Source organism: Schistocerca gregaria, chromosome 8 (genome assembly GCF_023897955.1).
Source record: "Schistocerca gregaria isolate iqSchGreg1 chromosome 8, iqSchGreg1.2, whole genome shotgun sequence".
Taxonomy (NCBI): Eukaryota; Metazoa; Arthropoda; class Insecta; order Orthoptera; family Acrididae; genus Schistocerca; species Schistocerca gregaria.
In genome coordinates, this window is record NC_064927.1 from 243,574,636 (window position 1) to 243,794,235 (window position 219,600).

Sequence of the window (219,600 nt, forward strand, 5' to 3'; positions counted from 1 at the left end):
TGTCCCTTAGGTTAAGAGTCGCTCGCTCGCCAAGTAAACTCCGAAAGATGCGCTATTGGTATGTTGACAATTGCTGTTGGTTTCGTCAGGTGGAACGTCAGCATCGATGGAGTGTAAACTTGTGTTGTGGTATAATGAACCAGCAGCTCACAGGCCCGCGTTTCATAGACGAGACGCTGAACGCGCAGAAGTATCGCAGCCTTCTAACAGACCCTCTTCCAAGGATGCTAAAAGACGTTCTCTGCAGGTTTGGAGAAACCTGTGATTGCAACATGATGGCTGTCCAGCGCACAGTGCACAAAGTACAACAGCATGTCTTTACGAATTCTTTACAAATCGTTGGATTGGACGCAGAGGACGTATACCTTGGCCTGCCAGTTCCCCAGATGTGACGCCTGTAGGCTACTTTCTATGGGGAAAGCTGAAAGGTGCTGTCTAAAAGTACACGTCAGTTACACCCGATGATATGCAACGACGTACTACTGCTGCCTGCTCGGATATCTCCACTGAAGTGCTAGCATGCTTGTAGCAGTCGCTCCATAGCAGACTTGAAGCGTGTATTGCCGTTACTGGTGATCATGTTGAACACAACCCGCGAAGGTCAGTTGTCTCGTTGCTAGTCAGATTCCACATAAGTGTATGCATTTGTGTTATTCTTTTTGTGTGCTATCAAAGGTATTGTGCAAGTGTCGGTGTGGGACCCTTTAAAAATACGATATCTCGTAAACAACTCTCCCTAGAATCCTACAACCAATGCCACTGACATTCTAATTTAGCCTACTTTCAGTCTGTTATTGTCAATAGGTATGTTCCATTTAAAAAAGTGTATGTTTGCAGCATAAATATACTTCATAGATATTACTATAATCCTTCGGTTGGTTAACAATACGAGCTCTCAACTACCAATCCATTCTGTAAAAACCGCACACCTGTGTAGATTGCCACACAGATTAAAGGAAACGAATGATAAGACATCCAGTGATAGAAAAAGTCATATACTTGCGTATTTTTCTTCCTTTCCGTGTCTGGGGTCACGTAGTCAGTCCTTGGCTTTGGATTTCAGCAAAAATACTTATAGAGACGGAGCACGAGTGAAATAATTGACACTTGAATACTGTTCTGTCTCACACTGATTGGAGATGGAAGGGAGAGCGGAAGAAATTTACGCTTGTCAGGGTGACACTGGCAGCTTTCTACAGACTGTGCGATACCTGATAATGTGAGTCTTACCAGGAGTACCGCGTGGTTATAATTGAAGTGCAGCTACTCTCGGAGTTCCAGTGTGGGTTGTATTCATCGTATGGCAGCGAAACTTGGTAGATATGCCTTTCTCACTTGTTCGGCATTTTTTGCCCACATCCAGTTCTTAATCCATTACATAAGGAAACATTACTATGTTTTTGTACTTTCAACATTGCAGCCCAGTCAGCAATCGTGATAATATAATATATAAGAAACTATCAGCCTCGATTGCGGTAATGAAACCAACCGTTACCTAGGTTTCAGCCCAAATAATTGACCCTTCTTCAGAAGACACCTGAATCTATAATTTGTCTAAGAGGGCATGGCCTAGCAATAAAACTAAAACAGCCCACATACGCGTAGTCACATTTTAAAAATGCGGTACATAAGTCTTGGTGTTAACTTAGTACTTATGTACCGCATTTTTAAAATGTGACTACGCGTATGTGGGCTGTTTTACTTTTATTGCTAGGCCATGCCCTCTTAGACAAATTATAGATTCAGGTGTCTTCTGAAGAAGGGTCAATTATTTGGGCTGAAACCTAGGTAACGGTTGGTTTCATTACCGCAATCGAGGCTGATAGTTTTTTTTATATATTGAAATATTACTATACGTTTTTCTTGCGTTCGCAATGCCAGAGTTTCACATGGAGACCAAAATTGGATCTAATTTTTTTGCAGCGTAAGTCTGTTCCGCACCGATGTAGTAGAATATCTTTCAAATATCGCTGCCTTACTATAATTACAGCCTACACTGGACTTCTGTGAGTAGCTGCACTTTAACTATAATGACTCAGTATATCCCTGGTTCCTCACTTCATACCGGTTCTTGAAACTAAGTAAACAGGCTTTCGCGGCATAGTTGGCACCTTTCTTCCAGTGCTTCTTACTTTAGTTTTTTTTTTTTTTTAGCACTTCGGTGACGCTTTGCCGTGAGTCAGACGAACTTGTGATCATTCGTGTTGCCCTTTTTTGTTTATGTTCCATATAGACCACTAGGCCTATCTAGTGTGGGTCCCACACATCTGAGTGTGCCTCTGGAGCACAGTGGTCATCGTTCCTGGCTGCTGGGGACTCGTTTCCTGGTACTGCTAAGGATTTTTCATCGATGGGAGGACTGAAATGGGGTGCACTCAGCCTCGTGATGCCAACTGAGCAGCTGCTTGAATGAGAAGCGGCGGCTCCAATGCCAAAAAAAAGCGACAACGGTCGACAAAGCGCTGTGCTGACCACAACCCTTCATACTGCATCCAGTGACGTCACCTGGCAGAAGATGGCTTGGCGATCGGTCGGTCCCCATCGGGCCCATCAGAGCCAGAACATGGAGCTTTTCTTTGCTTTACCACACATTTGAGCAATATTCTAGGACAGGTCGCAAAAGTTGTTTGCAAGCAACGTCGTTTGTAAGTCTATTGAATTTTCGCAGTATCCCACCAACGAACTGAAATCTGCTGCCTTCTTTACTTACGACTAGTCCTAGGTGATCATTCCATTTCACATCTCCACAGTTGCCACAACCAGCTATTTGTATGAATAATTGATATTGCAGTCGTATAAAGGGCACAAATATCGTTTGACACGAGTACTTACGTGATCGTACTTTCGACGATAATCGTTACTGCGCTACAGATTCAAATACTTTTCGGAAGTCAAGAAAAACCGCTTCAAACATTTTGCTTTAAACAGGGCAATAAGTATGTCATGTGAGATAATCGTTGTAATGGGTTTCGTGCACAATGTTTTCAGAATAAATATTGTTTATCATGGTGGAGGTCATTCTGTTCAATATACTTCGTGACGTTTGAACGTGGAATGTGTTCTAAGGTGCTACTGTTAATGGATCTCAATGATAGTTTTGTGGATAATTTCTGCTACCTTTCTTGTAGACTGTTGTGATGGGTGCCTTCTTCCAAAATATTCGGCACAGCTTTGTTTGAAGAATTTGTGGTATATTGTAGTTAAAATGGGAGCTAACTTTAGTGCAAATTCTGTATAGAATACCACAGGGGTTTCCATCAGTCCCTCGAGCTTTATTCAATTCTAGTAATTTCGCATGTTCCTAAACGTCACAGACACTAATATCTACAGCACTGGTTTTTACACTGACGCGAGAAACAAACAGCGGCAGTAGACAACTCCTAAATCACCCTTTGTAAAGGAATAATTCAAAGCGTAATTCAACGTTCCTGCTTTTTCTTTGGCGCCCTTGTTGTGGGCCTTGACGCTATCCACGAGTGTGCGGGCACTACATTGACTGCATCGACAAGAATTTTTAAGAAAAACTTCATATTAAGTGTCATTGCTCGTATTATCTGAGCTATCGCCTCACATCATCTTCTTGTTCTCTTTTTAGCAAAAAAATTGTATGGCAGCGATTATCATTATCTCAAGAAACCGCTGAATCTTTTCAGAATCACGTTTTCAACATAGCAACAGAACGGCGTGGAAAATGTTGCAGAACTGATTTGAACGAATGCAAAGGTATGTACAGTTTTACGATTAATATATTAAGAAACAGTAACATGAGTTGTATCATAAAGTGTTGTTTCATTATTTCCAAGAACATAAAATACGGCTCTAGTGTAATCCATTTGTCGATTTGACAAGAAATTACAGTGTAAAAACACGTTGGAAATGAGGTTTTCTTTGTTGTTCTTGTTGTAGCCATTTGTTTACTACACTACGGAAAGGTTTGTGTCACTGTCGATGGACACATGACGTTTGTGATGTTTGTCGTTAAGTTAAATGAATTGTGGTCTTTCTAATTACAAACCTGAACGAGGCAGACACTGGCTCCTAGTATGGATGATGAAGTATAGATCTTCAATCCAGTGGCCGTTACGAGTGGCCCTGCGCTTCTAGGGGCTACAGTCTGGAGTCGAGCGACCACTACGGTCGCAGGTTCGAATCCTGCCTCGGGCATGGATGAGTGTGACCTCCTTAGGTTAGTAAGGTTTAATTAGTTCTAAGTTCTAGGCGACTGACGACCTCAGAAGTTAAGTCGCATAGTGCTCAGAGCCATTTGAACCATTCAATCCATTTTTTTCGTAATTTTTTCAACACCTACAATTACAGTAGAGTATCGATTATCCGAAACAACTGGGGGCGGTGAGGAGTGAGCGGAAGGTGGCAGGGGATGACTGTTTGGATAGCTGATTTTCTGCTTAGGTTAAAAGGGCTCTGAGCACTATAGGAATTAACTGCTGTGCTCATCAGTCCCCTAGAACTTAGAACTACTTAAATCAAACTAACCTAAGGACATGACACACATCCATGCCCGAGGCAGGATTCGAACCTGCGACCGTAGCGGTCGCGCGGTTCCAGACTGTAGCGCCTATAACCGCTCGTCCACCCCGGCCGGCTTTCTGCTTAGGAATGTGGAACAGAGAAAAACTTAGTTAAATTGTATATATATGTACATATATATTGTATCTCAGATTTTACAAATAACACAGCGAACAGACTACACCGTTTGATTAGAGAGTTCAAATAGGCGACTAAAGTAGACCTACAGCTTATGAAAAGAACTGTAGCATTTGTGTTTGCTTCAGAGCTGAGATTCATTTTTTCGCCACTAAATCCCGACATTGTTTCAAAGGTAGCAGATGGACAGCATCAAATTCTTCTTATTGTTACAATCACTTCATACCTATCTCAAGACAGTGAAAGGTTTCTACACTTGATGGTCCTTTTACAGCATAGTCTTTGTCGATAGTTTCTTATCTGTCATCAGAAGGGTCTTGATTATCGTTGACACTGCAGTTATTTCATAGTCCTTCAACACATGTCACACAAGGTCATCAGCATCACATTCGAGCCAGTCGAATATTTTTCTGATTACAGTCTTTAAATACTGAAGATCCTTTAATCAGCCCAGCTGTCTCGCATACAAGCCTTTGATGGCTCTTTACGAACAGTTATGGACTCATTTGAAGGAAGCCGCTTATTCCAACCTTTTGTGTAATGTATAAGTCCTGGTTTGCTGCCATTTTTATCGTTTTTCTGGTCAGACTTCCTTTACTATCAAGTACTGTCGCAAATTTAGTAATGACAATAGTGTTCTTTTAAATGACTGTCATAATCTCCAACTCCATATTCTTGAGCTTAGCTTGACCCAACATTTCCTTTCTCCATCTGGTCTATATTTTAAGAGTATCGGAAGCACTAACAACAACCTGTTTACGATTAGTTGCCACTGAAGCGGCACAACAGTATGACCTATAACAAGCGAAGGTTGAGACATCAACACAGAACAGCAACAATGATAGTTACCAGGGAGAGGCAAACTGTGCAACACAACGCCACTGAACTCCACGTGGGCGAGCGATTGCTAACTTCAATTTTCCTACTGGAGAGATATAGGTTAACATATGTTTTTGTATGATTGATTTTCAGATAATCGATGTCACACTTTATATATTTGAATTTATCTCATTAAAATTTGATGTTGCTGCGCGGAGTGGTAGTGGGGTTAGAGGCGCCATGTCACGGACTGTGCGGCCTTTCCGCCGGAGGTTCGAGTCCTCCCTCGGGCATTATGTGTGTATGTTGTTCTTAGCACAGGTTAGTTTAAGTTAGTTTAAGTACTGTGTAAGTCTAGGGACCGATGGCCTAAGCAGTTTGGTCCCTTAGGAATTAACACCCTTTTGAACATTTTTTGAAAATCTGATGCTCTGTTGCCAAAAACTTTCTGCATAAAACATATAGTTGACGCCTTTCTCTCGGTGATTATGCTTATGTACACATATTGGATTTAATTTTACGGTCCCCTGGTGTCTGTTCACACAGATCAAAACAGATTGCAAATATCTTTGACGAGTAAAATTTTGTGCACATAATTTATTATCTCCAGATTGGGAACCTTTTTGTATGTTATGCTTTCCAGGTTGATAAGCTAATCTACAGTAATTACACTGATAATTTATAAACATTACATTGGAGTGCAGTAACTGCAATTAACAGCAAATGCAATAGGTATGCTAGCTGCAGAAATGTAAACAGATCGCATTAAAATAACTTTTTTTTCAACATGCTTATATTTTTCTATTTTTATTGTGGTTACTGTTCACAAGAGTTAGGCCTACAGAATAATTTATTCTGAACAAGTTAAAGATTATCCGTGACATAGTAAGGTTAAAATACAAAGTAATAACATAGCAATACGTTAATTAATATCACAGTCTCATTTTCCAAGCTGTTACCTGTTACTTTGAGAAATGGAACAATGACAGGCAGACATTTATTGGCATGCTTTGGCTAATGTCTTCATTAGAGAGCGCAAAGACGAGACGAGAGTGCTTACACGGGATAGAACAGGCAGGCAACCGCAATTCTCACCGTTTCTGCAGCCCAGAGGGAACAGTTCAGGTGTTAGTAGCGATGACTCTGATGCTGATTTCCAAACTCTTGAGCGACTTTCCATCAAAAGGTGAAGTGGTTAAGATTAGTCTTCTCGCCGTAGTGTCCAAGAGTAAGAGTCACCTATGTCCCCAGGTAGTTTGCAAAATTCGCACTGTCTGTGTTAAGTTTGATTGGCCAGTTCAGCTTATTCACCCCACTAATCGAATTATTTGTAGTAGCTTTCATTGCTCTTGTGTAGCTTCTTCCTTTGCTGTATTAAAAAAACACCTTTGTCAAACGTACGTATTTCGTTTAGAAGCATTTCTATGTTATACTTAGTTTGCCAGTATCTCCCGTGATCTGCAATTCCCGTGTGTTGTACAGTCATAAATCTTGTCCCGTGTCTCGTTCGTTGTTCAGTACTGTCGCTGACTCACCGACCAGACGATGAGAGACTGCCCCCCCCCCCCCCCCCACACACACACACACCGCCATTCCTACAACAGCTGTCTGGTGTCAACGTACTATGGGATGCTTCCTCTCTGGTCTTCCAACCTGTCTCATTCAGACTTTTACAATATAGTGGTTTCTCGGAAACACACAATTCGAAAATGAGCAGTTACAGCTCCAGAAACAGTTTGCATTCACACTACTACAGTGGTTAGATCAGAACCATAAACTAAGTGGCGAGACCAATGTTCCACTAACCTTAAAAGTAAGGAAAACCACTGTGTATGTGGTGCAAGCAGATACGAGAGACAGTAGCAGCCTGGGGCTAAGAGTGATGGTTCCAAGCGGCCGGAACGAGGGCTGTCGCATCTTCACTTGGCTCGCGAACCTGCGAAGCTGTCTGTCCTGAATTCGACTGTACTGCTGAAGGCGGGACACAAGCTTCGCAGTCCGCGCCGCTTCGCGCTTAACTCCTTCAGCTGTCCCGAGTACCGCCACTATACTGATCCCGTACAGCAGAAGGTCTAAAATGAATGGCATTAGCACTTTAGCGCTACCACTCGAGAAGGAGACTAGTACAAAACACGCTATAGCAGCCAGGTACACGTAGTTCACAATGCACATGACGATCACCACATCGTGTGTCGAAACTGCGAGGTCCACCAGATCGCACATGTCACTGTATTTCTTTCTCAGCTGCAGCAGCTTTCGGCTGCTCTCGTCCCGTGTCAGAGGAATCGTGCTACTGCTAGGCCATCTGCACTCACGTACTCTCATGGCTGACAGCTGGATATTTACGTAGTTAAACCCATGTCCAGACATCATTACAATACTTATAAATCGGAAAAACACTACAATTACTGTGAAATCATTGTAAATCGCAAACATTCCCAATGGATATTGAATATATTTCTCTTCTAATGCACTGCACCATATTATTGTACCTACCGCTGACGAAAGCAGACAAAATGGCAGAAACATTTTCAGTATACGTTCAGTCTTGTCGGTATGGAAACCACTGTTCATGAAGGGAACCTCGTGATACAAAGCTATTCCTAACATTTTTTCAAACCTCCGCTTGTTAGCAAACAGATCTAGTGAGACTGCAGTTCCGTTTGCAACGGCATAAAAGAAAAGTGTATAGAAATTAGATGAGAAAAGAACCGAAAAGGCAACAGATGCTTTACTACTCGTGGTAAGTAAGCACGTAAAAAGAACAATAAATGGTAACACTGCACATACTGCAGACTGCACTGTATAAACAGGAATCGATAATAGACGACCTGTGACGACGTCAAGTTGGAATGGCATAAGCCCAAAAATTCTGTTCAGAGAGTATGCGCTTCTCACGAATTTGTGTAGTCTGTGATTGTTCATGACTGTCCCTTATCTTTAACGTCAACCACTTGATGAGCAGATCACCCATTGGCCACTCGAGTGTAAAGCGCAGACGAACCAACTTACATCCGTCAACAAGTATTTAATAATTGCTCTTAATTCTTGGGTTCACACGAAATAATTCGAAACACAGTAGCAGAATGGCCCTCTCCTGGGCGAGCCGTCAGAAGTACTGCCTTCAGTACAGCTCTGTGACTACGTCCCACTAATTAATATAGATTCGCTTATCGCCTTCATCCACTTCCTGGACGTCTGCGACTGTGAAAAGATAATTAGTTTGATGTGTTATCGATCAGCTTTCACTCGCAACGTGGCCAAGATTGCCACAGCTCGACAGCACTATGGTGAAGTGCGAGGAGAATGCAGTTCGTAAGATGATGGAATAAATTGTCACACGAGAATGTCTATATTTGAAGAATGTAAATGAAAAAGTTCTAAGTGCTAAAGCTCACGTTGTTCACAATAATAAAAAAACAATTTACTGAGTATGGCCATGTATGGAAGTGAAACGTGGACGATAAATAGTTTGTGCAAGAAGAGAACAAGAAGCTTTCGAAACGTGGTGCTACAGAAGAATGCTGAAGATTAGATGGGCAGATCACATAACTAATGAGGAGGTATTGAATAGAATTAGGGAGAAGAGAAATTTGTGGCACATCTTGACTAGAAGAAGGGATCGGTTGGTAGGACATGTTCTGAGGCATCAAGGGATCACCAATTTAGAATTGGAGGGCAGCGTGGAGGGTAAAAATCGTAGAGGGAGACCAAGAAATGAGTACACTAAGCACATTCAGAAGGATGTAGGTTGCAGTAGGTACTGGGAGAGGAAGCTTGCACAGGATAGAGTAGCATGGAGAGCTGCACCAAACGAGTTTCTGGACTGAAGACCACAACACATATACGATGCATGCTAGAAAGTAAAGATTCCCAATTCTTTATATGAAAACCAACATTACCAACATTCTGCGTCTTTATTCTTCATGTCTACACATTTATTTCTCAACATAGTCACCCTGGCGACGAACAAATTTCTCGGGACTGTATGGAGGATAATTGATGACAGAGAACCGAAACTGTCGGAGTGTTGCAGATATCGCAGCGCTCGTATATGGCCTGGTATTATGCTGAAGCAGAGGCAGAGGACTCCAAATACGTAGAGACGAAGAATCAAGATCTAGAATTTTAAAAACGTCTGTTTTATTGAAAAGCTTTACCAGTGTTCATATGTAAAATTCGGAGGCATTACTTTTCAGCAGGCCGTGGTATATCGTTTTTTTTTCTTTTTATTTATCGCCCTCGTATCTCTTTTCTACATATCTTACTAGCATTCAAAAAAATGAGGACGCAGTAAAAAAATGGTTCAAATGGCTCTGAGCACTATGGGACTTAACTTCTGAGGTCATCCGTTGCCTAGAACTTAGAACTACTTAAATCTAACTAACTTAAGGACATCACACAGATCCATGTCCGAGGCAGGAATCGAACCTGCGACCGTAGCGGTCGCACGGTTCCAGACTGTAGCGCCTAGAACCGCTCGGCCACCTCGGCCGGCTGAGGACGCATTCTAATACCACAGAATTATGGCACCCATCTCATTATTGCAAAAAAAAAAAAAAAAAAAATGAAAAAATAAATCCTTTACTATGTACGTTTTATGTGGCGTACTAGGAAACTGATTGATTCTAATTGTCAATAAGGAAGTTTTCGTTTCAGAGCCTATTAATACAGAGGCACTATGTTTTATTTGTGATAATATAAGTATATGGTTTTGAGCGGCTAACAGAAATGGTAAAGGCTGCCAGTCCTGGTTGCAAGATGAAAGCAGAGCTGACCATTTGCAGCATAATCAACAGGACCGATAGCGGATCTCTGGTACAGAGCCGAGTGGAGGGTCTGAATCAGAGGCTCAGTCGGTGTATTTCGGGTTCCGCTGAATAGGTCAGGTGTCCACTATACGCAGGAGGCGGCTACACGGGTAACAGGGGCTGTGGGGCATGGACTGGGCGGTTTTATAGGTTAAAGGGTCTCGGGAAAACACAAGAACGGCTTCGGTCACAAAGGGTGCAGGCTGAACACAGGAAGAACGTAGATACAGGAATCATTGGTCTAACAGCTGTAAATTGTCGTAGCTGTGTTGGGAAACTACCAGGGCTCCAACCGCTAATAGAAAGCACTGGTGCTCAAATCGTTATAGGCACTGAAAGCCGGCTAAAGCCGGATGTAAGCTCAGCCGAAATTTTTGCGAAGAACCTAACAGTGTTCCGGAAGGATAGACTAAACACTGTTGGCGCTGACGAGATTGTTGCTGCTAGAAGTAGCTTAACTAGTATGGGCAGAGGTAATTGTTGGCAACCGTAATAAAATGATAATTGGATCCCTTTATCGACCTCCCAATTCAGATGGTGCAGTTGCTGAAAGGTACAAAGAAAATTTGAGTTTGATTTCAAATTCGTACCCGACTCATACGATAATAGTTGGTGGTGACTTTAATTTACCATCGATATGTTGGTGAAGATACATGTTTAAGTACGGAGGTACGCGTAAAATATCATCAGAAATTGTGCTAAACGCATTCTCTGAAAATTATTTCGAGCAGTTAGTTCATGAACCCACGCGAACAGTAAACGGTTGTGGAAATACACTTGACCTCTTAGCAACAAATAATCCTGAGTTAATAACGAGTATCAAAACCGATGCAGGATTAGTGAACACTGGGTTGTCGTAGCAAGACTGAATACTGTAATCCAAAAATCCTCGAAAAATAAGCGAAAAATATACCTATTTAAAAAAGCAGAAAAAATTCTCTTGATGCCTTCATGAGAGACAATCTCCACTCATTCCAAATTAATAATATAATTGTAGACCAGATGTGGCTTAAATTCAAAGAAATAGTATCGGTAGCAACTGAGAGATTTATACCAAATAAATTAACAAACGACGGAGCTGATCCCCCTTGGTACAAAAAACGGGTTAGAAACATCGAAACAAACATGCCAAATTTAAACAGACAAAAAATCCCCAAGATTTGGCGATCTTTTGCAGAAGCTCGAAATTTAGCGCCGACTTCAATGAGAGATGCTTGTAATAGTTTCCACAACGAAACTTTTCCTCGAAACCTGGCAGAAAATCTAAAGCGATTCTGGTCATATGTGAAGTATGTTAGAGGCAAGAAACAATCAATGCCTTCTCTGCAGGATAGCAATGGAGATACTATCGAAGACAGTGCTGCCAAAGCAGTGTCTACACACAGCCTTCCGAAATGCTTTTACAAAAGACGACGAAGTAAATATTCCAGAATTCGAATCGAGAACAGCTGCCAATATTTTCTGACTCTCCCGATGAATCTCAACTTGGCACCCACCTTACCAACAATTAATTTTATATGATTATTCCACTTCAAATCGTTCCGTACGCATACTTCCAGATATTTTACAGAAGTAACTGCTAGCAGTGTTTGTTCCGCTATCATATAATCATACAATAATGGATCCTTCTTTCTATGTATTCGCAATACATTACATTTGTCTATGTTAAGGGTCAGTTGCCACTCCCTGCACCAAGTGCCTATCCGCTGCAGATCTTCCTGCATTTCGCTACAATTTTCTAATGCTGCAACTTCTCTGTATACTACAGCATCATCCGCGAAAAGCCGCATGGAACTTCCTACACTATCTACTAGGTCATTTATATATATTGTGAAAAGCAATGGTCCCATAACACTCCCCTGTGGCACGCCAGAGGTTACTTTAACGTCTGTAGACGTCTCTCCATTGATAACAACATGCTGTGTCCTGTTTGCCAAAAACTCTTCAATCCAGAAACACAGCTGGTCTGAAATTCCGTAGGCTCTTACTTTGTTTACCAGGCGACAGTGCGGAACTGTATCGAACGCCTTCCGGAAGTCTAGGAAAATAGCATCTACCTGGGAGCTTGTATCTAATAATTTCTGGGTCTCATGAACAAATAAAGCGAGTTGGGTCTCACACGATCGCTGTTTCCGGAATCCATGTTGATTCCTACAGAGTAGATTCTGGGTTTCCAAAAACGACATGATACTCGAGCAAAAAACATGTTCTAAAATTCTACAACAGATCGACGTCAGAGATATAGGTCTATAGTTTTGCGCATCTGCTCGACGACCCTTCTTGAAGACTGGGACTACCTGTGCTCTTTTTCCAATCATTTGGAACCCTCCGTTCCTCTAGAGACTTGCGGTACATGGCTGTTAGAAGAGGGCAAGTTCTTTCGCGTACTCTGTGTAGAATAGAATTGGTATCCCTTCAGGTCCAGTGGACTTTCCTCTGTTGAGTGATTCCAGTTGCTTTTCTATTCCTTGGACACTTATTTCGATGTCAGCCATTTTTTCGTTTGTGCGAGGATTTAGACAAGGAACTGCAGTGAGGTCTTCCTCTGTGAAACAGCTTTGGAAAAAGGTGGTTAGTATTTCAGCTTTACACGTGTCATCCTCTGGTTCAATGCCATCATCATCCCGGAGTATCTGGATATGCTGTTTCGAGCCACTTACTGATTTAACGTAAGACCAGAACTTCCTAGGATTTTCTATCAAGTCGGTACATAGAATTTTACTTTCGAATTCACTGAACGCTTCACGCATAGCCCTCCTTACGCTAACTTTGACATCGTTTAGGTTCTGTTTGTCTGAGAGGTTTTGGCTGCGTTTAAACTTGGAGTGAAGCTCTCTTTGCTTCCGCAGTAGTTTCCTAACTTTGTTGTTGAACCACTGTGAGTTTTTCACGTCCCTCACAGTTTTACTCGGCATGTACCTGTCTAAAACGCATTTTACAATTGCCTTAAACTTTTTCCATAAACACTCAACATTGTCAGTGTCGGAACAGAAATTTTCGTTTTAATCTGTTAGGAAGTCTGAAATCTGCCTTCTATTACTCTTGCTAAACAGATAAACCTTCCTCCCTTTTTTATATTCCTATTAACTACCATATTCAGGGATGCTGCAACGGCCTTATGATCACTGATTCCCTGTTCTGCACTTACAGAGTCGGAAAGTTCGGGTCTGTTTGTTATGAGTAGGTCCAAGATGTTATCTCCACGAGTCGGCTCTCTGTTTAATTACTCGAGGTAATTTTCGGATAGTACACTCAGTATAATATCACTCGATGGTCTGTCCCTACCACCCGTCCTAAACATCTGAGTACCCCAGTATATATCTGGTAAATTGAAATCTCCACCTAAGACTATAATATGCTGAGAAAATTTATGTGAAATGTATTCCAAATTTTCTCGCAGCTGTTCTGCCACTAATGCTGCTGAGTCGGGAGGTCGGTAAAAGGAGCCAATTATTAACCTAGCTCGGTTGTTGACTGTAACCTCCACCCATAATATTTCGCAGGAACTATTCACTTCTACTTCACTACAGGATAATCTACTACTAACAGCGACAAACACGCCACCACCGGTTGCATGCGATCTATCCTTTCTAAACACCGTCTGTGCCTTTGTAAAAATTTCGGCTCAATTTATCTCTGGCTTCAGCCAGCTTTCTGTACCTATAACGATTTCAGCTTCGGCGCTTTCTATCAGCGCTTGACGTTCCAGTACTTTACCAATGCAGCTTCGACAGTTTACAATTACAATACCGATTGCTGCTTGGTCCCCGCATGTCCTGACTTTGCCCCGCACCCTTTGAAGCTGTTGCCCTTTCTGTACTTGTCCGAGGCCATCTAACCTTAGAAACCGCCCAGTCCACGCCACACAGCCCCTGCTACCCGTGTAGCCGCTTGCTGCATGTAGTGGACTCCTAACCCATCCAGCGGAACCCGAAACCCCACCACCCTGTGGCGCAAGTCGAGGAATCTGCAGCCCACACGGTCGCAGAACCGTCTCAGCCTCTGATTCAGACCCTCCACTCGGCTCTGTACCAAAGGTCCGCAGTCAGTCCTGTCGACGATGCTGCAGATGGTGAGCTCTGCTTTCATACCGCTAGCGAGACTGGCAGTCTTCACCAAATCAGATAGCCGCCGGAAGCCAGAGAGGATTTCCTCCGATCCATAGCGACACACATCATTGGTGCCGACATGAGCGACCATCTGCAGGTGGGTGCACCCTGTACCCTTCATGGAAACCGGAAGGACCCTTTCCACATCTCGAATGACTCCCCCCGGTATGCACACGGAGTGCACATTGGTTTTCTTCCCCTCTCTTGCTGCCATATCCCTAAGGTTCTCCATTACGCGCCTGACATTGGAGCTCCTAACTACCAGTAAGCCCACCCTCTGCGACTGCCCGGATCTTGCAGACTGAGGTGCAACCTCTGGAACAGGACAAGCAGACATCTCTGGCCGAACATCAGTATCAGCCGGAGACAGAGCCTGAAACCGGTTCGTCAGACAAACTGGAGAGGCCTTCCGTTCAGCCCTCCGGAATGTCTTTCGCCCACTGCCACACCCCATATCGTTAACGTCGATATGCAGCAGGATTTTAGAACATATATTGTGTTCGAACATAATGAATTACCTCGAAGAAAACGGTCTATTGACACACAGTCAACATGAGTTTAGAAAATATCGTTCTTGTGAAACACAACTAGCCCTTTATTCACATGAAGTGCTGAGTGCTATTGACAAGGGACTTCAGATCGATTCCATAATTCTGGATTTCCGGAAGGCTTTTGACACTGTACCACACAAGCGGCCCGTAGTGAAATTGCGTGCGTATGGAATATCGTCCCAGTTATGTGACTAGATTTGTGATTTCCTGTCAGAGAGTTCAGCAACTTTCTTACCATTCCATCACTCATAATCTTTTTCTCCGTAAACTGCACAGATCTCACGATGAATCTCGATCGCTTTTAGGTCTTTAGCACTAATAAATCTTATAACAACCCGTACTTCACAGTTGGCGGGACTCACGCTTATCGGAGGCATCTTAAACACTCAGTACACAACGTAAACAAGGAAGAATGAGACTGTAATGGCGTCAGTGCTCAGATTAAGATACAGGCTTTCATGTAAAAATAAAATATTGAGATATCTTTGCACGTCTTTTTTAATTTCAAAACGGTACTTACTTAAAAAACACGCCTCGTACATCGAAAAAGTTCAAAGAAAGGCAGCACGTTTTGCATTATCGCAAAATATGGGTGAGAGTGTCACAGAAATGATACAGGATTTGGGCTGGACATCATTAAAAGAAAGGCATTTTTGCTTGCGATGGAATCTTCTCACGAAATTCCAATCACCATCTTTCTCCTCCAAATGCGAAAATATTTTGTTGTCATCGACCTATATAGGGAGAAACGATCACCACAATAAAATAACGGAAATCAGAGCTCGTACGGAAAGATATAGGTGTTCGTTCTTTCCGCGCTCTATACGAGATTGGAATAACACAGAATTGTGAAGGTGATCGATGAACCCTTTGCCAGGCACTTAAATGTGATTTGCAGTGTATCCATGTAGATGGCGGGCAAGGCATTTGTGCTGTCGGATCAGAGTCGGCAGTCTCGGAGGACAGACATCTTGTCTGCCATGGTCAGTATCAGTAAAGACTTAATTAGTAATCTCTAGTTTGTAATGTAAGACCTCGATCAGCAGTTACGGAGGGTAGGTATGTTGTCTGCTAAAGTCGGTGTTGGTTAAGAACTTAACTGGAGATCTCTGGTTCTTGGACATATGATACTAATTTGATAGTAAACATGCTGTTCATTATTTTGTTTATTCTATGTAAAAGTATGAATAACGGAAATTATTCGTGATTCATAAAGTGGACTACACTAGTGCAGTTTCTCATATTCTGTTAATGAAAAGTGTGTGGCGTCCCATATAGACAAAACAATTCAAACTTTAATTATTTTCTCACTAACAGTTTATTACAGCCTCAGGATAAGGGCTAACGGCTTCACGAACTGCGTGCTGTTTTCTGCGCAGGGGACAACAACTACAGAAGACTGCATGTTGATTATTATTGAGAACTTACACATTCCACTCAGGGCAAACACCTTCTCACAGACCAGTTTACTAGGGAATAGTGTGTTAGTATTTTTCTTATTTCTTACAAAACCAGGCTGTCCAAGAAGCCTACAGGGACATCCTTATAGCCAGACTCTTGCGTTCAGTGAACGGAACATGGGAAATGTATTATACTTAGCCTTTGAAATTAGATTATATTTTCTCTGATTTAATATATTTCTATAATTTTGTTTGATGTTATTTTGATTATTGCAACAGGTCCAATTTTGGCAATTATTTTTCAAATAAGGTATTTGAAAATAATTCTTTTATAATGACTTTTAATTATGTTTTCTAAGTGTAAAATGTAAATGGTGCATAACATTATGGAGTAAATATTATATGATTTAAAAAAATATTTTTGCTGCTTTCTATTTTTTTAAATCAAAAAGAAAATTGGAGTCCAAGTTTGAGTACTGGTACCTTCCTCCAATCATGTTTTTGTGCTCATTGAATCTAGGCTGATTAATTACTAAGGCTAAGTTTTGAATAAAATTATTTGTTAAGGATTCCTTGCTTTTTAAGAAGCAGTATTGCTACATTTTCTCTTACACAGCGAGCCCTGAAGTAAATTATACATTTTAATTTTTGTGGCTGCAGGCCAATAAATCCGTGTCTTTTAAATGGACCATCCCACGAGAACACATTTATAGCATCATGTAAAAGATCTTGGCGGCCAGGAAAGACACATGTTGGAATATTTTATTCTTTTAACGTTTTAAAAACGAAGATGGCCGAAAAACGGTGATACAACAGAACTTTATTTTACGACTTGTAAATAGGCTGTTTAGGTTTTCTTATTGGTAACGCCACATAGCGCTCTGTATGAAAAATCACTGGCTGTGCTGTGCGCAGTCTGTGGCTAGTTTGCATTGTTGTCTGCCATTGTAGTGTTGGGCAGCGGCAGCTGGATGCTAACAGCGCGTAGCGTTGCGCAGTTGGAGGTGAGCAGCCAGCAGTGGTGGACGTGGGGAGAGGGATGGCGGAGTTTTGAAATTTGTAAGAATGAATGTCATAAACTGATGTATACATTATGACTATTAAGGTGAATACATTGTTCTCTATCAAAATCTTTCATTTGCTAACTATGCCTATCAGTAGTTAGTGCCTTCCGTAGTTTGAATCTTTTAGTTAGCTGGCAGTAGTGGCGCTCGCTGTATTGTAGTAGTTCGAGTAACCAAGATTTTTGTGAGGTAAGTGATTTGTGAAACGTATAGGTTAATGTTAGTCAGGGCCATTCTTTTGTAGGGATTTTTGAAAGTCAGATTGCGTTGCGCTAAAAATATTGTCTGTCAGTTTAAGCATGGTCGTGTATAAATTTTTCTAAGGGGACGTTTCATATGTTGACCCTTAGCCAAGGATACCTCACTGGAATCTTCTGATTTTATCCTTGTAGTTTGTGTAATTAGTGTAGCTTTTGTTTATTGCTAGCGCGTAATCATAGAGAGAATTTCCTTTGTAGTTGCAGTCTTTCATTGTTGTACAGTAAAATAGTTGTGGCATGCATGTAGTTTTGCACGAAGTATTTCGCAGCTGCACTTGCAATTAGCTAGTTATTATTTTCAGTGCTATGTTAATGTGTTTTCTTATTTTGCTCTTCAAATTGTGCTTTTCTGTATTGTCGTGTGAAATATTGTGACTATAATGGCGTGTGAAAAACGTACTACTAGGCTCCAAAGTAAACTGAGAAATGACAGTGAAGACGGAAGCAGTGTATTAGCGCCAGCATGTAATGAATTAACTAATGTTCAAAGTAGTAATTTGGTAATTGTACATACGGAAATGGAGCGGGTTGCAAACAATGGTTTAGACAGTGAAACTATTAGTGAACAGGGAAGCATTATCGATCGATCGGTTGGCAACAGCTCGCCTCAGGATTCCGAAATGACAGGACACATTCTTGCAAATACTGTAGATACAGGTTTTGCGACCTCACCGTTTTCTCAAATAAGTCAAGACACTTTTTCTGTTTTTCAAACTGCGAATATTGCCGGTTCAAATGCATTGCCGAATAGCACTAAGGAACATGTTTCAGACACCAGTGCACTGTTATTACAGTTAATGCAACAAATGGGACAAAAGCTTCAAAAGTTAGACACAATGGAACAAAATCAGAGACAAACACAGCAACAGTTGGACACAATGGAACATAATCTTCGGAAGTTAGACACCACACTTGAACAAACACGTGAAGATTTAACTACTGAGTTACATAACATTGAATGACGTAAAAATACAAATTTGTGAGCATTTTCAACCTATTTTTTCGCGGCATGAAAACGCATTACAGAATCACGAAGCAGCCTTAAAAGAACTGCAAACTGTTGTTCGTGAAAATCACGACACCTTGCAAGCTAAAATGGACTCAGTTGCATCCACCGATTGGGTTACGCAACTTGCAAGAACTCAGGAAAACTTAAAGGACACAGTAGATTCGATTGCAACACAAATGGACACTCTGAAACTTGGTTCAGAAAAACACACTGAGGAAATGTGTTCACTATCGGAGAAAGTAGCCGAACTTTCGGATCAGTTCACTAATTTATCTATGAAGGTAGATGATAATCTGAATGACACAAAACCGGTAGTCTTTAATGACACAGAAGAGTGCGAACAAATTAGGAAATTCAAACAAAGTCTGAATCAAATTAGTACGCAACACCAAAGAGAAATCCGGGAAGTACAATATCAGCTGACACAGGTAATACAACAATTACATATTTCAGAGGACACTCGCGCTCCAATACGGGAAGAGGGGCATAGAAATACGGAACAACCACAAAATAATAACACAGTGCACTTTGGAGATTATGAAAGAAATTGGCAAGGTGAACCGAATTTTGAGATGGAACCGCCGACACGACGTAACAATGATCGATATGCTACCCGCGGACACGATGATTTTGACTATAAGCTGTTCATTACTGCACGTAAATTCAAAACATTTAAGAATTCTGGCGACATTCATCCACAAGCGTGGTTTCATCAATTCTCTCATTGTTTTCCTCCCAACTGGTCATTAGAACACAGATTACAATTTATGTGTGGCTACTTGGAGAATGAACCAGCTGTAAGAATGCAATCGGTCATTCACGATTGTCACAGTGAAGGAGAATTTTATCATGCTTTCCTCTCAGCATGTTGGTCTCAAGCTACACAAGACCGAGTAAAACATAGCATAATGATGATGAAACACTTTGAACAATCTGAATTTTCCAGTCTTGTCAAATATTTTGAAGACATGTTGCATAAGAACCAATATCTTTCAAACCCATATAGCCCTTCAGAACTCATCCGCATTTGCATAATGAAATTGCCTGAACATTTAAGGAATATTATTTTGGCAGGGCGTTGCAAAGACGACATTGAAGCTTTTCAGGGACTCTTACAAGAATTAGAAATTGACACAGACAGTCGCGGGATGTGAAAACAGGAAAACAATCACTATAGTTCACATCCGTCACAATTCCATGACGACAGAAACAACAACTGGACACGACAAGTCTATTCTTACAACGCAAATTGTGACCAAAACAGACACCACCCATATGACAACCACTGGCGGAGTAATAATAGTTACAGAGAAAGATCGCATTTCCGTAGTAATGGCTATCACAGAGACAATCAGAGAAACAGACAATATGGAAACCAAAATAATTATTATCAAGGGAGACAGAATAACTTAAGACGCAACGGTCCAGCGCGCAGTGATGATTCAGGGAGAAATTCTCCACCACGTGACCGACAAGAAAGAAACTATGGAATCTACCGACATGACGACAGACGATATGATCGTAACGACAGACCTGAATTGCAGCAGAACTGGCGGGATTCAAACAGAGCAGGGCCCTCTCGAGAAGGTGAATTTGTAGAAGTTAGGTCTCCTAATCCCAGTAACGACGCGCGCCAACAAAGAGGTAACAGACAATGACTCGCACTGCAGGCAGCCACGTGCGCCGGCTGGCTCCGAGAAATATAACATAAGACGCTAACCTTGAGAAAAATTTTAGCATTCCTTACCGACGTACACAACATGATAATTGCTTTGAAGTTAAAACTCTGCGAACTAGAAAGGGTAAATGATGGCACCACATTTCACAGGTAAAACCGTTTATTGTGAAGATAATCTGCTTTTTAACTTTGTCTTTGCCATAAAATTTTTCACTTCACGCTACTAGTACAATTTGTCAGACTTAGAATCTGTTAACATGCAACCATGTTTGAAGTTAAATATCCAGTCAAGAACCAAGAGAACTTATTTAAACAGAAATTACGAATGCATTGTTATAGTGAACAGACGTCACAGTGTTATTGTGCGTGTACATTCTTGCTTGTTAGTTGCACGATTACGTAACGACTATGAGGCTTATATATTTGGAACATATACTGCTAGTGAGATTTTAATGCAACATTTTGGTTTACTTGTAAAGATACTCTTTATTTGAAGTTCATTCGGTGAGATTAAAGATAACTTAGCATTTGGTTTCTCTAATAGCTACATGATTATATCACGACGCTACTAATATGTGACACGATTTACATTGTTGCTTTTGCGGTGTATCTGTTTTATATCTGCACAGTTTTTCTGTATTATTCTGGAAAGTAAAACATGTTTTAGTAGTAACTTTTGTGGTATAGCTACAATGAGACAGTCTTTATCGTAGCACAACAATACGTTACATTATAGTACTTTCTTGATCACGGTAAGGTATGTAATAACTACGATATCTATACGGAAAGCATTTCACTTTCGTTTATGATGAGGTAAATACATTGATTTCAGCAGAACTTTGCTTTCAGAGGACGATAACTACGACACTTCCACAGAATTATCTTACAACAAGACGCACATTTAGCGCTACAGGACACGCATTTCAGAGATTAATTTTGTAATTGAACCATTTATTTTTTCAAGATTTTTGAATTACAAAGGTTTTCCGTGATACATTTCATTCCATTGCTGTAACCTGTAACATCTGAGGATATAATTACATTAATCCTCAGGGGGGTACACGCTTACTTTGTGTACCATGTGTTTGGCAAGCACAAGGAGCCCTAGCTAATATGGTATTTGCTTATACAACTTTACACAACGGTACCATGTTTCTCTAACACATAAATTACACAGCTATCTGATCATTTAACTGAGAGACAAACATTTTTTTTATTACGTCAGTAACACATGTTTACGCAATTACACAGTTGGATAATTTCACACTTATGAAATTCTATTTTGTCTGTGCTTAGTGAAATGTTCATAGTTTTTCGGAACCATTGTGATACTATGAGAGCTTTGAATGACATATTTGGTATGAGATCATGTTTTTTAAAGTACGGTTGAGGTAGATGACACTTTTGACATGAGCAGAGCATTTTTTTAGGTTTTGAAATTATTGCAGAAAGCTATGACGTTTTTGAGATTTGACTGAGGTGTTATGATGTTATTATTACGACGACGATGTGAATTATGCTGCTGAGGTATGTTTAAGCTGATGATATATGAGTTATTTGGTTATGCTACGTATCTGTTATGATGAAATATTGAAGACGTGTCGACGAATATGTATATGTGTAATAAGGTAAGGAATAATGAGTAGTGGTTAGGGACTCTGGTTTGTGAAAAAGGATGTTGGAAACTGAGAATCGTACTTTAAGATTTATGTAATGTGTGTATATGCGTGAATGTATCACTATGCTTGTGAAATTTTTTTGGACACTATTATATTTAAAGGATTTTGTTTCTACAGAGTTGTAACGCAAATTCTCAACCTGTGAAAATATTTTTATATATCGACTGTCACTGTAGTGGAAACTGGTGTCGTAAATTTTTCAGTAAGAAAGGTAAGTGATCACCTGCACATAATGCGTCGTGGGCACCCAGCTGTGCGACAATCGGCTGGGAGAAAAGCCATTAGTGTGTGCCTTTCAGAGGCACAGGTAAAAAAAAAGAAGCCATTATCCTCGCTATTGACATTCCTTTGTAGAAAGCATCGTAGATACGACACCTTCAAACTTGAAAACATGATTACACTGTAGAGTTCTTAATGTATGATATTTACTGAAATGAAATGATGAGAAACATTTTATATCTATTGTCTTTCTAGCTGAGAGATAGCTCATTTTGTTTAATATCCAGTTTCTATATGCACTGCAGCATTGGTTAAAATAAAATTTAATAGATGTACTAATATCACTATTTTCTGTCTACAGACCCAGCAAAGAATCATTTTATGATGTACTTTCTTGGAAAAGAGAGCAGAAATAGACATTTCCCTTCACAGGAATTGCAAAAATAGTTTTTTTTTACGATTTGGTAACTTATCTGCTAGCGTATGTTCTCGTGATGCATCACTCTAGAGTTAAGATGTGACATAGGTATTAAACCTTTTTACTGTAATATTTTTTCTGCTTCAGCTTTGTCATGTTTAGATATAAATTATTACATTTATTGCTGCTCGCTATGCTTACTTGCATTTTTTGTCATTGCTGTTTGTATTAATTGTTTTGTGCTGCTGCATTGCCTCGTCCCTTAGTTAAGCATCTGAGCACAGTAGATTTAAGTTAGCTTAAAAGGGGGTAGCCTATATAAGAGAATGAGTTGCGATGGATTTGATGAAATGCACTGAGAGGTAATATGAGAAAAGTACAGAAAGCAGGTACAGATAGGACTTTTTGGAAATAATGAAGAACGAAGGGAGATCTTCGAGAAGTAAAGAAAGTTTTGTTTGCAAAATACTGCAGTAAAACAAACCCTGCCCTTTCCTTGTGTTATCCCACTACGTGTTTGTGTACCCTTCTATTGTGATGCATCAGAACAAACTTTTATTACTTTAAGTTTAGATTATACTTTACAAAGGAGTTTTCATCAGACGAAATTGATTAGCTGTAGGTCGACATCTTGCAATCAGTCTTAAACTGACAAAAATCGCAGATGATTCCCCAGAAATATACCACAAGCTGTGGTCGAGATTATTTGTGTCCAGTCAATAATCAGTACATGGTGTTCTTTACCAAGACCTTTCAGCAGAGAGCCTAAATCACAAGTGACATTGTTGAGTCCAGCACTTGGTTTAACAGTACTAGTTTCTTAGTATTCGCAACCAAGGGAGTTCTGTACTCATCATATTCCCATCCTTCGACTACTTGTGGCAGAGAGACATTTGGTCAGACACGATCCGGGACTGGGTGTGGTCCAAGAACCAGGAAAGGCCCGAAATTGGAGTGAGCCTCTCAGCTGGCTGCGATGTATCTACAGATCACGACTATAAAAGGAAAGTGTGAGAGTTCCACTGAACCAGTGGTGTTCTACCATGCCCTGGATAAGTGGAGTCACCACCACCGAGCAGGCAGCACGTGTTTTCTCATCGTTCTGTCTACTTATGGGCTCTGGTTTACAACCCTCCCGTAGTGGGTGCCCGTCAGCAGATCTTTCAGAGCAGTCTGTAAATGGGCAATAGTGACAACTGGATACATTTCACTGTCTGTTTAACAGTAACTACCGATTTAAATCTTATGGTCTGTCAATACTGATGTGTAAACCGGTCTACAATTAACTCACATGTACATCTACAATCGTGGCAGTTGATAACCAAAAGCGTTTACTTGCAGGGTCCAAGCTATGTCGATCACAAATATAGTGTCAGTCATTGTTGTATATCGATACTCTGCAAGTTGCCAGAAATAGTATTTAGTGGAAAGGACATTCACACTCAAATGAATTGGATCAGCTCTTAAAACGATTTTATACGTCATTCTGTATCCATTACTTTACTTCTACATTTTACGTGACCACACTCACGATCTCACACTTCAGACTCCTCTCACCAACCTTCCATTACTGACTACTGCTCAACATTCGCAAAAATGAGACACTTGCAGTCTCTTCTCCCACTGGCTGGTGTGCTAATACCACGGTGGCCCCATCTGTTGTGATTTCTGATTCTTCACATAGAGGTGGTTTGCCATTTCATCCTTCGTTGTTCAGACTAAAGCGTCAGTGGAGGCGTCAACTGCTCCTTCCTCTGTGTCACATGATGGTGCGTTGTTACCGTGTACTGCCACCAACTTAGCATAGATTGTTACTGCGTTGTTCCCCTGAAAATGTAGGAAACGAATTGCCGCAAGATAAATCACTTTGTCAATTGGCGGCGAAATCTTGCAACTAGAGGCATGGTGCAGTTCTGACAAGGAAATGGTCCAATTCGACTTGTCGAAACCCACCTTGAAATCTACTGTGCAGGGAGAATACAACGAAAGAAATGCAGAGTCAGAATTGTAGTTGCCTAGACGCACGGGAAGTATTTTTTTTTAAATTGTTCAGTTTTCTCGATTTTGTTTCACAAAGAACTGCTTATGAAAGCTGTTTGTGCAGTCCTTTCTGCCATGTGCGCCATCGACCGTGTCAAGAGAGCATAGTGTAGCATAATGCTAATATCCGGAGTGACAGAAACGAATTTGAATCACCTAAACCATACAAAACATGTCGCGTATCGCTGTTTTGGTTATGAGACAGTTCGCATTCACAACTAAATTACTGCATGAGCAACCCTTACACGAAAGTGACTAGCAGAGAGTGTAAGATGTTGCATTACAAACGACTTCCACCAGTCGCGACTTCACTTTATTGAAATGGAGTATTTCTTACACACACGTCATTGTATAACAGTTTCTGTAGCACAGTTGCTATGATCATGTTTAGTAATGTATATTTTAGTAACAACGCAACAGTTCCTTGTTTCATTTTTAGTGATGTATGTTTTAGTAATAGTGCAACATTTTCTTGTTTATTCCCAACAGTCGTCCAAATAAAGCGAAGTGTCATTTGAATGACGAAAACAATCTTTCCCTTACACCCGGAACACCTGTCAAAAAAAAATTATGCTTTCAGCCACGTCACAGTAATTTCTAGTATTATTTACACAGAACTGCGGTGGAGTACGAAATGGTCCTGGCCGTTGTTCTGCTTATTCTGCTGCATACCGAACATTCTTAAAGCAATTTGTAAAATGTGCCTATGCAAATATATAATGCGCAAATGACTAAACATTAAGAGTACTCTTCTCCTGATAAACCTCAAATGACACAGAACAATCGGAAATTACATTGTCCCACAATTTCTTTGAAAATACTTTCCAAAGTCGAAAACTTCTTTATCGAGAGTCACACTGGTTGTTCTGGGTGGACTCTGAATCATATCAACACTCTTTTCGTCCACCTTATGAAGGATAGAGATATCGTTGTGTCCTGGCCACGAGACCAATAAAAACAATGAGTTAATTTCTGCAACTGGTTATAAACTGTTTCGAATGAAAGGTTAGGAATTATTCTTTCCTAATTTTTACAAATTTTGATAGGTCGATTATAAGATTTTTCCACACTAAAAAATCCGTTTTTATTTTTGGCTCTAATATGCCTCGAAGTCTCAAAATTTAGATATAAAGCTGCGGGAACAGTAATCCACTCATCTTTGTCTTTGTAGTATATGAATGCTTCACAGCAGTAACTGATTGCACAACCCCTTGTCTTTTTTCGTCTCGAAATGATAAAGTGCGGTTTGCTCTCAGTTCTTTCACGATACGTGATTGATCACCATCACAGCAAGCTTCATCTTCACATCAGCTATGAATTAATGGCATCTCCCCAAAACTTTTACTTGAAGTAAACTTCGTTGACTTGTGACTTCCTGTTCTCTATGATTTCTTGAAACTGCTTAACCAAGTCCAAGAAGGCTTGAAATCAGCATTATTAATTTCAATCGCGATTCGGGGAGAGCCAATTCTCATAGATCTCTATGGGCAATGGTTAATATCTCACAAAACTCCTCTAATGGACTGTTGTTCACGTAATTTATTGTGGTTTATGGATTTAAGTTGGTTATTGATGGGGGCAATGGGACTTTGTAGCCCCCTGTAGATCAAATAATACCGGATAACCTTTCTTTCAAGATTTTGCGAGTTCAATTTTGACGCGTATTTATTACTTCGTGTAAGTCTTTCTTCCGTTTATATAGTTCATGGTCAGATCTTACAAAGCAAAACCAGGTTTGCACACTGCTATGAAACAAAATGAATATTAATTCAGTGATATCTCCATTGTTAATACTTACACTTGCGCAAAATCTGCAAAGCAGTTATTATGGGTATTAAGTGATTCAAAATTTGAGTGAACAGTAAATGAATACAGTTGTTCAACAAAAACTGAAATTCGCTTTACAAATTATGATCGCTCCGAGGTGTGTTATCTGCTTATCGATGTGCCGTCAGCCATGGATATGTATCAGCCATGTTGCACATGCCCAGTCCGCTACAGCCCCATGAAGGGTGAACAATTTACTAGTAACCTGGCGAGCTACGAATAAGCTAACTTTCAAGTTTAAAAAAAAAAAAAAAAATTCTTGCAGTGTGTCCTAGCAGCTGAATTTTGACAGGCTCTTTCTTTCAGCGTATTCTTCTTGCATAAAAATTTTCAGGAAATGTTTCATATGTTGAATTGCACCATTCCCTTATGAGTGTGCGGATTTCGATGTTTACCAGTACTACAGACGTGTGTCTGCAAAGAAACTACAAATTAATTACGCAACTTCATTTTTTAGACGTGATAATTAACATTTTATCACTACTCATCATAAATCTGGCATCACCAAACACTTGATTTCGATGGGATGTTCAGTAGAAATGTAGACTCTGTTCTCGTTCTGCAACTTCTGCGATTTTGGTGTAGAGGAACTAGAAGAGTTTTAATGAGGATACCAGTTTTCCTTTCAGGAAGACCAAGTCTCTGCTGACACTTAGAATACTGCAGAAAACAAGTTATGAAATCTGAAGTAGTTGTTCTTTTCCAGATGGAATTTTCACTCTGCAGCGGAATGTGCGCTGATATGAAACTTCCTGGCAGATTAAAACTGTGTGACGGACCGAGACTCGGTCTGGCACACAATTTTAATCTGCCAGGAAGTTTCAGTAGCTCTTTTGTTTAAATGTACCATAACCTGTATGACACATTCTCGGACTTCTTGTGCATCACTTCAGGGTAAATCTTTGATTACCTACGCCATCTTCACCACGAGCAACAGACTTTGAAAGCCGTTTTTCTTTTTCCTTTATTGTGTTTTCAGTTTCCCACCCAGGGCGGGCTAGCAGCAGAATAGGCGCTGCTCTTCAGCCAAGAGACATTAGAAGTATACAGGAAGACATTTAAAACAATAGAAAGGAGAAAACATAACGTAACATAGATATAAATAGGGGGAATATAATGGAAGAAAGCCTACAAGAAGGGGTAACTGTAAAATGGAGGGCATGGATGTGTGTGATGTCCTTAGGTTAGTTAGGTTTAAGTAGTTCTTAGTTCTAGGGGACTGATGACCTCAGATGTTGTCCCATAGTGCTCAGAGCCATTTGAACCATTTGTTAAATGGAGATAAAAATAAAAAAAGTATTTTACACAAAAAACACACACTGTAAGGATTAAAACACACAAGGCAAGGTACGACTGGAGCAGAAAAAGTCACAGAATGATTAAAAAAGCCACGCGAAAGGCGGTGTAGCACAGAACAATCATGAACAGAAAAAGTTTATACAGATCAAGCACACGATTAAAACCACAACACTTGACGACATTGTAGAATGGCACGAACACAACACTGATGCAGCACACTTGATGACGAAGGAAAAACTGGATCTGACAGGTGCAGGGATACGAGAGAGAAAGGAAAAAGGGGGAAGGAGTGGTGCTAGAAGGGTGGGAGAGAACCAGAGATGGGGTGGGAGGCGCGCCAGTGGGGCGGGGGAGGGAAGGACAGTAGAGGAAAACAGCTGAGGAGGGAGCACAGAGCTCGAATTGAGGAGGAAAAACTGCTCTGGGGGAAGTAGGGGAGGGGAAGGGGAGCTCTTGGGAGTGGGGGAAACAAGGCCGGGTTACCGTTAGTAGGGAGGGTAGGTGTCATGGAAAAGTTCATCATCTGGGAGAGGGAGGTGCTGGAAATTGCTCTGATGAAGGGTACGGAGGTGGAGGGAGGGTGGGAGGCAGTGATAGAGGAGCAGCAATGGGCAGGGTGTAGAGAGGAAGGAGGACACCATGGGGTAGGGGGGATCAAGCCTGCAGACACTGTAAACGATGCGGATATGTTGGAGGAAAAGGAGGAGGTGGGGGGGGGGATGAAGTTGTACAGGAGCCGTATGGGGAATGGAAGAGGATAACGAAGGCAAGGTGGAATGCATGGTGTTCAATGATTTCAATGGCCTTATAAAAGCGAGGGAGGGAGGGGGGATGGAGATCCAGGCAACGCAGCCATAACAGAGGATGGGACGGATGAGGGGTTTGTAGGTGTGAGGGATGGACAGTCAGTTTCAGGGGGTGGAGGTGGGTATGTGCTTCCTGCTACATGATCATGTGATGAGGGGTACAGGTGAGCCATCAAGGCGGTGTCATCAGCATATTGTGGGAGGTTTACAGGTGGGGGAGGCTTAGGCATATCGGCGGTATACAGGAGATAGAGGAGATGGGAGAGGATGGAGCCTTGGGGGATACTGGCAGTGGGTTAAAACCTTCCAAGCTGCTGCTGTGGTGGCCTTATAGAGCCCATAGACTGCTTGTGATTGGTCGGTAATTACTTAGTGCTGTCACAAATGGTGTCAACGTCTCTGCTAGTGGCGCTACCAATCCTGAAGTAGTGTAAACATTGCGACGAATGTCTTTACGCCTTCTCTGAATCGTAAGCTCTCTTCCATGCACCGCTAAGATTATATCTGCTGTCACATTTGAAGTTCTTCTCATATTCTTATTTCTACTTCCTCTTTAATTACAGTGTATAGGATCGTGTGACAAAACTTTGCTTCATCAATCAATATTTTATGTTTGTTTGTGGCCTACGCTGAGTATCTGCAGATTTTTGCACGTCTAGATTTTTAATGTGCCGTTGATGTTCTGCACAGCAGTACCGGATGGAGTAAACGATGTAATTGCTTCTGCACTCACTAGGGATGTTATGAATCCCTGGGGATCCTGGGTTCCTTAACAGGATGTAGCATCTCCTTTATCTTCTTAGGAGGTCGGAAGAGACGTGTTATACCTCGTCTTCCCAGGACTCTGTCTATTTTGATGGATGTAGCGCTGCGGAAAGGGAGGAGTACAATTGGTGGCTCATCATGTGAATGCGTTCTTCATATCATGTGAACCAATGCCGTTCTTTCGGAACAGGTTCTTCAGTTGACTAATTTCGGAATTCGAGTGGCCCTCGTCTGAAACAGTTTTTGCTGTGTACCAACTTACTTAGAACTGCTCTACTCTGGACTGGATGGTGAAAACTGTGGGAGGTATAAATCAATGTGCTTCGGTTTGCGGTACACTGAGTGGCCAGGACATCATCTGATTTCCGTTGTACCAAAACATCTAAAAATGGCAGCCTTCCTTTTTTCTCTGTCACGACAGTGAACTGGAAGTGTGGGTGCATGGTGTTCATATGTTCAAAGAAGTGCCCAACAGCTTCTACACCGTGAGGCCAGACCATAAACGTCTCGTCAGCAAAGCACGTGTGGGAAGAAATACAAGCGTGACAGCGGGTATAATATCAGCGATGCAGAGAAGAGCCAGAGATATTGGTCGCAATGCTTACGCTACTACGGGAGCGGTGGTGCCACAAGGGATGACGTTGACACCATCTGCGACAGTACTACGTAATTACCAACCAATCAGAAACCGTGTATGAACTATATTAAGACACCACAGCAAAAGTTTAAACAGTCGGTTGCTCCTGACAGATGCAGGTAATCGTCGAAAGCTCTAGGTTTTACCCTCAATTGACGCGGCAAGAACTCCGAGAATGTTTTTACACAACAGTGCCGCCGTGAGACTTCATTCTCATATCGTAACCCATTTGACTGCAGTACATTGTGAAACTTAGTTTACAAGGCGCTAGGTTGTATTGCACTGAAAACTGCATATCTCTTTGTGGTTACGATCTCGGATACCTGCACCAACTCAAGAGGGTATATGTCATCATAATGGGATCTGCATACAAACTGTAGCATATGCAGTCATAGTGAGATGTCCCGGTTAGATCTCACCAGATATTTACAAAAATTGAAAAGTAGATTTTCTAAGATCTGACAGGCACTAATATTATACAAAGAGTTGTGCCGAGATGGTGTCAAGATAGGCTAGCTAAGAAAGAAAGACAGTTTAACAATTAACCGGCAAAGGTACGTGAGTTATCCTACAGTTCGTGTTTCGATATTTTGCCTACGAGAAGAAAGCCCTTCTCTCTGCTCGCGATTGTAAATACACCTGCTGCGGTTGCAGGTTCGAATCCTGCCTCGGGCATTGATATGTGTGATGTCCTTAGGTTAATTAGGTTTAAGTAGTTGTAAGTCTAGGGACCTGATGACCTCACATGTTAAGTCCCATAGTGCTTACAGCCTTTTGAACCATTTTTTGTAAATGCACGCTTTAGCACAGCGTCATTTGTACAGTGTCTTTTCGCCCAGGCAGCATAATGAAGACAACTCCCGAACAGCCGTCAGACCAATTGTTAGATGCAACATGCAGAAGACGTGCTTTGTTTGTACTCCACATTTAAGCCATTTTAATTGAGATAAACTTAGCTGCAGTGTTCTTCTTCAGCACGCCAGTGCAGAGTTGTGCACAGAATCAGCTAAGTGAAAAATCCGTGCAACACACACGTTTATTTACATAGAAATGCCGACTTAGGAATTTTCTCTTGTGTGAGACGCTTGTACAAGATCGTGTGTCAATTTAAAGTTCTAGATTCGCATATTTTTCAGTTCACATCGCTTCTTCTGAGCAATCTTTCACTGACTGTCAATTCCCGTTTGTATTGGGATATATTGTGGAGTTTCGAACATTCGCGAGCGCCGCGATAAATTGGTACTGTTATCGTCAACTGTAGGCTTAGACGAAATTGTGCTTTTTAAAACTTTTCAAGACTGTTGGCCTCTCCTTGTTCAAAACAATCTTTCCTTAATTTCATTGTACAAATACGTGAGAAATAGGTTAGTTTCAGAATTTTCGGACGCTTACAAAACTATATTTTCGTATGTCAGCGGTACAAATGTTCATAGGAAGTCACCGTTTGTCGTTCACAGTTCAGTCACCCCTGAATTTCATTGTATTCAACGCAAATAAACGTGCGTTTTTGAGAATTTTTTGAAGCTACCATTGCCCATTGCATAATCTACGAGGAGTTTGCAACAGCCGTCTTGAATGATCGAGCGGTTCTAGGCGCTACAGGCTGGAGCCGCGCGACCGCTACGGTCGCAGGTTCGAATCCTGCCTCGGGTATGGATGTGTGTGATGTCCTTAGGTCAGTTAGGTTTAAGTAGTTGTAAGTTCTAGGGGACTGATGACCTCAGAAGTAAAGTCCCATAGTGCTCAGAGCAATTTTCAGTTTGCAACAAATCGGAGTTTGTGATTCAGCTAATGCAGTAAATTTTCTAACATGTTGTGTTACATATAATTTTCCTTTAAAGAGGAGTAGTCCAATATGTTGTCCATTTTTATGTTAAATTAACTCTGTTTTCGAGTTTACTAACAACTATAATTGACATCAAAACGTTAGAGGAAACTAGTAATTTTTACCACAGGTTTTTGTGTTGCCTTAATAGAAATCTCATTTTGTGCTTCATTTCTTATAGGAAATTAGCATCCTTTTGCTCTACAGATTGAAAGATAATCAGCTGGTTTAATTTAAGATTATTTTTTCACTGCTTTGTAATACATTGCACCTGCCAAAATGCAGCCCCACTGTTAACGTTGTTCTCAAACATGGGGTAAGCTGGTTGACGCTCGTAAGCAGCTCCAAATCGCCCTGTCAAACGATTGGCAACTGCTGCGAAACTGTGGGTTGGAAGAGCTCCAAGAGTCGTTTACCTGTGATACCTGCACCAGAGATACTTCAAGTAATATCATTTTCCGTGGACCTTGTCTCCTCTGCAGAAAGTACATGATCTGTCATTACCCATCCATTTGACTGCGAGAGGTGTGCCAATGGTTGATCTAGGTGTGCTGTGCAGGGTGGATGAGGACAAGGGAGGACTCAAGGTGTTTTACAGGCTCCCCTAACCAACAAGTTTGAGATGCTACCTTTCGCTGAAACAGAGCCAGTGGGACTCACGTTTTGGGGAAACTTATTTTGTCCGGTGTCAGCTGGAAGCAAACGCAAAATAGTAGAGGTCTATTAATTGTCGACAATCCAGACATACGGCGAATGATGGTATCCCTGAGGGAAATGGCAGCAAAGGACAGGAAAGGACAGCAGGTGGACTCTGTGTGTGTGCCTGGGAGCCTCATTCAACATGTTGAAGAGGCTGTTCCGGCAGGGTGCAACCAGCTGCATACTGTGTGGACATTACAAAAAATTAAGCCTGTACTCTGGGCTCCGAGACCATTCTTAAGTCATTCCAGCGACTCGCAGAGAAGGCTGAGAAGACCAACTTTGTGCGAGGAGTTTCAACGAAGCTCACAATTTGCAGCATTGTCCCCAGAACTGACTGTGGCTCTTTGGTTCTGAGTCTAGTGGTAGGACTGAACCAGAGACTTCGAAGGTTCTGTGAAGAACTAGGCCGCGACTTCCTGGACTTGCACTATAGGGTTGAGAACTGTAGGGTCCCCCTAAATAGGTCAGATGTGCACTGTATATCAGAGGCTGGTACTCAGGTAGCTGACAGTGTGGGGTGAACACAAGGTTTTTTGGATTAGATTATTTTCCATCCAGTCAAGATAACGACAGCCGTAGGAAGCCCAGAAATGCCATTGTAACACGAAAAGCAGTGAAGCTAACATAGTACTAGGTACAGAAAGCTGGTTGAAATCTGAAATTGATAGCATTGAGATTTTTGGTGAAATTATAAGTGTATATCGAAAGCATAGGGAAATGGGCAATGGAGGTGGTGTATTTGTCATAGGAAAGAAGAAACTCAAATCCACCGAGACAAAAATAGAAACTGCATGTGAGATTGTTTGGGCAAGACTCAATATCAGGGGTAGGCATTAAATCATTAGTGGATACTTCTATCGCCCCCAGGACTCATCTTCTGATGTAACTGAAAAATTCAGAGAAAACCTCAGTTCACTTGTACGTAAGTTCCCCAATCACACTGTAATCATCGGTGGAAACTTTAATCATCCAATAATTAACTGGAAAAATTACAGTTTTTTAGTGGTGGGCTTGATAGGGCATCCTGTGAAAACTACCAAGAACAGATAAAAAAAATGTTCAAATGTGTGTGAAATGTTATGGGACTTACTTGCTAAGGTCATCAGTCCCTAAGCTTACACATTACGTAAGCTAAATTATCCTAAGGACAAACACACATACCCATGCCCGAGGGAGGACTCGAACCTCCGCAGGGACCAGCCGCACAGTCCAGCAGTTACATCAGCAACTGTTATCAAAGTACAAAAGATAACTAAAACAAGCAGGAAGATATACAGGGTGAGTCACCTAGCGATACCGCTGGATATATTTCGTAAACCACATCACATACTGACGAACGTGAGGAGAGGGGATAGTGTAATTGTTTAATACAAACCATACAAAAATGCACGGAAGTATGTTTTTTAACACAAACCTACGTTTTTTAAAAATGGAACCACGTTAGTTTTGTTAGCACATCTGAACATATAAACAAATACGTAATCAGTGCCGTTTGTTGCATTGTAAAATGGTTAATTACATCCGGAGATATTGTAACCTAAAGTTCACGCTTGAAACCTCCGACGTTCAGTTGCGTGTTGTAACAAACACGGGCCACGGTCGGCGAGCAGCATCTGCACGGACATGTTTACGATGACGACCGTGTTTACGAGTATGGCTGTAGTGCACTGTTGTGGTTTGGTCTAGCTGTCGCAGTGTCCGCATGTAGCGCATGCTACTATTGTTATTCTGCATTCGTCTCCACAGACCGACTGTAGTACACCGTGTTACCAGACGTCTGTGATAGTTTAGTGTTGTAGGAAATGTGACCATGGTGTATTCGAACTCTGAAAAGGTGGAGAAGATACTCATCTATAGCGAGTGTCGACGAAATGCAGCTGAAGCCTGCAGGGTGTATGCAGAACGGTACCCGGACAGAGAGCATCCAACGTGCCGCACATTGCAAAACATCTATCGCCAACTGTATGTAACGGGTATGGTCGTAGCACGCAAAAGGGTCCGTAACAGGTCCGTCACAGGACAAGCAGGTGCAGTTGGTGTGTTAGCTGCTGTTGCCATGAACCCACACATGAGTACACGGGACATTGCGAGAGCCGGTGGACTGAGTCAAAGTAGTGTCATGCGCATACTGCATCGTCATCGCTTTCACCCGTTTCATGTGTCGCTACATCAGCAAATACATGGTGATAACTTTAATCATCGAGTGCAATTCTGTCAATGGGCATTAACAGAGAACGCGTTGCAGTTCGACCTGTTGACCGATGAAGCGGGTTTCACAAACCACGGGGCAGTGAATCTACGGAACATGCATTACTGGTTCGTGGACAATACTCGCTGGCTCAGACAGGTAGAGCGACAGCGACCGTGGACTGTAAATGTATGGTGCGGAATCATTGGCGACCACCTCATTGGTCCTCACTTCATTGCAGGGGCCCAAACAGCTGCAACATACATCGCGTTTCTGCAGAATGATCTGCCAACCTTGCTCGAAAATGTCCCACTGGAAACGCATCGACGTATGTGGTATTAGCATGATGGTGCACCTGCACATTCCGCAATTAACACTAGGCTGACCCTTGACAGGATGTTCGACGGGCGTTTCATAGGACGTGGAGGACGCATAAATTGGCCAGCCCGTTCTCCTGATCTTGCACCTCTGGACTTCTTTCTGCGGGGTACGTTAAAGGAGAATGTGTACCGTGATGTGCCTACAACCCCAGAGGATATGAAACAACGTATTGTGGCAGCCTGCGGCGACATTACACTAGATATACTACGGCGTGTACGACATTCATTACGCCAGAGGTTGCAATTGTGTGCAGCAAATGATGGCCACCACACTGAACGTCTATTGGCCTGACATGTCGGGACACACTCTATTCCACTCCGTAATTGAAAACGGAAACCACGTGTGTACGTGTACCTCACCCCTCATAGTAATGTACATGTGCGTCAGTGAAAAAGACCAATATAAAAGTGTTAGCATGTGGACGTAATGTGCTGTTCCAGCCTCTTCTGTACCTAAGGTCCATCACCGTTCCCTTTGGATCCCTACGTAATTCGGCGCTCTCCGATACACACGATCGAACAGCGGAGGAGTGGTACTCAAGCGTCACCTGTAGGTTACAATATCACCGGATGTAATAAACATTTTACAATGCAACAAACGGCACTGATACGTATTTGTTTATATGTTCAGATGTGCTAACAAAACTAACGGGGTTCCATTTAAAAAACGTAGGTTTGTGTTAAAAAACATACTTCCGTGCATTTTTGTATGGTTTGTATTAACCAATTACACTAGCCCCCCTCCTCACGTTCGGTCTGTGGAATCGATTCGTCAGTATTTGATGTAGTTTACGAAATATATCCAGCGGTAATGTTAAGTGACTCACCCTAGGTAAAAAAATCTGTAGTGTCGTATCTCAGTGAAAAACTTGAAAGTTTCAGCATAGGTTAGGAGTGTGTAGAGGAAATCGGGCTCAAGTTTTAAAGAATAGTTGACCACGCACCTGCATAGATATGTACCCAGTAGAACTTGTAAATAGGCTGTTTAGGTTTTCTTTACACTAGCCCCTCTCCTCACGTTCGGTCTGTGGAATCGATTCGCCAGTATTTGATGTGGTTTACGAAATATATCCAGCGGTAATGTTAAGTCACTCACCCTGTATATGTTCAGTAAACTAGGTAAAAAAATCTGCAGCGTCGTATCTCAGTGAGAAATTTGAAAGTTTCAGCATAGGTCAGGAGCGTGTAGAGGAAATCGAGCTCTAGTTTGAAAGAATAGTTGACCACGCACCTGCATAGATATGTACCCAGTAGAACTTGTAAGTACGCTGTTTAGGTTTTCTTTAATGGTAACGCCACGTAGCGCTCTGTATGAAAATCACTGGCTGTGCTGTGTGCAGTCTGTGGCTGGTTTGCATTGTTGTTCGCTATTGTAGTGTTGGGCAGATGGGTGTGAACAGCGCGTAGCGTTGCGCAGTTGGAGGTGAGCCGCCAGCAGTGGTGGATGTGGGGAGAGAGACGGCGGAATTTTCAGAGCGGACGATCTGGACGGGTGTCCATCAGAGACAGTAAATTTGTAATATTGGATATCATGGACTGATATATATATATATATATATATATATATATATATATATATATATATATATATATGTCTTTTGAACACTACTAAGGTAAATACATTGTTTGTTTTCTATCAAAATCTTTCTTTTGCTAACTATGCCTATCGGTTGTTAGTGCCTTCAGTAGTTTGAATCTTTTGTTTAGCTGGCAGTAGTGGCGCTCGCTGTATTGCAGTAGTTCGAGTAACGATGATTTTTGTGAGGTAAGTGATTCATGAAAGGTATATGTTATTGTTAGTCAGGGCCATTCTCTTGTAGGGATTATTAAAAGTCAGATTGCGTTGCGCCAAAAATATTGTGTATCAGTTTAGTGTTGATCAGAATAAGTAAAGAGAGTAATGTTTGAGTACGTTCAGTTTGCTCAGCTGTTTGAAAAGCAAGTAATGTAAGAGGTTTATCAGCACAGTCATTCATAATTTTTCTAAAGGGACGTTTCATGTCGACCCTAAGCCAAGGATAGCTCACTGGAATCTTCTGATCTTTTCTTGTAGTTTGTGTAATTAATGTAGCTTTTGTTTATTGCTGGCGCGTAATTGTAGAGAGAATCTCCTTTGTAGTTGCAGTCTTTAATTGTTGTACAGTAAAACAGTTGTGGCATGCATGGAGATTTGCACCAAGTATTTCGCAGCTGCGCTTGCAATTAACTAGGTATTATTTTCAGTGCTATGTTAATGTGATCTCTTATTTTTGCTCTTCAAATTGTGCTTTTCTGTGTTATCGTGAGAAATATTGTGAAAATAATGGCGTGTGAAAAACGTAACACTAGGCTCCAAAGTAAACTGAGAAATAATAGTGACGACGAGCGTAGCTTATCAGCACCACGGGGTAATGAATTAACAGACATTCGAAGTAGTAATTTGGTAATTGTGCATAGGGGGATAGAGCGGGCGGCAAATAATTGGGTAGAAAGTGAAACAAGTAGTGAACAGGCAAGTATTATCGATCGATCGGTCGGCAACAGCTCGCCTCAGGAATCCGAAATGACAGAACACAATATTGCAAATACTGTAGACTCAGATTATGGGTCCTCACGGTTTTCTCAAATGAGTCAAGACACATTTTCTGCTTGTCAAAATGTGAATGTTGCCGTGAAAAAGTACTGCCGAAAAGCATAGAGAAACAGATTCCAGACACTAATACATTATTATTGTAATTAATGCAACAAATGGAACAAAATCTGAGACATACGCAGCAAAAGCTTCAAAAGTTAGACACAATGGAACAAAATCTTCGGAAGTTAGACACCACACTTGAACAAACACGTGAAGATTTAACTACTGAGTTACATAACATTGAATCGAAATGTCAAAAAGTCTGTAATGACGTAAAAACACAAATTTGTGAGCATTTTCAACCTATTTTTTCGTGGCATGAAAATGCATTTCAGAATCACGAAGCAATCATAATAGAACTGCAAACTATTGTTCATGAAAATCATGAGACCTTGCTAGCTAAAACTGACTCAGTTGCATCTACCGATTCGGTTACGCAACTTCCAAAAACTCAGGAAAGCTTAAAGGACACAGTAGATACTCTGAAAATTGGTTCAGAAAGACACATGGAGGAAATTAGGTCATTATCAGATAAAGTAGTTGAACTTTCAGATCAGCTAAATAACTTATCCACGAAGGTAGATGATAATCTGAATGACACAAAACCGGTAGTCTTTAATGACACAGAAGAGTGCGAACAAATTAGGAAATTCAAACAAAATCAGAATCAAATTAATACGCAACACCAAAGATAAATCTGGGAAGTACAAGATCAGCTGACACAGGTAATACAAGAATTACGTATTTCAGAGGACACTCACGCTCCAATATGGGAAGAGGGACATAGAAATACGGAACAGCCACAAAATAATAACACGGGGTACTTCGGCAATTATGAAAGAAATTGGCAAGGTACACCGAATTTTGAGATGGAACCGCCGAAACGAAGTAACAATGACCGATATGCGACTCACCGACATCATGATTTTGACTATAAGCTGTTTATTACTACACGTAAATTCAAAACATTTAAGAATTCCAGCAATGACATTCATCCACTAGCATAGCTTCATCAATTCTATCATTGTTTTCCTCCCAAGTGGTCATTAGAGCACATATTAGAATTTATGTGTGGCTATTTAGAGAATGAATCAGCTCTAAGAATGCAATCGATCATTCACGATTGCCACAGTGAAGGAAAATTTTATCATGCCTTCCTCTCAGCATATTGGTCTCAACCTAAACAAGACCGAGTGAAACATAGCATCATAATGATGAAACATTTCGAACAATCTGAATTTTTCAGTCTTGTGAAATATTTTGAATACATGTTGCACAGGAATCAGTAACTGTCAAACACATACAGCCCCTCAGAACTCATCCGCATTTGCTTAATCAAATTACCTGAACATTTACGATATATTATTCTGGCAGGACGTTGCAAAGACGACATTCAAGCTTTTCAGGCACTGTTACAAGAATTGGAAATTGACACTGACAATCGCGGAACTCGAAAACAGGAGCAGAACAATTACAGGTCACGTCCGTCACAATTCCGCGATGACGGAAATAATAACTGGACACGACAAGGCTATTCTTAGAAGGTAAATCGTGACCAAAATAGACACCACCCGTATGACAACCGTTGGCAGAGTAGTAATAATTACAGGGAAAGAGCACTTCTCCATGGTAGTGACTATCACAGAGACAATCAGAGAAACAGACAATGTGGGAACCAAAATAATTATTATCAAGGGAGACAGAATAACCTTAGACGCAACGATCCAGCGCGCAGTTACGATTCAGGGAGAAATTCTCCACCACGTGACCGACAAGAAAGAAACTATGGAATCTACCGACATAACGACAGACAATATGATCCTAACGACAGACCTTAATTACATCAGAACTGGTGGGATTCAAACAGGGCAGGGCCCTCTCGACAAGGTGAATTTGTAGTAGTTAGGTCTCCAAATTCCAATAACGCGCGCGCCATCAAAGAGACAATAGGCAATGACTCATACCGCTGGCAACCACAAAACGTACTTATGAAACTGACGACGCAGCTGCCGTAGCTAGTAATTACGTAAAAATGGAAGACATTAGGGACATCTTACTCCAGGAACACGACGTAAAACATGACAGGTGCAATCCTTAGGAAAAGTGTAGATGTACGCCAACAAACCAACTTAGAATTCTTTTGTCAAAGACACAGCTTCGCTATGAACTTTCTTATTGTTCCATTATTGTCGACGGAAATTATATTGGGAGTAGACTTTTTGAATGAATACGAAGCAATCTTAAACTTTCACGATGCTGAAATAATTTTAAAGAAAGAAGGTAAGTCAATAGCTTTGAAATTTGAAGATTGGCTCTCAAACCATGACGAATAAATTAATCGGCTTTACCTCCTGTTAGACAACAGTTCGGAATTTTCGACGAAACTTGACGCTAACACTCACTCTGCATGTACTGACAGGGATGATATCGACGGTGCATTTGATACTAATGAGTTAATTCAGAATAAAATTCAAACAATTGAGAATTTTAATGACACTGATAGGCAAGACCTTTTTGAGATTTTACAAGCACATTCCACAGTTTGTACTCACAAAACAGGAACAATCAAGGGATTTCAATACAAACTTCGTGTTCGTGAGCATACTAAATTTTGTGTTAGACCATGCGTAATTCCGGCACATTATAGGGACCGTGTTAGACCGGAAATACAATCTATGTTTGACGAGGGCATTATTGAGCCTGCAGTAAGTTCATCCAACAATCCTTTACATGTTGTTGAGAAGAAAAATGGATCGATCACACTTGTCTTAGATTCGAGACAAATCAATACTATCATCATTCCTGAAACAGACAGGCCGCAAACGTTGGAAGAACTACTTCAAAATTTTAATGGTGTAAAAGTGTTGTCTTCTATTGATCTCAGATCCAGCTTTTATCAGATCGAACTTCATCCAGAATGTAGAAAATACACAGCTTTCCTTTGTTTCGGCGTTTGTTATCAGTTTCGGAAACTTCCTTTTGGTTTGAACATTTCTTCGGCAGCATTCATTCGCGGGCTAAATTCCATATTACCTGAGTTCTTAAAACGTCACATCACCTTATATGTGGACGATATTCTGATAGCAGAAGCCTCATGGGAACAACACAATCGAATCCTCAACAGTGTGTTACATATTTTTGCAGAATCTGGAATTACAGTTAACTTGGAAAAGTTTGAATTCAGTAGGACAAAGGTGAAGTTTTTGGGACATATTATTTCTTCTGAAGGCATTCAGCCGGATCCTGAAAAGTTAGAAGCAATCAGAGCCATTCCAGTTCCATCCACAAAAAAACAAGTCCGCAGTTTTCTAGGTCTCGTAATTTTTTACCGTCGTTTTTTTGAATATGCAAATTCTAGTTACACCAAAACTTTGTTCTCTCACTGGAAAAAATACTATTTGGAACTGGGACGAACAAGCACAGTTGGAATTCAGTTCTTTGAAAGAATCGCTACTTAACGCGCCAATACTAGCTCATCCAGATCTGTCACAAGATTTCTGCCTTAGCACGGATTCTTCTAAAGTCGGTCTTGGTGCCCATTTATTTCAAGAAGCCACAGAAAATGACACTACTATTCAGAAAACCATTGCTTTTGCTTGCCGAGTGCTAACAAAATCTGAAAAAGAAAATATTCCGTTACTGAATTAGAAGCTTTAGCTATCGTATGGGGATTTAACAAATTCCGTTTCTTTCTTTCTGGTAAGCACGTAAAAGTATACAGTGATCATCGTGCATTACAATTTATTATGTCTTCTATATTAAATCACGACAGGTTAAAACGTTGGGCATTGTTTCTGCAAGAATTCCACTTCAAAATAGTCTACATTCCCGGCAAGAAGAACATTGTTGCGGACGCACTGTCACGCGCACCGGCTGGGCTTGAGAAAAGTAACACAGAAGGCAACCTCGAGAAAAATTTCAGTATTCTTTACATTCAGAAAGTCGCCTTTGAAAACTTCATCACCACATCTTTAAAGGATATTGCTCATGAACAAGATAAAGATCCGATTTGGAAATATAGCAAAAGTAAATGGCATGAAAAGGCACACACTCAGATTCGGCATTATTATCTGGTTAGAAACAACATACTCTTCAAACGGTGCACTGTTGATGACAAGATATGGATACTTTGAATTCCAGACGATTTTGTTAATAAGCTCATTTGGTACATTCATTTCAGCTATGCACATTTGGACCACGAAAATGTTATCATATTCTTCGAACGACTTGTTATTTTACAAATGTGGAAAAGAGAATTCGAAGAGTCTTGTCTATTTGTAAACTTTGTCAAAAGGCGAAACCATCTACTATTTCACATCATGCTCCGTTGTTTCCTATCATTCCTTCTAACTTAAAAGAATTTGCTGCTGTTGATCTCTTGGGACCCCTTGTCAGAACATCGAATGCATTTTCGTACGTTCTAGTCGCTGTTGAACTTACTTCAAAATTTGTTTCTTTCACTCCGTTACGTAAAGCCACTGGACGGTCTGTATCCAACGCCTCTGGTATAAATTTCTTACGCGAAGTTAGCCACGTTTGTAAAGTCATTTCAGATAATGGACCGCAATTCAGATCTGCAGTTTGGTCACGCATACTTCGGAATCATAAAATCAAACCTGTTGTACTCACCACATTGTAACCCCTCTGAACGGATCATGAAAGAAATCAATAAGCTTTGCAGACTTTATTGTCACAAAAAGCATCAGCATTGGGACAGATATTTACACTTATCTCAAAATGTGCTGAATGAAATGCCTCATGACTCCACTGCTTTACCACATACTCTTGTACTGAAGAATGAAGAACCACCGAACAGAATAAGAGAGCTTGCACCTTCCCGGAATACACATAAACTTCGACACAAAGACATAATTGATTTGGCTATTAAAAATATGAAATTTGCAGCAGACAAAAGGAGAAAACTACACGGTAAAGCAAATGCAAAGAAATTATATATTGGTCAGAAAGTTCTCATAAAAGCTCATACATTGTCACATAAGAAGAAACACTTGAGTCACAAATTCTTTCTAGTTTACAATGGACTTTACAGAATCCGACGTATACCACATGATAATTGCGTTGAAGTTGAAACTTTGCGTACTAGTAAGAGTAAAGGTTTACACCACGTTTCACATGTAAAACCGTTTATTGAAAGATAATCTGCTTTTTAACTTTGCCATAAAACTTTTCACTTCACATTTCTAGTATGCTTTGTCAGACTTAAGAAACTGTTACCATGCAACAATGTTTGAAGTTAAATATCCAGTCAAGAACCAAGAGAACTTATTTAAACAGAAATTACGAATGCACTGTTATAGTGAACAGACGACACATTGCTGTTATTTGTACATTCTTGTTTGTTAGTTGCACGATTATGTAACGACTATGAGGCTTATATATTTGGAACATATACTGCTAATGAGATTTTAATGCAACATTTTGGTTTACTTGAAAAGATACTCTTTATTTGAAGTACATTCGGTGAGATTAAAGATGACTTAGCTTTTGGTTTCTTTGATAGCTACACGATTATATCACGACGCTACTAATATGTGACACAATTTACATTGTTGCTTTGGCGGTGGATCTGTTTCATATCTGCACAGTTGTTCTGTATTATTCTGGAAAGTAAAACATGTTTTAGTAGTTACCTTTGTGGTATAGCTACAATGAGACAGCCTTTTCCATAGCACAACAATACGTTACAGTATAGTACTTTCTTGATCACGGTAAGGTACGTAATAACTACGATATCTACACTCAAAGCATTTCACTTTCGTTTATGATGAGGTGAGTTCATTGACTTCAGCAGAACTTTCTTACAGAGGACGATAACTACGACACTTCCACAGAATTATCTTACAGCAAGACGCACATTTAGCGCTACAGGACACGCATTTGAGTGATTAATTTTGTACTTAAAACATTAAATTTTAAAGATTTTTGAATTACAAAGAAAGCTTTCTGTGAGACATTTCATTCCATTGCTGTAATCTGTAACACCTGAGGGTATAATTACATTAATCCTCAGGGGGGTACACGCTTACTTTGTGTACCATGTGCGTGGCAAACACAAGAAGCCCTAGCCAATATGGTATTTGCTTATACAACTTTACACATCGGTACTATATTCCTCTAAAACAGAATTACACAGCTATCTGAATATTTGACAGAGAAACAAACGTCTTTTTACTACATCAGTGACACATGTTTACGTAAGTACACCGTTGGATAACTTCACACTTACGAAATTGTATTTTGTCTGTACTTTGTGAACTATTCATATTTTTTTCGGAACCATTGTGATACTATGAGAGCTTTGAATGATGTATTTGGCATGGGATCATGATTATTAAAGTAGGTTTGAGGTAGATGACACTACTGAAATGAGCAGAGGATTTTCTATAGGTTTTGATATTATTGGAGAAAGCTACGACGATTTTGAGATTTGACTGAGGTGTTACGATGTTATTATTACGACGACCATGTGTATTTTGCTGTTGAGGTATGTTTATGATGAATAAACTGATACTATATGAGGAATTTGATTATGCTACGTATTTAATATGATGAAATATTGAAGAAGTGTCGGCAAATATGTATATGTGTAATAAAGCAAGGAATAATGAGTAGTGGTTAGGGACTCTGACTTGTGAAAAAGGATGTTGGGAACCAAGAATCGTACTTTAAGAGTTATGAAATGTGTGGAAATGCGTGAAGGTATCACAATGCCGGCGAAAATTTTTTGGACACTGTTATATTTACAGGATTTTGTTTCTACAGATTTGTAACGCAAATATTTCGACCTGTCAAATTTTATTTGTATCAAACTGTCACTGTAGCGGAAACTGATGTTGTAAATATTTCGGTAAAGACAGTAGGTCACTGTAAGCACCCAGCTGCGCCACAGTTGCCTGGAAAATAGCCATTAGTGTGTGCCTTTCAGAGGCACAGGTGGAAAAAAAAGGAGAGGCCATTAAGCATCGCAAGTACGGACACGCTCATTACTTGGAAAGATACTTACATCTGCACACCTGATTATGACAAGCGTCTTTCTACGAGAGTTGAGAGAATTTCTACTAACTTATGAAATGCCACATGACTATTGAATGATATTTTTATGCTTTACTTTGTACATAGTTGCTTATTTCATTTGATATCTTGTTTCCAGATGTGTTGCAACATTGGTTTTATAAAATAAAATTAAATGCATTTGCTAATGTGAACACTTTCTGTCAACAGATCAATTAAATAATAATTTTATGATCCAAATTCTTCGAAAAAGGAGCACTTGGCAGGGAAAGAACAATAAAAGGGGATTAATAACAGTTAATGCATACATAATTTTCTTTTCAACTACTTGGTAATTTTTTTGGTAGAATAACTTCTTGTAGTGCACCACTTTAACGACATAGATATTAAGATGCGAATAGACATTTTCCTTATCTGCATTGTTGTCTTTAGTGTACTATTTTTTCTGCTTGAGCTTTGTCATGTTTAGATATAAGTTATTGCATTTGCTGCTGCTGTTTGCCAGGCATAGTCCTACTGAATTTCACTTTGTATTACTCTGTTAAGCCAGTTTTACTACTGATTTATTTTTCTCGTTGCTGCACATTGCCTTATATTAGTTGTAATATTGTAATTGCTTTGCTAATTTATATACACTGCTGCTTGCTTTGCCAATTTCCATTTTTTGTCATTGCTGTTTGTGTTAATTGTTTTATGCTGCTGCATTGCATTGTCCCTTAGTTTAGCATCTGAGCTCAGTAGATTTAAGTTAGCTTAAGATGGGGTAGCCTATATGAGAGAACGAGTTGTGATGAATTGGAAGAAATGCATTGAGAAGTTATAAGAAAATGGTTTGGCCAAAAAAGTAGTGTACAGTGGAGAAAAACTATTTTTGAAAGAGGATGTGAACAGAATACAGAAAGCATGCTTGGTTAGGATTTTTTTGGTGGAAACAAATGTTGAAATGAGAGGAAAGATCTACAAAATGATGTTTTGGGTTGGACTGCAGTACCAAATGTCACACTGAAAACAAACCCTGTCCTGTACTTTTATGTTATTATGCTATGTGAATTTGTGTTTTTCCTGTCTTTATGTGTTTTGCTAATAAGAGTTATGCTGTAGAATTTTTCTAATTACATGTTGTTTACTTTGTAGAGATGTTTAGATATTATTTATTCTGGTCTGTTTCAATGCTCATATGTGAAATTAATGTTTCGAAATTATTCTCATTATTTTATATATTTACTTATGTCATAATTCCTGTAACACTGATGTATACATTTATTTCTATTCTTTTGTAAAGCCTGTATTACTACAAATGTTATCTGTACTATTATGTTCTTTAATAATGTATTTTGTACCTTCGTAATTGTGTTCTTGTGTTGTAAATTTATAATTGTATAGACACCACTTCTTCAAATTAAGTTTCATTTCACAGCACACGTTTTTGTTGGTCATAGTACACCCAGAATATGCGAGAAAAAAAGGGGACTGGTAGCATTTGCACGTGTGTTGATAATTCAGCAAGGGACTGGTTAACAGCATTGCTGGTTTTAAGGACAATTCCAAAAACTTTGTGAGTGCACAAGTGGTGGTTTATGGACTTGCTATATTCTCCGCAAGGCTCTTTGATGGTGATTGTGCACCTGCACAGTCGCAACGGGTGGCTGCTAGCCGTCTCTACAAGGACTACAGTGGGTCTGCACCTCTGATGGCCCACCAATACCATTATCTCTACAAGGACTGCAATGGGTCTGCACCTCTGGTTGCCCACCAGTACCATAATCTCTACCAGGACTACAGTGGGTCTATGCTGTAATGACCTACCTACCAATATTCTTCAAAACTTCGACTGACTCTGCTGTGGGTTTGCTCTGTTGTGGACCATTACCTGTCTGCATGTCAAGAGTCAGCATTATCTTTCTGTTGGAAGGACAACACTACTTCTTCAAGACTGCATGGAAATCCATTACTTCCACATGCATTTTCTTTTACTGCTTAGACTTTGAGAAAAACATTGCAGTTTTACTGTGATGAATGATCAGGACTGTCTTTATGGACTGCGAGAAAATTTTAGCTTTTGACTAACATTGTCTCAATAAGTGTCTGCATTTGATTTCTTTGTTACTGTAATTGTGAAAAATTTTTGACAAATATGTATTGGCCAGTGCCCAAAACAATTAGTAAATTTTTTTGTGGGGAGCATGAGGGTTATGTAAGCAGGCTGTTTAGGTTTTCTTTACTGGTAACGCCACATAGCGCTCTGTATGAAAATCACTGGCAGTGCTGTGTGCAGTCTGTGGCTGGTTTACATTGTTGTTCGCTATTGTATTGTTGGGCAGCTGGATGTGAACAGCACGTAGCATTGCGCAGTTGGAGGTGAGCCGCCAGCAGTGGTGGATGTCGGGAAAGAGACGGCGGAATTTTCAGAGCGGAAAGTACAGAACGGATGATCTGGACGTGTGTCCATCAGAGACAGTAAATTTGTAATATTGGATATCATGGACTGATATATATATATATATATATATATATATATATATATATATATATATATATATATATATATATATCAAAATCTTTCTTTTGCTAACTATGCCTGTCAGTAGTTAGTTCCTTCAGTAGTTTGAATATTTTGTTTAGCTGGCAGTAGTGGCGCTCGCTGTATTGCAGTAGTTCGAGTAACGAAGATTTTTGTGAGGTAAGTGATTCATGAAAGGTATAGGTTATTGTTAGTCAGGGCCATTCTCTTGTAGGGATTATTAAAAGTCAGATTGCGTTGAGCTAAAAATATTGTGTGTCAGTTTAGTGTTGATCAGAATAAGTAAAGAGAGTAACGTCCGTGTACGTTCAGTTTGCTCAGCTGTTTGAAAAGCAAATAATGTAAGAGGTTTATCAGCATACCCATTTATAATTTTTCTAAGGGGACGTTTCAAACTGTTCATAATGGGAGGGAACCTTGACCGTAAACGAACTTCTAAATAGAAATTATTGTATAATAGGTTTAAAACAAAGCATTGGGCTATAGATAGAGAGATGCTGAACGAAACGCGTTTGGCTGTCAAGAAAGCAGTGCATGATGTCTTCAGTGACTACCATTGCAGAATATTGTCAAATCACATTTCACAAAATCCAAAGAAATTCCGGTCATATGTAAAGGCTGCTAGTGGCACTAAAGTTAGTGTCCAGTACCTAGTGAATGAGACAGGATCTGAAATTGATGGTAGCAAAGCAAAAGCTGAAGTGCTTGGTTCAAAAGGTTCTAAGCACTATGGGACTTAACATCTGAGTTCATCAGTCCCCTAGACTTGGAACTACCTTCTGCTCTACCTTAGAACTCCAGTTCGTATGGCAAAGATATCAGTGCTCTTTCCTTAGGAACGTTTTTACTGAAACCGACTGCTGGAGACTCAGATTCGAGGCTGAAGACCCAAAAATCAGGTACATCTGCTTAATATCGTGTAGGGCCGTCGCGAGCATGCAGAAGTGCCACAACATGAGGTGGCAAGAACTCGACTAATGTCTGAAACAGTGCTGGAGGGAAGTGACACCATGAATCCATAAATCCGTAAGAGTACAAGGGGGTGGAGATCTCTTCTGAACAGCATGTTGCAAGGCACCCCAGATACCTCAATATTGTTCATGTATGGGGAGTTTGGTGGCCAGCGAAAGTATTTAAACTCAGAAGAGTGTTCCTATAGTCACTCTGTAGCAATTCTGGATGTGTGGGGTGTCGCATTGTGCTGCTGGAATTGCCCACGTCCGTCGGGATGCTCAATGGACATGAATGGATGCATGCGATCAGACTGGATTCTTACATATGTGCCACCCATTGAAGTCATATCTAGACCTATCAGGGGTCCTATATCACTCCAACTTTACATGCCCCACAGGATTACACAGCCTCCGCCAGCTTGAGCTGTCCACTGCTGACATGCATGGCCCACAGATTCATGAGGTTGTCTCTGTACCTGTACACGATATAATTTGAAATGAGACTCGTCGAGCAGACAAATATTTCCGGTCACCAAGAGTCTAATGTCGGTACTGACGGGCCTACCCGAGGCGTAAGACTTTGTGGCCTTCAGTCGTCAAGGGTACACGAGTGGGCCTTCAGATCCGAAAGTACATATCGATGATGTTTCATTGAATGATTCGCACACTGACACTTGTTGAGGCGCAGCACTGAAATCTATAGCAAGTTTCGGAAGGGTTGCACTTCTGTCACGTTTGAAAGTGTTGTTAATAAAAATTCTCTATTTAAACTAGACTCAACTCCATGTACTCTTTTAGTCTTTAATAAAACTTGCATTTGACTGCGTATTTAACTGAACTGAACTTTATCTGATTGCATGAAATATTGTTGGAAAATTAATACTCAGAATACACATCTGACTGCATGAAAGTTTTGTGGTAAAAATAAATGAAAGTTACCAACCTGCATCTGACTGCGTCTATGGGCTTAGCTCGTGTACTCCTTCCTGTTTAGCCGATAATGAAACGTATATTCAACTCAGCTGTAGTGCAATGACATAAAATTGTCTTTCTAGATAACTTTACTCATTTTGGCCCTGTTTGTTACTTAATAAAAATTCTGTCCTGATCTGAATAATTTGCCAGCTGTGCAATGGCATATAGATTATTTTACTCTGATAAATGAAATTATTAGCTTTACCTAAGGGAACTTTACTTTAATGTACCTTTTGATTCAATGCAAGCACAAGATGTGGAGAACGACATAAGGTGTGAGATAAAATTTTATCAAAAAAATGTTTATTGTTCAAACTTTTAAGGCACATGTGAAAAACTACAAAAAACTTCCATAGCATGGATTTATGAGAAAGTTTCATTAAGCGCTTATTCCATCAACAATGGGATTTCTATTTAGCTTTTAGACATTATTTAACCAAAGAAAACCTATTTTATTAATTATTCTTTCTAGTTTCCCCAGGTATGTGCTGAGTTTCGCTCTATTATTATTATTCACTTATTATGTGCGTAGCGCCAATTCTTACTTTGATGCTATCACGACCTGGCTGCCTCCTGCAGGCATCTAGCTCCGACTCAAAACACGTCTGCTGTCTCTGCACATCTCCTCACCACTACTCAAACTTTTACCGCGTGCACCTAGCTCTGTTAGCTGTCAAAGATCTTACTACTCGAAGATGTACTACTCGTCCAACCTTGCGGTTGGGAGCTATCGACATTTTTCACTGGCTCTATCCTGATCGAATCTCAGCACATACCTTTCACATTGAAGATTCTCTTCAGTTGTCGTTGGTCCCATTCTTGGTAGATCTTTTCTGGCCGCAGTGATGTTGGAGTTTTGACGTTTTACCGGATTCCTGATATTCACGGTAAATTTGTGAACTGGTCATATGGGAAAATCCCCACTTCATTGCTACTTCGGAGATGCTGTGTCCCATCACTACTGCATCCACTTTAACACCACGTTCAAACTCACTTAATCTAGATAATCTGCCATTTTTGCAGCAGTAACACTTGTCTTATATAAGTGCTGCCGACCGCAGCGCCATATTGTGTCTATTTACATATGTCTGTATTCGAATACACATGCCTACACCAGGTGCGTCAGTGTATATTCTATAAATATTTGTGTTCTGTTCATGAAATAAGTCTTGACAATTGTACTAAAAGTTTCTGTACCAGTGCTTACATGTGACAATGATTTGTGAATACAGGGTGAACATTTATAAAATCGACAAACTGCGGGGACGGATTACTGACTGGAAATGGAGAAAAAAAGGTCCCATGAACATGCGTTCGGAAATGGATGGTGTGCGTGGGCCGACAGCAAATCGTTCCGGAACACAGTATAGAGCTGCAACGTATCACGCCACAATAGATGTTCAACGTGGCCTCCATGGGATGCAGATTCATGACGCCAGTTCTGATTAAGGATTTTTCGCTGGTAAAGATGGCTGATGACAGATATCTCATAACTGTGATGATCTGGTGCAAAAATCATCGACAAAATCCTTCCTGTTGAAGGAAATCTGCTGTCCATAATTTGTGCACTTGTTGCAGTTGTCATGCAGAATACACATATTCGTACCTTGGCTTACTCCATGTTGGCGGGCCGCTTGCCTGGAGCTACACTACTGATCATTGCTACACCACGAAGATGACGTGCTATAGACGCGAAATTTAACCGACGGGAAGAAGATGCTCTGATATACAAATGATTAGCTTTTCAGAGCATTCATACAAGGTGGCGACACCTACAACGTGCTGACATGAGGAAAGTTTGCATCCGATTTCTCATACACAAACAGCAGTTGACCGGAGTTGCCTGGTGTGATGCCTCGTGTAAGGAGGAGAAATGCGTACCATCACGTTTCCGACTTTGATAAAGGTCAGATTGTAGCCTATCGCAATTGCGGTTTATCGTATCGTGACATTACTACTCGAGTTGGTCGAGATCCAATGAGTGTTAGCAGAATATGGAATAGGTAGTTTCAGGATGGTAATGCAGAACTTCATGCTGGATCCCAACGGTCTCGTATCACTAGCAGTCGAGATGACAGGCATCTTATCCGCATGGCTCTAACGGATCGTGCAGCCACGTCTCAATCCCTGAGTCAACAGATGGGGACGTTTGCAAGACAACAACCATCTGCACGAACAGTTCGACGACGTTTGAAGCAACATGGACTATCAGCTCGGAGACCATGGCTGCGATTACTCTTGACGCTGCATGACAGAAAGGAGTGCCTGTGATGGTGTACTGAATGGCGAACCTGGGTGCACGAATGGCAAAACGTCATTTTTTCAGATGAATCCAGGTTCTGTTTACAGCATCATGATGGTCGCATCCGTGTTTGTCGACACCGCGGTGAACGCACATTGGAAGCGTGTATTCGTCATCGCCATACTAGCGTATCACCCAGCGTGATGGTATGGGGTGCCATTGGTTACACGTATTGGTCACCTCTTGTTCGCATTGACGGCATTTTGAACAGTGGACGTTACATTTCAGATGTGTTACGACCCATGGCTCTACCCTTTATTCGATCCCTGGGAAACCCTACATTTCAGCAGGATAATGCACGACCGCATGTTGCAGGTCCTGTACGGGCGTTTCTGGATATCGTCACAATACGCCAGTCACTACTCTTGATGAACTGTGGTATCGTGTTGAAGCTGCATGGGCATCTGTACCTGTACACGCCATCCAAGATCTGTTTGACTCAATGCTCAGGCGTATCAACGCCGTTATTACGGCCAGAGGTGGTTGTCCTGGGTACTGATTTCTCAGGATCTATGCACCCAAATTGCGTGAAAATTTAATCACATGTGAGTTCTAGTATGATATATTTGTCCAATGAATACCCGTTTATCATATGCAGTTCTTCTTGGTGCAGCAATTTTAATGCCTAGTAGTGTAGTACTAGGGTTCGTTTCAATATCTCGTAGAACCCGATCCTTCATCTCTGATGCAGGCACAGACCACCGCCTCCCTGAACGTTTGTCTTTCTGAAAGGACCCATGATCACACAAACGCCCAAAAAGGGCATCAAATGTTACGCGGTATAGTTGGTGTCTGTGAGAGTACTTGTTTTGGTATGGCCATGCTGCCTCTCGACCGTTTCCGGCTGCTTGACCGTACACAAACATCCTCTCGGCTTGTTCTCGACATGTGTACCGGTTCATTCTGCTGCTTACAGTACACTGCGGCGATCACACATCCCGCAACAGACAAGGAACACACGACCTGCGCTTTATTAAGGTTCACCCTAAATAAGTACCGATGTCCCCCGTAAAACTGCTAGTAGCCTATAAGACGAGGATATACTCTGGAATCGCATCGATAGTGCAGTCGCATCCTTGTATTTTTATTTTCTAACTGACAATTAAAATTTTCCCACGCTGTCAAGCATATGTGCCAGTTACATGAACAAGTGTATACAGCGTGATTTGTTATAAATATTACAATGTTTGTTTTCCTGGTATTTCTGACTATGTATGCCATTTTAATAATGTAATAATGCTATTCTCCTCGTAAACACTACCGTGTCATACACCGTATTTTTAGATGTAGACCATTAAAGATCGCGCCATGGACAGCTATGAATGGCAAGTTTTTTTGACGAACACAGGATGATGTAGCCAGTTTATGTGAGGCTAATAATATCTGTTTATTATACATCATACTAAAACCCATATACAGGAGTTGCCATAAACTATAAGAACTTAAGGGTTTCGTTTTATTTTCAAATTTCGTTAGATAGTTTATAATATTCGTAATTTGTTTACTACAATGATACATTTGATTTGTTGTGCGCAATGTTTTTCATCAATGTCCTTCATTTACGTATTACTTTTCACTAAACTTATTTACAAAACTATAAAATTTGCTAAATCAGCAAAGAAAAACGCCGAAGGTAGTATTACGGATAAGAGGGGGAGGGGGTGGGAAGGGCTGCATTACGGTTCTGGCAGAGGCACAGTATCTACTCTTCACGGCCCTCATTATACTAGCACTCCTCTTTATGCACCCGTTGGATCAAATTACTGTAAATGTGTCGTTTATGTATCGTACATAATATTCAAAGCCAAAAGTCTGTTCTCATAAAAAGCGAACTGATTCTGGGGCAACGCAGAAATCACCCATTGTTGTCTTTATCAAGGTTCTGGTAGATGTTGTTTATTTCGTGTTAAATGTTTTTCAGTGTGCTATGGGTGACTAAGAAGAATAAAGTTGATGTAGAGTTGTTATTCATACTCATGTATGAAATTAAGCGAGATGAAACACAATATCAATACATACCTTAGTTTTGAATACCTCTACGGCAGTGGTACCTAACGCTTCTTAGACCATTATCCCTGAGTGTAATGAGACATCAGCTAGTACTCCGCCTTCTCTCCCCCCCCCCCCCCCCCCCCCACTCCTCTACCACAGTATGACCAACTTTAGCAGCTAACTAAACCGTAAAATGGAATACTTTTATTTTTTAAATGATGAAATATGAATATTTAGTGGGTGTTTGTGTGTGCGTGTGTGTGTGTGTGTGTGTGTGTGTGTTAGAATTAATGACGAAGCATTTTGCGTGGCATCACAAGTGCTACCCACATCTCCTCAGTTATGAAAACTGACTATCCACAGTGATGGTAGACTCTTGCTACAAAATATGCTTTCTCTGTATTAGTCCTCTCCATTGCGGCACTTGCTCGACCTGCACACAGCAACTTCATTTAAAATCAAGCAAGTTCAGATGTGTCCACTATATTTACTGTTTTTTGAATCACTTGATTCATGGTCCCGTTACTTGTGAGATGGCACCAATTGGACGACTTCAGGCTGTTAATGCCATGTATATAACCAGTCTAATGATAATAATAATCATGTAGTTCTGCTGTGTCGTGCCATCAATTACTTCATTTATCTGTTTCTAAGGGAGTAATGAATCAATTTATGGACGACAGCAGGTACTATCTAGAACTTGAAGACATTTTCTTGAGATAATCAGCATTTGTTACATATATGTCTCACTTTTACCTACAGCAATGTACAGGTCAAAGCACAACATACAAGATGCGTTTCATAAGTAATGCGGCCAAATTCGTAAACTATCATTTATTGAATATATTCGTACAGATAATCAAAAATTTTCAAAATAGCACCCTATTGCGTCGATAAACTTCTACACTTCTGGAGGCGATCTTTCCATGCCTGGAAGGCATCCTGGAATGCCTTTTCCAGACTGTCCCTTACAGTTGATGTAAAATGCGTATGGATTCTTTCAATCATGTCCCAATGTTTTCCATTCATGACTCCTTTTAACCAAGGAAACAAAAAAAAAAAAATGTCAGCGGGAGTCAGGTCAGGACTGTAGGGAGGCTGGGTAACTAATGGGGTCTTGGTCTTCCCCAGGAAGTCGTTGACAATGAAGGCGCTGTGACTCGGCGCGTTGTCGTGGTGAACTTTCCACGTGTCCTTGATGTCGCTTCGGCAGCGCGGGACTCTCCTTTTCAGTCTTTTGAGCACTTCCAAGTAGAAAGCTGAGTTCACTGTAGTCCTGGTAAGTACGAATTCGTGGTGGACAATGCCTCTGACGTCAAAGACAATGAGCATGGTTTTGATCCTGGTCTTGCTCATGTGTGCCGTCTTGGGATGGGATGACGATGGGGTGTGCCACTCTGAACTCTGTCTTTTTGTATCAGGGTCATACTAAAAAATCCACGACTCATCACCAGTTATAACTGAGTTTCAAAAATGAGGATCATTGTCACACATTTCCAACGTTTCTCGGCACCGAAGCACTCGCATGTGCTTGTGTTCGTCGGTCAACACTTTTGGGACGAGTTTGGCTCACACCTTTCTCATGTTCAAATCCTTGGTAACAATGCGGAAAACATTTGTGTTTGGCATCTTTATAGTTTGTGCTATCAATTGAAGGCTCTGTCAGAGTTCAAACAATCGCGCACACGCGTCACATTTTCGTCGACTCGTGCGGTTGATGGCCGTCCACTGCGAGGTTTGTCGGTGATCTCCTCTCGGCGCTCCATGAATGACTTGTGCCATCGGAAAACTTGTGATTTGGACAAGCAATCAGTCCCAAAGGCATGCTGAAGTAATGGAAACCTTTCGGTGGCCGACTTTCCAAGTCAAACGCAAAATTTGATAGTGTACCGTTGCTCTGCAGAATGATCCATTGTGCGTGGTACATAAACTCAAAACGGGGTTGACGGAAACGCACTCTCCGGCAGCTTGCAGACGAATGAGACAAAGAGCGTTTTGAAGCTAACACACCCCTCCACTTAGCCCAGCCGGTTACAACACGCTGTGGTGTACCGTTGCGCCAGAAAAAAAAATGGTCGCATTACTTATGGAACGCACTCTGTATGTGTGTAGGGGGTGGACTATGTGAGCAACCTGTAACCTACACCAGATTAATGCTACTAACTGAGAAAAGGTAATTATTGATAGCTTATATAAACAATATTAGAGTCTTACAAAATTTTGATAGTAGTGATGAAAATTGTTTAGTTTCGTGACTGAAACAGAATCGAATCGTTTAGTTTTTACCACTCAGAAAATTTCATTTTATCCCTCAGGGGGTAATAATTACCCCAGGGTTGGCAACCACTGCTCTAAGGCGATTGTTTAACTAGACGTTTTCATTCTAAAGATGGGGCTGTCTCCCCACATGACACAGGGAAGAGTGTCAATGATCAGGAGATTTTATGCCACGACCTCTCCTCCCCATAGTGGTTAAATAGTGGTAATGAACATCTCTGTTATAGGCCTGACGTTGAAAAAGTAGAAAAAGTTCTGAACATATTCATGGAGGTCAGTAGTAACACGAGAGGCAAGTGGAATAATGAGTACGAAAGTAGTTGGTTAGGGCTTTTTCCTTTACATGGGGACTATCGGTAGCATAATAAGGGTTGAGATGTGCCGCTGTAAGATCTCACTTCCAGTTGAAGCTTAAAGAATTTAGTGGAAAATCTCTTTCATGCACGGGGCACATAGGTTTTGAGAAAACAAATATCAACGAAAACATTAGGCGTGGAATCGTCACTGCTTTTATGAACCGGACAGTCATGTAGGTGAAAACAGCGCCCCTGAGTAATTGATTTCCCAGCGGAGGCTTTGAAACATTAATTCTTTTTAATTAGGTTATCGCGTTTCATGCAATAATTGCAAGCTCCACTTACGCTAATGACTGACTGCTTCGTATACCATTGAAGTGGTCTTGTTGCTGTAGGCCACAGTAATCTCACTAACAGTACGACCTGCAAAACGTGAGTATCGATCCTCATGAATGACGTGTTTAGAAGAAAGTTCTTCGACGACAGTTGCAGTGCGCCGTTCCTGCTGTTTGACTTCACTCTACTTATGGAACTGCAGCGGCGGGCTGTATTCTGTAGATAACCGTTTTTGGGCTGTTTCATTATCGAAAGATGTGCCACAATTTGATTAAATTGAAGTGAAAACTATATTTAATGTTAAATAGGTATAAATGGCCGGCCAAAATACTGATTCAGCACTATGCGGTGTAATCAGAAAATACATTTTGTTGAACAAAGTGGTGGGTCTGATGCCTTACAGTTTTGATGCAGAGTCACGGCAGCTAAAAACGGATCGATTCAGTATATTTTTGTCCGTTGGATTAGGACTTATCTCACTTACATTCAAAATTGCCTCCTATTCAAACCTAAAGGATGTGCCGCAAAATTCAGTTTTCACTATTGTTTATCTTGTAGGTTTTCTAATGTTTACTGTGGAACCATTCGTCGTAATCGCTGCAGACGCGTTCTTTAACAGAAAAGGATATGAAACTATACTACGCATAATGATATCCTACGAAACATACTCGTTTGTGCGCCGTATACTTCACAGTAAATACCACGCGGTCGTAATCGAACTGAGTGTTTCTGGTTATTTGATACTCTGTGTTACTAGTAAGTTTTTCTGGTGGCAAAGTGAGAGCAAAAGTTACCTGGTTAATATTGCCGCAGTACTTTCTGTGGTGGATACTTTTATGCAAGCGGCAGTTTACATCAGGTTTGCCTGTACTGTTATGGTCGTCAAGATCGGACTGAGATACGTGAACAGACAACTTTCTAGGCTGCTGCGGAATGGTGGAACCAGACAGGGTCTTAACATCGATGTGCAGCGGTGGAGAAAGGCCTACAGTGACATGTGTGACCTCGCGGAATGCGCCATTTCGACACACCAAATCGTTATTGCGATAACGGTCTCTTACTGGTTGTTGGTTGTTGCAGTGTCGTGTTACATGTTAGCATCAGCAAGGAGTCTCAGCGGCGCCCACGATAACGTACACCTGTACCTGCTTCCCGGCTCGATCCAGTTGGCCGTGCTGTGTTTGATGGTGGCTGTGGTGGAAGCAGCGAGCCGGGAAGCTGCGCAGACCAACACATTGGCCACGCATCTCCAGCTCTGCTCGCGAACAAACCCCACCGGGCTGCCTTCCCTCCTGCGGTACCTACGGATGCGACGTCTCACCTTCCGCCTTTTCGGGACCGTTGCTTTCGGCTTCCGATTTTTTGTCGCCCTTCTGCCTCTTATCACCACATACTCCATGATCCTGATTACTTTCAGAGAGCACGATAAGTCATGTGTATTCTGCAAAGGACGTCCTGCCACGAGTGCGAGAAATTCTCAGTACGAAGCATAGTGAAAAGTGAAGTCTACTCTAGATAAAAATGAGAAGTAAAATATCTGGGGGTATCATGAATTACACTGATTAAGACTAAAACACCAAGAAGTGTAGAAAATAACGAAATTTTACTTATTGTGCGTCTACAGTACAGTACACACAACTGCCACCTCTAGTAGTAACAGTGGCTCTAACCCTGCTGGACACTGAGCCGAACTGAGCTTGGATGTGAGATACGGATATATCATTCCATTCTGATCCAACACTATGGCACTGTTCATTAAACATAGTGGCCAGTCCCTCAGGAATCTATGATCTGAAGTTTTCAATAGATGGCAGGAAGACGTGCTGACCAACTCTCTAATCTCCTTCATATCAAGTTAGGTCATGGCAGCTTGGGAAAGATGCGGTCTTGCGTTATCTGGTTGAAACTTAACAGCACATAGATCTCGAAGATAGGATACATTTACCGGCGCCGACAGGCCAGAAATGCCCAAATTACTTACTATTCGGACCACTAGTGGTTTTGCCGTGTAATGAATAGCAGCCATAGCATCGCACGAGGCTCGCATCACGATGACGAATGCAGTCTGGCAATGTTCGTTCTCCTCCGAAGCTCCACACATGAATAGTTCATCATGATGCTGTATGCAGAACTGCAGTTCGTACCGAAACGCGATGTGGTCACACTCCTGTGTACAGTGTTGTCATTGGCTGCACCATTGTTGGCCGCCTCTGCCTGCTACCGAATCAAGGGAAGGCTGACAATACGCGGTACTCCAGACGTCGTCGTACCTCCGGTGTAGATACTTGTATTGCAGCAGCCAAGCACGTTTCCTGGCTTAAGGTACATGACATGACTAAGAGAAAAATGTGTTGGTCCTCTCCGGTTCAAGTCATGTGGACCGCTGAATTCCTGCATGGTTTTCAATATGGTCCTCCTGAACCTAACAACTACATAATTACCCACGTGACAATCGTTTGATCCCTACTTACGTGAGTAACAAATCGCTTATCGCAAACGTATAAATCAAAGTCACTACCTACTCGCTCTCGAATTCCGATACACGCTGACAGATGATTCATCTTCTTATACGAGACTTAACATGATCTTCTTATAAACAATCAACAATCAAGTTCAATGAGAAACCCGCCGAGTAATTTTTCCTCCGATCTACTTTGTGCAGTTACGCTGAAATGCAACCATGTGTTACATTTCATGTCAAACAGATGTTTATTACACGTCGCCTTCATGGGTTTTAGTGGCTGGCAGCATACTTTCGAGTTAAGTCATGACTTTTACAAGTATAACAGCAACATGTAAACTAGCAGAAATATGCTCTACTTTGCAATCCATCATGATTAAATATAAATATTTAACTGGAAGATATTTTGTTGTAGGACAGAATGTGCAAACACTGATTTCCATGTGCACTGGAAACGTGCATACTGTCACTAATGGCTCCATCTGCTTGTTCTGATTACACGAGTTAAGATGAGCAGACATTTTTAGTGGAAGTGGCTTATTCTTGTGATTTTGAGTGTGCTGGATAATAAAATGGTAACATAAAGCCATAACACCTATACAGTTCTATAAAACAGCTCTTAATATTTAAAATGCATTTTAATGATTTTAGCTATAAATATTTCATTTAGTCCTTCAATTAATACTAATATAAAGCTGAAATTTGTTTGCGGTAGTTGCTCTTGCTAATGTAGTTATACCCTGACTACTATGACAAGCTCCTTGTTCGTCTTCTTTTTACTTAAGAATCTTGTGGATCTGAAAAAAAAGTCTGTTACCATCTCTACTCATTAAAGCTGATGAAATAGTTTCTTAAGGCCTTGCTCAAAGATGTTAGATGTTTCAAGTATCTCAGCGAGAGCTTTCCTCGTGTGCCGAAAAGCGTGATCGAAGGTGTGTTTGTTGTACCTGACATCCGAAAAACTGTATAAAAAATGACTGACTGTGAGAGGGAGTCTTGGGTGTCATTAAGGAGGTTTTTAGTTGTTTCTTAGGCAACAAAAGGCCTCACAATATATTTTAGTTGCAACCAAAATGCTGGAATGGCTCCAGAAATACTTGTGACAGAATTCGTAGATTCTTCCCCCTCAATCATAATGACAGCATTGAAAAAGAAGATAAAGTTTATAAGGTTCTTCCATTAATTTCACGTCTAAATAAGAAATTTCAAAACATCATAGAGCGTCTAGGGTCAAACTTCTCCTTGAACAAGGCCATGGAGCCTTATTATGGCCACCACTTTGTGAAACGGTTTATAAGAGGCAAGCCAATTCGCTATGGTTTCAAATGGTGGTGTGTACCTACGTCCAATGGATATCTCATCAAATTAGTCATTTGTCCTTTATTATAACAATGTCTTACTTTACTCACACAATGCAGTACAGTTATTTTGTTGATTCTACTATATGAATTTGCCATGTATACTTAATATATAAATATATAATGTAATCTTGAAATATAAATAAAATTAACAACACCTAGAAATTATTACTGTACTTTTTCTTCATTTATTCATGTATTAAGTCATAATCACAAAAAATTCAACGTATTACTTGAGGTAAAATTGTGTAAGGAATTCTACCCCTTGCTGTCCATCGTATGATATATCATACTCCAATAATTTCACCCCTTACTGCCCATTGTATCATATATCATACGTTAAAAACTTATGAATGTAAGGCCAGCACCATAAATTCACATTCATAATATGATTATTAGCCCATGTGGCTAGTGGATCTGAAATTTTAATTTATGTAATTGACCAATCGAAATTGTCTCGCTGGCTAATATGGGATAGTGAAGCCAGGCGATTTTTTTAAAGAAGCAATTATATATATATATATATATATATATATATATATATATATATATGTGTGTGTGTGTGTGTGTGTGTGTGTGTGTGTGTGTGTGTGGCACGGTTCATGTATGAAAGTGTCAAATGCAATATATAATTAGAATCAAAATTTCATCTATAATACGTGCCCAAAGACAAATTATCACGAAGGCATGTCATTCACAATGCCTGCATGGTTCGATAAATGGAGTAACTACAACAGAATGCAAAGAAGGAACAAACAAAAAATGGTTCAAATGGCTCTGCGCACTATAGGACTTAACATCTGAGGTCATCAGTCCCCTACAACGTAACACTATTTAAACCTAACTAACCTAAGGACATGACATTCATACATGCCCGAGGCAGGATTCGAACCAGCGACCGTAGCGGTCGCGCGGTTCCAGACTGAAGCACCTAGAACCGCTCGGCCACAGAGGCTGGCAACAAACAAAATGTTGACAGATTTGTATGAGAGCAAATAGTGGATAAATACGATTACATCACAAGTTGTTCCTGTGTGTAAGAACACCTAGTTTATTCATCACTTTGTACCCAACTGATACTTGCCTGATATCCAACGATCCCTCGACGAGATATTAAACTCCATCATTACATTAGGTTGGTGGATAAGTTTGTAGCGTTTTTGATCTGTATGTTCGTATTCTGGTCTATTCCACTAAGAAACTTTAGTGCTCACATTCAGATTGCGATTACTTGCGTATGGATCGGATCTGATGTAAAGGAATAACATTTTAGGGTACAAAACCAGGGTGGTTACCTCATATGATCTCTCAGGTTACAATCAGTTAAAGGATGACAAGGTTTCAACCTGAACTGTTGTTTTTGGTGTTCAATCTGAAGGATGGTTTATGCAACTCTCCACATCAGTTTGTCCCGTGCAGGTCACTTCATCTCTGCAAAACTGCTTCAATGTCCCTCCACAATTTCTACGTCTCCTTCCCCTCCCAAACTCACATGCATTCAATTATTTAATCGACTATTTATCTGTGCCTCTGCAAGTGTCCTGCCAAATCATCTCTTCTTTTATTAAATAGTATCACAAATATCTCTTCTCCCAGTTCGAATCAGTATTCATTTGTTTTCCGATCTATCAATGTAATCATTAATGTTCTTTTGTAGCACGACATTTGAAAAGCCCCTATTCCTTCTTCTCAGTACTACTTATCATTCATGTTTCAATTCCACATAATACTCCATTCGACAAAGTTACTTTCAGAAAGAGTTCTTAATACTAAAACACGAATTAGATGTTTACAGGTTTATCTGTTTCAGGAAAGCTTTTGTTAGTGACTTACTTCAACTACAGCCCATTACCCTTGTTTTATTTTTGTTGATATTCGTCTTTCAAGACACTGCCCACTCTGTCCAACGGATTCTCTGCTCCTTTGGAGTCTCTGGCAGACAAACGTCATAGGCTATCCTCAACGTTTTATTGGCCCCCCTTGAACTTAATTTCCAAATTTGTCCCTTGCTTTCTTCAGCTATTTTCTCATTGTATGTACTTCATAGTAAGCGGGACAGGCTGCTGGCTTGTCTCATTCCATTCTCATGTTCTCTCTTTTTTATCCTTCGACACTCATTACTACAATCTGGTTTCTTCACAACTTACAGATAATGTTTTCCTGCTGTCGGAATTTCAAAGAGAGTTTTCCAGTCAGCATTACGACGTAGTAGTCAGTCTTTGCTTTTTCGGCTTGTAAATCACATCCACTCAGTTATGCCAGATGACTGCTACTCCTCTACCCAGATGCCAACTGCACTTATCATACTGCAAAACCAAATCAAAGCGATGCTAATATTTCATCTTCATGGATACTCTGCAAATCACATTTAACTGCCTGCAGAGGGTTCATCGAACCACCTTCACAATTCTGTATTATTCCAATCTCCTATGAACACATATTTTTTCCGAACGACCTCTGATTTCCCTTATTTTATTGTGGTGTTCATTTCTCCCTGCGTAGGTCGGTCTCAACAAAATATTTTCACATTCGGAGGAGAAAGTTGGTGATTGGAATTTCGTGAGAAGATTCCGTCGCAACGAAAAACGCCTTTCTTTTAATGAAGTCCAGCCCAAATCCTGTATCATTTCTGTGACACGCTCTCCCATATTTCGCGATAATACAAAACGTGCTGCCTTTCTTTGAACTTTTTCGATGTACTCAGTCAGTCCTGTCTGGTAAGGATCCCACACCGCGCAACAGTATTCTAAAAGTGGATGGACAAGCGTAGTGTAGGCAGTAGTAAGTCTGTTATATTTTCTAAGTGTCCTGCCAATAAAACGAAGTTCCCGACAACATTTTCTATGTGTTCCTTCCAATCCAAGTTGTTCGTGATTGTAATACATAGCAATTTAGTTGAATTTACGACTTTTAGATTAGACTGATTTATGATGTAGCCCAAGTTTAACGAGTTCCTTTTAGCACTCATGTGGATGACCTCACACTTTTCGTTATTTAGGAAGAACTGCTACTATTCGCACCATTCAGATAACTTTTCTAAATCGTTTTGCGGTTTGTTTCGATCTTCTGATGACTTTATTAGTCGATAAACAACAGCGTCGTCTGCAAACATGACGGCTGCTCAGATTGTCTCCCAAATCGTTTATATAGATAAGGAACAGCAAATTGCCTATAACACTGCCTTGGGGAACGCCAGAAATCACTAATGTTTTACTCGATGACTTTCAGTCAGTTACTATGTACTGTGAGCTCTCTGACAGGAAATCACAAATCCAGTCACATAACTGAGACAATATTCCATAAGAACGCAATTTCACTACAAGCTGCTTGTGTGGTACAGTATCAAAAGCCTTCCGGAAATCCAGAAATACGGGATCATTCTGAAATCCCTTGTCAATAGCACTCAACACTTCATGTGAATAAAGAGCTGGTTGTGTTTCACAGGAACGATGGTTTCTAAACCCATGTTGACTGTGTGTCAATAGACAGTTTTCTTCGACGTAATTTATAATGTTTGAACACAATATATGTTCCAAACTCCTGCTGCATATCGACGTTTCTGTTACTACTCTCATTTTTAGTGAAACACTGAGTACTCGACGTTTCCCGGGTATTTATTCATTTCAGTCTTTCATGACTCCATTTCGTCCCTCTCTCAGTCCATCTCCCCTCCCCCCTCTCTTTGTCCTCCTCCTTCGAGACCATCTATACATAATACATAATATGTTAAGAGGGAGGCAGGGCGTCAACAAAGTGTTACATCGTGTCACGAGGCGGGTGGGGACTAGTCAAAGTTTTTGACATTACATGTGTAACATTTTGTTTTGGTTTGTATTACAACTTTAAATTCGTCCAGGGGCTAGCGTTGCTGCCTATGGATCACAGGGTCCTGGGTTCAATTCCGGGCTGGGTTGGGGATTTTCTCTGCCAGGAGAATGGGTGTTTGTGTTGTCCTCATTATTTCATCACCATCAAGATTTGTGAGAGTGACTAGATTGACCTGTGAGAAGAAAATGGATTGTGTGAAAACTGGGACTTTGTACAGGCACTGATGACCACGCACTTGAGCGCCCCACAAACCAGACATCATCAACCCTAAACTTCAACTATAACGATAAACTTGTAAACATTATGAGCTGTATCACTGTTATTTACTAAGGTTTTAATTTGTATCACTTTTAGACATGTGGCAGCCGCGCGATGTTATTGTTGTCCATTCTCGCTGTGACTACAGTCTGGATCGTCAGCCGCCTCTGAGTAGGGTCGCCACATCTAGCTGGGCAATCGACGGGACACACTGAGAATGGGGTGTAGAAATGAAGCAAAAAATTTATTTAATATAATTACTTTTTATTTTGAACACAATTACATGGAACTTGTTGCGGCAGAAGTATTTGGTACACCATGTTTCCCGCAAGATTTCAACTTTTTCAGCAAGTCTTGTTTTCCTTTTACAAATTTATAAAACTCCATGCAAGTCAGCTGTAAGATTGTTTCCGAACTTCCTGGCAGAAGTCGATTTCTTTCATCAGTCCACTGGGCTAGGGTTGCCAGCATTTGTTGCTAGCAGACAAGAACGTTTCCCTAAAATTGACTAAAAACGGCCGTAATTTGTGAATCATAAAGCGGGACATTTCGGGATACGTTTCTTAAAGTTAAAAATGTGAAATATTTCAGCAAATTACTGCTGTATTCAATTGATTTAGTAAAATAAATAAATAAATGAACATTTTATACTGTAACTAATTTAATAAAACCCAAAGGAGGGCATTCAGGTGATGACAATATTCTATAATATTAGTTCTGGTAACACAAGAATGTATTATTTTGAAACATTAATACAAGATACAAAATTGTCTACTGTAACACTGTAAGTGCAAAGTTCACGTAATTTGTTGTCCTACGCCTCATATGTATCTGTATTCTGAGCTTTGGAGAGAACCTCTTTCCGCTGTATGATGTATTTATGAAACTTAGAGCAATTCATCTGATATTTAAGAACACCTTCAATTATTGCTTCCGCTGTTGGTAGTTGTAATCTGTTCGTTCCTCAGTCCATTGCACATTCATGAGAGAAAATACTAGTTCCACGTTTTCATCATGCCCTGAGATTCTGAAGACGACTTCACACAGATTCAGCAACTGAGAATACTGTTCTTCGCATCCAGTCTGTCGAAAGAAATAGGTCCATTTTTCCTGACATGATTTACTACCCCAGTTATCGCTATTTTTGTAGGTATCTGATTCAGAGAACTGCTTGAGTAAAGAAAACTGGTCAAACAATAAACGATCATCTGCTGACAATCCTCTGCCTTGTACAAATGTTACTGTCCTTGTCACAGTGCACCACTCAGGTTCTGCGTCCAGCAACATCAATTTAAAAATAGAGAACTCATTGAGATTTGTTGACCATTATTCTAAATAAGCTGTACACGTTTCATAGAACTAAATCAACATAAAATGGTTCAAATGGCTCTGAGCACTATGGGGCTTAACAACTGAGGTCATCAGTCCACTAGAACTTAGAACTACTTAAACCTAACTAACCTAAGGACATCACACACATCCGTGCCCGAGGCAGAATTCGACCCTGAGACCGTAGCGTTCGCGCGGTTCCAGACTGAAGGGCCTAGAACCGTTCGGCCACAGCAGCTGGCTACATTAACATAAAGTATTTTACTTTCACTAGTTAATGCAACCTCGCTGTTCTGCAAGAGAGATATCATTTTGAGTGGAATAAAACTTTCTTCTTTACGACGTTCTATGACTCTGCTAGTATTTTCCAAAATCACAACTACTTGTATAACCCTGCTGTCTGCTTTCTCAAGTTTAAGTATTTGTCTGTGAGACACGCTCAACTGACTATGCAGGAACCATAGATACGTTTCCGTAAACGGATTCTGGATGAGCGTTGTCAGAAATATAAGTGCCTAAGAGGAATAATGATTTAAGAGCATCATACAGATTCAGTATTCTCTCTACAGCAACAAAGATAACCACCTTGTTTTTGTATGTGACAACAATGCATGATGCTCTGTGTCCACAAACTCACAAAACTCCTTTAGACGCTCCGTTCGTACTGTGTACGTCGAGAAGTAATTGAAAAATTTAATTATAAAGCTTTCTACGTCAAAACGCATCACGTCAGCGGCTGTCTTCGCAGCATTGTGTAGTATGTGAAAAGGGCAGCCAAATCCTAAAAGATTTTCGTTTACATCCCTTTCATTGTTTGTACCTGCTCGTCGCACTACCCCAAAATTAGTGTTAGCACTGTCACAGAAAAATACAATACACTTACTCTTATTAATTTTATTTTCTTCTAATGCAGTAAGTGCTTACTGTAGAGGTGGTTTCATTTGGAAGCGAAACTAATTTACGCAATTTCACGTGAATGCCATTCTGAGGTGTAAAATATTGAACAATTAATGAAAATATTTTTCAGCCTTGTGATTACTCGCATTTGTAGCTACTGAATAATAGCGGACCAATGAAAGATCGTCGCATATATGTTTGACAGTGTCAGGTGCCAAAACCGCTTTCATAAGTGCTGTTGTATTGCTTCTGCTCAACGTCACACTCTTCTGTGACAGAATCGTTAAAAAGATTGGAGCTTAGCCTAGATGTACAATCTACAGATTTCAAAGACATATTACGTTTAACGGTATGATAACACATTGTTAATTCCGTTCCTGCTACTGATTGGCTCTGTTTTTATGACTCTGAAATAAAAAAGCTGTCTATTGTTTTTGAAGTGCTTGCAGAGCACATGTTTGATTTATGCTTTTGGCTCCCCAAATGATCAGTAATATCTGCCCTTCCCACATGTGAAATGGAAACAGATGAATTACATGTTCCACATCATAGTCGTGTCTTCCCCGTTTGATGAAAGACCATTCTTTTGTATATTTGTCTTGAAAGGAACACTTCCGCTTTGGCATTTGGAGCTCACGTCACATACACGCAGATATGAAGTAAGCACAATAAGCCTCAGGCAGAGAACCATGTAGCTGCAACGTCTTAACGGAACTGAATCCCAAGACAAGAGTTAATAATAGAAAGAAGCGTTACGCGCAATAAAAGTCCTCAATAGACGCTGGCAGAAGCAACAATGAAACAAACATCATTGTTTTGCTGAAGAGGGACAGTTAAAATACAAATGCACGCCAACATTTGGGAAGAAATAGACGGTATGAGAGTATTTCTTTGACATCGCAAAACGGGACTAGACTCTCATCCTGAAAGCAATTTTCGGGACTCTCATTCGTTTAATCCGAAACCGGGACTGTCCCGGAAAACCGGGACGTCTAGCAACCGTACACTGGGCCGACATCTGCGAAAATACTCTTTCCACAGTGGCGGGTGCGGGAATAGAAAACAAATAGTCACATAATTTTAGCAGACGGCATTTTCGTTCGGGATTTTCTGTTTCATTAAGAAAGTATGATGCTGTAGTATACAGAGAAGTTGGAGCATTAGAAAATTGCAGCGAAATGCAAGAAGGTCTGCAGCGAATAGACACTTGGTGCAAGGAGTGACAACTGATCCTTAACATAGACAAATGTAATGTATTACGAATACATAGAAAGAAGGATCCATTATTGTATGATTATATGATAGCAGAACAAATACTGGTAACAATTACTTCTGTAAAATATCTGGGAGTATGCGTACGGAACGATTTGAAGTGGAATGATCATATAAAATTGACTGTTGGTAAGGCGGGTGCCAGGTTGGGATTCATTGGGAGAGTCCTTAGAAAATGTAGTCCATCAGCATAGGAGGTGGCTTACAAAACACTCGTTCGACATATACTTGTGTATTGCTCATCAGTATGGGATCCGTACCAGGTCGGGTTGACAGAGGAGATAGAGAAGATCTAAAGAAGAGCGGCGCGCTTCGTTACAGGGTTATTTGGTAAGCACGATAGCGTTACAGAGATGTTTAGCAAACTCAGGTGGCAGACTCTGCAAGAGAGGCGCTCTGCATCGCGGTGTAGCTTGTTGTCCAGGTTTCGAGAGGGTGCGTTTCTGGATGAGGTATCGAATATATTGCTTCCCCCTAGTTATACCTGCTGAGGATATCACGAATGTAAAATAAGAGAGATTCGAGTGTGCTGCAAAAATCTTTAAATTCACGTGACATAATGTATGGAAGACGCCTTCACTCTCCCTCTGCTCATTTTCCTCCCCCCTCAATGTGTCTATCTCCTCCATCCTCTCCTTCCCGCTCTTCTCTGTCTGTCATCCCCATCACAATAAGAAGCTGGTGGTTCTTCCCCCACAGTATTTCTTTTCAGATAGTATGTAACATATGTACCATGTTTGCTTTATGAGGAGCTTTTTACCCGCAGTTTCACCTATGTATACACATGTAACATATTCTTCACAGATATTTAACATCTGTCAGACATATTTGTACACACATTTCACCTGTAGCTCTAGTGAATTACGCCACGCAGTTTCGTTTTTCCGCATCTCAGTGTTTATGGCGTCATATCTCATGCACTATGAGTTACACAATGACATAATTTTGCAAGTACAGTCAGCGATATATGTCAACAGTCCGTGAGAAATGTGTTGGCAATAGAGTTAATAATAAATAAGTAATAAATTAAAACATCATGTCTGATGCGTTAGTCTTAGTGCATGAACAGCGAAAATGTGATAAACGTTAAACTTTTATCCTTTGGTCTTTTTATGGAGGGTAGCAGCGAGAAAAAGTTTCGTGAAGGTATGAAATTATGGATTAAGTTTGGTGCAAGTGATGAAGTCCTCTCAAATGCTGGATGAATGAAGTGTGACTATGTGCTCGTCATTGGATACATTCCTTTTTCACATCCACTCCAGCTTCTTTGATAGTTAGGTGGTTCTTACTCCGTGAGCTCTTCTTTCCAGACAACAAGTGATTTTTGTACCAAGTTTGGTTCAACTCGATCCAGTATCTTAGGAAATTTGCAATATACATACATATATTTTTATAGTTGAATGCACTCAGCACTTGTGAGGCAAACTGAGGAGCTACTTTATTAAGAAGTAGTGCCTCCGGTCTCGTAAACTGCCATACGGCCAGTAGTGAGGTGTGTTGACCACATGCTCCTTCATATCCTCATCCAGTAATGCCTGTGGGCTGAGGATGACACGGCGGCCGGTCGGTTCCGTTGGGCCCCCCCAAGGCCTGTTCGGACGGAGTTTACTTTTTTACTTAAAGTAACCCACAAAAGTAAACATTTTTTTGTTATGTCACTTCTCCACGTACTCTAACAACAAAAGCAAACATCTCTTATATGCTACCTGCAGTGCGTTTTAACAAGAATTTCGTCTACACAATAGAAAATATTGTTCAGTTGAAGCGATTTCGTTTCCATTTATAAGTTGCTTCGTTACCTGAGGAGCGTAATCTGCTATCTATATTTCTATGGGATTCTCGGAACAGATGTTAAATAACGTTGGGAAGGTACTCCGTAGCGGCCTGGCATTATGACATGTGCATCTCCTTGGTAAAAAATATGCAGACATCTGTTAGTGACCATTAATGTGGAGTTTGTCCACCCTCCGCCTTTATGACCGCTTGAACTCTACTGGGGACACTTGCAATGAGGTGTCTGAACCTCAGCGAGAGAATGGTAGCCCATTTTTCCTCAAGAGCCGACACAAGAGGAACTACTGCTTGAGAGGCTCGGGTCTGGAGCGAAGCCTATGTTCTGACTCATCCGAAGGTGTTACATTGGATTCAGGTCCGCACTTTGGGCACACCAGTCCATTTCAGAAATGTGATTGTCCACAAACCATTGCCTCACGTGGCTGCTTCACGACAGGGCGTAGTGTCATGCCGATACAGCCATCGTATCCTACTGTACACAGTGTTCAATGCTGTAAAACGTGTTAATACTTTACCGCATTTAGCGTTTGCGTAAGCGCTATAAGGGGACTACACAGTAACAACGAAAAACAATCCCTTATCGTAACATCACCTTCTCTTTACTTCACTGTGGACACCACAGACGATGACAACTTACGTTCTCCAGATATTCGCCAATCCTAAGCTCTTCTTTCGAACTGCCAACAGGGTATAATGTGATTTGTCACACAAAATTACTCATTTCCAGTCATACAGGGTCCAATGGCGTCGCGCTTTGCACATCCTCAAGCATCGCTTGGCATTAACTTCCAGAGAGATGTGGCTTATGAGATGCTGCTCGACCAGTTTACCGCATTCTTTTTGACTCCCTACGTAGTCATTGTGCTGGCTGGATTGCTGGCATCATCTTGGAACTCACGAATGATTTCTTTCTCTGATTTCATGCAGTTTCATAGAACTACCCTCCCCACTGCTCGACCGTCCCTGTTCGTCAGTGCATGGGCTCTGCCTGGTCTTGATTTAGCTGCGTCCTGTCCTTCGCGTTTCCACTTCATAGTCAGAGGGATAAGTGCTGGAGTAAAATTGGTAATCACTAGACTTCGCACCAAAGCCCTTGACTGTATTAGAAATCTTCCTCTATGGAGCATGAACTAAGAGCACGTGACACTACTGGGGATCCTTCCGTCGGATGGTTTAACCCTCTCACTTCCATCATCATCATACAGCAAGTACATGATGTCAGACTGCGCACAACCGTTAGAGTCATCTACAGCCAACAGCGAAACTTCAGAGACAACACCACGCACCGCACTGAAAGGGATCATTGTTGCGCGGAGAGTCTGAACAAACCTCTCGGGGCGTTTCAGCCAACAGTACCTTCCTTTACAGCCTGACAGCAATGTTGGACCATTAATTCACTCTTAGAATTGTAAGGGGTGTAAATTACTTACTTCGTTTATACATTGACGGAAAAAAATTGCAACACCAAGACGGAGTTGTGCGACATAAACGAAAGTTTTTAGGTGAATTACTATATCCGAAACATGATAATTCTAGTTTCGCGCCAGTCACATAAGAGCGGCACTAGCAGCTCCAGTAGGAGGATGAAAGTCAGGTTTGCTTTAAATACACGCTGTAACGGTCGTTACTATCAGTTACCTTCGAGATGTCCGCCCCTGGTAGTTGAGTGGCCAGCGCGACGGAATGTCATACCTAACAGGTTCGATTTCCGGCTGGGTCGGTGATTTTCTCCACTCAGAGACCAGGCGCTGTGTTGTCCTTATCATCACCATTTCATCCTCATCGACATGCAAGTCGCCGCAGTGGCGTCAACTCGCAAGACTTGCACTAGGCGAACGGCCCACCCGCTGGAGGCCCTAGCCAGACGGCATTTCCATCTTACCTTCGAGATTGGACGTGGTGATCTGATGCTAGCCAATAATGCCTTTAAGGAGGCAAAGATGCCATTGCCAACACTTCAGTTTGAGCGAGGTTGAGTAATAGATCTACGAGAAGCTGGATGTTCCTTCTAGGACAATACAGAAAGACTTGACAGGAATGTAGCCACTGTACATGATTGCTGTCAGCGATGGTCACAAGAATGAACGGTCGCAAGAAGACCGGGCTCCGGACGGCCACGTGGCACTAGCGAAAGTGATGATCATCGTGTTCGGCGTGGGGCCCTGGCGCATCGTACTGCATCTGCAGCAGCAATCTGCGCAGCAATTGGCACCACAGCGACACAACGAAGTGTTACAAATAGGTTACTTCAAGGACAGCTCCGAGCCAGACGCCACATTGCGAGCATTCCACTGAACCCAAACCAACGCCATTTGTGTCTTCAGTGGTGTCAAGAGAGAGAGCTCATTGGAGGGCAGGGTAGAGGTCTGTTGTGTTTTCTGATGAAATATGGTTCTGTCTTGGATGCCAGTGATGACCATGTATCGGGTAGAAGGAGACCAGATGAGGCTCTGCAAGGTAACTATATGCCTGCTAGACACACTGGACCTACACCTGGAGATGTGGTCTGTGGTGTGATTTTGTACGACAGCAGGAGCACTGCCATGGTTATCCCATGCACCCTGACTGCAAATTTGTACGTCAGTCTGGTGATTCTACTTGTTCTGCTACAATTCATGGACAGCATTCCAGGGGGTGTTTTCCATCAGAATAATTGTCGCCCACATATCGCTGTTGTAACCCAAAATGCTCTACAGAGTGTTGACATATTGCCTTGGCCTGCTCGATCACCTGATGTGTCTCGAATAGAGCTAATATGAGACATCAGCGTACGACCACTCCAGCGTCATCCACAAGAGCATTAACCGCTCCTTCTTTGTCTGAGCACGTGCAACAGGCATGGAACTCCACCCCACAAACTAACACCCAGCACATGTACAGCACAATGTATGCACATTTACATGCTTGCATTGAACATTCTGGCGGTTACACCGGTTATTAATGTACCAGCACTTCACGTATTCAATGGCTTATTTCACACTTACGTTAATCTGTCACCTTGCAAAGTTAATCACTTAAAAATGTTACCTAGACACATGTCTTCCCGAAATTTCGTTACTCTGTAGTAAGCATTTTTTCCTGTTGTGATTTCGTCCGTCAGTGTATTTATAAGAACATAATATATCTACAACGAAATCACTCCAATAAAAGTCCTCTTACAGTTCCGTACCACATTTTATATTTCTACACTTTATCACTTTTATTCACGAATAAACTGCCTCTGACGCTCAATGCAAAGAAGCTGCGCATCTGGCAGGAACTCTGCACACTGATATCATTAAATCCCGACGTTCCTCTCCACAGCCAACGCACTGATTGCCACACCTCCAGGCCTGAGCAACTGAAGGTCTCTGAATCAAGTCACGGTCAAGAACAACATGACATTGCACAACTCAGACATCAGTATTTTTTATTACAAAACATTACCTTGGCCAACTGTTTTTCTGGCTGCTCTCCTTGACCGCTTGCAGTGAAAGTGTGTCCCGGGCTGTTGTCGTTGCTTCCTGGCCTAGATATGGGATGCCCTCTGCTGTCTGCGTGAATACTAGATTGCCGCTAGCGACCTCTCCACTTACGACCTACAGTGCCATCAGCATCTCTCAGAAGACAATTAAATCACTCTCTCTGGATATCCCCGTGCTTGGGTCTTGCATGAACCCTATACGTTTAGTATACTGGAACGAGTAAACTTCTTTTTTTCGCCAGAGCGACCGTATACCTCATTAATTGCACCACTGAGGAGCAACGAAGCTTTCTTTCCTTGTAGATTCAGTGTACGACCTCTACATCAGATGTCTAAAGTTACGCTAACTTCATCTTGGTTGCTTCCGATACGATGGACACTCCAAAGAGTAAAAATGTCACTTCATATCTTTCCTCTGAGTGAAATTAATCAGTTTTGTAAACTGGCGTATTATTCGGCATTGTAGTAAAAGCGTGTAATCTGAATGCGGGTGTCCCCAAGCATTGCAATTGGATCATATTGCGTGGCTTCGCTACACCAATAGAAGTAATGTCCACCATAAAAGCTGAAAATCAGCAAGTATTCTAGTGCTTGTGACAAAATATCAACAAAGTTACCTAAGAGAATGTTTCTAACTTTAGTGATATATTAAGCCATCGGCGTAATCAGTCGTTTATCAGTGGAACATTTCCTGATTGGTTGAAATATGCTGAAGTTAAGCCTTTGTTTATGAAAGGTGATAAGAATACCATCATATTTCCGTCCAATTTTACTTTTGAAAGCAACTTCGAAATATTTGCAACAGATAAAATACAACAGACTACCTCCCATTTGAAGGTAAATAATACACACATCAAAAAAATTTGCATTTCCTCGGTTCCTAGAGCTCTGGAACCTGTACAGAACATTGGAATAGAGAGCAGCATAAACATCATTTCTGCCCTTTTTATTGCTCATGAAGACCACACATTGCATGTTGTACCACCATACAGCGAGACCTTCAAGGTGCTGGTCCAGACTGCTGTACACATCGGTACCTCTAATACCCAGTAGCATGACCTCTTGCATTGATATACGCTTGTATTCGTCGTGCCATACTATCCACAAGTTGATCAAGGCACTGTTGGTCCATATTGTCCCACTCCTCAACGGCGATTCGGTGTAGATCCCTCAGAGTGGTTGGTGAGTCACATTGTCCATCAACAGCCGTTCTCAATCTATCCCAGCCATGTTCGATAGAATTCATATCTGGAGAACATGCTGACCACTCTAGTCGTGCGATGTCGTTATCCTGAAGGAAGTCATTGTCAAGAAATGCACGAAGGGAGCGCGAATTGTCGTCCATGAAGAAGAATGCCTAGCCAATACGCTGCCGATATGGTTGCACTATCGGTCGGAGGATGGCATTCATGTATCGTACAGCGCTATGGCTTCTTCCATGACCACCAGCGGTGTTCGTCGGCCCACATAATGCCACCCCAAAACAGCAGGGTACCTCCACCTTGCTGCACTCGCTGGACAGTGTGTCTAAGGCGTTCGGACGATTGTCTGGTTGAAGGCATTTGTGACACACACGGTGAAGAGAACGTGACGACAATACTGAGCGGTGCATTCGGTATGTTGTTGGGCCCACCTGTACCGCGCCGCATGGTGTCGTGGTTGCAAAGATGGACCTCGCCATGGACGGCGGGAGTGAACTTGCGCATCATGCAGCCTATTGCGTACAGTTTAAGTAGTAACACGACGTCCTGTGCCTACACGAAAAGCATTATTCAACATGGTGGCGTTGCTGTGAGGGTTCCTCCGAGCCATAATCCGTAGTCAGCGGTCATCCACTTCATCGATAGTTCCTGTGTCTCTGTATCTCCTCCGTGTCCGAACAATATCGCTTTGGTTCACTTCGAGACGCCTGGACACTTCTCTTGTTGAGAGCCCTTTCTGTCACAAAGTCACAATGCGGACGCGACCGAACCCTGGTATTGACCGTGTAGGCATGGTTGAACTACAGCCAACACGAGCCATGTACCTCTTTCGTGGTAGAATGACTGGGACTAACCGGCTGTCCGACCCCCTCCGTCTAATAGGCGCTGCTCATGCATGGTTGTTTACATCGTTGTACGGGTTTAGTGACATCTCTGAACAGTAAAAGGGACTTTGTCTGTGATACAATATCCACAGTCAACTTCTATCTTAAGGAGTTCTGGGAAGCTGGGTGATGCAAAACGTTTTTTGATGTCTGTATTTATTGTGGGTTCTTGTTCCCTCTGACATGTTCTGCATCCTGGAGAGTCCCCTCACTATGGATATATTGGAACGAAAATTCTAATCGATTATAATCTATTCTTCACAAGAGCGATAAGAGGCATCACGGCTATTGTATGTAAAAACGGAGATTTGTCTTCCAGACCACGATGGTACATGAGTAGGAAAATTCGCAGCGAGGTGACGAGGACATAAATTTTCTTTGTTAATAGTTAGGCGATGAAATAGAGTTGAAGTGAGTGTCCAAAAGTCACGGGAAGTCTCATTTGAAGATGTGCATGTATGAGGGCCCAACGTTGTGACTAGATGCTGCGTATGATCCACTTACAGAAGCTGTTACAGGCCTATGTGAGAATATAGTGGACAGGCGATGAATGTTTGATGGGATTCATGTTGGGCGACCTGGGCGAGTAAACGACTTGTCGCACTGTCCAGGATGTTTTTCAAACCAATAGCTAACAATTGTGGACGGTGACATGGTCCACAGTCATCGATGAAAACTCCATTGTTGTTTGGGAACATGAAAGGCTGCATATGGTTTCCAAGCAGCCCAACGTAAACGTCAGTTACACCAGAGGACCCAGTCCATTCCATGTAAACACAACCCACACCGTTATGGAGCCACCACTAGTTTGCGCAGTGCCTTGTTGACAATTTGGGTCCACGGCTTCGTGGGGTCTGCACCGTACTCGAACCCTACCATCAACTCTTACCAACTGAAATCGGGAGTGAACTGACCAGGCCACGGTTTTCCAGTCGTCTAGGGTACAACCGATCTGGTCACTAGTCCAGGAGAGGCGCTGCAGGCAATGTCGTGGTGTTTAGAAAGGCACTTGCGTCGGTCATCTGCTGCCATAGCCTATTAACGCAAACTTTCGCCACACTGTCCTGGCGGATATGTTCGTCGTACGTTCTACATTGATATCCGCGGTTATTTCAGGCTGTGTTGCTTGTCTGTTAGCACTGACAACTCTACACAAACGTTGCTGCTCCCGGTCGTTAAGTGAAGTCAGTGAGCCACTGTGTCGCGAGGGGTAGCCGCGCGCTCTGAGGCATCTTGTCACGGTCCGCGCGGCTTCCCCCGTCGGAGGTTCGAGTCCTTCCTCGGGCATGAGTGTGTGTGTCGTCCGTAGCATAAGTTAGTTTAAGTTAGATTAAGTAGTGTGTAAGCTTAGGGACTGATGACCTCAGCAGTTTGGTCCCATAAGACCTTACCACAAATTCCCAAATTTCATCCACTGTGTTGCCTGTAGTGAGAAGTAATGCCTGAAATTTAGTATGCGCGGCACACTCATGACAATGTTGATCTCGAGATATTGAATTCCCTAACGATTTCCGAAATGATATGTCCCATGTGTCTAGCTCCAGCTGCTGAACTACTACACCGCGTTCAGAATCTGTTAATGCCCGTTGTGCGGCCATACTTATTTTGGTAATCTTTTCACATGAATCACCTTACTTCACATGACAATGCACTGCCCTTTTATACCTTGCGTATGCAATACTACCGCCATCTGTATACGTGCGTGTCGCTATACCACGACTTCTGTCGCCTAAATGTATAATAGGGTGGTATGTAACATCAGCTGAGAGATTCAGATAACAAATTGTCGATTAAGTGGAACAAAGATTGTACATACTGTTATTGAATAAGAACTCCGCCAAAGAATCACCTTTATTTGCTTAGAATGTTCTATAGAAGTACAACATTTTAAATTATAAAGGATGAGGACAGATGAGAAACTATCTTGGAAGTTTTAATCTCGTGCAAATTACGGTAATAGCCTCCATTGTTATTTTCCTGAAAGCATGTGTAATTCGCTTGTTAAGTCTTGTCGTAGTACAGTCTGAGGCGGCTTTCTTTCCTTACAAAGAATTTCCTTTGTACCAAAGAAACAGCGACAGTTGGCGAACTTGACACTGGCAAGTATTGAAGTGTGTTAAATTTCTCAGTCCACTGTTGCTGCTCATACACCGATCATAGGCTTTGTGGCTGATAATACTGACTCATTCAAAAGCAACTCAATCACTGTACGCTAAACAGGAATACAATTTCCAATCGGATAACACTTTCTTAAACAGTGTGCAGAAAAGTAGCAACATCTTGTCAGTTTCAACACAGCCGAAATATGTGATCTCTAATGCTTGTGCTCCCTATGGAGCACAGGGTCGCACTCTATTTGCCTTGTGAACTCGAATGTGTTACTCGATGTCCACTTTCATGAATGCCACTAAAGTTAGATGTTATTCGGTATTTTCTTTCTCAACCAATCAGCTACCTCGGACCAAAGGTAGTGCCCAACACATCTGTAACACAAGAAAAATTCCAAACGAGATCACCTATTTACGCACCTGACGTACTGAAAGATTACCTAAGGGACTCCACTGCTAGTTAGAAGCTACAAGAAATCAAGAGATCTAACATCAGTCTTGGAAGACACGATGGTACCATCCTTTAAATGCTGGAATACTTAAGTCAAAAGAAGGTTTCTAGAAGAGATAGCATGCCCTCAGCATTGTTAAGACCGTAAGGAGGAACAACAATGAGAAAACTGTTGCACGTAGTATTGTGTGTATATGAAACAGACAAGTTACCCTCCGACTTGACGAAGAACGTCACGATCCGTATGGGGGCGATACATAGGGGTTTTAATGTATTCCTAGAGTAATCATCTATATCCAGTTCTTGAAACTTTGTTGATAGACTTTTTCGGGATAGTTTACGTCTTTCTTCAGGAATCTTCCAGTTCATTTCCTTCACTACGTCTGTAACACTCTCCCACGGATTAAAATAACCTAAGACCTTCCGTGCTGCCCTTCCCTATATACATTCAGTAACACCTGTTAGTCACATCTGGTACGGGCCCCACACACTTGAGCAACATCCTAGAACAGGTTGGACTAGTGATTTGTGAGCAATCTGCTTTGTAGATTGATTGCACTTCCCAGTATTCTATCAATAAACCGAATTTTACCACCTGCTTTATCTACAACTAACCATCATTCCACTTCATATCACTACGAAGTGTTACACCCAGGTACTCGTATTTGTATGAATTGTTCGATTCCAACAGTGACTCAATATTATAGTCGCAGGGTACTACGCTTTTTTGTTTTGTGAAGTGCAAAATTTTACATTTCTGAAAATTTAAAGCAAGCTGTCAATATCTGCACCACTTTGAAATCCTATCAAGATCGGACTGAATATTTATGCAGCCTCTTTCAGATAGCACTTCGTTATAGAAAACTGCATCACCTGCAAAAACTTGATTTTACTATCAGTACTGAAAAGAAGATCATTGATATCCTACATGAACAGCAAGGGTTCCAACATGCCTCCGTGGGCCAAACCCGAAGTTATTTCTACAACAGACGATCACTCTCCATCCAAGATAACATTTTACGTCTCCCCTCCCAACCCAAACAGTCCTCAATCTAGTCACAACTTTCACTTGATACCCACATGATGGTACTTTTGACAATAACCATAGTTGTGGTATTGAGTCAAATGCTTTTCAGAAATAAAGAAATACAGCATCTACCTGATTGCCTTGAACAAAAGCTCCTAGTACATCATGTGAGAAAAGTGCATGTTGGATTTCACATGATCGATGTTTTCGAAATCCATGCTTGCTGGCATTGAGGATGTCATTCTGTTCAAGATACCTCATTATATTTGAGCTCAGAATATATTATAAGATTCTACAACATACCGATGTCAAGGATATTGGTCGGTAACTTTGTGGATCACTTCTACTATCTTTCTTATAGACGGATGTGACCTGTGCCTTTTTGCAAGAACTGAACACGGTTCTTTGTTCGAATGATATACGATAGATTATAGTTAGGAGAGGGCCTAACTGGGGCACAAACTGGACCACAAAGGTTCTGTAATATTGAGGTCTGATGACCGTGGTGGCCAGAGTACATGCGATAATTCTTACTCGTGCTCACAAAACCAGACCTCGACGATTGGAGCTAGGAGAAAGGGGACCCTGTCATTTTGCCACACAGCATCGCCACTGGCGAACGCTACCGTACAATAGGATTGACCTGATCTGCCAAAATGGTCGCATAATCCTTGGCAGCAATTCGACGTTGCAGAGCAATAGTGGGGCACATGGAATACCCCGATATGACTTCCTAATCTACACCGAACCCCCGTCATGTTTCACTCTTGGGACATTAATTCAACCAGAGATTGGAAACAGTGTAAAGTGAGACTTATCCGACAAAAATGACTTGCTTTCATTGCACGATAATCTAGGTTTTATGGCTTGGCGCCATGTTTTCCTGTAACGAAGCTTTGCATCACCGATGAGTGGTTTCGGAAGTGCAGATCGCCCTGCGATTCCTTACTTATGTGGCTCCTTTCGTGTTGTTTTGGTGCTGAGAGTGTTCGCGATGGTCACCTTCAGTTCTGCAGTGATCTTTTCAACCGTCTATCTCTTATTCTTCGTTATAGTCCTCTTCAGTGACCGTCTGTCACGATCACTCAATACACACTTTCGTCTGTGTTGTGACTTAGCGGATAGTGTTTCTCCTCTTTTCCTGTAACTAGGATGAATCTTCGCTACGGGGGCTCTTGAAACACCAAACACTTCGATTCCCACCAAACGAATACTGTTAACCTGCCCGCATTCTAGTTCACTTAGCTTCGACATAATCCGTTTGTGATTATACAGAGCACTATTCTGACCAAGGCTGACACTTTCGGCGTATTGAGGATATTTCACAGTCACCTTGCTTGGTTAAATACAACAATGCAACTGGCGCGCTTTATTAGCCCCTGCATTTATTTTCAAGCAGCATTTCTCGCGGTGTTTCCATATTTTTGTCCAACTCCTGCAATAATTGAATACCAAAGAAAGCATGTTCTAACAGGTGTAATTATTGTCGAACCATCAGTTTAATCAGTCGTAATTTTGTAACATTAACACAAATTATGTGCAGAAGGAGGGAACGACTAGTTGAACCCTTAATTTGAGTTCCCGATAAATACGCGAGCACGAGAAGCAATACTAACCCTGCGACTAATCGCAGAAAGTTGGTTGGTGAAACAGAAACCAAGATTTGTTGGTTTTGAACACGATATTGAATGAAATACACTGTTTCAAATTATGGAATCGTAAGGATGAAATACAGGTGACGGAATGTTATCTAGAACTTGTACCAAAATAAGGCAGTAGTTCTACAAATCGCAAGTTACATTATGTAATCAAAAGTATCCGGAAACCCCTTCCCCCGCCCCCCAAAAACATACGTTTTTCATTTTAGGTGCATTGTGCTGCCACCTACTGCCCGGTACATATCAGCGACCTCAGTAGTCATTAGACATCCTGAGAGAGAAGAATGGGGCGCTCCAAGGAACCCACGGACCTCGAACGTGGTCAGGAGATTGGGTGTCACTTGGGTCATACGCCTGTACGCGAGATTTCCACAGTCCTAAGCATCCCTAGGTCCACTGTTCCCGATGTGATAGTGAAGTGGAAACGTGGAGGGACACGTACAGCACAAAAGCAATCAGGCTGATCTCGTCTCTTGACTGACCGCCGACAGTTGAAGAGGGTCGTGATGTGTAATAGACATCCATCCAGACCATCGCACAGGAATTCCAAACTGCATCAGGCTCCATTACAAGTACTATGACAGTTAGGTGGGAGACGAGAAAACTTGGATTTCAAGGTCGAGCGGCTGCTCATAAGCCACACATCACGCCGGTAAATGCCAAACGACGCCTCGCTAAGTGTAAGGAGCGTAAACATTGGACGATTGAACAGTGGGAAAACGGCGTGTTGAGTGACGAATCACAGTACACAATGTGGGGATCCGAAGGCAAGGTGTGCGTATGGCGAATGCCCGGTGAACATCATCTGCCAGCGTGTATAGTGCCAAAAATAAAATTCGGAGGCGGTAGTGTTATGGCGTGGTCATGGTTTTTTTTCATGGAGGGAAAGGGGGGGGGGGCTTGGACCCCTTGGTGTTATGCGTGGTACTATCAGAGCACAGGCCTACATTGATGTTTTAAGCACCTTCTTGCTTCCCACTGTTGAAGAGCAATACGGGGATGGCGATTGCATCATTCACCACGATCGAGCACCTGATAATTCTGCACGGCCTGTGGCGGAACGATTACACAACAATAACATACCTGTAATAGACTGGCCTGAACAGAGTCCTGACCTGAATCCTATAGAACACCACTGGGATGTTTTGGAACGCCGACTTCGTGCCAGGCCTCACCGACCGACATCAATACCTCTCCTCAGTGCAGCAATGCGTGAAGAATTGGCTGCCATTCCCCAGAAAACTTCCAGCACCTGAATGAACGTATGCCTGAGAAATGGGAAGCTGTCATCAAGGCTAAGGGTGGGCCAACACCATATTGAATTCCAGCATCACCGATGGCGGGCGCCACGTACTTGTAAGTCATTTTCAGCCAGGTGTCCGGAGAGTTTTTATCACATACTGTATGAAAGGCAGATGTAAATTGAGAAGCGACTGAGACAGTAGTTCAAAGAGCCTGGAAATGTTTATTGGCGGTTTCAGAGCAAAGGAATTATTCGATCAAATTGTACTTCGGAGGTAAAAGGGTGCGAAACGGTTCAGAAGTATGCGAACAATATTGATAATAACAGCGCCGCATTTCAGGCTTGTGTTTCGCAAAGAAGTTACATCTTTCTCGATCCTTTGGCACAAAACTAATATATCGTCGAAGAGCCTCAGGTAAACTTTATGTCTATAGGAAAAAGTAATACAGATGTGACTCCCAAAGCTTCCGGCAGAGAGCATACGTGTCGATCTATTTGGCACGCTAGGAAGCCGACATAGGAAGAGCCAGTTCTCAGTTGTGCCGTGACCTCTGTAGAGCAAGCAGCGGCGCCTTCTAGACGAAAGGCCAATCTGTGGTGCTGCTGCGGCGACGGTACAGGAATATTACACGTGCTTATCGGAGTCTTCTGAGAAAACGGTATTTATCTTCTGATATAATATTTGCATACTGTAATATATTTTTTTCGATTTTATCTGTCATTGAGGTCAGGTTTTCTTCCTTCTTTAACGTGACCTTGTAATATGTTGGACTACGTACTTACACAAGCCATTACTACTTTCTGTGGGTTGTAAAACCTTAATTAGCTGTGATCGTTGAACTGTATTCTGACAATACAGTCAACAGTGACAATGGTGACACTTCTCCTGCATAGTGCGGTCCGATACTGGTCTACCATAGTTTTCATCGTAATATGTGCCGTCCAGTAATCACTACTGACTTTTCGTCTAAGGTAACGGGACCATATGACTACTTTTTCAAGAAAGGATCGCCGTAGTGTGATAACAAAAAATGATTTACAGATTCGAAACAAGTTCTTTCGAAATAAAATATGTGCGACAGAGCGACTGTCGAAAAGAACTGAAACATTATTTTTGCAGAGTAGCACCGTATGCTGTCGCTTTTTCAGCGTGTAATCTTTGCATTCGTATCTGAGGAAACTGTGCAGTAGTAATTTTGATAGGCGATGATCAAAATAGTTTAAGTATTTTCTAATACTCGTGATCAACAGATTTTAAGGATTTTTTAAAAAAAACCGTGATCTAATCCCTCAGTACAACGCCAATGAACATTAATATCCAACCAGTTTTGATCTCCGAGTGGATGATCTATTTCGAAAAGATTGACATAATTAGCTGGGCTTAAAAATTTTAGATATATTCACGACCATTGTATTTCTGCTAGAATAGTTAGTCGTAGTTGCATTAATTGTCCTGCAAATTGTGATCACGTTTAGATACAAATTGAAGAACTGTGCTATACAGTGCGAGTTGCCTACCTAGAATTCAGTTAAATAACAACGCAAATGTCATCAATCACAATATGAACGGAGGTAAATAAACAGGCGTAAAAGGATTTCTTCGCTCAAATGAACTTCAAAAACATGCAACGGATTTTTTTCCATGTAAACTGCTGTTAATAACTTGACAATAAAATTTATGGAAGACTAGCACTTTTTAATTGCTTTTTTGTGAGTAAGCTACTTACAGATCTAGTTGTGTTTTCTATGGTGACGTTTTTTGTGAGGAAAATGTGAATAAAATATGACCAGACACTTCGTAATTCTTAAATTTATTTATAGTTACATGGCAGGTTGAAACCTGTCGCAAGAATGACGGATGGTCTGCTTACATAATACACTTCATTTCTATACACATCTTACGATGTGTTATTTTTGTAGTAAGGCCTCCAGTGCAAAATTACATTTCCGTTCCACGTTGGCATAATGGGAAAAAGTACGCTCCAAACTGTGCTTGGAAAAACAGGTAATTGAACAGCAATTATTGTTTAAGAAGACACATCTGAAGATAAGACAATTTGCTTGAAATTCGTTATGCTTTTTACAAACCTCGGCACCGCTTTGTTCTCTTAGCTTGCTTACCTTAGTTCTAAAAATTTCTTGCACTTTAACTACTTCCTCGAGACAAAAGTTAAAGCGTAAGCCGCAAAATGCCCGTACCACTTCCTGTTACCAGCTTTTTTTATTTCTTCTGTTATTGCCCCAATTTAGTCTCTGTAGGTGCTGTTAATCATTTGTCACTAATAGTATTTTATTCCAATTCAGCATTTTCAATGTCTTATACCGCTCAATATCGTCTGGGGGTTTCTTTATGTTCGTAAATCTCTTGAATATATCCTCATGTATCGTTGTTATTTCTTAAATTACTAAATACAGTTCTTTCTCTGGATAGAAAAAACAGTATAAATGTCGAATGAGTGTGTTGGATGGAAAATCACAATTGGTGGGTTAAGCCACCGATCCAGAAATGGTGTTTTTTCTTTGCTTGCACACTGACCCCTTTCCATGAGTTCTCATATATGTTTATACAGAACATGAAAGTGTACACTAAGGTGAGAAAAGACATGCGATACTTTCTAATATCGTGTCGGGCCTATTTTTTTCCTGCGTAGTGCAGCAACTCGACATGGCATGGACTCAACAAGTCGTTAGAAGTTATCTGCAGAAATATTGAGCCACTTTGCCTCTACAGGGTGTTACAAAAAGGTACGGCCAAACTTTCAGGAAACATTCCTCACACACAAATAAAGACAAGATGTTGTGTGGACATGTGTCCGGAAACGCTGAATCTCCATGTTAGAGCTCATTTTAGTTTCTTCCACCTACGCTCAATGGAGCACGTTATCATGATTTCATACGGGATACTCTACCTGTGCTGCTAGAACATGTGCCTTTACAAGTCCGGCACAACATGTGGTTCATGCAAGATGAAGCTCCTGCACATTTCAGTCGAAGTGTTCGTACGCTTCTCAACAACAGATTCGGTGACCGATGGATTGGTAGAGGCGGACCAATTCCATGGCCTCCACGCTCTCTTGACCTCAACCCTCTTGACTTTCATTTATAGGGACCTTTGAAAGCTCTAGTCTACGCAACCCCGGTACCAAATGTAGCGACTCTTAGTGCTCGTATTGTAGACGGCTGTGATACAATACGCCATTTTGCAGGGCTGCATTAGCGCATCAGGGATTCCATGCGACGGAGGGTGGATGCATGTATTCTCGCTAACGGAGGACATTTTGAACATTTCCTGTAACAAAGTGTTTGAAGTCACGCTGGTACGTTCTGTTGCTGTGTGTTTCCATTCCATAATTAATGTGATTTGAAGAGAAGTAATAAAATGAGCTCTAACGTGGAAAGTAAGCTTTTCCGGACACATGTCCACATAACATATTTTCTTTCTTTGTGTGTGAGGAAAGTTTCCTGAAAGTTTGGCCGTATCTTTTTGTAACACCCTGTATAGTCGTCCATAACAGCGAAATTGTTCCTGGTGCAGGATTTTGTGTACAAACTGACCTTTCGATTACGTCCAATAAAAGGAATGGAAATGAAACGGGAGGAATTAGAGATATTAAGAAAATGACGACTTACATTCGCACAGGGCATTGCCGCAGTGGAACAGCGAAAGTTGAAAATTTGTGCCGGACCTGGACACTCCGCCAACTGCCTTGGCGATCTAGCCACGCTTTCCGTCAGACCTAAATTTCCATTTTTTTCACTCGCCGCATTGGTCACCCCTGCCAATTAATCATCTACTCACAGATTTATGATTCCCGTGAGTGTTCGCAAGTTGGTTGTGAATCCGCACTGGAACTTTCTGACAAACATCAATTGCGCAATGCCCTGCGCGGCTGGCTTTCGTTATTTACTTCCTAACTCTTTCCCGTCCCGTTTCCTTCCCTTTCTTTTCATATTTATATCTCAGCAGCTTCACTGCAAGCGGTGTCTGTTTTGTAGGGCTTGTGCGACAAGACAGACACCACTCATATCTCGAAAGTAAAATCTTATGGGTTGTTAGGCCACGTCATATTTCTTCTGTACCAACGACGTTTCAACCCCTTTGCTGAGATCTACCTCAGGACCTCGTTATTCACGGTTGATTCAACACTGACAGTCGTAAGTGAAAGGAAATATCAAAGCTATGCAGCTTTGATCTTTTCAGAGTCGCAAACAGAGGCAGTCGAGTGAATGGTAAATGCTGCCGAATTCAGTCTTTTACATACGTCAAGGATTTGACCTCATCACTGTAGGTTATTATAAACATGCAGTCCCAGGAACTTGGAGGACTCAGCTGTTAGCATTTCTTTGACAGCATATTTTATTTCAACATTATTCTGATTTTTATGTGTTATGTGAAACTGACCATTCGAAGTGAACGAATCTAGAGCTGCTCTGATTGTAGTTGGCAGTGTTCTCTAGATTGCTGGGCGGTACCTTATCGATCAATATATATATATATATATATATATATATATATATATATATATATATATATATAAATTATTGAAACACATACATGAATGCGTGAACTGGGATTGCATACAAAACTGGAGTTATCGTGTAACTTGTTGTAACTGTAAGTGGTGTGCTTACTCTGTATTGTTGTTAGCAAAATGCAACTCCCAATACCAGTAAAGAAATATAGTCACTGCAAAGTACATTCAGCACAGTAGGTACTGACTTTTACCCAGGGCATATAACAAATAAATAAAATTCTTATCTCTAAAGCAGCAATGTTGGATCGCGTCATATTCTGCTCTCACATGAAGAAGAATAAAATATACTAGTTACAGGGTCAGCGGTGTGCAATGCTGACTGTAATACTTTGAAATATATATGAAATTCTTTTGGCTGATAAATGAAAACATTTAAGAAAAATTCAGTGTCGTTAAAAACAAAACAAAAAACATATGACGTGGATATAATGGAAATGTCGTGTGACGAGGGCCTCCCGTCGGATAGACCGTTCGCCTGGTGCAAGTCTTTCGATTTGACGCCACTTCGGCGACTTGCGCGTAGAATGACGTGGATAGGAAAGCGGTAGTGATTTGTGTGAAATACTAATACTGGCTTTTTCAATAGTGAAGAAGTATTCGAAGTTAAGTTTGGCTTTTCAAAACATCTGACAGTTGAAATTACGTTACTCAGAAAAATTACATCCTTTTTACTAAATGGGAACTTTTCTTTGCTGACGTAGTCACAAACAATGAGATTTGTACAGCAAGTATTATCTAACATCACTAAAAAGCATAAAGACAAATCATCAAATTAAATCATTGTTAACAAATCTTAGAAACATTACAAAATGGAGATATACATCAAATCAGTTTTTGTACATTCTGGGGTGGCTCAACATGGAACTTGCTGCTAAGAATTATCAGCCAAATCATTTATACTAAGGCGCTGGGAAAAGGAAAGTAGTAAGTTAATTTCTTTACCTTAATTACGAGAAGACTTCTGCTACCACATATTATATTTCCAATAATACAAGTACTCTTAAAGCTTCTTTGTAATATCAATTAAGTAATCCTGTCTTGTCACAATTAAATTTACATTTCATCATTTCACTTTACGTTCCATTATAAAATCACTCACAGTTTTTAATTACCTATTTTACGTGTGATGTAACACAAAATACTATATGAGAAAATTCCTACATTATAATCTAACGCTTGGTAGCTTCACAGAGCACACCACCAAACTGCCTGATGAATCCTATTTCGCTCACAGGCTGATACACAGTCCCTGCTGTGCGTCAAGCGCTCTATTACTATAACACTACAGTCTCTGATCAGAAGCAGTATCTGTGGCTCTGCAGTCGTGCAGAGTCAGCGATCCGCTTTATAGAGCTCATCAGAGAGATACATCATTTGCCTGTCACCCTTTTTACCACCTGCCAAATTATATTACTTGAATTGCCATTTCAGACTGAGCATGCTCCTGGTTTTTTAAGCCACATTCTTTAGATTGCTACAATATAATTTGTAGTGCTCTCTGTACTATGTTTTATTAGAATTTCTGAATGAATTCCTTTATTCAGCCAGTGTCTCCTGCAGTCATTCAGATTGGTACTTTTTCAAATTCTCTTTAGAAATGCAGCTTCAGACGTGGTAACAAAGCCATTCAGAGAAGGATTAAATTTGTCATTCCAAAAACAGTGAACGTCTGCTGAAAGTTTGCAGATTTTCGCCATTGATTACTCTAAAGGATTTATTGATAAAACTACTTTTGTACAGCATGCATTTTCATCAGCTGGCGTTATGGTCAGAAACATCTTTAAAATCTAAGTTAAACACGTGTTACCAATTTTATTATCTACTAAAATATTGTCTGTCAGGCTTGTACAGTAATCTGTCACTCTTGTGGGAAAGTCAACCAACAACTGCCCTTAGATTAAGAGCTCATTATGTTCCCAAAATCTGTCCTATCATTACTAAATGTAAGAAAACCTACATTAAAATCACCAACCATGATTATTTCTCTAAATTTTTGAGGACAGGCGAATTAAAAATAGCTGTACTTGCTTGAGGAATACTCTCAAATTCCTCAAATTGGTTCAAATGGCTGTAAGCACTATGGGACTTAACATCTGAGGTCATCAGTCCCCTAGAGCTTAGAACTATCTAAACCTAACTAACCTAAGGACATTACACAAATCCATGCCCGAGGCAGGATTAGAACCCGCGAGCGTAGCAGCAGCATGGCTCTGGACTAAAGCTCAACTTCCTAGACTTGACCATCAGTATAATAAATAACAATCGTCAATTTGAATATTGGAAATATATTACAATACACATTTCCAGCCACACCAGGCTACAAGATGGCAAAATTCCAGTTAATAGTTAACTAAAGTCCATCGTCCACACTCTAAAATAAATTTAAGCTAGAATTTACAAGTATAAAACAGCCATTGCACACAACTATAGCAGCTCTGTAGTAGACACACTGAAACACTTGCAGTGCAGTGGCACCCACAGCACAAAAAGCACACAGACAATAAGATCTTCCACACAATCACAATTCTACGTACCGTTCCATATAACATTGTCAGTATCTTTAAATACAACAATCTGAGGCTGATTTGTCATGTTCTAATTAGGTAACAGTGACCTTACACTAACAAACACAATATATCACATGGATGTAAAGAAAATTGAATGCTATGCATTTTCATGAAACAAAGCATCATGTTAACAACTTCAGTATGAACACAGTACATATCCAACTTAGTCGCAAAAGCTAGAAATTCTTGAAACACTCCAAGTGTAGAAATACCAACGAAGCAGATTCCATCTTAGACGACAACATTTGCAACAGAAGCATCCAGTATGAACAATATATATGTTCGCGGGCGCGCGAAAGTGGTTTTCTGATCTGACTCTCAAAACACGATGTATCAACCCACATATACACGGTTTGTATCTCCTGACAGCTTTAGAGTATATCTATTTGTTTGTTATTTAAAACATAGTTAATGTGTAACTGATTCAATTTTTGATGTCTTGTAAAATATATAATTTTCCATACGACTCACTGATGTGTAAGTCACTAACTTTAGTTCCACTCAATACATCTCCACATCAACACCTCACAAGCAAAATTCTCTTATCATTATTTCGGCATCATTTTCACCACCACCAGCCTCACTTCAAGTATTAGGCATTTTTATTGTTTCCATATTACGATACCCATCGTTTTCTTGGTACCTTTTGACATTTTCTCCCTGCTGTGTTAATTCATCTTCTCTGGAGACTTAATCTCTCTCCATTCATTTATATGTAACACTATTAAAATAGTGGTATAAGGCTATCCAAGAACAAATTGGGAATCATATGATTAACAACTCACAGCTGTATTACAATCAAAACTGTGGCCTTTCGCCTCCTCCTCTTTCTCCTTCTTTCTTCTCTTTCCTCCTTCTTCTTCTCTCTCTCTGTCTGCCTGTCTGTCTCCCCTCCTCCCACATACACATATTACATCAATGCAGTATACCAATTAAAATGTTAAATTAGTTTGTTGTACTTTCTTTACACTTGTTAGTTTCTAATACGGCATATTTGCTTGCTTTAGTGTATAAAAGGTGCATGTGATGTGAAAACGACAAGGAAAAGGATCCTGTGACAACTGGAGGTATATACATTAGTATTATTCCAGAATGAGATTTTCACTCTGCAGCGGAGTGTGCGCTAATATGAAACTTCCTGGCAGATTAAAACTGTGTGCCCGACCGGTCGGGCACACAGTTTTAATCTGCCAGGAAGTTTCATTAGTATTATTGTTCGTCTTTTCAATCGAAGGCGTCCACAAGACTTTGAGCCTTCTTCTATAACAGGGGTATTTTATCTCTTCTGCCAGCAGACTGTACCACAGGTTATCTAAAGTCGTACATGCCCAACACAAATGTAGCCTATTAGTTAGTATAAATCCAACTAGAGGTATAATATTGAGAGAAATGTAATAGAAATAAAAGTTTCTTATTTCAATTGATATTTATAACGGTCAAGATGAATCCTAAAAACAAGTTCATTTAAAGGGAATCTCTTTGAAAGAGGTTGTAAGATGGGCACCAACAAGTAAAACAATTGTAATGGAATGTAGTATATTTGAATTAGGTGATGCTAAGGAGTTTAATTAGGAAAGGAGACACTCAAAGCAATAAACCAGATTTTATTATTTAGAGAGCGAAATAACAGAAAGGAGTAATTTGCTAACGTCAAATATAAATCTGAGCGTCAGGAAGTATTTGCCTGGTAGTATGCAAGTGAAGAGTGGACAACAATGAGTATAGACAAGAAGAGAACAGAAGCGTATGAAATATGGCGGTACAGAATATTTTGAAGTGTAGATTGGTAGATAGGATAACTAATAGTTACAGAATCAAATTGTGAAAATTGAAATTTAAGGCACAACCTGACTAAAAGAAAGGATGTGTTGTTGGGGCATATCCAGAGGCATCAAGCGATATTAAATTTTGTTATAGAATAACTGGAGACTGGAGACAAAAATTGTAGAGGTACTCAAAGACTTGACTATAGTAAACATGTTCAAATGTACGTTAGATTGCTATGGCTATGCAGAGACGGAGATGCTTGCGCAGAATAGGCGAGCGTGGAGAGCTGTATCGTGCCAGTCTTCATAATGAAAACCACAACAGTAATAGCGAAGTCCAGATTGAGCGATGGGCTGGTCATCATATAAATTGTTTGATCAATCTTCATTTATGTAGTGACATGTAAGAAAACACAATGAATTAGATTTTTATATTCCGGATCAACTGTCAATCCCTGCATTTTCTGACAATAGAGCTCATTATTAGTTTTTAATACGGCAGATTTGCTTCCTTTAGTGTATAAAAGGTGCATGTGATGTGAAAAAAGGATCCTGTGACAACTGGGGGTATATACATTAGTATTATTGTTCATCTTGTTACATATGGTACGAATGTAATTTGTTTACGCTTGAGCACAGAGTGTATTCTTGTACAGTTTCTAATGTTCGGACCAGATGTAGCAATTATCTGGTAAGTGAAGTGCTTACAAACTAAATTAGAGTTAAATTTCTTGTCGATGTAGAGTACTGTGTTAAAAATACGTGAATGTGTATGGAGGGATGCGTCGAAGTACCACGTAGAAGCAAACATATGAGAGCATACTGAAAAGTAATATCTTCGAATTTTTTATGTGAGAACACTCAAAGTTTTTTAAATAGAACAAACGTTATTAACATAGTACATTTTTCTTCTTCGTGTCTACATGTTTGCAGCCCTCTGCCGCTAGAGGGTTTTGAATGGTAGCTTGTAACGTGCCGGTGTGTAACATAATAATCGAGAGAAACATCATGCTGAAATAGTTTGGAATTCGCAGAATTCGCCCACACTTGAACCACCCTGTACTTCGGCGCGACAGTGTTGGACCCCACAAGAGCGTTGCAACATTTGCAACAATCCGACACCTTGGATAGACTGTCACTGATATCCTGGATGAAGTCCAACTTGGCCCATCCGATTTTCATCTGCTTCCAAACTTGAAGAACACGTTCGAGGACTTCACTTTGATAGGGATGAAGCGGTGCAAGCAGAGATGATGATGTGCCTCCGTCAACAAAGTCAAACATCCTACAGTGACACAGCCAATAAACTGGCCTCTATTACGGAATCCGGATTGACGTCAGCTGTTTGTGCTGGACTGGGACTCGAACTGCTCCGAGAAAGCATCCAGCACCAACCCAAACTTCCATAATTACGTCACTGAGTCCATAATCATTACGCTAGTACATTTCGTGATTTTCGCACAGCGTGGATAAATATTTTATCGTAAGGAAATTGTAATGTGAAGCTGCACTGTAGAAACGTGTACGTTGTAACGATCAATAATGAAACTGGTCTCCCGTTGGGAGAAATGTGTTAGTCACAATAGTGACTTTGTTGAGAAATACGTACACTTGAAGAATAAATATGTAGAATATTAATAATGTTTATTTTATTTCAAAAAATGGCTCTGAGCACTATGGGACTTAACTTCTAAGGTCATCAGTCTCCTAGAACTTAGAACTACTTAAACCTAACTAACCTAAAGACATCGCAGATATCCATACCCGAGGCAGAATTCGAACGTGCGACTGTAGCCGTCGCGCGGGTCCAGTCTGCAGCGCCTAGAACCGCTCGGCCACTCCGGCCGGCAGTTTGTTTTATGTAAAAAAGCTTAGTATTCAGATATAAAGTTCGGTGGAATTACTTCCCAACACCCCCGTCCCCTCCGTACTTAGCTGAAGCTGTCGAGCATATTCTGAGAATATGCATTTGGAGCTCGGCTGTATGTCATTGTGGAACATTGACTGTGGGAAAACCAGAAAATGAGAGAATCGGAGCTTTCGAGATTTGGTGCTACAAAAGAATGTTGACAATCAGGTGGACTGATTACGGAAGGAGTGAGAATGCTCTCAGCAGAATCGCCGAGGAAAGAAGTATATGGGAAACACTAATAAGAAGAGCCAGGATGATAGGACATATGTTAGACATCAGGGAATAACTTCAATGGTACTAGAGAGAGAGAGATGTGAGAGCGAAAAGGGTAGACGAAGACAGAGATTGGGATACATCTAGCAAGTAATTGTAGCTTTAGGTTCCAAGTGCTACTCTGAGATAAAATATTTGGTACAGGATAGGAATTAGTGGCGGGGTGCATCAAACCAGTCAAAAGACTGAAAAGAGAAAAAAGGGTACTGAAAAATACGGAACCGCAGTTCTCTTTAAATATGAATAAATTTAATATAATGGCTGTAGCGAAGAGAGAGTTGAATAGTATCCCTTTACAATATGAAATGATCGTGAGTATGCCACACAGAGTATGTAGAATGTTATTATAAGTGACTTGAGCGATTTCACGCAGTTGCTGTAGCTACTATACATTATTTCACATATTGTCACAAAGCTTTGCACACGCATAAAAACTTTTTTGACATACTTCCGCCATATGTGCTCCATGTTGATTCTATAGATATAAAGTCGAAATAATATTCTTCCCACATTCGACACTGCATGCCCCTACAAATCTGTTCAAACCCACTGATAATGCAAGGTCGTAGTTCTAGTAGGTTTGTTGATAGAGGAAGCATTAACACTGAAACTTTCACATAGTCCCGCACTAAAAATCGCATGGGGTTAGGATGAAAGAGAATGGAGCCCGTGACATGAATTACTGATCGTCAAACCCACCACGACAGACCAGTTGCGTTCTCCATTTTCTGTTTAAAATTCGCGAATGTAATGATAGAAGTGGGTTGGAGCATCATTTTGTTGAGAGAAGAAGTCCACAATGGCGGTCTCCAATTATGGCGTGAACTAGTTTTCCAGCATATCAAGAAACATGTCTTCTGTAATGGTCTTTTCGCCGCGCGAGGTAGCCGTGTGGTCTAATGAACCATCAACGGTTCGCCTGGCTCCTCCCTTGGGCACAGGTGTGTGTGTTGTCGTTAGCATAAGTTAGTTAAAGTTAGATTAAGTACTGTGTAAGCCTAGGGGCCGAAGACCTCAGCAGTTTGGTCCCATAGAATTTACCACAAATTTCCAAATAGTCTTTTCGCAGAAGAAAAAGGTACCGGAAACTTTAGACCATGAGACGCACGAAATACATTCACCTTTGGTGATTCTCGATAGTGCTAAACGATGTTATCTGGACCCTCTATCCCCTAGATTCACGCAACATGACTCTTCACTGTGCCACCCAAAACAAGTGGCTTCATCACTGAAGATGAGTGTATCACAGAACCTATCCTGTTCCATAAGCTGTTGCAATTGTGCAGAAAGTTAAGTGTCTGTCATTTGTCATCAGGTGTTGGAGCTCGTAGTAATAATGCATTCGGTAAGCATCAGATTCAGTAGTTTCATTAAGATCTTTCAAACGATCTGTAGGGTCATGTTCAGTTCTCTGCACTATTTGTCGAAAATTGAGGGCTGCGTGTGAAAGTCGCCCGTACGCGGTCAACCGTTTCTGCAGGCCGACCCGTTGATTTCCCTTTGCAGAGTTACCCTGAAGGTTTAAACTGGGTATACCATCGCCGAATGGCGTTGACATTTGGTGGATCTTTGTAGAATTTCGTTCTGAAACGTCGCTGCGCTGTTATGGGAGACAGATGCTAATGCATGTCAAGCATAACATACGCTTTTTCGGCGCCATCTTGCCTAACTATTCATGGCTGAGCTCTCGTGGCATAAATCTGAAGTAGAGCTGAAACGATACAAAACTTCTAGTTTTTCTGTATGAGTGTTGAGTTTTGTGACACTGTTCAATTAATGTAGCTACAATGAATTTATCTCATCAGTTATTTATACACTACTGGCCATTAAAATTGCTACACCAAGAAGAAATGCAGATGATAAACGGGTATTCATTGGACAAATATATTATACTAGAAATGACATGTGATTACATTTTCACGCAATTTGGGTGCATAGATCCTGAGAAATCAGTACCCAGAACAACCACCTCTAGCCGTAATAACGGCCTTGTTCCGCCTGGGTATTGAGTCAAACAGAGCTTGGATGGCGTGTACAGGTACAGCTGCCCATGCAGCTTCAACACGATACCACACTTCATCAAGAGTAGTGACTCGCGTATTGTGACGAGCCAGTTGCTCGGCCACCATTGACCAGACGTTTTCAATTGGCGAGAGATCTGGAGAATGTGCTGGCCAGGACAGCAGTCGAACACTTTCTGTATCCAGAAAGGCCCGTACAGGACCTGCAACATGCGGTTGTGCATTATCCTGCTGAAATGTAGTGTTTCGCAGGGATCGAATGAAGGGTAGAGCCACGGGCCGTAACACATCTCAAATGTAAAGTCCACTGTTCAAAGTGTCGTCAGTGCGAACAAGAGGTGAACGAGATGTGTAACCAATGGCACCCCATACCATCACGCCGGGTGATACGCCAGTATGGCGATGACGAATACACGCTTCCAATGTGCGTTCACCGCGATATCGCCAAACACGGATGCGACCATCATGATGCTTTAAACAGAACCTGGATTCATCCGAAAAAACGACTTTTTGCCATTCGTGCACCCAGGTTCGTCGTTGAGTACACCATCGCAAGTGCTCCTGTCTGTGAAGCAGCGTCAAGGGTAATCGCAGCCATGGTCTCCGAGCTGATAGCCATGCTGCTGCAAACGTCGTCTAACTGTTCGTACAGATGGTTGTTGTCTTGCAAACGTCCCCATTTGTTGACTCAGGGATCGAGACGTGGCTGCACGATCCGTTACAGCCATGCGGATAAGATGCCTGTCATCTCGACAGTGATACGAGGCCGTTGGGATCCAGCACGGTGTTCCGTATTACCCTCCTGAACCCACCGATTCCATATTCTGCTAACAGTCATTGGATCTCGACCAATTCGAGCAGCAATGTCGTGATATGATAAACCGCATTCGCGATAGGCTACAATCCGACCTTTATGAAAGTCGGAAACGTGATGGTACGCATTTCTCCTCCTTACACGAGGCATCGCAACAACGTTTCACCAGGCAACGCCGGTCAACTGCTGTGTGTATAGAAAATCGGTTGAAAACTTTCCTCATGTCAGCACGTTGTAGGTGTTGCTACCGGTCCCAACCTTGTGTGAATGCTCTGAAAAGCTAATCATTTGCATATCACAGCATCTTCTTCCTGTCGGTTAAATATAGCGTCTGTAACACATCGTCTTCGTGGTGTAGCCATGTTAATGACCAGTAGTGTAACAACATTTTTTTGTGGTAATACTAGATATCAATATGGAAAGCGACGATCAAGTAAAATCAATATTAGAGAAGCCGAGTGGGAGAGTTAGATTTGTTGGGTAAGTGCAGTACATCTGTACACATAATCGCATACAAGGTACTAATGTACCCATATCTACAGTACTGTTCCAGTGTTTGGAATTACAAACACTGAACAAGTTCAGAGGCGCGCAGGTCGGTAGAGCGCATACGAAAGTGTAACAGAAATACTCAGAGAACGTTCTTGGCAATCCTTGGAAGAAAAACGATGTGGTTCTTTGCGAGTCATGTCAGGAAATTTAGAAGCCCTGTATTCGAAGAAGACTGCGTGAGCATTATGTTGGCAGCAGCGTATATCTCACGTAGGAATCAAGACTATATGATAGGAGAGATAAAAGCACGCGCAGAGGTAAATATACACCCATTTTCTCCTCGTTCCATACGCTAATGGAATAAGACAAAAAATCAAGGTTTTACGGTCTTACGGAGTAATTTATATAGGGTGATTCCGTGATGTTTCAAGCTTTCAAGGATAATGGAGAAGGGTAAACGCATGAATTTGAGGTTAGAAACGTTGGCATGGAAACAACAGAGTCGAAAGTTATTAGCAAATATCGATGATATACCTCTATCTGTGGACCTCTTCTGCAATAAGCTCTTTGCTTGTCTTACTTCGGGAGCAGGTACTACGGATCTAAGCAAGAAAGTATCCGGTAAACATGAGCTTGAAGTGCATGTCTTAAGAGCTGTGAGGACCAGTTCAGTAGACGAGATATTTTTCACATTAATGAACGACGTGTGCTCTTATCTCTTCAGGTATGTATCTTAGAGCCCATGTTTACTGGAATTTTTTCCTTGTTTTAGTTGATACTACCTCTCCAAAAATATGGAAAGCAAAGAGCTTGCAGTAGACATCCACTGATAGACGTATCAGAACGATTTTCGCTGTTACCGTTGGACTCGATCGTTTCTGGACCAGGGTCCCCTACCTCAAACTGATAAATTTAACCTTCTCCACCATCCATGAAAGTTTTTCACTCTATTACCCCGTACATGTGCAAGGGGCAGTCACATGAAACGAGACGAAGAGAGAAGTAAGTAAACTGTTAATTATTTAAAAAGTAATCGCCATAACTGCTAATACATTTATTCCATTGTTAGACAAATCAGTGAGTGCTTGTAAAAATGATAGCGGTTGTCTTCGGAAACTTGATTGTTCCCAGGTGTGAACATTTTCTTTCGAAGCAAATCGAAGGCCATGAATGTTGTTCCGTCGTTCCGCTGATGTACGCCACTGTGTTAGTGGATTCTGTGACGGAGACCAAAGTGAGAAGATGCACACATAGTGTTTGATAAACTTCGTTTACTTATCTTGATTTCCAAATGTTGGTCCAGGGCAATATCCAGTAGAAGTTCTTGAGGTAGCCAGGTCCACAACAGTAACAGAGGCTGCATGATAGCCACTAGACTGGACTAGACTCCCTTAAACTGGCTCTGTGGTGGCACTGGCTGTGTAGGGTGGTTAGGGTGTCTCGGAGGCGACCTTAGATTGGTGGCTCGATCACATGGTCGCTGCCAATGTGGAAAGGCGCCACATGGTATCGATAGCACGAGGTATCGCAAATGTCTTTCGTCAGGCTCCCACAATATGGAAATCTCATGACAAAAGATTGGGACTTCATGAAGGACGTGCTAGGTGGGTCCATGTGTTGCCAAGATTGTTTCGACTACGCGGCCAAAGTTTCACTGAGAAACCATTACACGTTTTCCATACAACACTATCTCTCCCCATCCATTTCCATATATTTTGAGCCCTGAAGAGAGACTCCTGGCTGTCGATTTGCCTCAGACGGAAAGGCGCGTGTTTGGGTACAATCATGGTTCCGTAGGCAGCCACAAACATTTTTCCATGCAGGTGCAGACAACCTTGCCACAAAGTGGGATAATGTATTAACAGTCATGGCGATTACTTTTGAAATAATAAACAGTTTACTTACTCTTCTTGCATATGTCTCGTTTTCATTTGCCTTCCACATATAAATATTTCACACCATTCGATAGAGTCAAACAGAATCCATTACTGACAATTCCCAGCAACTTTATAAACGCCATAAAAATATTGTGACTAATAGAAATTATTCTGAAGGGGAGTGAATCATACTTGTTTCGTGCCTTTAATTTTCTAATACGATTTACCAAACTTTTGAGATCTACATTGTATCTATCCGTTGTTTAGATTCTCCCTTTCTCTCTGATTATTTGCTAGAGAACAAAGTCAAATTCTTGTTTCTAACGTATAGAAGATAATAATCGAAACACTTCTGGCACACGTGTCATTTGGCAAAATCGATGTTTTAAAATTCAGAACAGTTGCTTAAGGCCAATTTCATTAGTGAGTAGGTATATCGTGAAACTGCTGCTAGACTGCAAAGTCTACATCAAGGTCCTTGATACACTATGTTTTTGTGAAATGAATATCCCATTCCTATATGTAGTAGGTTGGAAGAATATTATCCCATATGACAGTGAGTAGAAATATGTCACGTAAAATAGCTCCTGACATTTTGATTCACAATATCTCACCAAGGAAACGTTGAGTAATTTGATGGAGTAGATACGATGATCAGTAACAAATGATTTAAAATTCTTACCTGTATGCACACCCATTAACATAGGGTATACTAATTTACAAATTGTCTTTTCCCATGTTCCATTGTTCTTTTCGAAGTTGCATCCCCAATTGTACAAAGCTGCACATATCAAAAATCAAGTCTCAGTCAAAGTACGAAATATTGCGGGATTGCCTTTTTCGGCTTATTGTAATCATCATCAGTTAAGTAGCAAAAAAGAAATAAAATTTAAATATATCGTGATTGCTGAAATGAGAGTCGTATAATCCAATATAAAATAACTTTAAATGTTATGATACAGTATAAAATCACTCACACAAAACTGAAATAACTGCATACACTTTCAGTACTCCTTCAGTATACAAAGAAACTTCGTACACATTCGTCACTGCACGTACGTCAAACATTACGTGATTTTATAGTATAGACAAAGGCAACCTCTCCCTCCTGTCTGCAGACGCAAATGTGCCACTCATTGGGACAAGCGACATGTTAGTCACTGCATGTAAATAAAACTACTCTATGCGATATTTTTTCTCTGGTAAACCGACTGCGAAGCAATTTTGGACCCACAACTATTGCTTTACCCTTGAAAACTTCTAAAAACGCTGCAGGGCTACATTAAAACTTACAAATCTTTCAAACTATAACTTTTACAAAATCCCTTCAAACGAATAAGCTGGATTTAATATTAATGCACAAAGTTATAAATTAACATTTTGCTGTTATAACCAGGTACGTGCTGTTGCCAGCTCTTACGTCTACTTGTGTCATAAATTATATTTGCGATAATCTGTTTACAGAAACCCAATCAGTTACGTTTCAAAAATTGTTGACTTTTCTACTGTTCGTGCATCTCTGATGTTCTCAGTTACAATGCTTATATTATCAAAAATACATCTATGTTTGCATTACTAATGTGCCATGGGTATTACAAATGTCACAGTAAAAATAGTATTGGACCCATTATTGAACCCTGTAGCATACCCCTAGAATTTTTTCCTCTCCATCAGAAGATGATTACCTATCGAAACTGATTTAACTACTTAACATAACGCTCTGCATTATGTTAGTTAATTATGAAGTTGTTGCTTGTCATCAATTCTTGTAAAATTTACGTTTCTCTGTAATGTTATTTCGAAGAATGGTCAGATGTCTAAAATTTAATCGAATCCATATAATTAATATATTATATGTTTATATTATTATATGTCCCTTAATTACAATGATAATCTTTGACATAAAAAGTTATTTGATGACTCCTCAAAGTCGAAAGATATTCATTAGTGTTGTGTCTGTTACACAGGGAGAAGTGAGAAGAATGGCTGTTGTGGCGTGGTACTGGATGGTGGCAGCTCTCGTGGTGCTAGTGGGGCTGCTCTGCCGGTACATGACGCGGAACTTCAACTTTTGGAAGGATCGAGGGGTGCCCTATATGAGGCCGTGGCCATTCGTCGGCAATATGGGCACTGTGGTGGCTTGCAAAGAACACCTTGCAGACGTAGTCTTCCGGTGTTATCGACTGGCAGGAGATGTGCCCTTCAAAGGCATGTTCGCCTTTGACCAACCTTTCTTGATGGTCAAGGACCCAGAACTCGTGGGTCGTATCTTCGTTGCAGACTTCGGCACGTTCCACACTCGCAATTTCGAGGTCAACAGTGAGACTGATACGGTTTTCGCCAATTCGATTTTCGGTGCACAGGGTCGAAAGTAAGTGTTGTTAGTACACTATATATGTGTACCATATTAGTATAACTCTACTACTATTTTAGCGCAATGAGTAATAGACTAATCGTTTTGTTCGTATCATACACTTTGTTGTTGTTGTTGTTGTCTCCAGTCCAAAGACAGCTTTCATGCAGCTCTGCCTGCTAGTCTATCGTGCACGAGCCTCATTTCTGCGTCACTGCTTTTATCTACATAAATTCGAATCTGTTTGCGGTATTCCAGTTTTGATATCCGTCTAAACCCTCTCCCCCCGTCACCACTTCCCTCCAATACCAACCTGACAATTCTTTGATGCCTGAAAATGTGTCCTAAGCAATCAGTCGTGGAAGTTTTCCACTTCAACTGTTTTTGACAAGCTATCACTTTATTGTCAGATGATGTAATAAAGTGAATACTTGTCAACATCTCGACGCTGGAAAACTTCAGAATGTCTTTAAACTCCAAATTTTGTTTGCATTCTTCCAGGTCTTTTGTGCGGAATATTCAGTCTGCTGTTTGATCATTTGTGTGAAAAACACATACGGAAAGTTACCTTACCGGAAAAGTTACATTACGACATAAATTGCAACAGTTGTTGCTATAGAGTTTTCACTTACCCATTATTACAGTCAAGTGCAGTGGCAGACATACGAAGAACCGAAAGGAAGGATGTAGAAATTATTTAATAACTTTTTGCTCATTCTTTGTAACAATTGATTGCTATTACTGGACTATTATTTTTAGCATTCATGATTTGTGAAGATATCTTTCCACTACTCCCTATCTCCCGGTTCTTTCTTCGTCATCTGTTGTTGCTTCCTTTTTCTCGAACTGTCTAGTAACAGGATTTTTTTTCAGGTGGTCTACAGGTTCATACCACACACACACACACACACATATATATATATATATATATATATATATATATATATATATATATATATACTCCTGGAAATGGAAAAAAGAACACATTGACACCGAAGTGTCAGACCCACCATACTTGCTCCGGACACTGCGAGAGGGCTGTACAAGCAATGATCACACGCACGGCACAGCGGACACACCAGGAACCGCGGTGTTGGCCGTCGAATGGCGCTAGCTGCGCAGCATTTGTGCACCGCCGCCGTCAGTGTCAGCCAGTTTGCCGTGGCATACGGAGCTCCATCGCAGTCTTCAACACTCGTAGCATGCCGCGACAGCGTGGACGTGAACCGTATGTGCAGTTGACGGACTTTGAGCGAGGGCGTATAGTGGGCATGCGGGAGGCCGGGTGGACGTACCTCCGAATTGCTCAACACGTGGGGCGTGAGATCTCCACAGTACATCGATGTCGCCAGTGGTCGGCGGAAGGTGCACGTGCCCGTCGACCTGGGACCGGACCGCAGCGACGCACGGATGCACGCCAAGACCGTAGGATCCTACGCAGTGCCGTAGGGGACCGCACCGCCACTTCCCAGCAAATTAGGGACACTGTTGTTCCTGGGGTATCGGCGAGGACCATTCGCAACCGTCCCCATGAAGCTGGGCTACGGTCCCGCATACCGTTGGCCGTCTTCCGCTCACGCCCCAACATCGTGCAGCCCGCCTCCAGTGGTGTCGCGACAGGCGTGAATGGAGGGACGAATGGAGACGTGTCGTCTTCAGCGATGAGAGTCGCTTCTGGCTTGGTGCCATTGATGGTCGTATGTGTGTTTGGCGCCGTGCAGGTGAGCGCCACAATCAGGATTGCATACGACTGAGGCACACAGGGCCAACACCCGGCATCATGGTGTGGGGAGCGATCTCCTACACTGGCCGTACACCTCTGGTGATCGTCGAGTGGGACATTGAATAGTGCATGGTACATCCAAACCGTCATCTAACCCATCGTTCTACCATTCCTAGACCGGCAAGGGTACTTGCTGTTCCAACGGGACAATGCACGTCCGCATGTATCCCGTGCCACCCAACGTGCTCTAGAAGGTGTAAGTCAACTACCCTGGCCAGCTAGATCTCCGGATCGGTTCCCCATTGAGCATGTTTGGGACTGGATGAAGCGTCCTCTCACGCGGTCTGCACGTCCAGCACGAACGCTGGTCCAACTGAGGCGCCAGGTGGAAATGGCATGGCAAGCCGTTCCACAGGACTACATCCAGCATCTCTACGATCGTCTCCATGGGAGAATAGCAGCCTGCATTGCTGCGAAAGGTGGATATACACTGTACTAGTGCCGACATTGTGCATGCTCTGTTGCCTGTGTCTATGTGCCTGTGGTTCTGTCAGTGTGATCCTGTGATGTATTTGACCCCAGGAATGTGTCAATAAAGTTTCCCCTTCCTAGGACAATGAGCATCATTTGCAGTCAGATTAGTTCTCTCGTCTTTCGACGATCAATCAACCGTCGTTAATAATGTTAGCGGGTAGCCACTAGCAACTTTACACACTGTTGCGGAAATTAGAAAAAAAACAGTACTGGATCCTCTGGAAAGAAGCACCAGTGTCTCTAGCGAACCACACAAAGGCGATGCTACCAAATCGCCCGTAGTGTGTGTGGAGCCAGAGTCAGAATTAGCCACACCTACCCTCTGTCGAGCCCGGACCCCCACATCTTCTCACTGACTTCTCTATGGGAGCCGTCATACTCACATTGCAATACTCCTTTTGGCGATATTTCTATAAACGCGTTTGTAACCACATCCACACCCACACTCGGCAAACCACTATGAAATGCGTAGCACACAGCGGTTCCCACTGTTGCAGTTATTATAGCTACATTCTGTTCCGTTCACTTCGTTGGCGGGAGAAGAATCCTAAACGTCTCTGTTCACTTTATTAGATCTTGTTTCCGTGGTCTCTATGGGAACGATACTTTGCAAGCAGGCTTTCACGGGTTAATTTGAGTCCACCTTCAAGTATTTATCAGTTGAGTTTTCTTAGCATTTCTGTGATGCTCTCTTAGCTGTCTCTGTAAGACATCCTCTGTTACTTCTGATTCAAGTCCCACACACTTGAGCAATACTCTAGGACTGGTCGCAAAAGTGCTTTGTACGCAATTTCCTCTGCAAACTGATAGCATTTCCCTAGTATTCTAGCAATAAAGCGAATTCTTCCACATGCTTTACCTACGATCGAGTCTGTGTGGTATTTTTCGTATCTCTCTAAACTGCTACATTCTGCTACATGTACGACTTTATCGACTCCAGGTGCGACTTACGGATAGTGTAGTTACAGTGACAGTCACGATTTTCTCGTTCGGTGAAGTGCACAATTTAACGTTTATGAACGTTTAGTCTAAGGTTACAATCTTTGCACCACTTTGAAATCTCACCACAATCTGACAGAACATTTGTGCAGCTTTTCCCAAACTATTCTTTTTTATACATAATTGCAGAATCTGCGAAATTTCAGAGGTTACTATTAATATTGTCGCAAGATCATTAATACACAACATAAAAAAGAATGGTCCCAACACACGCCTGAAGTTACTTCATATGCCGATGAATACCATAGGATAACATACTGCGTCCTCTGTACTGAAAAATCCTCATCCAGTCACAAATTTCGCTTCATACCGCATTAGATTGTAGTTTCTATAATAAGAGTACTTTACCTACTCAAATGCTTATCGGAAGGCAAGAAATACTGCATCTACTTGACTGCTTTGATCCATGGTTTTGTGGATGTCATGTGAGAAAATCGCGAGTTGAGTTTCATATAATCGATGTTTTCGGAATTCATGTTGTCTGGCATCGAGATACTGTATTATGTTAGAGCTCATAATCTTCTCTAAGGTTCTACAACCAGTGCATGTCAAGAATATTGTATGGTAGTTTATGTATCACTCCTGTTCATCCTTCTTGTAGATGGCTGTGACATGTACTTTCCTTCAGCCACTAGACACGATTTTCTATTCAATGTATACTATGATTAATAGTTAACCCGGTCGCATATTGCATGTGCAATCTGGCACATGCCAACAGAGTGTGGGACGGATGTTGTTTAAGCTTCTCATCGATGCCTGTGTCACGAGTGAGGTAGGCCATTTAAATATGACCTTGCATACTTCTGCCTCGTTATTATATCAGAGTGCCTCTCAGTTGGTGATATTTGACTATTCTAGAACAAGGTGAACGAAACTACGTTAAGAAAAAGCTAATACTACAATCCATTGTTTCTAAGTTTCTCAGGCTAACAGGGAAGGGCTTAGATAGTAGCACTACATAACTACGTCCATAAATCTGAGCTGGTGCCTTCTCACTCCAATTCACTTTCTGCGATAAGTCGCTATCAGACGCCTCGAGTATTTAAATTGGTCAACACTTCTTAAAGCCTATATTTACATTACAATCTGTTGTTGTATTTTACTCTTCTACATTGTAACTAACTTTTTCACCGTGGCTTTACCCTTATATGCGTTGAACAAAAGTCACAGGCTACATCGTAATATCGTGCAGACCTCTTATTACACGGCGTACTGCAGCAACCCGACGTAGCAGGCACTCAACAAGTCATTCAGAGTCTCCTGCAGAAATATAGAGCCATGCTGCCTCTATGGTGTCCTTAATTGCCAAAGTGTTGCCAGTGCAGGTTTTTGTGCTCGAACTGACCTCTCGATTATATCCCATAAACGTTCGATGGGATGCATGTCACGTGATCTCGATGGCCAAATCGTTCGCTCGAGCTTTCCAGAATATTCTACGAACAACTGTGGGCTGATGACATGGCGCATTGTCGTCCATAAAAATTCCATCTTTGTTTGGGAACATGAAGTCCACGAATGGCCGCAAACGGTCTCCAAGTAGCCCAAAATACTAGAGGTGATAATAAAGGAAATTACGAACAACTTCAGTTGGAAGGACCACATAGATAATATTGTCGGGAAGGCGAGCCAAAGGTTGCAGAAGATGCAACAAGTCCACTAAAGAGACAGCTTACACTACACCTGTTCGTCCTCTGTTAGAATATTGCTGCGCGGTGTGGGATCCTTACCAGGTGGGATTGACGGAGGACATCGAAAGGGTGCAAAAAAGGGCAGCTCGTTTTGTATTATCACGTTATGGGGGAGAGAGTGTGGCAGATATGATACACGAGTTGGGATGGAAGTCATTAAAGCATAGACGTTTTTCGTCGCGGCGAGACCTTTTTACGAAATTTCAGTCACCAACTTTCTCTTCCGAATGCGAAAATATTTTGTTGAGCCCAACCTACATAGGTAGGAATGATCATCAAAATAAAATAAGAGAAATCAGAGCTCGAACAGAAAGGTTTAGGTGTTCGTTTTTCCCGCTCGCTGTTCGGGAGTGGAATGGTAGAGAGATAGTATGATTGTGGTTCGATGAACCCTCTGCCAAGCAATTAAATGTGAATTGCAGAGTAGTCATGTAGATGTGAAGCGGTATTTTCAAACTCTGGTATAAAGCTCAGTTGCGGATGTTCTTCCAGCAAGACTGCTTGTAGCCCAAAATAATCATTTCCAGGCAATGATCGGTTCAGTTCGACCAGAGGACCAAGTTCATTCTCTGTAAATCAGCCCACTAGCTCACACAGTGCCTTGTTGACAACTTGGATTCATGGCTTCGTTTGGTACGTGCCACACTCTCTCTACCATCAGGTCTTACCAACTGAAATTGGCGCTCATATGTCTAGGCCACGGTTTTCCAGTCGCCTAGCGAATAACTGATGTGACCACGAGCGCAGGAGATGGTCTGGAGAGGGTCTGCAGATGTTACGCTGCTAGAAAAGACACCCGCGTCGGCCGTCTGCGGCCAGAGACACATAACTCCAAATTTCGTCGCACTATCCTAATGGATACGTTTGTCGTACGTCCCACGATGATTTCTGCTGTTATTTCACGCAGTATTGCTTGTGTGTTAGCTCTGACAACTCTATGCAAACGCCACTGCTCTCGGTCGTTATGTGAAGGCTGTCTGCTACTGTGGTGTTCGTGGTGAGAAGTAATATCTGAAATTCGCTATTCTCGGCAAACTCTTGACACTGTGGATCTCGATGTATTGAATTCCATAATTTCAGAAACGGAATTTCGCACGCGTCTAGCTCCATCTACCATTTCGCTTTGAAAATCTGCTACTTCCTGTTGGGCGGCGATAATCACGTCAGATAGTTTTTCACATGTAACACTTGGATAAAAATGACAGCTCAGCCAATACACTGCCCTTTTATTCCTTGTCTACGTGATACCACATTTCTGTGTATGTACATATAACTACCCCATGACTTTGTCACATCAGTGTGTATTGAACATACTTGCTGCTCCCTCTGTCTGTTCACCCCACCTTCCCACCTCTATCCGTCTACTTCTCCACTCTCTGGCCCTTGATCTCCTCCTCCCCACATCTCTTTCCATCTCATGCTCCGCCTCTTCTTTCTCCACTTCACTACCCATCTACGCCTTACACCTGCCTCATGCATCTCCTCCTCATCTTCCCCTTTTTCTATCTATTTTCCCTTCCCCCTCCCTCGCTCTGTCCATCCCCTCCATGCACCTCAACCTGTCCCCAGCTATGCTCATTGGTGTATGCAGCCCTGCAATGAAATTAATAAAGTAGGCTGATACTACCACCGCAACAGGACAAGCTACACATCACCACTCAAAAATCGTTCATTTGTCCATGACAATAGGGCGTAGTACAAAGCATGTCGATACTACTTCAATACAATGTGACTGTCATGTAAGGCAGTCTACATGTTGGAGACCAGAAAATAGTTTCCTCCCCGTGATGTGTAGGCTTCACAGCAAAACAGGTTAATTTGGCAGGCTGATACCGTTTCCACACAACATTCCTGTCAAGCAGGGCACCTTGTACACCTGGAGCTGAAGAAAAACGTTATTGCCCATCTCTCCACAACTATTGGAGCTAGGAGATTAGAAACACCACAGTGCTGATATTCATACAGACTGCTGTTTCTGTGCCAAATTTGAGTGAAATCGAACCATGGGTTTGGAAAGAGATCCCAGACACACACACACATACACTTGGCATTGTACACTCAAAAGACAAAAAACAAAACACGCGACATATGAATTACCCAAAAGTGAGGGAAATCGGTAGATGTAATGTACATGTACAGAAGAACAAGTGACTAAAACTTCTGAATGATTTACTCATGGGAGAGAGAGTCACAAATTGAGGGAGACAATAACATGTTGGTCCACCTCTGGCTCTTACGCAAGTAGTTATTCAGCTTGACATTGAATGCCAGTGTCTGGATTTCTCCTAAGAGATGTTGTACCACATTCTGTTCAATTGGTTCATTATATCATCTGGCGACCTTGCTGGATCTCTCCCCAATTGAGAATGTTTGGAACATTATGGCAGAGCCCTACGACGTGTTTGTGATTTTGACGATATAATGCGTCAGTTGGACAGAATTTGGCATGAAGTCCCTCAGGAGAGTGTCCAGCAACTCAGGCAGTGCAAGTCAAATAACTGCTTGCATAAGGACTGGGGATGGAGCAACGCGTTATTTACTTGCTCAATTTCCGTCCCATTTGCATAATTCCTTCGTGGTATATATAACAGAGTAGTTTTCAGTTGTCTAAATTAACTCCACGTAAGGTTTCATTCTGCTCCCATCTAACAGTTAACTATGTTCTAGGAGTTTTATTCTTACGTTTTAAGGAGCAATAGACGTTAGTCCAGATAACAACCTCGATGACGTTCCCTACGAATTCAAAATCTCTTGTGCTTTCTGAGGCAACACTCTTCAGTTAAGCTCACCGGACAAATTATTAATCACTGATGGGAGACATCACGCTAAATCTGTGCAATACAGCCTTTGGCCTTCATAGTAGGTTCAGTTCAGCGGAAAATAGAGTAAAAATATTTATTTAGTTATATGTAGTTAAAGCCACTCATTGATTATTATATTTGGTAGTGCTACAAGGCCTATGTTGCATAGACATACGAGGTGCGATTTGAAAGTTTTAAGAATGGGCTTGTAATTGGTGGTGGTTGTTGGGATGTTTAAGGGGGACTAAACAGCTAAGGTCATCAGTCCCCCATTCCAAAAACAGGCGAGACGAAAATTTATGGAGCAGGTAAAACCCCAAGGGGGGAGGAGACGCCCGTCCCCCTAGTCACTGAAAGAACACCAATGTGGCAGCGAACGCTAGAGACAAGAAGAGTACAGACGAACACCGGACAGAAATAAACGGAAGAAAAGAAGAGGGCCGGAGACTGGTTGATTGACCATGAGAACAAAAAAAGGGAAAGAGTCAACCATCTGAATACACACTAAAATCTGCAACCAATGAGAGACTCGAGGACAAGAGATGCAGAAAGGGAAAGGGGCAGGACCCCCCTAAATGGAACCATCAAAAGGACTACCACGGATAAAATTTAAAACGTCGTCAGCCATGGAGGCATCGTCGCTTAAAACCAAAGGCAACGTGTCCGGGAGATTAAAAGACTGCCGGAGGGTGCGCAGTCGGGGACACTCCAACAAAATGTGGGCGACCGTCAACTGAGACCCGCACTGACACAGAGGGGATCCTCCTGACGCAAAAGATGTCCGTGCGTCAGGTAGGTATGGCCGATGCGGAGCCGACACAGGATGACAGAGTCCCTGCGAGAAGCCCGCAGTTTATTCGGCGAAGTCAGGCTATGCCACTCGTCATACTACATCCCAAGCACCTTACGGCGCAACGCCAGCTGCAGATCACGAGCCGGGAGGCCGATCTCCAAAGTGGGGGCGTCGATGGCCCCTTTGGCCAGCCTGTCGACATGTTCGTTCCCCGGGATGACAACTTGACCTGGCGTCCAAACAAAGACCACCGAACGACCAGAGCGGCTAATGGCAAAAACAGACTCCCGAATAAAGGATACCAGAGGAGAAGAGGTATAGCAGCGGTCGATAGCCTGCAGCGGTCGAGGCTGCTCAGGGAGTCACTGCAGATGACGATGGATGTACCTGAGCAGGAACGCATATGCTCAAGAGCGCGCAATATGGCCACCAGCTCTGCAGTAAAAATACTGCAGCCAGCCGGCAAGGAGCGCTGTTCAACATAGGCAGCGTGAGCAAAAGCATAGGCAGTACGACCATCCACCAGGGAACCATCAGTGTAGACAGGTTCACAGCCTGAAAATGAGGCGAGGAGCGCAAGAAAACGGCGACGGAGGGCCACATGCGGAACCGAGTCCTTGGGTTCCCATGTCAAGTCCATGCGGACGGACGGCCGAGGCAGACACCAGGGAGGCGTGGGTGCACGGACCCGGAAGGGTGGCAGAAGAGGGAACGACCCCAGTTCCGACAGCAGGGACTGGACGCGGACAGCAATGGAAAGCCCAGACCTAGGTCGCCGGTCAGGCAGAGGGAGGACCCTGGCAGGGAAAAGCAGGCGATGATTGGGATGGCCTGGTGAGCAATGCACGTGGACAGCATAGTCGGCGAGCAGTCGGTGGCGGCGAATCCGCAGCGGGGGAACCCCGGCCTCCACCAGTAGACTATCCATGGGGCTCGTACGGAAAGCGCCAGTTGCAAGCCGAACCCCACAGTGGTGTATGGGGTCCAAGAACGTCAACACTGAGGGTGATGCAGACCCATAGGCCAGGCTCCCATAATCAAGCCTGGACTGCACAAGGGCTCTGTACAATCGCAACAGCGTGCAGCGATCTGCACCCCAAGACGTGTGGCTCAGGCAGTGGAGGGCGTTGAGGTGCCGCCAGCACTTTTGCTTCAGCTGAGTAATATGAATGGTGGTACTTACATGCTACTGTGATGCATCTTCTTCAAAATAGTCCCCTTCTGACTGAACACATCGACTCCAACGGTGTTTCCACTTTCGGAAACATTCCTGGAAATTCTTTTCCTGAAGTGTGCCAACGACGCTCTCTGTATTTGCCTGAATGTCTTCAGTCGGAACAAATCGCTTCCCTTTCTGTGAAAATTTCAGTTTAGGAAACAGGTAGAAGTCCACAGCGGCCAAATCAGGGGAATATGGCGGTTGTGGAAGCAGAGGAATTCTGAATTTTGTCAAAAATTCATCGATGGAGAAGGCGTGATGAGCCGGAGCATTGTCATGGTGTAGCACCCAACTCCTGTCTCTACACAATGCATGCCTTTTCTTCCTTACCTTTTCACGCAGCGTCCTCCAGGGGTATATTCATGAAGCACAATACTGGTAGAATGGAAAAAAATCACCAACATTGTCTTCACATTCGACTGACATTTTTCGGTATGGTGAACCTGGAGTCTTCCACTGCGAAGGCTATACTTTGGTTTCAGGATCATATCCATATACCCACTATTAGTTACCTGTAAATACCCTATTTAACAAATCTGGGTCATTTTTAGTTCGATTAATCAGTTCTTGGCACACTTCAAGTCTGTATTGTCTCTGATCACTTAACATTTTTGGAATGAATTTAGCAGACACTCGACACATGTTCAGATCTTCAGTTGAAATTGGCTGCATAGAAACTTCATCAGCCATCTCCCTAATTGTAAGTCTACGGTCACAGCGCACTAAGTCGCGAACTTTCACAATATTTTCATTCGTTTTCGAGAGGGAAGGACCGGCCACTGTGGCCGAGCGGTTCTAGGCGCTTCAGTCCGGAACCACGCTTCTGCTACGGTCGCAAGTTCGAATCCTGCCTCAGGCGTGGATGTGTGTGATGTCCTTAGGTTAAGTTAGGATTAAGTAGTTCTAAATATAGGGGACTGATGACCTCAGATGTTAAGCCTCATAGTGCTTAGAGCCATTTGTACCATTCTGAGGTGGAAGGACGGCCAGACCGTGGTTCATCTTCAATTGATTCGCGGCCATTTCTAAATCTGTTGGACCACACAAAAACATTTGACTGCCTCATACAGTTATCTCCTAAAGCTGTTTTTAATAGTTCATAAGTCTCAGAAGCTGATTTATCGGTTTTAAAACAAAATTCGTTGCTTTCTTTCTACATCCATTTTCACGCAGAGAGAATCTGGCAACAAGACCTAACAGACCCGCACTCACCAGCTGCCACAACGAACTGGATAAAGGAGACGCAGTTTACTGTTTAGAGGGTGTTCAAGGACAAAGCAGTAACCCCTTCTCCACCGTCCGTGTACCTGCCCGCCAAACCAGTAAGCAGTAGCGGATCCATTCTTAAAACTTTCCAATCGCACCTTGTAGATTGCTGCGTTTCACATTAGTTAAAAATATATACTTCGACTAATATCGGGTGACGCAGCACTCCAGTCTTGGTTCTGTAGGATGCTAGAATGTTCGTCAAACCAAGAAAGTACGTGTATGGCAGTGTGAAGACGTCTGTTGTCTTCTTGAAGGACATGAGTGTCCACATCATATTCACTTACAAATATGTAGAAGACAGAACGTCACTGGGGCTCTAAGCAACGTTTGCTCATAAACTGGTTAAGATTGATCCGAATTTGCGGACAGTAGCTGTTGGTAGCTGATTTGAAACAGACCATTACTGGCTAGGTGCGGCTCTTTTTTCTGGTCCCTTTTAGGATCACTGTTCTTACGCTGTGCTGTGCTGTGTTGCCTCATTCCTTGTAGACGTGTTGGAAAGTCCACGCTGATACACGTTGTGGTCAATTGCACCTCCAAACACTATAGTTCCTTTCATCCCGTCTGTCACATCTACACGCCGACCCATCTTTTGCAATGAATCCATACAACCGATTCCCACATACAGACTACTTCACTGCTATGACCTACCAGTTCTATTCCATTTATAACGCTCCAAATCTAGCAGGGTCCTTTTTTAAAAGCGTGAGTAATATTTTGACCGCTGAGCTTTATTATTCACGTAGACTGAACAAAAAGGGTGTAACAGCCAAAATCCTAATCACGCTTCTGTTTCTTCGCATGCACTCTGTTTTATGTTGTTGTTGTTGTTGTCTTCAGTCCTGAGACTGGTTTGATGCAGCTCTCCATGCTACTCTATCCTGTGCAAGCTGCTTCATCTCCCAGTACCTACTGCAACCTACATCCTTCTGAATCTGCTTAGTGTACTCATCTCTCGGTCTCCCTCTACGATTTTTACCCTCCACGCTGCCCTCCAATGCTAAATTTGTGATCCCTTGATGCCTCAAAACATGTCCTACCAACCGATCCCTTCTTCTAGTCAAGTTGTGCCACAAACTTCTCTTCTCCCCAATCCTATTCAATACCTCCTCATTAGTTACGTGATCTATCCACCTTATCTTCAGTATTCTTCTGTAGCACCACATTTCGAAAGCTTCTATTCTCTTCTTGTCCAAACTAGTTATCGTCCATGTTTCACTTCCATACATGGCTACATTCCAAACAAATACTTTCAGAAACGACTTCCTGATACATAAATCTATATTCGATGTTAATAAATTTCTCTTCTTCAGAAACGCTTTCCTTGCCATTGCCAGTCTACATTTTATATCCTCTCTACTTCGACCATCATCAGTTATTTTACTTCCTAAATAGCAAAACTCTTTTACTACTTTAAGTGTCTCATTTCCTAATCTAATTCCCTCAGCATCACCCGATTTAATTTGACTACATTCCATTATCCTCGTTTTGCTTTTGTTAATGTTCATCTTATATCCTCCTTTCAAGACACTGTCCATTCCGTTCAACTGCTCTTCCAAGTCCTTTGCCGTCTCTGACAGAATTACAATGTCATCGGCGAACCTCAAAGATTTTACTTCGTCTCCATGAATTTTAATACCTACTCCAAATTTTTCTTTTGTTTCCTTTACTGCTTGCTCAATATACAGATTGAATAACATCGGGGAGAGGCTACAACCCTGTCTCACTCCTTTCCCAACCACTGCTTCCCTTTCATGCCCCTCGACTCTTATGACTGCCATCTGGTTTCTGTACAAATTATAAATAGCCTTTCGCTCCCTGTATTTTACCCCTGCCACCTTTAGAATTTGAAAAAGAGTATTCCAGTCAACATTGTCAAAAGCTTTCTCTAAGTCTACAAATGCTAGAAACGTAGGTTTGCCTTTTCTTAATCTTTCTTCTAAGATAAGTCGTAAGGTCAGTATTGCCTCACGTGTTCCAACATTTCGACGGAATCCAAACTGATCCTCCCCGAAGTCTGCATCTACCAGTTTTTCCATTCGTCTGTAAAGAATTCGCATTAGTATTTTGCAGCCGTGGCTTATTAAACTGATAGTTTGGTAATTTTCACATCTGTCAGCACCTGCTTTCTTTGGGATTGGAATTATTATATTCTTCTTGAAGTCTGAGGGTATTTAGTCTGTCTCATACATCTTGCTCACCAGCTGGTAGAGTTTTGTCAGGACTGGTTGTCCCAAGGCCGTCAGTAGTTCTAATGGAATGTTGTCTACTCCGGGGGCCTTGTTTCGACTCAGGTCTTTCAGTGCTCTGTCAAACTCTTCACGCAGTATCGTATCTCCCATTTCGTCTTCATCTACATCCTCTTCCATTTCCATAATATTGTCCTCAAGTACATCGCCCTTGTATAAACCTTTTATATACTCCTTCCACCTTTCTGCCTTCCCTTCTTTGCTTAGAACTGGGCTGCCATCTGAGCTCTTGATATTCATACACGTGGTTCTCTTCTCTCCAAAGGTCTCTTTAATTTTCCTGTAGGCAGTATCTATCTTACCCCTAGTGAGATAAGCTTCTACATCCTTACATTTGTCCTCTAGCCATCCCTGTTTAGCCATTTTGCACTTCCTGTCGATCTCATTTTTGAGACGTTTGTATTCCTTTTTGCCTGCTTCATTTACTGCATTTTTATATTTTCTCCTTTCATCAATTAAATTCAATATTTCTTCTGTTACCCAAGGATTTCTAGCAGCCCTCGTCTTTGTACCTACTTTATCCTCTGCTGCCTTCACTACTACATCCCTCAGAGCTACCCATTCTTCTTCTACTGTATTTCTTTCCCCTATTCCTGTCAATTGTTCCCTTATGCTCTCCCTGAAACTCTGTACAACCTCTGGTTCTTTCAGTTTATCCAGGTCCCATCTCCTTAATTTCCCACATTTTTGCAGTTTCTTCAGTTTTAATCTACAGGTCATAACCAATAGATTGTGGTCAGAGTCCACATCTGCCCCTGGAAATGTCTTACAACTTAAAACCTGGTTCCTAAATCTCTGTCTTACCATTATATAATCTATCTGATACCTTTTAGTATCTCCAGGGTTCTTCCACGTATACAACCTTCTTTCATGATTCTTAAACCAAGTGTTAGCTATGATTAAGTTGTGCTCTGTGCAAAATTCTACTAGGCGGCTTCCTCTTTCATTTCTTAGCCCCAATCCATATTCACCTACTATGTTTCCTTCTCTCCCTTTTCCTACACTCGAATTCCAGTCACCCATTAGTATTAAATTTTCGTCTCCCTTCACTATCTGAATAATTTCTTTTATTTCTGTTTTATCTCTGTTTATCTCTGTTTTATAACAGCACAGATTTATGTTAATTTTTGTGGCATTAGAGATTAGAAATTTAAATACACTACTGGCCATTAAAATTGCTACACCAAGAAGAAATGCAGATGATAAATGGGTATTCATTGGACAAATATATTATACTAGAACTGACATGTGATTACATTTTCACGCAGTTTGGGTACATAGATCCTGAGAAATCAGTACCTAGAGCAACCACCTCTGGCCGTAATGACGGCCTTGATCCGCCTGGGCATTGAGTCAAACAGAGCTTGGATGGCGTGTACAGATACAGCTGCCCATGCAGCTTCAACACGATACCACAGTTCATCAAGAGTAGTGACTGGCGTATTGTGACGAGCCTGTTGCGCAGCCACCATTGACCAGACGTATTCAATCAGCGAGAGATCTGGAGAATGTGCTGGCCAGGACAGCAGTCGAACACTTTCTGTATCCAGAAAGGCCGGTGCAGGATCTGCAACATACGGTCGTGCATTATCCTGCTGAAATGTAGGATTTCGCAGGGATCGAATGAAGAGTAGAGCCACGGGCCGCAACACATCTGAAATCTAACGTCCACTGTTCAAAGTACCGTCAATGCGAACAAGAGGTGACCGAGACGCGTAATCAATGGCACCCCATACCACCACGCCGGGTGATACGCCAGTATGGCGATGACGAATACACGCTTCCAATGTGCGTTCATCACGATGTCGCAAAACGCAGATGCAACTATCATGATGCTGTAAACAGAACCTGGATTCATCGGGAAAAAATGACGTTTTGCCATTCGTGCACCTAGGTTCGTCGTTGAGTACACGATCGCAGGCGCTCCTGTCTGTGATGCAGTGTTAAGGGTAACCGCAGCCATTGTCTCCGAGCTGATAGTCTATGCTGCTGAAAACGTCGTCGAACTGTTCTTGCAGATGGTTGCTGTCTTGCAAACGTCCCCATCTGTTGACTCAGAAAGCGAGACGTGGCTGCACGATCCGTTACAGGCATGTGGATAAGATGCCTGTCATCTAGACTGCTAGTGATACGAGGCCGTTGGGATCCAGCAAGGCGGTCCTATAACCCTCCTGAACCCACCGATTCCATATTCTGCGAACAGTCATTGGAAGTCGACCAACGCGAGCAGCATTGTCGCATTTCGATAAACCGCAATCGCGATAGGCTACAATCCGACCTTTTTCAAAGTCGGATACGTGATGGTACGCATTTCTCCTCCTTACACGAGGCGTCACAACAACGTTTCACCAGGCAACGCCGGTCAGCTGCTGTTTGTGTATGAGTAATCGGTTGGAAACTTTCCTCACGTCAGCACGTTGTAGGTGTCGCCACAGGCGCCAGCCTTGTGTGAATTCTCTGAAAAGCTTATCATTTGCATGTCACAGCATCTTCTTCCTGTCGGTTAAATTTCGCGTCTGTAGCATGTCATCTTCGTGGTCTAGCAATTTTAATGGCCAGTAGCGTATATTTCTTTTTTGACGGTTATATTTATTCAGAGATATTCTCTTGATACCAACAGCCTTACCGACACTACTCTGCTTCCTGAATTCAAACTCATCTTTCTGGTACTGGCTGGTTATTACATTCACGTTTATATAGGTCATGGTTATTCCGAGGCAGGAGTATAATGTGATAGTCTTGTCCTGTCACCGATCCCCACGATTTCTGCTCGTTCTACTGTTAGTAGGATGAGTCATATTTCTCAGCCCTTTGTCTGGGAATTCATACAGCAATTCATTGCCTGTAGTCGGCACCAGTATTCTCCTTTCGCTTTTTGTCATTTATGGTTTCGTACTACTTCACTAATCAGTGTACCTGTACCAGTTTCCGTTTTATTTGTTAGTTTAAATTAGATTAGATTAGTTTTCGTTCCATAGATCCGTGTTGAGGAGATCCTCGTGGATGTGAAACATGTCACATTTTTTTATTTTTTATTTTTTTTAAGCTGAAACAACAATACTAATAGTATAAATATATACAACACATCATTTGTTTCTATTAAAAAATCCGTCAATGGAGTAGAAGGAGTTGGCCACTAGTAAGTCTTTCAGGCTCCTTTTAAACTGATCTCTATTTGTAACTAAATTTTTTATGTTTACTGGAAAATTATTGAAGATGAGTGTTCCTGAGTAGTGGACCCCTTTTTGAACTAAAGTAAGTGCTTTTAAGTCCTTGTGCAGATCATTTTTGTTCCTGGTATTGTATGTATGAACTGAGCTGTTTGTTGGAAAAAGAGATATATTGTTTAGGACAAATTTCATTAAGGAGTAAATATACTGAGAGGCAGTAATTAGTATACCCAGTTCTTTGAAGAGGTTTCTACAAGATGTCCGTGAGTTTACTCCACAAATAATACGTATTACACGCTTTTGGACTCTGAAAACTTTTGTTTGACTTCAAGAGTTACCGCAAAATATTATACCATATGACATTATGGAATGAAAGTAGGCAAAGTATGCAAGCTTTTTCACTTTTATGTCGCCTATGTCTGCTAACACACGAATTGCAAATACAGATTTGTTAAGGCGTTTCTGCAATTCTGTGGTGTGCTCCTCCCAACTGAATTTATTATCAAGTTGCAATCCCAAGAATTTAAGACTGTCAACCTCTTCTATCTGCTCTTCTTCGTACTTTATGCATATGCTGGGTGGAAAGCTCTTACAGGTTCTGAATTGCACATAGTGAGTCTTTTCGAAGTTTAATGTCAGTGAGTTGGCTTTAAACCATTTATTAATATCCATGAAAATATCATTAGCAGGTCTTTCTAGAACTTCACTCGACATACTATTTATTGCAATACTTGTGTTATCTGCAAACAAAACGAACTCTGCTTCTGGCAGTGTAACTGATGAGAGGTCATTAATGTACACAAGAAAAAGCAATGGCCCTAAGATGGATCCTTGTAGGACACATGTAATTTCTTCCCATTCTGATGACTTAATTCACTAGTCCATTGCACTGACACCCTTTGTTTCCTGTTAGCGAGGTATGACTTGAACCATTTTGCAGCACTGCCCGTGACACCATAGAATTCTAATTTATTTAAAAGGATGTTGTGGTTTACACAATCGAATGCCTTTGACAAATCACAGAAAATACCTGCTGCTTGTAACTTGTTATTTAATGAATTAAGTACATTTTCACTGTAGGTGTAAATAGCCTTTTCGATATCAGAACCCTTCAGAAATCCACACTGTGTTCTTGGTAATATGTTATTTGTGGTCAGATGGTTGAGAAGCTGCCTGTAGATTACTTTTTCTAAAATTTTTGAGAATGCTGGCAAAAGTGAATCGGTCTGTAGTTTGATGGCATCTCTTTATCCCCTTTCTTGAATAGAGGCTTAACATCAGTCAGGAAATGTCCAGTTATAATTGACTGGTTACACAAGTAACTTAGAACTGTACTAAAGTCACCAGAACATGCCTTCTTTAACTTTGTTGATATTTCATAGTAACAAATAGAATGCTTTGTTTTTAAAGATTTTATTATGGAAGTTATTTCTTTTGGCGATGTGAGTGACATATTCATGTTCCTAAAGCTATTTGTAAAGGCTAGTTTCAGATATTCAAGGACATTATTTACTGATCCTGTAATCCCATTCTATCAGTAATGGATATAAAGTACTTGTTAAATAGATTTGCCGCTCTATGCCCATTGGTTACTAATGTGTCATCTACCCTTAGTTCTATTTGCTCCTATTCCTTTCTGGTTCTACCAGTCTCCTCTTTCACTATATCCCATATTGTTTTTATTTTGTTCCCTGACATTGCTAACTTCTTCTCGAAGTGTATTTGTTTAGATGCCTGAATTACTTTTTTCAATATTTTACAGTATTCCTTGTATTTAGCTAAATCATCAGCATTGGCGCTATTCTTGGTCGACAGATACATTTTCCTTTTTTTCTTACAGGAAATCTTTATTCCTTGTGTGATCCATGGTTTTATTATAGACTTCTGTTTAATTTGAGTAACTTTTAGAGGAAAATAATTTTCAAATATGATACTGACATTGTTCGTGAATGTGTTATATTTTTCATTCATGCCATGATCACTATAAACACCTTTTCAGTTCATATCTTTGAGCAGTTTTCTAAAACACTCAATTTTTGGTTGATTGAATACTCTCCTGTACTCAGATTTAGCAGTCTTGATAATCTGCTTAGCATTTACATCTAAAACAAGGAGCTGCATGTCATGATCTGATAGTCCATTTATTACAGGTTTTATGATATGATTTTGTTCCTGTGATTTGTCTATAAAAAGGTTATCAATGGCTGTCCTTGAGGATTTAGTGATCCTAGTTGGAAAGTTTACAGTGTGAGTTAGATTGAAAGACAACATTACTAACTGCAGTAAATGTTTACTGGAAGATTGAATTAGAAAATCTGTATTAAAGTCACCAGCAATCAAAATTTCTTTGTTTCTTACTGTTAAATAACTCAAAAGAGCTTCTAGATGATTTATGAATAGATTATAATTTCCTGCAGGTGCTCGGTAAATAGTTACTATTATATAGGATCTGTTATGGAACTCTACTTCTGTTACACATGCTTCTAGATGCTGCTCTAAACAGAATTTATTAATGTCAATGTTCTTGAATTTATGGCAGTTTTTAATAAATGTGGCAACTCCTCCTCCACCCATATCTACTCTGCAGAAGTAGGAAGCTAGCTTAAATCCTGAAATGTCTAACATATCTATACCAGTGGTCACTTGATGTTCAGAGATGCAGATTATGTCAATTTCGTTAGATGAATTCATTTCATCGATACAAATGAGTAGTTCATCAACTTTATTTCTGAGTCCCAGAATGTTCTGGTGTAATAAAGGTAACTGATACTGCATACTAATGCGATTATAACTGCTTTGGTGAAGATGAACTGGCAGTTTCTGATTACTTTCTGTTAAACGTTGTTTAAATGGAGGCTGTATGCTAAAATCTGACTTCTGTTCATCTATTTTCTCAAACTGAGTCTGTCTGCCAATCTCTCTTAAAACTCGTTTTCTATCCCCCTTCCCTATCCTGAAAAAGGCTTCCCTCTGACACCTGTGACCACTGGTATTTTACCACTTGTGACAGTGTCCCCCCTTAAGTTTTCTGCAATCAAGCCAGAAAGTTTTCCCTTTCCTTTCCTATTGAGGTGAAGGCAATGCCTAGTGTAGTCTCTCCTATCAATAGCATCCACAGGAACCAAACCAATATGGGACCCTATATCCGTCCTAAGCAGCCACTCCAACACCAAGTTCACCCTCCCTACAGAAGAGTTCAAATGAGGCCGATCATGGCGTATCAACACAGACACAAGTCCCACACTCGTATGCTTCGTTGCTGATGCTATCTTCAGCAGGTCACTCTCTATGGAATATTCAGAGTCTCTGTCAATGCTGTTTCCCGGACCACCCACTATAACCATGGCATCCTTCTTCGTGAAATCCTTGCATAGAGAACCTATATCCTCTGTTACCTGACCCAGATCTGCACTAGGCTTGAAAAAGTTTGTGACCTGGTACTCTGGACCTAGATTTTCCTGCAGTAGTTGGCCAACACCTCTACCATGGGAACTTTCTTTCTCTTTACAAATTTCCCTAGCCTTTTTCAAGTCCTTGAAAGCTTGTTGTGCCCTTTCTACAGCTTCAGCTACATGAGGTTCATCCGATTCTGACTGAGGCAACAGGTCAAATCTATTTTCAAGATTTATCACAAAGCTGTCTGATGCTCTCCTTTGCCTGTTCCCCCTATTACCTGTTGCCACTTCCCACCTCTGTTCACCCTTCTCCCTCTTTAACCTGTCCAGATCCTCCCTTGCCTTGTCTAGGTGGATATCTCATAACTGAAGAGTTCCTTTCATTCTCGACCTTTGCCCTTAGATATCATCTTCCGTTTCGATCGTTCTCCACTTTTTCCCTATGTATTACAGTATTTCTCTTATCTTCTACTAGGAATTTTTTTTCGTTGTACAGTCTCTTGCACTGTATTCCGCAATTTTAGATTTTCTTAGTTAGTTCCCCTTACCTACATGTACTGTGTGTATTCAAGGTTTTAATACCATTTTATCCCACTTCCCAACATTTCTGTTGAGTATGTGTGCTCAGGGTTATTGTTTTGTGGTAATCCTTAAAAAATTATCAAAAGAATTTCGTAAAGTGTAGCTGTCAACTCACAGTTCTTCTGTTTACAAACTTGTATGGATGGACGCATATGTTCAAGTCTAAAAGTAACTCTGTTTCGGAAATGTTGTTAGACAATTGTAAAATCATATTGATACCAGCAAATATCGTGTTTAATCTGATTTGGATACACGGTGAACTATGTATCAACAGTCATTAAGTCATGTTGTTGGCATAAAGAGGTAGGCGTCATTCGTCTGTCGTTTCTTCTTCGCAGTCTGCATACATTTAATAATTCAGTGCTTATACACTCCTGGAAATTGAAATAAGAACACCGTGAATTCATTGTCCCAGGAAGGGGAAACTTTATTGACACATTCCTGGGGTCAGATACATCACATGATCACACTGACAGAACCACAGGCACATAGACACAGGCAACAAAGCATGCACAATGTCGGCACTAGTACAGTGTATATCCACCTTTCGCAGCAATGCAGGCTGCTATTCTGCCATGGAGACGATCGTAGAGATGCTGGATGTAGTCCTGTGGAACGGCTTGCCATGCCATTTCCACCTGGCGCCTCAGTTGGACCAGCGTTCGTGCTGGACGTGCAGACCGCGTGAGACGACGCTTCATCCAGTCCCAAACATGCTCAATGGGGGACAGATCCGGAGATCTAGCTGGCCAGGGTAGTTGACTTACACCTTCTAGAGCACGTTGGGTGGCACGGGATACATGCGGACGTGCATTGTCCTGTTGGAACAGCAAGTTCCCTTGCCGGTCTAGGAATGGTAGAACGATGGGTTCGATGACGGTTTCGATGTACCGTGGACTATTCAGTGTCCCCTCGACGATCACCAGAGGTGTACGGCCAGTGTAGGAGATCGCTCCCCACACCATGATGCCGGGTGTTGGCCCTGTGTGCCTCGGCCGTATGCAGTCCTGATTGTGGCGCTCACCTGCACGGCGCCAAACACGCATACGACCATCATTGGCACCAAGCCAGAAGCGACTCTCATCGCTGAAGACGACACGTCTCCATTCGTCCCTCCATTCACGCCTGTCGCGACACCACTGGAGGCGGGCTGCACGATGTTGGGGCGTGAGCGGAAGACGGTCTAACGGTGTGCGGGACCGTAGCCCAGCTTCATGGAGACGGTTGCGAATGGTCCTCGCCGATACCCCAGGAGCAACAGTGTCCCTAATTTGCTGGGAAGTGGTGGTGCGGTCCCCTACGGCACTGCGTAGGATCCTACGGTCTTGGCGTGCATCCGTGCGTCGCTGCGGTCCGGTCCCAGGTCGACGGGCACGTGCACCTTCCGCCGACCACTGGCGACAACATCGATGTACTGTGGAGACCTCACGCCCCACGTGTTGAGCAATTCGGCGGTACGTCCACCCGGCCTCCCGCATGCCTACTATACGCCCTCGCTCAAAGTCTGTCAACTGCACATACGGTTCACGTCCACGCTGTCGCTGCGTGCTACCAGTGTTAAAGACTGCGATGGAGCTCCGTATTCCACGGCAAACTGGCTGACACTGACGGCGGCGGTGCACAAATGCTCCGCAGCTAGCGCCATTCGACGGCCAACACCGCGGTTCCTGGTGTGTCCGCTGTGCCGTGCGTGTGATCATTGCTTGTACAGCCCTCTCGCAGTGTCCGGAGCAAGTATGGTGGGTCTGACACACCGGTGTCAATGTGTTCTTTTTTCCATTTCCAGGAGTGTATTATTGCCCTACGGAACTATTTAAGCTCACTATACCGTTTAGTTTTCATTTTGATGAAACTAATATATTGTGTCCAACATCTCTGAATAACTCCTCACAACCACATTCATTTGAACCTGCTTCCTATAATCAAACCTCGGTCTCCCACTAAAATTCATCCTCCCCCCCTTTCCCCCTCATACACACCCTTTAATCTGTTACACACATGGACGATTGCTTGGTGGCTCAGGATGTTCTATTAACCGATAGCTTATGTTAGTCAAGCTAGCCCCAGTTCTGTTCGCTACCTCCTCTTTAGCTATTAGATTAACCCCTTCTAATCTACAGCATTATTCTGTATCACCACATTTAAAATATACATATTCTCTTCATGTAAGAACTACTTTTCGTCCAGGTTTCACTTCCGCACAACTCTACACTCCACACAAAAACCTACAGAAAAGACGCCCTACTACTATAATTTATATTTTACGTTCTTCTTTAGAAACGCTTCTTGCTGTTCCCAGTCTGTATTTTATATCCTCTCTAGTTAAACCACCGCCCGTTATTTTGCTGCCCTAATACGAAAACTCATAGCTTAATTGCAGTGTCTCATTTCCTAATCTAATTCCCTCGCCATCGCATAATTTCATTCTACTCAAGTCCATTACCCTTCGTTTGCTTTTGCTGGTATTCATTTTGTAACCTCCTCTGATGACACTATCCATTCCATTCAACTGCTATGGCATATGTCGTCTCTGACGGAATGGTAATGTCATCAGTCAGCCTTAAAGCTTTAATTTCTTTTCCCTGAAGTTGAATTTCCTTTAAAAATTTGGACTTTGCTTCCTTTAGTGTTTATTCAATGCACAGACTGAAAAACATGAGGAAGAGGCTATAGACCTGCTTCACTCGCTTCTCAACCTGGACTATTATAATTGCAGTTTGATTTTTGTAAAATTTGTCCACTCTTACTACAGCAGTCTGATTTTTGGAAAAGTAGTAAATAACCTTTCACTGCCTTCATTTTATGTCTGCGGAATTTCAAAGAGAGTATTCTAGTCAACAATGTCAAAAGCTTTATCTAAATCTGAAAATACTATAACTGTAGGACTGCCTTTCTCTAACCTGCCTTCTAGCATTAGTCGTAACGTCAGATTGCCTCGCGTAGTCCTAGACTTCTCCTCCCCCAGGCTGGCTTCAGACAGTTTTTCTTTCCTTCTGCAAATAATTCGTGTCAGTATTCTGCAACCACGAATTTTTCAACGGAAGGTTGCACAGAATTCGCACCTAATAGCACCTGAGTTCTTTGGAATGGGAATTATAATATTTTGCAGAAAATCTATATTTTTCAAAATATCTATATTTTTCTGTCAGAACATTAATGTTATCGACACTCTTCCCCCACAAATCGGGTGTTTGCAAATTCCTGTTACAGACTTCTAAGACTTGTGGAGGGGAGTGAGTACATAATGTTTTGAACAGGAACCGATATTGCCGGCCGGTGTAGCGGAGCGGTTCTAGGCGCTTTAGTCTGGAACCGCGTGACCACTACGGTCGCAGGTTCGAATTCTGCCTCGGGCATGGATGTGTGTGATGTCCTTAGGTTAGTTAGGTTTAAGTAGTTCTAAGTTCTAGGGGACTGATGACCTCTGATGTTAAGTCCCATAGTGCTCAGAGCCATTTGGACCATTTGGAACCGATATTCGGAAACGCACCGTTTCCGTTCTACGGTGGTTCCAGTTCAAATGTTTAACTCATTTGCTTCTATTTGAGGAATTGAATTAAGCTTGTAGCAGTATAATTATGAGTTAACAATTCGAGACGAAAATAATGAAACATTCGTTTATATTCACACTTATATTACGTGTTTATATTATTCGAAAACAAAGAAGAACCGATCACATCTCCGAACAGCACGTCAGAAGTGAAGTACTGGAACATTATCCAATACGTTCGGTAGGAAGATAAAGTTTGCAGGACCAATTAGCTTGAATGGAAGGAGGTATGGCCCAACCACATGACCATTCAGAATACATGTCCACACGTTAATAAGAAACCGGTGCTGAAATCCCTGAACACCCGTGGCACGATGGTTTTCGTTTGCCCAGACACGGCTGTTTCTCGAATTCAGAACACGGTCCCTAGTGAACCTACATTCATCCGTGAACAGAACTCGACGTGGACACAAGGGTGTGTTGATGCAGTGATGCAGGAAACGCGTGCAGCAGGCAACACGTTGTGGAAAACGAGCTGGACCCTTTGTAGCTGGTAAGGATGTAATTGTTGCTTACGTTGAACGTCCCATTGCATGTTGTCGAGTATTCGTTGAGTGGTTCTCTTCAACGTGATGACGCACATACTCAAATCCTGGTGTGCATCGTTGTCGTGGAGCACCACAGTCCTGCCTTGGGGTTGTTTGGGGGAGGAGACCAGACAGCGAGGTCATCGGTCTCATCGGAGTAGGGGAGGACGGGGAAGGAAGTAGGTCGTGCCCTTCCAAAGGAACCATCCCGGCATTTGCCTGGAGTGATTTAAGGAAATCACGGAAGACCTAAATCAGACTGGCCGGACGCAGGATTGAACCGTCGTCCTCCCGAATACGAGGCCAGTGTGCTAGCGACTACGCCAAAAATGGTTAAAATGGCTCTGAGCACTATGGGACTCAAATTCTGAGGTCATCAGTCCCCTAGAACTTAGAACTACTTAAACCTAACTAACCTAAGGACATCACACACATCCTTGCCCGAGGCAGGATTCGAAACTGCGACCGTAGCGGTCGCGCGATCTTTACTGTACCGGAGACGCACAGGCATTCAGTAGGTCTCGCAATAAGGCAGACATTAACATCTGACGTAATATATGTCATCTTGTCTGTCCAGTTGCATACAGGGACAAGCAACTCTGAGTTTCCGTTTCCCTCAGCATCTGAATTGAAACCGTCGTAGAACGTGTAGGTACGTTTCTGGACATGGCTTCCTATTCAAAATATTATGTACTCCCTCCCTTCTACAAGTTCTAGAATCCTGTAACGGAAATTTCAGAACACCCTGTGTACTTTTACTGAGTACTGTATGTCAGTAATCGATGTTTTTCAACTAACCACTAAAAGGAACTTAGTAGTTAATAAAGAAGATTGGAGGCACTGTTTATTCATAAAACGTTCAGTAAATACCAGTGATCATTTGCCGCAAGAGCCAAAAAGCAGAGGAGTGTTAGAAGGAAAAACCTAGAAAACAGTACCGGACGTGAGTTCATGTTTCAGCTCCACATTGTACATGACATAATAAATTTTGGTTTAGTCAGATTCTGATAGCGGCGTTCTCGTTTCAAGGATTGAATCTTTGCCCATGCTACTAACTAGTTGGAAAGAGATGACGAATTTATCACAGGCTTAGAGCGGTGGATAGGATAACGGTTAAGAAAAACATAATTCACTGTTTCTTTTCCCTTCACAATGACTTTTTCTCTTCCGATGTTTTCTTTCTTACTTAGAGAAAACTGTTATACGTTCCAGAACCTGTTATACTTGAGTAGTTAATTAGTTCCATATTTCATGAATAACTGTCCAGATTTACGACGAAGTATGCAGAACGAGATTTCTGTCGAAATAATGTAGAATGAGTCAGCTTACAGACGCCTTGCTCATATTTTGTATGTATTGTTACATGGAGACAGGTCACTGATTCCTAATTAACAAGTGACATCAATTTAATAATAATAATTAATCATTATTTTTACAATAAAAGTAAAGCTGTTTGTTCCCTAGGCTTAACATGCAACTAGCTGTAATGAAAAATTCATCTGCACAATTGAATGAGTTGTCCAGAAGACACGATTTCTAGCAAAACTTACTGTTACCTTTACTATGTATCAGACAAATTATGTTTTTTGGCCATTGATTATTGTGGCAACAAAGTGAACTCATTTATAATCCACTGACTTGACCGGTATTTTAGTTGCAGAATGTTAAGAGATTTTTCTAATTTTTTTCTAGTATTGAAATTCAGTGTTAGAAAAATAGGTAATTGGTGTTTCTGCGAATGTTATCTTGTTTGTTAACGGTTCTCATTGGAACATTCACTTCAGATTAGTAATTTGGGAATTGGCGGGAGGGGGGGGGGGGGGGAGAGGAGGAGAAGGAGGAGGAATCTTGGAAGGAAAAATCACTCACTAACCTCATTACTTCAGATGAAATGATAACGTAACAGTCTGCCCTGAGGAATTACAGGTTCCCCGGGTACGTTCTTTATATTGTATCTTAATCTTCTCGTTTCTTTTTTTTTCAGGTGGAAAGTAATGCGGTATAAACTGGTGCCAGCTTTCAGTTCTGGTAAAATGAAAAAAATGTTTCCTCTTGTCGATGACGTCGGGAAAGATCTAATACAAAATATCCAGAAAGCTGTGAGAGAAGGTACGAACGGTTTCTTTATTTACGCCCACTTCTGTGTCCACGCAAATCTTTCATAGGATAATTCGTGTGTTCACTATTCTTTTTCTTACTGTACCGTTACTTAGGCTATTTAGTCTGACTATTGAAACGTATTTATTTTCCGCAAATTATACATGGTCTGACTGCCCAGCACAGAAGACGCTATCGCCGCAACAAGCACACTGCACTTGCAGTTTAATCGCGAAAGTACTTAATTAACTTATCGAAACAATCGATCGTAACTTAAAGAGGTTGTGGCAGTTAAAAAATACTATTTCGTCTTGACGACTTAGGTGTCGACGTGATGTTAAATTATTTTCCTTCGTTCGTCATTCGTTGTATACATGATGATTCGGCTGAAGCTTTTAGCGCGAATTTTTCCTAAACGACACTTGTAATTTACGTGACATCTGGCAAATTGTTACAGACATAGACTGGCATAATTAACCTCCACTGTGATTACAAGGGCTCTGGGAATTATGTTTAATTTAATAAGCCGTTAATTGTTTAAATAGCACGATCGTTCTTTTTACTTCGACGCAGGCTGAAAGTGTTATTAATGAAGATAGTTTATTATGATTCTTGTGCAATTATGTGACGGGAAATCAATATTAGATTTCACAAACTACGGATAGTTTTCCCTCCACCCCCACTCCCCCCCCTACCACCCCCTGATAAGAGCGACCTTCTAGAATAGTATCAGTTCCTACAACAAGCATGTAAGTTTTTCTAAAATGTGTATACAAAATGACTATGAGTTCAACTACACTATGTCCTGCACGCAACCTCTGCTGCAAAAGATTACCATTTGAGATGAGCCATCCGCACTTGAGCTGATCTGGCGTTTTATGTTATCTGATATGTAGCAGTATCCGCTTACAAATATCTCCTTTTTCTTTACCACTGGAGAAAAAAGATACTGCTGTCACGTTTGGAGAACAAACTGGCAATTTAAAGGCTCTCGCAGCTAAATCCAGCTCGTAATAACATCTTCTCTGATTTTGGCGGAATATATGATGCTGGGAAATCGAGATACTAACTAACTCCTCCCGAACAGGCAATGAGGGCCCAACGGTACTGACCGGCCGCTGTGTCATCCTCAGCCCATAGGCGTCACTAGATGCAGATATGGAGGGGCATGTGGTCAGCACACTGCTCTCCCGGCCGTATGTCAGTTTCCGAGACTGGAGCCGCTACTTCTCAGTCAAGTAGCTCCTCAGTTTGCCTCACAAGGGATGAGTGCACCCCGCTTGCCAACAGCGCTCGGCAGACCGGATGGTCCCCCATCCAAGTGATAGCCCAGCGCGACAGCGCTGAACTTCGGTGATATGACGGGCACTGGTGTTACCAGTGCGGCAAGGCCGTTGGTGAAATTGATATACACTGACAGAAAAAAAAAACCATTGCAACACCAAGAAAGAGTTGTGCGATATGAAAGTAAGTTGATAGACTTGATTCTACATCTAAAAGATGACGTCTATTCAAACTTCGCACAAAGCACATAAAAATGACGCTTGCAGCACCACTATGAGAATACAAATAATGTTTCCTTTAAATACTCGCAGCAACGGTCGTGAGCGTTAATTACCTTGAAGATTGGACGTGGTGTGTTGGACGTTAGACAAGAATGCATTTAAGACGACAATGATGTTATCAACACCTCACTGACTTTGAATGAGGTCGCGTAATAGAACAACGAGAAGCTCTGCGATACGGCAGGAAGACTTGGCACGAATGTTGCCACTGTGATTGCGGTCAACGATGGTCACGGGAATGTACGGTCTCAAAAAGACCGGTTTCCGGACGGCCAAGTGACACTACAGAGGAAAGACCATCGTGTTCGGCGTATGGCTCTGACGCAAAGTATTGCCTCCGCAGTAGCAATTTGAGGAGCAGTAGGCACTACAGTAACACAACAACCTGTTATAAATCGGTTATTTCAATAACAACTTCGTGCCAGACGTCCTGTAGTGTGCAATTCACTGGCACCAAAGCACCGCTCTTTGCGACTTCATTGGTGTCAAGCGAGAGCAAATTGGTGGACAGGATATAAGTGTGTTGTGTTTTGCGTTGAAAGCTTCTACTTCTGTGCCAGTAATAGCCGTGTTTTGGTTAGGAGGAGGCCATATGAGGGCCTGCATGCTAGAAATACTGGATCTACCCCTGGAGTTATCATCTGCGGGTGCACGTTAGTATGGCAGTAGGAGCGCTCTCGTGATTGTCCTACCCATACTGACTGCAAATTTATACGTCAGTCTGGTGATTCGTCCTGATGTGCTGTCATTCGTGAACGGTATTCCAGGAGGTTCATCTGGTATGAGACGTTCCCAGGGGGTCCACTGGGGGCCGAACCGCACGATAACCACGGGTTCAGTGTGGGGCGTTGGTGAGGCCGGTGGACTGCTGTGGTCTGTTGTGGGGTTGTGTACAACTGTGAGCTACGGCGGGACGAAGCCTCTCCGTCGTTTCTAAGTCCCTAATTTAATACACAATACACAACTGCTAGTGTTCATATTGTCTCTCATTAAGTAGTATAAGTGCAAATGTTAAAAGTAATACGTAATTCAGTTGAACTGCTTGTAGTGTGTAGAGTTTGTGTAATACAAAAGAGATTTTTGTCTCGCTGCAGTCGCCTCATTACTATAGCGAAATGGGCGTGGTTGTTTTATTTATATACCATAAGTAAGATTTCTTCCTTATAGGAATAATCTTGACCAACGGCTTGCAAGTATGTTAAGTTAGAATCCATCTCTGAGACTTCCCAACACACTTAACAGTCGCTCTCCCATCCCGAAAACACCTTCGCTCTCCAGAATCTACAGTGCTTGACTGGATGGGCTCCATTTATCCCAAATGGCAATTACATGTGAAAGTGTTCACAACCCTATTAGCACAGAAATGTTACAGACTATCTGATCAAAAGTATCCGGACACCTATTAGTGAATATTAATATAGGGGTGTGTCCACCTATCGCCTTCGTGATGGCTCCGACCGGGGCTGAGGGCAGGAGTGTCAACTTCAGGAACGTTATTGTCTTCAAAAATTGCCTCACAAATGTTGCTTTGTCAGGGTGCATGTCCCGCTGATAAACTCATCGCCTCCGAAATGTTACTCCACTGTACACGCTACACGGTGATGTAAAATGTGTTCACATCCGTCCCCATTTAGAGTTTAAGCCCAAATAGGGGTCAAACCCTAACGTCATATCGTAACACCACATCCTCTGTACTTTACTGTTGGCGCTACACATGATGGAAAGTAACGTTCTGCAGGTATTCGCCAAAGCCAAAACCTACCATTGGACTGCCAAAGTCTGTATCATCAGTCGTCAGTCCAAATCACTCGTTCCCATTAATCCACTCTCCATCTGTTTCACTCTTTCCACCACCGCAAGCATCGCTCAGCATGATCTACAAAAATGTGTGGTTCTTGAGGAGCTGCTCGAGCATTTTACTCCATTGTTTCTAAATCTCTGTGCACAGTTATTCTACTAAATGCACATTTGAAACTAAGGGGCGATTCCTTCAGTTGATTTCATGCGGTTCTCTGAGACCATCTTTCGTAACGCTCAACGATCCATGACCATCAGTGCATGAGGTCAGTCTGGTGTTGGTTTATCTGTGGTTGTTCCTTCCAGTTTCCTCGTAACAATCACATCACCATCAGTCAAGCTGGGTAGTTTTAGAAGAGCTGAAATGTCCACGATGGTTCTGTTCGCCAGGTGGAACAGAATAACTAATTCACGATGATACGCTGAGCTCTCTTGACCGACCCATCGTGCCGTTAATGCTTCTCTACTGACAACACGCACGCTCGCTCGCTCGCTGTAAAACACTGGCGACATATACCTGGTGTAGAGGCAGTGTAAGCACCAGAGCTGCTGTTTCTGCGCTGACCTATGGTGTTCGCAATGGGACCTATCGTGACGAGCAGTCCTCAGTGAGCGTTCCTACCTATAAAAACACTCTTTGTATCTTCATCGGGACTGCGGGAGAGAACTACTCCCGCAGTAGGTCGGGCCAACGTGTTGTCGGCCTGTGGTGGACCTGTTGGCCCAGCCCACGAATTAGACGGCTGTCAGAGTGTTATGCGTTGTTGTAGAACATACTGGCGATGTGCCGGGAGCGATCCCGCAGTAGCGGGACGCCCGCTTCCTCGTGAAGCAGCCTCGTTGGGTAGCGTGGCGGCTTGTGAAGGGCAAGGCGCAGCGCCCTATTCTGGACGCGTTGGAACGTCGCAATCTGCGTCGCTGCTGCATTGCCCCACATCACGGCCGCGTATTCCAGAACTGGCTGTACCAAGGCCAGGTACATCGAGAGGCCGTGGCGTGGAGGTAGTGCAGAAGAGGGGTTAAGCAGCGGGTACAGCGCACGTAAGCTCCCCACGGATCGCCCTCTGACGTCGCGGACGTGGGGCAGCCACGTCAGCTGCCTGTCCAGTGTGACCCTGAGGTATTTGCCGGTCCGCAACCACGGGATGGGGCCCCCCTTGATCGTTACCTGCGTCAGGTCCGGAGGTAGCCTCTTCCTGCTGAAGACGACACCCTGGCTTTTCGCAGCGTTGTACACTACTGGCCATTAAATTTACTACACCGAGAAGAAATGCAGATGGTAAACGTGTGTTCATTCGACAAATATATTATATTAGAACTGACATGTGGTTACATTTTCACGCAATTTGGGTACAAAGATCCTGAGAAATCAGTACCCAGAACGACCACCTCTGGTCGTAATAACGGCCTTGATACGCCTGGGCATTGAGTCAAACAGAGCTTGGATGGCGTGTACAGGCACAGCTGCCCCAGTTTCAACACGATACCACAGCTCATCAAGAGTAGTGACAGGCGTATTGTCACGAGCCAGTTGCTAGGCAACCATTGACCAGACGTTTTCAATTGGCGAGAGATCTGGAGAATGTGCTAGTCACGGCAGCAGTCGAACATTTTCTGCATCCAGGAAGGCCCGTACAGGACCTGCAACATGCTGTCGTGCATTATGGTGCTAAAATGTAGGGTTTCGCAGGGATCGAATGAAGGGCAGAGCCACGAGTCGCAACACATCTGAAATGTATCGTCCACTGTTCAAAGTGCCGTCAATGCGAACAAGAGGTGACCGAGACGTGTAACCAATGGCACTCTATACCATCACTCCGGCTGATGTATGGCGATGACGAATACACGCTTCCAATGTGCGTTCACCGTGATGTCGCCAAACACGGATGCGACCATCATGATGCTGCAAACATAACCAGAATACATCCGAAAAAATGCTGTTTTGCCATTGGTGCACCTAGGTTCGTCGTTGAGTACACGATCGCAGGAGCTTCTGTCTGTGATGCAGCATCAAGGGTAACTGCCGCCATGGTCTCCGAGCTCATAGTCCATGCTGCTGCAAACGTCGTTGAACTGTTCGTGCAGATGGTTGTTGTCTTGCAAACGTCCCCATCTGTTGACTCAGGGATCGAGACGTGGCTGCACGATCCGTTACAGCCATGCGGATAAGATGCCTGTCATCTCGACTGCTAGTGATACGAGGCCGTTGGGATCCAGCACGGCGTTCCTATTACCCTCCTGAACCCACCGATTCCATATTCTGCTAACAGTCATTGGATCTCGATCAACGCGAGCAGCAATGTCGCGATACGATAAACCGCAATCGCGATAGGCTACAATCCGACTTTAATCGACATCGGAAACGTGATGGTAAGCATTTCTCCTCCTTACACGAGGCATCACAACGACGTTTCACCAGACAACGCCGGTCAACTGCAGTTTGTGTATGAGAAATTAGTTGGAAACTTTCCTCACGTCAGCACGTTGTAGGTGTCGCCAACGGCGCCAATCTTGTGTGAATGCTCTCAAAAGCTAATCATTTGCACATCACAGCATCTTCTTCCTGTCGGTTAAACTTCGCGTCTGTAGCATGTCATCTTCGTGGTGTAGCAATTTTAATGGCCAGTAGTGTACTTTAGGTGCCACTTCGAGGACCAGGCGCCCAGGACGTCACATCTGAGTTGAAGGCGGCGGCGCATCTCGGCAGCATTCATGCTGCAGGTGAACAACGCAGTGTCGTCAGCATAAAGCACTAACTCCACGCGTGCCATCCGCGGTGCGTCGGCGGTGTACAGGGAGTACAGTAGGGGGCCGAGAACCGAGCCCTGCGGCACTCCTGCTCGAACCTGCCGGTCGGTGGAGGTGCCCCCATCTGCTCGGACGTGGAATGTGCGGCCCGAGAGATACGAGTGCAGTAGGGCCACGTGCGACGTCGGTACCCCCGTGTACAAAAAGTTTGTACACGAGGGCGACGTGCCACACGCAGTCGAAGGACTGACAACACGGTAGTATTCGCCTCCTTTTCTACAGGTGCGTCCGTCTCTCGCGACACCTAGTGCTGGATTCAGCTCTACATGGAGGTGTCCAGACACATTTGATGAGATCTACATCTACATCTACATCCATGCTCCGCAAGCCACCCGACGGTGTGTGGCGGAGGGTACCTTGAGTACCTCTATCGGTTCTCCCTACTATTCCAGTCCCGTATTGTTCGTGGAAAGAAAGATTGTCGGTATGTGTGGGCTCTAATCTCTGTGATTTTATCCTCATTGTCTCTTCGGGAGATATACGTAGGAGGGAGCAATATACTGCTTGACTCTTCTGTGAAGGTATGTTCTCGAAACTTTAAAAAAAGCTACTGAGCGTCTCTCCTGCAGAGTCTTCCACTGGAGTTTATCTATCATCTCCGTAACGCTTTCGCGATTACTAAATGATCCTGTAACGAAGCGCGCTGCTCTCCGTTGTATCTTCTCTATCTCTTCTATCAACCCTATCTGGTACGGATCCCACACTGTTGAGCAGTATTCAAGCAGTGGGCGAACAAGCGTACTGTAACCTACTTCCTTTGTTTTCGGTTTGCATTTCATTAGGATTATTCCAATGGATCTCAGTCTGGCATCTGCCCCACCGACGATCAATCCTATTTGATCATTCCATTTTAAATCACTCCTAAAGCGTACTCCCAGATAATTTATGGAATTAACTGCTTCCAGTTGCTGACCTGCTATTTTGTAGCTAAATGATAAGGGATCTTTCTTTCTATGTATTCGCAACACGTTACACTTGTCTACATTGAGATTCAATTGCCATTCCCTGCATCATGCGTCAATTCGCTGCAGATCCTCCTGCATTTCAGTACAATTTTCCATTGTTACAACCTCTCGACATACCATAGCATCATCTACAAAAAGCCTCAGTGAACTTCCGATGTCATCCACCAGGTCATTTATGTTTATTGTGAATAGCAATGGTCCTACGACACTCCTCTGCGGCACACCTGAAATCACTCTTACTTCGGAAGACTTCTCTCCATTGAGAATGACATGCTGCGTTCTGTTATCTAGGAACTCTTCAATCGAATCACACAATTGGTCTGATAGTCCATATGCTCTTACTTTGTTCATTAAACGACTGTGGGGAACTGTATCGAACGCCTTGCGGAAGTCAAGAAACACGGCATCTACCTGGGAACCCGTGTCTATGGCCCTCTGAGTTTCGTGGACGAATAGCGCGAGCTGGGTTTCACACGATCGTCTTTTTCGAAACCCATGCTGATTCCTATAGAGTAGATTTCCAGTCTCCAGAAAAGTCATTATACTCGAACATAATACGTGTTCCAAAATTCTACAACTGATCGATGCCAGAGATATAGGGATATAGTTCTGCACATTTGTTCGACGTCCCTTCTTGAAAACGGGGATGACCTGTTCCCTTTTCCAATCCTTTGGAAAGCTTCGCTCTCTCTCTAGAGACCTACGGTACACCGCTGCAAGAAGGGGGGCAAGTTGCTTCGCCTACTCTGTGTAAAATCGAACTGGTATCACATCACGTCTAGCGGCCTTCCCTCTTTTGAGCGATTTTAATTGTTTCTCTATCCCTCTGTCGTCTATTTCGATATCTACCGTTTTGTCATCTGTGCGACAATCTAGAGAAGGAACTACAGTGCAGTCTTCCTCTGTGAAACAGATTTGGAAAAAGACATTTAGTATTTCCGCCTTTAGTCTGCCATCCTCTGTTTCAGTACCATTTTGGTCACAGAGTGTCTGGACATTTTGTTTTGATCCACCTACCGCTTTGACATAAGACCAAACTTTCTTAGGATTTTCTGAGAAGTCAGTACATAGAACTATATGTTGCTCACGTGTGAACGTAAGTTAAGGACTGAAGCAAAAGCCAGTCATGGCAGTACGTGTAACGCGGAAACTAGACGCGGCGGCCTGGCCGCAACTGTTTCAGACAGCGCCGTCGACGTGCGCCAGGTACTGACGTGCTACACGGCGGACATCGTGTGCTCCATCTTCCTCGGCGTGGAGGGCGGCTCCCTGAAGAACGAAGACTCCCCAGTATGTCGACAGCTGCACAGATTCCTGCGGAAGGACGCTTTCGCTGGGCCGGCCTACGCCGTCTTCTTCCTCGCCCCGCAGTTACTGAGGTTCCTGCCCTTCAAGTTTACATCCTCCGATGCGGAGAAAGGCTTGTTCGACACGATTGTTCAGGTAATCAGGTGGAAAAAGAAAATTCGGATAAATGCGAGTAGGGAACGTACACCGACGGTTCTGAACAAACTTAATTATGTACACTTATGTTAAGAAAACTTGAAAGACTAGAGATAAAAATGGTTCAAATGGCTCTGAGCACTATGGGACTTAACATCTGAGGTCATCAGTCACCTGGAACTTAAAGCTACTTAAATCTAACTAACCTAAGGACATCACACACACGGGATAAGCCGAGCAGTCTAGGGTGCTGCAGAAATGGACTGTGCGGCTGGTCCCGGCGGAGGTTCGAGTCCTCCCTCGGGCATGGCTGTGTGTGTGTTTGTCCTTGGGATAATTTTGGTTAAATAGTGTGTAAGCTTAGGGACTGATGACCTTAACAGTTAAGTCCCATAAGATTTCCCACACATTTGAACATTTGAACATCACACGCATCCATGCCCGAGGCAGGACTCGAACCTGCGGCCGTAGCGGTGTTGCGGTTCCAGACAGAAGCCCTTAGAACCGCTCTGCCATACCTGTCGGCGACTAGAGACAGGACGTTCATATTCACAGGACACGTACACTAGTATTTTCTGTAAAAATGATCAAAATTTGTACCATTTCAGCCCATGTGTTCAGGGTCAACATCGGTATCGTGGAGCAACACCACCTACCTGTAAAATCTGACTGCGGCTCTCGTTGTTGCTAGGAACCTAAGGTAATGGTCCATTGCGACTTGATCAGACGTTCAGCATGCTTCCCAGACGTATGCGCGAACCGTACCGTCAAATCAGGTAGTTTGAAAGAGGGCTTAGCTTGAGAAAATGTGATGCAACCATCCGGAAAATTGCTGCTCGTGTGGGGCTGATCGGCAGTTGAACGGGTGTGTGCTAAAAGGCTCATGCAAGACCGTAGAACACGACGAGATGCGTCAGGTCGCACCACCCAGGCCACCACCACCACCAGCACCACCACCACCACCTCCTCCTCCTCCTCCTCCTCCTTCTCCTCCTCCTCTTTCTCCTCCTTCCCCTCCACCCCCCTTCTCCACGAGAAGATCGACACTTCATCTGAATGACACTACAGGACAACTCTGCGACCTCGGCTCTGGCGCAACGGTGGAACACTTCGTACACTATCAGCCTGCCGTTGTGACCGAGCGGTTCTAAGCGCTTCAGTCCGGAACCGCGCTGCTGCTACAGTCGCAGGTTCAAATCCTGCCTCGGGCATGGATGTGTGTGATGGCCTTAGGTTACTTAGGTTTAATTAGTTCTAAGTCTAGGGGATTGATAACCTCAGATGTTAAGTCTCATAGTGCTTAGAGCTATTTGAACCATCAGGGGTGACAGTTTCGCCTTTTATTACGGCGCCTGGGCTACGTGCGCGGCATCCAATTCTCCGCCTACCTTTGACAAGTGCGCAGAAACGTGCTAGACGGAGATGGTGTATGGAAGGACGTCACTGGGACAGCAATCGCATCAGATAGTACTTCGGACGAATCCAAGTTCTGTTTGTTTGAAAATGATGGCCGCATTTTGGTTGGCCGCAGAATGGGGAGCGGCATCACAGTGACTGCATTCGCACAAGACATACAGCGCCAACTCGAGGCCTTATAATGTGGAGCGCTATTAAATGCACCCACAAATCACAGTTGCTGCGTGTAGAGGGCACTGTCACCAGAGGGATGTACTGAAGCGACATCCTGCTACCGGTAGCCATACCCTTTCTGCACAACACCCCACATGATATCAGCCTTTTGCCCTGCCTCGCCAGATCACTACACCTGTCGCCAATAGAACATGTGTGGGATATGCGCTGTGATCCAATTCCAGCCCTCACAGATGAACTTAGGAACCAGGTGAATGCAGCATGGATGACTATACCACAGGACGACATTCGCGCTTACACGCATCGATGCCATCGAGCATGGAACAAGTTATCAGGGGCCATGGAGGACCCTGTGCCTGCTAGGCAATAGGACACATGCTGAACCGAGATGACTGAAATGCATATAATTTCTGCAGAACAAACTAATGTATGTGTCCTGTGAATATGAACGGCCTGTCTCTAGTCCTTCAAGGTGTCCTGTTTCTTTTTTTCTTAACTGAGTGTATAAATTAAGGATAATGCTGATACATGGTGAAACAACGCTCTGGTGGGCGGTTTCCATGTTTAAATAACCTCGGGGTATGATCATGCGGTGCATTTGACCTGCGGTCGTCGCACAGTGGCGCTGGCAGTCCACATACGCAGAGGTGTGTTGGTGCATGTCAGATTACGGTGCAGCGAGTAAGTGTGCAGACGTTTTCAGACTTACTGACGCTGACTGTGTGTTGAAAATGGCTCAAAGAACACATATTGATGACGTTATGAGGGGTAGACTACTAGGGCAACTGGAGGCTGGTCAAACACAGCAGGTCGTAGCACAGGCCCTCCGTGTGCCACAAAGTGTGATCTCAAGGTTATAGCAACGATTCCAACAGACAGGAAACGTGTCCAGGCGCTACAGTACGGGACGTCCACAAGAAGACTGATATCTCACCATCAGAGCCCGCAGATGGCCACGGAGTACTGCAGGTAGCCTTGCTCAAGTCCTTACCGCAGCCACTGGAACAATTGTCTCCAGATAGACAATCTACAGACGACTGAACAGACATGGTTTATTCGCCCAGAGACTGAAAGGTACATTCCACTGACCCCTGGTCACAGGAGAGCCCGTAAAGCCTGGTGTCAAAAACACAGTACATTGTCATTGGAACAGTGGTCCCAGGTTATGTTCACGGACGAGTCCAGGTATAGTCTGAACAGTGATTCTCGCCGGGTTTTCATCTTGCGTGAACCAGGAACCAGATACCAACCACTAAATGTCCTTGAAAGGGACCTGTATGGAAGTCGAAGTTTGATGGTATGGGGTGGGATTATGATTGGTGCACGTACACCCCTGCATGTCTTTGACAGAGGAACTGTAACAGGTCAGGTGTACCGGCTGCCATCGTGGAGGAGTACCTTGAAACAGAAGATATCAGGCGAATGGAGCAGCCTGCCTGTTCTCCAGACCTAAGCCCCATCGAGCACGACTGGGATGCTCTCGGTCGACGTACCTCTGCACGTCTTTAAACCCGTACGACACTTCAGGAGCTCCGACAGGCACTGGTGCAAGAATGAGAGGCTATACCCCAGCAGCTGCTCGACCATCTTATCCAGAGTATGCCATCCCGTCGTGTGGCCTGTATACGTGTGCATGGTGATCATACCCCATATTGATGTCGGGGTACATGCGCAGGAAACAGTGGCGTTTTGTAGCACATGTGTTTCGGCACGGTTTTCTCAACTTATTACCAATACCGTGGACTTACTGATCTGTGTCGTGTATGTTCTCTACGTGCCTATGCTATTAACGCCAGTTCTGTGTAGTGCCTCGTTGTGTGGCACTATATTCTGCAATTATCCTTAATTTATGAGTATGAGTGGAGATACTTCATCCATCCCTAGAATCGAGAATTTCGACGATTTATGCCTGTCATGGATATCTTTCCTGGCAAGACGTCAAAATATGTACCACAAACGACCGAATCTTTTGATTGCATTGACGAAAAAGCTTAAATCTTTTACGCTACATAAGGTGACGACGGCCAACGATACACACCAGCCGCGCGGGATTAGCCGAGCGGTCTCAGGCGCTACAGTCATGGACTGTGGCTGGTCCCGGCGGAGTTTCGAGTCCTTCCTCGGGCATAGGTGTGTGTGTGTGTGTGTGTGTGTGTGTGTGTGTGTGTGTGTGTGTGTGTGCGTGTGTTTGTCCTTAGGATAATTTAGGTTGAGTAGTGTGTAAGCTTAGAGACTGATGACCTTAGCAATCCCATAAGAATTCACACACATTTGAACATTTTTTTGGTACACACCAAGCACAATCTCATACGCGCTTCAGGGACTGATTGTAAGGGGTTTATGGGTAGGTCAGTCGCGTGCAACAGGCTGACAGTTGGGTCGGAAGGGAAGCGTGTTCGGGCAACTGAGGTGGTTAACGGCAGCCGCTTGCGTAAAGCGGGAAATCTGGATTCGAGTCCCTGCCGGCACAAATTTTCACATGTCAGCACTGATAAATTTCAATTCTTAAATGCGACCTTCGTCATTAAAACATTCGGACTTACATGACATACATTTCAACGTGATACGTCTATCCGTTTCCGAGATAAAGTGATACGTCTATCCGTTTCCGAGATAAAAGGGATCATAACAAAGGGACAGGCAGACAGACAGAAGATAACAAATGACTAAAAATGTTTTCTTTCGTGTTATATAATTACAAATTAACCATTTTCGCATTTTTTCCTTTACTTGTACTTTGAAAACTTGCCTCTTGCCAAACCTCATGTTTCTACGTCAACGGGAAGCACGCTATAAGTTTTGAGGAGTGAGTTGGAGAGTATGAAAATCTGATTATGATGTTAGTGGCCATATCTTTTGACACATTGACGTATAAGGGCCTATAGACCTCCATATGTAACATAAATTTCAACTTCATGTATCTACCCATTCTTGAGAAACTGTTGTTAACAGTTAGACACCGAAGTGATACCATAAGGGTTCCCTCATTACCGGCGGAGGTACTACAGCATCCCAGTTTGTGCTGAAGGAGAGCGTGGCTGATTCCATGTTGCGCGAGTTTGATATATGATATCAATTACTGAAAACGAACTTTCTACCATGTTGTCAGTGATGTTTCCGTCACTGTAGAATCAAAATTAAGATTTTACAGGCGGAGTACCGGACGTGAAACGATAATGAAGTGTTGAAATTTTGTAAATATCACAACATACATCACTCTCTGATGGCAAATATTCGTTTATTCTGTTGCTGGTTTCTATCATTATGATCATCTTCAAGTTGATCTTCTTTCGTGAAAGTAGCTGATCTCTCTGGAGATGATCATAATGATTGAAACTGGGAAAGGAATAAACAGATATTTTCCATGAGAGTCTGTTGTGGTTTTTACAAAATCTCATAACATTGGATCGGTATCACGTTCATAGTGACTATCACTCTTCATCAGAAAGTTCTCCTCGGTATTTTACTTCTAGATTTAGTATAGCACTGGGTGCTTTGAAGTTCAGTTCATCGTAGAGGAGCTTGGTTATGGTAGTCAAGCAGAAATTGACTAGTACAAGATAGGAAGAAATGAAGAACACTATCATTCCGTTCGTAAAGACTGTTTAGGTGAGCGGCGCAAAGTATTTATAAGCTAGTAGAAATGACATTGATCGAAATTAGGTATAGTACGTATGTCCACATTGTTACACACCAGTTTCGGCTGTTAAAGTACCTGAACAGAGATCGTCGGTCAATTTTATTCCCTTTCGCAATCACATTCTGAAGTGTAAATTTTTTTCCTGTTGCGCGTATGGAATGTTAGATGTGTATTTCACGCTACCACTGATTTCTAAATAAGTGTATTTTGCTGCGCCTGAAACAGCCTGCCGACTACGAACAATGTGGCGGAAATCTTGGTAGTTTCGTCTACAAAAATGTTTATGCAAAGCTGCCGAATTTATTTTGAATATACTCCAGATTTGTAAGGTTCGCTCCCATGGTTATTCAGTTGGTAAATAAAGTTGCTACTCTTTTTTTTGGGTCAATAGCCCCAGTCCTTGAAAATGCCAAACATGCCAATTCGTTGGCCGTGCAAACAATTACGGGCAGGCAAATACAAGGAGCGCCCACGAATTCGTCCACCTCCGTAGCCGAAGCGATAATTGTTGATTCAAAGGTTTCAGGTTCCAGCGGCGGGAAAAAATTAATGTTTAACATTAGTCTCGAAAGAAAGAATACAGATGGCATGGTGGCAAAAAGTCCCTGATGACTATGCTTGAAATCTTTTCGGGTTAAATCGCAAAGATCTCTACACGTCTCACGTAGGAAGGGCAGCTGACGTTGTTGATGACACTCTTATCTGATGAAGATCTTTGGCTCGGCACATTCTTGATGTTATTCGGGGAAAGTAGACTAGCCGCTGGTACCGTATTTCTCGCTTGCTCTCTTTAAATTCCTGCTCATATATGACAGACGTAATGACAAACCACTTTTAGCAGGAGCTTGTGTTGAACAATGTCGTTAGTAATTTTGAGACTTAGTTGCTCTACGAGCTACAGTGCGATCCCAATAAATCCAGTTGAAGCGATTAAAATGATTTATTTATTCTATCTCGTAAATATTTGGAGTAACAACAGCAAAAGGGGCCGAACTTTCGAAGAAAAAGTAAGTTTTGCAAATTTTAATGAATCCGTAATATTTTCACGTGGCACACGGATAGTGAAATATGTATATATTATGAATAGCAATCCGTCAATAGTTTGTGTTTCGGGCTTTCAAGTTTTCGTTTTCGAACATAAATCAAACGCCAAGGTGGAATTTATTTTATTCACTGCCTTATTCTGCATTATTGACTTCAGTTAACTTATTATCTATGTCTTGAGAGTAATAATCCATTTGTATTTGTGTTTTCAGGATTTTATTTCGTACTAGGTGAGTACCCAGCGCCGCCCATCTCCTCCTCACCCTTTCTCTTTCTACCTCTTTATCCATCTCCTCCAGCACCTTTCTCTGTCAATCAGCTCCTCCTCTCCCCTCTGTCCACCTGCTCCTTCCCCTTCTCTCTCCCTCTGTCCATTTCTTCCTTCGCCGCCCCCTCCCCCACTTTCTCTCTCCACGTTTTCACGCTCACGCCAACAGGGGCCTGGTAGTTCTTACCCCACAGTATTCATTTCCAGATTGTAACTAATATGTGTAATAGATTCGGTTGAAAATGTTCCAGGGGTTTAGCTTCAGCTTTGTACCCGTGGCTTTGCACACTGGTGGACATGCAAACTAATTCCCGCATGTGTAATATGTTTCACACGTATTTGTATACATATTTCACCTGTATCTCTAACGAATTTCGCTCAGCAGTTTCGTTTCGTCGCAGCTAAATGTTTGACGACGTACTGTATGTTTGCTCTGTGGTCTTCTTACTCTCCGTGATGGCATAAGTTGAAGCAGTTAAAATTGTGCTATAATCTGTGGGTGGGTTGTTGATGAATGGAAGCGCTAACACATTTGATTACATATAAGATGATTTTCTTTATAAAAACTTGCCATGCAGGAACAGAAAACTGTAAAAACTTTCCCATCATCCAAGTAAAATCGTGATTGGTAAGCACTGTTGCTGTAGTGAATGATTGTTCCGAGTAGGCGTTTTGCAGAACAATTTCTTCAGTTCCAAACTCTGTTCTACCTTCGGAGTGCTAGCAGACTAATTTTTTGGGCACTTGCTGATTCAGTAGAGCTCGACGTGACAGAGAGTTTCGTTACTTTCTGATGTTCTATCGTTCTTGCTGGAGTCACACACCTGATTCTACCCAGTCATTGTTGCAATATTGAAGTCAGCATTATCAAAAACGAACTATAGGAATGAATCATTTGAAATATTGGGTTTCCGGAACTTAACGGCAGAAGCCTCAAATAAAGCCACAGTCCTATGTGAGGAGCAGAAACCCACATTCGAGACAATTTCAGCAAAGTTTTTTGATCCCACTTTACGAGACGAGTACACTGCAAGACAATTTGCAGTGGGGAGATAAATGAACGAGCCCTGGTAGCTAGCACAATCGCATAGGATATTACTGTATATTTCTTAAAGGGGACTGTTCACCACCTTTTTTTGTCAGAACCACACCCTTCACAAATGTTTGTAAAGTGTTAGGAACCATAACTTGAGCATTCTCTGTTAAGTCATTGATATCCGGATAATCGGCAATACTGTAAGGAGTCGTTCTTATATCTTCACGCATGATAACTGCTGCTGCTTCCACTATTAGCTTTCTTAAAACTATTGTGCGGTACTAAGAAAAGTTATTAAAAAGTCCAGAAGCATGTGTATCATGTCTGAGATCAGTAACTCTGATAATAAAATTAAAGCAATTTGGAATATTATTGAAAGGGAAACAGGGCAACCAAGAGCACAGGAAGACTTTAGTGCAATAAAATTGAATGACAAGTGCACTAACAAACAATCAGAAATTGAAAATATTTTGAATAATCATTTTTTAAATGTTGTGGAGAAAATAGGATCTAGATCTTCACTAGAAGAGGCAAGGCTATTAATAGAAGAGGCCATACCTGCACAGTTTGAAACAGCTGTAATTCCACCAACCTCTCCCTCTGAAATCAGTAAAATAATAAACTCACTGAAAAGTAAAAGCTCTTACGGAATTGATGGCATTTCCAGCAAAGTACTTAAAGCTTGTTCCCCACAGATAAGTAGAATTCTCAGCCACGTATGTAATAGCTCTTTGGAGCAGGGTGTTTTCCCTGATAGACTGAAATATGCCATTGTAAAACCATTGCATAAAAAGGGGGATATGTCGGATGTCAACAACTACCGCCCAATCTCTCTTCTGACAGCTCTATCAAAAATTTTTGAGAAAGTAATGTATTCAAGAGTAGCCTCCCATATTTGTAAAAATAAAGTACTAACAAAATGTCAGTTTGGTTTTCAGAAAGGCTTTTCAACAGAAAATGCTATATATGCTTTCACTGATCAAATATTAAATGCTCTGAATAACCGGACATCACCCATTGGTATTTTTTGTGATCTCTCAAAGGCCTTTGATTGTGTAAATCATGGAATTCTTTTAGATAAGCTAAATCATTATGGTTTGAGTGGGGCAGTGCACAAATGGTTTAATTCATACTTAACTGGAAGAATGCAGAAAGTTGAAATAAGTGGTTCGTGTAATGTTAAAACAGCTGATTCCTCAAACTGGGGTGCTATCAAGCACGGGGTCCCACAGGGTTCGGTCTTAGGTCCTTTACTGTTCTTGATATACATTAATGACTTACCATTCCACATTGATGAAGATGCAAAGTTAGTTCTTTTTGCTGATGATACAAGTATAGTAATAACATCCAAAAACCAAGAACTAAGTGATGTAATTGTAAATGATGTTTTTCACAAAATTATTAAGTGGTTCTCAGCAAACGGACTCTCTTTAAATTTTGATAAAACACAGTATATACAGTTCCGTACAGTAAATGGCACAACTCCAGTAATAAATATAGAATTTGAACAGAAGTCTGTAGCTAAGGTAGAATTTTCAAAATTTTTAGGTGTGTCCATTGATGAGAGGTTAAACTGGAAGCAACACATTGATGGTCTGCTGAAACGTCTGAGTTCAGCTACGTATGCTATTAGGGTTATTGCAAATTTTGGTGATAAGAATCTCAGTAAATTAGCTTACTATGCCTACTTTCATTCACTGCTTTCGTATGGCATCATATTCTGGGGTAATTCATCGTTGAGTAGAAAAGTATTCATTGCACAAAAACGTGTAATCAGAATAATTGCTGGAGCCCACCCACGGTCATCCTGCAGACATCTATTTAAGGATCTAGGGATCCTCACAGTAACCTCACAGTATATATATTCCCTTATGAAATTTGTTGATAATAATCCAACCCAATTCAAAAGTAATAGCAGTGTGCATACCTATAACACCAGGAGAAAGGATGATCTTCACTATGCAGGGTTAAATCTGACTTTGGCACAGAAAGGGGTAAATTATGCTGCCACAAAAGTCTTTGGGCACCTACCAAACAGCATCAAAAGCCTGACAGATAGCCAACTAACATTTAAAAATAAATTAAAAGAATTTCTAGATGACAACTCCTTCTACTCATTGGCTGAATTTTTAGATATAAAGTAAGTAAAAAAAAAAAAAAAAAAAAAAAAAAAAAAAAAAAAAAAAAACTTAATCATTAGTGTCATGCAATATTTTGTGTAATGTAATTTCTTGTACAGACATCTTTTATTAACCTGACACGTTCCACATCATTACGAAGTGTCGTATTCATGATCTATGGAACAAGTATTAATCTAATCTAATCTAATCTAATCTCATCTCATCTTTTTCATTAACAGCTCGTTCATTAGACCATTGATTCAAAAGTTTGTGGCCGCTGCCACGAAAACGTACAACTCGGGGAGTTTTTGGCATTGTGGCAAACAAGACCCCGATCATCGAAGTGTTACGTCAGTTTATTTTTCAGAGTTTTTATAGTCATTGTCTCTGCTTCTGGTAGAAATTCATTAACTTTCTGCAACAAATTGAGCAGCGAAAATTGACATTCCTCTCAACTATCTATAAATTTACATAATTCTTGAAAAGCGGCATCAAAGTTGGTATCTTGACGGTGGCCTCTTTTCTGAACAGAGGAGGAAGCTCGACACTAATTTAGCGTAGCAGTCTTGATGATAACGCGACTCTGCAGCTACTAAACACAAAACACCGTTGACGCCTTCAGCAACCTTTCTACCGAAATCATCATCGCGTTTCACTGCTTTCTCAAGCAGCGTAGCCTATGTTTCAGAGTTATAGAGCGAACTTCAAACCTTCCACGGTGTTTATGGAATGTTTTTTTTTTTTTTGTTTCCGCCTCTGTGTCACACTTTTCAGCACATATAGTGTGTTCCCTGCCGCCGTTGGATAAGCAGCTGCCAACAGAAAGACGTATACTCTTAGCTCATTTATTTGCTACATAGTTTAATTCTTAATTGCTTTGCGTGTTTTTGGTATTTTCTTGTTTAATTCATAAATTTCGAGCGCATTATAGTACTTTAGAGTTGTAGCATCGCGTTTTAGTACCTGAACAGTGTAAATTCGCGTAGTCGTCTGTCTTCTATTTTTGTTTTGAACGGCCAGTGTCGGTTGGTCACAGCCAGTGTGTTCCCTGCCGCCGTTGGATAAGCAGCTGCCAGCAGCAAATCGTATACTCTTAGCTCACTTTTTGATACATAGTTTAATTCTTAATTTCTTTGTGTGTTTTTGGTACTTGCATTTTTAATTCATAAATTTAGGGCGTATTATAGTATTTGAGAGTTGTAGCATCGCGTTTTAGTACCTGAATAGTGTAAAATCGCGTAGTCTCCTTCCGCCGCCGAGCAGTGTGTCAGCAGTGCGCAAGTAGCAGCATTACTGCATTTTCTAGGCAATCTTGTTTTTTAATAACCGTTTAAATTTTGTGTCGAATTGTTTGTGCTCCTGTAGATTAGTTCAGACGTTCTTTGCACAACAGTTTTTAGCATGGATAGGGACTGCAACTGCTGTGTTCGGATGCAGGCTGAGTTGGCATCCCTTCGCTCCCAGCTTCAGGCAGTGTTGGCTTCCGTCACACAGCTTGAGGCTGTTGCCAATGGCCATCACTGTGGGGGTCCAGGTGGGGGTTTGTCGGAGACAGCTAGCTCGTCCCACGCATCCCCCGATCGGACTACGGCTGTGGCTGCCCGGGATACTGCCCACATTGAGGCTGATCCCTCACCTGTGGTAGAGTGGGAGGTCGTCTCGAGGTGTGGCAGGGGGCGAAAGGCATTCTGGAGGGCTGAACGGAAGGCCTCTCCAGTTTGCCTGATGAACCGGTTTCAGGCTCTGTCTCTGGCTGATACTGATCTTCGGCCAGACATGGCTGCTTGTCCTGTTCCAGAGGTTGCACCTCAGTCTGCAAGATCCGGGCAGTCGCAGAGGGTGGGCTTACTGGTAGTTAGGAGCTCCAATGTCAGGCGCGTAGTAGAGAACCTTAGGGATATGGCAGCAAGAGAGGGGAAGAAAACCAATGTGCACTCCGTGTGCATACCGGGGGGAGTCATTCGAGATGTGGAAAGGGTCCTTCCGGTTGCCATGAAGGGTACAGGGTGCACCCACCTGCAGGTGGTCGTTCATGTCGGCACCAATGATGTGTGTCGCTATGGATCGGAGGAAATCCTCTCTGGCTTCCAGCGGCTATCTGATTTGGTGAAGACTGCCAGTCTCGCTAGCGGGATGAAAGCAGAGCTCACCATCTGCAGCATCTTCGACAGGACTGACTGCGGACCTTTTGTACAGAGCCGAGTGGAGGGTCTGAATCAGAGGCTGAGACGGTTCTGCGACCGTGTGGGCTGCAGATTCCTCGACTTGCGCCATAGGGTGGTGGGGTTTCGGGTTCCGCTGGATGGGTTAGGAGTCCACTACATGCAGCAAGCGGCTACACGGGTAGCAGGGGCTGTGTGGCGTGGACTGGGCGGTTTCTAAGGTTAGATGGCCTCGGACAAGTACAGAAAGGGCAACAGCTTCAAAGGGTGCGGGGCAAAGTCAGGACATGCGGGGGACGAAGCAGCAATCGGTATTGTAATTGTAAACTGTCGAAGCTGCATTGGTAAAGTACTGGAACGTCAAGCGCTGATAGAAAGCACCGAAGCTGAAATCGTTATAGGTACAGAAAGCTGGCTGAAGCCAGAGATAAATTGAGCCGAAATTTTTACAAAGGCACAGACGGTGTTTAGAAAGGATAGATCGCATGCAGCCGGTGGTGGCGTGTTTGTCGCTGTTAGTAGTAGATTATCCTGTAGTGAAGTAGAAGTGAATAGTTCCTGCGAAATATTATGGGTGGAGGTTACAGTCAACAACCGAGCTAGGTTAATAATTGGCTCCTTTTACCGACCTCCCGACTCAGCAGCATTAGTGGCAGAACAGCTGCGAGAAAATTTGGAATACATTTCACATAAATTTTCTCAGCATATTATAGTCTTAGGTGGAGATTTCAATTTACCAGATATAGACGGGGACACTCAGATGTTTAGGACGGGTGGGAGGGACAGGGCATCGAGTGACATTATACTGAGTGTACTATCCGAAAATTACCTCGAGCAATTAAACAGTGAACCGACTCGTGGAGATAACATCTTGGACCTACTGATAGCAAACAGACCCCAACTTTTCGACTCTGTAAGTGCAGAACAGGGAATCAGTGATCATAAGGCCGTTGCAGCATCCCTGAATATGGAAGTAAATAGGAATATAAAAAAGGGGAGGAAGGTTTATCAGTTTAGCAAGAGTAATAGAAGGCAGATTTCAGACTAACTAACAGATCAAAACGAAAATTTCTGTCCCGACACTGATAATGTTCAGTGTTTATGGAAAAAGTTCAAGGTAATCGTAAAATGCGTTTTAGACAGGTACGTGCCAAATAAAACTGTGAGGGACGGGAAAAACCCACTGTGGTTCAACAACAAAGTTAGGAAACTACTGCGAAAGCAAAGAGAGCTTCACTCCACGTTTAAACGCAGCCAAAACCTCTCAGACAAACAGAAGCTAAACGATGTCAAAGCTAGCGTAAGGAGGGCTATGCGTGAAGCGTTCAGTGAATTCGAAAGTAAAATTCCCTGTACCAACTTGACAGAAAATCCTAGGAAGTTCTGGTCCTACGTTAAATCAGTAAGTGGCTCGAAACAGCATATCCAGACACTCCGGGATGATGATGGCATTGAAACAGAGGATGGCACGCGTAAAGCTGAAATACTAAACACCTTTTCCCAAAGCTGTTTCACAGAGGAAGACCGCACTGCAGTTCCTTCTCTAAATCCTCGCACAAACGAAAAAATGGCTGTCATCGAAATAAGGGTCCAAGGAATAGAAAAGCAACTGGAATCACTCAACAGAGGAAAGTCCACTGGACCTGATAGGATACCAATTCGATTCTACACAGAGTACGCGAAAGAACTTGCCGCCCTTCTAACAGCCGTGTACTGCAAGTCTCTAGAGGAAAGGAAGGTTCCAAATGATTGGAAAAGAGCGCAGGTATTCCCAGTCTTCAAGAAGGGTCGTCGCGCAGATGCGCAAAACTATAGACCTATTTCTCTGACGTCGATTGTTGTAGAATTTTAGAACATGTTTTTTGCTCGAGTATCATGTCGTTTTTGGAAACCCAGAATCTACTCTGTAGGAATCAACATGGATTCCGGAAACAGCGATCGTGTGGTACCCAACTCGCTTTATTTGTTCATGAAACCCAGAAAATATTAGATACAGGCTCCCAGGTAGATGCTATTTTCCTTGACTTCCGAAAGGCGTTCGATACAGTTCCGCACTGTCGTCTGATAAACAAAGTAAGAGCCTACGGAATATCAGACCAGCTGTGTGGCTGGATTGAAGAGTTTTTAGCAATAAGAACACAGCACGTTGTTATCAATGGAGAGACGTCTACAGACGTTAAGGTAACGTCTGGCGTGCCGCAGGGGAGTGTTATGGGACCATTGCTTTTCACAATATATGTAAATGGCCTAGTAGATAGTGTCGGAAGTTCCATGCGGCTTTTCGCGGATGATGCTGTAGTATACAGAGAAGTTGCAGCATTAGAAAATTGTAGCGAAATGCAGGAAGATCTGCAGCGGATAGGCACTTGGTGCAGGGAGTGGCAACGGGCCCTTAACATAGACAAATGTAATGTATTGCGAAACATAGAAAGAAGGATCCTTTATTGTATGATTATATGATAGCGGAACAAACACTGGTAGCAGTTACTTCTCTAAAATATCTGGGAGTATGCGTACAGAACGATTTGAAGTGGAATGATCATATAAAATTAATTGTTGGTAAGGCGGGTACCAGGTTGAGATTCATTGGGAGAGTCCTTAGAAAATGTAGTCCATCAACAAAGGAGGTGGCTTACAAAACACTCGTTCGACCTATACTTGAGTATTGCTCATCACTGTGGGATCCGTACCAGATCGGGTTGACGGAGGAGATAGAGAAGATCCAAAGAAGAGCGGCGCGTTTCGTCACATGGTTATTTGGTAACCGTGATAGCGTTACGGAGATGTTTAGCAAACTCAAGTGGCAGACTCTGCAAGAGCGGCGCTCTGCATTGCGGTGTAGCTTGCTCGCCAGGTTTCGAGAGGGTGCGTTTCTGGATGAGGTATCGAATATATTGCTTCCCCCTACTTATACCTCCCGAGGAGATCACGAATGTAAAATTCGAGCTCGCACGGAGGCTTTCAGACAGTCGTTCTTCAAGCGAACCATACGCGGCTGGAATAGAAGTGGGAGGTAATGACAGTGGCACGTAAAGTGCCCTCCGCCACACACCGTTGGGTGGCTTGCGGAGTATAAATGTAGATGTTGATGTAGATATCAAACAGCCTTTTCTAAAACTGAATGGATAAGAGGAACAGGATCTCAAACGTTTATCAGCTACTTGTGTAACATTCTGATTAATTAGTTTCCTTATATTATGTTCTTTAATACATTCACGTCGACATACCTTATGCACGTCAATCAGTCCAGCGTTCTGTAGAACATTATGAACTCCATCCTTCCGTTCCTTGCTGACGCGTATCAGAGTTCCAAGCCCTTTCGTCACTACTGATGTCTCTGCTTCCGAATCAGATTTATCACAAATTAAACTGGTAGTAGGCTATAGCATTATTGTTTTCTCAATCCAGACAAAAGAAAAGTGACTAAGAAGAAGCACTTCGTAGCACCACAAACTGAAGAATCCGGCCACAAAAACAGAACACCCTGGCACTACTTTGACAGTTCGCAACATTAACTCAACTGAACTGGACACTGGGTAGGAAGAAACGGCAGCGACAATAGTGGTAGGGGAGCGCTGAATGATTGGGTAGGGGAACTTGACGTTTTCATTGTTGGCGCGTACTCCTGATTTCATTAATACTGATCACAAAAGAAATATTATCAAATAGAATATATAGGCCACGAAATATTTCCATACACGTAATTACATTTTTCACTTAAATACTTTGCTAAGCATAAAAAACTGCAAACTTTTACGTTAACAGAATACTGTTCCAACGCTTATTCCTCAAATACCATCCGTATAAGTGAAAAGATGCACAAGATCGTTTTCCTGTACAATTTTGCGAGGAATATATTTACTAATAAGAGCTCTGTTCGAAACATGAGCCTTTTTGCGTATAAATTTAAAATATGGTAAAAATTTACTTTCAGAGGTGATAAAAGGGAGACGCCACGCCCCCCCCCCCCTGAAGTGGAAATTTTCTGTTTCTTATTACTATATCCCAAATGAGTATTTTCCGGAAGTTTCAAAATTTTATAAATTTTTCCGCATTTGCTGATTTTCTTACTAATTTGTCTGGGATATTACTATTTATTTCTACCAACCGAAGTAAAATGCTGTACTGTGCTGTCTTTCGCAAGTAGGTACTCAAGACCAGTAACCTTTACAGATTTATATTGAAGGTTGTTGAACAAAATGGTGGAGGTTTGTAGAAAGGAGCGAGGACACTATAAAAAAAAATAGTTCAAATGGCTCTGAGCACTATGGGACTTAACTTCTGAGGTCATCAGTCCCCTAGAACTTAGAACTACTTACACCTAACTAACCTAAGGACATCACACACATCCATGCCCGAGGCAGGATTCGAACCTGCGACCGTAGCGGTCGCGCGGTTCCAGACTGTAGCGCCTATAACCGCTCGGCCACTTCGGCTGCCAGACACTATCATATCTCTTATATTCTGAAGTATATGTAACATCAGCAGTGCCAGTTCAAGGCTCACAAAATGTTCCTCTCAGGTTTTTTGTTTCTGTTAATATGTTCTTCTACAAATTTCAGGTGATGGATCATCGGAAGAAAACGGGAGAGGTACGAGGCGATGTAGTGGACGCGGTGCTACGCATCTTCGATGACCAGGATGCTGAAACAGGCAAAGCACCTGCAATGGATGAAGCCTGGGAACAATCAACAGAGCAGCAAGATGAGGGTAAATTCGATGATGGCCATTCACGAAACACAAAACACACGTTCATCAGTATGGAACGTATATGCTAAATGGGTATATCAGAAAAGGTCTGCTATGTGCTATTCCAGAAAGATGTGTATTGAAAATTTTGTTAATGGTGTTTTATCTCCCTGTAACGAACCAGGAGTGTGTTCCTTTGACGTACTCACGAAACACCTGTGTTGTTCGTTCGCTATGTCACTCTCCAGCAAAAAATATTTCGCAGTGTCGTCGTCTGTTTTGATAGGTGCACGCTACGGCAACTTAAGAAGTGTTAAAATGTCCCTGATGGATATCTTACTCAAGTGACATCCATGTCTAGTCAAAGTTCGTAGTCACCGAGCACACGTGACCAACCCATTGTGCAGTTACTGCTCTTTTACGGACAACACAACACTCGCACCCCATTTTATACTGGCGGGTTCGAATCTCGCGACATCTAGTGGCCAATTCCGCATTACGCAGGATGTTTGGATTCTTTTAATCAGATAGTGCTGTTCAGTAGACCCAGTTTCATGACAATGCCATATGTTTCTTACCATGAACCACTTTTATTTGTCATCGATATTCTTTCTCACAAAATATATACGCAGATTTCAGCGCTTTTTATGTCTACTTTCGAAATACATGTTAGTAGAGTGGACAGAATTCCTTTTTTCTTCTGGGAGTGGCAACTCACCTACAGTTTTGTAACGAAAAATAAACTTCCTGGCCGGAAAGTTGAGGATCTGGTTTCTAGATCCGGTGCGGCACAGAGGTTTAGTCTCCCAGGAAGCTTCAATCCAACGCAAACGCCGCTGCAAAATGAAATGAGCCCTTCCAGGAACGTTTATAAGCCATGTGTACATGTTATTTTGCTGGGAGACCGGTGATGTTCCGATAAACACCAATACTTTCTGTACTGACATTTTTAGTAGGTTTTGGTATTGGCTGGTAACACGAAAAAAAGTGATTGTAATTCATAGGTCCATCGCTAGTGGAAGTTTGTAGAGCTCTGAGCTTTCTAGATCTTTCAGTTGTAATCAGAATATCAGAGAATGTCGAAATAAGAGGTGTGATCAGTAACTAATGCAGCACATTTTTCTGAAATCAGGTTGGTTTTATTCAGGATTCCCGTACATATTACTCCCAAATCTTTTGGCTGCAAAACTCTATTTTTAACATAATCTCCTTTCAGTGCGAAGACCTTAAGACACCTTACTGGGAGGACCTCTATTTCCACATGGTACCAACTTTGTATTGTATGTTAACCGGGACCTACAAACGACGGAGAGGTTCCGTCCCCGCCGCAGCCGCAGTGGTCCACAACCCCACGACGGCTACCGCGGTCCACTTCACCTCCACTTCACCCCTCCGCCGCCCCACACCGAACCCGGGGTTATTGTGCGGTTCGGCCCCCAGTGGGCCCCCCAGGGAACGTCTCACACCAGACGAGTGTAACCCCTATGTTTGCGTGTTAATGGTGGTGTACGCGGAGAACTTCTTTGCGCAGCAATCGCCGGCATAGTGTAACTGAGGCGGAATAAGGGGAACCAGCCTGCATTCTCCGAGGCAGATGGAAAATCGCCTAAAAACGATCCACAGACTGGCCGGTTCACCGGACCTCGACAATAATCCACCGGGCGGATTCGTGCCGGGGTGGTACCAACTTACTTGTCAACGTCAGAGCCAACGTTTTGCTTCCTCAATAAACTCTCCTTCATCCACATACTATTCTCGCGGACTGCTTCCTTCGTTGGGCAAAATAGATGGAAGTCAGAAGGTGGGGGATCCGGGGTGTATGGTGGATAAGCAGGAACCGCCTATCGACGTTTTGTGAGCTTCTCTCAGGTGCACAGACTCATGTGAGGCATTGCATTGTCATGGAGAAGAAGTTCAATTGCATTTTTATGGAGACGAACAGACTGAAATCCTTCCTTCAAATTGCTGAAGGAGCACAATAGACTTAAGGGATGATCGTTACACCATGAGGGAGGACGTCAAATAGAATAACCCCTTCACAGTTCCAGAAGACCATAGACATGACTTTACTAGCTGAGGACGGGGGCTTTGAATTTTTTCTTCAGATGACAGGCGATGTGGCAGCACTACATAGACTGTCGTTTGTTTTCGGTCCAAAGTGACGAGCCCATGTTTCATTGCCTGTGACGATGTTAGACTAAAAAATGTCACGATCAGCCTCGTAATGAGCAAGCAATTCCGCACAGATGGTCCTACATTGCTCTTTATGGTCCACTATTAGGCTGCGATGGACCCAGCTGGCACACTCACCTGTGAATACCCCAGCTGGTGGACGAGTATGTCAACACTACCAACAGGGATGTCCAGTTGAGCAGCGAGCTGTTTGATAGTGATCCGCTGAACATGTCGAATGAGTGTGTCCACACGTTCCAACACTGCAGGAGTCACAGGTGAGAGAGCCCAGCCAGTACGTGGGAGATCGGATTGGCAATCTCGTTGGGATGACGACAGGCGACTCGCCCAACGACTCAGAGTGCTTTTGTTCACTCCGTAGACATTGTGTAGCGCCGTCTTAGTTTTGAGGCTTCGCCACAAATAGGCTCTTCGTGTACTTTCTACTTGCCATCATCCGTAATATTCGTGACTTTTCGGAAACTGAAATGTCATGTGGCGGGGAAGGTGCGAATTCAATTTGCTTATGTTTTGCTTTTTTTGTCAAGGCTCTAGGGGGAAGTGAGAGGCAGCTTCCTTCCCGTGCTCTTCGTTGCTTAGTGCAATGAGTCCAACTAGTTGCAGTTACTGCCTGAAAAGTGTCTATTTAGGTGAACTTTTTTTTTTTAAATAGTTAAACCCTAATCTTCCTTCCTTATTTTTGTGAGTAATTTTGGTTGTTTGAAGTTTCATCCTGTGTTGCTTTACTTTTGTGACAAATGTTTTTCATGTTTACTATCAAGAAAGTGTTGGCAACTATTTTCTGAACTCATAACTGAACTCATGTCGTAGAAACCGTGATCTGTTGTTATAATTAATAAATATCGTTTGTATTACTTCTTTTATTACCGACTATCGGTTTCAGTATGCGCTGCAGATCACCTTCAGACCAGTTCTTTAATGTGCGTGAAATCCTATGGGACTTACCTGCTAAGGTCATCAGTCCCTAAGCTTACACACTACGTAACCTAAATTATCCTTAGGACAAACACACACACCCATGCCCAAGGGAGGACTCGAACCTCCGCCGGGACCAGCCGCACAGTCCACGAATGTAGCGCCTTTAGACCGCTCGGCTAATCCCGCGCGGCTGAACTAGTTCGAACAGGAAAAAGACGTAACAACAATAAAATTCAAAAGTGTGATATTAAAAACACTACTAACAGAGGTTGCACGATCAATAACAAAATGAGACTAACACATACAAAGGTTGTGGGTGGAACGAAAAAAAATTTTGATTAGCTGCCTGACGTGTGCATATATCATACGCTAGTACATGAAACACAACGTCAAAGAGAGGTCTCCATCACAAAATAAAAGAAGATAAATAATGAAGTCACGAATTAAAAGTCGTGAAAGTTAACACATTTAAGCAGATATGTGTTATAAAACAAAAGATAAAACGCAGATGTAAAAAGTTACCTCACACTACAGTGTGAATCGTACATTTTCGTTCTTGTTTTTTACATTTCAAAGAGAGTGAAAAATTAACAAACTTATCCAATCCGTCGTTCACGTGACAAAATAAAAGGCGTCTCTCATCCTAGAATTGGAACTTAATCAGATTATTTCGTAGAACTGGAGCATTAGCCATCCCAATAGTTTCTTGTAGCCTCTCCTCAAGATAGACGGATTCGCGGCATTTGGTGTTATACCTGCGCTGGGACAATGACATCTTTACAAGATTGGTCAATCATAACAGAATCTCTGTGTTCAACCTTGATGCTGTAGAATGAACATAGGCCCCTGATAGGCACTGCTGTCAGCTGTATCAGGACATGAATCAACATAGTTTCACTCTTCTGTCTGTTAAAACACAACTTTAAGAACTGGTTTTCATTGTAATGAATGAGAATAAAAATATACTGAGGACCTTTACTGGAAGTTAAAAAACGGGTCAGGGAAAGAGGGAACACAGCTATAAAATTAACTACAGCTTTGGGCAATACTACAGTTATTTTTGTAACTATATTGCCTCCTTTACTTACCGCTTTTTAATTTCCAGAAAGTTCCTCAGTATATTTTTATTCCCATTCATCAAAACGAATGTCAGTTCTTAGAGGGCAACAGGCAGAAGACTCAAACTATGCAGTAAGCTACGTTTGTGACGTTTTCACAGTCTTTCAAATCTACAAACAAGAACGTAAATGTAAAATTCACTCTATACTCTGTGGTTGTTTTTTACATCTGTATTTTATCTTTGTCATATATCGTATGTACTGAAATGTTTTGCATTATCATGTATTTAATTCCTAATTTAGGGTTTTTTTCGTATTGACTTAACAGGATCACGAAATAGCCTCAGTCACTCTCCTTTCTTTGTAGTTGTTTCCTGTTATACCAATACTCTCATTCTGAGCTGTGTTGTCTTTCCTTTCTTCTCTTCTTTTTGCTCCGGGTTTCTTATTTCTTCTACACTGCAAGCCTTATACATTTAGTGTTTCAGTCTTTAAAATGTTTCTTCCTGTTATTATCGATTCTTTGATGTTCTTTCTTTCCAGTTTTTCTTTATTTCCATGCTATTGCAAATTCCTTTTTCCAGAAATACGCGAACATTTGTTTCGTTAACCGGTACTCATTCATTCGGTAGAGGTGTCCAAAAGAGATTAATCTTCATTTAGACATTACTTCTGATATGTTTTCTACTTTTATAGATATCATTATTCGTCATTTTAAAACCAGCTGCAGTTTATATTGAACCCATTATTTTTCTAATATTTCGTCTTTAAAGTATCCTTATTCTGTCCAGCATATAGATCGTTGCACAGGCTCATCTATACCACTGTGGCATACTATTTTAGCATCGTTTTTCTAGATACGTGTTTTTTGTTGTAAATATTGTTTGTCAAACTGTAAGCTCTTTCCATTTTGTAACTCATACGCCTATTGCAAATTTTTCTGGTTCCATTGAATAGTTTTTTAAGGTATTTAAATTTACATACTCGCTCTGTGTTACCTATTTGTGTTCCTATGAATTGTGGTTTGCTTGTTAGCATTATGTGGGCTATTATTGGTTTTAAGTTAAATATCTGTTCTGTACGGGTTCTTCCCTTTCGAAAATTGCTCTGATATTCTTGATTTCGTTATTTATTTTATTGTATGATGAAGAAATCTCTTTCGTGCTATTTTAATACACCAGCCTATGCCATATGTACAGGTCACGTGACCACACGAATTTTGTTATCCCACTCACAACTTTTGTATTTGCAGTTTGTTAACAAACTACATTTTACAGCGCCAGGTATGTGTGGAACTCATCTTGTTATTAATTGAGCAGCCCCTGGTAGTAGTATTTGTAATATCACACTTCTGTAATTTTTATTGTTGCCTCGTTTTCCTATTGCATCTAGACCTGAAGATGATCTGCAGCGCTAATTAAAACCGGTAGTTGGTAAAAGAAGTGATCCGGACAGTGCAGATGTATTACTCCAAGACAGATTACCTCACCAAAACATACTTTTTCATCATTCACTTTTTCCTTTTTAGTTATGGATGTCATAAAAGCAGTTTCAAACATAATGATCTTCTTGGAGGGGGGATTCGACACGACATCTTCGGTATTGACGTTTGCGCTGTATGAGCTGGCCTTCCATCAAGATGTCCAAGAAAAACTGCGCCAGGAGATCCAGATGGTGACGGCGAAGCACAGAGGACAGCTCACCTATGCTGCAGTGATGGAAATGACTTTCCTCGACAACACCATGAGTGGTGAGTAATCTAATGCCATGACTGCTGTAACTTTTCAAAAAGAAGCGTTGATATATATGTCACTGGAAGGAGTGTGGGATCCAAAGGCATGTACATCCATTGACCCAAAACATTGATGTCACTGAAAATTATAGGCAGTGTCGACCAATGGATCCGTTATTTATAACACATGGCCTGACAAAAGAAAAGCAAAACACTCAGAATACACTGTTGGATGCCAATTTAACTTCGTACATGCACACACCATTACAGAGTATGTAAATGACTTCTATGACATGTAGGTTGGTCATTGGAACACATTAGCGTTGTTCGTGTTTAGTTTCGTTACCAGGCCTCGTAGGATAAGGGGCATGAACAGCGTCAGACGTTGAGTGATCGCGGTAAAGAACATGGCTATACCATGTACTCGTGTCTGTCAGCAAACAACTGACAGAATTTGAAAGTTGCCTTATTATGGCTTTTTTGGGCTGGTTGGCTGAATCGTGCAATATTCAGCATTCCGCCTTCAGGCCACAAGTAGCCCATCAACCATCCGACCGCCGCGTCATCCTCAGCTGAAGATGCGAAGAAGAGGGGCGTGCGGTCAGCACACAGCGCTCCTGGTCGTTATGATGGTTTTCTTTGACCGGTGGCACTACTATTCGGTCGAGTAGCTCCTCAGTTGGCACCACGAGCCTGAGTTCACCCCGAAAAATGGCAACAGCACATGGCGGCCCAGATGGTGCCATCCAAGTGCTGGCCACGCCCGACAGCGCTTAACTTCTGTGATCTGACGTACAATGTGCAGACTTTTGGGCAATCCAGATGTCAACAGTAGCCCGATGTAGGATTGCATGGCAATGTCAGAGTAGGCATACTCATTGTCAAGGTTACATTCGACCAAGTTTGATCACCGGAAGGAATGATCGCCATATTGGGCACCGACCACATTTTAATACCTTCAAATAGGCGTTTGACATCCAAGAATAAGTAATGGACTTCCGTATCTCTCTGTGTCATCCCACCTCATTCGTCAGATACTTGCAGCAGTCAGACTAGGGTCTCACTGTCCATGTGTAGGTTGCTGTTAACATCACAACACACAATGGTGCACCTGGAGTGGTGTCATGACCAGAATGCATGTACTGCTGCGGAGTGTCATCACATTGTGTTCAGAGATTAATCTCAGCTCTGCATGACCTCGAATGACCGTCGTCGAGAAATAATGTACAAAAGGCCAATTCTTCCAGTGTTCTGCAGAAGCACAGCGGTGTCAATCCTGGAGTCATGGTGTGGAGAGCACTCAGTTATTGCTTCAGGTCATGGGTAGTAGTGAATGAGAACTCTCACTGCACAGTAGTACCTCACAGACATTCAACATCCCATGTATCACATCTGTGAGGCAGCATCGTGGTGCCATTTTCCAACAGCGTAATGCTCGCCAACGAATGGCACTACTGCAGGCAGGATTGGTACTACGAGATGCCACAGAGGTAGCTGTGGTACATGTTTCCATCCCCGACACTCCTTACTGTGGTTGATACAGTGTCTAAAGGATAGATAGAGACTTGGCTGGAGATACTTGCATCTGATTCGGTCAAGTCTTCACAAAACTCAGCTGACCAGATTTCGGAGTGACTTGAAAGTTTTTCAGGATCGCTGGTTGCAGATGAGCTGGGATGACGAGCATTCATTTCCGTTCCATCGGATCATAGTTCCTCTTATGTAATTTTCGGTTTACTAGTCGGAATCCTCCTTTAGTTGGTTCCTCATTCCTTAAGGTTCTTGGACTTTCAGCAATACCGGATCTTCCCTCTCTTCAACAGCAATGTCATTTATACTGTGATGAGTGAGATTTCTGCTGCAGTGCCGCTGTATTCTGCTGAAGAACTCCTTGAAAGGCAGTCAGAATCCTTTTCTTTACACCCGTTTTCGTACACAATTTTTATTCATTACTCTTCAAACCTCACTGCTCATCTCATCAGTCGACATAACGGATCCTTCAGGCTAGACAGCTAGCATGGAGAATGGTGACTGCCACACCAGTGAATGTTTTGCCATATCAATTAGACCAGAACTTGTTGATGGCTCAAACATCAGTAAGGCACTCTTTGTCGATTGTAGAATAGTTCATCTCAGACTTTTAGATTGCTCTGGAAACATAATCTATTACCTTTAGAGCACTTTACTGAATTTGTATTAAACTGCCCCTACCCCTATCGGTATGAAGTTCGGTCTCAGCTAGAGATATAACGGACCCGCTAAGGTCAAGAAAAGATATTTCTTGCAAGTTGTTCCAGAAAAATATGGCATCTTTCTGCAGTAGTTCCTGCAAAGGAAGGACTTTGGTACAAAAGTCCTTCATGAATCATCAGTAATACGAGCACATTCTAAGAACTTCTCATCTCATGAATGTGCCGAAGAGTCGTGAAGTCTGAGACTACTCCTATTTTCTTTGGATTTGGACGAGCTACATCGTCATTTACTGGGTACTCCAAGATTTTTATTTATTGGACAATAAAGAGACATATTTTCGAATTCAACACATTAAAATATGATTGTCATGCGGCTTAGATGTCATTCAGGAAACGGCAGTGCCATCCAGACAGAAAAAACGTCGTCTGTTTAAGGTGTCGAAATATGTTGCCCATCATACCTTCAGGGGTGTCTGGAGCATCACACAGTTCAAATGGTATACCTTTGAACTCATATATAACCTGTCAGGAGTTATGAAGGTAGCAGTTTTCCACTCATCCTCATCAGCTTCGATTTTCCAGTAGCCTGCTTGCATATGAATATTTGAGAAATACTTTGAGCCTTTCAAGCAGTCCAGAATGACATTTATTTGTGGTAATATATAGATATGTTTCTTCGTGATTTTTCTAAACTCACAGAAACTCCTATTCCATCCTCCTTCATAAAGACCAAGGATTGTCTGAAGGCTCAATGATGTAGCCTTGCAGAATCTCTCCCACTTTCTCCCGGATTCCCCTCGTTCAGCCAGCGACTCTCTCTATGGACGTTGGCTAATTGGTGTAGAACTCCCAGTATTGACACAGTGTCTGACCATGTGTTGCTTCCTGTGTTTTCACTTCATTCAGGATTGAAAGCATCCGAAAATAACGCAAAATGGATATTACTCAGCAAAGTTGTTCCTTGGTCCTTTGGCAGTTCTGTAATAGATTTCTCCCCTGCGTTGCCTGTGGTGGTAGCGAAGCATGATTATTCATAGATGACACTACCGTACTTCCTGGACTGATTCGGCCTGCCGTGAGCACATGTCTAGAGATGAGTTTCTGCGTTCATGAAAATATCAACATTATCCTCCTCCTCCTCCTCCTAACATAATAATAATAATATATGATGATAATAATATACGATAATGTGATCATAATGATATGATAATAATATGATTATGATATGATAATATAAAAGTGATACGATAATATAATAATTCTTGAGGGTATTTTTGTTCTGCCATTGCAGCTACAAAAATGCGTGATTTATTTTTCACCAGATGCGTTTTGCTTGATTGAGGCAAAGCATTGTCGGTGTAATTAAGTTATTTACATTTTGATTTGTTTTAAGAATGAAAACAGTTCGTTAAGGATATGTTGATTTGTACTTACGATGATGTTTGCTTGATTCCTCGCATTTCCTGAAGTAAGAGAGAAATCAAGCGAAAATCACCGTAAGTACAAATCAATATTCTTAACGAACTGTTTTCGATCTTAAACAAATCCGAATTAAGTAACTTGATTACAGACAACTGATGATGCTTTACCTCATTAAAGCGAAACGCGTCTGATGAAAAAAATTACGCATTTATGTAGTTGCAACGGCAGAACAAAAATATCCTCAAGAATTGTAAAGCAACTACAGACTATTTGGGTACACAAATGAAGAATTTAATAATAATAGTTCTATTACTATGCTGAGACATAATTTTGTAATCAGTAAAAACATATGACAGCTTGAGAAGGCGTTTAAAATGCGACCTATCGTATAGAGAAAATAGGTCTAACGAAACACTAAAGCAGTTGAATAAGCATGGCTGTTGCAAAGGTTAGTGGTACACAGGTCTCATTGACCAGCTGTATTGTTTATGATCATCACTAGAAAGTATACTGCTTTTACCGTCGATAAAATCTTTACTGTTTAAATGTGCATCTCGATTGATAACTGGATCCTTCTTGTTGATGATGGCTGTATAACGATGTCTTCAATGACAAAACAACAGCTTAGAGCAATCTTAATTACTTGTGCTTGTTGGAGTAGCTTCGTCGATCTGGAGCTCTCATCTTCCACAGCCCATGATTGCTTGTGATGCCTAAAGAAGACCCATCCGAGAATAACGTCATGACTGCATCCTGTTAAAACTACAAATTCGAATAGCTGTGTTCTTCTTTAGCTGGCGACCATAAACGTTCGACATTACAGAAAAAGAAGCCACTGAGTAGCACCTGGACTGGTTGGCCGTCGATGAAGGGTCGATGAGATATGCTGTCATCTTAGTACCTCGTCCAGGGAGGATTTTCATCTGTGGCAGCTAAACCTCCATAGACGGCCGCCTTGCTAAGGTTCTCTCAATTCGGCAGCTAGGTGAGCGGCCGGTAACTCTGTACGGCGAAAGGGAACGACAATGGAAATCTGAGAAGCGAGCTCGTCCAGGGTACGGCGATGAACCTCGTCCCTAAGGGCAACTATAATTGTCTGCAGATGACCGGCGTGAATAGGACTGTTGTGGTGACTGGCTTTAGTGGTGTACTAGTCGTCGCGACTTGTGGCTTAATAGTCATCGAAAACTTGACTGCTTTGTCTGTTGTATCTCACGAGCCCAGAACATCCACAGTGGAAACAGACTGGTGCATTGTCCTCCATCCTCAAAATGTCTGTTCTTCTGTGGAGCGATTCTCCTGTAGTTGCTTGTACGTGTGTTAGTCTGATGATGGATTTTCATTTGATGGAAGTGGGGTGAATCCGAGTTGGCAGAATTTATTCTTCCGGGTGCGTTAGATGGGTGATGAATATTGGAGTTAAAGACATACCTCTTCCTCATTCTCTTTTAGCTCCTCCACTTGACATTCAAGGCTGCTCTCTCTCTCTGTTGTGTACTCGGTCCGACACTTCTGGTTACCAAATACTGTAGTACCTCTTCTCCTACTCTCCATCTTATGAGAGAAGAGAGCTCTCGGAGATCTTCCACCACTGCCATAGGGACTATATTCGCCAATAGGTCATATGTCTTTCGTCATATTCTTCTCGGTTGCATTTCCTCAATTTCTGGCACCTTCTGATGAATTCCTCATCTGTTGTGACCTCCTTTTACCAGAAGATTTTGGTGAATGCCCTTTGCAACTCCTTTCATCAATCGAGAGATTTTGTCGGGTTCTGTCACGTTGGGACTCAAATCTGCATATACGACTGTGCCGTATCCCTTTGCTGCTGATTCTCACCAATGTTTCCTTGGCTTGGAGTGGAATTTGTCCCAACATTTGTTTTTTTTTTCTTCATTGTTATCGAACCACATTTGCCAAACACATGCTACCGTCTGTGCAGGCGACGGCTTTGACGTTGCCTAATTGGAGCCATAGTGATATAAAGGTTTTCAAATGTTCGGCGCCTGCACCAAACAGTAACACGTAACTACGCTTATGTCCAAATCCGAAAGCTGGGTTGTCAATGAAATAAAACACTTAGAACTGGAGTCATGTTCATTAAGAACACCAACGTACAGCCAGAACAGGTCTGATCTCCTGGACAATGTGTGAAGCTATTTATATGAGTATAAACATCGAACATTCGACATAAAAAATTATAAACATAAAATACTTAAAATATCTTCCAGAAACCATAAAAACGAAACAATAAATAATTGATTGTTGTCTGCTTTGAAGCAGCGACGAGAATCACGCTAGGCAGCGACACTGACCGTTACACCACAGTGATGGCATGGGACCTCGCTGCAATATGAATACAAGCAGACAGAATGGGTTGATAGTGTAAAATTCTTGTGGAAACAACTTGATACGTCCTGAAACGAACAAAGCGGCCGTCCATATTTGGTTAATAAAGAGCTGGTTCGCATGATACGGAACTAGCAATGGAAATCAGAAAGTTTACAGTATCCGAACATCGTAAGAACTTTCAGCAAATTTCTAGACCATGTCTTAATTAAACTGTTTTTGAAAAACTGTACTTTCAAGAACTGTCTGCTTGGTGGGTTCCACAATCTCTTGCAGGGCAGAACAAAAAGAAGTCTGGGCGGCGCTTTTGATTTGTTTGAAACGTTACAAGAAAGGTGCTGGTGATTTTCTAAAATAGTGACTGGGAAGGAGACTTAGGTCGCTTATGAAATCCCTCAATCGAAAGAAAGGAACGGAAGCGCTCTGCGTCGGCAACAGGTTGAACACTAAAGCCAAGTAAATCCGGACAGCATGGAAGGGACACGTGCACAGTCCTTTGGGATAGACACAACACTCTACTGGTGCATTTCTTGCGGCAAGGAGAAACAATCAATGCAAATGGTTGCTGTGAGACACTCACGAAAATTTGTCACGTAGTACGGTGTAAGCGCCGCGGAAAGCTCTCGGACGGTACTGTTTTGGTTCAAAACAATGTCCGCATCACGCTTCAAACATGACACGAGAACTCTCACAGGATTTCGACTAGAGTAAGTCTCACCAACCTCCGTACAGCGCTGACCTCGCCCCTTGCTCCTTCCATCTCTTCTAGCACCTGTAAACGTCCCTTCCTAGTCAAAACCTCAAAGAACATGCTACCATATGGCTGGCAATACAGGCGGCAACGTTTTGTGAGAAAGGCATAAAAAAATTGTGCGTTGCTATGTCAAGTGCCTACGAAATGGTGGAGTAACGTAGAAAGACAGCTTGTGGTTTGTAGTTCGTTTGCAACAAATACTTTTTCTGTATCTGCATTCGTTTTCTTTTTAATTACAAAATAACTTACTTTCTGGAATCACCTCGCAAATTCAGTGGGGAAGAAGATAGCACAGAACTTCTGGTAACGCCTAAACTAATCTTTATTTGAGTATGTTGTCAGTAATAGGTGACGTAACTAAAAGTTGAGATATTCTTTCACTTTCGGTCCATAGTGCTATATGAGATCATATTTTCGGGTAACTCAACGTCAACATAGTGTGTAGTAAGAGCTGTTTATGATATAAAATCAAAAACATCTCGCAGTGGCCTGTTCAAGGACCTTTGGATATTAACTACTGTTTCCCGGTATATTTTTTTCATAATTAAATCTCTCTCTCTCTCTCTCTGATATGCACATTGATGACATATAGATACCAGATGACATGACCACCACTTTCCGCAGTAGAATTTTGTATGAGGGTCATTTCAGATAGGAATGGGACAAGAGCAAAATTCTAAACATTATGGATAGGAACGTACGAAACATGTTACTAACACAAAGAGAAAAATAGTTTACAAGAATATGGGTTAAAGAACAAAAAGTAAAAAATTTATACGAAATTCAAGAACATGTACATGTAAATGATTGATGAACAGAATAAACAAATAGCACGTCATTAATTTTTTGTGGTGTATATGAGAAAGCTGTGAACAAGCCTATTTTCAAATTTTGTGCGTCACATTTTATACTGGAGTAGTGTTAGTGAGCTACAGTTTTTCTAGTACACAGGAAGTAGATCAGAGTGTCTATATCACACAAGGCGTACATTTGTGATGCACGGTCACGTATTGCAGTAGTAATTTGTACGATGGAAGTAGGTAGAAGAGTGTCCTTGTCACAAACGATCAGACCTTCTTTAGCTCGTAGCAGTAACATAGCGGTTGTGGGAAGTTATGTGGAAGCAGGCTGAGTGAGACTAAACACACCTCTCGGCTGACAACCCCACACGCGCATAAAAACAGTAAAATGTCGTACTATCTGTTTGAAGCAGACTGTAGATCCATTGATAACTCCAAAGCTATCTTGTAGTATCGAAGAGTTTCTTCTGAAGTTTAGTTGGAGCTTGTGTCAGTAACGTATGCCAACATCTAACAGAATATTTCGGTGTGTAACAAGTCCACTTATTTCTTCTGTCCTGGCAAGTCTCAATCATTGGTGGTGAATGGTCAATCAGTTATAATTTGTTACATTTACGGCATATAGTTACCTACATGAAGATAAGAGTAATAAGGTGTTACATTGTTGTATATATGGAATGCAGATCCAGTGTAATTGTAACAACAAATTTCTACGTCTATATAAACCTAAGAAAAAATAGTATCATGGCTTTATAGTAATGGAATACAGAAACATCGGACAAGTAACTCATGTGAAACAGTGTACAGTAACAGGCATGATAATAACAATTATACGGTACGTGCACAGCTTGCCATTACAAAAGTACTCGAATGGAATTTGCCCTGCGTTATCTGTCAAAAAACATCAAAAAATTATTTCTTCTTCATGTTTCGAGATCCAGTCTTGAAATGATAATAAAACTGACTTACCCTCCACTTCCATTCCTACTTCGCCGTCATTGGAATTCAACACAGCTTCAGTGGACAAGAAAAACACAATCAAGACATTCCTCGAAAATTTATAGACTTGACACAAACACTCTAAACAGGTTTGATACTTCGCGTCAACACTTTCTAGAGAAATCGCTCCTTGTACTCTGATCTCAGGTTAAGTCCGATAATCTGTTGTCATACATTCGTGGTATGCTTTGACACTGACCACAGAAATAGGGCTACCAGAGTAGAGGACTGCGGAAAGTTTAGTATTGACTACTGAGATGTTTATTATTGAATGTACTACATAGTTTCCTTTGTCATCAGTCTCTTCCAGTAAAATGTCTAAGGTTTTTAAACAGGCACAAAGTTCAATGTTTCGGCAGCGGCGTGTTTTGTGTGATCCACAGAACTGCTTGCTGCCGGAGTCGCGGGTCACTGTCTTGTTTTGCTTCCTCCTCGTTGATTATCGTGGATCTGGTGATCTAACTTCAACTATTTCTATCTGTCGCGCTGGGTTTGCCCTTACAGAATTTTGCCACTGTGAATTATGATATTGTTTACTGTATTGTGTCGGTTGCTATTTGAATAGCTGTTGTTGTGCCATGTATTTTGCGGTTTCGATTCAACTTAAAACTCTGTATGATTGTCCATCTGAGTGATGATACTGTATGTGACAATATTGATTTTTGTGCTATATATGGTTACGCCTGTAATGTAGGTCCTGTAATGATTGTTAATTTGCTCAAAGTGAGAGCTCCGGAAATTACTTCTAGCACAATAATCATTATTCAGCTGAGAGAACTGCGAATCATCGGACTATGTCGATTATCAAGTTTGTAACAGTTTCTGTGGTTTTGTTGTAAGAGTGCCCATAGCTTTTGTTTTCACGAGGTAGAAAAGCGTCATTTGTGTCATACTTCCTGTTGTGATTGTTACGTTTTTTTGTTAAAATGTTTCACTATCCAATTCCAATTCATGGAGGAATATTTACGTCTGCTGGCCAAAATTACATGTCTCAAATGTGTAGACAACTTTGTTAAGCAAATGCTGATTAACTCTGACGAATTATATGTGTTTGATAGGTACTGATTTAAGCGTACAATGTCTTCAAGTTATTTTGCTGGGCAAGAGAAGTCAGACTGTTCAAAGTCTCCCAACACTGTAATGCTATGTTTTACTCGATCTTGTGTGGCCTGCGAGCAGTAGCTGATAAAAATACTCGACAGTAGCTGATAAAAATACACGATGGGAATGATTTTCGCTTTGCAAACTGGCATGATTGAGCGCATTCTCTCGGCAGGTTCAGTTTCCAAATAACCGGAGAGAAATTCTAAATTGTGTTCAAGTGGTCAATTTGGTGCTAAAGAAAGATCAACCCAAGTTTGCGGGTGAATTTCGTTACCGCAATTCTTGAAAACTATAAATTTACATACTGCCAAAAAATTTTTGTATTCGAACCTACCATCTCTGCGCGAACCGGGTTGTTCTCTATTGCACCACATCGGTGATTCAATATCGTATCTCGATGTATGGTACTGTTCTCGTGAAAAAATCACCAAAACTCCATGTATTTGTAAAATCACCAAAGTTTTCTGAATATGAATGTACAAGGTCTAATTCGTCTTTTACGTCCCCGTGGTTAAGCTTTCTTTCAGTACGTCCGACTTCCTCGTTAATAGTTTTCCTTTAACGCTTATTTTCTAAATTAATTTTCTCTTGGTTTTCTTTAAAATTTATTAATGACTAATATTCTGCTGTGCCTGAAAATTTTAGTGGCATTGTGTACTTTGAATCTATCTGCACTGGTTGACAAATCTGCCATTTTCATTGTTAGGTCATCAATTTCTTTAATTGTGCTTAACTTTTTTTGTTCGGATTTTAGTGTCAAAGTTGTTCACTAATTTTCTTCACCTTTGTGTTAAGAAGTTCTTTCTGTCTTATCTGTGTAACTATCGCACTCGGAACTACAGTGTTGGTATTAGCTAAAAATTGGTTCCTGTCACGACGCTCATTTGTTTTCGTGTTCTGTTTCAAGGTAACGTAATCTAGTTGCAAAACTGCTGATTATTGGTTGAAGACATTTTTAATTTCTTCCCTATTCTCATCTTGTGTTTCTTTAAGCATCTGACGAATTGATCCTAGAACATTTGTAGAATCCGCGCAGTGTGGTTCTGTGTAACTGTTCAATGAAGGTGATGTGTGTTGTGTTCGCCGGCCGCGGTGGTCTAGCGGTTCAGGCGCTCAGTCCGGAACCGCGGGACTGCTACGGTCGCAGGTTCGAATCCTGCCTCGGGCATGGATGTGTGTGATGTCCTTAGGTTAGTTAGGTTTAAGTAGTTCTAAGTTCTAGGGGACTGATGACCTCAGAAGTTAAGTCGCATAGTGCTCAGAGCCATTTGAACCATTTTTTGCGTTGTGTTCGTTCAAAGGACGCTGACGCAAAATCTGATTCTGATGTGTCTGTTACCAGTTGTACGACTGTGGCGACTTATCGCCGACAGTCTCAACGTCAGAATTCACATGTTCGTTACCCATCGTTTGTTCTGTTTCATTATTGTTCGCTAAAATGGTTAATAATTTTGTGGGTCCGCACAATGTCTTGAGGTCTCATGTAAACTGCTGGGGTTCGCTAATCGCTCAAGGTGGTGATCTCATACTATACCGAATCGTTTTGCAACATCCTGTATTGTCTAGTGCTACGACGAATTTTTATATTGATTTCTGTTGTACCAATCGTGATGAAACACTATTTCTTGGAGAAACGAAACCGCTAAAGTGATCAAAGAAACAGAATTGAACTATCGTGCATGCAAATACTAAACAATGAAAGAAGTCCACACAGAACCTGTACTATTATGCTAAATACTTGCGCAACGAAGTAATCGATAATCGCCACACGACACAAAATTTCACAGTTTGAACACAGAACTTTAAATGAATTGGCTGAAAAAAGTACATCAGTAAATTTAACGGAGCGGTATTTTTCTTTCGAGAAATCTAACACTATCTGATTACGTATTACCAAAAGAACCAAGGAACTTTTTGGCACAAAGGTTGACATAGTAGCCTTCCCATTAAATTTTGTTTCTGTACCGAATTTAGCCCAACTTTACCTTCCTCTCTACAAAAGTCTACTTATTATCAGAAACTGTACCCACAAACTGTTATCCAACTTAAACTCGTATGCTAATTTTTGGCTAAACAGAACCTAATATGACCTGAACTGCAACTGATATGAATCCAGCTTGTCTTTATGTTAAATGCACAACTGAAGTAACACAATTATCTGACCCTAATCAAAATTTCCCCTTACCTCGCGTCTTGACAACATTGTTTCGCGAGAACACAACAGCAAACAGCAAGCAGGCAGCGGCAAAGCTGTATCTCCGTTTCTAAATACATATTGAGACTGTTACATGTGGTAATGCGTAGTTCCAAACAGTGGGATGGGGGCGAGTAACCATTCCTACGAAATTATATTACAAGACAAGATTTTAGAATGAAGTATGTTTTCAAAAAGACAGAGTAAAATTTCGCGTGAATTTCACACAAAACATAGGTCTGACTAATACAATGCTGAAAGTGAACAACTATTGACAAGGGTACAATGTTAACAGAGAACTCCTATAAAAATCAAAGAGCTTAATTAATTAATATGTTAATTCACGACTCATGGATGAGGGGATGATCGCTCTCTAAGCTCTGAGCAAGTTAAATAGCTGAGAATAATCATTTCTAGCTGCGCAGTGCTGCAATCTTACCTCAAACTCCTCGTCTTCAAAACATAACATTATTCAAATTTTATATTCTCTTCTCTTTCTAATTTATCTTCTTACTCATCCCTGCTGTCCTTTGCAATAAATCTTCCTTCATCTAACAGATACAATTACAAGTCAACACAGCACTACTGACTACGTCCACCACCTATCACACTTCTACTAAGAAAGATGCAAAGATCTGTGCCACGACAAGACCAAAGATTGCTTAAAAGTAACGTAACTTGTTCTCTCTTTGATGCGCACATAGGTGACATAAAAAACCATATGACATGACCACCTTACAATATATGTATGTACTAACTTAGCGCCCACTGTTCGTTGGCGAAGACTATATGGCCCGCAAAGATATTTTTTTTAATCCAATTTTTACGTTGTTCACACATTGCAACGCCTTATAAGCTATTCACGCTAATTAAGGCCATATAAGTATGGTCGTTTCCGAATGCACTTCTCACGAAAACGCTATTCTGGCAGATGGAGTCCGAAGTTTCCGTTAATCGTGTATATTGGATTCTTGTGTATGTATTTCCATAGCAGCTTTCAATCCCAAACAATAATTTCTTTATATCTGACTGAAGAGTGAAATATCAATTTTCATAAGTCTAGGTTTAAAACTTTTCTGATGTAACGAAATATTTTCTGTAAATTTTTTATCCTCTTTTGCAGTTCCTTAGGGGCTGAAATTCCAAAACAACGAAACACGTATAACTTTTTTTTTAATTTCTGACCGAGAAGCCAAATACCAATTGTCATAGATGTAACGTTAAAGATGCTTTAGTAATTATTTATTTTCAAACATACTTTTACCGATTATTTTACCCCCTTTGTGGCTGAATTTCCAAAAATGCAGAAATATGTATTTTTTTATTTTAAGGCTGAGAAACCAGATAACAGTTTTCGTAGTTCTAGCTACAAAATTCCTCTAATAGCTACACACTTTCATAAAGCCTTTCATCCCCTATTTCACCCCTTTAGTAGTGGAATTTCTGAAAATCCCTTCTTAAACGATGCCTACAGTATAAAATCCACACCCTCATCAAACTTTCAGTTCCTATCCACAGCGGTTTGAGCTGGGCGATGATGAGACAGTGAATCAGTGTAAGACTGTTTAGCCTCCATAGGGGTTGAATTTCCAACAACAATGAAACACGTATATTTTTTAAAATTTCTGATTGAGAAGTCAAATTAACATTTTCACAGATGTAGCTTTAAAATGCTATCATAATAAAATGTGTTCATAAAAAACCTCATCCCCTATATAAGTCATTAGGGGTGTAATTTCCAAAAACTCTGAAACACGTATGTTTTATTTGTAACTGAGAAGTCAAATACCGATGTTCATTGACATAGCTTTAAAAATACTTTAGTAGTTATTTAGTAATGATATTTTCAAAAAAAACTTTCACCCACTATTTCACCCCCACAGGATTAAATTTCCAAAAATACTGAAACACCTGTTTCTTTATTTCTGACCGAGAAACCAAATACCAATTTTCGTAGGTGTAGCTTCGAAATTCCTTTAATAGCGACATTTTTCAAGAAAAGGCTTCATCCCCTATTTCACCTCCTTAGGGTTGGAATTTCGAAAAGTCCCCTCTGAAACGACACCTGCAGTAAGGTCCTCATGTTCTCCAAATTTAACGTTTATGTCCTTAACGATTCGGACTGGGCAATATTCAGTCAGTCTGTCGGTACAATATATATGTGTGTGTATATATGTATATATAATGTATCATCATTTACTGGGGCCTTTGTCCCACTGCAACACGGGGTCAGCCATGTTACTATACATTTTGGCGATGTTGGTAACGGAGGGTGGCCGGATGCCCCTCCTGCCGCCAATGTATACATAATGTGTAATCTTTTTAAATTAAAAGCTAAGTTCACGGAATCAACAGTAGAAAAAAGAGGAAGCTACATAAATATTTGAAGTCAGTTAATTTGGTTCAGAAATTTGTCGATTGAGGAGCACGCATTTTTCAATAGCTTGCCAGCAACCATATTAAAATTATTTAGCAATAAAGTACAATTTAGAAAAGCCTAGTGATGCTCTTGGTAGCGAACTCTTACTTCAGTAACGACTTTCTTAGTAGAACCAATTGATGAATATATTTAAAAGAAATTATTTATAAAAACTTCTCAATAGGAACGTTTTTAAAAAGAACTAAAATGTATATAATATTTTCTCCCAGCTCCATGCAGATTCCTAATACACTACAGATAATCCTACAATCGTTTGCTTGTAATTCGTAGTAGCTATGGAAATACAGTACTTGCAAAATTTTAAACGAAAAACATGGGGCGCACACAGTAAACAACAGTAAGGAAGTAAATTATTCATGCATCAGCCACGTACTGTGCGTGCCCTACGTTTTTGGTTTTAAATTGTAAAATTATTTTCATAATCACTAAAATTTTACAAGCACAAATTTTCAGGACTATGTGTGTGAGATTAGGAATCTGTAAAGTGCTCGAAGAAATTTTTATGCTGTTTAATCAGTTTTAAATACATGTTGTCTTAAAAAATTATTTAAATAACTATTTTCTGGTTTTATACTTGTGTATTCAATTATTCAATCGATTTCAAACATTTGGATGAGATTACAATAGACATATATGGTAAATTTCAGGATTATTTCAGTTTTTCACCTGAGTCAACCAGTACATTGCTTCCTTCTACGATTACCTCACTAAAAGTTCTCGAAGATGGAAACAGAAAGAATAGAACTAACACAGGGACTAAAGGAAATAGCAGTGGTATACAAAGTACCCTCTGCCACAGATCGGACACTAAAACGAGTTAATATTGTATCGTCATAGATTTCTGAGCTACTTTGAAAGATTAAAGTCTATAACACATTTCAATATTTTAATTACTTCTATTTCCTTGAGTTCATTCAATGTGTTGTTGGCCCCTGCCCCTGGAAGTGAACATGATGTCACCATGCCACAGTCCTCTCCCAAGCTACACCTTTTTCCTAATCCATATGAAGGGTCCACGGGAAAACAAATGAAATTTTAGATTATTAGAGTTTCAGAAAGCTTTCAACAAGCTGCTTTTATCAGTTTTTGTTTCGTGGAAAGAAGGGGATAGTCTCAAAGTTACAGCGGTTTAAAAGTATAGCGTCCACGGGCAAAAGGAGGTAAGTCAATGTGAAACTAGGAAAAAAGGGGATTAGTCAGTTGGCAGCACTGATCGCAAATGTTGTTTAGGTTCCATTGTCTATGACTATCATCTGTTGAGTATGTGCTGTTCGAGACGTTACGTTAGTGCTTTGTGTCATGTGTGAATTGTTAAGTTTGTTTTACGTTTTAACTGAATTGTGGAAGTGAACATGGAAAATGAAGATGACGAAAGTATCGCCTTCAGCCAACTGTCACGTTCAACGAAGAAAAAGGAAGAGAACAGGTCGACTTTCCGACGTGAGAAAAAAATTTTATCATCCACCCATGAATTAGGGCCAGATTGTAAATGTTCCAGATTCAGATGGTTTCAGAGTATCACTGATTCAGAAGTGGGTATATTCTATCTAACTATAACAAAATGACTGTGGATGAGCATAATGCTTACTTAGCAGGCCTAATTAATGTAAATAGTATATCGCAAAGGAGACCTACGCAACCAGAAAACGAAGCTAAATTTCGTGACAACAGTGATTTAAAAAAAATGGTTCAAATGGCTCTGAGCACTATGGGACTCAACATCTTAGGTCATAAGTCCCCTAGAACTTAGAACTACTTAAACCTAACTAACCTAAGGACATCACACACACCCATGCTCGAGGCAAGATTCGAACCTGCGACCGTAGCAGTCCCGCGGTTCCGGACTGCAGCGCCAGAACCGCACGGCCACCGCGGCCGGCAAACAGTGATTCATACTGTGTAAGTGTGAAGAGGGAGAATTATGTTACTGAAGTAATTTTTTTTGTTCTAAAGCCTTTACATCTTTTCATGGAACATACGAGAAAAAAATTAGAAGTAACGTTGCCTGAATAAACGTGTGAGTCCTAAGCATGGTCGAGGCTAACACTCTAATCGGAAACATCGTGTGACATGGGAGGCACTTGACGCAGTTCACCAACACATTATTTCATTTAAAGGTGTACAGCTTGAAAACCTGTAAGAAAGTGTATCTCCCACCAGATCTAAACATCAGTAAAATGTATGAGTTATTTAAGAAATCAAGCCCTACTCAGTATTGTTTGAAAGATATAGGCTTGTTTTCAATACAGAATTTAACGTCGGTTTCGGGTATCCTAGAATGGACACTTGTAGTTACTGTGATAGGCATGCTGCCGAAATTCGAGCTGTTGAAGATGCCGGAAAATACTTCAAAAAGGGCGAGTACAGAAAAAAATCAGTCAACTGTCAATGGTGAAAAATTTCACTTTTTAAAATCTGTCATGCTTTATATTCGTTAAAGAAGTTCTACAGCAAACATCAAGGCATCAAGAGATTGTGAAAGTATTACTGTGGATTTCCACAGGAACTTAGCTATCGCTAACATCACAAAACTAACGACGGGTACTGCAAGAGACAATTAAGGTTGTACATGTTTAATATTCATATATTGTCAACCGATGAATCATATTTCTTCGTGTATGATGAAACAGTAGCCTACAAAGGGTCTAACGAAGTCTCTTCCTTTTTGGTTTATTTTGTGACGACATTTCTTGATCCCTCTGTTAGAAAATTAGATGTATTTTAAGACTCTCGCGGGGGGCAGAATAAGAATGGACTATTTTCCGCCTGCTGCATTACATCATTCATCACGTCAAGAGACTTGAGCAAGCATGTGAAAATGACTTTTCCAATTCGTGGCCACGAGTATCTCGAATGTGATCGTAACATGGCCAGTATAAAAAAAGAGAGGGCGGGGGTTAAATGCCCACAGACTGGATAGAAGAAATAGAGTGCAAGAGGAAAACTCTCACCTTTTCATGTTGTCGATGTAGACGGAAAGTTTGTAAGAGACTGCTCTACACACCTCTCTCAGTTATATTTCAAGAAATGCCCATTTCCTTCTAGACCAGTAAAAGAATTAGTGGCTGCAAAAGAACATCCCCGATTCTTGAAGTACAGAAGTACATTACATGGCCATTGGGATAGCTATGTTATGAACAAGTAAAAGCCACTTACGGTTCCAACAGGACAACCTTAGCCTCAAGAAGAGTACTTTCTACCTGACCATATAAACGTCAGTGTTTTTTGTTTCATCCTTAATTTTATCATCATTTTTATTGCATTATTTCCTTAAAACAGTTTTCATTTTAAATTTTATAAACAACTACAACAACATTTACTTTTTAAAAAACAAGAAGATGTTTTTGTTGTAGGTGCACAACCTATTATTTATAACAAGTATGCAGACCTACAACAGTTAAAGATATTTTTGCGCAGAAGAGGCTAGGCAGTTTTCTTCCCAGCTGCCAAAATTGGGAGGAAGACAAAAGCGTAACAAGAAATTGTGTCACCAAGATCACACAGTTTTTCCAAAACCAATACTTGCTAGTGCTAAGAAGCAAATCCAGAGCGGAAATGAATAAACGATGAATGAACATAGTTTACAAAGAAATTGTTTGATCCTACAAATTTTTTTCTGTTTATAAAGAATTAATTCTATTTTATAATTTTCTATCTTACGATTTTTATGTTTTTTTCGTAACTAATGAATTTTTGCACATTCATTTATTACACTTTTTAATGACATCTTAAATAATACTGGTAATTAGTTCTAATTGTACTAGGTTTATCAAAGTTAACGAATTAGCGACATTTACTGCCATTCCCCCTTTTATAATAACCAACCTCTTTTTCCCTTCAAGAAAATTAAGTTATTCGATATAATATTTTCTTCAGGTTGTTACAGTTCTTTTACACAAAAACCTTGTAGAGGAACCTAACGACTATGAGTAAAGGTACACTAAACATAAATTTCAAGAGGAATGGCTACAAATGGCATTTGGTACACAATGTTTGGTGTTTGGTACACAATGTTTGGTGTTATAGTCTTCTTTCCTGAAAAATTAAGAAGACGTGACTTACGTCCTTTTTCCCGTGAACCTTTCATATTCAACGTATACGAAGAAGAACATTACCAATGGTCAAGATTTGTATGATCCAAGGGATAGTGCCATGGAGATTCTGAAAGAACTGAACCACCATACACTTGAAGATAGACATTAAGTATCCTGTAAGTAAGTTTCAAGAATTAACTGTAAGTGATGAGTCTAGAAACAAACAGTTACAACGCGAAGACGGGTTTACAATAATGATAGCGCGCTCAGAGGCGTTTAAGCAACCGCTCTTCCAACGCTCCATACGTGAAAGGAATGGGAAAAGTCGCATTAACAGGTACAACAGGAAGTACCTTCTGCCATACACATCAGTGATTTGCAAACTATTAATGCAGATGTACACTGCTAGGACATGCGCGTTTGGGGCTGCATGCGCTACGAAATCCCTCCGCCGGTACTACACTATGTGATAAAAACTATCCCGACGCCCAAAAAAAATACGTTTTTCATATTAGGCGCATTGTGCTACCACCTGCTGCCTGGTACTCCATTTTTCAGCGATCTCAGTAGTCATTAGACATCTTGAGAGAGCAGAATGGGGTGCTCCTCGGAACTCGCGGACTACTAACGTGGTCAGGTGATGAGGTGTCACTTGTGTCATACGTCTGTACGCGAGATATTTACACTCCTAAATATCCCTAGGAACACGTATGGCACAAAAGTGTACAGGCCGACCTCGTCTGTTGACTGACAGAGACCGCCGACAGTTGAAGAGGGTCGTAATGTGTGATAGGCAGACATCTATTCAGACAATCACACAGGAATTCCAAACTGTATCAGGATTCACTGCAAGTATTATGACAGTTAGGCGGGAGATGAGAAAACTTGGATTTCATGGCCGAGCAGGTGCTCATAAGCTACACATCATCCCCGTAAATGCCAAACGACGTCTCACCAGATGTAAGAAGTGAAAAAAGTTACGTGATATGACGAATCAGGGTACACAATGTGGCGATCCGATGGCAGGGTGTGGGTATGGCGAATGTCCGGTGAACGTCATCTCCCAGTGTGTGTAGTGCCAACAGTAAAATTCGCATGTGGTGGTGCTATAGTATGGTCATGTTTTTCATGGAGGGGACTCGTACCCCTTGTTGTTTTGCGTTGCAGTATCTCAGCACAGGCCTACATTGATGTTTTAAGCACCTTCTTGCTTCCCACTGTTGGAGAGCAATTCGGGGATGGCGACTGCATCTTTCAACACAATCGAGCACCTGTTCATAATACACGGCCTGTGGCTGAGTGGTTACACTACAAAACATCCCTGTAATGGACTGGCCTGCACAGAGTCGTGACCTGAATCCCATAGAACACCTTTGGAATGGTTTGAAAAGCCATCTTCGTGCCAGGTCTCATCGACCGACATCGATACCTCTCCTTAGTGCAGCACTCAGTGAAGAATGGGCTGCCATTCCACAAGAAACCTTCCAGCACCTGATTGAACGTATGCCTCCGAGAGTGGAAGTTGTCATCAAGCCTAAGGGTGGCCCAACAGCATACTGAATTGCAACATTGTCGATGGAGGGTGCTACGAACTTGTAAGTCATTTTCAGCCAGGTGTCCGGATACTTTTGATCACATAGTGTATGTCTTCCAACAGGGCACTGTACCCTCACCCTCACCTTCACCATCCCCGTGCTATTGCCATGCCCCTGACATCGCGTCCCTGTGTTCTTACATTTTCGCACTCTCTGCACCTTTTCCCAGAGTAATTTGAACCACATTTCCAAGCCACACCCATCCCATTATCTACTATTTTCAATCCAAATAAAAGCTCCAACCAAACCTTTCCCTGCATACCTGCTATCCTATCTATCTCCTATCACCTAAATCCCTTCTCTTAACCCTTGCCAATACCAGTAGATCATTAGTTTTCATGTCATTTTGCCTCCACTTCCATCTGCATAGAAGTCCCTTTCCTACTTAATGTTGTAAAGAGCCCACAGTTCCATCTTTCAAGACCGCAAACATTGCCCTCTCAGCAAACGTATAATCCTTTTTATTTTACTTTATTGCAGATTAGAATAGCGCCCTTTATTAGGGGGACTGAAAGAGACAGATGCTTTAAAAAGCATTCTGTATCTTCAGTCGATCGGCTCACTCGATGATTACCAGAATATCAACAGAAGAATTGGAATTTCCACGACTGCAGGCCAGAAATCTAATTACTCAACACGCAGAGTAAGCATGAGAATGCCAAAGAACCATACAAACTTGACTTTGTAATATGAACCCCATTTAGACGTCATTGTTTATTGACAACTGAAGACCTCGGCTTTAAACAATAATAAGAGACAGTGGATGAGGAACAGAATGATCGGGTGCAAAATATCGTAAGTGACGTGCTTCATTCATATTACTTGATACTTCCATGATAAACCGAGAGATAGTAGCTGCCTCTCAAATTTCTGATTCTATTTGATGGCAACTTTGTATATGTGTATGTAAACAGTGATAAGTGGCTAAAACATGGGTGTCGGTAGTAGAAACGTATGCGGTATTCGTGCCAGTAAAATGATTTTCGGGGATGATCCGTGTCGAATCTCAGAATGATGTGGATCACTGTAACTCATGTGAAGGACCTGCATACGTTCCTCGACGCACATGAAATCTGGAAGTTGTTACTAACCAAGTAAACGTGAATATTTATTTAAGGAAATTAAACAACGTAGCCCTTACCATAATTTACCTGAATTTACGTGAGAAGGTGGTGATAGACATAAGAGCTATGTGTAACATTTTTTGCATGCTTTAGTAAGGTCTTTGCTAAAATTAATTTTATCTTACGCTGAGTCATAGATTAATTTTTGGTGTCGTTATATTTCATAATGCAAAAATTGTTGGTGCAAATCTCAGTATAAAAAACTGAAGCAATTTGGGCCTTTTAAACTTGTGCTCTTGAGAGCTTTGTTAATTTGTGCAGCAAGTAAATTGTGGTAAGTCAGTCTTAACTCACGTTAAGAGAACTCCGTTTACGAGTAAACATTGCTTAGTAACTAATGACGAATTTTTAAGAATAAAATTTTTGGGGTAGAATTTACCATTCCAAAAATATGTTGTTTGTGTAGATACCGTCCAGTCACATTTATGTGCCCACCGCCTATGTTCGACGTCAAGGTGCAATAACCATTCACAGACGACAGGTGGCAGCACCAGCACTCGAGGATACACAAAGCTCGTCGGGGTGACAGTGCAGTTCTATCACAAAGTTGAAACAGCAGTTTTACTTATGTGCAAAAGAGTATGATCATTGGCTTTTCGGGTAAAGAGTGGAAGAATTTCAAAAATGGCTAAGTCTGTAAGAAGTTATCTTGCCGCTGTGGTTAAAGCCGAGCGTGGCATAATGGTGCTATCAAAGACCAGTGCCGATGCAACTGAGAAGCAACGCGGGTCATAGATGACATGGGTGAACAACGGCAGCGGAAATATGTACCGAAGAATATATTAGTAGCTGTTGAGCAACTGGCTGCCCAGAAGAAATTAGGTGCTATCAACAGTATCTCCTTTACGTCTGTTCACCAAACGTTGGTGCATATGAGTCTCCACAGCAGGCGCATTGTTCATGGACCCAGGTTGACTTCTGAAAGCTGTTCATTGGCGACGATGGCTGGAATTTGCAGGACAATACTGTAACTGGACGTCCACTGAGTGGACAGGTGGCCTTTCCAGATGAATCACTTTTTATGCTCCATCTGAGTCGGGTTGTTTTTTGGTCGCGTGTGTCAACAGATTAGGGAAGGACGGGGAAGGAAGTCGGCCTTGCCCTTTCAAAGGAACCATCCTGGCATTTAGTGAAATGCCGGAAAACCTAAATCAGGATGGCTGGACGCGGGATTGAACCGTCGTCCTTCCGAATGCGAGTCGAGTGTGCTAGCCACTGGGCCACCTCGCTCCGTCTGACGGATGGCCGTTGGCGTGTATGTCCCTGCACCAATCGTCGGAAAAGTCCAGACCAGAGGAAGGTCTGGCAAATCCTGGCTGATCTCGTCATTCTGGAAGGTACAACGGATCAACACAAGAATGCATCTATCGTAGGCGAGCGTGTCCACCGCTACATGCAGTTTTTTTCCTCGGCACGATGGCATCTACCACCAGAACAATTAAAACTTGCCACACAACTCGCAGTGTGCGTTCGTTGTTCGAAGAACACCAGGATGAGTTTGCCGTACTCCCCTAGCGACTAAACTCCCCGGATTTAAATCCAATCGAGAATCAGTGGGACCACCTCGATGGTGTTCTTCGCGCTATGGATCCTCTACCGAGAAACCCAGCGCAGCGGGCCATGGCAGTGGAGTTGGCATGGCTCCAAATCCCTGTTGCTACTTTTCAGAACTTCATTAACTCTTCCAGCGCGTCTCGCAGCGGTCAGGCTTCTGATGGATGGGCATGTTAATGTGGTGGACGGTGTACTCGTATGTTCGAAAACAATGACTTATCTGAACAAAATATCACAATGCATGTACTTCAACTATCCTTTTTTTCTTTTTTTTTTTGTGGGCGATTTCTCAAAAGAAGTAGCTTGTCCCCAGCCCAAGTTTAAAAATTGTATAAGGTCGGTTTGAAGACAAATTTAATGTCGTATGTTAAAATTGCTCCTTTCCTCTCTAGAGACCTTGCGGCTGCACCCACCTTTGAACTTCGTGGATAGAAGGGCCACGGAAGACTACAGACTGCCGGGCACGGACCTCGTGCTGCCCAAGAACACAGCCGTGGTCGTTTCCCTGCTGGGGCTGCACACGGACCCACGGTACTGGAAGGAGCCTCTCCGCTTTATACCGGAGAGGTTCAGCGACGAGAACAGCAAGAGGCGTCCACGATTCACGTATCTTCCATTCAGCGACGGACCGAGGATGTGCATTGGTAAGATCACAGTTTCAGATAACATCCATAAAATATTCGAAAGCAACAAGTATCCGTTTCAAATGCGATGTAATCACAAGAATAGGACTTAAAATTGATAAATCTTATGTTAGTAAATTGTCGAAGTGTCAGTTGTAAGATCCCCGAGTTACTCTCCGAAATAATCCGTATCAATGCCAATACTGTATTACTGTATATCACAAAAATAGGACTTAAAATTGATAAATCGCATGTTAGTAAATTGTCGAAGTGTCAGTTGTAAGATCCCCGAGTTACTCTCCGAAATAAACCGTATCAATGCCAATACTGTATTAGGAACCGAAAGCTGGTTGAAACCAGATACAAATACCAGTGAAATTTTGATCTCAGATTGGGCAATGTTTAGGGAGGATAGGACTGATAATATGGGAGGTGCTGTGTTCATTGCAGTTAAAAGCTGTTTAAACGCAGTTGAGATCGATACTGAGTCTGACTGTAAAATAGTCTGGAGAAAGTTATCAATCAGACAAGGATTGGCCATTGTATTAGGATGTTTTTATAGGCCACCAGCATCCGCAACAAACGTCGCAGAAGGTTTGATGGAAAGTCTTGAGTACATTGGAAATAAATATCCAATTTATCCGTTAGTTATAGGTGGAGACTTTAATTTGGCATCCATTGACTGGGAAAATTACACGTTTATCACAGGGGGCAGAAGCAAAGACTCGTGTGAAGTTATTCTAGGAGCGCTCGCAACATACAACCTTGAGCAATTGGTTAGAAAACCAACTCGAGATGGGAGCATATTAGATATCTTGGTGGCAATCAGATCTGATCTTTTTGAGGAAGTTAATCTAGAAGAAGGTATTAGCGACCATAATGTCGTTGTGGCTTCTATTTCAGTTGCAAAAACACCAAAGAAACAGCGTAGAGTTTTCTTGTTTCGGAAAGCAAATAAAAGTGTCATTAATGAATATCTTCATAGTCAACTCCAAGCATTCACACAAAGATATTGAGCATCTTTGGTTGGAATTAAAAAGTATTGTCCACCACGTGCTAGAAAAGTATGTGCCTAGAAAAATTATACGGGAGGGAAAGGATCCACCTTGGTACAATAAACATATTAGGAAGTTGCTGAGAAAGTAGAGAATTTTTCACAGTCGCTTTAAACGTAGTCACTGCCCCGCTGACAAACAGAAATTATTCGAAATGAAAGCAGCTGTCAAAAGGTCAATGAGAGAGTCTTTTAACGAATTTGAAAGTAGTATATTATCTGCAGATTCTAAAAATAACCCCAAAAATTATGGTCGTACGTAAAATCTATGAACGCTACAAATAATTCAATACCTTTTGTTACTGACAGTACGGGTAACGTAACGGATGGTGATAAACATAAGGCCGAAATTCTAAACCTAGCTTTCAGAAACTCGTTTACGGTAGAGGACTGCAGCACCATTCCCTCTTTCAGTTATCGAACAAACGCAAGGATGGCTGGCACAGTGTTTAGTGTATCTAGGATTGTAAAACAGTTAACATCCTTAGAATCCAAGGAAGGTATCTGGCCCAGACGGTATACCAGTAAGATTATATGTTGTCTATGCTACAAATATAACACCAGTCTTATCCATCATCTATCAGAGATCATTGGAACAGCGGAAAGTTCCACTGAACTGGAAGAAGGCCCAGGTCATATCAATCTATAAAAAGGGGAGAAAATCGGATCCACATAGTTACCGGCCCATTTCACTGACATCGATTTGTTGTAGAATCATGGAACATATTTTGTGTTCAGACATAATGACCTTTCTAGTCTCTGAGAAGCTCATCTGCAGAAACCAGCACGGTTTTAGGAAACAGCGGTCATGCGAGACACAGCTTTGTGCATGATGTACAACAGCCTCTAGATACTGGCTCTCAGGTTGATGCCATATTTCTCGATATTCAAAAGGCGTTCGACTCAGTTCCGCACTCTCGCTTGCTACAAAAGGTGTGCTCTTACGGTCTATCCGATGACATATGCGGTTGGACAGAAGGTTTTCTAACAGACAGGGAGCAGTATGTCGTCCTGAATGGGGTGACTTCAACAGAAACAAGCGTAACTTCAGGTGCGCCCCAGGACAGCGTAATAGGTCCGCTGCTTTTTACGATTCACATAAACGATCTGGTTGATGGTATTGACAGCGGCATTAGGCTGTTTGCCGATGATGCTGTAGTCTACGGGAAAATAGTGTCACACGCAAGTTGTGAACAAATCAATGAGGATATGCATAAAATAAAAGCATGGTGTAATGACTGGTAGTTATCTCCCAGTATTAGTAAGTGTAACCCACTGCGTATAACAAGGCGAAAATCCCCATTAATGTGCGAGTACAAAATAAATGCCCAACCTTTGCAAGCGGTAACGTCCGTCAAGTATTCAGGTGTGATTATTCGAAATGATCTCAAATGGAACGATCAGATCACACAAGTAACGGCGAGACAAACTCTAGATTGCAGTTTATTGGTAGAATATGAAGCGATGCAGTCCTTCAACAAAGGAAGTACCTTACAATACGTTAGTTCGTCCAGTCTTAGAGTATCGTTCGTGTGTATGGGACCCTTACGAGTTGGGTCTGATTCAAGAGATTGAGAAGGTCCAAAGAAGAGCGGCAAGATTCGTGACAGGTACATTTTGCCATCGCGAGAGCGTTACAAATCTCATAGAAAGGTTGAAGTGGGACACACTTGCAGATATATGACGCGCTAAACGGAAGGGACTGTTCACTAAATTCCGAAATCCGATCTTCGTCGAGAATGTAGAGCATGTATTATTACCAACAACTTTCAAATTGAGCAATGATCACCATTCAAAGGTTAGGGAAATTACAGATCGTACTGAGGCGTTCAGGCAGTCGTTTTTCTCTCGCGCGATCCGGGAGTGGAACAGAGGGGGAGGGATATGACTTTGGCGCGAATTGTGCCCTCCGCCACACACCGCTTGGTGGCTAGAGGAGCACATATGTAGATATACAACATAAATGTCGGGGAAGGAAGCTACAGACTGAAATGTTCCTTCGACTTCCTTCGACTCGTCCTGCGAAATGCTGTCGAGTCGTTCGAACTACACTCCTGGAAATGGAAAAAAGAACACATTGACACCGGTGTGTCAGACCCACCATACTTGCTCCGGACACTGCGAGAGGGCTGTACAAGCAATGATCACACGCACGGCACAGCGGACACACCAGGAACCGCGGTGTTGGCCGTCGAATGGCGCTAGCTGCGCAGCATTTGTGCACCGCTGCCGTCAGTGTCAGCCAGTTTGCCGTGGCATACGGAGCTCCATCACAGTCTTTAACACTGGTAGCATGCCGCGATAGCGTGGACGTGAACCGTATGTGCAGTTGACGGACTTTGAGCGAGGGCGTATAGGGGGCATGCGGGAGGCCGGGTGGACGTACCGCCGAATTGCTCAACACGTGGGGCGTGTGGTCTCCACAGTACATCGATGTTGTCGCCAGTGGTCGGCGGAAGGTGCACGTGCCCGTCGAACTGGGACCGGACCGCAGCGACGCACGGATGCACGCCAAGACCGTAGGATCCTACGCAGTGCCGTAGGGGACCGCACCGCCACTTCCCAGCAAATTAGCCACACTGTTGCTCCTGGGGTATCGGCGAGGACCATTCGCAACCGTCTCCATGAAGCTGGGCTACGGTCCCGCACACCGTTAGGCCGTCTTCCGCTCACGCCCCAACATCGTGCAGCCCGCCTCCAGTGGTGTCGCGACAGGCGTGAATGGAGGGACGAATGGAGACGTGTCGTCTTCAGCGATGAGAGTCGCTTCTGCCTTGGTGCCAATGATGGTCGTATGCGTGTTTGGCGCCGTGCAGGTGAGCGCCACAATCAGGACTGCATACGACCGAGGCACACAGGGCCAACACCCGGCATCATGGTGTGGGGAGTGATCTCCTACACTGGCCGTACACCTCTGGTGAGCGTCGAGGGGACACTGAATAGTGCAGGTACATCCAAACCGTCATCGAACCCATCGTTCTACCCTTCCTAGATCGGTAAGGGAACTTGCTGTTCCAACAGGACAATGCACGTCCGCATGTATCCCGTGCCACCCAACGTGCTCTAGAATGTGTAAGTCAACTACCCTGGCCAGCAAGATCTCCGGATCTGTCCCCCATTGAGCATGTTTGGGACTGGATGAAGCGTCATCTCACACTGTACTAGTGCCGACATTGTGCATGCTCTGTTGCCTGTGTCAATGTGCCTGTGGTTCTGTCAGTGTGATCATGTGATGTATCTGACCCCAGGAATGTGTCAATAAAGTTTCCCATTCCTGGGACAATGAATTCACGGTGTTCTTATTTCAATTTCCAGGAGTGTATAATGCACGATTGCTACGCGTATCCTTGTGTTAAGGACGTGCAGCGCACGAGACATATTACGCGACGTATTGCACCATCAATTGACCAAAAAAAAGTTGATGGGTCGACTCATACCAATTCTCCGTAATGTTCCACTTGGAAAACAGTCTTAGTAATGGTCACTTTGTCTCAGGAGGGAGGGAACAGGGAATGGTTTGGTTCGTCGCAAAGATGATTGCATCTTCGGACACGCAGTTAATTGTACCCGCCTCATACTTGTATTACACGCAAACAGCTGCCACCACCCTTATCAGACGATGGGTGTTCTTGAGACTTTGCCTCATTGGTCACATAGCATTGATGAAGAGGATAATCTGTAGGATGAGCTTTCGCATTTAAGGGGTATTGAGATGTGGAGAAGGGAAGTTGGATCCAGGACTGGACTGTTGTGTGCCTTAAGACCTCAAGAGAAGCAATAATAACTTCGTGGGTAATATCTATGCGTGGTTCGAATGTGGACAGGGATTTGCATTTTGTGGTCATTGAGAATGCTGATGAGCAGACGCCACCGCTGCTTTTCGGCGTGTATGTTAGAGAGCAGGTTATGATCAGCTGCCATTATATACATATTAAAGGTTTATTATATATTCTTCAGGAAATCATAAAGAATGGGATGATTAGGTCGGATGTAGACACTAGATAGGATTAATGCGACTTTTGAAAGCAAGAGCGTGAAGACGAAACGCTGTGTTGGATCATTAAGAAGTAACAATGGGATGTAAGGAGACATGCGTATCGCATTTTGTTGTTCGAGGGAAGTTTCGTTGAGGAGGAGAGCACGAATTTCGTGTTTGAGCGGGTGAGTAAGAGGTTTATTGAAGCAGAAATAGTGGATATTTTGATACAGGATGTTTTATGTCGGTCAGGCAGGAAACTGTCCGAAGCTTCAGTCGAAACGAGTGTTTCGGTGCGATCAGACATGGGCTTGATTTTGAGAATACTTTACATGTACTGAGATAGAAGAGGATCCTTATGGCGAGGAAAATTTGCTGTAGAATGTGGGGTCTTTGCAAAGGATTACTAGTTGGAGGACTAAGGTTACAAACACTCTTTTCAGTGGTGCGTGTAGGGAGTCGTTTGTATGGAGTTGTCTAACAACGGTGCGTATGTGGACGATTTCAAGTTTTTGGGGAGAGGTTATGATTTGCACTTGTGGGAGTAGAAAGGGTAGAAGCGATTGCAGTTGTTGCAGGTGAATGGGGACTGAAGGCTCAGCCCTTGCTTGTGAAGGTGGTGTTGCTTGTAATGAGGACAGATGGGTCTTGAAATTTCCGGTTAGGTGGTCGCTATTTTGGAGGAATCGCTGCTTTCTACGCTAAATCAAGGCCCAATTTTTTATAAATTTATGGTGCCGGTTAATTCTGAACGCTCCTGTTACTTAGCGGTGTCCATTATCACTACGAATGCGTAATGCATTACATACATTAATTCCTGGTGGCGAGTTCAGTTCAGTTTCAGTCTCTACTACTGTATATTCCAAGTCAAACATTTTAATTGCTGCTCTGAATGGCTGTCGTTGGTCCGGTAGAGGTTCTGTGAAGGTTTTTATGGACGCAGTTCCTCCAAAAGAGGGGATGATTCTACGCAGGGCTGAATGGGAAATAGGGATCATTGGTTTTGACGATGATGGTGTGTCTGTGGGGATGAGCTGCTGTATTGTTTGGGAATTTGAGGCCGCATCTGCTTAAGAAAAAGGAAGAGGAAGGTATTGCTTTGAGATTCTGGAGTATTTCCTATCTGCATGATGATAGCGTCCAATAGGGTTAAGAGTCCTTTTCGCTTCACACTGTCGCTTACTAGTACTTAACCCTTTGTTGCTTTTTGTAATAGGTTTTGGTTGAGTGTGAAAGGGAGATTGTGCGATCACTGGAGGTAAGGAATGTTAACCTGTAATTACCGTTGTAGGCGTTGCATGCTTTGTAGCTGGCTTTATTGCAGGCGGCGTTGAGATTGCAGCTGGTGACGATGCGACTGCTGCTGTTGCTGATGCTTTTGATGACGGTACTGTGGTTGATGTTGGGATTTTCTCGCGGTTATGGTACCGTTCTGTGGGCAGTCTGTAGCACCGTGGGTGGTGTTAGCTTTGCGGAGAGGTTCTGCGGGCGCCCGGCAGGTATTCTGTACCAAGCTGTTGTCCAGGTAACGGTCGGTTCGTGTAGATTGCGTTTGATGATGTAGTTGCAGTTCCGAGTGATATCCTCATTCCCAAGGCGTGGCCGTCTCAATACGTTCCGGCGGTGGACTTAGCGTCCGTCCTCGGCAGGTGAAACAAAGTTCTCAGTATTGATGTGACGAAGACTTTTAAACTCAAGGGCCGCACCACAGTGCATCTGTCCACATATACGCAACGGCTAGAGATGTCATGCGGCTTCAAAGAACACTTTCTGAACAGAACCTGTAGTTATAAGCTCGATTCATGGTGGGACGTATCATTAGGAGCTGCACTGTTGCGACTCCTCCGCGAGTAAGTAACAGAAATTGTCCGATTACGTGCTTTGTCCAGGTGGAAATAAATTCATGTACATAAATTAAGGATAACTGCAGAATGTGGTGTCACACGACGTGGCACTACACAAAACTGGCACTAATAGCATAGGTACATAGGGAACACGCGACACAGATATGTAAGTCCATGGTATTACTGATATGCTGAGAAAACCGCCCCGAAACACATGTGCTACAAAACGCCACTATTTCCTGCGTATGTACCCCGACACCAATATGGGATATGGTCACCATGCACACGTACACCGGCCGCACAACGGGTTGGCATACTCTGGATCAGGTGGTCAAGCAGCTGCTGGGGTACAGCCTCCCATTCTTGCACCAGTGCCTGTCGGAGCTCCTGAAGTGTCGTAGTGGTTCGAAGACGTGTAGCGATACGTCGACCGAGAGCATCCCTGGCGTGTTCTAAGGGGTTTAGGTTGGCAGGCCATTCCATTCGCCTGGTATCTTCTGTTTCAAGGTACTCCTCCACGATGGCAAGTCGGTGGGCCGGTGCGTTATCATCCGTAAGGAGGAAGGTAGGACCCACTGCATCCCTGAAAAGACGGACATACTGGTGCGAAATGACATCCGGATACACCTGACATGTTACAGTTCCTCTGTCAAAAACATGCAGGGGTGTACGTGCACCAATCATAATCCCCCTCCACGCCATCAAACCACAAACTCCATACAGGGCCCTTTCAAGGACATTAAGGGGTTGGTACCTGATTCTTGGTTCATGCCAGAAGAAAACCCGGCGAGAATCACTGTTCAGACTATACTTGCACTCGTCCGTGAACATAACCTGGGCCATTGTTCCAATTACCATGTACCGTGTTCTCGACTCCAGTCTTTACGGGCTCTCCTGTCACTAGGGGTGAGTGGAATGCACCTTGCAGGTCTCTGGGCGAATAAAGCATGTCTGTTCAGTCGTCTGTAGACTGTGTGTCTGGAGACAACTGTTCCAGTGGCTGCGGTAAGATCCCGAGCAAGGCTACCTGCAGTACTCCGTGGCCGTCTGCGGGCACTAATGGTGAGATATCGGTCTTCTTGTGGTGTTGTACATTGTGGACGTCAGGTACTGTATCGCCTGGACACGTTTCCTGGCTGCTGGAATCTTTGTCATGGTCTTGAGATGACACTTTGTGGCTCACGGAGGGCCCGTGCTACGACCTGCTGTGTTTGACCAGCCTCCAGTCGCCCTAGTATTCTACCCCTCATAACGTCCTCAATGTGTGGTCTATGAGGCATTTTCAACACAGTAACCATTAGCACGTCTGATAGCGTCTGCACACTTACTCGCGGCACCGTACTCTGACATGCACCAACACACCTCTGCGCATGTGGACTGCTGCCAGCGCCATCGTGCGACGACCGCAGGTAAATGTACCTCATGGTCACACCCAGAGGTGATTTAAACCCGCAAACCGCCCACCAGAGCGTTGCTTCACCATGTATCAGTATTATCCTTAATTTATGAGCATGAGTGTAGTTATCCATTAATATTCAGTACTTTGACAAATGAATGTCCGCTGCTTCCTCCAGGTCCTGTTTCCAGAATGACGAAGTTGATGCTAGAATTTCAACTTTTTTCATACAGTACGGAATGGCAAACGTCCGTGCAGTATCCTACCACAACCGGTTTACTGGGTTCTAAGAGCGGGGTGTGTTCTGTACACCTCAAAGGACTATACGTTTCATCTGCCCGTTGTACACAAGGTCACACTCGCGTGGTTTTTTGTCAGTTCCACCACTGTGAAGCACCAAGTCATCCTTGGCGGAACTCAAATGCGCGGTTTGGTGGGGGAGCGAAAGACCGGTTAAATTTATGATTGGTGAGAATCCTACATAACTATGACAACTTCCAATATATCGCAGGAAAGCCACGCATTGAAATCTGTTTCATCTTCCTCATTCCTTCATCCACTCTAGACTTTATTGGTAGCACTGGATGACATGCACTAAACTAAACGAGGCGTCTGTGATATCGACAAGATACCGGACAACATTCCATAGGCGTTCCGGAAACAACTACACTCCAAAATATCCTACCCCACACTACAACGGACTGCTTCATGAGAACCTCAGCAAGGCCAACTCAGAAGACACTCTCATCAACCCACATGATCCACACATTCAAAACTCGACGTATCCCTATGCGTATGAACGTACAGACATAGATATCCCACTTCTCTCAACAAACTTTCAATACTTACGCAGACCTCCACGAGGACGACTAAAAACGGCAATAACAGCTGAAGAAGTAGCACAGATACTCGCTAAACAACGAAACAGTGCTCCCAGTCAAGATACATCGCCCACCTCCACCTCAAGCAATGTCTCCAGAGTCTGTGACGAAATGCTTAACATTCTTCACAGTACCGCCCTCCACACAAAAAGCCGTGGAAATCACCCAAAAGTCCTGTTCTTTCTGAAACCTGATAAACTCCTCTTCAGTGCCAACTGTTTCATCTCGGAGTAGCAACTGCAACGCACATCCTCAATTATTTGCTAGATGTATTCCAGGCTCTGTCTTTCTCTACAGTTCTTACTGTCTACAACTCCCTCCAGTACCATGGAAGTTATTCCCTGATGGCTTAACAGATGTCATACCATCCTGTCCCTTCTTATCGGTATTTTTCATATACTCCTTTGCTCGTCGATTCTGTGGAAAAAGTCCTCATTCCTTACCATATCAATCCACCTAATTTCCAAAATACTTCTACAGCACTACATCTTAAAGCTTCGATTATCTTCTGTTCCGGTTTTTTCACAATTCGTGTTTTACTACCACATAACACTGTGCTGAGAAAGTACATGATCAGAAATTGCTTCCTCAAGTTAAGATCTGTGTTTAATACTGGTAGACTTCTCTTGGCCAGGAATACCCTTATTACCAGCGCTAGTCTGCTTTTTATGTCGTTCTACTGCTCTGTTCATCATAGCTTATTTTGCTGCCTTAGTAGCAGAATTCCTTAACTTCTACTTCGGGATCCCCAATGTTGAGATTAAGTTTTTCGGTGTCCTCATTTCTGCTACTTCTCGTCACTTTCGCCTGTTTTCGATTTATTCACCTTCATATTCTGTACTCATTAGACTGTTTATTCCATTCAACAGATACTGTAATTCTTCACTTTCACATCTCATTAGCTAATCTCATCAGTGATATCCTTTCACATTGTATTGTAATCCCATTCTCGAACCTTTCTTTTATTTGCGTTATTCCTCCTTCGACGTATAGATTGAACACTAGGGGCTAAGGCTACATCTGCCTTACACACTTTTTTAATCCGAGCGCTTTGCTCTTTGACTTCCATTCTTATTGTTCCCATTTGGTTCTTGTACATATTGCACATTACCCTTCTTCCTCTACAGCTTGCCCTTTTTTTAAAAGAATTTCGAAAATCTTGTTCAATTTTACACTGTCGGATGCTTTTTCCAGGTCGACAAATCCGAGGAACTCGTCTTGATTTTTCTTCAGTCTTGCTTCCATTATCAAGTGCTACATCTGAACTGCCCCTCTGGCACCTCTACCTCCCCTGAAGCCAAACGGATCGTCATCTCTTCATTATTACTAAATTGTGATCTGAGTCTACATCAGATCCTTGATACGCCTTACAATCCAATACCTGATTTCGGAATCTATGCCTAACCATGATCTAATCTGCTTGGACTCTCCTTGTATCTCCCGTCCTTTTCCAATTATACCTCCTCCTCTTGTGATTCTTGAAGGGATTATTCGCTGTTAGTGATATTTATTGCACTACTCAATTCATCTTTCTCCTTTCTCGTTTCTACTATCAAGCCCGAATTCTCCCGTAACCTTTCTTCTATCCCCCCCCCCCCCCCCAACTAAAGTCACATTCCAATCCCCTATGACTATTAGACTTTCATCTTTCTTTATGTGCTGAATTACCCGTTATATATCCTCACATACTTTCTCTATATCTTGTGTTTCCGACGTCAGCATGTGTACCTGAGCTATTGTTGTCGGCTTTGGTTTCCTGTCGGTTCTGACGACAACTACTCTGTCGCTGAACTTTTAACAGTAACTCACTCTCTGCCCCACGTTCCTATTCCTAAGGAATCCTACTTACATTATACCATATTCTGGTGATTTGATATATGCGTCTGATAAGAAATCCTTGTATTCTTTCCATTTCACTCCACTGACACGCATTACATCTAGATTGAACCTCTAATATTCCCTCTCCAGATTTTATAGCTTCCCTACTTCGTTTAAACTTCTGACATTCCACACCCTGACTCTAGAACGTTACCCTTTCTTTCGTTATTCAGTCCTCTCATGACCACCTCCTCCTTGGCAGTCTCCTCCCGAAGATAAGAATGGGGGAGAAGACTGCGATCTTGTGCCAGTGGAGAGATCATCGTGTCACTTTTCAAATAAATACCACATGTCCTGCGGATACACATTGTGTCTCCTTTAATGCAGTCGTTTCCATTGCCTCCTGCATCCTCGTGCCGTTGATCACTGCTAATTATTTAGCCTTGTAGAGGCTGTTTCCCACCCAAGGGCAATAAAATACCTTGATCACCTCTCCGCACATCTTTGACAAGAGCGTTGACAGAGCGAGGGCGACTCATACCATTAGTCATCGGTCACCATTGCTCATTTTTATTCAAAATTGGAACAGCGGCGAGTCTAGAACCTGGGACCGAGGATGTTTCGATCAGTAGTCAAAGACGCTACCTGTAGACCACAGGTGTTCAGCCTATGGACTCACGCCCAGCGTTCTTTCGTTAAAACTATTCCGTAGGTGGTCAGTCTCTTTACGTTACCCACATTATCGCCCATCAAACACATAAAAATCCGCCATGTTTTCCTACCGCAATATCTGAGAAAGCCTTTGGCCAGTATGGCATACTGGACTACTCTTCAAGGTACAAACTTAAGCACTCAGAGTTAACTATGTCCTCCTTCTTCCTTGACCATCGTCCTACGTAGATCACAATCAGCAACTCCTGTTCCCACGTATTGAGATGTACCTAAAGGTTCCTTTCTGTCCCCCTCATTTACAACCTGAACACTGCAGACATTCTCGAACTACTACCGCCCACCCATCTCCTGAGGACACCGTCTACCTAGCTACTCACAACATCCTCTAACTTCTCTCACTCAGTGCCATTTGAATCTCCTGGACAATTGGGGTAATACGTTGAAACTGAATGAAAAGTCGCAGAAAAGCCAAACCACCATCTTTGGTCTCACTACAGGCGTTTGCTTCGTCGAGATTTCCATCTCTCCATCTACAGCCAATGCATTGTTCTAACACAGTAAAGTATTTAGGATTAACCCTCGACATAAAACCAACGTGGAATGCAGACTTCCTTACTGTCCAAAACGAAGCCCTAATCTTGTTGGAACTACTAAAACCACTAACATGCTACACCTGGGTTCTACTCCTTCTACCACTAGGCTCATCTATAAATTCGCTCATCTTCACTGACGCTAACGTTGCCTGGGTCACCACCTCCTCTAAATTCTACAAGCCCCCTGAAATCATAGAAAGACATGAACTCCGCCTCGCCTTCCTACTTTCCCGAACACGTTTCCCATACCAGCTCATCCATAAGCTACATCTTCTTCTCTTCCTAGAGCACCTCCGAATCCAACACATTAAACGTAAAACTTAGTCCTGTCGCCCAGTATCCCACCTGTTAATTACCCTGCTGCGCTACTACATTAACATGCCACTTTCCACGCATCTTCATGCCTTATCCACCTTCTCCTGGCGGAACTGCATTAACTCTCACTATTCAACGATGAAATCCTTTCTCACAAATACTCCCTTTTCAACCATAATCACAGTGTTACACCTCACAACGTCCTTCCATTTTCGTCGTCCCCCTTGCCTCTACCTATCTACTTATAGCCGGCCGGAGTGGCCGAGCGGTTCTAGGCGCTGCAGTCTGCAACCGCGCGACCGCTACGGTCGCAGATTCGAATCCTGCCTCGGGCATGGATGTGTGTGATGTCCTTAGGTTAGTTAGATTTAAGTAGTTCTAAGTTCTAGGGGACTGATGACCTCTGAAGTTAAGTCCCATAGTGCACAGAGCCATTTGAACCATTTTATCTACTTATGGTCGCTGTCTGCGCTTCAACATGGCCCCATAGTCATGCCCATCATTCCACCTCCATGGTGACCGTAATCATTTTGATTCACCACTAGCATCACTGCTATACTAAAGCATCATTAACATTGTCATCAGTGATTATATTTTAAATGTAATTTATCGTCTAAAAGTTTTCAGCATCATAAAAATTGTGCTTCAGTATGTTAAAACGATCATTTATTCTCATCTGTTTATATGTATTTCAAGACTTCTTTTAAATATGTATATCCTTTCACTGAAAAGCAGTTTTTGTCCGTTGCCATCTCACCTCTTCACGGGGAGTTGAAATAACGCTGTTGTAGCATCAGTCTTTCTGCTTTATACGAAAACAACTTCGTCACGTCCTTGTCTTCTGCCATACACGATCTCCAACTAGTTAACAGCTAAACGATCTCTTGTTACGCCTCTCTCTACCAACGACGTGCGTCCCCGCAAGGCCACAATGGGAGTCTACCAAAACCAGGAAAAAAAAACTGCTTAGAATTCCACACCCGTGCGAGGAAACACATTTGTCGGATCTTCTGTGCCGGAGGATGAACTATGTAGATCTCTAACTTCCAACGTTGAAACTGATAGCTTGAGACGTCTCATGGCCAATGACGAATTAAATTCCGAGCCCCCATACTATTACGACACAAGTCGATTTTATGGATTTCGCTGACAGTCAATGATGAATTAGTCTGGCTGCAGTCCATTCCAGGAGTTTGGTCCCAGAGATCATTTGTGGTGGCACTATGTTCCATGTATCAAGCAGTTAGTCAAACAATGTCGCCATAGAAATAATTCTGTTGTGTAAACAAACCACACACACACACACACACACACACACACACAAACATCAGTATATGTTGGTCATGTTTCTTCATTCTGCCAACCTAACTTTGGAAGGCATTCGCAACAATATCTATTCCAAAATTAACTTACACTGAACTGCCTGTGTCGTCTCTTAAAAATCTATATATAAGCATGCATCTCCCCACCAGTTTAATGGATGTGAGATCACAAAAACGAAGTATAAATATGTACTTGACAGTAGATTAAGCCGTCTGATGACAACCACTATTTTAATTTATACATAAGACTTTTTACTTCGTATATTTAATTAATATAATGTATATTAACGTCTTAGCAACAGTATTTGTCAGTTATTCCTTCCACCCTTCATTCTATCGCTTTTTCGATTAAAATATATGTAATTTTCATAAAATTTTAAACGGTTAAGTGTTGTGTAAAATGCCTCATCTTAAAGGAAATTTTGTGCTGATTCCAAATCTTAGATTTGGAAAATCTGAAATATTTTTGTAGTTATAAAAGATTTAAAATTATGATTATTAGTATTAATTCGTCTGATGCACTTGTGATACAGTTGTATGTTAAAACATGGTCTTTCGTTATCTAGGATAAGTTGAACGAACGCTACCTGAAAATGGTCGATTAATTGGATTCCAGTATTTCGGCATAAATTGTCTCGTTGACACGTGACTTAACTTACTACACCCAGGATGTCCGACAGCCGATTCCTCCATTTAGCTAGCCCCAAGCAACCTCAAAATTGTTTAAAATTCCAGGCTTTTCAGGCTTAAATGCATCAGGATCAGAACGGTTGGCTTTTGTCTCAAACACAGGTGGTCTCATTGATCATTCCCTTCTCCCTCTCGTTGCATTTTTCTACCAACTGTAGCCTCCTTCGGTGTATTATTTCGTAATGGTATAGAACCCTGCTATTTTCGGAAAGTCAGAGGAAAACCTCCAACTCCTAAACGAGACTATTATAGTCCAACCGCAACAATGTACACCTCCTGTGTAAATCTCCCCTGAAGGGTATTTTGCGCAGATTATGAGAAACTAAATCATGACGTCCCGGTTGCCAGAAAAATGCTAGCAACCAACCCACATACCTTACGTTAAGCATACTGCTTACGAGGAAATCGGTGACCGTCTGCTAACAAAATTCTATTATTTTGTTTTACTGCCCCGGGTCACACAAAAATAGTTTCATTATTGGTTTCTCCTTCTTAATGAGTCAGTACCAGATGATATACTTACTATTTTATGTATACAACTACTATTTTCTGTATACAATTACAGGCAACTGAACCGTTATAAAGTCATTAGTCGACTAAACAGACCGATAGACGCTCTCACAGTTTGACGTATCTGCTCTCTGATAGTTGAAGGTTGTATGGAGTCAACTACCTAAGAATATAAAGTTGTTAATTCGTAAACAGCAAATATAAGATGAAGAATATTCGTAACATAAAATTAAGGGAGGAAACCTTCTCAGATTGAAAATAAGTGAAAAATTACGTATGTTCTTGTTTAGATGTGATAGACGTACACTTGAAATAGGATAGGTGTCGACTACTTGCAGAAGCAAACTCAACGTAGCAGCCTGGTAGCTACGATGACAAGTATACACTTACAATCGCCAGGTACCAGGCTGCTGCTACTAGCGGATCGCTACCATGCTTATCTACAGCAGCAGTTACATACTGGTACTATCAAACCTCATTATAAAAGTAGACGTGGCGATTCAGCAAAGCTCTTCACCGAAGATATTAGCAGAATAGTTTAAGGTCTCTCAATTCTTTCTCCACGCAATTGTGAAAACGTCCTCACTAAATGACGTCCAATCTCTCCTACATGTGTTGATTACAGGAACACCAGTACTTTTTTTTACTTTTTCAAATGGAACTATAGAATAGTAATTTGTCCTGCTAGTATCATAATTCTAAAAGATATGAATTAAGCGGAGTTTGACTCTTCAAAATTCGATTAGCAGTTTCGGAGAAATTACAATATTTAGAATTATTTAGAATTTCAGACTTGCTTGTTTTGAACATAAAATGATACCTGTCTCATGCACAAGTTAGGGTTGTTGTAACCAACTGGACAGCCAGGCTGATAGAGAGCTCAAGCTTGACGCAACTATATCTGCTTACAACATCAAAATAGTGGTGTGAAGCTTAATTTAAAACTGCCACTAATCATACTTGGCTACATGTAGTTGGACCGACATATGAACTAAAAGGCAAAGATCATGCCATCTAAGGATGATACATCGGTTAACTATGGTAACACTTCAGCTCTTGTTTCTGCCAGAGTCTTGAAAGAAAGGTGCACGTCAAAAATTCAGTGGATTTGTAAATTAGGGAACTGAGTTATGACAAGTTTAAATAATAATTTCGTGTTATGAGTTGATAAAGATACACACTTGCATTGACATATTATATCAGCTACAGCAACAAAAATAAGATCCAAAAGTACTTCCTTAAAATTTCATTTGTACCGGCTACCTGGCCAGATGCTCTGGTAGGTGGTAGTTCACGCTCAACTCGAGGTCAACAGATCGACAAAGTGTCACCGAGGAATGTGGCTAACACGGCGCCAACCCAGCCCTGTGGCGTCACAAGGCTGGCAACCCACCGTACTTATACGATGCTGCACCTGCACCATATGAAGCTGTACACAGATATAGACCAGGGTACCCATGGCGCTGTCGTAGGCTGCACACACGAAAGACAGCCACCACCAACTCTATCTGCCATCAGGAGTAGGTGATGGGCTACTGTGTAAACTCGTTCCTCGTGCTGATGGATGCACAGCTGCATGTCCCTGGGTGGGAATGGAAGTCGGAGACCCTCGTGGTGAAAGATGGCGACAGTCATTAATGAGCCATTCAAAAAAAAAAAGTCCTGCTGATCGAAGACGCCGAAGTTCTTCCCATCTACGTGTGGAGGGAAGAAGGTGACGGGCGCTCAGTGCTGAGGTTATCGGCGCTTCCCATCGGTCTCAGCATGGATGATGGCACTGCGACAGGCAGTGTCAGAGTCCTCACGGTAGGACTTGCTGCCACAGGAGCTCGTAGACAGCTACATGGGTAAACAGCTAGCCAGCATAAGTCCCTTCACCAGGCTGATCGGCAGCACAATGAGCCTGTATCCATTGGAGGTGAGCAATATTTATGTGCGGTTGACACATGTTCATCATGCGTCACTTTTCCTGCTTTTATCGTCTGGTCAGCTCATTTCGTTCCTTTCAGAATTTCATAACTCTGCTTTTCAGATACACATGCTGCTATGTCAGTGTACTGAATAGTAACTCTTGCATCACTTCTTGTGGCCACCACTACGCTGGAATCTGTCCCCATGATGTCATTCTGCTGTATTCCTGGGAATGGCGCCCCAGCCTATACGGTGTGTAGCAATCGCTTTGAAATTCACTCTCACATTTGAATCCTTCGTTGCTGGAATTCTGTGTGGCTATTGACGTGTTCTACCCCGCCTCTTCCGTCGCCAGTCAAGGTTTTTAATGTTTACCATAGCAACAAGTACACTATCCTGCGGCTCTTCATATTTACATTATAAATTTTCCGAAATGTCCCCTGTCTGCAGCAATACACGTTTCGGTAGTACAAGGACTTGTGGACAGACTGAAGAGATTCCTTCCATATCATTGCATATGCTGCAACAATGTGATATTTTAAATCCTCTTGTGGTGTAGGAACTTGGGCATAGAATTCATCTCTGAGTTTACCCCAGAAAAACCCCGTTGTTTAATCTGCTGGTAAACTGGCATAATACGAATGAAAGCTCTTAAAATGCGGAGAACGATGGGTAACTAATTCCAGAGGCACTAGCAGTTTCTCTAAAGCCAACTGTGGGTTATGAGAAACATCTGGCAGAACTTATTTCGTTTGCTCCGTTCGTTGTAGGCTTTCTCCTTATCTTTCGCTTAATATTCTACTGCCTTTCATATAACAACGTTTTGCGCGTTCGCTGAATTGTCATTCTGTTTGGAATATCATTCTGTGCACAAGTCAGCTGTTCATTTCACTTTCCTTCTGCATTCTCAAGTAGCATACGTAGTTTTTCTTGGTTCGTAAAAGACACTTACTTTTTCAAACTAATCAGAATTCAGCGCTAGACGCTCGTGAACGACAAATACAGAATGAAAGCTTCATTTTCTCCGTGCTCCTTTTATACCGATATAGCGACAATGAAATACGCTGTATCGTCTCTATCCGGTGTGACGTATTTCTTTATTGGGTATGAAATTGCAGACTTTCACATATAACAACAATCCGTTTCATATAAGATAAATCCTATGTTCTAAATATTGAAATTACTCTTAAACGAGTAACCGGATTCTGAAGAGCGAAACGCTGTTGAATTCGTCTCTTCTAGAACAACAACACTAGCAGCAGAAACTATTAGCCTACAGCTCCATTTGAGAAAGAGAATTTGATACCAATATTTTCGTAATTAATTTCCTCCAGAGTATAAAATTTTCAGGCAACTTACGGCCATAGAGCTGGGATGCGTCTTCGACTACAGCCGATGTTTCGACAGATCAGCAAGTAGCCTTAACTCCTTCCGTTGTCTGACAGGCAGAGAACAAGATTCCAAGCAAAATTCAGACAGGAACTTCGTCTGTTTATAAGGTCACTTGCTAATTTAATCTTAATTCCTTCCTTGACAACATTATCCAAGTACCCGTAAATGCACGCCAGAGTCTCTGTTGTATTTCAGATTATGATCGGTACCAAGGCAATGTTCTACGGTAGTAGATTTGGTCTGCCGTTGCATACATGTGTCGGGCTTATACTTAACACACTGGGCATCGACGGTCCTGCTGGTCTGCCCAAACCACTGAAGGGTCTCTACATAAGATTCATCATTTTGCTGAACAATTAAGATAGTGTACCCACATCTGACACCTCAATTCTGGGTGCAAACTATAAGCTACATAAAGAAAACAGACTGAGCAGCTGAGCGTGTCTATAATGGCCACAAAATATATTATCTGTACTTTACCTCACATTTTAATAAGATTTTTGGTAATAATCGGAGCCCAATACACAAATTCAACACATTTATGAGCAGTATGTCTTTCCTCCTCTCACCTGATGAATGAAAACGATGAATGAGAGTGTAGAAGGTAAATTCCGGTATCTACATTACTGGTCATTAAAATTGCTACGCCACGAAGATGACGTGCTACAGTAGCGAAATTTAAACGACAGGAAGAAGATGCTGTGATATGCAAATGATTAACTTTTCAGAGCATTCACACAAGGTTGGCACCGGTGGCGACAGCTACAACGTGCTGACATGAGGAAAGTTTCCAAACGATTTCTCATACACAAATAGGAGTTGACATGCGTTGCCTGGTGAAACTTTGTTGTGATGCCTCGTGTAAGGAGGAGAAATGCGTACCATCACGTTTCCGACATCGATAAAGGTCGGATTGTAGCCTATCGCGATTACAGTTTATCGTATCTCGACATTGCTGCTCGCGTTGGTCGAGATCCAATGACCGTTAGCAGAATATGGAATCGGTGGGTTCAGGAGGGTAATACGGAACGCCGTGCTGGATCCCAACGGCATCGTATCACCAGCTGTCGAGATGACAGGAATCTTATCCGCATGGCTGTAACGGATCGTGCAGCCGCGTCTCGATCCCTGAGTCAACAGATGGGGACGTTTGCAAGACAACACCCACCTGCACGAACAGTTCGACGACGTTTGCAGCAGCATGGACTATCAGCTCGGAGACCATGGCTGCGGTTACCCTTGACGATGCATCACAGACATGAGCCCCTGCGATGGTGTACTCAACGACGAACATGGGTGCACCAATGGCAAAACAGCATTTTTTCGGATAAATCCCGGTTCTGTTTACTTCATCATGATGGTCGCATCCGTGTTTGGCGACATCGCGGTGAATGCATATTGGAAGCGTGTATTCGTCACCGCCATACTGCCGTATCATCCTGTGTAATGGTACGGGGTGCCATTGGTTACAAGTCTCAGTCACCTCTTGTTCGCATTGACGGCACTTTGAACAGTGGACATTACATTTCAGTTGTGTTACGACCCGTGGCTCTACCCTTCATTCGATCCCTGCGAAACCCTACATTTCAGCAGGATAATGCACAACCGCATGTTGCAGATCCTGTACGGGCCCTTCTGGATACAGAAAATGTTCGACTGCTGCCGTGACTATCACATTCTCCAGATCTCTCACCAATTGAAAACGTCTGGTCAATGGTGCCCGAGCAACTGGCTAGTCGCAATACGCCAGTCACTACTCTCGATGAACTGTGGTATTGTGCTGAAGCTGCATGGGCAGCTGTATCTGTACACGCCATCCAAGCTCTGTTTGACTCAATGCCCAGGCGTATCAGGGCCGTTATTGTGGTCAGAGGTGGCTGTTCTGGGTACTGATTTCTAAGGATCTATGCACCCAAATTGCGTGAAAATGTAATCACATGTCAGTTCTAGTATAATATATTTGTCCAATGAATACCCATATATCATCTGCATTTCTTCTTGGTGTAGCAATTTTAATGTCCGGTAGTGTAGATCTGTTGGAGTAAAAGTAGTCTGCTATTGTGGCAGAATAGACAACCCTATAAAGCACGTACCAGGTAACAAAGAGGTTTCTGTTCGCCTTGGGCGAAGCTCCGGTACAAGTTGACACCACACAATAGGGAGCTCTCTGGGCACGTCCGGAGGAACGGAATGCATCGATTCCAAAAGGGTTCGCTCAGCAGTGTTCCGAGAGATGCGAGACGGTCGACACCGACTGAGTGTGAGAGTACTTATTCATAATTAATGAATTATCCTATTTTTGTAAATTTCAGCTCCAGTCAAGATTGTCTTGCACTCATTCCTCCTTGAGCGGTATAGGGAATTTTTCTGGTTAACTTCGGAACGTCATAACCAGTTGCTCTTGACGACGCATGCAAACTATGTTGTGCTCTACCCCTGTTCAGACATGTGGTCTCGTATTTTCTCACACCAGTCCGATTTCTTTCGTTGGTGATGTCATGAGTATAGTATAATTGATCACATTTCTGAAATGTCGCTAATTTCTATTTCAGATCGGACTTAAATTTGCACATGTCTTAGTTGTCCCAGCACGCTTTAAGTACGGACCTGAGAGCCTTAATTTCGCAGATCGTGACTCACAGTAATGTATCCTGTTCAATTTGGTCAGCTATTCTGAATTTTACCACTCATTTTATCCAGCATTTTTGTTTGTGACGACCACGTGTTCGAGATTCTGAGAAACGTTACATGTCACAGTTACCGATTCTCGGGGTAAAACTCACAAATTAATTTCAGAACTTCTTCTATGCTGCAACTATTAAGAGTTTATTCTTATCGATGAATTCTTTTTCACTTTCTTCGTGCACTCAACCCAAGGGAACGGCCGTTTGCCTACCACGTGCATAGTGGTGAAGTTTTTCTTTATTCTTGTTTCTTCTGAATCTCTATTATATGAATATTTGAGCGTGAATGTTGTCATTGGAAGATTCGTCTGACCCTTCCATAATTAATGATAAATCGTGCTGGGGTCTCCGAGATGCACTTGTAGCCAGAACAGCAACCATCACCCAATTATTAGGAAGAGGGCGTAAACTTTGGTGCTACCCCATTCTTTTTGTCACTCACCCGGTTCATACGTCTTTCATTATAACAATCCTGGCGAAAGCTAACTTAGAGGTCAGCTAACTCAGCTACATCTACATCACTACTCTGCAGTTCACAGTTAAGATCCTGGTACAGTGCTTATCGAACCACTTTTACTCTATTTCTCTACTGTTCCAGTGACAAATTTTCGGGGTCTGAGATGACGAAGGCCATAAGCTTTGAACATACTTACGATCATATAACAGCGCTACTTCATCGTGCCGTTTCCTCAAAGTGCTTTTTATTAAACAGCGAATATTTTCAGTAAATTGACGGTGAAGGCATGGATCGTCCTCTCTCTCCTCTGATAGCAAAATTTTTTGTGGAAGATTTTGAGAAAAGGGCACTTGATTCGGCAGAACTTAAACCATAAGTCTTCTGGCGATATGTGGATGATACTTATGTAGTGTTCCCCTTTGGCGAAGAAGAACTGTCACACATTCTTTCCAGCATCTGAATTCTATCCGCCAGAATTTGAAATTTTCGATGTAGATGGAGAAGAGCGGCTGTCTGTCATTTTTTGACGTCTTGATCAGACGGGAAGTGGATGGATCGTTGGGGCATTACATATACCGTGAGGCCACACATACAGACCTGTATTTGCAGGCGTCTGTCTGCGACCACCCATCACAAACTATGGGCGTCCTTCGAACGTTGGTTCACAGGGCACATGTTGTGTCTGATGGAGACAGCCTTGCAAAGGTGCTGGAACACTTACACTCAGTGTAAAATGACAATGGATATTCTCAAAATCAGATCAGCACAACTTTAAGGAAGAAGAAACATGACTACCCACACGATCAACGGGAGAAAGAGCTGTTAAAGTCCAGGGCGTTCCTTCCGTACGCCGGAAATATTTGATCGAAAATAGGCACAATCCTTCGTCCAGCTACAAAGAAGTGTTCTCTTTTCGGTTCGGCAATGGACGATCTCCTACTGCGCAAATCTGGAATCTACAGAAGACCAATGACAAATCTAATGATATTTAATTTCATTCATTTTGACATGTTAATTTTAACTGCGCAAGTGCGCATTCCGAGAGAGGGAGAGCATGTAGTATTTCTGTACAGATGGACCTGCACTCCACAGATGGAGTAGTATTCGAAGAGGGCGTGTAACTCGACAGTGGTCGTTCATGTAGCGGCAGTCTTTGCTACAATTTTTGTATGAAGGCAGCGATGTGAACTAGCAATCTCCAATGCAAAACACTCAAATGGTGACTGAATGGTTGCCATCCGAAATATCATGGTAAGAAACCAACGTTATCCTACTGCACTCCCTAAACTTCATGGACTACTCTTTACGCCAGGAGAATTTCTAGAAATACATAGAAATAAGGATCCTTTATTGTATGATTATATGACAGCGGAACAAACACTGGTGGCAGTTACTTCTCTAAAATATCTGGGAGTATGCGTGCGGAACGATTTGAAGTGGAATTATCATATAAAATTAATTGTTGGTAAGGCGGGTACCAGGTTGAGATTCATTGGGAGAGTCCTTAGAAAATGTAGTCCATCAACAAAGGAGGTGGCTTACAAAACACTCGTTCAACCTATACTTGAGTATTGCTCATCAGTGTGGTATCCGTACCAGATCGGGTTGACGGAGGAGATAGAGAAGATCCAAAGAAGAGCGGCGCGTTTCGTCACAGGGTTATTTGGTAACCGTGATAGCGTTACGGAGATGTTTAACAAACTCAAGTGGCAGACTCTGCAAGAGAGGCGCTCTGCATCGCGGCGTAGCTTGCTCTCCAGGTTTCGAGAGGGTGCGTTTCTGGATGAGGTATCGAATATATTGCTTCCCCCTACTTATACCTCCCGAGGAGATCACGAATGTAAAATTAGAGAGATTAGAGCGCGCATGTAGGCTTTCAGACAGTCGTTCTTCCCGCGAACTATACGCGACTGGAACAGGAAAGGGAGGTAATGACAGTAGCACGTAAAGTGCTCTCCGCCACACACCGTTGGGTGGCTTGCGGAGTATGAATGTAGATGTAGATGTAGCATGTACTATTTGAACTGAAATGGTTAGTAATGAACGGTTAATACCTACAAGTTTTAATACATCGTTTGTGAAACAGATGGTGAGTCTATGGTACTCTGTGATTTTATTCTTGTAGACAGTTAATCCCATGTCCACGAACAGAAGTTCAATGAGGCCCACTCAAGACTCCGTGCTTTGTGCCTCCGCTAACAGATTGCGTTTTTTACTAAATTCCGTTGCGTCATTTTCCTGATCATCACTGTCTCCTGAGCAGTGGTCTGTTGCAGTAATTACACCGATCAAATCAAACAGGTAAAAAGACTGGTTCAAATGGCTCTTATTACTATGGAACTTAACATCTATGGTCATCAGTCCCCTAGAACTTAGAACTACTTAAACCTAACTAACCTAAGGACATCACACAACACCCAGTCATCACGAGGCAGAGAAAATCCCTGACCCCGCCGAGAATCGAATCCGGGAACTTAAAAAGACTGAAAGAGAGGTTATATGGTGAGCGTAAGTGTTTGGTGTTTCACGCTACATAGTGTCGAAGATTTATGTCGCACACAAGGAAAGGGGAAGAAAGCCATTCACTGAGTCACAATACGGACGAAAGTGTGTGTTGGTTGATTGTGACAGACGGTCATTGAAGAAGATTGTGACGAAAAATGAGACGACAGTTGTAAGAGTCACTGCAGAACTGAATGTCGCCCACGCAAACCCTGTTAGCATCAAATACAATACGAAGGGAGGTCCACAGCAGGAAATTTGCAGAGCGAGCTGGAATTCCAAAAGCACTCTTCACCAATGCAAATGCCCATAGCAGGAAAACATAGTGACCGAGCCATAAAACCTGGACTGTGCAGCAGCGGACGAAAGTAATTTGGTCGTATGAGTCTTGTTCCACACTGTTCCAAACTTCTGGAAGGGTTTGCTCCCAAAGTGAAACATGGTGGAGGTTCGATGATGATTTGGGCAGCAACGTACTGGTACTTCATGGGCCCCACGGAGGTCACATTGCTGTAACACAGCATCACCGTTGAGAAACATTGTGCCGTAAGATAGACTTTTACAGCCAAACAGCCAAAATGGTCAGATAATCATTATTAAGTGGCCAGTTTGGCTGTACAGTAGTACCTCATGGTATGATGTTAGTTTCCAAAACTACTGGACCCCTGGTCACACAGTTCAGGTGGTCCAGGACTGGCTCTGTGAACATGTGGATGAACTTCGCATCTGCCTTGGCCACCAGTCACCATATATTACTGAAGTTTTATGGCAGACCATCGCTATCCATCTCTATCATCGTTATCTGAACTTGCCACTATTTTGCAAGAAGAATGGCGTGAGATTCTTTTCAAAACCATACAAGACTTGTATTTATCCATTCATAGACGACTGAAAGCTATTCTGAATGTCAACGACTTTCCTACATGATATTAATCAAGGCAACGTAATGTGTTATTTTTCTAGTGTTTCTACATGTTTTCCACCCCCCCCCCCCCCAATCGCCCCGCCCCCCTCTCCGCAACATGAACAGCAATAGCGCTACCATTCTCCCTTGCGATTCTGATACTTAGTTTTACAGCTGTCGGTTTTTCTGTTTGAAAAGTACATTTACTGTCACCCTAACATTATTTTTATATGAGGAAATATATCTTTTGAATTTTCTGCTTTTTACTTCCTAACCTGATTATCACTCTTTCGGATATATGGCAGATTTACACATAACAGGATCACCAAATTCAGTAAGATATCGTTCTTTGAATATAAAAGTATATAATCTTTTTAAGTGTATTCTTACGAAATGATGCTTAGCTTTCACGTATCAATGTCATCTAACTACCAACAGTACTGAGTGGATAACTACTATTCTTTTCGGTATGATAAGCTTTTCGAGTCTCTTCCCGTTCTTGGTACGTGACACTACCTCAGTCTCCTCACATTGTTATAAAAATTCCAATCTTACAATCTTGATTTCCTCTTTTCTTGGTACATTTTTGGGTGGTACGATGGCAGTTGTCTGTAGTTAGTGGCACAAGCTAAGAGCTGTTGGCTGTTTCTTTCAGGTCCTAGGTTGGGCCAGTTGGTCGCCAAGACCGCCCTGGCACATATAATCAGCAACTTCAGGATCAGCCCGACCGCCAAGACTCCGCAGCCATTGATGAAGGACCCTGGGAAACTGGTCGGTGCACCCAAGGGGCAACTGGAACTCAGCTTTCAGCAGATACCAAGCGAGTAACATGTCACGGAGAGTATAAAAGGTTGTGAATCACAGCCGTGTGCGGTTGGGAAAGGTCGTGCCAGCGATTCACTGTAATGTAGGTGCGATACTACGCACATTGGAAACAACAGAGGATGTCTTAGCTGCTGGTAAGTCTTCCGCGTTGTGTGGTCTTGGCCCATAAAACTTTTCCGTACCTAACGTATCGTCAAGAGCTGTAGTTAGCGTCTTTGGAAGTGCTGCTAGTTACGACTGATGGGTCGGACGTCGGAGTGTGGCATATTGTACGCGCAAACAAGGGTCACACTCGGCGCAGGGCTGATGGGAGCGACTGCAAAGGCATTTCCCATTTACTGCCGCCCCATCAGCCAGCGCGCGGAGTGCCATCTTTGATAGCGCGGTTAATAAATATAGTGGGCAAGGAGTTGACGCGTGATCAGCAGAGATAAAACTCAACTGTTGACTGTCGTCCGTCAAAGATAAAACTTATTTATCCTTTCTGTAGAGCTGCTGCCTGTATATCACCACAGTCCAATACATGCAGTCACGACACTCTCTGGTGCGAAATTTGTTACCGTTTGACAGCTGGACGCCTCTAGCCCACAAAGCGGTGAGGAAGCAGTCACATGCGTCGTAATCGTAACGTTTTTCATTATTTTCGATCCAATTAATGGAACAGGTTACATTTTGCAGTCCATGCATTAGCAAATTACCAGGAGTCGTGAATTATCTTGAAATACATGTAAAAACAGCTTAACCACATGGTTAAATGAAATAAGCTACAGCTCATTTATTTATGAAGAAATACTTTAGAATATGTCTATATTCGCAGCTTATTCCGCTGTAATCAAGAGAATATAAACATTTCATGCCTGAGAAGTGTTTATTTTTGTTGTTACTTGCGGTTATTGTCTTACACACTTTCCCTGACACTTAAAAAAGTCTTAGAGAGTTAAATGTTTCACCCTTTCTTACACTTCACTCGACTTTCTAATGCACGAATGTTTTTCTAAATGTAATAACTTTTGCCTCAAAAACGAACGTGTTGAAGGATCTTGCCTTTTCGTGGCACAGATTTACCAACAACTACGGAATTCGTTTCTCCTGTGTTGAGAAACAGTTTTCTTGTTTAGATGGTTTATCACGTCTATGTGGTTTTCCCTTGAGCTACAGTTGTGGTGGTTTATTTGATACGTTAAATAATTTAGGTATTACATTCCATATACGTTTCCTACGTTCCACATTCACTGATTTGGCTGAAACTGTAGCGAATAAAACTCTGCTTTGTTCGATAGATAAACGACATCTATTCGTGAAATATATGGTTTTCTTGTGTTTATTAGCATTTTTTGTTATTAAAGAAAAACGAAATTTGTTCACTGAATGTCTGTACGTTACAAGAGAATCATAAATAAACTGGCGTGTAATGCAGTTCGAACCTTCCAGCCCCTTTAGTAAACTAATTAATCAGAGATGTGGTGTAATTTCTTAGTTGCCGATTTTTCTGGCATTAAAAATATTCCCTACGGTAAAAATTGTTACAAACCAATATAAACTTCAGCATTCGCACTCATCCGATATCGTACGCAGAAGTGTCGATTGCTGGTCGGCGCCATCGTTGGGGGTAACAAATACGAGACGGAGTGTCGCCACTGTGATATCACTAAGTTTCACCTCTTCTTCTTTCCTGTTAAAATTATGAATGTGTATATGTATTTCTGTGCCTTCTCTATAAACTGAGCATAACAGTTCGTCACTGCATGATTTTGGTTTCGGAAAACTTTAGTTAATTCCTACGGTCTGCTACAGCTGACTTTGTTTTCCATAGTCGGTAAAGACTTGTCAATTCCTTCAGCCATGTATTTACGCTTCTCCTGGCAGTCCCAATGTAATGATGACCTTACCGTGGTAGTTACCTGTTCAAATGTATTTTAGTATAAGTGAATCTCTAATGTTAATTATGTTTTAATGTTAAACTGTCTGTTAGTTGCTGATAGCATGAGTAACAGCAACTGTTGGTTACAAAATTGAACTGCGAGAATGCACAGAGAAGTCTAACTGTGAGAATTCTAAGAAAATCAAGTCCTGACTGAGACTTACTGTTATCACAAAATACGGCTATGAACTTCGATGAAAAACTGATTACTTTGAAACTAAAATTAGTCCCTGTGAAATTTAATTAAAGAAATAATCTGTTTTCCACACTATATGCCTTACCTGGTTCGCACCGGATAACACTGTGCTAACTGTTCTCGTAGCTACAGCTCGTCTCGACAACAGAGCTGCAAAAATTTAACTAGTGAGATACGCAAAGATGCAATACGTTCTCTAAAAACATTTCTATCATTCTTGATTCATACTTTTTGATAATACTTCTAAATAAATTGAAAATTGCCTCCTGGGTTGTGGATAACAACTGTGTTAAATGAACTCGATAGCAATCTCATATCATTTGACTTAATAACATTCAATGAATCTTTGCCAGCAATCCCATAACTATAATCCAAGAATAAACTACACACCTATAATTTTTTCTTAGGCAAAATTCCGAAATCCAATTCCTAAATCAATTTCTCTCACAGCGCTCGATAAATCCTAACAACAACAAAAATGAAAAGAAATAAGATGCCTTATCTGAAGCCTGAAGAACCGAGTATGCTACATTATCAAACCGCTGCCACGAATAAAACAATCATTATCTGTAATTCATTTTTCACAAAGAGTATAATCGTACCAATGTAAAAATCAATTCTTTTTTTGTCTATCAAAAACCTTCTATTAATCCATAATATAATTCCCAAAAATCTCCATTTTTTCTGCATACCGCTACGAAACCAAAACTCGACTGTTCATACCTAACACACAAGCTCAACTGTGTATCCCCTCTCCTCTCCTCGCGACCGACAGGTGTATTTGACGAGCATCTTCGCAGAGCAAAGATCACCTTTATCCTTTAGCCAGGTGTTCTTGACATTTTCTTAGCTGGTATTAAAACCAGTCTGATGTTACGTTTCTGTAAGATGTTTCCGATCTGTTACTTTTTTGATAAAGGGCAGTTAAATTGTGTTCATCCATCGTTGTGTTGTACTGTTGTCTTTCGGTGTCTTGCTATTTTGTTGTAGAACCCCATTTACTCATTTTTCAGAATAGGCATTTTTCTTGAAAACCTGCTTCAGATGTATTACTTTGGGGTCCAGATGTACCGCCGTGCAAATTACTTCGGTTCTGTCACAAGACTGCTAATGGCATCCATCTTTTGTTTTGGATAATGGCTGGAGTTATGCAGATATGTCTGTGCGTGAATTTCCCGAAAACTTCGTTTCAATCTTCCATCGGTGTCTCCCACAACTAGAACATCCAAGAAGGTAAAGTTTCATGGACCACAGTCATATCACCAGCAGCTACGACATCCAGTTGTGATAGCCGTTACTGTACGAAAAGAGGATGTTCCTACAGAAACATTGAAAGATCGTTATTCGGTTGCGACTGTAGCTTTACCTCCGCTACTGTGACCTAAGCCAACGACACTACTGACAAATGCACTTGCAGGGTTCTGTTGTATATGATAGACACAGACCCATACGAACCTTTCTATGTAAATTTGTAAGTGTAAATAATTTACTATTTCTCCACTTACGATTAAATATATGAAATTTACCTTCAAGTCTCGAAAGAAAGTATCAGTTTACCTAGTGAAACTGGAATTTAAAAGTAATCTCCTCTAACAGAATAATTTTACGCCCAGATTCACCCATGGTCTTAGCAATACGTTATATATTGAGAAATAACGGCAAATGAATCAGATACAGCGATTACAAAACGTTACGACTTAATTTAGTGTGCATCATTCAGTTACATTGACAAATACTTATCTATTTCATATGAATCATAACGTACTGCAAAAATAATACTAATACAAGTAATTATAATTATCATTTTCATCATTATTATCATTATTATTATTATTATATTGGTACACAATAGCAAATAAAGAAAAGTTATAAGCATCAACATTTTTTTATTAAACACTGGAACAGGGGGTCCTTTTACATTTCTGTAAGAGGCCGTACATAACGTTTTCTGTTGGTCTCAACTTTTGTAGTTCGTTTCTGAGAAATTATTCTATAACATTTCCGATTTCACTGTGGGCTGGTAACTAATAAAATGATGTGATATTGATTGCCAGTTGGTATCAATTTGTTGCTTCGTAACCAGCAGAATCTGAGCACACAATCTTGATTTGAATATAGCTCATCCTCAAATTAAGAGTTTGATCATGCACTGATGCTTTAAGCCTTTATAGAATAATGTATGTTTCATGACGCAAATTAATTTAGCTGAGACATTCAGTGAAACTTTTATGCAATAATATGAGTTACTCTATGGAAGTAATGAGACATAATAGGAATGATACCTCAGGATAATGTTGTAGCCTAACCACAGGATTAAATTTCCCTATCGGTTCACTCAGATCAATCGCAAAAGCTGACATTTGCACACAATAAAGCAACAAGAGATCATTACATTGACTTACCAGAGCAAGCAGAGCGTTTACGGGCAACAACGAAATAATCCAAAGGCATTCTGCTGTGCACCCAAATCGCTCAAACTGAATTAAATTCCTGAATTAAAATACGTTCAGTCAAGACTACATACAATAACTGTTTCGTCAAGGAAAAAGTTCAGTCACTGACAAATAGACTAGCACTCACTGTTCAAATACCATAGGTGCACACGGAAATAATTATGGTTCCTAAACAAAAGTTAAACTCCTGTGGTTCACCAGCCGCGCAAACCTCACCAAACAATCTCACCCACAAAGACATAAACAACAAAATACATAGCCTGTGCGCCTGCTTAAGAGTTTTATATGTAACCAACCACAAAAGTAAAGTGAGCATCTTGTAACTAGACGATCATTATTATGTTACCATCTTTACATATTTCAAACACAGATTGTGTACACTTCCAGATAATCTGCAGATTGATATTACATTATTAAACACAGAATCGTCAGCTTCGATTTAGACTTCATACATGACAAAGAGAATGCAGAAAGGTAGTCAAACTCACGTCTTTATTCAGCTTACGTTGCAGTACTGGATTGTTCAGTCATATTACAAACATTAACTTATCAAATAAACATAAAGAATCTGGGACAACAGGGCAAATCATTCAAACTGATGGCAATCTATAGTGCATCTGTGAAGAACTGTTTTATTTTGGCGCTGTTGTATGAGATACTAAATAATGTATTTATAACAATTTGTGCGTCTGTTCAACGACGAGATGAAAATGTACAACTGTGTGTCGCACACGTACGTAGCATGTCTGTAGCTCTTGTCATTACTTCTGTAAAAAATTTGTATAAAGGTGTTTACAACTTTAATATTGGCCTTATAAATATTGTTATAATTTTAGTGAATTTGTGTCTATATTATAATTTCAGTGGTGTCATTAGATTTGTCATGTTTTTGTATAAGATCCTCTCCTACCAGCATCAAATATGATAATTTACAATTAGTGCGGGTCATGAAAGGCAATAAAATATGAGACAGAATTATGAAAATAATTTGAATCACGGAGCAAAGCCAGGATCTGGGAACACAACTTTAAATACGGTTAGTACAATGTGTAAAATAATAATAGTAATGTTTTATATGCCTATTTTTATACGCCAAAGATACATAAGAAGTATGTTCCACTTTCACCCTATCGTCAGTAATATAGGTGCCTCAACATACCACCTAGCTAAACATCTGGCTTCTCTTCTGAGTCCCATGGTGGGGAAATGTGAATACCATATTCGAAACTCAGAAGATATTATACAGCGACTGAAGAATCTGCGCCTTGAATCTATCGATTTACTAGTGAGTTTCGATGTGGTTTCTTTGTTCACACGAGTGGCTTTGACTCATTGCAACTCATAGGAGCTAAGCTGGAAGAGGACATCTTACACCTTTTCAAACACGTGCTTACCTCTACTTACTTTTTATTCACCGATCAGTATTTTGAGTAGACTGACGGTGTTGCTATGGGTAGCCCTCTGTCTCCCATAGTAGCTAAACTTTTTATGGAAGATTTCGAGGACAAAGCACTTCAGATGGCGGTTTTGAAACGCAAATGTTTTTGGAGATGTAGATGATACGTTTGTGGTATGGTCGCAAGGGACAGCAACGCTTTCTTCTTTTCTGGAACATCTGAGCTCCCTCCATCCAAGCATCTGTTTCATCATGGAGATAGAGAAAGATGGTGAACTCCCATTTCTGGAAGTTTTGGTTCGTAGAAAGGGAGACGGCTCCTTGGATCACAGTGTGTTTCGGAAGCCAACGCACACAGACTTGTATTTACAAGCTAAGAGCTGTCATCACCCCTCACAGCGCAGCGGTGTATTACGGACGCTAGTGCATAGGGCTAGAACCATCTCAGGTCAGGTTAGCTTATCGGCAGAGTTTAGTCATCTCCGCTCTGTGTTTGCCCAGAATGGGTACTCCGAGAAGCAGATCCGGAATGCGTTTCGACCAGCACGCTCCAAACCTCAAGAACAGCCTGAAGAAGCAGAGAACGCCACGGGGTTGGTTTTTCTACCGTATGTCGGTGGCGTGTCTTTTAAGAAGGGCAGAATTTTCTAGAAATACCGGATTAAATGTGTTTTCCGGTCTCTAGCACGAGTGCAATCAATGCTCGGCTCTGTTAAAGACAACCTCGGCCTGAGGAGACCAGGAGTATATAAAATCTCGTGCCACTGTGGGAAGTCTTATATTGGCCAGACGTGTCGTACAGTTAAAGACAGATGCGACGAACATAAACGTCACACGAGGTTGGGTCAGTCAGAGAAATCTGCAGTTGCTGAACACTGCCTTGACACGGCAAAAACTATGAAGAAACCAAAATCCTCTCGTAAGCTTCCACATACTGGGACTCCATCATCAAAGAGCCGGTCGAAATACGTATAAGCAGTGACCTAATAAACAGAGACACGGCGTTTCACCTGAGCAAAACCGAGCGAGGTGGCACAGTAGTTATCACACTGGACTCGCATTCGGGAGGACGACGGTTCAATCCCGTCTCCGGCCATCCTGATTTAGGTTTTCCGTGATTTCCCTAAATCGTTTCAGGCAAACGCCGGGATGGTTCCTTCGAAAGGGCACGGCCGATTTCCTTCCCAATCCTTCCCTTACCGAGCTTGCGCTCCGTCTCTAATGACCTCGTTGTCGACGGGACGTTAAACACTAACCACCACCTGAGCAAAGCCTGGGAGCCAGCCTTGGCGGCACTAAGGAATCGTCAGCCGCAGATTAGCAACTGCACCGAGTCAACGCAGATGGGAAACCTTAGCGCAGATGCTTAAATCGCAAACCAACCCCCCAGGCGCGAGAACTGGGTCCGTCGCTCCCGGCCGCAGACCGCGATCCGTTTCTCCAAGCAGGGGGCTCTGGTATTGGACGCCATCTACAATTAGTCTTCTATGACGTTACGCCCCGCTGGCGCCTGCGCTGTTCCAGAAAGCCAACATATAAACTGGCGAGCTTCTCAGCGACGCGATAGTAGCATCTGAAGATGGCGGGCAGTTGCCTCACTGAAATATTGTGCGGTTTCTACATTATTATCCGGCGTAACTCCTGGGAACCTATCAAGCACAATTCCCCCCTAGTTACGAACAATGTAATAACTCGTATGTTCTCCGCTTTCCATGGAGTGGGTGCGAATTACATCGTGAGTTTTTAACACAGTATTAAGTAGTAATTCAATAAGTAACATCGATCTGTCATAAGGTAAAGTCACAGAAAACCATCAGCTGTACATCTCTGCCTACCTTCTTGTGTCTTCCCTTCTGTAAAGGAGGACAGTGTATACCAATTATCAGAAAGTGCGATTCTGCCAATACAGTGAAGCGTACGTAGGTACAGAATGAAATTTTCACTCTGCAGCTGAGTGTGCGTTGATATGAAACTTCCTGGCAGATTAAAACTGTGTGCCGCACTGAGACTCGAAGTCGGGACCTTTGCCTTTCGCGGGCACGTTCTCTACCATCTGAGCTATCAAAGCACGACTCACGATCCGCTCTTCGGTGAAGTTTGCAAGGTAGGAGACGAGGTACTGGTGGAAATGAAGCTGTGAGGGTGGATCGTAAGTCGTGCTCGGGTAGCTCAGATGACAGAGCACTTGCCCGCGAAAGGCAAAGGTCCCGAGTTCGAGTCTCGTTCCGGCACACAGTTTTAATCTGCCAGGAAGTTTCGTACGCAGGTGGTTTCTAGACACCATTACGTCGAACTACACAATTAAGCTAATCCATTTGAAATCCATTATACTGATTAAATCAATTATTGGGAAGACCTTGAGTTCCTAAAAATTAAAGATTTTATTTAATAATTAGAAATCGCATGCTCAAATATTATTGTAAAAGTCTCGGAAAACAATAAAAAATAGACATATAAAACGTTACTATTATTTTTTTACACATTGTACTAACCGTATTTAAAGTTGTGTTCCCAGATCCTGTTTTGCTCCGTGATTCAAATTATTTTCATAATTCTGTCTCATATTTTATTGCCTTTCATGACCCGCGCTAATTGCAAATTATCATATTTGATGCTGGTAGGAGAGGACCTCATACAAAAACACTGCCATCCTCTTAGAAGGAGAACAGTAAGTACATAGGATATTCAGTTTTAATTTAAACGGATGTACAATTACTTTTTTTCGATTGTGTCATACGTGAGCTTGAGATTTTGTTGCATGGGACTCGAAGTGCGGAAAATGACACACACACACACAGAGAGAGAGAGAGAGAGAGAGAGAGAGGAAAGATTCTGGTATTCTCCTTAACCTGAACTTCTACTACGTACTGAGAATAGTCTTAACAGGAAGTGTGACATCAGAAATTTTAGAGCCCATGATACTGCCCCCCTCCTCCTTCCACATACATACATACACACACACACACACACACACACACACCCACACACACACACACACACACACACACACACCACCTTTCTGATAACGTTGAATAGGACAGTAGGAACCCCATGCAGTCGCACAAAATGTGGTCTACGGCACATACCTTCTCCCGCTCCAGCAACATCGGGTCATAAGAACAAAAAAAACTTAACTTCTCAGCCTACTGGTGGTGTTACCCCGAGGTAAAAGGCGGTCGGAACGTTGGGCTTGCTGATTTCCCCTTCGTATTACCGCGGAGAGGAGAGGCTCCACTTTACCTGCAGTCAGGTCCATACCCCTGTCACCGGTTTGTATCACAGACCTTACCTATTATTAATTTCTATTAAGCGGAAAACTGATTTTTTGGTTTGTTTTTTATGTTTCATTCTTAATGAACCTGCGTAGATCAAACACGATCTGTAGAGCTGGTCATCATACAAATGTGTGTTAACTCTTCGGTCACAGTAGGTTATAATTTTATTGTTACTTAATTGAAATTGAAGAATCTGATTTGCTGTTATAATCAGACGCTATTCAGTTTGTACTATTGTACTTGAGATTACAATACACTACTATTGCAAGCACATTTGAAATTCTGTTCAGTAAAAGGGGTTATCTATCGGTTGAATGTATACATAAACTTCAAGGAAAATTGTATATGTTTTTAGATGGAGATGCAGTGCTTTTGTATGAAATTATAGTTACTTACAAGTTACAAAGATCATCTGAACGATTCTTTTGTCGAAATTGTGTGGCACGAGTCAGTTTAGAGGACATGCATTAATGTTTATTGTCAACAAATACATATAATCAAACATATAAATCATTGGCACAGATAATTGCTCAAGAAAAAGAAAAATGAGAGTGTAGCTTCTATGAAAAAACAAAAAACAAAACTAGAATGTTTTAATACGAACTCTTTTTTATCTTCGATGATAACGGAACACGTAACAGTTTTCAGTGCATTTGATACCTTAAGGATTACGTGTCTAAAGTAATTTCGTAATATTTTTCGTTTACATAATCTCTGTGAAGGGACATTTACAGATGCTTTGTACGTCGTTTGTTACATGACTCCGAGCCGATACAGAGCCAATAAGTTAGCTGATTGCTGAAATTAATGTATTATAACAACACAATATTCCAAGAAAGGGAGAGTAACATTATTCCACACATAGAAGACCACCTTCTAGCCTTCTGCGAAGTACGACGGGTATTCCTGTTCCCTGGCAGGCAAGTTGCCTAATACAGTGCCAATCGAATACATGTGGGATGTGGTTCGTCCGCAACTTGGTCGACACAGTCCTCCAGTAAACATGCTCGATGCTTTGTGTACTCGGATCATAACCGCATGGCGAGAGCTCACACACGAATGGACGAGGGCCAGTTGAAAAAGGTAGTGTCTCCTATTTTTTTCTCCTTAAATAAAGTTTAAACGATAAATTTCAATTTGCTGCTATTCCGCGAAGCTTGTTCTGCAGTCCAGTGCAGCACTAACTTTCTGCGTCAACAGACGCCTGTACTGCAGTTGCTTGCAAAGCGGCCGACATCGATATTCGTATTATACAGCGTCGTGTGATAGAATTCTTGAATGAAGATGGTGAAAGGCCCAATCACATTCATGAAAAACTTAAGAAATGTGCACGGTGATGAAACAGTGGATATGAACACTATTAGACGATCGGTGGGTCGCTCCTACGAAGCTGAATGGCAAACACCGTTGGCTGACAAAACAGGGAGCGTAGTCTCGGTAACTGCAGTGACTAAACAAAGTATTTAGCAAGTCGATGATATCATTCCTGATGAGCGCTGTGTGATTGCAGATGATTTGTATCCCATTGTATCCCTCAGTAAAGTCAGTGTGATGACGATCATTCAACAACTGGGATACTCGAAGGTTTCTGCAGCCTGGATACTAAGAACTTTAATCGACCAGAGTAAAGAGACATTGAAAAACAATGGCCTCCCAACTGTTGCAGAGATTCCGTTACGAAGGAAAGGAATTGTTTGGGGAAAAAAGTGAGCGGAGACGAAACATGAGCTCATTTTCTTGAAACAGAATCAAAGAAGCAGTCAATGGAATGGCGTCACTCATTGAAGAAGAAGAAATTCAAATATGTGCGATCGGCAGGGAGGGTTGCGGCAACAGTCTTCTGGGATGCAGAGTTAGTGATCACGGTGGATTGTTTGGAGCATGGTTACACGTTAAGTTCTGTCTAGTACACCAGGACTCTCTTATCATGTGCTAGACCAATATGACGGTGACGAATGCGATCTGACGACGTTATTCCTCATGCGTGTGTCCACACGCGGATACGCCCATTGTGATGCTAGTCGGAGAACGGGAAGTCCCATGAAAAGGCGACGTGGTGCCATTATTGTGCTGGGCACGACACTCGCTGTAGGCGCGCGCTACTTCTGCTGCCGCGTCAAGGGAAGTCACAGAAATGGTTGCTGTCTGACACTCCGTGGTGCTGCGGACATCGTCTACATCTACGTAGATACTGCGCAAGCCACCAATGTGCGTGGTTGAGGGCACCCTGTAGCACGACTAGTCATTTTCTTTCCTGTTCCACTCGCAAACAGAGCGAGGGTTCAAATGGTTCAAATGGCTCTGAGCACTATGCGACTTAACATCTGTGGTCATCAGTCGCCTAGAACTTAGAACTAATTAAACCTAACTAACCTAAGGACATCACACACATCCATGCCCGAGGCAGGATTCGAACCTGCGACCGTAGCAGTCACGCGGTTCCGGACTGAGCGCCTAGAACCGCGAGACCACCGCGGCCGGCTAACAGAGCGAGGGAAAAACCACATCTACACTCCTGGAAATGGAAAAAAGAACACATTGACACCGGTGTGTCAGACCCACCATACTTGCTCCGGACACTGCGAGAGGGCTGTACAAGCAATGATCACACGCACGGCACAGCGGACACACCAGGAACCGCGGTGTTGGCCGTCGAATGGCTCTAGCTACGCAGCATTTGTGCACCGCCGCCGTCAGTGTCAGCCAGTTTGCCGTGGCATACGGAGCTCCATCGCATTCTTTAACACTGGTAGCATGCCGCGACAGCGTGGACGTGAACCGTATGTGCAGTTGACGGACTTTGAGCGAGGGCGTATAGTGGGCATGCGGGAGGCCGGGTGGACGTACCGCCGAATTGCTCAACACGTGGGGCGTGAGGTCTCCACAGTACATCGATGTTGTCGCCAGTGGTCGGCGGAAGGTGCACGTGCCCGTCGACCTGGGACCGGACCGCAGCGACGCACGGATGCACGCCAAGACCATAGGATCCTACGCAGTGCCGTAGGGGACCGCACCGCCACTTCCCAGAAAATTAGGGACACTGTTGCTCCTGGGGTATCGGCGAGGACCATTCGCAACCGTCTCCATGAAGCTGGGCTACGGTCCCGCACACCGTTAGGCCGTCTTCCGCTCACGCCCCAACATCGTGCAGCCCGCCTCCAGTGGTGTCGCGCTAGGCGTGAATGGAGGGACGAATGGAGACGTGTCTTCACCGATGAGAGTCGCTTCTGCCTTGGTGCCAATGATGGTCGTATGCGTGTTTGGCGCCGTGCAGGTGAGAGCCACAATCAGGACTGCATACGACCGAGGCACACAGGGCCAACACCCGACATCATGGTGTGGAGAGCGATCTCCTACACTGGCCGTACACCTCTGGTGATCGTCAAGGGGACACTGAATAGTGCACGGTACATCCAAACCGTCATCGAACCCATCGTTCTACCATTCCTAGACCGGCAAGGGAACTTGCTGTTCCAACAGGACAATGCACGTCCGCATGTATCCCGTGCCACC

The 219,600-nt window shown here is 42.1% G+C and overlaps 1 protein-coding gene across 1 annotated transcript; it reads left to right on the forward strand.

Moving 5' to 3' along the window:
• Positions 1-99,921: 99,921 nt before the first annotated feature.
• On the forward strand, positions 99,922-206,849 carry LOC126285136 (cytochrome P450 6j1-like). Its single transcript, XM_049984456.1, has 7 exons — positions 99,922-100,310; positions 126,776-126,900; positions 135,207-135,466; positions 151,889-152,036; positions 157,713-157,934; positions 180,870-181,121; positions 206,677-206,849. Exons 1-7 carry the CDS (start codon positions 99,922-99,924, stop codon positions 206,847-206,849), a joined length of 1,569 nt encoding a protein of 522 aa, XP_049840413.1.
• Positions 206,850-219,600: the final 12,751 nt, after the last annotated feature.

Bases quoted from the DNA above. Each gene is read 5' to 3' on its own strand.
- LOC126285136 (XM_049984456.1), top strand. From the start codon at position 99,922: ATGGCTGTTGTGGCGTGGTACTGGATGGTGGCAGCTCTCGTGGTGCTA. The intron at 126,901-135,206 runs GTACGAACGGTT...CAACTGTTTCAG, and splicing joins CCAGAAAGCTGTGAGAGAAG to ACAGCGCCGTCGACGTGCGC. The intron at 135,467-151,888 runs GTAATCAGGTGG...TACAAATTTCAG, and splicing joins TGTTCGACACGATTGTTCAG to GTGATGGATCATCGGAAGAA.